The sequence below is a fragment of the Marmota monax genome, unplaced genomic scaffold, assembly GCF_021218885.2.
Source record: "Marmota monax isolate L192 unplaced genomic scaffold, Marmota_monax_Labrador192_F-V1.1 WCK01_AAM20220418_F8-fsc00087, whole genome shotgun sequence".
In the NCBI taxonomy this organism is placed as follows: domain Eukaryota; kingdom Metazoa; phylum Chordata; class Mammalia; order Rodentia; family Sciuridae; genus Marmota; species Marmota monax.
In genome coordinates, this window is record NW_026693476.1 from 4698182 (window position 1) to 4922108 (window position 223927).

Genomic DNA, 223927 nt, shown 5'->3' on the forward strand with positions numbered 1-223927 from the left:
TAGGTGAGAAAAATCTCTAGTATTGAAGAATAGAGACAAAGAAATATGAAGGATTAACGAGGATATAAGGGCAAATAGCATTCTTAATAGCAAACCAAGAAGTAAAAAGCTTGTAGTTGTGCATGCTTTATTTATCCAAACTTAACATTAAGTCAACTGAAGGGCAAAAATAAAACCAAATCAGAATTTTGTATTATTTGGGGTAAATTTCAGTAAGTTGAATTTAGAACCAACTTTTTTTTTTTAAGTTCTTGGGATAATGTCTAGGTTCAAGAGCTCTCAACAGCCAGAAAATGTTATTGCTACATCCAATCCAAGAGATGGGTGCAACTAGAATACAAAAAGACAAAGCACCTAGTGATGACCACTCCTCTGAAGTCATCATTAAAAATCAAGTAATTGCTTATTAAGTATTTCAGTATTTGAACTAAATCATCTGAGAACTTTCTGGCAGATAGAAGAGATAAAAGCAAAGGGGACTGTCAAAACAAAGAAGATACAAAAGTTTAGTAAGTGACAAGGGTTTAATGAAGCCTCAATGGTTTAAAGGAAATTAAATGGAAACTTTTAATCCTAATTGCTTTTCATCTGACATGCTTTAAGGAGTCTTTTTAAACTGATAAGAAACAATGAATAGGGAAAGAAAACCTGCTAAAATCTTTTTAGAATTTACACGATTCTTATTCTACTACAAGAAAGCATTATTTGGTACAAGGTGTATTTGTGGATGTACATGAACAGTATATATATTATCCGGATCATGTTGTGCTATGTACACGTCTTTACAATTCTTCCTGAAGGTTAAAACAGTTCATGAGAATTCAAAATGCGTAATCATCTGTAAGTTGGCACTTGTTAGGCTCTTGTCAGCATTGATAACTGGCATGTTTTATTGCAGCCCAGTTCCAGCCAGTGTTTTGCCAACTTGTTACAACAGAAGTCCAGCAATATAGGTGGGTAGAGTGCAGGAAAAACAGTGCCATGTTTCTCAATTGAAGACCCTGAAATAAGTGAAATTACTAGCTGCTGAATAAATGTCACTCAAAAGCAGTCTCTTGGCTTTTTCTTACACAGCGTGCAACTTTCCTTTTAAATTCTCCGTTTCTGTCTTCCCTCCATTCTTTCGCAGCATCGACATTAGCAGGTGAATCTCCATTAGGGTCTGCCAGCATAGAAATGACACTAATCATGATGGTTTCCACAGTGTGGATAGGAAGCCAGCATTCCTCTGGCTTTTCATAACCATATTTATCCTCCCCAGGCTCATGAAGAATAGAAATGCAAACATCACCATTTTTATCAACATTTGGGTGCCAGATTTCTGTAATGAATTTCATTTTAGGAGGCCAGAGGGGATAATCTTTTGGGAAAGTGAGATGAGCCTTAAAAACACCACCTTCATAAAGTGTGTCTGGAGAACCAATAATAAGGACTTCCCATCGATAGAGACCATTGTCATCTATTAAACCTGCTGAAAAGCCTTCCACTGGATTTTTGTTGAGTTCATGTAACAGGAAAATGTAATAGAGAATCACACCAAGACCGAGATATATCCTGATGAAGTTACTGAACTTCAAGGATAAAGAAAGAATTCTACCAATACCCAGGCAGAAGTAGGTCACCTGCCAGCTGTCTTCGCAGTAGCAGCGCCGACTGCAGCTCCGTCATCCTCCCCGCCAAGGGCCCGGGCTGGCGCCGGGGCTTCCGAAGGGTTAGGGACAGGCTCTGGGGGCGGCTGGAGCTGGATGTGCTGAGGAACACGGGCCCCGCGACCGGATCGCGGAAGCCAAGGGAGGCCGGGCTCGGGCAGCGAGAGCCGCACCTCGCCGGTGCGGTTCCACTCGGTTCGACTCTTCTCACAGCGCCTCCTCCATCCCTTCTAATAACTCATTGCCTGTTACTTTGAGTGACATGTCTGAAATCTTTCTGCTTTGATCCCAAGAATCAGTATTTGATGCGGGAGAGGGTCTTCATGCTACCTCAGTTTCCTGGAAAGCCCCAGCCCTGTAAAAGTAACCCCTCACTGGAATCTCAGAATGAGAATCTAAGTAGTCTCGATGATGGTAAAAACCATCTTTTCATTTTCATTCTCACAGTTTACCTCAACCAATACTAGTTTACTGATGAAGATATGACTTCATATATTGTCAGGGTATGTGATGGTGACTTGCAGAGTAAATCTTTAATATTTCTTCATGGTAAATCCTGAGACTATGAAATTCCAAATTTGACAAAACTACTAGAGCATATAATTTCCCCTACAGGGTGAAAACAAAAATCACACAGGGAACAATAAAATGATGCCCATGCAGATGCTAGGCTGTTGCTTAAGGAAACTCACTAAGCAGAAGTCCTACATGCTAGTAGATGCCTCAGGAAAATTTCAAATTACATACATTAGCCTAATGTGGTGGCACATACCTGTATACCCACCAACTCAAGAGCCTGAAGCATGAAGATTGCAAGCTCAAGGCCAGCCTCAATGTAGTAAGATCCTCAGGAACTTAGTGAGTCAAAATTAAAACAAAAAACACAACGCTGGGTTCAATCCCCAGCAACAAAACAATACAAAAAATTACTACACATCATGAACCCATAATCATAAACATTAAATCTTCAAATTCCAAAAATTTACTATACTGTGGCTTTCCATATAATAGAAGGTTATACCATTATCCCTCATGGGGGATTGGTTCCGGAACCCCCCTGCAGCTACAAAAATCTGTGAGTGCTCAAGTCCCTTTCACAAAATGGCATAGCATTTGCATACAACCTACATACATATTCCCATAGATAAACTTGAATCATCTCCATATTATTTATAATACCTAATGCAATGTAAAAACAACAAGAGTTGTTTTATTGTTTAGAAAATAATAGATGAAACATCTTTGTGTTTTGTACAGACATAATCCTTTTTTTGTTTTTGGAACCAGTGATCAAGCTCAGGGGCACTCTACCATTGAGGCACATCCCCAGCCCTATTTTGAATTTTATTTAGAGACAGGATCTCACTGAGTTGCTTAGCAAGGCTGGCTTTGAACTCCCTAGCCACCTGCCTCAGCCTCCCAAGCTGCTGGATTACAGGCATGTGCCACCACGCCTGGCTAAACATAATTCTTTAATTGATATTTTCTACCTGTGATGATTTGAATCTATAGATGTGGAACCCACGGGTACAGAAAGTTGACTGTATGTTTTCATAATGTGGAATCACTATGATTAGCCAGGATCAGGGTAGAGGTGACAAATTTGGGGGGCATCTTAGAATTCAGTATCCACGGAGACTATCATGCTAGTGAAATAAACCAATCCCCAAAAATCAAAGGCCTAATGTTCTCTCTAATAAACTAACACACAATAAGTGGGTGGGGATGGAAGAATAGAAGTTCACTGGATTAGACAAGAGGGAATGAAGGAAAGTATTGGGGGATGGGAATAGGAAAGACAGTACAATTAATCAGTCATAACTTTCCTATATTCATATATGAATACACGACCAATGTAACTCCACATCATATACAACCACAGAATGGGAAGTTATATTGCATGTATGTATATTAAAATACATTCTACTGTCATGCGTATCTAAAAAAACAAACAAAACATTTTTAAAAATTAGTATCCATTCATTTAAGTGGGTTCTTGTGACAAAATGAACCATTTACATTCACACTTTATTGAATATTAAAAAGACTTTAAGCCAGATGGGATGACCCACACCTGTAATCCCAGCAAATCCAGAGTCTGAGGGAAGAGAATCACAAGTTTGAAGCTGGTCTCAGCAACTTAGTGAGGCCCTAAGCAACTTACCAAGACCTTGTCTCAAAACAAAACAAACAAAGAAGAAGATAACTCTGAAGCCAGTTTGGCATTTCACTTTACTTCCTAAGAATTTCAATTAACTCAAATTTTACTGTGTACATGCAGGGATTCATGTCCTACTTATCTTAATGTATTTGCTGACCACTCCATAATATCATAACAATATCACATTTTAAAAATAATATCACCAGGTGCAGTGGTGCACACCTATAATCCTAGCAATTCAGGAGGCTGAGGAACAAGGATTGCAAGATCAAAGCCAGCCCCAGAAACTTAGTGAGGCACTAAGCAACAGAGTGAAACCCTGTCTCTAAATAAAATGCAAAAAAAGAAAGGACTGGGGATGTGGCTCAGTGGTTAAGCACCCTTGGGTTCATCCCTGGTACCAAAATAATAACAATAATAAAGAAATATTATTTAATATTTATTTATTATAATATAATAATAAATATTTCTAAATTAAAATTAATTTAAAAAAATAAAGATAATGTCTGCTGTACACAGGGATCCTTGCCTGTAATCCAAGCAACTTGGGAGGCTGAGGCAGGAGGATCGCAAGTTCAAGGCCAGTCTCATCAACATAGCAAGGTAACTTAGGGAGACCTGTTTCAAAATAAAAAACAAAAAGGATGAGGCTCAGTGGTAAAGCACCCCTGGTTACATTCCCCAGTGCAAAAAACAAATAACAAAAATTAAAAATTAAAATAAAAGATCTGAGAACTTACCATATGGGGAAAGAAGAAAGAGTAAAATAGGGTACTTACTAAATGCAATATGGGCCAGGTGTGGTGGTGTACACTAATTCCAGTGACCCAGAAGTATCACAAGTTCAAGGTCAGCCTGAGCAATGTAGCAAGATCCTGTCTCAAAATAAGTGAAAAAGGGCTGAAGATGTAGCTCAGGGGTAAAATACCTTTGGATTTTATCCCCAGTAACAGAAAAAAAGAAGAAAAGTCAGGAGAATATGAATATATTCAGCAATTGAAGACCTGGATGAGGTCAAACAGATGGTAGTAGGAGAAAGAGTTACAAGAATGGGACAGATTGAGAGCTGGGGCTGTGGCTCAGTAATAGAGCGCTTGCCTAGCACATGTGAGGCCCTGGGTTTGATCTTTAGCATCACATAAAAATAAATAAATAAAATAAAGGCATGGTGTCCATCTATAACTAAAAAATATTTTTAAAAAAGAATGGGACATTCATAAAACAAAGGCTATAGTCAAAAACATAGGTAATAAAGCTTAAATTCCTAGGGTGGGGGTTTTTGGTATTGAACCCAGGAGCACTTTACCACTGAGCTACATCCCCAGGCCTTTTTTTTTTTTTTTGGTTTTGTTGTTGGACACAATACCTTTCTTTCTTTATTTTTAGGTGGTGCTGAGGAGCAAACCCAGTGGCTCACACATGCCAAGCAAGCACTTTACCACTGAGTGACAACCCCAGCTCCCCCAGTCCTTTTTCTTTGAGACAAGTTCTAAGTTGCTTAGGGCCTCAATAAGTTGCTGAGGCTGGTTTTGAACTTGTGATCCTTCTGCCTTAGCCTCCCAAGTTGCTGGGATTATAGGCATGCATCGCTGTGTATGGCTTAAATTTTTTGATGAGAAATAATGATTGGTGAATGACCCAGGGTACAACCATGGATGTCTCTAGAAATGAGGAGTCAAAGGAAGGCTGACTTTTTTTTTTTCTTTTTTTTTTTTTTTTTTTTTTTGGTACCAGGGATTGAACTCAGGGGCACTCGACCACTTAGTCACATCCCCAGCCCTCTTTTGTATTTTATTTAGATACAGGGTCTCACTGAGTTGCATAGCACCTCGCTTTTTTGCTGAGGTTGGCTCTGAACTTGTGATCCTCTTTCCTCTTGCCTCAGCCTCCTGAGCCGCTGGGATTACAGGCGTGTGCAGCCGTGCACAGCAATGGAAGGCTGACTTTTACTGGGCAGATGAGTATACCAACCTGCTCTTTTCTAAAACAGGAGGAATGGGTTTAGAAGCAAAAACAATGAGATCAGTTTTAGACTGTGTCAAATTTGTGGTTCCTATAGGTTGTCCCTGTGAAAGCATCCTATAAGCAACCAAATATAAATATCCTGTGTTCGTGAAAGAAATTTGGACTACACAGGTGAATTTGAGAGCCATCATCCCTGGATGGAAGTCAAAGTCAAATTAATGAAAGAGATTACCTCTGTAGCATTTTTATCTCTCTCTCTCAAGTACTGGTGATTGAACTCAGGGCCCCCTTCACACATGGCTAGGCAAGCTCTCTGCCACTGAGCTACATCTATAGCACAACTCTGTGCTCTGTATTAGTATTTTTCTGTTGGTTAATGGTTCTGATTTGTTTTTTTTGTTGAACTGTTTCCCATATTCCTCTCGACAAAAAAGTTATTCAAGTGTCTCCACTGTGCCAGCTGCTGGGAAAACAATGGTGAAAAGCCTTCTCTATTGCTTCTGTGACCTCTACTTACTTACCTTCCATTATGTTTTACAGTATAAACTTATTCTCCTGTTTAGAATACAAGCTTCCTGAGAACAGAGACCTGTGTCTTATTCTCTGCTGTATTCACAGGGATTAAACAGTGCATGAAACAAAGAAGAATCTCCAAAAGCATATGTTAATGAATAAAAAAGTCCAAAGTTTGACATACAAGGCTGACTGGTAAATTCTTATAAACCAATATAATAAACAGCACAGAAATCACTACTGTTCTAGTTAGATTTATTTTCAACTTCTTAATGAAACCAAAAAACAAGAAGCAAGCAGAAAATAATGTTGACTCCACCTCACCCCATTTAAGATGACTACTATCAAATGCAAAATAAAAAATAAGAAGTGTTGATGAGGAGAAATCAGAAGACTTGTGCACTGTTGGTGGAAATGTAAAGTAGTACAGTTGCTATGGAAAACAATATCATGGTTCCTCAAAAAAATTTAAATAGAATTACCATATGACCCAGCAATTCCACTTCTACCCATTTTATACCCAAAGAATTGAAAGCAAGGTCTGAAAGAGATACTTGAACACCCATGTTCATAGGCACATTATTTATATTCCACCCAAAAGTGAAATCAACCTGAGTCCACAGAAGAACAACAGGATCAACAAAATGTAAAATATACATACAATATAATATTATTAGCCTTTAGAAAGGAAAGAAATTCTGACACATACTAAAATATGGATGAACCTTGAGAATATTATACTAAGGTAAATGTCAATCCCCAAAACACAAATACTGTATGGTTCTGTTATGGGAAGCTGCTTCAGAAAACACTCTTAAGTCCGAATTCAAATCAATGAGAGCTTTATTTACCTGGCCAGGGACTGTCACCCACCCAAAGAGACTGAAGCTCTGTAGGAGAACAACAGCTTCCTGGTCCATTTTTTGAGAATTTATGGACAAAAACCACAACTCAGTGGCTAATTTTCCAGTTAGCAAGCAAGCAAATACAGAAGCTAGAGAAAAGCAATTAGCTTTGCAATTCCTGGATTCAAGCAGGTGCTAGGCAAGAGTATCCTGAGTTTGAGCAGGGGTTGGCAGGGGCGAGAATCTATTTCAAAGTCATATAGACCCACAAGTGCACTCAAACCCAGGATGTAACTCACCACACCACCGCTGCATCCTGAGTGTGATACAATTTGTTATAAGAAAACAGGTTTCATTTTGGTTTCTCAGAAGCAGATTTGTATAGAAGGCAATAAAATGGAGTCTTAAGCCTGTCTATGACAGTTCTTGCTTTATAATGGTCTTATCTCACTTATCATATCTATAATCTATATTTTTTTACTAATCTATAACCTATAACTTACACTCTTACTGATTTTATTTATTAGTTTACACCACAACAATTCCACTTACCTGAGGTACTTAAGACTAGTCAGATTTACACAAACAGAAAGTAGAATAGTAATTGACAGGAGCTTAGAGAGAAGAAAGAGAATTGCTTAATAGCTATAGAGTTCCAATTTTGCAAGATGGAAGCGTTCAGGAGATGACTGTTGATGATGGTTGCACAATTTAAATACACCTAATTACCGAACTATATGTACACTTAAGAAGGGTTGACTGGCTGGAAGATTTATCGAAGTGGTAGAGCGCTTGCCTAGCATGTATGAGTTAGATTCCCAGCACCTGAAACGCAGAAAAAAAGTTGAGAGAGTAAGTAGGTGCACCACAATATAAAAAACCAAAGCAAAAACAAAACAAAACAACCACCTATGACCGAACAACAAACCACGTCAATCAAAAATAGCAGGGAACGAAGAACCTTAGACCTGTCAGCCCTACCGTATTAACCACCGGGCTGTGGGAACTGGGAACTGAGGGCGGGGCAAGGGCGGAACTCCGGGGCCGGGCGAGGCTACAGGGAAGCCAGCAGGTTAAAGCGGATCACCCCAAGGGCTGGGCTGCCACTGCGCAGGCGCACATAATGCTGCCAGGCGCCTTTGAATCGTGCCCGGAAGTGACGCTTGTAACGCTGAGACAGGTCCGGGGACTACTAGTGTGTATCGCCTAGGTGAGCAGGGCAGGGGCCGGGGTATTCCTACCGCTATGAACTGCACCATCGAGAAGATCCTGACCGACGCCAAGACACTGCTGGAGAGGCTGCGGGAGCACGATGCGGCCGCCGAGTCTCTGGTGGATCAGTCGGCCGCGCTGCACCGACGAGTGGCCGCTATGCGGGAGGCGGGGACAGCGCTTCCGGACCAGGTCAGGCAGAGGGTAGAGGTCCTGGGCCCTCGGGTTCTAGGCACTGGAAGGGAGGAGAGATGTGAAATGGGGTCTCGGCTTGGAGTTTATTCCCGATTCCAGAGGGTTGTGGTGAGAACTGTTGCGGGATCGGGGTCAGGATCCCTGCACTGGAGCCCTGACTACTGCTTTCAGTTGCATCTGCCACTGTACTGTTTATCGTGAGTTTAGTGTGTCTGTTTGTCCAGTATCAAGAAGATGCGTCCGACGTGAAGGACATGTCAAGATACAAGCCTCACATTCTGCTGTCTCAAGAGAACACACAGATTAGAGACTTGCAGCAGGAAAACAGAGGTTAGTAGAGTCTTTTTGTGTATTTAAGATATTTCTCATACCCAGTAAAAGTTAATAAAAGTGATTATCCTATGTTTATTTACAGGTCAGTGCTCTTATTAGGAGGTTTAATTACTAACAATAAAGTTTTCCAGATTACCCTTTTTAAGGTCATCTACTGATTTTTTTTTTCTTTGAATGTGTATTAGCAGCTTATCAAAGAGATGCTTACACAGTTGAATTATTAGACGCCTTTTTTTTTCCTTTAGGGTATACCAAACGGAGACTTGCATTTAAAAAGAGTTTATATTCTCAGAGCCTTAAAATTTAATACTTACGTATTCATTAGAATAAACACTGAAGTTTAAGATTCATAATGCAGTTAAGAAAGAGCTTCAGAGATGTTAAACAATTGGCTTATGAGTACTAAGGAACTAAGTCACAGAAATCAAACCATGTCTTCTGATTACACATCCCGTGTTATTTCTACCATACTATGCTGCCTATGCCTACAAAGTTTTTGTTTTTTGTTTTTAGTTTTTTGCAATTGATTCCAGGGGTACTCTACTACTGAGCCACATCCCCAACCCTTTTTATTTATTTTGAAACAGAGCCTCATTAAGTTGTTCAGGTTGGCTTCAGATTTTTGATTCTCCTTCCTCAGCCTCCCAAGTCACTGAGACTACAGGTGTGGGGCTATACACTCAGCCTAGAAAGTTATTTTTTATGTACACTGTAGCTGTTCAATTTTGTAGACTTAAACACTAAATCCGATCTTACTGTATTATGGTTCACATTGTAGTGCAATTTCTGTGCATAGATTGAATGAGCTTTTGTTTTCCCCATTAACATGTTTTATGTTTTTCAAGATAACTTTTTAAAATGAACTTTTAAAAATCATAATGCATGTGATCATGTTCTTCATATATGTAGGAAACATAATTTTTTCACTTTGAATTAATAATATCTCATGGAGTATGGTAAAATTCTGTTAAGAGTTTAACCTTGGGATCTATCTCTCAGACATCACTACCAAGGTATTTTATTTTTTTGTTAGAACTGTGGGTTTCTTTGGAGGAACATCAGGATGCTTTGGAACTCATCATGAGCAAATACCGGAAACAGATGTTACAGTTAATGGTTGCAAAAAAAGCAGTGGATGCTGAACCAGTTCTGAAAGCTCATCAGTCTCACTCTGCAGTAAGAAATCTGATAAATAAATTATAAATGAACTGAATTGAAATTTTGAGACTGTTTCACTTTGTATACTTGTTTTGGAGAAAAGAAAGTACACATTCATTGTTTATTTTGTTGTGGCTTTGTAAAGATATGGCTAAAAAGAAGGGGAGAAGAGGCTGCTCAAGTCCTTTTGAGTGGGACTATGTTCCCCTCTGCCCTCAGCAAGATCTCTTTTCAAGATGTTAGCTTTTCCATGAACTATAATGCAAGTTGGTGTTGAAGGTGCTCAGTAAACACTTGGTTGCTTGTAATTGGTACATTTGACTGAATTGTAAGCTTCATGGTTTAGGGGAGCATACTTTCGTATTTTTTCCTTAACCTAGTTTCTGGCACATATCAGGCAGTCAGTAAAGCTGTGTTAAACTAATCATACTATGTTACTTGAGAGAAATGTTTTGTTTTGTCTTAAATGACAGTTTTTATACATTAGTCAGTGCCGATTTAATTTGAGAGACCCAGTATTGTGCTTTTTTTTTTTTTTTCTGGTGGTGCTGAGGATTGAACCCAGGGTCTTGTGCATGTAAGGCAGGAACTCTACCAACTGAGCTACTTTCCAGCGCCACCCCCCCCCCCAGTATTATTGTTCTATTTGTACAGTTTTCATAGTTGTCATTGTGCATTCACATGTACTATATCATTTAATCCTGGATTAATAGATTGGAACCTCACTATTTGCTTCAGGGGAAGTGTACTGAAAGATGTTCGTTGAATGCATTTTCAAAGTTTTAGGGAACGGGGATATTTTAGATATTTGAGTACCTTTCATCTGGAAGGAAAAAAAACTATTTTCTGTGGTCCAGAGAAAAGTTTAAAAAGATAAGAATTTAGCTCATATGGAAATACTTTCTAAGAGATATAGCCAAAGATAAAGGAACCTCATACTGTGATAAACTTCCTGCCAATAAAAGTATTCAAACTTGAGTTAAATAGCTACCTAAAGTCCAACTTCCAGTGGGTAGTTAGACTACAACTGATCTGTTGAGTGTGAATACCACAAACTCACTTTATTATGGCTCAGATTATTGGTTAATTCTGGTGCAACTTCTGTGGCATAGATTGAATGAAGGTTTTTGTTTTTCCTATTAACACATTTTTATATTTCAAGGTAACTGGTTTGGTTTTCCTTTTCTTTTTTTTTTTTTTTTTTTTAGTTGTAGATGGACAAAATATTTTTATTTGTTTTTATTTTTATGTGGTGCTAAGGATCGAACCCAGTGCCTCACACATGCTAGGCAAGTGCTCTACTACTGAGCCACAATGCCAGCCCGAACTGTTTTTTTTTTTTTTTTAATTAACTTTTAAAAATCAGTTCATACGATCCTGATCTTCATATGTATAGGAAATATCACTTTTTCACTTTTTCCCTTAATATTTTCACAGGAAATTGAAAGTCAGATTGATAGAATCTGTGAAATGGGAGAAGTGATGAGGAAAGCAGTTCAGGTGGATGATGATCAGTTTTGTAAAATTCAAGAAAAACTAGCACAATTGGAGGTAAGATTGTTGCTTTTTTAGGTTCACAATTTTTCGCAGTTTTTGTAGAGTCTAGACATTAACCTGTCATGGCAATGTATTTATGTTTTCTGTGTGTGCTCACAATTTAAAATTCTTCCTTCATACTCTTTTCAGGAAAGGAAATGTAGTAAACTATAATCAATGAAAATATCAACTATGTATTAACTGGAAGTTGAGATATTATCACATTGGGAGAGTAGAGAGTGGAAGGAACAGGTTACATGAGCTGAAATCCCTCATTTACTATAATAAGTCAAATAATGTCTAAAATTGAGGGAATGGTAGGGCAAGGGATGTAGTTGAGTGGCACGGCACGTGCTAAGCATCCACAAGTCCCTGGGTTTACTTCCCAGAACCATTAATGGGGGGTGGGGGGTGCGGGAGCAGGGGAAGTGGCAGTATACCCATATTATTTAGAATTATGGAAATAAAAATCAAAATAGATAAAAAGAGTTAACGGTGAACAAAGCCAAGAAACTTCTATTTATTTTATAGATTTAACTTTTTAAAGCTATTTCCATGTAATATTTTGATTAAAATAGAAATATATTACAAAAGAAATACCTAGTGTAATAGTGTTCCCAGAAAAACATATTAGTAGATGGTTTGGTGCTTGCTGCAAGGAGTTATCATGGGCCCTTTGAGAAATAGCAGAAAGCCAGGATGCTAAGGCAGAAGGATCTGGAGTTCTAAGCCAGCCTGGGCAACATAGAGAGATCAAGTCTGAAAAAACAAACAAAAAAGAAATACTAGAGAAAAAAGTCCAAAGTCCAATGGAAAGAACAAGACTAGTATTTACATAATATGAAATGTTATTTAAGTGCCAGAAGAAACATACCAAAGTATCTTTATGTGGTCTCAAAGATTTATTGACCATGGGCTCTGACCTCTTTGGCGAACCCGGAAATACTATGGTTTACCAGAATTCCTGCAGAGAAAATAATGATGAAACACCATCTGGAAATCAAAGGGAGTGACAGGTCCCAAGTAGGAATTAGGAGTTAGTTACTAGAGCTAACTTCTTTTTATTATCCCTGATTTGTCTCAGTTAAAGAAATAGCCCTAAGGAAATGTGGGACAAGTTTACTTAATAATTCCAGTGGAAAAAACATGGCCCCAAAAGTACTACATCCAAGTTGTCTGAATGTGGACACGTTTTGGGAGCTTTGTGATCCCCAGTATCTTCATCTTAAATAAAATATGCATGTAGGCAATGATATCTACACTAAAGATTGTTAGGAAATAACATATATAATGCACTGACATGGTACCTAGGTACAGCTCAGTAAGTGGTTTATCGTCTCTCCCTTTGTATCCATTTTCTAAAACTATTGGATATCTAGGAAAGGAAATTAATCAAGAGTGAAGAGATCATTAAGAATTTGAAAAACAGTAGTAAAACTTGTGGGAACCAAGAAGAGTATGACAAACAGTAAATTCCTCAAGTGAAAAGGAACCTTGTGTTGTTCCTTCTATATAGTCCTAACACTTGGTATATAAAAATTACTCCACAAATTTTAAATGAGTAAATAACTAGTATTTAGGAAATTCTTATCTAGTGATTTGTTTCCTTAAAACTAAAATGTTTTCTGTTCCTGGCCCCAAACAATGTGTTCTGACACAGTTTGACAATAAAAATACAGGAAATAAGATAAACCCGCCTTTTTTTTTTTTTTCCCCAGCTTGAAAATAAAGAACTTCGAGAATTATTGTCCATCAGCAGTGAGTCTCTTCAGGTCAGAAAGGAAAATTCAGTGGACACTGCTTCCCAACCCATCAAATAACTGAACTTCCAAGTGATGGCTGAAGATTATCTAGGAAGGAATTTATCTTTCCATCTAAGTATTATCCATCCAGTGTTTTGCCTCAGACTTGATTTAGTGTTGATTATAGATATCAGGCAGCAGTTTAGAATTCCCAGTCAATGTTGGTGTCCACAAAATAGTTTTGGGGTATATTGTGAGAATATACACTGAGTTTCACCATTCCTTCCTCTGTAAGACTACCTTTAATTTTCATTTCTGGGACCTCGATTTATATAAACTGTTTTCTGTTCTTTTGTTTTCATATCTCTGAAACTTTGAGCATTTTATTATAAGCCAGTTCTCTTATTTTATAGAGGATCATAAGATACACTGCTAAAGATTTTTAAGAGATTTAACTTTTTACATCTTTTTGGCATAAACCTGAATTTTTTTTTTTTTTTTTTCCATTTGACAGAAGTAACATGATTTCACAGAACTAGATTGGCAGATTCTCTGATTTGTAATGTCATTCACCTGTGAAGTTTTGATTCTCTCTGGTGCTAGGAGTTGGCACTTTGTGGTTGGGTGTCTTTACTCTTAATTTGAGAGAACTTATTGCTAAATCCCAGGAAATGTACTTGAAACATTTAGCCAACTATTTCCCCCCAGTAGTAGTATAGTCATCATTTCATTCAACGAATGCTGAGGAATCTGTCCTGTGTATGTGTACTCACATGAGTACTTTGTTCAAATGCCAAAAGTAATTTATTTATTTAATTAAGTGTAAGTAGTCAGTTTTCGATTTTGTCCTGCTAGGAAACCTTCAACTTAGGTAGTTTACCTAGGGTAAAGAGCATATCATGTATTTATCCATATCATAGTTCTAGATACTATATTTAATTTATATAACTTTTATTTTATAGTTAAGAACCACCATCTACTGGATGTCATTATTAGCACTGGTATTTGGCTCTTTTGACATATTTTTTTTTACATCAATGCATTTTTATTATTTAAGGAAAGTCATTACATTTATAATGCTATATAGGCAACAACAAAGCGACTTTGAGATTCAAATTCTGGGTAGTCAGCCAGGTTCACTCATTAACTCATTCCCATTTCAGTTCAGTCACATTTCGGATCTCAAAATTACTTTGTTATACTAGCCATTTAAGTTTTTCCAATAATGGTTCAAATAAACCTGTCAATATTATCTAGTATCCTTAGACATCCTAGTACTGCATGGGAGAGACATGATATTAAAGAGTTATTTGCTAGCGCTCTGTGTGATGTAAAGTTTCTTTTGTACTGCTCTGAAGAACTCCAGATAAAACAAACAAAAGCTCCCCAAAATGTCTTAAAGGCATCTGATTCCAGTAATGACAATGTACTGCTTAGATTACTGGGTATTAATGAACAGTTATATGTCATTTTAGAATTTGTCAAATTTCTTTTCACTGTCCTGCAGAGAATTTAAATGGAAAACACTTCTACCCCCCAAGTGTGTGCATTTTTATTTCATTTTCCAAGAGTAAGTAAACTTTTAGTCCAGCTATTTGCCTTGAAGTAAGCCCTAAGTATGTGTCACAAGTCCATTTGGGAAGCAGGTATCCTATACCTTTTGTCAGCTGCCATGCCCAAGTTTTCTTGAAAATGATAAAGTTCTCAAGTAATTCATTAAGATATAATATAGCATTCTTTGCCTTTTGTTCTTTTAGAGCAGTTTATGAAATTCTTTACATCACAGATTTCAGGGTAAATCTATATGTTAACCTTTTCTCCTAGGAAATCAAAATCTTGATGTCCAGTGACTCAGGAGGCTGAGGTGGTAGGATTGCAAGTTTGAGGCCCCAAGTAACTTAGCGAAAACCTGTCTCAAAATAAAAAGGGCTAGGTATGTAGCTCAGTGGTAAGATGCCCCTGGATTTAATCCCTAGCAACCCTCCTGCCCCAACCCCCCCAAAAAAGGAAAAAAGTTTGTTTTATGAGTGAAGAGTTTTCAGTGCCCTACATATAAATTCTGGCTGGTGGTAATGTTATAAAGGTAATGTATAGTTAGAAAATTAAATGGAGAAGGAATGCTCTTCTTCACTTTCAGTGAATATTAATGTCTTGCCGTAGATGGAGGAACTTGACTGGTTTGCAAAATTTCAGTATAAAATTATTATTTCTAGTGAAAACCTATTTGAGAATATTAGCCGGTTTTAATAGTTTCTAATTAGCCAGGAGTGGTGGTGTACTCCTGTAATCTCAGGGACTCAGGAGCCTGAAGCAGGAGGATCACAAGTTTAAGGTCATGCTGGGCAACTTAGTGACACTCTATCTCAAAAAATAAAAAGGGCTTGGGATGTTGCTCAGTGGTAGGGGGCCACTGGGTTCAGTCCCCAGTATTGGGGGGGGGGACCATAAATATCCTATAATTAGCATAATATATTCAACAAGGTAACTCTACAAATAGTATCTTATATTAATAAGATGTTAATTACAGCAGTTCCTTACGCATATTCAAACATTGAAGGTATATTTCAATATTCCTCAACATGTGGTTCACTAACCTGCTAAAATAAAAATTTGAGGATAGGATCCAGGAATTTGTATTTTAATAATCATCCAGAGTAACCTGCAAGGATACAAGTTTAAGAATATGTAGACTGTATGCAAAGCATTAGAAGTTGTGAGTTGAAAAAGACCTTGACATTTTCTGATGAATGGTAAGGGGAAAAAAACAAGGGTCATATAATGCAACATGATAAATCCATATAAATATGTATAGGAAACAGGAAAGACTATTTAAACTTGAGACAACAAATGGCTAGGAGGAGAACCAGAAAACCTTGGTGTCACAGAAGCAAAGTATAGATGGTACTGCCAATAATGATTACCATTTATTGAATGCTTTATTATGTGTCCGGTAGTGATATATAATCTCCACGTAAACTGTACCCCACTTTACAGCTACTCAGGTACAAGGAACTTATTATTTATCTAGACTGGAACCAAGATGCAGCCTAGGCACTTACTCTTAAATACATTTCTTTGTTTTATTCAAATACATTCTTAACCACCAAGTTAAGATGCCTTTAAGTGCCAAATATTGTACAGTCGTGGTTCTCTCTCTCTTTTTTTTTTTTAGTTGTAGATGGATACAATACCTTTATTTTTTATTTGTTTTATTATTGATTGAACCCAGGGCCTCACACATGCTAGGCAAGTGCTCTACCACTGAGCCACATCCCCTGCCCAATTTGTGGTTCTTGATTAGCAAAATCAATTTTTATTAATAGGGCAAAAGAAACTCAACTGCTTATACATTAGAAAATACCATTAATTCAATAAATGGAGTCAACTAAAGAGATACAACTATTATCTGTTTTTCAGAATGGCATAGTTGAGAGTACCTGTGCTTGTAACTGAAAGGATCAATGCTTAATTGGTGGTTCGATTGTAACTGAAAGGATCAATGCTTAATTGGTGGTTCTTACCACATACAGGAAGGGTGCAACTCTGTCTTTCCAATCTGCCTCTCTTTTGTTGCTTTTCATCCTTCGTGCTATTTTCTTGTAGTTGTTAGAAAGTTGCTGCTGTAGCAGATGTCATGCCCATGTTCAAGACAGGAGAAAACTACAGGAAATGGCTGGTATTACCTATGTATACATCCCCTTTTATGAGAAAAACAAAGCTCTTCCAGAAATTCCAAAGGATTTCCCATTGCCATATTTGCCTGGCCTGTTAAGTGGCTATTTCTAACTGCAAAGGAGAATGGGTACGTAGCTGGCCCAAGTAAAATGAGTATTCCAGCAGCGCCAACCTATAATCCCAGTGGTTTGGGAGCCTGAAGTAGGACAATTGTGAGTTCAAAGCCAGCCTCAGCAAAAGCAAGGCACTAAGCAACTCAGTGAGACCCTGTCTCTAAATAAAATACAAATTAGGGATGTGGCTCAGTGGTCAAGAGCTCTTGAATTCAATCTCCAATACCCCCCTCAAAAAAGAGACTATTCCATTAACAGAAATTATATTGAGAAAATAATGCCTTTCACATTGTCAGGTCCTTTCAAGTATTAGTTAAAGGAATGTATTGATGTTAACTATCCAAAAGAATGGGCTGTGGCAAACATCTGTCATTTCCTTCTTGGCTGCCTAATATCCTAACTCATATGTTGAGGGAATCCCTCACCAAATGAGGTAGAGAATTTGAAAGTGTCAGATATATGTTTTCACGGCCTACTTTACAGGTAGGGAATATCTACCTTAAACTTTAAAGTTAGTGGTACAGTGAAATAGGAAATTATGGCAGAAAATGTTGACCAACAACAATGGCTATTACATTAGCTCCACAGAAGAGAAGCAAGATTGGTTTTTCTTCAGGGACAAAAACTCAATATCTAGTGTCAACAGATTGGTACTGTAATCTGCAGTGTCTGCCTACCAGTAGAGACTAGAGTTCACTGAAGCAATTCTCAGATATCACTGGAGACTAGAACTTCCAATTCTGGTTTCCTGATTGGCCTAGAGATCTTCCTCACTTTTTTTCTCTCTCCCAGGGCCGAGGACTGAACTCAGGACCTGGCGCTTGCTAGGCAAGCAAGTGCTCTGCCACTGAGCTAAATCTCTAACCCCAGACTAAAGATCTTAAGAATTACTTTTAATAAAATTATTTTTTTAAATTGACCCAAATTTGCCTATAAATAAGAATACTGACTGATATAAAAAATGAAGAGTTTTAAAAACAACTATGCACATGTGGTTTTGATTGATACTTCATAAATTATTTCACAATATATATATATAGTTGAGGGGGCAAGCACGGGAGATTGAACTCAGGGGCACTCTACCACTAAGTCACATCCCCAGCCCTATTCGATCCTCCTGCCTCAGCCTCCAGAGCTGGTGGGATTATGGGCATGTAACACTACTCCCCACTTGCATTTATATTTTAATGTATTTGACACATTAAAGAGTAAATGTGGGTCTGGGGTTGTGACTCAGAGGCAGAACGCTCCCCTAGCATGTGTGAGACACTGGGTTCAATCCTCAGCACCACCTAAAAATAAAATACAGGTATTGTGTCCATCTACAACTAAAAAATAAATATTAAAAAAAAAAGTAAATGTAAGCCAATTGCAGTGGCATACATATAATCCCAGTGATTCTAGAAGTTTAAAAGAAGGAGGTTTGAAAGTTCAAGGCCAGCCTCATCATTTTGGCAAGGTCCTTAGCAATTTATGGAGATCATGTCTCAAAATTTAGAAAAAGGCTGGGAGTGGTGGCACATACCTGTAATCCCTCAGAGGCTGCGGCAGGAGGATCAAAAGTTCTAGGCCAGCCTCAGCAATTTAATGAGACCCTATTTCAAAATAAAAAGGGCTGGGGATATATAACTCGGGTAAAGTGCCCTTGGGTGCAATCTCAGTACCCCCTCCAATAAAAGGGTAAATTAAGCATGAAAGTAATTTATCAATCATAAGAATTCACTGCCTAAATTAAAAATTAAAACATTACTAATGCTGGGGCTGAGGGCATAGCTAAGTGGTAGAGAGCTTGCCTAATGTGCATGAGGCTGTAGGTTTCATCCCCAGCATCACAAAACAAAATGAAAATAAAACATTACCAGTGCTTTGCATTTATCTGTTTGAGTTCTTCTCTCTCCCCATCCTGTACTCCGTCTCTTTAATAATTTTAATCACAGGTAAAATGTCTTAAATATATGCATCCCTGAAGTGACTTATTAGTTTTCTTCCTTTTTGAACTTTACAGAAATTGTATCATACTATATGTAATCTAAGGATTTTTTTCATTGTTTCTGAGATGCACACATTTTGTTGTATATTGCTATCATTCATTTTCATTGATGTATATTTCATTGTATGATTATACAGTGTATTGTTAAGAAATACATATATATGGGCTGGAGGTACAGCTCAGTGGTAGAGTGCATGCCTAGCATGTACAAGGCGCTGAGTTCAATCCCCAGCACTTAAAAGAAAAAGAATGGGGAAAAAAACAATAATAATAAAATACATTTTTTTTCAAAATCTGTACTAATATCTGGCTAATTTTTAATTCCCCCTCAAACTATCTCATTTATATTGATCTCATTTAATGAGAAGCAGTCATATTTCATATTTTGCAGTTATTTCATTGGTTTGTGTCATGGCAACTTTCAGAATGAATGAAGGAATGTTATCCAGTAATGCGGTGGAAAAAAGACCACTGCTTTTTCTTTTGTCACTCTCCAAGAAGGCTAAACAGATTGGGTCCTATTGGGCACATGCCTGTAATCCCAGCAACTCTGGAGGCTGAGACAGGAGGATCATAAGTTCAGTGCCAGTCTCAGGAATTTAGCTAGACCCTGTTAAAAATAAGGGCTGGGGATGTAAAGCACCCCTGGGTCCTGGGTTCATTCCCCAGTACTGCAAAAAGAATAAAGCAACAGCACAATGTTAAGCACATGAAAGGCACACAGTCTGTATGTTGAATGAAAACGCAAGTGAATCATAGTTATTCCAATGTCATTGTTCCCATAAGCAGTTACAGGTTATAAAACCCAGTTTATATAATGGCAGTTTAGGCTACATTTTGAATAGTGAGATATAACTAAGACTTTTTGGTTGTCAAAGGTTGATACTGTCAATAGAGTGACATTGCCCTTAATAGTCTTCAATATGGAACAAATAGTCCTTACTTATATTAGGTTATTCCACATTACAGGGAAATCCTAAAAATAGGAAAGCCTCAGTTTTGCATTCCCTCATCTTTAGATGACCAAGTGTCATCCTAAACTTGAGCACAGAAGAACATGAATAGTAAGTCATTTGAACTAGTGTCAGGGGAGGCAGTGATTATTTCTAGCAATGGATAAAAGCCATCCTTTGTGTGTGTGTGTGTGTGTATTCTAAAACATGCTCTGAATATCAAAACCTTTTAACCCTGGTTCATAAATTTGTGTTGAATTTTAAAAAAGAAGAGAGAGAATATAATATAAGGCATATACACCAAGCAATGGGAAGCTTGATTACATTTTAGAATAGTGCCTAGTAGTCCAGGCATAGTGGCACATGCTTATAATCACAGGGACTCAGGAAACTGAGGTGGGAGGATCCCACGTTCCAGGGCAGCCCCAGCAACTAAGTGAGACCCTGTCTCAAAAAGTCAAAAAATGCTGGGGCCAAGTCAAAAATGCATGGTAACACACACTTGTAATCCCAGCAACTCAGGAGACTGAGGCAGGAAAATCACAAATTTGAGGCCAGCTTCAGCAATTTGGCAAGACCCTAAGAAATTTTTAGCAAAATCCTCTCTAAAATAAAAAGGGCTGGGGGTATAGCTTAGCTCAGTGGCAAAACTCTCTGGGTTCAATATCCAGTACAAAAAAGAAAGAAAGAAAAATGGCCAGGTGTGATGGCCCACGCCTGAAATCCCAGCAGCTCAGGAAGCTGAGGCTGAAGGATCACAAATTCAAGGCCAGCCCAGGAAACACTGGGAGTGTGGCTCATTGTTAGAGTACCCCTGGGTTTAATGCCTCCCCACCACAAAAATAGTACAAAAACCAGTAACATAATCATATATTATCAACTATGTGCTGTACATAATTGTAATGCTATACTTTTATAGGACTGGTAATAGTGGAGTAGGTTTGTCTACACATCACCATAAACACATGAGTAATGCACTGTACTACAACTTTACTATGGCTACAACATCACTAGATGATAGGAATTTTTCAGGTCTATTATAATACAGGACCACTTTTATCTATGCAGCCAAATACTGACTGAAATATCATTTTGCAGCACATGGTTGTGTAGCATGACCTCAATCTAATCAAGAGAAAACATCAGAAAGACTAAATTGAGGTACATTTATAAAATAATTGACCAACATTGTTCCAAAGTATTAAGCACATGAAAGATAAAGACTGAGGAACTGTCAAAGACTAGAGACTAAGGAGGTATAACAAGTAAACACAGTGTGGTATTCTAGATTTCATCCTTAGAAAGAAAATGGGCTTTGGAAGAAAAGCTGGTGAAATTCAAATTAATTTATAGTTTATGTACAATTGTTATGTCAATTTCCTCATTCTGAAAATGTTCTTTGTTATATAAAGTTAACACAGGTGGGGGACCTGGGGTTGTGGCTCAGCAGTAGAGTGCTCGCATGAAATGTGTGAGGTGCTAGGTTCTATCCTTGGCACCACCTAAAAATAAAAATAAATAAAATAAAGGTATTGTGTCTAATTACGACTAAAATATATATTTTTTTTTTTTAAAAAAGAAGTTAACACAGAGGAAACTGGTTGAAGTGTGGATAAGAAATTTCTGTATATTTTTCTAATGCTTCTGTATGTCTAAAATTTTCTCAAGACAAATATACATTCTCCTGATAAATGAGGCTGAGCATAATCTCAGGTGTTTTATTTGCCTACCTAGTTGTTTGTTTCTTTAATATGAACATTCAAGTCTTTTCTCCATTTTGCTTTTGTTTGGCTTTTTCCTATTAATATAGATTAATTTATTATGTATTCATGATCTAATACAGTTTTATATATTTATTTATATATTTTATATAGTTTTTTTATAGTTTTGTGTAAATACATATTCTAATCTCTTCATTTTTAGAAACTTATGCTGCTTTGGATGGCTGGAATTTAAAACATATGGTCATACATATTCCTAAAATGATTCCATTGGGCATGGTGGCACATGCCTGTAATCCCAATGATTCATGAAGCCGAGGCAAGATGATCACAAGGTTGAAACTAGCCTCAGCAATTTAGCGATGCCCTAAGCAAATTAGTTATACCCTATCTCAAAATTTAAAAGAAAACAGGCTGGGGACATAGTTCAGTGGTAAAGCGTCCCCTGACTTCAATCCCCTGACTCAATAACAAAAAGAAATATTCAGAAGAGTTAGACTTTGCAAGATGTTTTAGGAATATCTTTACCAATTTATTCTGCTTTATGTACATATACGAGTGACACATGACAAAAATCTGTGTCCACATATGTTTAAAAATAGGCATTTTTAATAAATACAAAAATTCTAGACAGGTGAAGTGGCATATGCCTGTAGTCCCATTTATACAAGAGGTTGAGGCAGGAAGATTGCTGGAGGTCAAGAGTTTGAGACCAGCTTAAGCAATATAAGCAAGACACTGTCCCAAAATAAATAAAAATGCAATATATTTTCTTGTTGATAGTCCATAAATAATGATGTATTATATAATCAATGCTACCTTAGATTCTATAAATAAGGTCATTCAATGTATATTTGTTAAGTATCTATTGCATCTGTAATTACCTATCTATGGGGGGGCCTAGCTATGATGAACCAAATAGAAAATCAAGTCTTATAGTTCAGGGAACTGGGAAATAAACAATTTATTCATAATGTGTTAATCTTGAATACCAATATATATAATGAGACAATAAAAAAGATAATATTATGGAAAGTGATAGAGCTAGTAGGTGCTTTTACTTCAGAAAAAGCCTTTATAAGTCAGTGACATTCTAACTGAAACCTGAATGATGAGAAAGTGCTAGTTATGTGGTGATTTCAGGAAGAAGGCATTTCAGGCAGAGGTAACAGTAAATTCAAAGTTTTTTATTTTTATTTATTTTTTGGTACTGGGGAGTGAATCCAGGGGCGCTTAACCACTGAGTCATATCCCCAGCCCTTTTTGAATTTTATTTAGAGGCAGGGTCTCACTGAGTTGCTGAGGATGGCTTTGAACTCAAGATCCTCCTGCCTCAGCCTCCTGAGCCACTGGGATTATAGGCTTGTGCCACCATACCCAGTTTCAAAGGTCTTTTTTTTTTTTTTTTTTTTTCCAATTGGGGGAAAAAAAAAAACACAACTGTGGATGGACACACTACCTTTATTTTATTTATTTATGTAGTGCTAGGGATCGAACCCAGTGCCTCACATGTGCTAGGCAAGTGCTTTACCTCTGAGCCTCAGCCCCAGCCCAAAAGTCTTTTTGTTGTTGTTGTTATTGTTAGTTGAGTTTTTTGTTTTGTTTTTCAATGCTGGGGATGGAACCCAGGGCCTCTGTACATACTATGCACATGCTCTGCCACTGAGCTATACCCCTAGTCCTCAAGGATATCAAAGTAGGAGCAAATTTGCAGTGCTGGAGGAACAAAAATGGTAGTGAAACTGAATTGCAGTGAACCAGGGGCTAGAAAATTAGACGAGGACAAGATCATTTAGGGCCTTATAGACCATAATAAAAGAGTTTGAACTAATACCAAGTACAAATGGTTTTCATCAGGATCTAATTTAAGTTAAATTGAAAATATTCTTGGCTAGGCACAGTGGCCCATGGCTGTAATCTCTGCTACTTAAGAGACTGAGGATTGCAAGTTCAGGACCACCAGCCTGGGCTAGTCTCAAAATGCTTTTTTTTTGTTTGTTTTGGTCATGGGAATTAAACCTGGGGTGCTCTACCATTTAGTTACAGCACCAGTCCTTTTTATCTTTTGAGAGAGGGTGTAAATTGCCTAGGCTGGTCAGGAATTTGCAATCCTTCAGTTTCAACCACCTGAGTCATGGGGATTCTAGGTGTGACACTGCCCAACTGAAAACAAAGTTTCTAAAAAGGGGTTTAGTCGGTTTGTAGCTCAGAGGTAGAGGCAAGGCAGGGCAAATCCTATAGTCCCAATTACTCAGGAGGCTAAAGCAGAAGAATCACTTAAGCCCAAGTGTGGAAGGCCAGCCTTGGCCACATGGCAAGAACCTAACTCAAAAAAAGAAAAAAATTCTTGGGCTATAGGTGTAGCTCACTGGTAGAATGTATGGTTTGGTTAGCATGCACAAGACCCTGGATTCAATCTCCAGCACCAATAAATAAATAAATAAATAAATTGTTTTGCATTACCATTCCAACTGGTTGACAGACTCCCAAAGCTACAATGTTACAGTGATTACTTTAGGTGAAACAGTTTAGCACAGCCATGTCTTCCATGAAGTGCAACATTGATAGTTTAATGGGAAGCATTGTGCAAAGTTTTGACATTTTTTGTTATATAATATTATTTAAATTGTATTAGTGTTTTTCTTTTGTATTTATTAATGCATTGTAACTGTCTCAGGGGCTAATCCAAAAGCTTTGGAATGTAGGGTACTAGCACCAAATATTATTTATACCAACGAATACAAAAATAATTATTTTTTTTAAATATGTAGTTGGACACAATACCTTTATTTTATTTATTTGTTTTTATGTGGTGCTGAGTATCAAACCCAGGGCCTCACATAATGCTAGGTGAGTGCTCTACCACTGAGCCACAACCCCAGCCCCCAGAAATAATTATTTTTAATGAAAGTTTTTGTTCCAGATGTATTTTCCTCTTCTGAAATCTTGCATGTAGACCCCTTTATAATCCCCTATTACATAATTTTATAAAAGAAATCCCCCTTTAAATCTCCTAAGTAGGAAAGGCATAATGTCAAGAACAAAAGCAGTCCTTCAAATCTCGAATAAATTTAGCCCTCTTAAAGCCTCTACATTGACCTAATTTTTCTCATTTACCATTCCTCAAGAAAACCTTATAAACATGTAAGGGATTCTTTTTTTTTTTTTTTTTTTTGTGTGTGTGTGTATGTGTGTGTGTGAATGGCTTCAGATATAATATGCTTATTGATAACTGTAGAAAAAAAAACAAACAGCCATAATCAATTTCATTGTCTCAGTATTTTAGAGTAGAAAAATAAGTCACCAAAAATAAGTATTTAATTTTTTTGATGGTTTCTCCCTAATAAACTAAATATCTCTTCCCAAATCCATGACTGACCTATTGAATAGGAGATGGTTTTCCAAGTACTTTCACAAATTTCAGCTTTAACTATATCTATATATATAACTATAGCTTTAACTATATCTATATATATCGATATATATATATCGATATATATATATCGATATATATAGATATATATTTTTTATTTTAGTTGTAGTTGGACATAATACCTTTATTTTACTTATTCATTTTTATGTGATGCTGAGGCTCAAACCCAGGGCCTCACACGTGCTAGGCGCGGCACATACTCTACTGCTAAGCCACAACCTGAACCTTTTGTTTTGTTTTTAAGAAAAAAATATTAATTAAAAAGATAACTTGGGGCTGGGAATGTGGCTCAAGTGGTAGCGCGCTCACCTGACATGTGTGCGGCCCGGGTTCGATCCTCAGCACCACATACAAACAAAGATGTTGTGTCTGCCGAAAACTTAAAAAAAATAAACATTAAAAATTCTCTCTCAAAAAAAAAAAAAAAAAAAGAGACAGAGAAAGCACCATCACTGTTGTGTTGCTACTTTAAAAAAAAAAAAAAAAGATAACTACAATTTTCAGTTTTTTGACTTGAAAATTCATATAAAAAATCATTACCTGAAAATGTAGTGATCTAAATACAAAATTTGCCTCTATTTATGGGTTATAACTGTAGTAATATTTTTTTTCATTTTATTTTTTAGTTGTAGTTGGACACAATATCTTCATTTTATTTGTTTTATTTTTATGTGGTGCTGAGGATTGAACCCAGGACCTTGCACGCGCTAGGCCTCTACTGCTAAGCCACAACCCCAGCCCTGTAGAAGTAATTTTTTTTTTTTGAGAGAGAGAGTGAGAGAGGGAGAGAGAGAGAGAAATTTTTTTTTTAAATATTTATTTTTTAGTTTCCGGCGGACACAACATCTTTGTTTGTATGTGGTGCTGAGAATCGAACCTGGGCCGCACGCATGCCAGGTGAGCGCGCTACCGCTTGAGCCACATCCCCAGCCCTAGAAGTAATTTTAAGTACTGATTTAAATCAAATTCTCCCACATGTTACCTTCTTTAATGCATTAAAAGCTAAAATTTATATCTCTGGATTTATATGTATTTACATTTTGTATTAAATATGAGTTGATATTAATTTTGGATCAACTCTAAAGACAGTTGGGCCATATTCAGAATGATGATGAAATGGACATACTGTTTAAGGTCTTTATAAAGTTATGTATAATGGGCCAGGTGCAGAGGTACACACCTGTCATCGCAGTGACTAGGGAATCTGAGGTAGGAGAATCCCAAGTTCCAGGCCAGTCTGGGCAACTTAGTGAGACCCTGTCTCAAAAAATAAAAAGGGCTGGGGATATGGCTCCGTGGTTAAGCACTCCTGGGTTTAATCCTCTGCGCCAAAACAAGAAGTTATGTGAAATAGTGGAAATCAAGTCTTTATCCTTTTTTATTAATAGGAATTGTACTAAAAGAATATGGTGAGTTATGTTTTACATTTCCCTTTGCTGTGATATTTGAACATGTGTGTGCCTCCTGGACCTAATTCTATGTTTAGACCAGTTTCACATGACCTTGTATCTAGTACAAGAGCCCAAGGAAATTTTCTGCAACATTAGATTAGAATATTCAGATTCGATCTATTACTAGGAAAGGGAGATCTATATTTATAAAATGAACAAAGGAAACAAAACAACTAATTTGAAATGTTTCTATTTTGTAGTTTCCCAGCAGAACATTCCAGTCCCCCTGCCCTCCAGTACAGGGGATTGAACCCAGGGGTACTCTACCACTGAGCGGCATGCCCAGGCCTTTTTTATTTTTATTTTGCTTTCCATGCTTATTTTTTATTTTCAGACAGGATCTGAGTTGCTGTGGTTGGCCTGGAACTTGAGATCCTCCTGCTTCCTGGTTCACTGGTATTACAGGCATGCATCACCATACCCAAATGAACATTCCAGTATCAACACTTTCTCATGCTATCATCTAGTGCTATCCATTCAAGAAGCTTTTGAGAGTTGGCCAGTCACTATCAGGAACCAGGGATGCAAAAATGAATGTCAGATGCTCTGTCCAAAAGTATCACTATCTAGTACTAATAATAAGTTAAGCTATGACATCATTGAAAGTAAAGCAATATCTGTGCTTAGGAAAGTATGGGAAGAGAGAAGACGCAGAATTGAAATGTTAAACATGGGATTGAATATGGAGAAGAAATCTTTGAATAGAAATAGGATTCTGCCTTTTATAAAATTCAAGATGATTTGCTCAGAACTGGATCTTGTACTCTCTTAATACTATGCATCTTTCCTTTGTTCCACTTATTCCAACATTCATGTTTTAATTCATTTTTGTGATCAGTTAATGAGGCTAGACTAAAAATTCCTTTAGTAAGGACTGATACTGGAAAAAATTCTAAAGAGTTCCTGGAGATGGGGAATGACTCCAGACAGGTGGGGTCCTTGGCATATATTACACATGTCAGAGACACAGAGATTTATTTAAGAAAGCAGATACACAGTAGGGAGGCAGGGGGCAAGTGCTGGGGAATGAAATTGGCCAAATTATATTATATTGTGTGTATGTATGAATATATAAAAATAAATCCCATTATTATGTACAACTATGCACCAAAGGAAAAAAATATGGAAAGAAAAAAAAGAAGAAAGCAGATAGACTTTCAAGGGAGAATGTGGGCTATCTCGAGAGAGACATATGATGGGGTTAAAGCAATGAATACACATTCAAGTGAGAATGCAGGCCATCTTTAGAGTAAAGCATGCTTTGGGGATTCCTGAATCCTCTTCTAAAGGAAACTTGGTGAGAGGTGGGAAAGGGAATGCATGTGAGAATGCCATCAGATTGGTGATCACAAGATAGTTTGTGGTGGTTTGATAATTCTGACGTGGTATTAATTATCTGATCAATCAATAAGTGTGGAAGTTCCCTAAATCATAGGTTTCTTAAAATATTCTTTTTTTTTTTTTTTTTTCTTTGTACCAGGGATTGAGCCCAGGGGCACTTAACCACTGAGCCACACGCCCAGCCTTTTTTTTTTTTTTTTTTTGAGACAGGATCTCACTAGGTTGCTGAGGCTAGCTTTGAACTCATTAGCCTCCTGTCTCAGATTCCCTAATCTATCTATTTACTGATGGGTTAATTATAGTATGAGGTATTTCACAAGCGAGTGAATTTATGGCACCTCTAAAATTTACAGATTTCACAGAAATTTAGAACTAGGTTTGATGGTGCAAAACTGTAATCCCAGTGACTCAGGAGGCTGAGAATCACAAGTTCAAGGAAAGTCCCAGCAATTTATCGAGACCCTATCTCAAAATAAAACATAAGAAAGGGGATAGGTGAGCATGGTGGCTCACACCTGTAATCCCAGAGACTCAGGAGGCTGAGGAAGGAGAATTGCGCATTCAAGACCACCTTCAGCAAAGGCCCTAAAGACTTAGCAAGACTCTGTCTCAAAATAAAAACATTACAAAAAAGGGTTGGGTATGTAGCTCAAAGATTAAGCAACCTGGGGTTCAATCTCCAATACCAAAAAATAAAAGGAGGCTGGAGATGTAACTCAGTGATAGAGTGCCCTGGGTTCAATCTTCCAGACAGAAAAGATTGATTTCACAGAATTTGGTAATAACAAGCCTGGAAGAATAACTGATTTATTTTTTGAGTGACAGTCCTAGAAAAGCATGTGGGTCTTAAAACTTCCTTTAAGTTTCCTTTTACCTATTTTTTATTTTTTCTATCCTATTTCAGGATCATGTTCAGTTTTCTTTACTACTGTATACTTAGCAGTTACACATACCAAATGCTGTATATATGTGATAAAAGTGTAGGGAAGCTGTAAATTTCCTCTTTCCCTCAGAAATTCTGGAAATTTTACTCTATTGACAGATGATTAATAAGATAATAAAAGACACAGTTGTCCATGTTTATATAATATCTTGCAATACACAAAGGAGTAGTAGGCTGGGGCCCACTCGTCCAACCGTCTAGACTTCTTATCTAGAGGGAAGAGGAAGCAACATAAACTATGGGAGAGTCAAGAGAGGACCTTCGTGGCAATCAAAGGCTATCTTATAAGCAGTTTCTCAGGTAGCAGCCCTCAGAAGATCAGTGGTAATCTTTGCCTGGACCAGGTGTCAGATCTCTTATCTCTTCTTCCTCAGAAAAGAGCTTTCCTGATCAGATAAGGAAAGAAAACCTCTGTTTGCATTGGTGGCTTACTCTACAACTTGTAGATTGATGCAATTTTTTCCTCCAGAGATATGCCTGCCTGCAGAAGTCTGAAGTTTCTCCAAATAACAAACTTCAAATATGCCTAGGAAGTTATCTAGCCGCGGGGTATTTTACTCTTTAAACAAAAGCAGTGAGTGGGAAAGTTCTTCAGGGGAGTGACTCTCATTATTTAATACCGCCCAGGCCATCCAGAGAGACAGTGGATCTGTGAAAGCATTCCTCTCATCAGAGAAGGATTTATTGTTTGATAAACCATTGAACTTTTCCGTGACCAGAGTTAACCATCTCCCTTCTCTTTCTCCGGATGAGTAATTCCTTTGCTCTGACTTAAATCTTTCAATTACTTTTTTTTTTTTAAAGAGAGAGAGAGAGAGAGAACTTTTTTTAATATTTATTTTTTTTAGTTTTCGGCGGACACAACATCTTTGTATGTGGTGCTGAGGGTCGAACCGGGGCCGTACGCATGCCAGGCGAGCGCGCTACCGCTTGAGCCACATCCCCAGCCCCTCAATTACTTTTGATTACCTGATATATGAGAAAAACTTGCGGTAGCTAGGAAGGTCAGTTGAAGGAGTTTTGGGTTTCTTTGTTTTGTTTTTAAGTGATTATGCAGCCTTGCTCACTCTGTTGCAAGCCATGTAATCTCTGGAAGACAAAGATCTCAAACTCCCAAATTACTTTACCATAATTCTGACTCTCTACGAAACAAATTCTACTCTAATGTAGAAGACAAGGAATGCTTGCTTCCCCAGTGAGTGAAGACAAACTCGCGTTTGAGGACTTCTGGATTATCGCTGGTTAGAGAAATCCTTTTTTATGACATTCCAGGATATACCCTCAAAAATTGTTCGCCCTTAAGGTATACGCCAGTCTCGCTGCCTAGAACATATTCAGCCTTGCAAAGGCTAGAGACGTCTAAAGTCACCTGCCACCTTACCTCTACCCCTAGCGTCCCAGCGGAGTCAGTAAACACCGAGATTGCTCCCCTCAGTACAAGGAGAGGGGATGTAGGAGAACGTAGCTACCATCTTGGTTGTGGCTAAACTCAGCTCCCTGGTTGGCGTCACTCGGCTCCTGTGCGCAAGCGTACTAGTAGTACGCTCCCCGCCATCACCACCTTCCCGTGCACGCGCTCGGAGCCTGCAACTCTCGCGAGAGAAGCGAGATTTATTCCTACGTACCGGGCCGTGCTGCTTATGGCGGCGCTGGAGAGGGGGCGCTGAGCTGTTGGGGTGAGTACGACCTCAGGGTCTAATTAGGGGTAGCAGGAAGCCAGGTTAAGGGCGGATGAGGAGATGAAGACTAACGGGAGAGACTTCTGAGTCAAGGTGGGCATCTCTAGAGCTCCGAGTAGAGAAGATCTCACCCTGAGTTTCTACCCCAGGCTTTTCAATTGTTCCCTCGTCTAACCGTCTAGACTTCTTGTCAGGCCACAGAGCCGTAGCGAGGAGTTGAGGCCTGAGGGGCGCGCGTGGGGGTAGTGGTGGTGGTGACTAAAGTGGGGGGAGGGAGTGAAAATGGAGGCTCCGACCGCAGCCAAGATGGAGGCAGAGGGTGCGGGGCTCGGGCGCGGAGGCTGTTGGGAGCTGTAGTCGGTCCACTTCCCTCTGCGGCTTGGCCGGGGAAACGGGAACTACAAGTCCCGGCGGGCGGGGCGTGGGGGTGGTGGCGCGGTCCTTTGTGTGAGGGTGTAAGAGCAAAGGCAGTGGAGAGGGGCCTACTCTTGTCTGTGGATTGTGTGGGGTTTTTTTCCCCGTCACCTGTTTGGGGATCTGACTACGAGTACCAGAGCGCAGTGCGGCAGTGGCGCCTTCTTTGTGTGTGTGGACTGAGACCCCACTCTATCTAGGCGAACTGCTTAGGGAAATCTTCCCTCACAGCTGACACTGTAGCGCCTCAGAATTGACATCCCTCCTTCAGTCAACCTAGAGATGGGTCTCAACATCCAGCCCTCCTCTATTCGGCTCCCCTTTGGCTTCTTGAGGAAGAGAACCAGCCCCTACTCTTTTAGGCTCGTGGCTCTCACCCCTCTGTTTGGGGAAACGGCATGGGCCCTAAGTTTGGTGGTGTTTTCACTACCACCTCCTCTGGCTCATATGTTGCAAGCGCTGGCCCACATTGTGCAATGAACCGCTTGGCTTCGTCATTCTATGTAGAGTTGTTTTTTTTTTCACAGCCGCAGTTGGAGACCCATTCGAAGTTTTTGCCATCTGATGTTTTATCAATACGAAATCTTGGTTGGGCGGTTTTTGTTTTGTTTTGCTTTACTTTAAAGATTTTCTTTAGAAACACCCAGATGGCTGCTGTCTTGTTTGACTCACAAGTGAGACAGGTAAAGCTTCCTAAAACAGACTTCTCACTGCAAAAAAAAGAATAAACGTTTTTGGGCGAGTTAATTTCCTTTTTTTGTATCTAAAATGTTTGAAAGAATGTGGTGGTCTTTTAAACAGCTTGGAGAAGGCAGAGAGGGAGGGAGATTGTCCAAAGGTTCTGTGGTTGTTAAATCTATTTCTTTGGAGAAACTAAAATTTTATTAGGCTGATGTGAACTGGCTGTTTGCAGCAGGGCTACCAACCTGCTTTTTTAAAATGTAGGTTCCAAATTATAACCACTAATACAAGCTACTCTGCAAAATGCTGATTTTCATTTTGAATTACAAGAAGGTGCATCCTCAGTACATTGAGTGGTGATTTAATACGCTGGTGTGGATAAGTAGAGGATTTATATACTTGTACACATATACCAGAGTTATAAAATATAGATAACTAATCTTCTTTTAGTTCTAGAACCGAAATGAAAGAGATGGTAGTAGTTTGGTTTTGCAGCTGCTCTGGATGTTTACCGTGGAGATGAGTATTTATAGCAGCTGAGTTGAAAAGTAAAGTATTTGAGACACAGAAGATAGGTTTTCTTCTTTTGTAAATAAGGTCTGACTTACCAAGTGTGACCTTTAAAGAGTGTGGTTGAAAATTCTGGTAATTTCCTGGCGAATGAAAATTGTGTAAAAGCTGATATGTTTTTGTTTTATCCCACCCATTTCCCCTTCCTCCCATCTAATGACACCTCACAGAATTATACCTTTTCTGTTTAATTTGTGGTTAGATATACATTTACTGTTTTCATCACTTTTAAGTGCGCAGTTCAGTGGCATTGAGTATATTCTCATGGCAGTGAAGGCCATGCTTTTTAACAAGGTAGTTGAAACACAGAAATTCCTTTTGGATAGGTTTTTTTGTTTTGTTTTGTTTTTTGGTGCTGAGTATTGAACCAGGGGGAGATTTACCTGAACCACATCCTCTGCACTTTGGGGACCTTTTTTTTTTTTCTTTCCATTTTGAGGCAAGCTCCCTAAATTGCTGAGCTGCATGGCAATTCTACCTCAGCCTCCTGATGATGAATTTTTGAGGAGTTGGAGTTTGGGGACTATATTGACAAATGAAAATTTTTAAAAACCTTGATCTTATTAAATATACAAAGATTTGATGTGCCTTCTTAGCTTTGTCTTCCAAAAACAAGGGGGAGAACCACTTTTGAGATTTTTAACTCAAACTGTCTTAAGGAAAGTTCATAAAAACATTTAGAATGTTATGTTAAAGAATTAACACAGCTGCTAGTGGAGGCTGCCCTCACTAGTAATCCCAGCAGTTCTGGAGGCTGAGGCAGGAGGATCAGGAGTTCAAAGTCAGCCTTAGCACAAGAGAAGGGCTAAGCAACTCAGTGAGACCCTGTCTTTAAAAATAGGGCTGGGCTGGGATGGGATGGGATGGGATTGGATTGGATTGTGGCTCAGCCGTAGAGTGCGCTCTAGCACATGTGAGGCCCTGGGTTCAATCCTCAGCACCACATAAAAATAAATAAAATAAATCATTAAAAAAAAATAGGGCTGGGGATGTGGCTGAGTGGTGAGTGCCCCTGAGTTCAATCCTGGGTAAGCCCCCCCCCAAAAAAAAAAAAAATTTCTACAGCTAGAAAAACTTTCGTAAGATTTCCTAACTAGAATGTTTCAAGTGTGGAATGTGGAAATGAAACTTGTGGAAGTTTTTGTTTTTTCTTGAATCCCATCGTTGATGTTAAATTCCTTTTTGTCCAATCAGGATTTAAGTAATTCCTTTATCTTAATAATTAGAATGTTTTCTCATTGGGGATGGGGTTCCAGGAATTGAAAGTAGGGACACTCAACCTTTTGAGCCCCTGGGATTATAGGCATGCACCAGAATGTTTTCTACTTGCATGTGAATACCTGGTTAAAAATAAAACAATACAAAAAATTAAAAATACGACCTTTATGCTGAGGTAAAATGTTAACGGGAAGTTGAAAATAAATTGATCAGCAGTTTTTCATTTTCACTTTGCACAGATATACTATCCTTTTATTTTCACCTGTAGCCAGTACATAACCAGTTATTTGCATTTCTGCTTCCCCAATTTAGTTAACTACTAGCTCCTGTGACCAATATGTCTCCTTTTACTACAGAAAATCTTTGCCTCATAGCCTTACTTTTGCTAATGCAGCATGCTTTTGTTTTTTTTTAATAATCCTCAGGTTAGCGCATATCAATCACTTAAAATATGATTTGTCAGAATGGAAGTATGCTGTAGTTTAAAATAACAGATTTCAAGGAATGAAAATGTTTCTTAAATTGAGTACACATGGACAGTGATAGCACTTTGGATATAATTGGTTAAAGACATTTAATTATAATTATTTATGATTATTGTTTTGAGAATTGAATCCAGAGGATACATCTGAGCTACATCTCCAGCGGCTCTGCGTCCCCCCACCCCCGCTTTTTATTTATTTTATTTTATTTTTTTTAAGACAGGATCTCCTTAAGTTGCTAAGCTGGCCTCTAACTGTGGTCCTTCTTCCCCAGTCTTACAAGTTGCTGAGATTACAGGTGTACACCACTGCGTCTCACTTAAAATTAATTTCATCTGTTTATTTTGACTTTAATATGGCTACCAGAAAAATTTTAAAAGTTGAGTGTAACTTGCAATAAATTTTTGTTAGACAACACATTGGTTTGTTTGTTTGTTTTTGTTTTTTGTACCTGGATTGAACCCAGGGGTGCTTAACCACTGAGCCACATCCCTAGACCTTTTAAAGACAGGGTCTCCCTAGGGCCTCACTAAGTTGCTGAGGTTGGACTCAAACTTGGAATCCTCCTGCCTCAGCCTTATGAGTTGCTGGGATTACAGACATGCACCACTGTGCTTGGCCAACACATTGTTTTCTAATGTGGAGCATTTCTTAAGCTTCAAGAACACCACTGGCATTTGTCCTCTACTTCAGGCATACTGAATATAACAGTAGTTAAGTGATAGATACATTATTTTAAATCTTAATCTCTCTTCAGGTAATAATTCACTATGGTCGTTACTACTAAATGTATACAAAAGGCTAGCTCTGCATTGATTTGATTCGTATATTTTCACTCAGTGGATGACAACTTAGATTTTTTTATATGTATATTTATTTTGTTGTTGTTGTAGTTGGACACAATACCTTTATTTCACTTATTCATTTTTATGTGATGCTGAGGATCGGACCCAGGGTCTTGAATGTGCAAGGCAAGCACTCTACCGCTGAGCCACAACTCCAGCCCCTAGATTGTTTTAATTGGCTAAACTTTGTATACCTTAGATTCTGAAGTAGAAATGAATTAAAACCTATTAAGTGTTATGCTTGATGTGATGCAGGTTAATGCATCAAGGAATATGAACTATGAAGGCAAGAGTATTAGTTATAACCCCCCCCCCATTAAATTTGTGTGTGTGTGTATTATACACAGGGGCTCCCTACCAATGACCTACATCCCCAGCCCCCCCCCCCCTTTTTTTTTGAGACAGGTTCTCACTAATCTGTTTAGGCTGGCCTTGAACTTTTGATCCTTCTGCCTCAGCCTCCTGAGTTGCTGGGATTAGAGGCATATATCTCTGTGTCCATCTGAAAAATATAAATATGGTGCTCAGTGAAATGCCAGTCAAGGGAGAACTTGACCTACTTGGGCCTTTGCATTTCTACAAAAGAAGAAGATACTCAAATGGGTTAGGTGGGGAGATTTGTAGTCTAGTTCAGCCTTTCATTAACAGTCCCCACAAGTGAGTACTGTCATGTCTTTAGAATAATTTGCTAAAATAATATATGTGATAGTGTAATACTTCCCTCTGACCCCTGGTATTGAGGGTGGAACTCGGGGATTCTTTACCACTGCATCTCCACCGCTTTTTATTATTTTGAGACCAGGTCTCCCTAGGGTGCTGAGGTTGTCCTTGAACTTATGCTTCTGCCTCAGCCTCCAGAGTCAATGGATTACTGGTGTGCATCACCGCACCTGTGTAATATATTTTAGATGGATTTCCTGATCCATGAATATATTCACTCATCATGTATTCGTGCCTGCTATAATCCCTAGTTTCTGCTAGGCCTTTGAAATAAACCAGCTAAGGAAGCTGGTAAATAAAAAAACAGGTGGTGATAATTTTAAGCCAGGTGCCATACAAAATAATCATTTGGATTAAGATTAAGAAATTAGCTTTACCTCCTGAAACAATGTGACATTGATAATAATGTTGCTATTTCCATGTTGAGCAAAGTGAAAAGGAGTTAACTGCTTAGCAATCAGGAAGACTCTTCAGTTGTTCCCTGCTATTTCTGTGTGCTTTCTGGTTTTTGTTTGGTGGTGTTTGTTTTGAGGCAGGGTCTCACTGTTTTTCCCAGGCTGACTTCAAACTTGAAATCTTATGCCTCAGCCTCCCACGTAGCTGGAATTACAGGCTACTTGGCCACTATGTAAGATTATTCCCTACTCTTCACTGTCTAACTTTGGAGGGGATGAAGGGCAATCCATTTATGTTGAGAGTATGAAGGCAAAGGAAGTTGTCAGTATACCGCTGATAGAAGGGTTTTGTTTGTTTGTTTCATATTGGGGATTGAACTCGGGGGCACTTGACCACTGAGCCATATCCCCAGCCCTATTTTGTATTTTATTTAGAGACATGGTCTCACTGAGTTGCTTGGTGCCTTGCCTTTGCTGAGGCTGGCTTTGAACTCACTTCATGAACCTCCTGCTTCAGCCTCCCAGGCCGATGGGATTACAGGTGTCTGCCACCACACCCTGCTAAAAGTTAATAATTTGATATGAGTGGTTACCAATTTTATTTAAAGGCCTTTACCAATACCTTGAAGTTCTTCAATGTTAATTTGATTGAAGAACATTTAGTTAACTATAAAAATCTCATAGCTATTCCCCATGTGATGACACGCGCCTATAATCCCAGCTACTCCAGAGACTAGGATAGGAGGTTGCAAGTTCTCAGCCAACCTAAGCAATTTAGTGAAACCTGTCTCAAAATAAAATGAGCAGGAGCTATAGCTCAGAGATAAACATCACTGGGTTCCATTCCTAATATTGTATCTTCCCCATAAAGAAATCTTATGGCTGTAAAGATATTAATTTAGCACTCAATTATTGGTGATTGGCCCTGCACATTTTAGGCTCAACAAGTTTCTTATTTGTGTTACTAGATGACAAGCTTGGTAGTTTAATATACAACACTCTAGATTGGGTTAATGCAGTTCAAGGGTTTTTTGGGGGGTGGGCGGGTGCTGAAAATTGAACTCAGGACCTTGCTTTCGAGGCAAGCACTCTACCACTGAGCTATATCCCCAACCTCAGTTCAAGTCTTAAATGATCCCCCCCCCCCTTTGTATTAGTTGAATCCAGGGTGCTTTACCACTAACTACACTCCCAGCACTTTTTTTGTTGTTGTTTGTTTTTAATTTTCAGACAGTCTCGATAAGTAGCTGAGGTTCTTGCTAAATTACTGGGGCCAGCCTTGAATTGCCAATCCTCTTGCTGTAGCCTCCTGAGTCACTAGGAATACAAGCATGCACCATGGCGCCCAGCCCTTTTTATTTTATTTTTATTTTTTTATCTGAGAGAGTCTCATTAGGTTACTTAGGGTTTTGCCAAATTACTAGGCTGGCCTCAAATTGTGTTCCTCCTGCAATGGTCTCCTGACTTGCTGGATTTATAGGCTTGTGCTACCATGCCTGACAAATTATTTCTTTTGACATTTTTTTCCTGTAATACACCCAGTCTTGTCTTAAATAGTTCCTTGGAAACTAAGGTATTAAGATAAAATCTCTATATCAGGCCTACATTTTTAAAAGAAGAGATTATTTGTTTTGTTTGGTATTGGGGATTGAATCTAGGGCACTCCATCACTGAGCTATGTCCCCAGCCTTATGGTTTGGTTTGTTTTGTTTCGTTTGTTTTTTAAGAGACAGGTTCTGGTTAAGTTGCTGAGAATTAACCTGAAACTTGCCTTCTTCCTTTCTCAGCCTCCTTAGTTGCTGGAATGTACCACCACATCCGGCTGAGATGCTTTTGCTTTCTTTCTTTCTTTCTTTCTTTTTTTTTTTTTTTTTTTTTTAATAGTTTACTTTTTAACGTGGTGCTGAGGATCCAGCCCAGTGCCTCACACATGGTAGGCAAGTGTTCTACCACTGAGCCGCAACCCCAGCCCTGAGATTATTTCTTGATTGGATAATTAAGACTTCATTTAACACTGATAGAACTATTTACATTAAATTGTGGTGTCCTTTGTCCTATTATGGGTTAATTGCCTTTTTACTTTATTAGTTTCTGTTGTGTAGCAGTGGGTTATACGCTAAAAGAATCAGTGATAGAGAAATAAGCTTTGGTTTGCCTCTCAGAAATTTGAAATATAGGAGTTAGAGATGTTGAGTACTAGAACACATGCCTAGTAAGTTCGAGCCCAGTAATCAGAACAAGGTACATAAACTTGAAATAAAGTGTAGAATGATTTGGTACCAAAAAATTGATGTAGGCACTGCATATTGCTGTCTCTCTTAGTAGGAGTTAAGAAAAAGGTAATGAGTCTGTGCTGGAATGGTCAAGAAAGGTCTTGTCATCTTGAAGATGGCAAAATTATGTTCTTTATGGAAAGATACATTTGAGTAAAGAAAAAGTTCAGGAATATTTCAAGAGTTGTGTTTAAGGATTGGGGGAAAAAGTAAACCTATCTAGGAGAACTGGAAAACAGCAGAAAGTTAAAATGGAAGCTGGTTATTATGGCACATGCCTGTAATCTCCGCAACTCAGGAGGCTAAGGCAAGAAGATCCCAAGTTCCAGGTCAGCCTTAGCTACTCAGGCCCTGTCTCAAAGAAAAAGGGAAAGGTATAAGACACACCTTGGTGTGAACCACCATACCCAGCCTCCTAATAGTCATTCTTATTTCTGGTTTTTAAAACGAATATGATATCCATCTCTCAGCATGTCCACCTTTTTCTTCTTCCTGTGTAAATCAACTTAGTTGCTGGGCTTGGTGGCCCACTCCTGTAATCCCAGCTACTTGGGAGGCTCAAGTGGCTGGAGGATCATTTGAATTTAGGAGTTTTAGTCCAGCCTGGCAACGTTTAAAACAAATTTTTTTCCGAACTCTCTTGGCCCATGCCTGTAATCCCAGCAATTTGAGAAGCTGAGGCAGGAGGATTGCAAGTTCAAGACCAGCCTCAGCAACTTAGCAAGATCCTGTCTCAAAATAAAAAGAGTTGGGGATACGGCTCAGTGGTTAAGTGCCCCTGGGTCTAATCCCCAAACCAAAAAAAAAAAACACTTTTTTTTTTTTTTCCAGTTAACAGAACTGTTAACACTGAGTCGATGCAAAATAATCATAATTTTATAAATATCACAAAGCAGAATTTGGTGATTTTTACTTACAATTATATTTTTTGTGAACATTTCTCATCTACTTACTGCAACAACTTAGATCTGAGATTTGCTTCCTTCAATAAATCATCTGCAGTAGGAGTTCAAGACTTATTACCACTTTTACAAAGAACTAAGGCGGTTTCTTGTTAACATCAAGTTGAAATGTTTTATATTCTGACTTGACTACACCTGTCACACAACATATCTATTTCACTTTGACCCAATCCACTGTTCTAGCCCAGCTAGTCTATTGATTTCCTCTGAAACAAGCCATACTTGTTGCTGTAGTCATTCAAAAGAAAACTTTACTTAGTACCAGTCTTAATAATAATAATAATTATTATTATTATTATTATTATTTAACACATTGCCCCTGCTCTCAAGGAACTTAGAATTTAGTGGCATATTCTGGATTGGCATATGTGGTATTTTGTCCCTAGAATACTCAGCTATTTATTCTCTCCTAGAATTCTGCTTGGTTTTCCAAGTTCAAATTTTATGCCTTCTTTATGCTCACCATGTTGTTTTGATGCTCACACAGTTGTGAACAAACTATTTTTAGTATATGATATGTAGGTACCCAAATATTAGATAAGCAAAATAATTTTGGGTATTTTAATCCTGTATTCTGGCTCTTCTCAGCAAGATTGTAGGCTCTAATGGGAGGAAGTTCTTTTGTATTTTCAGAAAACCTAATACAGTGCTAGTTGCTTATAAAGTGATCTGTATTAAATTAAATATTATGCTATGTAACTTCCAGCTTACATGCAAGTGGGAAGTTAAGGACAGACTGTGGAATAACTTGACATCTTGGGTATGTGATGCCAGAGAAGGAAGTAATCATTATTTGAACAATTCCAAGTTTCCTAAATTATTTGCTTGACCAGTGATTCTATGTTAATGAGGTTTGCCTTGCTTCCTGTTCTGTTACTGATCCTTTTGTGTATATTATACTTAAAGTCTTCATTTTTTTTTGCCTCTAGTATGAAGTGTAACAGAACAGACTTTACCACCTGAAACTGCTGCTTCAAGTTCAGATCAGGCAAGGAACAAACCTCGTAACAACCAACAAGACCAAAGAAGAGTACACTTAAGTTGAAGACACAACACTTGATCTGAAACAAGAAGTTTGTGCCTACTCAACAGCTTTGAAAGAGCACTTCCCAACGCTGCTAGTAGTCTTTGTTTTCTTCAGTGCTGTACTGTGAGATTGCCCGGTGCAGCAGCAGTTGTATTCTTTATTAGCTTGGTAGATCATTTTCTCTCGCTCTTTTTTTTTAATACTAGCAACTTTCATCCTTTGAAACGTGTGCTGAAAAAGAAGAATCAGCAAATACTACTGAAAGTGCAATATTTGATTATCACTGCGAGGTAGGTTTCTGTAATTCTGGATTCTGTAATTATTGTTCAAAACAATACATGTGTCTTTTTATAGTATTGTGGATTGAATCCAGGGACACCCCAGTACTGAGCTATAGCCGCCACCCTTTTTATTTATTATTTTGACACAGGGTCTTGCTCAGTTGCCCAGTTGGACTTGAACTTGAGATCCTCTTGCCTCAGGCTCCCAAATCACTGGGATTATAGGCATGTGCCAATGTGTCCAGCCCAAATATAAAATCTTAATTTTTTTGTAAAACTTATTTTGTGAGTATTTTTAGAATTTAATATTTTCTAAATTATCTAGTATGAAAATAGTAACATTTATTTATGGTCTCTTATTAGGCCAGGACAGTATTTATGACCAAAACTGATTTGGTACAAAAGATTATATTGATACATGCTCAACTCTTGACTTATTGGTCTCATAGAGAAGTTCCACATGTACTACTTTAAAACTTTTCATCAGTCATGGTGGTGCACACCTGTAATCCCAGTGGCTTGGGAGGCTGAGGCAGGAGGCTCACAGGTTCAAAGCCAGCCTCAAAAACTAAGCTAGGCTATAAGCAGCCTAGTGAGACCCTGTCTCCAAAGAAGTGCTGGGGATGTGGTTCAGTGGTTAAGCGCCCTTGGGTTCAATACCTGGTTACCCCTGTTTTCACAATACATTTCTAATTTCAAAAAGGTCCCAACTAAATGTTCCTATTCTTGTGAACAACAAAGATTGGTCAACTGGATAGACTAAGTCCATTATCTAGGCTTATCTTTATGTTTAAATGATACCCAGAAGGCTTCAAGTAGAAATGTCCATTGTATTCTTTATGTAGGGGTCTTTGGAACTTAGGTGATACTTGGTATTAGCATCTCCATTTCCTTCTCCCCATCCTTTAAAATGTTGTTAGCTTCGTGAAGAAGGAAATTTGTTTTGCATCCAATACTTAATGCTGCCATTAGCTACATATTTAGTACATATTTATTAATGAATGATTATCATGCTTACTATATTGTTAGGTATTGCTGATGCTGGAATATGATAATGAATAGAGACTGGGGATGCAACTTAGTGGTAGAGCACTTATCTAGCAGGCATGGAGCTCTAGGTTCAATCCCCAGTACCACCAAAATACAATGAATGAACAAGACAATAATGGACTTATGATTTAGAGCAATTTATTACAAAGTGTCAGTTAATGTAGGCTAAAGAGAAAATGTGAAGAGAATAACTGGAGCAGTTTTCTCAAGAGGGAAAGACATTTGAAGATGAGTAACACTTTATTAATAGGGTGTCTTATAGAGGTAACAAAATTAATAGATTCAGGGAGATCTGAAAGCACATAGTGTATATTGAATAGTCCAGTAATGAACAGAGTAGAAAATGCAGTTTTATGGCATGGAGAGAGTAACTGGAAGAGGAGCCTTCTTGGAGTCAGGTTCTGAAGGGTTCAGGGTATGTGACATTCTTCTGTAGGAGAGGCATCACAAGGGCTTAATGGATTTTGTTTTTCAGAAGTGAGATAGCTTTATTACTTTAGATTTGAAAATAATGTATTCACTTGAGGGATAGGTTAAAGATTGAGAAGACTACAAAAGATAAAAGCTGGTGTATAAATGGAGAAATAAGCATTAGATGTTTTTAATGGTAAAAGTAAACATTTGGTACCATTTAAATGTGAAGATAAGCCTATAGAGAATCCTGTTGGCCACACGTTGTTGTTCATAGGAATAGGAACATTTAGTTGGGACCTTTTTGAAATTAGAAATGGTGGCACATGCCTGTAATCGTAGTGACTTAAGAGGCTGAGGTAGGAGAATGGCAAGTTTGAAGTCAGCCTGAGCAACTTAGCAAGGCCCCATTTAAAAATAAAATGGAATAGGGATGTACTTCAATGATAGAGCACTAGCCTAGCAGGTTCAGTCACAAGTATCAAAAAATAAATAAATATATTGTGAAAATCTATTGTTTTCATTAGATTGTTATCTGAAGTTGAAGAAAATATGTAAGGCCTAAATGTTAAAGAATGACTATCTTTAAAGGGTAGGCTTGTGGAGAGCAATTTTTTTTAAAATCAAGTTTATAGATTTTCTGAAATGGGTAGAAATAAAGGCTTGGAATTCAGAAAGGAGTCATCAGTGGTAAAGGAAGGAGTACCATGAAGAGAACATTAAAAATAGTAGTGAAGAGAGAAACACCAAAGAATATAATTTCAAGGAGAAGTTCTTGATAAAAATGCTGCAGAGGTCAATGAATGAAAACTGTAAAGATTGTTCTCATAAAAGTTAAATTTTCAAGAGGTGCTCAGGCCTTTATGTCTAATTTATGTCCAAAGGTTGTGTGATAGTATTAAAAATCTTATTGTGGACCAGAATTACTCCTTTAACAAACAACTGAAAACAACCAATAGTAGCAATTAATTGAAATTATTTCCATAAATAGACAACGCATTTTGAGAGAATTCTTAATATTATTTAGTTTTTGTTCGTTTCTATCTCATCTGATTTTTAAAAAATAATATTTAAGACATGCTGGGCACAGTGGTGCATGCCTATAGTCCCAATGGCTCAGTAGACTGAGGCAGGAGGATCACATGTTCAAAGCCAGCCTCAACAATTTAACAAGGCCATAGAGCTCAGTGAGACTTTGTCTCTAAATAAAAATTTAAAAGGGGCTGAGGATGTGGCTCAGTGGCTAAGCACCCTGAGTTCAATCCCCAGTACCCCCCCCCCTGAAAAAAGTGATTTCTGTTGAATCTGTTGGGTTAGGTGAGGAAGATAGTGCAAATTGAAACTAGAAACTAAGGCTCCCATAGTTAGAAATGATTTTTGTTTAGCCTAGTCTTTGTATTCTAAATATTAGTTTGGCACATGAACATGTTTAATGTATAAATACACCATATGCACCCATCACTGCAATCAAGGTAGGGGACTGACCCCAAAACATACTCTGTACAGTTGTGAAATATTCCAGTTGAAATGAATGTGGCTGAGGAAACAGATTTGATAATGTAATAGAACCCCAGATTTTTTTTTTTTGAGAGAGAGATTTTTTTTTTAATATTTATTTTTTAGTTATCAGCGGACACAACATCTTTGTTTGTATGTGGTGCTGAGGCTCAAACCTGGGCCGCATGCATGCCAGGCATGTGCGCTACCGCTTGAGCCACATCCCCAGCCCCTAGAACCCCAGATTTTAAAGGGTATTTTTGTAAAATTATTAAAAGTAGTACATAATTAGGAAGGAATGAATATGTGAGTGGAATTAGCCCTAACTGGCAAGAAAGAATAATAGACTTATTGAAGTTTGTTTGGTATATGAATATAGGCATGAATTGGTGAGGGATTTGATCAAAATAGTCTAAAGTTGACCAAAGGAAAGCAAAACGAGGAAATACTGTTATGCTTCTAGCTTTCTTCTGCAGAGAAACTAGTTTCTTCAACACTGAAGCTTCAGATGAATGAGAACAGAGTAATTTTTAGCTAGTTGCTAGGGGTATGATAATAGTTAATAGAGCCCGTGACCAGAAGCTATAAATGTCCTGATTTTTCAGTTAACAGAACTATGGAGCTTGCTATCTATTCCTAGCACAAATCCAGGAGCCACTGAATTAAAAAAAAAGAAGAAAGAGAAAGAAAGAAATACTGGGGATTAAACCCAGTGACACTTTACCACTGAGTTGAATTTCTAGCCCTTTATGTGTGTATGTGTGTATGTTTGGGTACTGGTATGTTTGAACCCAGGGATGCCTTGCCATTGAGTTACATCCCAAACTCTGCCTCTCCCCCTCCTTTTTTGAGACAGGGTCTCATTAAGTTGCATAGGGCCTCAGTAAATTGCTGAGGCTGGCCTCAAACTTAAATCCTCCTGCCTCAGCCTGTTTAGTCACTGAGATTACTGGCATGTGCCACTGCAGATGGTACCAACCCCCTTTTTTGAGTGTCTTTATCATTAATTATTGTACTAGGCATTGAAACCAGGGGCAGTTTCCCACTGAGCCGCATACCCAGCCCTTTTATTTTTATTTATTTATTTTGAGACAGGCTCTTGCTTAGTTGCTGAAGCTGGCCTCATATTTACAGTTCTCCTGCCTCAGCCTACCAAGTTGCTGGGATTATAGGTGTGTACCACCACACCCAGCTGAGTGCCTTTATCTTAATATTTTATAAATAAGGATCTGTTACTAAGCTGTCTACTTTGTCCATTTGCCTTCTACTTTGATGTATATGTTTTTGTAGTAATTTTCATTTTGTGTAATAGTACTTCTTAAAAGGCTTTTGGTGGTGGTCCTGGTGAAGAAATAGTTTATAATGCCATAAAAATATAGTTCAGCCAAATTACTAGGTATTTGAAAAGATGTTGTATCTAAAATTGTTTTGAGTTGTATAGTCTTTCCCTTTGAAAGAAAAATAGAAACCTCCAAATGGACAAAGACTAGGGAAAGACGGTTTGAGTTAACAAAAGACTCTAGGAGAAGGGGGAAATTCTTTTTCAACTGTATTTTGGTACATTGAGGGATAAGATTACATCCTAGATTCTAATGCCTTTTTGGGAAACAAGTCTTTAGAAGGAAATGCTAGCCCTGATCTTTTCTTACTCTAGTTGATTTTTCCCTGTTGAGAAAAACAGGATTACTCTCTCTTACCTATAAGAGGACCTGAGAATGTGTTTTTTGCCAACTTTCTGATTTTGATGTTACAGAGCTTACCAATATTTTCCTATTTGTATAAAAGAACTATAGTTTAAACATGAAAGAAGCACTGTTTGAAAGTCGTGATCTCAATCAGTGATGGAGAAAAATGATTCTTGAATTACTTTTATATTGTTTGTTAAAAACATGTATTGTCTATATTTGTAAGTTGTATAACTATGTTTGTATTGTAAAACATAGTGGTCCAAATAAAGAGCATAAATAAGAAATAAGCAGTATTCTGAAAGTAGTTTGCCTGTTAAGAGTGCAGAAATATTTCATATTCACTAGGTATGCCATGTTCCAGATGCTTAGGTTTTTAAATATTTAGTTTTAAAAGAACTATCCTCTCCTGAATTTATATCTTGGGGGACAATCTACATGTGTTATGTTTTATTACAATTGATGTGTTTAGCATAGTCTTTTTAAAAATATTTATTTTCTTGTAGTTGCACACAATACCTTTATTTTATTTATTTATATGTGGTGCTGAGGATTGAACCCAGGGCCTTGCACGTGCTAGGCGAGCACTCTACTGCTGAGTCACAGCCCCAGCCCATAGCATAATCTTTTTTAGAAAATATTTTTAGTTGTAGATGGACACAACAATACCTTTTTTATTTTTATGTGGTGCTGAGGATTGAACTCAGTGCCTCACATGTGCTAGGCTAGTGCTCTACCACAGAGCTACAACCCCAACTCCATAGCAGTCTTGATTTTAACTTTTTGGCACACTTGTCATATATTATTTAGAAAGTCTTTTTTTTTTTTTCCCCCTATCCTGGCATGGTGATGCATCCTATAATCCTAACTACTCAGACTTAGGCAAGAGGATCACAAGTTCAAGGCCCACATGGGCACCTTCGTAAGACCCTATCTTAAAAGGGATTAGAGATATACCCCAGTGGTGAAGTGCCCTGGTTTTAATCCCCAGTATCATAATAAAGTTATTTCTTCCATCACATGAAGGTTGAATAACTAGTATAAGAAATAGAGCTGTCAACTCCTATGCTCTTTGCCTGTGCTTGCCTTATCTTTTATCTAAGGTTCTTTTGCAGAAATATTTTTCAGCTATTTTTCCATTTGCAAGCTTGGTAACTAAATTTGTATGCTCACTCCTTTTGGCATATTGAAACTGTAATGTGCCAAGAACAAATGAATGAGAACTTCATTGTCAACCTGTTATGGACTCTTCTAAAAGCTTTTTCCTCAGAATAACTAGGGCCAGAGAATGTAGTGCAGTGATAAGAGCACCCCTGGGTTCAATCCCCAGTACTTCAAATTAACAACAACAATAACAAAGTTACTGGATGTTAAATTGGATTGAATAGTCTCCAGCAATCACCAGAAAGTTCTGTTCTGGGTTTTTTTGTTGTTTTCCAGAGACTGAGCTTTAAAGCTCAGTCTGAACTACATCCCCAGTCTTTTTTATCTTTTATTTTGAGACAGGGTCCACTAATTGGTATTGAACTTGAAATCATCCTGTTTCAGTCTCCCTAGTCATAGTGTTTACCAGTGTACGCCTGGTGCCTGGCTAGAAAATGGGTTTGTTTTTGGTTTTGTACTGAGTATTAAACGCAGAGGCACTTAACCACTGAGCCACAGCCCTTTTCATTTTTTGAGACAGGGTCTCATTAAATTGCTGAGGTTGGCCTCAGCCTCCTGCATTGCTGGGATTAGAGGAGAGCCACCATGCCCAGCTACAAAGTTCTTAATGATATTTAAAAATTGTAGATAACATGAGATAGAGATTGTTTTAGGGGCTTTGAAAGTACATTTTAATTTGATCTTTTAATGTTGTTTATTACAATATGAATAAGTATACTATATTTTACTGAGCTAACCCAAGTGTAAAAAAATTGAATGTCAAAATGTATTATTGTTATTAATCATAGTTATAAACATTATCTTATGTCACCACAGCATTTGAGATGGAGAATGTATTTACTATGTCATCAGATCCTCATCCCCCTCCTGCAGCTCCTCCTTTACTTTCTTTACCTTTATCTTCATCTTCTACCTCATCTGGAACTAAAAAACAAAAGAGGACCCCCGTGTATCAGAGATCTGTAAGTCAGGAAAGAAGCAGTTGCAGCTTGTCTGCTTTTTGTTAAGAGCATGACTCAGGTGGGCCACTCAGTATGGTTGTAATGGCCTTAAACTCACTAACTTCCCTAAATATCTTCACCTGGAATCTGGAAAGATAACTGCTGCATGTCCAAGATTCAGAAGCATTGGTATCACCTTGGATTTTGTTAGAAATAGAATACCTCAAATCCCTACTGAATCTACTTTTGTATTTTAACAAGATTGCCAAGCCTTGTTTAGAACCCATGCTGTGAAGGTAGACCTTCTTAGTTTGAAACATTTACCATTTGATTTTGGCAAGTCGTTTAAGTTCTCTGCATCTGTTTCCTCACTGGTAAAGTAGAGATAATATAATATTACTTTCTCATGGACTTTTGTCAAAATCAAGTTAATACATGTCAAACAGAAAAGTGGCTAGCATGGAAGAACTTAACAGCTTACAAGTATGGTGGCTTTGATTTAATTTGACCAACCCACATACTGTTTAATTGCTTTCTAGAATTTTAATCATCCTCTTTTTCCTAGTGAAAGTGTATCCATTTTATTAATGATACCCAACATTTCGCTTAAAGTTCTTATCAAATTTTAATGCAAGGATCTAAAAATAATTAAAGACTTAAAGATGTTGCTGCTATTGTAAATTTTACATTTAGCCTTGTTAAAGAGTTTGCTGTTTTACATCTCATTTAGAAATTTATACAGGTTTACTAAAAGTAAATTAAAATAGCCAATGAAATATACAAAGTGATAGTATTTAATGACCTGAACAGATTCCATTATATTGCATTTAAGTAGCTCCTTTTTCAATAAAGAATATTTTCTTTTTCTTTCTTTAATCATAAAAACAAAAGGCCACTAGAGATTTCATTAGTGTCTAAAGTGAAAGGTTCATGCAGGTGAAAAGATTTCTTTAAATTTACGCAAGAATTGATCGAACAATATTAGAATAAAAGAATTTTTGTCATCTTGTCTTAAGTTTTCTAACTCATTATTTTGGTGTGTTTTTTAAAGGGCCTAAGCATGCATAACTCCAAAATATTCTCTTTTAGATAAAGTATTGCATAGAAAGTTTGTTTTATTGTGTTAATCTCTTTTTTTAATATTTATTTTTTAGTTTTAGGTGGACACAATATCTTTATTTTTCGTTTTTATGTGGTGTTGAGGATCGAACCCAGCACCTCGCGCTTGCCAGGCGAGCGTACTACCGCTTGAGCCATATCCCCAGCCCTATTGTGTTAATCTCTACTAACTTTAAATATGCCTTCAAGATGCATGGCTTATAAAGTTGTACTAAGATGTCTATTTAAGTTTGCAAATGTGTAAACAATCTCTTAAAGTCTTCATAGTTTTGGATCCTTTGTTCTTAAATTGTTATTGTAGTAATTTAATGTAAAGGTAGCTTTTGCTAATGTAGTTGCTTTACTTCAATATCAAATTCCAGAAATTGTATTTTGTATGGTTAGTGAAAATTCACCCATAAATGAGGGTAGTTCCCTTAAATATTTCTTCTGAAATATCTTGTTAGCTAAATTATTTCAGTAATAAAAGTCCATAATCCTCCCTTTATGTTTTTTACCTTTATTTTCTTTGCCTTTTTGTATAGAAAATTTAGTTATTTAGTATGCTATGGAGATTATATACAGATCTGTATGTATTGAGTTCTTTTTCTTTTTCAAAACAGATGAGCTTTGATCCAAACCTTCTCCACAACAATGGACACAATGGGTACCCCAATGGTACTTCAGCAGCACTGCGTGAAACTGGGGTTATTGAAAAACTGTTAACCTCTTATGGATTTATTCAGTGTTCAGAACGTCAAGCTAGACTTTTCTTCCACTGTTCACAATATAATGGCAACCTGCAGGATTTAAAAGTAGGAGGTAATCTGCCAATTTTTACATTTCTCTTGAGTGTCAGCTTATTCATGAGAGTGCTTTTTAAAAATGTTTTAAGTTTAAAACATTTGTTTTAAATGTTTTGACTTTTTTTTGTTGTTTGGTACCAAATTACTGACATATGTAGCAGAATCATAATCTGTTGTAGTTGTGTCTATGAGGGATAAAAGACTAGTTGACTCAGAGATACTTTTGAGTATTTTTATGGTAAATGCTTAGAGGACATAAAGGACTGAAGTTATGAGGTTCTGTGCCTTTGTTCTGAGAAAATCAGAACAATGGGTAACACGAGTATTTGGTATACCAAATGCTGTAGGTACATGCTATTAAGCATTGTTTTGGTTAATCCTCACAATAATCTGATTTTTTAGAAATTATTCTCATTTTGCAATAAGGAATCTGAAGTACAGAGAGGTTAAAAGAAAACCTTGTCAAAGGTGATGATTTGTGTATCGCCTCTTTTGTAATATGTGTAAATGCTGTGAAAACTAAGACTTAGTATGTGGCTTAGTCTAGGGCAGTGGTTCTGAAACATTAGTGTGTATCAGAATTACCTGGAAGGCTTGTTAAAGCAATTGTTGTACTTGATCCCAGAGTTTGTCTTTGCATAGGTCTGGAGTGAGGCCCAAGAATTTGCATTTGTACTGAACTCCCAGGTAATGTTGATGCTGCTGGTCCAGGGACCACACTTTGAGAACCACTGGCTTAAGGTGGCTCAAATGCTACCTTAAGTAGAACTCAGAGGTGAGACACCATTTTGCAAACATTAGTCCAACAAACATAACACATTCTTTATTTTAGATGATGTTGAATTTGAAGTATCATCTGACCGGCGGACTGGGAAACCCATTGCTATTAAATTGGTGAAGATTAAACCAGAAATCCATCCTGAAGAACGAATGAATGGACAAGTTAGTGACTTTGATGCTTTGTATTTTCTTAGGGCCCTGCATTTGCATATCTTTCACATTAGAAAAGGAAGATACTCCCCATCTCCTCAGTTTGCACGAAAGAGAGCTATAGTATATAAAGATTACTATTTTAAAATTATATCAGAAGCACTGGCATATCTTGACCTGACATAAAAACATGGTCAAGACTCAATTTGGGTTTTATATATAACCCTAAGTCTATACTTACAGTCAACTTATATACTGTAAGTTTGAAATTTGGCAGCATGACATCCTCTTGTGGATCATATTAAAATGCATCCTTGTGTATAGTATAGAGGATATTAAAATTCAGTTTATATTGCACAGTGCTGCTCCTGAAATGATTAGCAATGGAAATTTTTTTTTTTTTGACTGGTAGGTTGTGTGCGCTGTTCCTCACAACTTAGAGAGTAAATCTCCAGCTGCCCCGGGTCAGAGTCCAACAGGGAGTGTATGCTACGAACGTAATGGGGTAAACTTGTGTATTTTTCTTAAACCTTTGCCTGATCCACCATGTGATCTATAAGCGTACTTTAAAATTCAAAGTAGAAAACGTAAGCTAGTTGCTAAAATCAGTTTTAAATTTGATTTCTAAGAGGCTTCAAGTGCAGCATAATCAAAAAAATTTAAAAAGAAAAAATCCATAGGACTTCCAAGTGTCTTAGCTTGCCCAAGTATGACCTTAGTTAGAATCTTAAGGTAAAATGCTCCTTTAAGCGCTTTTTTGGGGGGTGGTATGGGGGGGTACTTTTTCTGGTTCCTTTTAAGCACTAACTCCAGCTTTTTTGTTTGGAATGCCTTACATAAAAATTGTCTTTTTGAAATGTAACTAGTCTCTGGGCAAATGCTTCCACGTGTGTAAACTTTTTGAAGTTGGATTGCTGCTCAGCTGTGCACTCGCAGAAGTCATCAGCACCATGGAGGGGGACAATGTGTGTTTATATGAATAAAATAACTTGTCATAAAGCATAATTTTTAAGAAATTTGGCTTGAAAATGCCAGTATAAGAAGTATTTAAGTAAATTATAGTATACAGTGAGTGAATATATGCCCTGCCAAGATAGTAATAATAATTTATCACTTCACAGGAAGTGTTTTATCTGACATACACCCCTGAAGATGTTGAAGGGAATGTTCAGCTGGAAACCGGAGATAAAATAAATTTTGTAATTGATAACAATAAACAGTAAGTTATTTTCAGAATTTCCCCACGTTCATGATTCTTTGTTGGTTTTACATTAAGAAATTTGAAGCAAGTTAAAAACATAACAAATCTAGATAGTTTTGACCTTAATTTTTTTACTTATCAGCTGAATATTCTATGGCAGGCACTATCAAGGTGACAATAGGAAATGCTGAAAACATGGTCAGGTTTTCAAGGAGATGATGGTTTAGATCTTTGGAAGTGGTAGAGATGGTGAACTTTTGGAGACTAGAAATGCTCTAGACTAGAGTTAGCTATGTCAGGAGTTAAAAAGAACTATTGAGGACATAATACAGATAGGCCTGGGATGGTAGAGTTGAAGTAAAATCACATTCAGGAAAAAATTTCACATTGGGAAGATAAAATCAAAATGATGGAAGAAGTATACTTATTTTGGCAGTTAGAATTTAAAATATCTGTGGTATATCTAGGTGGATATCAAATATACAGTTGCATGTATAGCCCTGAGACTTAGAAGCTAGTAATGCGCAGGAAATGTAACTGTAGAGTTCGTTAGGGTGAAAAAAAGACAAGACATGCACGCAGGGAAGGAAGTTAAAAATAAGAAATTGGAAAATACAAGGAATGCACTTTTTAACACCATGTGAAAGGAAAAGTTCAAAAGTGTGCAGAATCATTTGCCTTGAATCCTATCTCTTGCAAACCTGGAAGGAATCAGATTGACTTGTGGGTACAGATATTCTTAGTTCCAATCTGAGGGCCACAGTTTAATCTGAAATAGGAAATCGGGAGAAAGGCTTAAGAAGTTTGAGGAAGGAGACACTGAAGGAGCCAAGCACTTGTACTGTATACTTTATATAATAGTTCTTTTATCCTCACTATAAACTTTTTTTTTTTTAAGAGAGGGAGGGAGAGAATTTTTTAATATTTATTTTTTAGTTTTTGCGGACACAACATCTTTGTTTGTATGTGGAGCTGAGGATAGAACCCGGGCCGCACACATGCCAGGCGAGCGCACTACCACTTGAGCCACATCCCCAGCCCATCACTATAGACTTTTCTGATGAGCTTTTCATCTGTAAAATGAGGGATATATTCTTGCAAAATTAGTAGTCTAAATTCACATCTTTTAAGTAGCAAACATTTAAATCTGCAATAAGTCACAGATTTTTCTGGTGTCTTTGGTCAAATTTCTTTTTTTTTTTTTTATTGGTTGTTCAAAACATTACAAAGCTCTTGACATGTCATATTTCATACATTTGATTCAAGTGGGTTATGAAATTTCTTTAAATTAAAAGGACAGTTGTCCATGAAGAATTAAGGAGAAAATAATTGCTTGGTTTATTGTTCCTCTTTTTTTTTTGTTACAGGGATTGAGCTTAACTACTGAGCCAAACCCCCAATCCTTTTTTGTATTTTATTTGGAGACAGGATCTCACTGAGTTGCTTAGGGCCTCAGCTTTCCGAGCTATTAGGATTACAGGCATGCACAAGTGGTGCACAGCTGTTGTTCCTCTCTTAAAACAGCCATACTAACAATACCACTGTATTTTATGGGCTGCTTTTTTGTTTGTTTTTTACTGGGGATTGAACCCAGGGGCACTGGATCACATCCCCAGCCCAGCCCTTTTTGGTTTTTTATTTTGGGACAGGATCTTATTAAATTGCCAAGTCTGCTATCGAACTTGCAATCCTCCTGCCTCAGCCTCCTGAGATCCTAGGGTTATAGGCATGCACCACCACACCCAGCAGTCTATTATCTTTAAAACAAAATTGAATTTACATTGCTGGTGTTTAAAGGTGGGTGCAGTATGTAGTAACATGGGGTGTCTGTGACTGACTGATTTCAGTTCTCCAATGGGGAGAATGCCAGAATGCCTTCCCCGCCTCCTCTGCCCCCCAGTATTGGCAGTTGTACCCAGGGGTGCTCTACCACTAGTCACATCCCCAACTCCTTTTCTTTTTTTTTTTTTTTTAAGACAGGGTCTCACTAAGTTGCCTAGGCTGGCCTTGAACTTGGAATCTCCTGCCTCAGCTTCCCGAGTCTCTGGGTTTACAGGTATACATGCACCACTATGCCCCGCAAGAATTCCTTCCCCCAACTCCATTACTGGGGTTGGAACCAAGGGCTTTGTGTATATGAGGCTAAGTTCTCCACCACTAGCTACATCTGTAGCCCATTAATGTCACTTTTAAAACCAAGGCAAATTCTCCTAAAATCAGTGCATTTATTCAACTTTCTTTTATGGCTCTGGAGTCAAAAATAATTAATCTGGGCATTGTGGTGTGTGGCTATAATTCCAGCTACTGGGGAAACTGAGGCAGGAGGATCACAAGTTTGAGGTCAGCCTTGGCAACTGACTCTGTCTCAAAATAAAAAGTAAAAAAAGGCTGGGGATGTAACTTTGTAGTAGAGAGTCCTTGGGTTCAAGCCTCAATACAATAATAATAATAATAACAGCAGCAGCCTGGGCAACTTAGCAAGACCGTATCTCAAAATTAAATTTAAAAAAAACAAACAAACTAACTCAGAGCACTCCTGGTTTCAGTCTCCATCCAGAACTGAAAAAAATGAATGAATGGCTATTACATTTACTACTCATTAATCATAAATTGCTCTTATTGATCACCATCAATAGTATCTTAGTTGGCAACACATAATATGTTTAAATATTTGTTCCTAATTTTTAAAATGTTAGTGTTCCCCAACTTTGAAATTCGATTTGTCTTTATTTCAGATCTGTTGTTGGAATAGTAAAGCAGAGTAGAACATTATGCACCCAAGTTAAAGCACAAATCTTTTAGAGAAAAATAATCCACATATATGCCAAATTTAGAAGCATAAGGAGTTTATGCAAAAATCCTGTGCCTTTGAAGCCATATAAAAAGGATCAGATGTCATAACATTTGTTCTTTCTGATAACAGAATTTTTGAAGCCCAGAAAACTAATTTGTTTTTCTAGACTCATCATATCTAACCAAACCAATTCATTTTTAACCCCTCTTTAATTCTTCACTATTCCTTTTTAGTACTGGTGCTGTAAGTGCTCGTAACATTATGCTGTTGAAAAAGAAACAAGCCCGCTGTCAGGGAGTAGTTTGTGCCATGAAGGTAAGTGTGAACAGATTTGAAAAATTTGAATTTTTTCTTCGACTATCATAATTCTCATATTGCAAACCCAACCCCCTCCCCCCAGCTTCTGTTTTAAAGAAAATATCTTAACTGTTAACCTAAAACTAATCTCTTAAAATTCCTTGGTTGCTGATTCAATTATGTCCTTCAAAATGGGTCTTTCATTGCTCATATTAGAGTTTGTATCAATCCATATTGTTTTGACTATAATAATATTGTGAAGAGGCATATTGAGTTCTAAGTCATAATCACACATTTGTAAATGTTCTTGGGTTTTTTTAATTTTTACTTTAGGAGGCGTTTGGCTTTATCGAAAGAGGTGATGTTGTAAAAGAGATATTCTTTCACTATAGTGAATTTAAAGGTGACCTAGAAACCTTACAGCCTGGAGATGATGTGGAATTCACAATCAAGGACAGAAATGTAAGATAGTTGCCTGACTTGATCTTTGATCTTTTAAGATTAGTAGTGGATTACATCTTTAGGAAACACTTAAAATTATATGATTTCCCTTGCTCCTTCCCCAACCCCTTTTGATTTAGGGTAAAGAAGTTGCAACAGATGTCAGACTTTTGCCTCAAGGAACAGTCATTTTTGAAGACATCAGCATTGAACATTTTGAAGGAACTGTAACCAAAGTTATCCCAAAAGTACCCAGTAAAAACCAGGCAAGTTATCTTTTGGGGGAGAGTTCTCTTTTGCCCCATTAATAATTGAATAAATAATAGGGTGTCATATACTGAAATTTTTATTCCATTTGATTAGTGTAATTGTGTTTAGGGTATAATACAAGTATCTTTTCATATATATGTAATTAAACCAAATGAGAAACTTCTGATATGTCTGTGAATATGTATTTTTTTCACTGGTAAGAGGTTAATTGGGAAAAATTCTTACTGGTCTGCAATTTGAATGTGCATTTGTTTCCTGCTCTCCAATCACTCCCTCCCCCCCCCCTTTTTTTTTTTATGGGGAGTGGCAAGGAAATAAATGATGTCATTGTGTAAGAAATGTGAATTATTAAGGACTAAAAATTCTTTTTCTTAAGTAAAATCTCTTGATATCAGAGTACAGAGTCTTAACTACAATGTTGTGATTTATGGTTATGCCATGTGACTGTAGAATATGAAGCTTTCAAATAGGACCTATGTTGTCAACACCTTTTTTCCCCTTTAGGGAACTATATTATAAATAACGTGGGTTTGCTGTGTGTTCTTCTTGTTTGACTTAGAACTAGGAAGGATGAGAAATCTCCAGCTAAAATCGTTTTTCCTTCTCATCAGAATGACCCATTGCCAGGACGAATCAAAGTTGACTTTGTGATTCCTAAAGAACTTCCCTTTGGAGACAAAGATACAAAATCCAAGGTGACCCTATTGGAAGGTGACCATGTTAGGTTTAATATTTCAACAGACCGACGTGACAAATTAGAACGAGCAACTAACATAGAAGTTCTATCAAATACATTTCAGTTCACTAATGAAGCCAGAGAAATGGTAAGTATTGAATATTATTGTATCTGTATCTAACATGGAACGGCCAACATTATCTTAAAGTTTGTACTACTAAATTAAAAGTTCTTGTAAGTTTTTTTTTTACCACACTGGGGAGTTACTTTTTTTAAGGTAATTAACAATCACATACGTTTGAGTTAGTCAAAGTTTATCTCTGCCAGTTACCCTGAAAGTATATGTGAAAAAGTTCTAGAACAGAAATCTGGACAGGATTATTGTATTTTGAGGGCCATTAATTCTTTGACCCTTAAATATGAAGAGCAGAAAGATTCAAGCTTGTAGTTGTAGAGTTGCTTTTTTTCCCAAACTGTCGCCCAAGAAATTTAGTAAGTATTAGATTAAGTAAAGTCAAATAGGTCTTTTTTTCTTTAGTTTTCTTTTCCTTACTTTTTTTTTTTTTTTTTGGCAGAACATTGAGAATTCTTTTAAATGGGTAAATGTCCAGAAGTGGTGTGAACCAGAATTGTTTCCCAAATGTTTTACAAACTTGGTTTTTGTGAGCTTTCTCAGACAGAATTTATATTTGTTAGGATCATTTTATTTATAGTATGTTAGTGTTGTCAGTGAAGTTTTAACTTTCTTGACCCATTTTTAACCTTTGATTTTGGAGAACTGATTTTATATACATTTGGAGAACTGATCTTATATAATATGTACATACATATTATATATGTTATATATTTTTTTTAATTTGGCATTCTGAGCTTGTGATTTATTAATTTTTTTATTTTGGTACTAGTACTGGGGATTGAACCCAGGGGTGCTTTCCCACTGAGTTACATTTGCAGCCCTCAAAAACCCCTCTTTTTATGTACCAGAAATTGAACCCATAGGAGCTTAATGCTGAGCCATATATCTCCAGCCCTTTTTATTTATTTTGAGACAGGGTCTCACCAAGTTGCTGAGGCTGGCTTGGAACTTGGTATCCTGCCTCAGCCTTCCAAGTCCCTGGGATTATGGACATGTACCACCATGCGTGGCCTGAATGTGAGATTTTTAAGAAAAATTTCTCAGGATCTGTTTTGCTTTACAGTATAGAGTGTGTAGCTTAGCAACAATTAAATGCCAGAATATTATGTAGATCATATTTATGTTATAGAATAATTACCTCTGCATTAATAAACATGCAGTATGTAATTCATTGGCAATTTGGTGATAATTCATGTTTTGGTAAACATTTGATTACTACCATGTTTCAAGTTCAAGATACAGTACCCCCAAAAAGCTGATAATTTAGTAAGAAGAAGAAAAAATACGGAAAGGATTTTTTGCATTTTATTTTTCAGACTTAAGCTTAAATTCTTCCTTTGTGTAAACTCACCAAAAAAAAATTTGAGGTAGAGTTTAAAGAATTGCCTTTTTTGTCAACTTTTGAAGTGCCAATTGGTAAAGTTTTGAAATTTTTGGAGGTTATATTGTTATTAGGTTTAGGCTTTTATGAAATGAGTTATGTATGTTTACATTCAAATAGGATATATCACTTTTTCTAGTATTTGCCAAGAAGCTAAGTACAGTGGTTTATGCCTGTAATCCCAGACTTGGAAGCTGAGGCAGGAGGATGGCAAGTTTGAAGCCAGCCTCCACAACTTAGACCCTGTATCAAAATAAAAGGGCTTAGTGGTAAAGCACCCCTGGGTTTAATCCCTGGCAGGTAAATAAATAAATGTTTGCTAAGAAGTCACATTCAGAGATCTCAGAATTGCTGATTTTAAATTACTTGTTTGAAAACAATGAGTTTGCTGGATGCAGTGGTATAACTTTGTAATCCCAGCAACTTGGGATGCTAAGAAGGAGGATCAAAAGTTCACAGTCAGCCTCAGTGACTTGGTGAGACCCTGTCTTAATATGAAAAATAAAAAGAGGTATGAGTTTATATTAAAGAGGAAAAAATGGGGACAACAGTATTCAGGTTATTAATAGTAAATATTCCTAGTGAATTTAACTTGATGATGTTGCAGGCTTGAATGTTACCTTACTTGAAAAGCTTCACAACCAGTGAAACTGTACTTGGGTTTCAGGGTGTGATTGCTGCCATGAGAGATGGTTTTGGTTTCATCAAGTGTGTGGATCGTGATGCTCGTATGTTCTTCCACTTCAGTGAAATTCTGGATGGGAACCAGCTCCATATTGCAGATGAAGTAGAGTTTACTGTGGTTCCTGTGAGTAGTGTTTGAGAAAGGTATGGGCGTGGGGTTTCTAATGCCTCCTTTGTCGGTTTAAAGTTAATTTTGTTTTATCATTTATAGGATATGCTCTCTGCCCAAAGAAATCATGCTATTAGGATTAAAAAACTTCCCAAGGGCACGGTTTCATTCCATTCCCATTCAGATCATCGTTTTCTGGGCACTGTAGAGAAAGAAGCCACTTTTTCCAATCCTAAAACCACTAGCCCAAATAAAGGCAAAGAGAAGGTAAGTTTTACATAATCAGAATGGTTTGTATAGCTCTTTGTTCCTCTTCTGTTACAGGCACATAATAATGGAGTATTATTTCTTTAGATGGGAGATCCCAGGGCCCTGTACCACTGATCTACATCTGTACCTTTTGGGGTACTAGGGATTGAACTCAAGGGCACTTTACCACCGAGTGGCATTCTCGTTCCTTTTTGTTTGTGAGACAGGGTCTAAGATGCTGAGGCTAGCCCTGAATTTGAGATCCTCCTGCTCTCCCAAGTCAACTGGGATTGTAGGCATAACATCACCACGCCTAGCAAGAATTCTGGTGAATATTAATAGTGATATAATCACAGCAAGATTTCTTAGCATCACCATTATTAACATTTTGGGAAGGATAATTGTTGCTGTGGGGAGTACGATCTCTTGTGACAGCAAGAAATTTCACTATAAATTTCCAGACATCCTTTGAGAGGCAGAATCATCCCCAGTTGGGATCCACCTATCAAAAATACTAATACTTGCCTTTTAAGCAGTTTAAAACTCATAGGTAGATTTCTATTCATGCATTTGGACTCAAATTATTGAAAAATCCATTGAGTAGTAAATAAAAAGAAAATGTAAGTTAGCTTCACTCACAACTAAATAACGAATTGAGTGGCGTCAGTCAAAATAAGTAATTCATACAGAATCCAAAATATTACTATTAACATTCCATAAGAGTGTTCTGGCAAAAATGAATTGTAACTGGCAAAATGTGGGGTGGTCACACTAAAGTATTGATATTTAAAGGGTAGAGATAGGAAAGAGAATTTCTCAAAAGAGGTGCAGATAATAAAATTTCAGGGTTTCTTAATCAGTGAGTAAGATGTTTGACAGGAAGATGTGGTTTGTGTTTTGTTTTGGATGAGGGAAGATAGGATAAATAAGGACACAGCTAGATTGGGAGGGTGTTGGTTGCTACTTAAGAATAGCAATGTGCTGCATTTCAAGAAAAATCTTTGTTAGAAAGTAGTATCAGGTGTGTGCTTGGGGCAGATAATGGCATTAGTCAAAGGTGCAGGTGGAGAAAGTCAAAAAAGGAAGAAGATTAGGTACAGGAAATTATAGCTAATATAATTTATTAATATACACAAGAGAAGGTACATGAAAAAGATACTGGATAAAACTTTTCTATGTTCATATATGGATACAACACCAGTGAAACTCCACATCATATACAACCACAGAATGAAATCCTAATTAGAATAAGTGGTTGTTTGTGTGTGTGTGTGTGTGGTTCTGGGGATTGAACCCAGGGCCTTGTGCATGCCAGGTTATATCCCCAGCCCCTAGAATAAGCTTTTTCATATATGTATGTCAAAATACACTCTACTCTCATGTATATAAAAAAAATAACATTTTTCAAAATTGGAAGGAAAAAAGAAAGATATGCCAAGGAATTTAAAAATACCACCAACTAGCCATTGTCCTGGCTTTGTACTTGGTCAAGTTTATTTTCCCAAGACTTTTCCAATTTGCAAAGTGTGGCGAAGAGTTAACTATATGGAGATGGTTTTGTCATAACAAATTTGAAGGTAGAAAATGCCTGGTATGTTATAAATATATGGTAATTTAAAAATTGTCATAAAAATAAGCAGTTATAGGAAAATATAAAAGGTAGAAGGTAGATATTAATTGGTGTTGAATATGTAATAGTTGGTAATGAGGTTATAAAACTTACGAAGGAGAATAGCAAGATTAGTGATGTGAGCTTTATTCCCATAGAAATGATGTTGAAACCATACAATGGTATAATTTATGTAATTGCTGATACAATGTAATTACTTCCTGTGTGATTCTGTATGACATACCTGAAATTTTAAAATTTTTATTGTAGAAATATTGGTATATCATAACTTAATCACCTACTTCATATCAAATGGTGTGAACTGTGCATTATATCAAATTAAATTCTCCTTCATTGATAAATGTACTGATTGACAATGTATCCAAAACACTGTGGTGTACTATTAGATAACAAAGGATACTTGAGCTTCATTAGGAGGTAATAATGATTTCTCTTTATAGGATACTAAAGCTTCTTACTGTTTAGAATTTTCACTTGGTTAGAAATAACATGCCCGGTTTGTTTCCTGGTTGGCTGTGAGTGGTAGAGAATAAAAGCATGTTCAAGATTTTCAAAAATTTTCCCACTTCAACAATACAAATTAGGTTCTTAAGACTGAAACACCCAATGGCAGCAGGTTGGTCCTGTCTTAGATTTCGGCAAGACCACCTTTTTATTCACAGAAGTAATCTGTTACTGTTAGAAAACATTAGAATAAGCCCATTGACTTGGGAGACTGAGGCAGGAGGATCACAAGTTCAAGGCCAGCCTCAGTAACTTAACAAGACTCTGTCTCAAAATTAAAGAGAATGGGGATGTAGCTCAGTGGTAAACCACCCCTGGGTTAAATCCTCAATACCAAAAAAAAAAAAGAAAGAAAGAAAACAGTACAATTACAAGTTTCTATGGCTCTGCCAATTCTTTTAGCTCAAGGATCTCTTAACAACTATAGTTGCTTACATTGGTTGGTTGGTTGGTTGGTTGGTTGGTTGGTTTCCTGGACTGGGGATTAAACCCAGGGACCTTGTACTATGGAGCTATAATGAGAACTCTTTTTATTTTGGGTTAAGGTCTTGCTGAGTTGCTGAGGCTGGCCTTGAACTTGGGATTGGCTTACCTTAGCCTACCAAATAGCTAGGATTAAGGCTACCAAGCAATACCTACTTCGTGTTTTTTATTGTTTTTTTCTTGGGGCTATTTTCATTGTATTCTGACCCTGTTCCTTTTTAGGAGGCTGAGGATGGCATTATTGCTTACGATGATTGTGGGGTGAAACTGACCATTGCTTTTCAAGCCAAGGATGTGGAAGGATCTACTTCTCCTCAAATAGGAGATAAGGCAAGATAATCTTTATTTGAGAGAAGGGTTTAAGGTTGTCATCTTGATCATAGATCCTAAAGGATGGTTTCTTTAAATTTTTTTTCTTTAAAATTTTGCCAAAATATTTTTTGTACTTAAAAAGTTAAATATGTGATTATCTTTTTAAAAATATTTTTTAGTTGTTGATGGACTTTTTTTTTTTTTTTTTAATTTATTTTCAGTGCCTCACACGCAGTGCCTAGGTAGGCACTGTACCACTTGACTGCAACCACTTGAGTTACATATAATTATCTTCATATGTAAAAGCAGCTCATTCAATTAATATACCCAGTCTAGAAAGCTCTTTGTTCAGTCTTTTTGAGAATTCTCTCTTTAAGCATTAGGGAAGGTACACATAAATCCATTTGAAATATTACCAAAATAAAATATCAAATATGTTACAATGTCATTTATCTTTTTCTCATACCTATCTCTGGGTTTTGGATAGCAGTCCCATAGAGAAAATAAGACTAAGAAATACATAACTGAAGATCAGTAAAACTTAATCCTTGGTGAAAAATGATATGAGACATAGAAGTGTTTGTGAAAACTCATTTCATCCAAGTAATTACAAAGAATATCTGGAGTGGGGAGCATGATCTGGAGGATTTTTAGGTCTCATTTTCAGAGTTAAGAAACTTGACATTGAACAGTATTAATGATCATGCTCATTTTTCACAGGTTGAATTTAGTATTAGTGACAAACAGAGGCCTGGACAGCAGATTGCAACTTGTGTGCGACTTTTAGGTCGTAATTCCAACAAGAGGCTCTTGGGTTATGTGGCAACTCTGAAAGATAATTTTGGGTTTATTGAAACAGCCAATCATGATAAGGAAATCTTTTTCCATTACAGGTAAGGAATGTCTTTTAGGAACTTACAGCTTATTTGTTATCTTGCTTTAGCCATAAAACATTAAATATTGACTGCTGTTTTTATTGTTGGTTATATTTCTTGAATCTCAAGATTCCATTTTGGCACAATATTTTTAAGATATATACTAACTTCTACATAGAGAACATATGACCAAAAGATATGGACAAACCTGTGTCTTCTTGAACAGTGGAGAGCCTTTCTACTCCAGTGACAGAATATTTTGTTTTACATATTGGTAGCAGAGAGTTGTACATCTGACATATAGTATAGCATAATGTTTAAGAATGTGGGCTCTTAGAACCAGCACCAGAGAATTCATATATGGATCCAGGCTCTGTCACTTAACCATATATGTAACTTTTATCAAATGAATTAACTTCTTGGTATTTTATTATCTGGAAGGTGGGATTAATGGTACCCACTTCATAGTATTTAAAAGTATTCAACATAAGTAAGTATGTCATGAATGTTTTATAGAAGAAAGTCTACTTGCTACTGTTGATGTTTCTGGTAATGGCTTATTTAAATGTCATTTTCTTTTTCCTTTAGTGAGTTCTCTGGTGATGTCGATAGCCTGGAGCTGGGGGACATGGTCGAATACAGCTTGTCCAAAGGCAAAGGCAACAAAGTCAGTGCTGAAAAAGTAAACAAAACTCACTCAGGTAATGAATTGTGACATATACTGTTTTCAGCATGTGCTTTGGGTGGAAGATAAGGGATAGGGTGGGAAAGGAAGACATGACCCAGTTAGTTGTTCTACCTCTGTCATTCTCACATGTGGTCCCCAGATCAGTAATATAATTTGGCTCCTCATAAGAAATGCAAATTTTCTGACCTCACTTCAGGCCTGCTGTAATTCTGGGGATAGGCAATCTGTTTTTATTAAGTTTTTCAAGTGACTCTGGTATACACCAAAGCTTGAGAAGCAATGTTCTAGATATTTCAGTAATTTGTATTAAATCTCTTTTTAAAAACCCACAAGCCCAGAGAGGTGAACTTTTTAGAAGACTTATTTTTGAAGAAAAAGTCTAAATGTGAAAAATAATGGGAAATTATGAAAAGACCTGCAAACTAAGTTTTGGCTTTCCATCTAAACTCCCCAAAATGATAACTGGGACCATTAATTTCTTTTTTTCTTTTTTTTTTTTTAAAGAGAGAGAGAATTTTTTTTAACATTTATTTTTTAGTTCTCGGCAGACACAACATCTTTGTTTGTATGTGGTGCTGAGGATCGAACCCGGGCCGCACGCATGCCAGGCGAGCGCGCTACCACTTGAGCCACATCCCCAGCCCGAGACCATTAATTTCAATGCCATAAATATGTTAAGTATATAATGTTTTAGACACTGCGGATACTGAAGGGAAAAACCAGACAAATCCCAGCCTTCATTGAGCTTATTTTTTTGTGGAAACCACGGACAGACAAGGAGTTAAATATTTGTATATAATATGTTTAGAAAGATAATAAAACATATTTAAAGATAAATCAGAAAGTATATAAGTAGTATCCCATATTAGAGACCAGGAAAGCCCTCACTAAAAAGGTGATATTAGTCATCTGAAAAGGGGAGCGAGCCAAATTTTAAATGCCATTACTTGTTAATTCCTTAAATTGAGTTTATTTAGCAAAGTCAGATTAGAAATATTGAAGGTCAAGCATCTATTCTAGAAATAGAGCTTGGCTTTTAGGTGTGCCATACCACTTAAAGAATAGCAGGCACATAGTCCACCTGCATTAACATTTAGGTTGGTTTCTGCCTTTTTTTTTTTTGGCCCCACTTTTGAGTGGAATAATTAAAATTGTCAAGTGAAACATGTACATGCATTTGTTTTTATTTTGTAGTGAATGGTATTACTGAAGAAGCTGATCCCACTATCTATTCTGGTAAAGTCATTCGCCCCCTCAGAGGTGTTGATCCAACACAGATTGAGTATCAAGGAATGATTGAGATCGTGGATGAGGGTAAGCACATTGTTATCAGATGGAATGAAATTTTCATACCTTCTGGTGAACACTTATTTTTAAATTTTGGTGTGTGTGTGTGTGTTGGAGATTGAACCTAAGGTGCTCTATCACTGAACTACATCCCCTTTTTATTATTTTTTAATTGTGAGACAGGGTCTTGATAAATTGCACAAGCTGGCCTTGAACCTAGAATTCTCCTACATCAACCTCCTGGGTCCTGGTGGACGTTTTCAGGATTTTAAAATAGATGGGATTTGTTGTAGTTGTTTTTAATTTTCTTAAAATATGAATTCAGGAGAAGGGACTCTTCCTCATTCCCTCACCCCATGCTTGATTTTTATTTTATACTCTTGGAAGTTAGATCATCCTGGATTTAAATTATGAACAAATGATTGCTAAGTTAGCACATGGTCAATTTGTGATTAAATAACTGACTTATTTGAGACTGAGAACAAATTTTCACAGTAAAAAAAAAAAAAGATTATTTAATGTTGAATGGTGATCAAACACTCTAGTTACTTGTTATTCACCTTTTATAAGTATTTTTATATCCTGCAAAAGTTTATCCATCTGTCAAGGCCTTAATAGCTAGAGTTCCATGACAATTCTGCTTTTTATCTCTAGGCCAAGATTCTCACCATTTTCTACCTTTACATTTTTTCTCTCCGTTTTCAAGAACTCCTTGAGTTCTGATAATCGCCTTTTGTCACCAACTGTAAGACCAACTTTGTATGGTCTGCATGCATTAAATAAATGCAATAGAAATAGGAGGAAACTGGATGACTAGGACAGCAGACATACATAGTGGTTAGAGTGGATGAATTGGTTTTGATATTTTAACCAAAAATAAATCCTTTTATCATCTATAAGTCAGAACCAAAGTGGGGAAGAAAAAGTCTTTGGGAGAAAGAAATGACCCCTTGATAACCTGTTACTTTTTATCACATGAAGTCCTGAGGAATTTTTATTTTACATAAAACCCTCTTTCTCTTCCTTCCTCCCCCTCCCCTCATGAACACTCCCCACCCCAAACATGAGTTGACTTTATAGAAAGTCTTTTAAACTAATGCTATGATGACACAATACTCTAAAAAGACCATGGGAGTATGGGCTACTCTCTAATTTTAACTTGGGAAAAATATTGAATTGCCCTTCTCCCCCCTGCCCCTACATAAGAGATGCAAAAGAAATTAAAAGCTGCTTATCTCCCAGTCCATTTATTCTTCATCACTAACTGTTCAAGGATATTATGGGACATCTCTAAGCCTAGAATTTTCTAGGGCTAGACAGATCATATTTTCCCATTTACTTGTAAGGACAGCTCTTTTTTATTCAGGAACACAACTAAAACTCACACAATATAAGACTTTGGAGTTGGGCAACATTGAACACCATGTCCTAGTTTTATAACCTTAAACAAATCACTTAAATCTTCCTTTATTCAGTTTCTTCATCTTTAAAATGAGGATATTCAACTTCAAAATATTTTATAAAGATTAGGTGTGAATCAGTATGAATACTTGTGGGGAGAGGGATGTTACTCAGTGTAGGGTGCTTGCCTAGCATGTTTGAGGCCTTAAGTGTTTGTTTTTGGTTTTGGTTTTGGTTTTGTTTTTTTAATTTTATTTAAAAATGTGGTGCTAAGGATCGAACCTAGTGCTTCACATGTGCAAGGCAAGCGCTTTGCCACTGAGTCTCACAGCCCCAGCCTTTTTTTTTTTTAAATGTATTTTTTTAGTTGTAGGTAGACACAGTACTTTTATTTTATTTTTATGTGCTGAGGATCATACCTCATGCGTGCAGGTGAGCGCGCTCTACCACTGAGCCATAGCCCCAGCCCCATTGAGTTCTTAGGTTTGATCTTCAATACTGCAAAAAAGAAATGAGTGCTTAATAAAATGGTAATTATATCTGTAATCACTGTTATGTATGACTTGATTTGCTAGAATTATCTTCACATTTTGGGTTCCTGCATGTTTTTGGGGTGTTTTTTTGTTTGTTTGTTTAAGATTTCTTTTTTAGTTGTAGATAGACACAATATCTTTATTTTGTGTATTTCTTTATTGGGTGCTCAGGATCCAACCCAGTGCCTCACACATTCTAGGTGAGCGCTCTACCACTGAGCCACAACCCCAGCCCATATTTTTGTTTTTTAAATCTTTACTTCTGTGTGTTAACAGGATGATAAAAACGTTTCCATCCCAGCATCTCAGGAGGCTGAGGCAGGAGGATCTCAAGTTCCAAGCCAGCCTCATCAAAAGTGAGGTGCTAAGCAACTCAGTGAGAACCCTGTCTCTAAGTAAAATATAAAATAGGGCTGCGGATGTAGCTCAGTGGTTGAATGCCACTGAGTTCAGTCCCCAGCAAACACTCCCCCCGCCAAAAAGTGTTTTCAGTTCCAAAGCTTCCATTTCTTGCCTATTTTTCTCTTCTCTTTTATTAGTTCATTGGATTTATCTGGGTGCTAAATTGATATGCACCCAAACTCATTGGTTCATTTATTATCTGTATCCTGCACTAACCTCTAGAAAATTTTTTACTGTTGTAGGGCAGAACTCAAGGAGGGAAAAAAAGATGGCATGTTTTTGTAGTTTTCTTGAAAAAAATAGCATTCATTTGTTTACATATTTTCTTTGATTGCTATATCACTACAGCGGCACTGTTGAGTAGTTGTGATAGACAGGATGTCTTATAAGCTTAGGAGGTGGAATGTCAAAGAAGGGTTTTCTGTTCTGCATTGTTTGCCTGTGTCTAACTGGTTTACTTTCTGATTAGGTATGGGGCAGCAATATTTTGTCTATTTGGTTCATATTGTACACTGGAAGAGAATAATGCTTAAATCCAGCTAATAAGATTTCAAGTTTGTTATATTTTTAAGTTCATGAATGCATTTTAAAAGTGTTTGTTAGCTAGTAAAAGTACTAATTAAGTGACCAAGTTCTCATTTGTTTTCGTTTAGTATTTTACATTTGGAGTTCCTTTTAAGCTTAAAAGTAAACTTTCTCATGACACATTTTCCAGCACCTATATTTAGAATAGATGCAGAGTACTATTGTAAAATATTAGCTTTTAGACTTTGTGCCTGTTTCTCTACAGGGGATATGAAAGGTGAGGTGTATCCATTTGGCATAGTCGGAATGGCCAATAAAGGGGATTGCCTGCAGAAAGGGGAGAGTGTCAAGTTCCAATTGTGTGTCCTGGGCCAAAATGCACAGACTATGGCCTATAACATCACGCCCCTGCGCAGGGCCACAGTAGAGTGTGTGAAAGATCAGGTAAGTACAGCATCTCTGGATATGAATTTGAACCTCTGAACTAAAACCTTGACATTTATTTGATTTGATTTTTATTTTATTTTTACTAATTTGGGGTAGCTTATAAAAATAGGAAGGAAAATCAAAAGAAAGTGACTGTATTAGTAAAGAGAAAATTAGAGTGATTATTCATAACTAATACTGTATATTGCAGAAAGTAAACTTGAAGAGTTCCAGAGTAAAGGAGCTATAAGAGTTTTTGAAATTTATTTCTTCTTAGTATTTTATATATAATAATAGGGTTCAATATCTATATTCATACATGCACATAAAGTTAATCAAGTTCATCCCCCAGAATTATGAGATTTTTGTACACTTAATGCTCTGAGCTTCTTTTGCAGACCACCCAAAGAAATTGTGTTTAGAGTATTTATGAAATAAGCTTAGGGGAGTTGGGTGTGGTGATACACACCTATAATCCTGGCACCTTGTGAAGATGAGGCAGGAGGATCACAAGTTTGAGGCCAGCCTCAATAATTTAGGGCCTTACTAGGCCCTAAGCAACTTAAACCTATCTCAAAAAATTAAAAGGGCTCTGAATGTGGCTCAGCAGTTAAGCACCTGTGGATTCAATCCCCAGTACCAAAAAATAAATAAGCTTAGGAGAAACAAAACTAGTCCTATTACTGATACCTTTGGTTCATCCCTTAGAATTCTTAGAGGAAACATTTTTCAACATCAGTACAGTGAATATAACAGTTTTCATGGCTAATATCCATAAACCTAACTGATTAAATCTAGAAGGGATCAAAATGAGTTATAGGTTTAAGTAAGGGGCTCCCTAGTGATTACTAATTCAGAAAATTAGTTGATAATAATATATGAAGAAACAAGGCGATCTTTGTTTCAGACAAAGATTTATTTCAGAATGGCAGTGATTGTTTTTTTTCCCTTCCCATCCCCCTCCCCCACCCCTCCTCCCCAGTTTGGCTTCATTAACTACGAAGTAGGAGATAGCAAGAAGCTCTTTTTCCATGTGAAAGAAGTTCAAGATGGCATTGAGCTACAGGCAGGAGATGAAGTGGAGTTCTCAGTGATTCTTAATCAGCGTACTGGCAAGTGCAGTGCCTGTAATGTTTGGCGAGTCTGGTGAGTTTTTTTGATTGTAGTTGGATTAGTAATCACCTAGGGTTCTCATAATTTCTGTTGTCTATCCTTTTATCACTTTTTTTTTTTTTAACTTTGCCATTCTGGTTTTATTCCCTGCCCTTTTGCCATTTTTGGTTATGTATTGATGCTTTTTACCTGTAGTATTATCTTCTTTTCCTCTAGTTTTTATTGCCTGGACTTAACATTCATAAACCTGGGCCAGTTGAAACACTTATATATGCTATGCTAGCATTATATATGGTAGATGTTAAATATAAAAAGTTTATGTAGTCCTTGTTCTTAAAGAATTCTGCTTATTTGCTTATTTCTTCCATCAGGACATTTCCAGGATATATGGTGCTTGAAATTCTAATTTTCAAATCTTTCTCATCCTGATTCTCTTTTTTTTTTTCTTTTCTTTTAAATCTCAATGTTTTCACCATTGTAGGAACTGGGATTCTCTAAAACTCTTTGTTCATATCTCACTTTTCTAAGGTTTTCTACATCAACTAGTTTGTTTTATGCATCTATGGAACTAACAAGTGTAGGATTGACCGTCACTGAAATGATTCTTCCAGATCATACATAGTTGGAACTACTTGAATGGGGGGGGGGGGTGCACACACACAAACTGGTCTGTCTTGTATTGCCAGCATTCTAGATGAGGCAACAGTCCCCATTAAATGTGAGTCATTTAAGCAATTAAGTAGGAAACACACTCCTCTCCAAATACTTTCTTCCTACCAAGTGTTGATTGTTCTCACCTTACAGTGAGGGCCCCAAGGCCGTTGCAGCTCCTCGACCTGATCGGTTGGTCAATCGCTTGAAGAACATCACCCTGGATGATGCTAGTGCTCCTCGCCTAATGGTTCTTCGTCAGCCAAGGGGACCAGATAACTCAATGGTATGGTTCCACAAAAGGGAGGACAACTGACAGACCAACATACTATTTGAAGTCTTATTTCAACATAGATTAGAGAACTTAATGAAGCAAGAAGCTTCAGTATTGCTTATAACTAGTTTGGATTCTCTACATGTTGGTTTAGCCCCTAATCAAGAAGCACAGTTCTTGCTTTTCTTAATACTTTCTACATAGCTTGGATAATGGTCAAGAGCACTTAAAAATGGATTTTCCTCCTCTAATAAAGAATTGGTAATGGTTAAAGTGATTAAAAATAATACTTAAGTAGCGCGAGTTGTGAATGTACTTATTTTGGTGCACCAAAGTTATTAATGGCAATTTTTATTTTTTCACAGGGATTTGGTGCAGAAAGAAAGATTCGTCAAGCTGGTGTCATTGACTAACCACATCCATAAAGCACATCATTAACCCACTATGATCAAGTTGGGGGGATTCTGGTGAAGGGTTCTGAATATCTCCCTCTTCATCCCTCCCAAAATCTGGAATACTTATTCTATTGAGCTATTACACCAGTTTTAACACCTTCCTCGTGTTATGTTTAAAAAAATAAATAAATTTAAGAAACCATTTTAAAATTATGCACAGTTGCAGCCTGGAAAACTTAAGGTGGCGCCTTATAGTATCAATTTTAGGAGCTTTATTTGGTGCATTTAACGCAACTGGTAATTGCAAAATCCACTTCGCCTGTGTAAGTGAAAAATACAGACTGTTATCTTGTTGGCCCTATGAAATTCTGCACTTGATATTTAGTATATACTCTACCTTCATTACTTCTGGCAAGATGTTCTGCCTTAGCACTCAGTTGCATTCTTTTCCTTTTCTTTCCTGTTCATTATGCTTTAATTCTGAGGACCATATGAGGGTAGGATATATTACCTTTTAAAAATTACAAAAATTTGTATAGGCAAGCCATTTTCTTAAGTTGATGGCCAAATGTTAAAATGTTATTTTTCATATCATTTATAATCTTGTCACAATCCACTTAACAAAATTTGGTTAGATTTCAGTGAAAATTATCTTCCAGAGTAGTTTTTTTTCCTGGGATGGGGTCAAATAACTTTACTACAATTAGTATATATGGTGCAGAATTTCGTGCAAATGAAGTGTGCCAGCAGTGTGATAATTTGAACATATTTAAACAAACAAAAAAGGACGAATGCACAAACTTGCTGCTGCTTAGATCACTGCAGCTTCTAGGACCCAGTTTCTTTTACTGATTTAAAAACAAAACGAGAAAAAAAAATAAAAAAGTTGTGCCTGAAATGAATCTTGTTTTTTTTATAAGTAGCCGCCTGGTTCCTGTGTCCTGTAGTATACAGGCACTTGACCCTTGGTGTAGCTTCTGTTTAACTTTATATCACGGGAATGGATTGGTCTGATTTCTTGGCCCTCATCTTAAATTGGCCATATTCAGGGTCCCTGGCCAGTGGACTGAAGGCTTTGTCTAAGATGACAAGGGTCAGCTCAGGGGATGTGGGGGAGGGCGCTTTTATCTTCCCCGTTGTCGTTTGAGGTTTTGATCTCTGGGTAAAGAGGCCATTTATCTTTGTAAACACGAAACATTTTGCTTTCTCCAGTTTTCTGTTAATGGCGAAAGAATGGAAGCGAATAAAGTTTTACTGATTTTTGAGACACTAGCACCTAGCGCTTTCATTATTGAAACGTCCTGCGTGGGAGGGGCGGGTCTGGGTGCGGCCTGCCGCGTGACTCCTGGGTCGCATGCCCACGTGGCTGGGGCGGGGCTTGGGCGCCCGAGGCGCAAACTGATTGCGTAGCGGGCGGGGCCGGAAGTGCCGCTCCCTGGTGGGGGCTGTTCATGGCGGTTCCGGGGTCTCTAGCATTTTTCCCGGTGGACGTCCTAAATCCGTCTGAAGCGGGGGCAGCGGAGCTTGAGGTAGGCCTCTGACGTTCAGGGCGTTGGGCTTTGGAGCATACAGGCTTCCCGTTCATGCCCGGTATGGAGCGGAATCAAGGAACCGGAGACAAAGGCCTTGGGCGGGGGTTCCTCCTTTGGGGCCTTACGTGGGGCGTTCTGTGGAAACGATGGGAAGGGGTCGCGGCCGGTGACCGCCCCAGGGCTGAGAAGAAGTACACAAGCAGTAGAAAGGGGGGGGGGGGTTTCCTTTACCTTAAGCTAAGGGCGGAACCCAAGCACAGTGGAAAACTAGACTCGGGTGGGAGTAGCAAGAAGCCAGAAATCCGAAGCCCGCACTAATCTGCCAGTATTTTTGTGTCCCTGAATCACTTTGTGAAGTTAAGTGGAAGGGAACATGTATGGAACTAATACACTTCAAACTCTTGTTTTAGTTACTGTTGATTTTGGAATCTTTGAAGTACTGTAGATTTGGCTTGCCACTTAATCTCAGTTGCCGGTTTTCCCACAGGTTCTTGCTGGTGTGAAATGACCGAGTACAAACTGGTGGTGGTTGGAGCAGGTGGTGTTGGGAAAAGCGCACTGACAATTCAGCTAATCCAGAACCATTTTGTGGATGAATATGATCCCACCATAGAGGTGAGGCCCAGTGGTAGTCTACCAAGTGACCCTAGCTCTCATAATCAGTTTTCCCCTTACCCATTTCCTTTATCCTTTGTAAGTAAATCAGAACAAAAAGTAATTTTAGATACTGCATTCAGTGATGCAATAAAGTAAAACTTTGTTGAGTTTATTAGCTGCTGAAGGTTTTCTTTAAAAATTTAGTTTACATCAGTTCTCAGTGTTGAATTTATTCAGTTTCTTTGTATATGGAAGCTCTGTTAAATAGAAACGCATGGAGCCAGGCATGATAGCCCGCCCCAGCCACTTGGGAGGCTGAGACAGGAGTATCACAGGCTCTCAGCCAGTGCGGGCTACATAGCAAGACCTTGTCTCACAGTGTGTGTGATAGGGGTGAGGGGTCCCGGGGATTAAATAGAAATGCTTACCACAGGTAAATAGATTGATTTAGTAGAAGAAAGAGGATGGAGATAAAGAATTCACAGATCTGGATATTTTTCAATTCTCATTTCTTTGCTAGGAGAGGCTCCTGAAAGTCAGATTTGAATTGGAGTAGAAACAACTTGAGATTTTGAGTCACTGTGCCTAGGATTGCAGTCCCCGTTTAAAGGTTATTTAGTTTTGTGATATTGAGGAAATCTCTTAACCTAATTTTCTGCATGTATTAAAGTGCCATGAACTTTGTCCTGCCTACCACACAGGAATATTGTGAAAAATCAAATAAATGTTTAAATTATTTGTGAATGGTAAAGCATCGCTTATTAGTATGTACTTCAGGATTCTTTTGTTATCTTGGGAGTTCATGTTACAGATTGGCTTCAATAAGTGACATTTAAGACTCTTTAAATGAAAGATTTTGTAGTTGTGCAACTTAGAAATGTCTAAATGATCCTGCCGTGGCCCCACCTGCCAGCTGGCTACTGAATGTTTAATGCAAACTAATTCTGATATATTCACTATTAAAAATTGGTTGAAATGTTTTCCAGAGTTTTATTTATTGAGGGGTAATTTACTTAAATAAAATACATAAATCTCATGTGTGTGCAGCTCAGGTTATATTTGTATACACCCATGTAACCTCCACTCAAATAACAATATAGAATGTTCCCAGTACCATAGAATAGTTCTTCCAAGTGTGACTATTGAAGCACAAAATATTGCCATAAAGCCAAATTGGAAGTTTTTCACATTTTGCTTTTTCAGTAATGGGGACTGAACCCAGAGCCTGGTGCATGCTAGGCAAGTGCTCTACCACGGAGCTATACTCCAGCCCTTCATTTTGAGACAGGCTCTCACTAAGTTGCTGAGGCTGACCTTAAATTTGCAGTCCTCCTGTCTCAACCTCCCTAGTAGCTGGGATCACAGGTGTGCACTACCACACCCCACTAGAAGTATTTTTTTATATATTTTTTTATCATTTGTTATGATGAGAAAAACATTTGTGGTATTGTAATCTCCCTGCAACAAAAGGTATTTGTATATTTAGTCATAACACAAATGATTCATTATCCAGGGCTAGGTTAGTTATGTTTAGAATCTTAAAAGCAAAATAAACAGCTCAAGTAAAACCATCTAGTTCATAGTTTAGTAAAATACAGTATGAATGAACTTAATCTCTGTAGTTTTCCTAATTGCAATAGAGCTGTCATTTGAACTTATTTATATATTGTATCTATGTACATATACTTATATATTACATCTGTGTACATATATAGATGTATTATATATTTCATCATATATATAGATGTAATATAAGTAAATATATGTAATAAATTATAAACTATATATGTACATATATACATACACACAGATTTTATATATATATACATATATATATATACACACACACACACACTTTCTTCTCTATCTTTTCTAGAAATAGACTGGCCTCGTTTTCTGTTTAAGATTTGGAGCTTTTTCCTAAGGTGACATTAATACATTTGTGATTATATATTAACAGTTTGAGGGACAATTCAGATAAACAGAAATGGTTTTGAATAGTTGGCTTATTTATCCTTGACAGTAACATTGCATGCCCTGTGGTTTTTAATAAAAATTGAATTTCCCTCTCTCCCTGCCCCCCAACCCTCCATACTCCCAGGATTCTTACCGAAAACAGGTGGTAATAGATGGTGAAACCTGTCTATTGGACATACTGGATACAGCTGGACAAGAGGAGTACAGTGCCATGAGAGACCAATACATGAGGACAGGCGAAGGCTTCCTCTGTGTATTTGCCATCAATAATAGCAAATCATTTGCAGATATTAACCTCTACAGGTACTAGGAACATTATTTTTTCTGAAAGGATGATCTTAAGTGTGTTCTTCTGAAGTTTTGTGGGAGAATGAGGATACCTTACTTAGGGAAGATACAGCTTTTTAATTATGGGAAGAGTTGGTTTTAGGTCGTTTGACATTAAGATTCTGGGGTTTTTACTGAAATACTGGAATTCTGTATAGTATACTGTTACTGTAGTGTTTGGTAATACATAAATGAGACTTGCTACTGTTTGACAATACATAAATGAGACAGTTCAACCAGAGATCATAAAGGAATTTCAGAGAAGTGTCTTTTTGGAAGAAATAGACAAAATGATAGGAAGAAACAAATAGGGTATAGATCAAAAATGGAAGAAAGGCAAAGGAGCATAAAGATGGACTTTCTCCTAGAACCATAAAATTTCAAAGCTAAATTGGATTATAAAAATTTCTAGTGCAACATTCTTATTTTATAAAATTAAAGAATTCAGAAAGTGGTTTATTGGGTTTTTGGAGTTGCACTGTTAGTAGACCCAGGCCCAAAAATCCAGGGCTCCTTTTTGTTAGCTCAGTATTTAGGCAGAAAATATAGTGGTTAAGAATATGGACTCCGAATAGGTTGAAATCGAGCTTCATCATTTATTAAGTATGTGACTTTGGGGCATACTACTGAATCTGTGTGTCCTGTTTTCTTAACTATAATGAGATAATGGTATCTACCTGTTAAAGTTGTGAAGATTAAACAAATTAAAAAGTATGTAAATCACTGGGCACCGTGGTGTATGCCTGTAATCCAAGCGGCTTGGGAGGCTGAGGTAGGGGATTGCAAGTTCAAAGCCAGTCTCAGCAAAAGCAAGGTGCTAAGTGACTCAGTGAGACCCTGTCTCTAAATAAAATACAAAATAGGGCTGGGGATGTGGCTCAGTGGTAAAGTGCCCCTGAGTTCAATCCCCAGTACCCACCACCCCCCACAAAAAAAGTATGTAAATCACTCAGAAGAGTACTTGGCCCATAGTAAATACTTTGTAAGTGGTCTGCCTTGAGTCCTGGCTTTTTTCCCCCAATTTGTGAAGATATTTGCTCTCAGAAGGAAACTGATCCACAACTGAATTCAATGTTTTGTTTTGTTGTTTCCTAGACCTTCTTTACTTCCCGATTTCCTTTTCTCTGGAAGTACTCTTAGTATCCTCAGCTCTCTGTATCTGAATGTTCCACATCCTCAGATTCAACCAACCTTGAAAAAAATAGCTTCTGTACAGAACATCTATAGACTTGTTTTCATATTATCATTCCTAAACAATATAAACAAATATTTTAAATAGCATTTATATTGTATTTTTATCAGTAGTTTAGAGATGACTTAAGTATAGATGAAAGATGTACATAGATTGTATGCAAATACTATACCATTTTATATAAGAGATGAGCATCATGAGATTTTGGTATAAATTGTGGGTGTATCCTGGAACTAGTTTCCCATGAATATCAAGGGATGACTGCACTTAAAAAGTGCCCAACTTTTGGCAAGCATCTAATAAATATTCATTGAATTTCTAGAAGTCATTTTCTTTTTCCTTAGAATTTTCTTCTACCTTACATTTTTCTATCTGTGCCCTGCCCTAGACAAAAGAGTATTTAAAGCATCTTGTAAAAATGCCTGTATAGCAAGATAAACTAATGAAACGGGCTTAAGTGAGGCAAAGAGAAAATAAAGAGGAGTTAGGGATGAGCTTATTTTGGAACTGTATTTGAAGTGACCTTGAAGAGTTAGACTACAAATTTGACAGCTGTTGTGAAAAGAGAAGCTAAAAGATGCAGGATCTGCTGAAAACAAATCAGTTGCTCAGAAGAAGCAAAATTATACTGACACCAGAAAAAGAAATTGCTCTGATCTTCAAAGAGTGTGGTTTAATGTAAAGAAAGAGTAGTAACCTGACACAGTGACATGTTCCAGGTACTTTAGGTTGTCCTGTGATATCTCTTAACATAAGCTACTACCATCACACCTATAAATAGTTCTCCAGACAGCCAGGGGAATGCAGTTTAGGTACAAAATTTTGTAATCCAAGCTAGAGTTTAGAGCAGTGGTGCAGTATGGTAGCCACAGCAAAATGTGGCAGTTTATATTCAAATTAAAATGAAGTAAAATTTGAAAATTAGCTGCTTGGTTGCATTAGAAAATGAAATAAAGTGCTCAATAGCTACATATGACTGGTGACTACCATGTTTAACAGTATAAATAGACCATTTCCAACAGCGCAAAAAAGTTTTATTAGGCAGTGTTGGTGGAGAGAATCTGGAGCAACAACTTCCAAACTGCTGTGGTAGGTCTTAGCATTGTCATTGAAGAGAGTGCTTGCTATCTTTGGGAGTTCCAGATTTCTTCAGTCCCCCAATCCCTTTATTAGGATCAGTCTGGTGTTTTCTCTTTCATATCTTAGATTTGAAACTACAAATTTGTTTGAGAAAATGATTTGGTTGCCTCCTGTCTTGAAAGTGGATTATCTATTCGTTAAATCTTGTTATTCCCCAGGGAATGTCAAAAAATTTAGTGGCTTTATTTTTTTATACTTCAAACCTTAATCTAGAGTATGATTTCTAGTGACAATTAATCCAGTCAGTGTCTTTGGAGAATCCATGAGCCGAACTAGATGTACATCAGGATACACATAGAATAGCCATCCATTTCTATTAGAATATGAACTAGATTTACAACTTCCCTATGGCTACCGCACCAAGTCTAAACCAATCTCCTTGATATACAAGGTCTTGTATAAGTGGTCAAAAAAATGTGAAATTCAATACTAGAAGCTAATAGGGCCATATAGAACTTGCCAATTTCTCTTTTGCCTTACCATTCTATTCCTTCTTGAAAGTTTGTTTTTCTTACGTTGTTATGACATATTCCCTGTTTTAGGGAGCAGATTAAGCGCGTAAAAGACTCAGACGATGTACCTATGGTGCTGGTAGGAAACAAGTGTGATTTGCCAACAAGAACAGTTGACACAAAACAAGCCCATGAATTGGCCAAGAGTTATGGAATTCCGTTCATTGAAACCTCAGCCAAGACCAGACAGGTATGGTAGGGCTTTGAACATCTTTGCAAGAATTTGTTAAGATGAGATTCACATTCCTTGTTTTAAGTTCTAATTATATCCTTTTGTTGTTGTTAATTTTCAGTTTAAACCCAAAATGAATTTACCTAATGTTCTAGTATGGCATTTTTATTCCTGCATTAACAAGCACACATATTTCTAGTGAAGACCCTTGATTTAAAATATTTATGAACATTAGCCCTTTTCCCATCAGCTCCAATCACTGTTAGGGCTTAAGCCCTCCTGAATGGAATCATTAGATCTGGTAGTTTTTTGTGTGTCTCAATGTTATCCTTTTTCCTTTGCTGGAATCTGTTTTTACAAAATATGCTATTTGTATATCAGCCTGTGAATGTACTAAACTTGGTGTCCTCTAAATCACCCTATTTTATCACCTGTGAATTGGTAATTGGAATTTGTTAAAATGTTTTTTAGTTGTAGTTGGACACAATATATTTTATTTATCTATTTTTATGTGGTGCTGAGGATCGAACCCAGCATCTCGCATGTGCTAGGCGAGTGCTATACTGCTGAGTCACAACCTCAGCCCAGTAATTGGAATTTACATCCCTCTTAAAGAAGTATAAATGAGAAAACTTATAACTTGCATTGTGTTAGTTGAGCTGTCCTTAGATTTTCTTTCTTCTTTCTTTCCATAGGGTGTTGAAGATGCTTTTTACACACTGGTAAGAGAAATACGCCAGTACCGAATGAAAAAACTCAACAGCAGTGATGATGGAACTCAAGGTTGTATGGGGTTGCCATGTGTGGTGATGTAACAAGGTGAGTGTGTGATCTGATTTGACATATAACTTTGACATAATTGTAAATGTTATTTTTTAGCATTAGGCAGTTTGGAGGAGTGTTAGTGTTACTGATTCTATTATTTGGTATTCTTTTGTTTTTGTTACTAAGAATTTAACCCAGTGGTGCTTTTACCATGAGCTACATCCCCAGCCCTTTATTTTATTTTATTTTTTTATCTTGTGACAGCATCTCGCTAAGTTGTTTAGGGCCTCACTCACTAAGTTGCTGAGGCTGGCTTTGAACTTACAGTCCTCCTGCCTCAGCGTCCCAAGTCACTGGATTTACAGGCATGCACCACAGTGCCTGGCTGACTCTGTTGTTATTTAACTGAGAATTTCTGTGTAATTATAACTATCAAATATTTTCCTGATGGTACCCCTTCTGAGAGGACTGAAGTTTAACCTGCTTTTAAAACATGTAATTATCATACAGATAGCTTTCTATTTTTGATAATATTAGAAATTAGAAGAAACATATACCATGTTCTTAAGCCAGGAGTTTGAAGAATCACTGTATAGAAACTCAGTGATAATGACATGGTGTGTGTTCTTTTTTTTAATAGTTATTTACAAAGTTCTGTCATCAAAAAAAGAGCCACTTTCAAGGTAGGACAAGTTTGGAAATGTATTTTCATTCATATTGAGTTCCTAAACTTGTTTTTCTCGTACTGTGTGTGCCACTTACCCCCATTCCATTTTTATTTCAGCTGCACTGATACCCTGGTCCTGACTTCCCTGGAGGAGAAGTATCCCTGTTGCTCTCTTCATCTCAGAGAAGCTCCTGCTACTTCCCCAACTCTCAGTAGATGAACACAACAGTCTCTGCTTGAGAATTTCTCAGAATAACTACCTCCTCACTTGGTTGTCTGACCAGAGAAATGCATCTCTCTTTATTCCCTAATAGTTTTCCACCCTGGGTTCTCCCCTATAGAAACAAACACACCTCCACCACCCATGTTTTTCATCGAAAGCCAATTCATGCTCTGAAACAGAGAACCAAACTAGACATGAAATTCTGTTGAAAACAGTTCCTTGAGCGCTAAAGTAGCAACTGCTGGTGATTTTTTTTTTTTTTTCTTATTTCTTTTTACTGTTGAACTTGGACGTATTTTAGCTTTTGGAGAAATGTCATGAATTAATGTTTTACCAAGAATATAATTAATGTTGCAGATTGGTTTATTTGTAACGTTATCAACTGTAGTCTATAAACTGGCATCTGCACTGTATTCATAAATACAAAAGTGAATGCTAACTTTTGAGTCGATCCTAGTCTTCTCAACTTTCATGAAATTAAATCCACTTTTCACAACAAAGTGCCTTTTTCCTAGAAGTGATTTGTAGACTTTCTTTATAATACTTCACTGGAATAGATGTGTCAAAAACCATTATACCTGAAAATGAATATCTATGACCCATCTACCTTTAAGGAAAAGATATACAATAGCAGATGCCATTGTTTATGTATGTGAAGATGGTTTTCCAGAAGCCTATTTTGGAGCTTTCCCTGGGGAAAAATGAAACTGGAAGCAATTATGGATAATTTCACTTAATTTTTATCTTGTCTCCACTTTTTTGGTAGGTTACTACCTATAAATGTATGTAATTTGTTTCTTTTAGCTTAGTGATAATATCATGTTCAATGAACTTCCATTTATATTCATATTTGGGTCATACCAGAAAGTTCTACATTTGCAGTTTTTCAAATATTATAACAATTTGGTGTGATGTTTTTTTATAGCTGTAATCAGTGATTTTCAAACCTCAAATATAGTATGTTAACAGATTACATTTTCACTGCATATCATAGTCTCTTAGTGATGTATGTAACTGCCCTCAATCCCCTTCTCACTCTACTCTCTGCCCCTCACCCCACAGCAATAGGGGCTTGATTAATTATTTCAGTTGAGTAAAGCATGGTGCTAATGGACCGGGGTCACAGTTTCAAAACTTGAACAAGCCAGGTAGCATCACGCAGAGAAAAATTCCACATTTGCTCCCTGCACCAGTAACTCCAGCCAGTAGTTCTGTTGGATGCCTGCTGTTAACCCTGTAAGGAAAGAAGAGGTTAATAAGCATGAATCCTCTACCATGACTAGAAAAGTTTGGTATTCTAAGGAGAATTCAGCTTAGAAGTTTTTATATTTCAACCTCCCCCTCTTTCTTTAACAACTTGGAAACTAAGCCAATATTTTTTTCTCATTTTTTGAAAATGAGGGTGCCTCAAAAAATTGTTTTTAATTTATAATATTCTCTGAGGGGTTTTAAATAGATGATGATATATTAGTCTGCATAGTAGACAAAAAAAAAAAAGCTGATGAATTTGTTCAAAACATAAAATAGCCTTTGGGTTGAGATTGCTGAGGAAAGAACAGAAATGTAATTAATTATTAGGAGTATGCAGAGGAATGATATTTCCATTTATAGGTAATGCCTTGGGTAATTTTCCTTTCTTTTTTGGTGACATGGGGATCAAACCCAGGGCCTTACATGTGCTAACCATGAGCTACATAGCCAGCCCCAGGAATTCTAATGAAAAGTAGATTTGGATAACTTTTGATAAAGGCCTAATTCCAGAATGAACACTTACTGTTCTAATGTCTGAACATTTACTGAGGTTTTTGTTTTCTAATATGAATTTTCATTTATTAAGCAAACTCCACATTATCCGGAAATGAGTTCAAGAACAGTAGAAGAAACATATACTATGCCCAGATTATAATAAATTCAAGAGTTGTGCTCCTTAGTGCTAATGCTGGGAGCATTCACAGCAGGGTTGTCACCTACAAATGAAACTGTGCTGCTTTGTGTCTGCCCCTTTTGCTCTGTCATTTTCCTGAGGCTAGATTGAGACTTACCACCTCACTTGAACTCTTATGTGTATGTGTATGTGATAGCAATGTGAATCTAAAGAGTTTTTTAAATTTAATGTCAAATTAGGGAGAAAAATAGTTACTCCTTTTGGGCTGTAGTGGCCTTAGCCCTTGTATGTATGTATCTATAGTTTTCTTAGATATGTTGTAAGCACAGAAGTACAGAAATGGGGCCAAAATTCAGACTTGAAAATGTTCTTTAATAGCTTCTTAAGAAGTTGCACTTCAGTGTGAATTTTGGCGCGACAGAATGACATGCTTAAGAGTTAAAAGCTGAAAAGTTCAGTTAGTGTAGTATAAAACAGTTTTTAGAATATGTAATTGTTGAAAATAATTGTTTTACCTCAAATTCTCAAGGTCACTTTCCCCAATTTAAGTGCCTGGCCAGCTGTCATAAATTACATATTCCATTATGGTTTTGTTTTGTTTTTAAAGATTGCACATTGGAGAGTGTGAAAATAAGATGTTCTGCCTAAAGCTACCATACCTAATCTGTAAATGAATCTGTTAAATGCTGTATCTGCTCCAGGAGCTTACTATAGAATGTTAACTTGGTAATACAGTACACTTAGTTATTCTTTAGGAATGTAATAGATAAAATTAATCTCTCTCTTTTTTTTTTTTTTTTTTTTTTTGGTGGGCCCCCTGTTTAGTCTTTCATCATCCTTTAAACTGCTGTGAATTTTTTCATGACTTGAAAGCAAGGATAAAGGAAAACTTTAAGAGATTTTGAGTTTTTCCCAATCTAGAATTCGTGATCATAATCATATTTTGCTTTATATTCACAGTCATGCACTCTTAAGCTGGCAGCTACAACCAAGAACCCCAAACTGGTGCATTCTACTTCTTATAATTCATCTCTGCTAGTAAATTATAAGAAGCAAGGATAACTAATTAGGGAAAATATTTTTATTTGGATAGTTTCTGTAAAAAAGGGACTAAAATTTCTTGTATTTTTTTTTTCATCTTTGCTGTTTCTTTAAGCAGTCTAATGTGCCATGAAATTATTTTAAGGTTCTTTTTTCTATAAGAATTATTTTTAAAGTGTTCTCATCAGATTAGTTGTAGATATATGTCAAAATATTACTGATTTTTAAGTCTGAGTATTGACCTGACAAGCAAGTATTTGAACTCCACTCTGGAGTGTAGGGTGGGTACCAATGAAATTTGTGTGACTTTTTATTTCTGTGCCATCAAATATAGGTAACAATATCAGTTGTGCAATTCTGCTGTTTAAATGGGAACTATTGGCCTCTTTGGCCCTAAATAAAAGGGCTACTTTAAGTTGATTATTTTATTGTAAATTAATCCATCCTAATTTTTTTAAATTTGGTTGAATATTTTTCTTGTTAAATAATGTTTAAAAAATAAAAACTGGAAGTTCTTTGCTTTGTCATTATTTCTTTTTTCCTACTGAAGTGTCTTTATAGAAAGCTAATATTAATTTTAGACTTTTGGATGTGACATTTGGACAGTATTAGAAGAGTTGAATTCCTCATTTTATTTCACTTTCTGTGGTTTTAGTTACTCCAGAGTCCTAAAATATCAAATGGAAAATTCCAGAAACAATTCCTAAGTTTTAAATGACACCCTCTTCTGAGTACACAGTGAAATATCACACTACCCAATCCATCCCAACCAGGATGTGAATCATTCCTTTGTCCAGTGTTTCCACACTCTATATACTACCTGCTCTATAGTCAATTATTATCTGTCTCTGTTATCAGATCATCTATAAAGATATCACAGTAGTTAATTCAAGTAACCCTTTATCTGCTATTGGTCCCAAAGTACAAGAGTAGTGATGCTTATGTATTGTTAGTGATTATTCATTTAAATCTCTTACTGTGCCTAATTAATAAATTACCACAGATGTGTATGTATAGGAAAATATACATAAGGTAGAAATATAGTGCTTGTATAGTACTATCTGCAGTTTTTAGGCATCCACTGGGGACCTGAGAATGTATCCCACAAGGGGACTATATAAAATATGTCAAGGCTTGTTTTAAACTATTACCTTGGGGATGATTCATAGCTGTTTGTCAGATTCTCAGAGAAACATAAAGCACTTTAAAACTATCATTGAAATATTTAATGTATCTTTGCATTACTGCTTCATCTAGCAGTCTTGGCATAGTTGGAAAAGCTTTGGTCTAGGAACTACAGAACCTGGGTTCCAACTATAATTTTACTACTACAACTCATACTTTCTTCATTTACAAAGTTGGGAGGGGTCAGTTAGGATATCTCAGATTTTCCAGTCCTAAGAAGATATAAAAGAATGATTTCAAACCTAACCTTCCATTAGCATAAATTCTGGAATGTGGTGATTATGGAAATTTGGTTTCTTCTACCAAGGACATAATTCTCTTTCCTTAAAGTAGATATGGAGAGGGGTTATTAAATATTTGAATTCAGCTTGAGAAAAGTAAATTTAAGTGGCAAAATATTGTTTTCTAGATAGTAGAAAACACTGAAAAATACCTGAAGAAGCTTATTTGGACCCTGAGGGGACCTCCTATGCATCATTGCTATTTAGCTTTCATTTCTCCTAACAAGCAATATTCAAGGTCATTAAAAGGCCAACATAGTTGCATAAGTTATTTGATATCCATAAATACATGAAAAGGGGGCCAAGAGGCTTTGCTAGTGATCATTTTGCAAACTGAGAATATTTTGCAATGCTTTAAAATAACTGGGCGATGAAATGTGGTAGTTTGTTTTTTTGTTATTGTTTTGTTTTGGTTTTGGTGGTGAGGTTTTGTTTGTTAGTTTGTTTGTAGTACTATTGAACTTGCTCATTGCTAGGCGGGTGCTCCACCACTGAGCTACATCTCCAGCACTTTTTGAATTTTTTGTTTTGAGATAGGGTCTAAGTTGTCCAGGCTGGCCTTTAACTTGTCATCTTCCTGCCTCCACTTCACAAGTCACAGATTATAGTTATGCCTTACCATATCCCCCTGAATGTGAGTTTTTTTCCTTAATAAAATAAAACTGGAATTATAGGGACACACAAAATAGAAATAACAAATGCTCTTTCTAGTGCTGATAGGAGCTTAAAATGGTTCAGATTCAGAAACTAGTGAATTGATCATTCTTCTTTGGAGACTATATCCTACACATGATTTACTTCACATTTGCACCAAAATCATTTATTAACTACTGGTGTGTGGTGAGGGAGAAGGGGTTATTTTCCAGCCTAAGAGAATAAACTCAGTCTCTTAATTAGCATGAATTCTGATTGTCATCAATTTATAGGAATCATATAAAGTAAAAATGGGTAGCACCTGCAATGTTGGAAGTTAAAGTGCTATTAAATGTTTCTAAAGATAGAAGCTGCCACATGTCTGATGAGGAAGGACAAGGTTGGAAACTTGCAGTTGCCTACCAGAGCTTTTAAATGCAGGAGCCTGAAATATTATCCAGGTTAGGAAAAGCAATCTTCTAGAATGGCTGCTGTGGAAGTGATAAAATTGGTTCTATTGATATTGTAGGAGCTTGAGATGCATGAATTATGTATACTATTTAAGTCTGAAAGAAACCTTACACATAATTTTAAATATCTTTGTATAAATCAGTTCTCCATGTTTACATCTATGGCCAAACATGCCTGATACGAATGTTTCATTAAACCACTAGTATGTAGTTTAAGAAAGACATTTTGAAAATTAAATCAAGAGATCTTATACATTGATGCTTGTTTTGCCTGTAAAATTTGAAGTGTTTGACATTTAATATTAAAGCCCCAAATGCAATTCTAGCATGTTTGATATCCCCTGGTTGTAGCCACAAGCCCTATCAAAATGTTTTTGTTGCATTGTTTTTTTTTCTTTTTACTTATTTATTCTAATTTGTTATACATGACAGCAGAATGCATTTCAATTCATAGTACACATATAGAGCACAACATTTCATGTCTCTGGTTGCACACAAAGTAGAGCACACCATTCGTGTCTTCATACATGTACTTGGGGTAATGAAGTCCATCTCCTTCCATCATCTGTTCCCTCCCTCTCCTTTCCCCTATCTAAAGTTCCTCCATTCCTCCCATCCCCACCCCCCACCCCCCAGCAGCATATTATGAATCAGCATTCTTAAACCAGAGAACTCATTTAGCGTTTGGTTTTGGAGGACTGGCTAATTTCACTTAGCATTATATTCTCCAGCTCCATCCATTTACCTGCAAATGCCATGATTCATGATTTTTATTCTCTTTTAATGCTGAATAATATTGTTTATTATTAATTATTAATATTCCATTGTGTATAAATATCACATTTTCCTTGTCCGTTCATCTACTGAAGGGCATCTAGGTTGGTTCCACAGTTTAGCTATTGTGAATTGTACTGCTATAAACATTGATGTGGCTGGATCCCTGTATGTTCTGTTTTTAAGTCCTTTGGGGATAGACTGAGGAGTAGGATAGCTGAGGCAAATGGTGGTTCCATTCCAAGTTTTCCAAAGAATCTCCAGATTTCTTTCCATATTGGTTGCACCAATCTGCAGTCCCACCAGCAGTGTATGAGTGTATCTTTTTAATAGCTGCCATTCTGACTGGAGTGAGATGAAGTCTTAGAATAGTTTTGATTTGCATTTCTCTAATTGCAAGAGAAGTTGAACATTTTTTCATATATTTGATCGAATGTATATCTTCTGAGAAGAGTCTATTCAGCTTCTTAGACCATTTATTGATTGGGTTGTTTGTTTTTTGGTATTAAGTTTTTTAGTTCTTTATATATCCTAGAGTTTAGTGCTGTACCTGATGTGCATGTGATAAAAACTTGCTCCCATTCTGTAGGCTGTCTATTCACCTCACTGATTGTTTCTTTTGCTGAGAAGAAGCTTTTTAGTTTGAATCTATCCCATTATTGATTCTTGATTTTATTTCTTAAGCTATAGGAGTCTTATTAAGGAAGTCAGGGCCTAACCTGGCATGATCATTTTCTTTTCTTTTCCTTTTCCTTTCTTTCTTCCTCCCTTTATTTATTTATTTAGGTTCTGGGGATTGAACCAAGAGTTTTACTACTGAGCTACATTCCCACACAGCCCTTCTAATTTTTATTTTTTTAACTTTGAGACAGGGTCTCACTAAGTTGCTGAGGATAGTCCTGAATTTCTTTTTTCTTTTTCTTTTTTCTTTTTTTTTTTTTTTTTTGGTATTGGGGATTGAACTCTCAGGGGCACTCTACCACTGAGCCACATTCTCAGCCCTATTTTGTATTTTATTTAGAGACAGGGCCTCAATGAGTTGCTTAGAGCCTTGCTTTTGCTGAGGCTGGCTTTGAACTCACAATCCTCCTGCCTCAGTCTCCCAAACTGCTGGGATTACAGGTATGCATCTACCATGCCTGGCTGTACATTTTCTTTACAACTTTCATTTAGTAGGTTTTTATTGATCACCTATTATATGCCTGGGCCTATGCTGCTCTGGGTATATATTGGCTCCTTGTTAATACTTTACTGGGAATAAATCTCTAAAGCAAAATTTCTTGATTGCAAATTGGTTATTGTTTCAAAGGCAAAGGACACAAATTACCTAGCCACCATGCTTTGGATACTGCCCCCCCCCCCCCCGCAGCCCTCTCCTCCCTTCCCTGATTTTCCTGAGAACATTTAAGACTATTCAAGATGCACCAAATATTGACTTATAACTCATTACCACTTTTCAAATCCAGGCTCTATAGGAAGAGAGACTTCTGTTTATCTATGGCTTCAAAATCTCAAGTGCTCTTGCATCCTTCATCTCCTCTGATCATCCACAACCACGTAAAACAGGAATGATCTCCATTTTACTGATAAGGAATCCCGAAACCCTAAAAATGGATGTATTTTTTTCCTAAAAGTTAACCTAGGTATCTCTCCTCATTCTAGAATCTGCTTTATTTGTTTATTTATTTATTTACTAGTCGTTTTCAAACCATGCTGTTCAGCTGGGCACAGTGGCACATACCTGTAATGCCAGTGACTTAGGAGGCTGAGGCAGTAGGACCACAACTCAGAGGCCAGCCTCAGCGACTTAGCAAAACTCAGTTTCAAAGTAAAAAACGGGGACGGGGGTAAGGGGGAGACTGGGGACATGGCTTTGTGGTAAAGCATCCCAGAACCAAAAAACAAAAACAAAAACAAAACAGCACACCTGTAATCCCAGCAGCTCAGGAGGCTGAGGCTGGAGGATGGCGAGTTCAAAGCCAGCCTCAGCAACAGCGAGGTGCTGGGCAACTCAGTGAGACCCTGTTTATAAGTAAAATATTAAAAAGGGCTGGGGATGTTGCTCAGTGATCGAGTGCCCCTGAATTCAACCCCTGGTGCCCCCCCCCCCCCAAAAAAAATATGCTGCTCAAAGCTCTTGGACCATCATGAGGGAGACTTCAGAGAGACTGGCTGGGTGAGGCCTTGTTCTTCCCTTATCACCTCACCTCAAAAGGAGCAGTTCTACTTTCATCTATCTTTTGTTTTAGGCTTCCATTCAAGATTTAATTTGAAGATTTCACAAGTAAAATCATAAAGCCATTTGATTTCACAAATCAACTCCTACCAACATTTATCTGGGAATATAGTAGATCACATCCTTATGTCTAGCCCAGGACCTAGTATTCTCTAGATCTGTCATGCTTATTGCACAACCAAGCAATAGTGAGACCAAATACAACACAATTTTGAAGAATATCCACTTGAGACAGAATAATGGCTTAAATCCCAACGTCACCTCCTATGAGCTGTGTGACCTTGGGCAAGTCAACCTCTCTGTACCTGAATTTCAACTGAAAATGAAGGTAAAGTAGTTCCTCGAAAGATTATTTTGAAAATTAAATGAGTTATTATGTATAAAACAAAACAATTCTAACAGGGCCTCCCATTGGTACTATCACATGGACCCCCTAGCCTGCCTCCTTGGTCCTTTATGTTGAAGTTCAGATTATTTTGTTAAAAGCAAGTTGCTGAATTTCAGTTCCATTCAAGAGACAGGAAATAAAGTCAGTTTGTTTCTGGAAAAAAGATGAGTCTTATAAATTTGATTTCTTTATTTTTAGACATGTATGGGAATTATTACTGACAGGAAAATGAGACTAAATGTAGTAAAATACCATAAAATACCTCACTGTCACACAGGTTTGATTGGGTTGTTTGGTTTTTGATGATAAGTTTTTTTAGTTCTTTATATACCCTAGAGATAGTGCTGTACCTGATGTGCATGTGGTAGAAATTTGCTCCCATTCTGTAGGCTCTCTATTCACCTCACTGATTGTTTCTTTTGCTGAGAAGAAGCTCTGTAGTAGAATGCTTACCTAGGTTGGTTTGTTGTGCTCCAAACCAACACACATTCCTTAGGAATAATGTCATTGTCTTTACCTTTAACAGAGTGACAAAGAAGGTTCATGGTTTCTGATGGCAGAAGGGGTAACGAACTCAGAACTGTTCCCGCTAAAGCAATGTAACGAAGGGTTAAACTGGTCTGGAAACTTAACTGAAGGTAACTGCCTTAGTCTGTTTTCTGTTGCTGCAACAAAATATCTCTTACTGGGTAATTTATAAAGAAGTTTCTTTCGACTCATAGTTTTGGAGTCTGAAAACTCCAAAATCAAGCATTTTGGTGAGGGCCTTATGTATCTAAACATGGAGGTTGGCATCACATGGCAGAAGAGGCCAAAGATGTGAGGTGAACTCTCATTATAACAACCCACTCTTTAAAAAAACAACAACAACAAAAAAAAACACCTTTATTTTATTTATTTTTATGTGGTTCTGAGTATGGAACCCAGTGTCTGACACGTGCTAGGCAAGCACTTTAATACTGAGCCCCAACCCCAGCCCCAACAACCCACTCTATTATTATTATTATTATTATTATTATTATTATTATTATTATTATTATTATTTTGTAGTTGTAGATGGGTAGGATGCCTTTATTTTTTGTTTGTTTGTTTTTATGTGGTGCTAAGGATCCAACCCAGTGCCTTACACATGCAAGGCAAGTGCTCTGTCACTGAGCTATAGCCCCAGACCCAAACAACCCACTCCTGAAGTAACTAATCCACTCCCTTGAGAACTAACCAGCTCACTCAAGATGGGCATTAAGCCCTACGGGATGGTATCCCCATGACCTACATATCTCCCATTAGGCCTTACCTCTCAAGGGTTCCACTATCTCTCAATATCACTATATTGGGGGCCAAGCTTGCAGCACATAAACTTTTGGGGTATAAATCATAGAAGTAAGACTGAGCCCCAAAGTGCCCTTTGGTGTGTTACTGTCTGAACCATGAATCACTGTGGGAATCAAGGCAGGTAGGAAAGATGAAGGAACCCCACTAACTTCCACAGCGGGAGGAAGACCTACTGCAGCAGACTAGACAGAAGGACTTTCTGAACAGAAAAGAGGTAGTAGTAACCTGTGCACAGTCTGTACCTGTAATGTGTCATCTACTTCACCTGGAGCCTCAGGTTACATACAGTCATCTCTAACTTAATGAATACACAAGGAATCTATTTAGAAAAGATGTTCATGAATTTATTATTTGGATCTCAGAATCTGTTTTCCACTGGAATAATGTTGTAAATGATGGTTAGGTTCCCAAATTAGCTCAGCCAATGTAGTTTAGTTAGTCCATAATGTAGCTGAAATATTGCACACCAGCAAGTTTTTAAAGACATAGAAAATAAGTCCCCTGTACTGAACCAAAAATAAGTAGGATCATGTCTAGGCTCCACCTGAGACCAATTAAATGGGAATAAGAGAGAGAGGGGTGAGTTTGGGGGTTTTTTGTTCTTGTTTTGTGGTGCTGGGGATTGAACCCAGGGCCTTGTACATGCGAGGCAAGCACTGTACCTACTGAGCTATATCCCCAGTCCAGGGGTGAGATATTACTGGGATTAAAATTATTTGCAGAGTCCCAGAAACACAATTTTCTTTAATTAATCCTTTCTTGGGAAGTCTAGTAGAGTAGAGGAAGAAGAATGGGAGAGATGAGGGAGGTTGGGAGGGAAAAAGGGGGGATCGTGAACTGAAATTAATTTCCATGCATGTTATTATGAGTTTGTCAGGATGAACCCAGCTACTATGTACAATGATAAAGCTTTAATTATTAAAAAAAGAAGAAGAAGAAGAATTATTCCTTTCTTTTGTGGGCTTCTTTATATATACCACCTTTCCTGCCTGAGTATGAATTAAAGCATGTGTATGTTCAGATCCTAAAAAGAATTTCTCCCCAGTACTGGGGATTGAATCCAGGGGTGCTCTACCACTGAGCTGTACCCCCAGCCCTTTTTATTTATTTTTTTTATTTGAGGCAGGATCTCCTTAAGTTGCCCAGGCTGCTGTCAAACCAAACTTGAAATCTTCCTACCTCAGCCTCCCAGGTCACTGGAACTATAGGTGTGTGCCACCATGCCCAGCCTGGAAAGCATTTAATCCAGAGAAGGATTTAGGGATGGCTGGGGTGTAGCTTAGCGGGAGAGCATGTACTCAGCATGCGCTAGGCCCTGGGTTCAGTCCCCAGCACCTAAAAGAAGAATTGGGAGAAGGAAAATGATCCATTATAATGGGTAATATAAATACCTGAGTAGATTAAATTCATTATTTGGTGATTATTAATTTCAGTTTGATTATTAATTTCAGTATGAACTTGGAAATAATTTTTTCTCTGATTTATATATTAGACTGACATAATGAGAAATGAATTTGAAAGACTGGCTGCCCGACAACCAATTGAATTGCTCAGTATGAAACGGTAAGAATGTTAAAATGGAAATTTAGAAGTTATTTGTAGTAACTCATTAATAATGAGTTGAAATTTATGAAGAGTGTATTTGCTGGCTGTATTGACAGTGTAGAGATACTGAGAACAGAGTAGGCTCTAAAGGCAAACAAGTATTATGTTCCTTACCAATTTTTTTCTCTAGAACAGATATCATTTACAAAAACTGGTAGCAAAATTTTTTGGAGCCTAGGTTTTTCTTTTATATATTAAGATTTTTTCAGAAACATTTTTCTTTTTAAAGATGATAAGGCATGGGGAGGTAGCTCAGTTGGTACAGTGCTTGCCTTGCATGCACAAGGCCCTGGGTTCAATCCCCAGCACCACAAAATTTAAAAAGAAAAGGTGATAATGATAAGGCAGAAGCTAGGTATGGTGGCTCATGCTTGTAATCCCAGCAGCTCAGGAGGCTGAGGCAGAAGGATCACAAGTTCAAAGCCAGCCTCAGTAACAGCTAGGCACTAAGCAACTCAATGAGACCCTATCTAAATAAATAAAATGCAAAATAGGGCTGGGTATGTGCCTCAGTGGTCCAGTGCCCCTGAGCTACTACTGCACAGGGTCTTGCAAGTATGAAGAGAGATTGGACTGAACTTCCATTTAATAGCTAATATGGTAGTTCTTTATGTGAATATGATATAGTTTACTTAACTGATTTACATTGATGTAAACTTTTTTTGTTTGTTTGTTACTCTATACAATGGTGCTAAATCTCATTTGTAGGAGCTGAGATTGTGGCTCAGTGGTAGAGCACTCACCTGGCATGTGCGAGGCCCTGGGTTCGATCCTCAGCATCACATAAAATATATATTCTTTAAATAAATCTCATTTGTAAATTGATTGTGTCTTAAGATTAATAGGTTTCTTTTTTTGTAAGGTCTGCATCTTCAGTCTTCTGTAGTTTTATATAGTGTGCATAAATGCATGGGGCATTTTATTGGGAAGAAGCATAAAAACTTGGCAGTATATGTGGGTTTATTTTATTTTGTTGTTTAATTTCAGATATGAACTTCCAGCCCCTTCCTCTGGTCAGAAAAATGACATTACCGCATGGCAAGAATGTGTAAACAATTCTATGGCCCAGTTAGAGCATCAGGCAGTTCGAATTGAGAATCTGGAACTAATGTCTCAGCATGGATGTAATGCCTGGAAAGTATATAATGAGTAAGCTGCTTTTCACCCATCCTACCCAAAGCTTTAATATTTTTTAAAAGTATGGGAGACTGGGTAACAGACAAGGGATAAAAAATAATAAAGCTAGATTTGACTTGGGATCGTGTCCTAGATCTAACCCCTATGAAAAGCCAGTACTTTGAGACCCATCTCAAAATTTAAGAGTGCTAATGAGGCCTGACTTTAAACTACCACATTTACTGTAGAATGATGTAAGCAAATGGGTTGTGAGGGCCAGTATACAAATCACCTGATAGACTGTAATCCTTAATGTTAGGGATTCTCATTAGTTGATTCTCATTAGTCCCAGTAAACACTGAATTAAATACCATACCATATCTCTAGAAGTATGTATATGTATACACACATACATCTCACATAAGTTATTTTAGAAACAACTAATTCTAATAGATTTTTTTAATAAAAAACTAATTAACTAATTAATAAATTGTAACTAATTAAAACAAATTAAAAAAAAGAAAAAGAGAAAACAAACTGGGCACAGTGGTGCACACCTAGCAGGTGTATCATGAGTTCAAAGCCAACCTCAGCAATGGTGAGGCACTTAGCAACTCAGGCCCTATCTCTAAATAAAATACAAAAATTGGGCTGGGGATGTGGTTCAGTGGTTGAGGCCCCTGAGTTTATTCCCCAGTATCCAAAAAAAAGGAGAGAAAATGAACTTAAGAAGTATAAAGTATCACACTTAAGACACATTGCTAATAGATGCCAAACTTGAAACTTAAACTCTGTCCTCTGGGCTTCTCTTTATGAGAGCAAAAATAAAAAGTCAGAGCGTCTCCTTGCTTAGGAACTGGGAATGTGCATACCTAGGATCTCAAGAGTTTTCACTGGTGTACAGATATTCATGAATGACTACAAAACATTGCAAATAGTAATTTGGGGGATATAAATAAAGTAGGTACACAGACTCTCAAAATATGGAGTTTGTGAATAATGACAATCAAACTATAAATAGAGAACTAATATCAGAAAGGATTTTGCTGGCAAAACAACCCATTAAGCTCTCATTTCTGTTCCAAGTAATGAGCTTTAGCTTTAGTATTTATTCTCTAGTAGTTAGATTATCTCTGTGAGGGGTGGGGATATAACTCAGCTGGTAGAGTGCTTGCCTCGTAAGCATACGGTCCTAGGTTTGATCCCCAATACTACAAGAAAAAAAAAATTATCTCTGTGGTTCCTTTGAGCCTCATGAGTATATGTAAAACTCTGTTAGACTGTTTCCTTAAACAATTGTATAAAATAAAACCACAATAGATAGCTTTTGTATGATCTTCAGAATTATAAGTTTCTATTGCCAAATCGTGATCCAACGGACAAAACCCAGAATTTGGGAAACTACAAGACAAACATTTCAGCTTCTTTTATGAATATACAAAAGAAAGGAAGGGTCAAAAGAAAGAATAGGATCTGGATGATGAAGAAATTTAAGAGAGAGATCAGTTAAGAAAACTTGTTTCACGGGGAGGGGGGAGGGTGGAGGATGGGAAAGGCAGCGGAGCACAACAGACACTTGTATGGCAATATGTAAATCAATGGATGTGTGACTGATGTGATTCTGCAATCTGTGTATGGGGTGAAGGTGGGAGTTCATAACCCACTTGAATCAAAGTGTGGAATATGATATGTCAAGAAATTTGTAATGTTTTGAACAACCAACAATAAAAAATTAAAATAAATAAATAAATAAATAAATGCATATTTAACTTAAAATAAAAAAAAAAGAAAACTTGTTTCACAAGGAGAACAGCATGATTCCTATCCTCAAGAAGCTCTATATATTGGGCTGGGGATGTGGCTCAAGAGGTAGCACGCTGGCCTGGCATGCATGCGGCCGGGGTTCAATCCTCAGCACCACATACGAACAAAGCTGTTGTGTCTGCCGAGAACTAAAAAAGAAATAAATATTAAAAAAATTCTCTCTCTCTCTCTCTCTCTCTCTCTCTCTCTCTCTCTCTTTAAAAAATAAAAATAAAAACACTAAGAGAGCAGATCATAGTGTCACATGCCTATAATCTCAGGCTGAGACAGGAGGATCATAATGAGTTCAAGACCAGCCTCAGCAAATTTGCAAGATTCTCAACAACTTAGCAAGATCCTGTCTTTTTTTTTTATTTTATTATTTTAGTTGTAGATGGACACAATACCTTTATTTTATCTATTTATCTTTACGCGGTTCTGAGGATCAAATCCATGCTAAGCAAGTGCTCTGCCACGGAGCCACAACCCCAGCCCAAGATCCTGTCTTGAAATAAAAAAAACAAAAAGGACCAAGGATAGAGAGCAATAGTAAAGCACCCCTGGATTCAATCCCCAGTACCCAAAACAAAAAGAATTAAAAAAAAAAACAGGTATTGGAATATATAAAGTTTTAGCAACTTTTTGTACTATGATCACTTTTTTTCAACCTGCCTCAGGTAGAATTCACAAAAAGAGACGGTCAGTCTCTTGAGATCTTCTCATTCTTAATTTGATAGTAAGGACTATCTTTGTTGTGTACTTTCCCTTGTTGTTTAAAACTATCAACTTTTTTTTTCTGGGTATCTCTGCATGCTAACAACTTTATATTCATTAATATATTTAATCAATGAATCCAAAATTTTAAAAAATGATACAGGGTTTGAACACCCCCAGTTTACTACCCCCACGTTCCCAGGTGCTTCTGCATCCTTCTCCCCTCCTCCACTCCAGACTCAGAGGGAAGAGGCCTCCCCTCTCTTCACCTGGGTCTTGCTCCTCCTCCTCCTCCTCCTCCTGTATCCTCTAGGACTGGAAACGTGTTCTCTCCACTAGTTTCTACACTCTTTATGCGTCTATGTCCCCTATCTACTTATCTCTGCCCCCCAAATCCTATAAATATGCTCCCTCGATCTTACTTCTCTATCACTCTCTTTTTCTCCTTCCATTTTCTGACAACATCATTATCAAAGAAGAGTTTGCACTTCCCCATTCTCTTTCCACTCTTTAGCTAACCACCACCAAACCTCCACTCACATAAGATCTCCAGAATTTCTTCAATGGCGGTAGCCACAAAGGTGGGAGAAGATGCCCTTAGATTGTTTTGAGGAGCGTAGCTGGCTGACAGCTTCCAGTTGCCTCACCTTTCTTTTGATCTGTTGATTTTTTTTTTTTTTTTTTGGCAGGGGTCAGGTGGTAGTGGTGTACTGGGGATTGAACTCAGGGGCACTTGACCACTGAGCCACATTCCCAACCCTATTTTGTATTTTATTTAGAGACAGGGTCTCACTGAGTTGCTTAGTGCCTCACTATTGCTGAGGCTGGCTTTGAACTCATGATCCTCCTGCCTCATTCTCCCCAGCCACTGGGATTACAGGCAAGCGCCATCACGCCAGGCTTCATCTGTGATCTTGAACCCATGCACAGTCCTGGCCCTCCCCACCCCACAGCAAACGATGAACATGGAGAGACGTTAGAGTCGGACCAAGTCTGCTCTATGCAGGACTTCTTTCATGGGCAATCTTTGCTGGAGAATTCCTCATTGGCCTCGCTGGGAACCTCAGACTACAGTCTGAGGCACTTTTTTTTTTTTTTAATTGTGGATGGAGCTTCATTTTATTTCTATGTGGTGCTGAGAATTGAACCCAGTGCCTCACACATGCAAGCACTCCACCACTGAGCTACAACCCCAGCCCCTGGGCTCTTTTTACTTAGCCTTCTTTCCTTCCTTCTCTCCTCTCACAAGTGTCAGGCCTGAATCGCAGCCTATCTGAAGGTCCTCTCTGCCTACTCTTGCTCTCTTCCCTTTTATCCTTCACAAGCAATAAATCTCTTACATGTCTTGTGTGGGCATCTTCTTGGAGGATCTGAACTGAGCCCACAATGATCACCAACCTTTCTATTGTCAAAGCTTAGACATTGTTTTCTGTCATCTCATGAAGCTTTGTGACATTTAAACCATCTGTTTCAGACTTTTTCCCACGATAGTCTCCATGATCCAATATTTCCCAGTTCGTCTCCCTCCTCCCTCCCTCTTCATTTTATCTTTTTTTTTTCCCTTTAAATGGGTTTTTCCTTCTATAACCAACACTTAGATATTGGTTATCTTTTAGAATCTACCTGTGGCTCTTTATTCTTTTCTCTCTATTCATTCTCTCAAAGGGATGTAACTGATGATCAGTGTTTTAACCAGCGTCATTGCTGATGACTCTCAAATCTATCTCCAGCTCAGGATTCATCCTAGAGCTTCAGAGCAGTATAGTTGCCTGCTGAAAATTTCCACTTTGATGAATTAGAGCCAAATGCATTGGTTTTTGCCTTAGTCTTATAAAGTTCCTCTGTCTTAAGTGACTGGCACCACTCTCCTATAGACCACCCACAAGGAAATTTGGGACTTCACCTCAAAACTCCTTTTCCATTACATGCCTTATCTCATTTTTCATTTGTGATCCTGTCTTCAAAATATATAGCTTCTGGCACTGGGGCCGTAGCTCAGAGGTAGAGCACTTGCCTTGAACGCGTGAGGCACTGGGTTCGTTCGATCCTCAGTACCCCGTAAAAATAAATTAATAAACAAAGATATTTAAAAATATATGGCATCTATCACTTCCACTCCAAATCTATAAGCAATAGCCTCAGTTTAAGCCTTCATCATCTTTCATAAGGTCAAAATAAGCTGGGTGTAATGGCACACACCTGTAATCCCAGTGATTTGGGAGTCTGAGGCAGGAGAATCCAAAGTTTATTTTATTTTATTTATATGTGGTGCTGAGAATTGAACCCAGTGCCTCAAACATGCTAGGCAAGCACTCCACCAGCAATTGGGTGAGCACTCAGCAATTTAGTGAGACGCTGTTTCAAAATAAGAAAAATAAGATGTAGCTTATGGTAAAGTGCCCCTGGGTTTAATTCCCCATTAAAAAAAAAAAAAAAGCTTTTAAAAATAATCTCCTAAGTGGTCTGCCTTCCTCTAGCCTTCCTCCCTTCCTAACTTATTATGACCAAAGGGGTCTTCCTAAGATGCAAATGAAGCACGTTACAGGCAGTGTCATGCAGAAGTAAAGAACACAGGCTTTAGCTTAAAATGAATTTAGGTTCAAATCCTGACTGTTGCATGAGTGTGGCCAGTCACTTAATATTTTTGAGCCTCAGATACCTCATTTGAGAAAATGAATATAAATAGGGGCTGGGATGTAGCTCAGTGGTAGAGACCATGCACTTAGGGTTCAATCCCCTAGGTTCAATCCCCAGCCCTGCAAAAAATAAAAGGAAGATAGTATCTGCCAATATGGAATTGTTGTGAGACTAAGTAATAAATGAAGCTGGTGCACACCTGTAATCCCAGCAGCTTGGGAGGCTGAGACAGGAGTATTTCAAGTTCAAAGCCAGCCTCAGCAAAAGTGAGGCGCTAAGCAACTTGGTGAGACCCTGTCTCTAAATAAAATACAAAATAGGACTGAGGATATGGCTCAGTGGTCAAGTGCCCCTGAGTTCAATCCCCAGTACCTAATAATGATAATAATAAATGAAAGGTGCTTGGTACAAATTGTATAGATAAAATGTGGGGTTTTTTTTATTATTAATACAACTGTCCTTTGATATCTGCAGGGGGTTGGTTCCGGGTACCTTTGCAGATTCCAAAACAGAAGATGCATAAGTCTCTTATATAACCTTGGTATGTCTTCCCGTACTTGAATTTCTAGATTACTTATATGATGTAAATGCTATTCAAATAGTTGTTATTCTATATTGTTTAGGAAACAATGGCAAGAAAGTCTGTACATGTTCAGTATGTTCACTTTTTTTTTTTTTTTGGTACTGGGGATTGAACCCAGGAATGCTTAACTACTGTGCTACATCCCAGACTTTGATTAACTTTTATTTTGAGACGAGGTCTTGCTAAGTGGCTGAGGGCCTCGCTAAATTATTGAGGTTGGCCCCAAATATGCAATCCTCCTATTTCAGCCTTCTAATCACTGGGATTACAGGGATGAGCATGATGCCTGGCCAGAGACAATTTTTAAAAAATATTTTCCATCGTGGTTTGTCGAGCTATGGGGGCAGAACTCATGGATATGGAGAGCCAACTGTATTATTATTGTTATTCCATTTTTTAAAAAAATCAGTGGGGCAGCTAGGGATGTAACACAGGGGTAGAGCACTTGTCTAGCATGCATGAGGCCCTTGGTTTGGATCCTCAGCACTGGGCGAAGAAAAACAAAGAAACAAAAAACTAAAGCACTTCAGTAGGTCCCTGATGATAATTATAATGCTATAATGATTAAATTCAAAAATCCTTTGCATGGTCTGATTTCTGCCTTTCTTCCCTGTGTCTTGGCATGCACCTTCTCAAACTCTGTCCTTCAGCACAACAACCTGAGCTAATCTCATTAAGAGGTTAGGTTTGAGAGGGTCTGGGAATATAGGTCAGTTGGTAGAGTCCCTGCCTACCCTTCACAGAGTCCTGGGTTCAATCCCTAGCACCACCAAAAAAAAGGTAAGGTTTAGAACCTGAAATGGATGGGTTTGTGTGTTTTGGAGGATTAAAAACATGGAGTAGTTAGGTTCACTCCAGAACTGTTTTCTTCACTCTGAAATCTATACTCCTAAAACAGTTCTGTTTTGTTTGGTACCAGGATAAATTGCTGAGGATGCTTCTCAGCAGTGGGATTACAGGCATGCGCCACCACACCCAGCTGCTGCTAAACAGTTCTTAGAGCCACTCCTGTGCTCAGTTACCGAAAGCTGAACATCCTCTTCGATCACTAGAAATCACCTTGTTTTGTATTCTTTACAATACTTAATATGATGTAAATGCTATTCAAATAGTCCCTATTCTATATTGTTTAGGAAATAATGACACAAGAAAGTCTGTACATCCTCACTTGAAATTATCCTAGGTTAGGTTTTCAAAAGTTGTGTGAACATGCTTGTGTGTGTTAGTTCCAAGGACTTGATGAACATTGTGGCATATTCACCAACCACAGAAAACTGTCCTCTTTATGGGAAATCCTGGGGATCTTGACTTTTCGGAAACCTGGAAGACTTCATTGTGTTTCAATAGAAAATAACCATCCATGGTCACATCATCTAAGAAAACTACACTCCAAAAAATAAAAGAATGAGCTTCGGGAGGGGAGGGGAATACACTTGATGAAAATCCAATCTGCAGGAAGATGCGGAAGTGAATTCCAAAGCAATCCCCCTGCAGATATCTTTTCTAAAATCCCCACATAAAGACTGAAGGCTTCACCTGTTTTTCACTGTCAATTGCCTAAAGTTATAAATAGGTCTGAAGCTCATCTCTCTCCTTTTAGCAGAGAAGGTCAGGTTACAGGGGGTAAAAGCAAAATAATAAAGTGTGTGTCAGGGTGTTTTAAAGTGTCAGCCAGCCATCCCCACATCTCTTCCTTTCTACTGTGCTATCCTAGAATCGAGGATTCCAGCAACAATGCCTCTGTTCAAACTTCCAGGTAGGTGTACAAAAGTGTTTGGATAACTCATTTTTTTTTAATTCATTTGCAACCCTTCCTTTAACTGTTACATCAGCTTTGATGATCCTTTATTTAAGATTCCCAATAGCTTTAACAATACATGTTAGAAAGAGGCAAGACATTTTCAAGCTTTGTTTGTTTTTAGTTTGGGGAGGAGGGTAATTTTCTAAAATGGCATCTTTGATGATCCCTTAGAAAACTGTGAGATAGTTGATATCTACTCTGCTAGTCTAAACAAAATCTGTACAGTCCAGTTCTGAGAAGGGTCCTACACAATATTTCTAGCTAAAAATCATGAGCACAATGTGAATTTTAACCCAATCTGGGTATTCTGATGGTTCACATTCCGGGTTTGTACACAGAGTAATTTAAAAACTAATAATGTTATAAGTATTTCATTATAAAAGCAATGCATGTTTCATAGGAAATAAAGATAAAATTATATGGATAAATGAAAGTCATAAACACTCATTTACAAAAATTAGAAAGTAGTAACAAGAAAAATATCACCACAGTCCCATTACCCCCAAAATATGCTCTTAACATTTTAGTGTTTTTCTTTTCAATCTATTTCCCATGCAAAATTAAAGAACCTTTTTAAAAACACAGTGATCTTTATATTATGTATGTAATTTTTTTAGTCCTTTGTTTGGCAGGATAATGCTTTGGCGTACTGTTATAACTTAACCACTTTTATTATGGTGTTTCAAACTCTTCCTTAACACCATTTTACATGGCTGTATAATATTCTAATTTTCTTAGCTAATCTCTTAGATTCTTTATAGTTTTGGGTAAGTATAAATGTGCTCTGACAATAATTATACCTAAAGTTTTTCCTGTGTTAAATGAGAATTTTCACTGGATTGCTTCTCAGAAATGACTATTTGGTAGGTGTTACTAAATTGTTTCCCAAAAGAACTGTTTTAGTTTACCTTCTACCAGCATCATATGAGAATATTTTTTAATTCACATTTTACAAGAAGTACTTTTTTGGGCTGGAGATGTGACTCATTGGTGGAGCATTAAATGCATGAGACCCTGGATTCAATCCACATCACCACCAAACAAACAAACAAAAAGCCTTTTTAAGATTATACACAAGTATTTAAAGACATATTAGAAGCCAGGCGTGGTGGTGCACACCTGTAATCCCAGCAATTCAGGAGGCTGAGGCAGGAGGATCACAAGTTCCAGGTGACTTGCCTAGTATGTGCAAGTCCCTTGGTTCTATCCCCAGTACCACAAAAGAGAGAGAGAGAGAGAGAGAGAGAGAGAGAGAGAGAGAGAGAGAGAAGAAAAGGAAATGAAGAGCTATATGATAACCATCTTCCCAGCATTTCCTAAGACAGCAAACTTCAAGTAGGCTAAAAGACTGAGCTGGCATAACTCCTACCACCTTGTTCCTGTGCCAACCAGTGTTTTCCAAAGTACTGGTTAATAGCTACTATGATTTCTGTCAGTTGTTCATATAATGAATCTTGTTTTATTTTATTTCATACAGCGGAAGGAAAACGTGAGTATCTTGGACGGTTTCTCCTGCTATTTTGCCAGAGTATCAATTTAAAAATGTGATACTATTTCTTAATTCATAAACATGGTTATTTTTCAGCAGTGTTTATTAAATGATTCCCTCGAAAGTCAATAAAGATAAATAATGACCACAGATATCCCCAAAAAGTAGCAAATGAACTCTTGGATTTTCTGGATTCCAAAAACAAAACAAAAACTCTGATATTTTTCAAAGAAAACTTCACTGGGCACTTATTTGATATTTTAAAATAAAAGACACAACCAATTTAAAAAATTTAAAATAAATAAGTAAATAAAAGACATAGATTAGCCAAAGGGACCTATTGAGTCAACCCCAATGCAGAAAAAAATTTTTGTGAATTTTTGTGATTAATTAAAATACAAACTTATTTTAGATAAAATCATAACCTCATTGGATGTTGCCCTCCATCTCCTATCTTGTCCTTTTGCTGACTGGATAGTAGGTCTGCCTCTGGGTTCCTCTGTGAGATAACATGTGGCAGATGAAAGATCTACTACCTCATCTCCCACACGTGAATAAGGCACTGCTGAGAAATATACATGTTTTTCTGAACCTGGTGGGTGGAGAGCAAGCATGACATTCCTTTTCTCAAGAGTCTTGCACTCCCTGTGTTAATAATAATGATCTCCAATTTCTGGATGGTACTGTGTAGCTTTTAAAGTATTTCTTGTTTAATCTTGACAACAACTCTCTGAAGTGGATATTATTGTTATTAACATTCTCCTTTTATGATGATGAACACTGAGGCTCCCAGTGATCTTTTGGTTTGCCCAAGGCCACCCAGCTGTCACAGTCAATTTTTCTTATTCCTAATCCAGTATTCTTTCTGCTTCACCATTGTACTATTTTTTTTTTTCCTATTCTCTTGTCTGTTCTCAATCCAGATGTATCTGTCAAGACATTGTCACTCGGTCTGGGTGTGGTGATGCAAGCCTGAAATCCCAAAGACTAGGGAGGCTGGGGCAGGAGGATTGCAAAGTCAAGGCCAGACTCAGCAACTTAGTGAAGGCCTAAGTAACTTAATGAGATTCTGTAGCAAAATCAAAAATCAAAAGGGCTCAGGGTGTGATTCAGTGGTTAAGCACCAGTACCAAAAAAAAAAAAAAAAAAAGACATTGCTACTTGGATGTTCTATTATCTCTAACAACTTGCTCAAAAAGAAGTCAGTAATTATCCATACAAACCTGAGGGGATTATTTCTCCTTTACTTCCTGAATTCAAGTTGTCATTAAATCTTATCTGCTTATCTTTTGAAATACCAGTTTCACTCTTTCCTTCCCACAACTGCCACTACTCCCAGAAGTATTTTTGATGGGAGAGCTCTTGAGTTAGGGATTAAATTTCAGCTGTGGTTGTGTGAAGTCATCAAAACAACTAGTTGATTCAGTGGAAGGAAATAGCGACCATATAATTTTGGGTCATCATATAAACTACTCGAGAATAGAATTTCTACTTTTCAACTGCTTGTAGTGGTTTAGGGAGCCATAATCTTAGTAAAAACAATAATATTTAAAGATCTGAAACTGTCGGGTATGTGGTGCACACCTATAATCGCAATGACTTGGGAGGCTGAGGCAGGAGGATTGTGGGTTCAAGGCCAGCCTCAGCAATTTAGTGAGGGCCTAAACAACTTAATGATATTCTGTCTCAAAATAAAAAAATAAGAAGGGCTAGAAATGTAGTTCAGTGGTGAAGTGCCCCTGGGTTCAATCCCTGCTATAAAAAAGATATGTATGTGCCGTCTCAGATAATGAATACTTGTTCTGGAAGAGCCAGACATCAGCAAATTGGATCTGGTCTCCGGGCATTGGTTCCATACCGTCCTTCCATAGGTTGTTAGCAGCATCCCCACAGACCCTGCATGACAAGCTGTTTGCATCATCATCCTCATCCTCATCATCATAACTGACTGGTCTGTTTCCATTTGCCCTTCATGGTGCATGAAGCCTCTTCTAACTCCTGCTTGCCACTCATCTGTGAGGTGCACATGCCTACTTGTGATGCTTAGGAAAGAATGATGCTATTTCTGGGGATCAACTGGCAGTGAGGCATTCTTAGCCATCAGATATACTTTCTTAGGGCACCATTTGTTTCTTCGTGGATCATGATGCTTGCCAAAGAACTAACAGCTTCCAAAGATGCTTTTCAGTTTCAGGAAGTGTTTGAGTTTAGTGAGGCAGAGAGATGCATGAAGTTCAGCCAACAGAGTGAGCTTCTCTGTTAACTCTGCTGTGACAAATCAGGATTTTAAAACTCGCTAACCTGACAGTGGTGCTGAAGTTATGAGTGAGTTACCATCGTTTCTAAAGAAGGCTTCATTCTAAACAAAGTCATATCATTTGCCATTTCCTTAATAGCCCAAAGCTAACCCTAAATACTGAATGTGTGTTTGACCAATGTCACCAAATTACATCATTCAATTTAATCAGGTGCTTTATTTTCCTTAAAGTATTTCCACATTCATTAACTTACTTGGTGTCACAACAGCTGTGCAAGGGAGGTTCAGTAGGTATTAGTGTCCTCACTTGACAGATAAGAAAACTGAAACAGAGGAAGAAGGAGGAGCTGGTAAGTGCAGAGCAGAGCCTTGAATTGATTACATTTACTTAAGTCAGAATTGGAAATGTTGCCTTTTGGAGGCCTGCGTAGACATTGGTGGCCTGGAGAGATCTTTCTCTTGCCATCGGATGAGTAATGTTTCTGTCTTCTACTATTGCCTCAAATAGTTAATGGTTTACCATTCTCATGACTCCTTACCAGCTCTTTTTGGAAATACCAAGAGGCTTTTACAAGCATTACAAGTGATGACAAGTCAAATGTAAACAACTGGGTATCTGGAGAGAATTTAACAGTGGAATTTAACAGTGAAGCAGATACTTGATGATCCTCACTACTCTGAATGACGAAGCTGGTTCTCTTATATTCTAAAGGTTTTAGAGTCATCCAGTGCCAGGCTGAGAGCCACCCTCTCCCCTGATTTTAAGAAAGGGAAAAGTAAGGCATGTAAAAGCAAATTGGTTTTCCAAAGGTCATTCATTATGGAAGGCCATGGCCACAAGGAAGGGAAGTCCGAACATATGGTAATAAATTTTGGTGGCTCCCCTCTCCCACATAGCAGCATGTCACCAAATTGTTAGGATTTGGGGGACAAAAACGAGATTTGGTGTGTGAGAGAAACACAATCTCTGTCTTAAGAAGATGAAAATTCTGCTGGGAATGTAGCTCACCGATAGAGCACTTGCCTAGCACGAGTGAGGTCCTGAATTTAATGCCCAGCACCAAAACGAAGAAGATGACATTTATTTCTTAGGACTAACAGATTTCCCAGTGATTGCTGGGGTCATTGATTCTTCTTAGGAAAATCCCTAAAGGACCAACAACCATATCCACATCTTCAAAACCATCTGTAAGACCACTAGCCTCATGGGAACAACTGCCACTTGGTCACTATGAAATCCAATTTAGCCCTGACAGCAACAGGCAATTTTCCATTAAGTGTTGGAGCTACGAGAGCACAGTCCCATCTTTAGGACCCTCCAGAAATGTGCTGTGAGAATCTGACCCATGTATCTGAAAGCAGATTTCTAAGCTGCACGCCCAGAGAGATGCACTAATGGAGAGTAAGGCCCAAACTCTGCTGTGTTTCAGCAACCCAGGTTGGAGAGCAGGGAAGCCATGCACTCAGTACAGTCTTGTGCCTCGCACCTAGCAGAAACTCTCAGATTTTTTTGAGAAAAGAGACTTGAACCCTCATATATAAAAAAACCTCTTTTAGAAATCGATGACGCGATGCGTAGTTTTGCTGAAAAAGTGTTTGCCTCTGAAGTCAAAGATGAGGGAGGCCGTCATGAGATCTCTCCCTTTGACGTGGATGAGATTTGTCCAATTTCTTTTCACGAGATGCAAGCACACATATTCCACATGGAGACTCTGGCCACCTCTACAGAGGGCAGGAGGTAAGTGGCGTGGGGGGACTGCTTAGTACCTGAGCACAAGGAATTGTTCAGATATAGTTCAGTCTGAACAATGGTTCAACTCAGAGAAAGAACTCTGCCAGAATTAGAAACTCTCTCCCGACCCCATTCACTGTATTTTAGGGTGAGAACCAATGACAGAGAAAGAAGAAAGCAGTGAGCCCCAGACCCTCACCCACATCTCCCTGAGTCGAAGCCTCAAGCTACCTATGCAGTTGTTCCAAACCAAAGTGGGCCAACAGCTGTCCTGAATTTACTTGGCCTATATGCAACTGTCACATAAATTGGAACTCACGAGGCTACATCTTCTCCCTAGCCAACCTAAGTGTTATGTTTCCTGACCTGAGTCTTGCTTCCAGCCAGTCTGACAGCTTCTTGGCCTTAGGGATGCCGCTCTCCATTCCTGCCCTCTGCCCTGCCCATTCTGTGTTCAAATGCATATTTATTGCCTCTCCCGAGTAGTCTTCAGAGATCCCTCTTGACAAAGTCTTATTTTCTTTTACTTGAACTACCCTGGGATTCACTGTGACGACCTGCCACACTTTAGTCCTCAAACCTACACTGACCACTTAGCTGGAATTCCCACTGTTCAGCCCTTCCCTCATCCCACAGCCCTATCCTGTGGTCTTATGTCTCTTAGGAAAAAAAAACAACAAACCACCTCCTCTGGCATCACCCAAAGAACCTCACACAAGGCTTGTGTTAAATTAGAAACTCAATAAGTATTTGTTGATTTGAGGAAATAATATCAATCCAGGTACTGTGCTAGGGATTTTATATACATACATGTCACAGGGGGGCTGGGGCTGTAGCTCAGTGACAGAGCATTTGCCTACCATGTGTGAGGCACTGGGTTCAATCCTTAGCACCACATACAAATAAAACAAAGGCATTTTGTCCATATACAACTACGAAAAAAAATTTTTAAATAGGAAATCAATCTCACAGAAATTCTCTAAGGTAGCTATTACTGCACCACTTCCCCCCCCCCCCCCCGGAGATGGAAGCTTGAAGAATTTAAGAAACATGAGCAAAGTGACACAATTCGTAACTGTTAGCCTGTGCTCATCGGAGCACTTAGACTCCCTCTTCTGCTGGGAGTGGACTACCTGGGAGGAATGGTGTCATGTTCCCTAAGGGCCACTGTTCTGAGAAACACCAAAAGGAGCCCTTGTCAGGTGTCTTCAGTGACATCTTCTCCCTCTATACTTGTATTCTATTTCTGACACCTAATCCAATTTCTAATTTTCATTTTTTGTCCTCAAAATGAAATAGCATAATGAAACATTCATCTATTACAATGAAAAATCCTGATGAAGACTTCACTTTAAGTCCTCTTATTTTTAAATTTTTGAACCCAGGAAAAAACGTTTCCAAGGACGGAAGACCGTTAATTTGTCAATTCCAATAAGTGAGACATCTTCCACCAAACTGTCCCACATTGACGAATGCATTTCTTCATCTCCAACCTACGAGAACGTGCCCGATTTTCAGAGAGTGCAAATCACGGGTGACTATGCCTCTGGGGTGAGTTGTCCTTGCCACTCAGACAAAGCTACTGGGAAGCCTCTCCGCTGGGCTCTTAGTTTCTCACCTTCTCCCACTTCCTGTTAAAGAAGGTGTCCTCTCATCTGTCTTTTGTTCTACTTCGGGGTAGCACTTCCGTACTAATGTGATATGTTTTCTATTCCTGTAATACTTTTATCATCCCACATGGTTTTTCTCCTCTGTGTCCTTTGCTTGTGTGGAGAACATGGGCAGTGCATGTGCCCCAGAATACACTGGACAGATTTTGACAGCAGGACCAAAAAGCAGCAAGGAGAGATGGTCAAGTCTCGCTGATGACTCCCTAAAACAGGAAAGGGAACCTCAGGGAGGCACAGGGAGCTCTAGGGGAAAGACGGACCCAAGGGAAACCCAGAATGGAGCAGGCAGCATAAGCATAAACCAACAAAGGAAAAAGATCAGGAGAAAGGGACAAATGAAGGAGAGGTCAGAAAAAAAAAAAGAAAGAAAGATGAGAAAGAAATTAGAACATTCTAAGGGACTGGTTTTTTTTCTTTTTTTGGACCAACTAAATTCTCCAGTTTCATGGTAAATGCTTACGCAGTAGATTACGCTTGAAACAGGAATAGTAAGTGCATGTTAATAACAACTTGACCTGTTTGTCCTATCCAGAACAGTTGGTCAATTAATAAATCTCTGCTGCACAGACTTGCAGTATAAGTGTCATATTGGCAAAACTGTTATTTAGCCATGGGTCTGTGCTCCAAATATAGCTTTAATGACCAGTCCTGAGCCCCCTTCTCATGTAACTGACCCAGACAGGCTAAGTCCTAAGATACTAAGAAGTGACGCAGCAATGAAATGCAAACCGTTCTTGTTTATTTTTATTTATTTATTTATTTATTGTATAACATAAGATGATCTGCAAATGGCAGGGTTTGGGACACTAAAGAACTTAAATGAAACATTTAATAGTGGTAAGTACATGTGAAACACAGTTTGAGAACTCCAGAGTTCTCAAATTACAAGACAAACTTGATACCCATGAGTTTAGCAGAAATGTAAGCAGAAATAAAAAGAAAGATGGGAAGATTAAAAGAAAGATGGAAGGAAGGACAAGGCACACAGATATCAGGGAGTAACTGCTCCTCCTTTGAAAGCTAGAGGGCACCTGAAACTTGGCTTGCAGTCTGTAGGACACGTTCTACTTGGTGGCTGAATATAGCTAAGCCACTGAACAACTCCCCCTGGCTGTGGGCTGTACCCACACCAGTCTTCATCCTTGGAATGCAGAGAGGTAAAGGGGGAATCAGGGTTAAAGACCTAAGGCCTTAATCCCTGATAAACAATTGATTCAATTTATTTATTTATCCATTTATTTTGATTGATTCAATTTAATTTGTCCTCATTCAGCAGCCTCTCAGTGCTGGGCATTGTATGATAAGTGAGGACAGAAAGGTGAATAAGAACCAGCTCTGTCCCCGAGGACCTGACAGTCTGGTGGGCTCTTTGGTGGCAATGGAACAAGTATACCATTGGGAGCAGACCCCCAGACCTAGCAACTGGGCCAGATTCTTCAGCACATCTTTAAAAATACTTGAACTGATTCCTATATCTCAAACCATAGGGAACAAGCTTTTGTTTGTCCCAGGAGAAAAAGTCTTTGGACTCCAATTATGATCATTCAATGATTTCCAATTATACTGCCTGCGCAGGGCTGGCCCAGCCATGGGTTAGGGGTGGGGAAGGAAAATGGACCAGGTTAGGAAATTTCCAGTGGCTCTAACAAAGCTTTACTTTGGAAGTTGTCTAGTTTCAGCCAGAGGTAAGGTTCTCTTTCAAATTATCCACAGGAATAACTTGTTACAGGATGATGTTCTGATCCATCAGTCGTTGCAGAAGGCAGTACTTGAGTGATAGGGTCTGAGGGATTTAAGACACTGTATTTATCCCAAAATATTTCCCTGACTGAACAAGTGGTTCAAATTCTCACGATTAGAATTGCATTGTCTTTCAATTGAGAGATTGTCTTCAGAAGTCAATCTGAAGGAAAAAGTATATACCATGGAAGGAAATAAATATATACCATGTTAGAATGAGTTCTTTTAATCATATTTGTAGGATAAGCATTGTGATGTAGCAAAAGTCAAAAACCAAAACAGGGGATCTGGGGTTGAGAAAGAAATTAGAACATTCTCATGGTAGAGCATTTGCCTAGCATGGCAAGGCCCTGGATTTGATTCCTATCATGCCCCCCCCCCAAAAAAAAAAAAACAAAAAACAAATATAAGACTATAAGGGAAAGACTCACAGGACTGGTATGTTTTGGTGGAGACAAGTTAGAAAAACTCCCAGACCTGCTCCTGGAGTGGACCCAGAATCCAAATCTATTCAAAAACAGGGGGAAGGAAGGTGAGGCTCATCATGGCCTCCAATACATAGGTGAGCTGGGAGGTGCCAGAGATAAGCTCCACCCACCATTTAGATTTTTACAGGACTCTGATGCTCTGACATTTTCTTGGCAGGTAACAGTTGAAGATTTTGAAGTGGTTTGTAAGGGTCTGTATCGGGCATTGTGTATACGGGAGAAATACATGCAGAAGTCATTTCAGCGGTTCCCGAAAACCCCTTCCAAGTACTTGAGGAACATTGATGGTGAAGCTTGGGTAGCCAATGAAAGCTTCTATCCAGGTAACTTATTTTCTTATAAAATGAAAAGGAAGCCGGGCACAGTGGTGCATGCCTGTAATCTCAGTGGCTTGGGAGGCTGAGACAGGAGCAATCTTAGCAACTTAGAGAGGCCCTAAGCAACTCAGCAAGACTCTAAATAAAATATAAAAGAGGGCTGGGGATGTGGCTCAGTGGTTAAGCACCCCTGAGTTCAGTCCTCTGGACCAAAAATAAATAAATAAATAAAATGAATAAGGATATATTCTTTGATTTAACTACTAAATAGTAGTACATTTAAACTATGCCCCTAGATTGCAAGTAATCCAGTCTAAAAATATCATAGTCCTCTCTGGCTCCATTCTGCCTGCTCCCCACATGTCCAAAATCACTGGATTCAGTTTGTACAGCATCTCTTTAAACCTGTTCTTTCTTACCTAATTTAGGTCTATATTTCTCCTTGTTTATTGTGGTACCTTCCAAATTACTCCGATACATTTTAATCTCACATTCTTTCAGTTCATCCTCACTTTTGAAACTCTGTCTCAAAATAAAAAACAAAACGGGCTGGGGGTGATGCTTAGTGGTAGAGCATCCCTGGGTCCAATCCCATTACTGCTGGTGGGGGGAACCATACACAGATGTGAGCACTTCCTCTTCCTGCCGGAAACCTTCAGCTGCTCTTGTTAACTTCAAAGTAAGTCCAGTCTTGAGCCTGGCACTCCAGGCCTGTGGCCATCTGGCCTCCAACTGCATTTTATTTGTTTCTTTTTGGACTTGCCTGCTCAACCTATCTCTAAACTTCTTGTCCTACTCTACCCTATGCACTCTTCGTTATAGTTGGAAGTATTGCCTGATCTTCGTGTAGCTCAAGACTTTCTTGCTCCTGGACAGCTGGGCTGTTCCCTGTCTCCAGATGGCCCTTCCCCTTGCTAACTGACCCTGTGTCCCAGTGTGTAGCTCCAACCTCATCTTTCAAGACACAGCCCAAATACTTCATTTCTTACCTGTCTCTGACCTTTGGATAGAAGTGAACTCTGTGTTCTGAATTTCTATAGCATTTTATTTGCGTATCTCAGTTTTAACTTCCTACCTTTTATGTAAGTTAAATGCAGATTTTTTTTAATAGCCAGCCTTTGATAATTTTAGATTTCTATTGTGTTACTACCTGTACCATACTGGATTTAACCAATTTCTACTTTCAGGCATTTGTATTTCTGATTTTTAAAAACTTATTTCCAACAAGGCTACAATGAATATCTTTGAGAAACTGTCTTTAGGATTATACTCTAGAAATGAAATTTCTAGAGAGGCAAGTATGTTGGATTTTTTTGACCTTTCAAATCGTCATATTATCAAAGATCTCAAGTTCTATGAGCTCATCTCTGTAATCGTGTTAAACATTTGTCCACTTTGGTGACTCATAATATTGGTTTGCCCATCCTCTACAATATTGACCTTTAGAATGGTTATCTTGCCTGTGTAATTTCTCTAATATACTTAAATATAAAAACTATAAAATTGTTATTTAATATGGCCACATATTGTTTCCCTTCTTTGGTGTTTCTTATATCCCAGTTTTTTTTTCTTTTTTTAAACATTTTTTTATACCTTTAGTAATTTATTTATTTCTACGTGGTGCTGAGGATCAAACCCAGGCCCCGCCCGTGCTAGGGGAGCATTTGCTGAGCCACAATCCCAGTCCTATCTCCCAGTTTTGAATAGGAAATATTCAAACTTCTTCCTCCTCCACCCGCCCCTAGCTCCCTTCTCCCCCCCTCCCCACCTCCCCTCCCCTCCCCTCCCCTCCCTCTCCCCCTCTCCTCCCCTCCCCCTCCTCCCATTGAACTTGGTACTTTACCACTGAGCTGTATCCCCAGCCTTTTTTATTTTTTATTTTGAGACCGGGTCCTGCTAAGTCACCAGGGTCTTGCTAAATTGCTGAAGCTGACCTCAAATTTGCCTCAACCTCCTCAATCAGTGGGATTACAGGCAAGTGCTACCATGCCTGGCTAATCATGATAGGCTTTATTATTTTTGTCACTCCGACTACTTTAGGCATCATTTGCAAAGAGGAGATTTTGTGATGCCTTCCTTGGGCACAGCATTACACAAGCATGAATGACCATATTGTTGAAAATAAAGGAGTGAGTGCTTAAAAATTGTGCCAGTGTGGAATGTATCCCGGGCCTTCTTAGGCTGAAATTGTCAGCAGTGGAAAGAAGGCAACATTTACCCACTTCCTCTTTTTTTTTTTTTTTTAAAGGGAGAGAGAGAGAGAGAGAGAATTTTAATTTTTTTTTTTTTTTTTAGGCAGACACAACATCTTTGTTTGTATGTGGTGCTGAGGATCGAACCTGGGTCCCACACATGCCAGGCGAGCGCACTACCGCTTGAGCCACATCCCCAGCCCCTACCCATTTCCTCTTTTCTAAGTTCCTTTAGCAGAAATTATATGTGCTTTAAAAGGTGGTAAACATAATTAAAATTATAATTCCTATAATAAAAATTGATTTTATTTCTCCCTTTATATTAAAACCACTTTAGAAAACTATTCTGTATGATACTATAAAGATTGATACATATCATTGTACATTTGTCAAAATTCATGGGGTGTACCAAACCAAGAATAAATCCTAATGAAAACTGTGGACTTTCAGTCATAATGACAAGTCAATGTAGGCCTGTCAATTATAACACTTGTTACATAATCTCTACTGCAGGATGCCAATAGTGGAGGAGGCTGGCCATGTGGGATGAGGGTTGGGGATATATGAAAACTGTACTTTCCATTTAATTTTTCTGCTTACCTAAATCTGCTTCTAAAAAAATTATTAAATAAAAAATACAATCTAAGTCAGACATGGTAGCACATGCCTGGAATCCCAGGAACTCAGGAGGCTGAAATAGGAGGATCACAAGTTAAAGGCCAGCTTCAGCAATTTAGCAAGACCCTGTCTCAAAATAAAAATTCCAAAGGGCTAGGAATGCCGGGCGTGGTGGGGCATGCCTGTAATCCCAGTGGCTTGGGAGGCTGAGGCAGGAGGTTTACAATTTCAAAGCCAGCCTCAGCAACTTAGTGAGGCGCTAGACAACTCAGTAAGACCCTGTCTCTAAATAAAAAATACAAAATAGGATTGGGGATGTGGTTCAGTGGTCCAGTGCCCCTGAGTTCAATCACCAGTACCAAACAAACAAACAAAAAAGGGCTTGGTTGTAGCTCAGTGGTAGAGTACCCCTGGGTTCAAGGGTAACCATCCAAACTCTTTCTTAACTGTGGTTTTACCTTTGCTTTTATGCAATTCTTTTATTTTATCATTTATTTATTTATTTGAGATGGAGTCTCACTCATTGTATTGCCCAGACTGGTCTTGAACTCCTGGGCTCAAGCAATCCTCCTGCTTCAGCCTCCTAAGCAGTTGGGACTACAGGCATATATCACCGTGTCCAGCTCTTTGCAATTATTTAACAGGATAATAAAATGCTCTAAACAGGCCAGGTGCGGTGGCACATGCCTGTAATCCCAGCAGCTCGGGAGGCTGAAGCAGGAGGATCACAAGTCCAAAGCCAGCCTCAGCAAAAGCAAAGCAATAAGCAACTCAGTGAGACCCTGTCTCTAAATAAAATACAAAATAGTCCTGGGGATGTGGCTCAGTGGTCAAGTGCCCCTGAGTTCAATCCCTGGTACCTCCCCGCCAACAAAATGCTCTAAACAGGAAGCCTATAATGACCAACTTCAGTAAAAAATTAAAATTATTTAAGTTGTATATCAGTTACTTTATGTGAACTTCTAAATAATTCAAAAATTATTCTTATACTAGATGAAACATTATTATTATAGTCATTTTATACTATGAACTTAATCATCTTTGAACACATAATGTGAAAAAAAATTATTTACTGGATAAATTAAATACAGTTGGATAATTATAACTTATGAAGTATGGGATGCCAAACTAATGATATATTGTAGTTTTTCATATTTTGGTTACTTTTACATGGTCATTCATCCTATGTGCTGATATATTACTCTGTTTTATTGAAAAAGTCTTTACCCCTCCTCCGAAGAAGGGAGAAGACCCCTTCCGAGCAGATGACCTTCCAGCAAACCTGGGCTACCACCTCAAAATGAAAGACGGTGTGGTTTACATCTATCCTAACGAGGCAGCAGCCAGCAAGGATGAACCCAAGCCATATCCTTACCCAAATCTGACCGACTTCTTAGATGATATGAACTTTCTGCTTGCTTTAATTGCCCAAGGACCTGTGTAAGTTTTTTAGTGAGACCTAACAACCAGTGCTACTATTATTAACAATAAGAATACATTTTTATCAAATGCTCACTCTGTTCAAATACTATATTAAACTTTTGGTTACCTTATTTCTTTGATTTTTCACAAATGCTCTATGAAGCATTTTTATAGTTTTATATGCTGAAACTTTGTAGAGTTAAGTAACTTATCTAAAGTCAGGCAGATGGCTGAAAAGGGATCTGAGCCCAAATCTGCTGACTGCAAAGCCAGGGCTCTCAACTTTTTTTTTTTTTTCATGATACTGGGGATCAAACCCAGGGTTTACATTCCCTGAGTTTATCCCTGAACAACATCCCCAGACCTTTTTACTTTGAGACAGAGTCTCACTTAATTGCTGAGGCTGGTATTACAAGTGTCTGCCCTATGCTCAGCTGGGACCATTAACTTTGGACAACACTGTCACCACTGATATTAAAATGCCTTCCCAAGTCCTCCCTTGTGATTATGTCCAACTTTGATGAAAAACTGGAGCTCAATGCTTTTTTTTTTTTTTTTCTTGGTAGTACTGGGAATTGAACCCAGGGTCTTACACAAGCTTGGCAAATACTCTGCCACTGAGCTACATCCCCAGCCCTTTTTAAAACTTCATTTTGAGTCAGGGTCTGCTGAAGTTCTCCAGGATGGCCTTGAACTTGTGATCCTCCTGCCTCAGCCTCCCAAGTAGCTGGGATTACAGGCATGTGCCAAACGCCCCACATGGAACTCAGTACTTTTCAGTGAGATTAACTGTACAGAAGCCTGAAACATTTGTTCTAATATTTGTTTCCTTTGGTTGATAAGGGTTCTGATGATTTTGAAATTGTGATTGTTTTCTTTTCCTTTAATATTCGGACTGTTTTAGAATTACGTGATCTTTATTTTTCACAGTAAGACCTATACCCACCGTCGCCTGAAGTTCCTCTCTTCCAAGTTCCAAGTCCATCAGATGCTCAATGAGATGGATGAGCTTAAGGAGTTGAAAAACAACCCCCACCGAGATTTTTATAACTGCAGGAAGGTAAAAAGTTTAGATACTCAGAGATAATTCCTGGCAAAAACATTAATCCAATGATTTGTTGAAAAGGGCAAGAAGAACACTATTTTCTAATTAATCAAAATTTTCTCAGGTTTTGTGGATTTTTAGTGAAAGCAGAGAGACTATGTCTAAATTACTATTTGTTCCAGAGAAAGATATACCAAACTCTTAGCATAAAAAATTATAAGTGTGTGTGTGTGTGTATGTGTGTGTGTGTAGTGCTGGGAGTCAAACTCAGGGCTTCACACACTTGAGGGAAGCATTCTACTTAACATGGGCAGGACCCTGGGTTTGATCCTTAGCACCGCACTTATCATCAAAAACAAAAATAAGAAAAACAAAAAAAACTTCACGAGTTAAAATTCTAGGATTTACAAGATCTTCCTTCTAGTTATTTTTCTTCTGCTTCCTGAGTTTAAACTTTGGGGGAAGTAACTAAATAATAGTTTTTGAGTTCCAGTGTCCTCATTTGTAAAATTGGGAAATATATCTGCTCAAAACAGCTTCTGTGAAATTGTGAATACCCAATGAGCTAATGACTGTGAAAATCAATCAATTAGAAACACTTCCAGTATGTGTTCTGGCAAGTTAAATGATTGGCAGAAAGTAGGAATAGGAAACATCTGAACAAAAATTTAGGCCCAAATCTTCAGCTTTATGTCTAATTTTGGACAAATAAATAATCTGTCAAAACATCATTTTATAAACTGGGTACAGTGGCCTAGTTTATAATTCTGTAATCCCAGTGACTTGGGAAACTGAGGCAGGAGGATTGCCAAGTTCTAAATCAGCCTCAGCAACTAGCAAGACCCTCAGTAACTGAGACCCTGTCTCAAAACAGAAAAAAATAAAAGAGTTGGGGATGTATCTCAGTGTTAAATCACCTCTGGATTCAATTCCCAATACCAACAAAATAAAACAAACCCCAAACATTTCATCTTATAAAATCGTACTTATAAAAATATCTGTCTCATAAACATCATCACTGTGCCATAGCCTCATCATTTCAACCCTATCGTCTTTGGAGAGGAAAGCTATGATAGCTACATTACTTCTAACTGTATTTCTGGGGTGGAGAATGGTCCCCAAGAACTCTGTGTGGGTCAAATGTGGAAGTATATTGGATGTAGGCATGCACAGGAGAAGCAAGCACTATGACTGCATCTAGTCAAATCTTATACATCCTTGCACAGGCACAGAAAGGGTGAAAACGGGTTCTTTATTGCTGGGTCACCTCCACCAGCTGTCAGCTCCTACCACCAATATTTATTCCATTCTTCTGCCACAGTGGGATTTGCAGGCACCATAGCCTCTAACAGAGTAGTAGTATAACTAAAGCTGATTGCTGGTTTTTCTTTCTCTGAATACGCACACAGGTGGACACCCACATCCATGCAGCTGCCTGCATGAACCAGAAACATCTGCTGCGTTTTATTAAGAAATCTTACCACATTGATGCTGACAGAGTGGTCTACAGCACCCAAGAGAAGACTCTGACACTGAAGGAACTCTTTACTAAATTAAAAATGCACCCATACGACCTGACTGTTGATTCTCTGGATGTTCACGCTGTAGGTGAACATATCTCAAAACCCCACATATCTTTCTCCTATGACTCTGCTTCTCACTGTCCTCTCAATTATGTTGATTTACCACCCTTACAGAAAGCCACTTTTGAAGTTCACTCACTGTCTGTCATTTGTCTCAGATTTCATTCTCAGAGCCCAACCCCTTCCCCTTTTATCAGCTCCCTGTTCCTCTTGGCCATTCCCTAGCACTCTGTGTCCAGACAGCTGATAATCTTACGGTTCTACTCCTGTCTCTTGATCCAGGGGCGCCAGACATTCCAGCGTTTTGATAAATTCAATGACAAATACAATCCTGTGGGAGCCAGCGAGCTAAGGGACCTCTACCTGAAGACAGATAACTACATTAACGGAGAATATTTTGCCACTATCATCAAGGTGAGGAAGAACCAACTGGATCTTTTGGGGGGAAGGAAGGGGTGTAGGGGATGAACCAACTGGATCTTTGGGGGACAATGGGGGGTAGGGGATGAACCAACTGGATCTATGGAAACTGGCATGGCTCTTGAGGAAGGAGGGAAGGGAAGATGTGGTTCCTTATCTCTGGAGTCGAGTCCTACCCAAATGAATGCAAGTATTTCTTCTGAAGCAGCCACTCTAATAATTTTAATAGACCTCTATTAAAGTTAAGGGTGTGGCTTGGGGATTAAGGACCTGGCCTTTCCAGGCTTTGGGTGCAAATTTAGGAAGAGCTGGGTGCTGGGGTGCAAATTCAGGAAGAGCTGGGTGGGAATCCACACTCATCCTCACGATGCCTGTGTCTTAGGGATCACGTGGAGTTGGGAGCAGTGTGTTTTGCGGGGAGAGGAAATATGAAGAGCTGCATTTCTTTTGCGGGCACCTCAGATACCTCATCACCTTCAGTCTGACTTTTTTCTCTCAGGTCTCTGTCAGGTTCTACGAGTCTTTTATCCTCACTGAATTCTCCTCCTGAATTCTGAGAGCCATTAGATCTTCACTGAGAAATATTTTCCAAAATATTTTTTCCTTTTATGTTTGTTTATTTGTTTTTAACATTCCCTCCATTCTTCTTAGTAACCATCTCCTCTCCCTAGATCCCATGGGCTTAGACCCCTGAGGGGCTGGTGGGAATCTCTGGCTTTGGATTCCTGTTTTGGCTTTGCAGGAGGTAGGTGCAGACCTGGTGGAGGCCAAGTACCAGCATGCAGAGCCCCGCCTGTCCATCTATGGCCGCAGCCCTGAAGAGTGGAACAAACTCTCCTCCTGGTTTGTCAGCAACCGCATCTACTGCCCCAACATGACATGGATGATCCAGGTCCCTAGGATCTAGTATGTACCTGCCCATGGGAAGCCTATAGCCTGTTCCCATGACCTGCCTCAGCGGCCCTGCTTGAACAAGCAACATGCAGACCATGTAGACAGAAATCAGCTTTGTTGAAGTAGCACCTCAGTACAGGGCCCTGGATGCTTGGTTCTGTCCACTCTGGGTACAGCACTGTTGACCACATACAGGAATTAGAAAGAGCATTTCAAGTTCAATATTGGAACCAGAATCTAAATAAGCACCAAGCCAAAAGAAGAACTGTGTACATTTCAGTGGATACTTTCTTTCTCCTGGTCTCCTCTGTGTCCAGTTCATTCTTTCCAACATTCATCTGTACTGGGATGTAGCTGTCTTGTATCAGTATTGTGACCACGGTCTGCTGATTGTCCCACCCACATGTGAACGTGCTCAAGTTCTCCATGATCACATGTTTTCCTTCAAGAGTCCCAAACTGGTATTGCGGAGGAAGTGAGGAAGTAGGCTCCCTTTCAGGCCACACATCATCACTCACTGCCTTCAGGGATAGTTTCTCTTTCAATAGGTTCAGTATCATTGATGTTTTATCTAACTTACTTGTTTATGTGTTCTCTGGCAACCTCCCAGGTGTTCTGTGTGCCCTGTGGCACTGCAAGAGTTTTATCCTGTCTCTTAGGCCAAAAAAAGTAGATTTTTGACAGGGGTAGCACTTTCCATCTAATACCATTAAGGTAGCAAGGCAGTAGAGTATGGTGATGAGGAGTACGCACTCTGGCTCCAGACTGGCTGTGCTTGAATGCTGGTTCTACCACTTACTAGCTGTGTTACTTAGGCAAGTTACATGACTTCTCTGTGCCTTTGTTTCATTATCTCTCAAAAGGAGTAAAAATAGCACCTATCATTTTTATGAAGATTGAATTAACTGATATTTCTGGCCACTTCTTAGAACAGCGGCTGGCATATATAATTGTCTGTTGTTACCATGGATCAGAGAGATTCTTTTTTAATTTTTTTTTTAATTTGTTCTTTTTAGTTATATATGACAGTAGAATGTCATACATACACGGAGTATAACTTCCCATTCTTGTGGTTGCACGTAATGTGGAGTTACACTGGTTGTGTATTCATACATGAATGAAGGAAATTTATGTCCAATTCATTCTACTATCTTTCCCATTCCCATCTCTCCTCCCTTCCCCCTATTTCCTCTTGTTCTATCCAGGGAAACTCCATTACCCCCCATTGTGAGTCAGCATCAGCATATCAAAGAAAACATTTGGCCTTTGGTTTTGGGGGGATTGGCTTATTTCACTTAGCATACTAGTGTCCACTTCCAAATGCCATAATTTTATTCTTCTTTGTGGCTGAGTAATATTACATTGTGTAGTACCACAGATCAGAGATATTCTTTTTTAAAAATTTATTTTGTAGTTGTTGATGGACCTTTATTTTATTCATTTATTTATATGTGGTGCTGAGGATCGAACCCAGTGCCTCACACATGATAGGCAAATGCTCTACCACTGAGTCACAACCCCAGCCCAGATCAGAGATATTCTTGATCACTGTTTCATGCTCACCAACTTGTATACCTTGTACTTGTATAAATAACTGAAACTTTGCTCATTCTCTATCTGGATGTAACTGTGAAGGCTTAGTTTTCTTACCATAGAGGGTTTGTAGAAGAGAAGGTCTAGAAGAGATGGCACATAGTCTAGAAATACTTCCTCTGCCTATCCCAAACTGAACCCCTCTTTATGGATAAGCAAGAAAAATATATGGGAGTGGATGTGGGGTGAACATTCCAGTTCTTTTTTTCTGTACATGGCATTTGATCCTCTGGTTCTCTCATATGGGGGCCATCAATTCTAAAAAAAAAACCTTCTCCTTTCCTTCTAATTTCTCTTTATTCTTGCCTCCAGTGATGTGTTCCGATCTAAGAATTTCCTCCCACACTTTGGAAAGATGCTGGAGAATATTTTCCTGCCGGTGTTTGAGGCCACCATCAACCCCCAGGCTCACCCAGACCTCAGTGTCTTCCTCAAGCACGTAAGCATGACCTTTCAGGCCTTCATACTGCTGTTCATAAACCAGTCCCCGGCCTGGCCAAGAATAATTCTTGGTGCTTATCTCTTTACGTTTGGTCCTTGTCTTTGGAACTGAAAGTTTATCTGAACACAGGGACTCTGCAGTTGGACTGAACCCACTGCATGGCTCACTTTTCCTGACAGATTACTGGCTTCGACAGTGTGGATGATGAGTCCAAACACAGTGGTCACATGTTTTCCTTCAAGAGTCCCAAACCTCAGGAGTGGACGATGGAAAAGAATCCATCTTACACTTATTATTCTTATTACATGTATGCAAACATCATGGTGCTCAACAGCCTGAGAAAGTAAGTACCAGAGAGCCAGGACTGGGGCTGGGGGTGTGGTTCAGTGGCAGAGGGCCTGCCCTGCATGCAGTGAAGCCCTGGGTTTGATCCCCAGCACCCCAAAAGAAAGAAAGAGAGAGCAAGGGGTAGGGGAGGAGGGAGGGAAATAAAACTGCTGAAGAAAGGGCCTGTCTGTCACAGCTCTGTCCTCATGCATCAGCCCTCCAAGGTCCTCCACAGATTCCAACTCCAGTGTGTCCCATTGACCCAAATCAGAGTTTCTTTTCTTTAACTGGTTCTTCCATTTCTTTATTTATTTAGGGACAAAATTAGACATTTTTGGTGACTTCAGTTAACTTTCACAGTTCCTTTTCATTAGAAGTTTAGGAATTTATGTTTATCATTGTGCAACTTATTATAAAACTCCTTATTTTTACCTTTCCTGTTGTCTCTGGATAAGGAGTAGAGGAGGACTATAATGGATTGTGTATGGTGCTGGGGATTGAACCCAGGACCTTACACATGCTAAGCATGTATGTGCTCTACCACTGAGTTATAGTCCCAGTCCCTAATGGAGTTCTTTGGAACCATTTCCCCTAAAGTGTAAGCACAGAAATGCTGAGATGGTGGTGCTGGTACATCTCCTGTTGAGACTGAAGATGTTTCAGTTCAACTATTAGTTACCTCCTGACTTCCATATCCTTTGCTACCTCTTTTTTAAAAAGTTTGTATTTAGGAAGAATTAAGAAGTTGAATTGGGATTGCCAGTTTTGCTGAATCCTTTGGATGGCTGCTCTCTTCCAGAGCATTTCTACTGAATTTTCTTGTAAACCAGTCTGCCTGGAACCTACAACTCCTTTGGCAATTTTATTTCTATAGGGAACGAGGCATGAATACATTTCTGTTCCGTCCCCACTGTGGGGAAGCTGGAGCTATCACCCACCTCATGACAGCATTCATGATAGCAGACAATATCTCTCATGGCCTGAATTTAAAAAAGGTAAGTTGGAGACTGTTCTTAATATTAATTTTTATCATGGATACAGAGGTGTCTTTTTTTCTCCCTACCGTATTTGATTCCAGCACTGGAATCAAATTCAAGAGAGCATAAAAGATTTTTGAGATTATTGAGTGTGATTTATTCTATAGAGAGAAGCAAAGGCACTCACATGATTACCTACCTAGTTGCCATCAGAGATGAGTTAATGCAGATCTCCTGACTTCTGGTTTACAACACTGAAAAGGGATAATTCAGGGGTGGTTTGGCTTACCTTGAGTTACTTTTTGCCAGATTTCTTGTTGTAGCATGCTTTAAAATGTCTCTTGTGAGAGTCAGAACTTCCGTGTGGCTGGGGAAAAGTAGGTTTCAGGGCGAAGTCTTTTGAGCTTTAATTGCCTAAGACCATCTTACTTAAGCAATTAAAGTTCAAATAAACAACTTGGTTTGACTCAATGCTTCTGAAAATGTACAATCCAAAATATATTTATGTTGGATAGTACTTACATTGAAACACTAGAATCCTTCTTTTACTAAGAGTTTAAAGAGCAGGTGATAATTCTGTTGGAAGCTGAAGTTCCACATAGAACAAGAGATTTTAAAGTTTCTAGTTTCTATTCCTCTTTCACTCTCCTTAAACTTGTTTTTTATCTTTTTTTTTTCAGAGTCCTGTGTTACAGTACTTGTTTTTCTTAGCCCAGATTCCCATTGCTATGTCACCACTAAGTAACAACAGCCTATTTCTCGAGTATGCAAAAAATCCTTTTTTAGATTTCCTCCAGAAAGGGCTAATGATCTCACTATCTACGGATGACCCGATGCAATTCCACTTCACCAAGGTACACAAGTGGAATGTTGAGCAATACAAGAACATTTTCCTCAATGGTTATTTCCCACCCAAAACTTGAAAGTCAATCAAGGTGCCTTGTTATTCTCTTCGTGCAAGATGCATATTATTTCTTTTATTAATGTATTCTTCTCTCTCTCTCTCATTTTCTTTTACTTCATGTAAATAAACTGCAGGAGCCCCTGATGGAAGAATATGCCATTGCTGCACAAGTCTTCAAGCTGAGTACTTGTGATATGTGTGAAGTAGCAAGAAACAGTGTTCTGCAGTGTGGAATTTCTCATGAGGTAGAACTGTCTTTGATTGGCTACCCTTCTGAGTAAAGGGTCTGGTAACTTGAATGTTGAAATATTAGAGAAACACATGTAGAAAAAATTTTCCAAGCCAGAAGTAGTGATGTGGTGACTTGGGAGGCTATGGTAGGAGGCCAGCCTCAGTAACTTAGCAAGACACTGTCTCAAAAATAAATAAATAAATAAATAAATAAATAAAAATAAAAAGGGCTGAGAATGTGGCTCAGTAGTAAAGCAACCCTGGGTTAAATCCCTTGCATCCCCCACCCCCCAAATTTTTTCCCTCTACAAACCATATGCATTTGCTGTGGATAGAAACAGGGACTAGAAAAGATTATTCTATCTCTTTGGCCATACCTTGGGTAAGGGAAACAAAATTGCTCACCATTTCTTAATAGATTATGCACATTGAAGCACTAGTGAGTGCTTGTAATGGTTTACTTTTTTTTTTTCTTTTGCCTGTGGCCAACATAAAGGAATAAATTTTTGTGGGAGATTCTGTTATTGTTTATAACAGAGGTGGTGGCGAGGGGAAGAGACAACATTCTGCTTCCTTTTCTTTTATAGGAGAAAGCAAAGTTTCTGGGCAACAATTACCTTGAGGAAGGCCCTAGTGGAAATGATATCCGGAAGACAAATGTAGCCCAAATCCGCATGGCCTATCGTTATGAAACCTGGTGTTATGAGCTCAATTTAATTGCTGAGGGTCTTAAATCAACAGAATAAAATAAATAAACCAATACTAATATGAGTGAGATTTTTGTTGTAGAGTTTAAATAATAATAGTACCAGTTATTGAGTTCCTACTATATGAAAGACTGTATCAGATGTTCCACTGGTTTTATTTCATTTAATCTTTTTCACAACTTGAAAAGGCAGATATTATCTACATTTTGGGAATGTTAATAAAATTAATAACCGACATGGGGGTAGGAAAGATGGCGGAATGAGCCGAACATTATTACCCTAGGTACATGTATGACTGTACATATGGTGCAACTCTACATCGTATACTACGAGAGAGAGAGATAAAAAGCTGTGCTCTGTCTGTGTACAATGAACTGAAATGCATTCTGTTGTTATGTATAACTAATTAGAACAACAGCAACTAAAAAGATTAATAATCTGCCAAGGATACACCTAGTGAGGTATAGCAGTGGGGACCTAGATTTGTCTTACTCCAGAGTTTTCATGAGTTTCAGGCAAAACAGTTACTAAAGCTACACAATAAAACAAAACAAAAAAACAAGCAAATGACTTGATATTGGGAGAATATAGACTTTTGCTTTTATAGAATTAAGCCTGATTAAGGCTTTTAGAACCCTTAAAAAGTCCTTTGAAATGACACAGACATTACTACCCTGTGTACATGTACACTACCCCTGTGACTTTGTACCATGTACAGCCAGAAAAATGAAGAGTTGTGCTCCATTTGTGTACAATGTGTCAAAATGAATTCTTCTGTCATGTATAACTAATTAGAACAATTTTTTTTTAAAAGTCCTTTGAGGGGCTGGGATTGTGGCTCAGCGGTAGAGCGCTTGCCTAGCACCACCTGGTGGGGTCCGGGTTTGATCCTCAGCACCACATAAAAATAAAGGTATTGTGTTGTGTCCATCTCTACCCCAAAAATAAATATTAAAAAAAGTCCTTTGATAGCATTCAAGTAAACAGTGGCTTTCTTAGACAAAACCAGAGCAGATATGCTCTAATATAAAAAATTAGTACTTATATAAGTTATTATACTCTGGGATAATTTATCTTACAAGAGGATTCTTAGCTTACCAAGGTAAGATATACATTTAACGTTTCAGAAACATGCATGTTACTCAAGGTCAGGTAGAATTTCGGTTAGCCAGATGAATACCACATGTTTTCTATACACACAACCTTGTTGCCATCTGGTGGCTGGGCTGATATTTCATTCAGCTTATTCAATAAGCAATTATTGGTCCAACATCTAAAGTATCAGATACTATTTTAGACACTAATGTTATAAATAATAAGATTTCATTTCTATCCTCAAATGGTTCACAGCACTGAACTATGGAGTGTAGGACTACAAATGTGATAGAGTTGTGTGAAACATTTCAGAAAACAATGATGTTTCAAGTGCAAAAAAAATGAAAGCAAATTCCTGCATTATTTCCACATTCTGTACAGGTAGCCAAAAGCATAGGTGTGACCCTGACGGCATGTTTGTACTAGCTCTGGTTTAAAAAGACTCTTCTTCCTGGTTTCTGAAGTTGAAGGTCTGTACTGAGTATTTGTAAGTCCCTTCAAGAACCTGGTTTTATTTTAATTGGCCTCCTACTCATCAAAATAATACAAACTGCTAAATTAAACACTCAATTCTCAGACTTACAGGGTTACCTTCTTCTTATCCTTAAGAGGGCAGTAGAATACATGCATGTGAATTAATTTATTACATCCACACAACCCGCATTTGGTTTCATATCTGGTACTTGGAATTCAATCTGCCTCATTTTGCCCAGTTATCTTCCTAAGTGCAAAGTTCAAAAAATAAATTTCAAAACCATACTATTTTAAGTTCAAAATCTCATCTTGGACGACTACTTTGGGTGCTTTCTAATTATATTAGATAAGGGATGAGCAATTCATAAAGATCAGTGTTCAAAATTTATTACAAACAACATTCACATTTCTTTCCTCACTGGGACATGACTTTTAAAAAAATGTTGTCACTCCCTTCCTCCATTATAAAATGTTATTCCATGTAGTAGTTGTATCTCTTGGTCTTTCATTGGATTTTTGTGTATGTGTGTGTGTGTGTATTATTGTCCACAGCTCATAGCTTCACAACAGCTTGGGATCTGCTGCCTTTATTGCTTTGCTAAGTTGGCTTGGTCTTTCATTGGATTTGTGTGTGTGTGTGTGTGTGTGTATTATTGTTCACAGCTCATAGCTTCACAACAGCTTGGGATCTGCTGCCTTTATTGCTTTGCTAAGTTGGCTTGTGACAGTCATCTGTGAAGTGTAACCAAACACCTCTCTTTCTGGCAATCTTCTATTTTGGTACCTCTATGTGAACAAATGTGGGAAGAGTTTGGTCTCTAGACTCAAGAAGGTCTGGTTGGGTGGGGCGGGGTGGGTGGAATGGGGCGGGGCGAGGTGGGGCTGGGCGTTGAGCGAGGGCCTGGGAAACAGCTACACTCATCCAAGTCTAGCAGCCTAAGTGAAACTGGGCTACGCTTGCAGCAGGCACAGTGCCATGCACATACCTGAACAACAGAGTGTTGCAGGCGAGGCTTCTGCATGTGTGTCTCAACAGGGCGTGGCGGCTGCTCTCTGGGAGTGAATACCAAAAGCAGCCCTGACCTGGACTTTAAGTCTCAGGTGCTCGGAGCGCCATTTGCATCTCCCTACGTTTCAAGTCGGCGCTGTCTTGCAATTGCCTGAGAAATATTTGCTCTTTGAGTTCGGCCAGAAACAAACAACAACCATAAAAAGCAAAAAACAAATAAACAAAAAAAACGGTGCTATAGTTTTCCTAGAGACTTGCAAGCCTCCTGAGCACTGGGCAGGCGACAATTTCTATAGTTTCCTTGAGTGAGATGATGCCGCTCTTAAACCGGGCTTAATCTCGCTGGTAGTTGACTCAAGCGTCACGTAGAGTTCAGGTCCGTCGCGTGGGGCCTGTCTGACCGCAGGCCCGGCGTGGGCGAGGGAGCTTTGGCTGGAGGCCTCCGCCGGACGCGGGTGGCGCCGATTGCCTGCCTATTGGGGCCCTAGCGTCGCGGCGATCGAGGCGCTGGGCAAGGTTTTGGCTGGTGCGCGGACTCAAGGCGAGAGAGTCCCCACAGGGGGTGCGGGGCGGGGCCGCGGGCGGGCCGCGCACGAGGGTGGGAACGGGACCCAATAGGAAACGGGCTTTGGTGGGAGGGGCGGGGCTCTCGGTCTAGCTGAGCCCGGGCGATCCTGCTGGGGGCCGGGCGGAGTAGACCCGAGTGGCACTCGGAGACTCGCGCCTCGCGGAAGGTCCGGAACGTCGCAGGCCGGCCAAGGAGGCAGTTTCGAGGCCCAAGCAGGTAAGCGCGTCTTGATCCGGGGTGGAGTCTGAGGCCGCCGGGGCTTCGACCACTCCCGGCTGTCCCGCACGGGCTGCGGTCGGTCGGGAGCCTGTCTGGCAGAGTCCGCCAGAGGGAGGTCGGGCGGACGCCGGGCGCCGAGGGCTGTGGCGGCGGAGCGGGGCTTGGGGATTCCTCGCTTCTCGGTCCTCTCGGTCGCTCGGGACCCCACTGCTGAGTGGCGCTAGGCCGTCCCGAGGGGACCGGGAGCGCCCTGAAGCCGGGAGGAAACGCCGGTTTTCTTCAGGCTTAGCCAGCGAGCTTGAACTTCGACGCGCAAAGACGACGGACTTTACATTTTTAAAAATGTTTTGGTTCTTAATAGAATCTGACAAGCACAATAGTGAAAGCCGTCAAGTAGGATTTTAATTTCAAAATCTCTCATTGGAACGCTCAAGAGCATTTGAGTAACTTCACATAGCAGATGATTAGATTATGAGTCAAAAGACTTGAGTCTGAGCCCGATTTGCAAACCAGATGTCACGCCTCCGCCAGATTAACTTTTCTGGGCCTCCGTTTCCCTAACTGTAAAACACGACTGTGGGTATTCTCAGGGTCACATGAGATGAGTGAGAGTATTCCACAAATGTCAGGTATTATTGTTTGACCACGCACCTGGAGCATGCATAGTTCATAAAGCAACTAAGTTCCTGGCATACAGCAGGCACTATGTAAACCTTTACCCTAAAGCTAATGATTCACCTACAGTGCTTTAGATAAAATGCTAAATGTGTTTACAGGGTAAATAAGTTGTTCAAGCTGTTGTTCCTCAAAATTGTTATTGTTGGAATTGTGGTCTATTTTTAATTGATTCTCCTGAAGTTTTCAAGAATTGCACGTTTCTACTGTGGCTGATTCACCATGAAGTTCGGTAGCAATCAAATAATTTACTTCTTTGCCTTAAAGGGTAAATAGTTGTAGTTTGATATCTGATAAAGTGAAATGGGAGAATTGTTTCAGACTAAGACTTTCATTTGTTTTTGTAAATGATGGGCTGCTTTTGGGAAGATTTATGTTATCTAAAGTCAAATTAATAGTTAATATATAGTTGTATTTTTTGTGCAGCCTTTTTTTTTTTTTTTTTTGGTACTGGGGATTGAACTCAGGAGCGCTGGACCACATGAGCCACATCCCCAGCCCCCAGCCCTTTTTTTTGTATTTTATTTAGAGACAGGGTCTCACTGAGTTGCTTGTGCTGAGGCTAGCTTTGAACTCCCCATCTTCCTGCCGCAGCCTCCTGCCTCAGCCTCCCTAGCTGCTGGGATTACAGGTGTGTGCCACTGTGCCTGGCTTGTGCAGCCTTTATTACAGACATTTGTGTTCTTTACTATGGTTCTATGTGTCCAGAATTTTAGGGGTGAGATGGGAAATACGAAAGGGAATAGTAGTTATTAACCTGCAGTCTTCTTCTGGGAATACTTACAGGAGTGTTTGTGAGTAGTTTCCCAGGCAGAAACCAGGAAATGTAGTAGTTGTATCTCTTGGTCTTTCATTGGATTTGTGTGTGTGTGTGTGTGTATTTTGAATGTGGCAATAGATTTTTATTTATTTATTTTTGCACCACACTGGGGATTGAACTCCAGCCCTTGCAGATGCTAGGCAAATGCTCTGCTACTGAACTATACACTCTTCTAAAGTAGCTGGGATTACAGATGTGGGCCACCGTGAGCTGAAGGCAATAAATTTTTTAAATGCAGAAATATTAAAGGAATATCAATGTTTTTCTGGTTAATAATAGGCAGTTTTAAAAAAATAGACAGTTTTCTAAAACTGCAAGTTATATTACCTTTAAATGATCTATAGTGAGTCTTATAAAAAGAATTTTAGACCACTGTCTAAAATTAAATGGAGTAGAGGTTTTATTGAACATATTTCAAAAATTCAGCGGATCTTTTTTTTTTTATACTGGGGATTGAACCCAGGGGCGCTTAATCAGTGAGTCACATCCCTAGCCCTTTTTATTTTTAATTTTGAAAAACTGAATCTTACTAAGTTGCTTAGGCCCTCGCTGAGTTGCTGAGGCTGGCTTTCACCTTGGGATCCTCTTGCCTCAGCCTTCCCAGCCACTAGTATAACAAGCATGCACTAATGTGCTGGCTGGGTGTTTTGAAACTACTTTAATACACCAATTTTAACCGTGCCCTCTATAATAAGTTTTGCTGTGAATTTATAATTTGTTGATATTACAGATCTGAAGCCTTATATTTACATTCATTATTGAGCACTTATCCCAAGGTGCAGTTTTAGCACTTAATGTTGTATTCACATATGATATAATTCTTTCCATCTAGGAGATTACACTCTGCCATATAGGCTAAAATAAGTACTGAAAAGGCTGATTGTAAGAACATCAACTCACAGTTATTGGGACCTACACTGTGCCAGGCAGTGTTTTATATGCTTTGCATGTATTAGCTTATTTATATGTATTAGAGCACCATGAGGGGTGCCATTATTATGATCTCCTCCTTGGGAGTCATATAGAGGAGGTTGAGTAACTTGCCTGGGATCAGATAGCCTAAGTAGCAGAGCTGGGATCACATCAGACAGGCAGGCTCCAAACACCCTGATTTTAAACTTCTGCACTATTCTGAGTTTCAAATCTGTGAATGAGATCAAATGAAATCCAATGGGTAGTTAAAAGAGAGTTCTATGAGGAACTTCTTCAAAAGGGAGGAGGGGGCTGGAGAGGTAGCTCCCAGTGGTGGAGTGCTTGCTTAGCATGAATTGAGGCCTGAGTTCAATCCCCAGCAATAAACACACACACACACACACACTTAAAAAAAGGAGAGAGAGAGAAGGGAACAAACTGGTATTGCAAGATATAGATAAAGGCAGGTCCAAGCTACAATATAATTATACTTTGTATGTAAAAACTTTTTTGGGGGAGGGGGCTAGTGAGTGATATTGGATCCTTACTTTTTTTCTAAATTTTCACTCAGTAGCTACAATTATGGCATTATTTTAGCAATATAAGCAAGTGTTTATTTTTTAGTAAGAAGTTTAATATATATGTTCTCAAACCCATGTGTTAAATGTTAGATTCAAGAAAGGAAAATGCTTCCCTGTCTGATAGAAGCTTATAACCAGATGTGCACAAGTCCAGTTTATTACAATTTCTGTGTGATACCGGAGGTACAGATGGAGTTTAATTGGAAACACTGATGAGGGAAAATTATTCTACCTGTGGTAGGGAGGAAGATTCTAGAAGAGATTCTGTGTTTGAATTTGGCTTTGAAGGATGAATAGGAGTGTGCTGAGTTGGGGAAAGAAACAGAAGATATGAATGAAAACCAGGGATAAATGTGAAAGTACATGGTGTGTTTGAGGAAAGTGTTGTGGTTTGTTATCACTAAAGGTCAGAGTGTATAGAGTCATATGGTTTTCTATAAAGTCAGGTGCTTGGACTAAAGGGGACAATGCTTGGAAATAAGCAGGAAAGAGAAAATTGCTGAGCTTGGTTGCTGATCACTTTAGGATCACTGCAATTGATAGTTAAGGTGTGGAGTTCAGTTCCCCTCATTTGGAATAATGAAGTGAGTGATTAGTCCAGGTGGGCAAAATCTTTTATTATAGAATATAGGGTTATTGGCACTTTTAATACTTTTTTTGGGGGGGAGGGTACCAGGGATTGAATTTAGAGGCACTTGACAACTGAGCCACATCTCCAGCCCTATTTTGTAGTTTATTTAGAGACAGGGTCTCATTGAGTTGCTTAGCACCTCGCTTTTGCTAAGGCTGGCTTTGAATTCATGATCCTCCTGCCTCAGCCTCCAGAACCACTGGGATTACAGGCCTGAGACACTGCACCTGGCACTTTTAATACTTTTAAATAAGGAATATATTATGAAATAATGTCTGTGAGGTAAATAAAACATTATGACTTCAAAAGAAGGGGGTACCAGGTATTGAAAAGCCTATGCATCATGCTAAGGACTTTGGACTTGATTCTAAAGACAATGGTGAGCCAGAGAAGAATATATTAAGTGATTAGAAAAGATAACATGGTGATGATATAGTGTGGATGCTGGGATGGAAAAAAAGAGACAAAAGGTAGGGAGATAAGACTATTGCCAATGAAATAGTTCAGATAAGAACAGATAAGGGACTGGAGTAGGAAACTAGTAATGGTAGAGAGAATAGGGGAGATGAAGATGTGGAATTGGCAGGGCTTAAAAATCAATTGGCTCTGAAGAAACAGAAAAGTGACTGTTTCTTAGCTTAGAAAATACATGGATAGAGAAAGGGGGGAGAAAATATATGGTTAAAAGGTCTTGTTTTATTTTAATGTGAGGAAAGATATTTTTTTCAGTTTTGAACATGTTGGGTTTGAAATGTCTGTGGAATATTCAGGTAGAGATGTGAAGGAAGTATTTAGGTCTAGAAGCAAGGCTGAGAGTGGTGATTCAGATTTCACAGTTATTTTCACAAGTGTGATTGAAGCAGGAACAGCAGACTAAGTTACTCAGGAAGAAAACATAAAGAATTAGAAGAGAAGAGTACCAAGGATCAGTGATTTGCTTTATGTAAATGGAATTAATTGATTATTTGTTTATGCTAATTTTGTCTTAAAACTTGTTATAAAGCAATGAAATGAGTTTTCATTGAAAGTTAAACAACTTTTGCACCCATGTGGTTCCTGTTCTTTTAAAATTTAATTAGGGATACATTCATTTATTCCAGAAGTGTATTATATGAAGTGTTTTTGGAGTCCTGCTTTGGAAAAAAAAATTTTTAGCAAATTCACAGTCCCATGGGAAAGTAGATCTTCTAGTTTATTACAAAAATATTTGTCCTTGTCTGTACTTTCAATTCTCTATCTGATCACTTGATTATTAGCCCTTAAAAGTCAGAAAGACAGCTTTAAAAAACCTTCTTCTCCTGTAAATTTAGATTGTCAATGAATGTTTGCTGTTGATCCATCTTGATAACCAGATTTACTGAGTCTTGGCTCCAAATGGCTTAGCCATTTCTAGAAGTCCTATACATCTTCAATGAATGAAGGTTTGCTACCACTGAGGTGACCAAAAGAATATTACTATTTTGAAGGCATTTTCAGAAGCAGTGTTTCAGAATATTTTTCTCAATTGTAGTATCATTAGAATAAGCATGTAGTCTTCAAGGCAGAGGAAGCAAACTTTTTCTACAAAGGACTAGATAGTAAACATTTTAGCCTCTTTCACAACTACCAAAACCAAACTAATATAAAACAAAACAAAAATAAATAAAAACAAACAGCTGAAAAGACAACACTTAAATAAATAAGCATGGTCTGCATTTTTATAAAACTTTGCGGACACTAAAACCTCAATTTTATATAGTATTCATATCACAAATGTTATACTTTTACTTTTTTTCCTCCAGCCTTTTAAAAACATAAAAACCACTTTTAACTCAGAGGCCTTACAAAGGTAGCCAGAGTTAATCCACAGGCAGGCCATACTGACCCTGTCTTAAGGAATGTTCTTCAAAATATTTGGATTTTTAAATTCACTTAAAAAAATCATGATTCTTCAAAAATTTAAAGGACCTATTATTTATTTATTTATTTATTTTTACATCTAGCTATCCTAGTTGTTTCAAGGTTTTCAAGGAAGAAATTCAAGATTTTTTTTTTTTCTTATGTATATCTTAGACTCCTGGTTAGCAGCTTGAAAAAAAAATTTAACATCCAGTTCAGACCTTATTAATCCATTTATATTAAAGATTATTATTTGTGCTCCGTTTTTTTAAAGTTAAATTTTCTGACTTTTCATAATTTTCAAAGCAGAAATAAATGTTTACATCAGGTGACATGGAGGGAATTTATTAATTTCCTCTGAAGTTTGAATTCCTAGAAATGATATATTTATGAATTTTTCCTGTATGAAAGTTAAAATTTTGGGCAGTTTGGTGAATATATGTGTGTGCATTATTTTTTGCTGCATCTTAAAAGCTATTCTCTTTCTCTTCCTTTCTTTTCTTTTTTCTCCATTAGAATAAAAAAACAAAACCCCCAAGCTGTGTGGGATATGTTTGAATTGGTTACTTAGCAATCTGAGGCTTAATTTTGTTATTTAAATATTTATCTGTACTTTTTGATGTTCTTATTAAATAAGGGTCTGTTTAGACTGTAATTATGGGGCCTGCTGGGAGGAAATGACACAGCCTGTTCCACAACAGTATTTACTGAAAATCACCTTTTCTCTGGTTCCTATTTAAACTATAAAGATAATATGGAACAAAATAATTATGAGTATTAGAGTAATGGTTAACTTGATCACCACTGTAATTCCATGGTTATCATTACAAATTTAATTTATATTAACATAGTTCAAGGTCAAGCAGAATGTGGGAGAATTTTATCTACTGTTAGTAAAAATGGTGATGTGTTCAAACAAGTTTTATTTTTGAACTTTAATGACATTTTTCTATTTTTAATGCATTTTTCAAGAGTTTGACACTAACTGTAATTTTAAAAGCAAATTTGATCAATTTGCCTTTAAAATGTATTATTTTATTATTAGAAGAAAAAGGGCATGAGTTAAAAAATACAGAGGCGAACCATGTTCAGTAGCTGGATTTTGGAAGTAAAAAAAATGTTGAGGAAATAGATGACTTGAGAAACAAGTGTAAGACTTTTAGTGAAGATTATTTAAAATCCAGTTTTATCAAATGGCAAAACTTGAGTAAAATGACAGCCTCCCTGAATTTGTAATAATGTTGCAAACAAAACTAAAAATCTTTAAAATGATAAGGATTATTGGAAATACAGCATACTGGACTCTTTCCTTCCTTCTTTTTTCTTTTCTGTTTTTTGGGAGGGGGCTGTCAGTACATTGGAGATCAAATCCAGGACTTCATGCACTCTACACTGAGCGACACACCAAACCCTTAAACTTTTTAAATAAGACTTTTTAGATACTTTCAAAGAAAAACAAAAAATAAGTTTACCACAATTTCCTATTTATTCAAACACCATTCTTGAGAAAGATTCTGTGTGTCCTATTTAGTTGCATATCACTGGCAGAAAAGAAAATGGCAATGTATCTTTTTTGTACAGAGAAGTGTTCATTTAGAATGCATGAATTTTGTTTTTATGATTTTTGATGATAAATCAGGCGAAAATTAAAAATTGGCCTTCTGGACTTAGGGTATAGCTCAGTGGTAGACCACTTGGCTATTATGTGTGAGGCCCTGGGTTTGATCCCCAGCTCTGCAAAAAGAAAAGAAAGCAAAACAAAAAATCCTTCTTAATGATGGCATACCTTTATTCTGTGCCATTATGGAACATTTCAGCATTGCTTGTGGGGCAGCTACAGTCTGGGCAGATTTTACAGTCTACATTGATGGGATCACTGAAATCAGAAACTGCATTATGATTTTAGTTGGTGAAGATAATTAATAAGGAGGATTTTCTTGTGTTGTTGACTACATCTTGGTAACTACATGTTTAACTTCGTGTATGGGGATATTTACAGAATCTTAAAAGTGAGTTGTTGATCTTCATAAATTAACCAGGGTGCGGGAAGTTGTTTTGTTTTTCATTGCTGGGGATGGAACTGGCCTTGCACATGCTTGGCAAGTGCTACATCCCAGGGAGCTACATCCCCAGCCCCTGCAGAAAAAGTTTTTAAATAAGCATAGTTAATAGAATAGCAAATATGATCAGAAAATTAAGGCAGATATTTTAAGCATTGTTTGAAGCTGCTGATAACAGATTTGGTTTTTTTCCCCAAGGCTCGTGCTTACATTTTAATGACTATCTCCTCAAAGCACCTACCAGTGCCTAGGGAGAGGCAAGGAGTTACAGTGAGGGGAACAGAGGTACAGTGGATGGTTAAAGCAATACAGCTGACAGTATAGACATCTTCTTGCTCTCTGCTGAATGTCTAGGACAGCAGGACCACTGGACTATTTGGAGCTTTCTCCAGCAAAAACTATAGTCTGGACATAGGTCAATGCACTACCCAGCAAGTCATTGCTGGGTTCTTTCCATCCCATTTGTTTTAAGGGCTTAGAGTGCTGTTTGAAATTGTTGTTTTATATATTGCAAAGCTTTAGTACACACAGAAAACCTCTGAATTTCATGGACATTTTGAATATTTTATTCAGAGCTAATCATACCTATTTACCATCTTGGATCAAAGTTTAATAGCTGTTGAGAGAGGGAGCTAAGTAGGTAGTTAGAATCCAGAATTTTTCTAGTTGAAAGGTTCATTTGGCAATCGTTTTCTTTTTTTTTTTTTTTTATACCAGGGATTGAACTCAGGGGCACTAGACCACTGAGTCACATCCCCAACCCTATTTTATTTTGAGACAGGGTCTTACTGAATTGCTTGGTGCCTCGCTTTTTTGCTGAGGCTGGCTTTGAACGGATAGTCCTCTTGCCTCAGCCTCCCAAGCTGCTGGGATTACAGGTGTGCGCCACCACACCTGGCTCTAATGTTTTTGACTAACAAAATTTCCACATTTAAGTAATATTTTTGACAATCTGGTTAACTAACTTTGAAGCTATATTGTTGAAGCCTACTGTTTGGACATGACAGACTTGCCACTATGTCAATAGATCTAGCCATTATAACTTTCAAAATTATTTCTACATCTCCAAGACAGCATTTTTATTAAAGAAATTTTGAAAAAAAATAAAATGTGTAGATATCATTATATCTCATTTCTGTGTCTTTTCATTTTATTTTCCTGAAAAGAAACTGAAATTTTCAAGAAGATTTGGCTAAAAGATCCACTAGTCTTGCCTCTCTCATCACATCAGTAATTGAAATAATGTATATTCTAAAAGGAAAATTAATCTTGCAGCTTTTCTTCATTTATTCTCAAGAATGATTATGTGACATTGCCAATTATCATTTTTGTTTTAAGGCTGAAGAATTTCCATTGCTAAGTAGAGTGCACTGTTATTTTTACCATCCACAACAGCTTATTGTTCCATTTAGGATTTTCAACCCTGACCTAATTAAAAGGAAAAGAATAAAACAGACTCCTAAGTGAAGCTGATAAGCATATGGCATTGTCCTGTGTGTTCCAGACTGCGATTTAATTTATGAACAGGAAAGACTATTTAATGAAGTTGAATCTTTTATTTTATTTTAATATTATTTATCTTAGAATTTGAAATTTATTTAAATAATGATAAAATAATATTTGATCTTAACTTTATGTTGTACATTGTCATGTGATGAGGGTAATTTTTTTTTTTTATGAAACTTCTGTTTCAGTTTTGTGTTTGTGTGTTCTGATACCAAATGTATTTCTTCCCCCCACATTTTTTATTGGTCTATTGTAGTTGTACATAATGATGGGATTTGTTATTACATATTTGCATATGCACATAATATAACAATATAATTTGGCCAGTATTACTGCTCAGCATCTCTCCCTCCCTCCCAGCCTTCTACTCCCTGGTTCCTTCCTCTACCTATCTCCCTTTGATTTTTATGAGATCCACCCCCACCTTTCTTTTCCTTTTTAGCTCACTCACTTCCACATAGGAAAGAAGATATACAACCTTTCTGAGTTTGACAACATAATGATCTCTAGTTCCATCTATTTTCCTGCAAATAACATAATTTCATTTTTCTTTATGGTTGAATAAAACTCCATTGTGTATATATACCACATTTTCTTTATTCATTCATCCATTGATGGACTCCTAGGCTGGTTCCATAGTTTGGCTATTGTGACTTGTGCTGCTGTTAACATAGATATGCATGTATCACTGTAGTAAAAGGACTTTAATTCTTCCGAATAAATGCGAAGCGGTGGCACGGCTGGGTCATATCATGGTTCCATGCCACCATGGACACAACATCTTTGTTTGTATGTGGTGCTGAGGATCGAACCCAGGCCGCACGCATGCCAGGCGAGCACGCTATCGCTTGAGCCACATCCCCAGTCCGAATTTATAATTATTTGTATCTTTGTAACTGCCATTCTTCTGACTGGTGTAAGATGAAATTTCAGTGTAGGATTTGCATTTCCCTAATTACTAATGATATTGAACATTTTTTTATATATTTGTTGACCATTTGTATTTCTTCTTTTGAGAAATGGCTGTTTTGCCTATTTATTAATTGGGTTATTTTAGTGTAAAGTTTTTTGAGTTCTTTATATATTCTAGATATTAATCCTCTGTCAGAAAAGTAGCTAGCAAAGATTTTCTCCCATTCTGTAGGTTCCAAATGTATTTCTTACCATGAATTTTGATCAAAAAGGTTCATGAAACACTGATCTGTAGTTCAAGAGAAGGAGGATTTTATTCAATAGGTGACCCAGATCCTTAGAATTTTTTTTTTGTGTGTGTATGTGTGCATGCGCGCGCACTGTATAAAACCATACTAATGTATTCTGCTATTACTGTCCTTAGAAAAATTTTTATTTTTCATCCCACCTCCTCAAAAATTGTGACTGCTCACTCTGTCTCTTGCCCTTTTAATATTATGTGTTCCTCCTTCCTTATTGCTTCCCTCAAATTGAGTTTCTCCCCACTAACACCCCCTTCTATCCCCAATGCCCCAAACTTCAGTTTTGTCCTGATATCACTGGGTTACTTGGCTCTGTTAACCTTCTGTATGCACATTGAGAATCAAGGCATTTCCCCAGTGAGGATAATCACTAATTTTACTATCTTTGGCCCAAGAATCTCATAGGCAAGGCCAGGTGTGGTAGCATATGCCTGTAATTCCAGGTACTTGGGAGACTGAGGAGGGAGGATCACAAGTTCAATGTGAACCTGGGCAATTAAGCAAGACCCTATCTCAAATTAAAAGATAAAAAATGCCGGGGATGTAGCTCAGTGGTAGAGTGCCTTTGAGCTCAATCTCCAGAAATAGAGAAAAAGGGAAGGAGAGAGAGAGAAAGAAAGAAAGACAACAGGGACACCAGACTCTATGAATCATGCTATTCACCTTCAATTGAATATTCTTCTCTTGTTTCCTATTAACTCCAGCTTTTTGTTGAGCAGATCTTAAAGATTATATCCTCAAGTTGCCAAACTTTTTCTCTAATTCATGGTTATTTTTATTTTAATAGATTAAGGTCCCAAGGTATGAGCAAGTTCACTTGACTTGATCTTGGTCCTCATTATGCACATATCTTCTCACCTTTCTTCTATTTCTACAAGAACTGCTATCCTTCTCAGATCCCCATGGAATCCTAGCATCTCTTTCGTACTTGAGACAACTTTCTTCTCCTTTTTGTCTGCATTTATTGTATACTTCATTATATTTGTAATATATATATATATATATATATATATATATATATATATATAATTTTTTCTCTTTTTTGTTGTTATTGTTCTGGGGATTGAACCCTCTCATGGTAGGCAAGTACTTTACCACTGAGCTAAACCCCCAACCCCTCCCCCTCACTCTTTTCTTCTTAAAAGACCTTCTTGCTTTGGCTTCCATTGTTCTACACATTTTTGGCATTTTTCCCATCTTTTGTCTACCTTTATGACTTAAATTATCATTTGATCTAGAATGCCTGAGAACTGACCAGTTCTAGATGAGCAGTAATTTCATCAGAGCATGCTGATGTATAAGTTAATTTCATCAGAACATGCTGATGTATAAACGTCATTTTTAAAGCTGGGCATGGTGTCACACTCCTATAATCCCAGATACATGGGAGGCTGAGGCTGGAGTATTACGAGTTCAAGGCCAGCTTGGGCAGTTTAGTGATACCCTATCTCAGAATAAGAAAAAGGGCTGGGCACATAGCTCAGTGGTAGAGTGTCTCTGGATTTAGTCCCCAATACTGGGGGGGAAAGTAATTTAAAGAAATAAATTATGATTATTTAATAATAAAGCAGATATGGTATTATGGTATGAAATAAATGAATTTGAAAAGTTTACATGGAAACAGCAATGAGATTTCACTACATACCAGAATGGCTAATATTAAAAAGACTAACAATTCCAAGTGGTAGCAAGACTGAGGAGTAACTAGAATTGATATATTGCTGGTGAGAGTGTAAATTACTACAAGTGTTCTGGAAAACCTCTTTGACAATGTCCACTAAAGTTAAAAATATACCTAGTCTGTACTCCAGCAGTTCTATTCCTAGGTAATACCCAACCTAAATGTTTATAACAGCTTTATTCACAATAGCCAAAATGTTGAAACAATCAACAAATATATCAATGGAAGAATGGGATAAATATTGTCTTTTCTTTCTTTTTTTTTGGTACTGGGGATTGAACCAGGGGTGTTTAACCACTGAGCCACATCCCCAGTCCTTTTATATATTTTATTTAGAAACAGTGTCTCGCTGAGTTACTTAGGGCCCCAAGTTGCTGAGGCTGGCTTTGAACTGAAAAATCCTCCAAGCTGGTAGGATGACAGGCGTGTGCCACCATGCCAGGCTAAATATTAGTATTTTCATTAAATGGAATACTATAGAGCAATAAAAAGTAAAGTTGTTATTACATAGTAAAATGAATCAATCATAAAGATTTTATACAAAATGAGCTGTACACATACATATATACTATATTATTTTTGTTTAAGTAAAATTCAAGAACAGGAAAAAATAATTCTTGGATAGAAGATAGAATGGTGATTTCCTCCAGGGCTGTGTTTATTTTTATTTATTTATTTATTTTTAATTTTTTTAGTTGTAGATGGGCACAGTACCTTTATTTTATGTATTTATTTTTATGTGGTGCCGAGCATTAAACCCAGTGCCTCACACGTGCTAGGCAAACATTTTACCACTGAGCTACAACCCCAGCCCCTGGAGGTGTGTTTATTGATTGGGAAGGAGATGAAAGAACCTTTTGGGGTGCTATGTGATGGTTAAACAAGATTTTATATATACACTTAGTCTCTGAATTATACGTATTAGTGGACTTTATATGCTTTATTAAGTTACATTAAAAATTTTACAGGCTTTAGGTTATCTTTGGTACATCTTAGATGTTTCTTAAATACTTATTACTAGTGTTCAATTTGCCAGGAATGCCTCTTCAGTAGGTGCCTTCTCATCTATCAATAGTCTCATTTAATAATAAACTACCTTGTAAACATATATGTGAATACGCTGTGAGTGGGCTTGTATTTTATTTTTGTGCAAATGTTTTTCTAATGGGACACAGAATATATAGTGAAAAGTACATAGACTGCTTTAAAATTCAACCATTTGAGTCTGCACCTCTGTTTCTAGTGTGCAAATGATGATGATCATACCTATTTGTGGCAGAGACTTTCTTTGTGAGGAGGGCTACTCTGATATCCATTCTTCTAAGTAACAGAGCCCAGGTTTTTTTTAGCTGAGCATATTACAGGATAAAAGATTATACTTCCTGGCCTTGCTTCCATTTAGTCTATATGACTAAGCTCTGGTCAGTTAGCCATAAACACAGTGTTATAGGGGACTTCCAGGAAGGCTGAATAAATATAGCTGTCTTTTTTTCCTTTCTGCTTCCAGGAATGTGGGTATAATAACTGATGTTCTGTAGCTAGTGTGGACAATGAAGAGTCTTGAATATAGAAGTCATGTGTTGAGGATAACATAACAGAAATATAGGAACCTGTATTGGTTAATCCACCTGCTATTTTCACTTTCAATTACATGTACCCAAACCTAATCCTAAATGGTATACTACTCCAAAGAGTGCTATGAATATTCATTGAGATACTATGATTGAAATGACCGGCACATAGTATTTAATAAAGCTTAACTGCTGTTATTTCTGTTTTTATTCTCAGTGTGCTATGGATGAAGTGGGTATTGAGAATGTATTTGATAAATCTTTTAAAAAGTAATCTTTTTTTGAAGCAAGCATGATGCAAACAATCTGAGTTTGTTTTTTAAAATTAAAAAATATAGATAAACTAAAAGAAAACTCCACTACACTTCTATCATCTGGAGATCAGATAGCATTATAATAGCATTTTGGTATATGTCTATATTAACTACAGATTTTATGCATTTATGTATACAGATGTAAGAAGTCAAACAAACTCTGGCAAGCTTTATTAAAGAAAAGATTCACATGGTTTACTTTTCACCTGTCTGTTCTGACATGCTTATAATGATATTAGAATCGCTTGGTTCAATGATGCCAGTGTGTACACTCTAGTACTTTTTGCACAGTGAGCTCAATTCAATATTATTGTCACTGCAGTGATGGCTGGACATCTGTTTTGGCCATCATGGCACAGTACTCTGTTTCAGATTTGCTCAAAGCTGGGCAGTTGTTGGTGAAGATGACCAGTTTCACTTTGCCTTGTCTGATCATCTGCAGAGTCCCCATGTACTACCCCAGCAGGAGCCTAGAGTTAATCAAATCCAGTGACTTTTTCATTATCTTTGCCGCCACCGTCTTTCTGCCTTGTGTAAGGGACAGCCCTCAATCTAGAACATACAGAGGAAGTTTAGGATCCAGATTTTCAAATGGCAACCTGCAGGACTTACCTGGTTGCCTAAACTTCGGCCTGGTGGAGCCCACTCAACAAAGAGCCCATATAGATTTTTAAATCACCTTATACTACTCAGTCTTTGTAACGTTCTTCTTTTACTTAAGAGAACTTGAGCATGTTATAACTTTCTAATATTTCAGTGTATGGATTTACAATGGTATATTTAAATTCCTGTTTAGAAGTTTATTTTCAATTTTATAATATTCTGAATCTATTCTTGTACATACATCTTTGTGAATTTGATTATTTCCTTAGAATAAGTTATTAGAAGTGGTATTTCTGCATTATTATATATTAATATAAAAATAATTTATTAGGGTTTATTTACTATAGAAAAACAAATACAGTTTTTAAAGTCTTATTATTTCTCCATCCAGCTAGATCATTTTATAACACTGAAAAACAAGAAAAAATATATAACCTTGGTAAAAAATTTCAACCATTATAAAAAGTCATAAAATGGGAGATAGAAAACTTAGTCCCCTAACAATAGATCCTTTTCACTGGTACCATATTGTTGACAATTTCTTTTGTAGCCACTCACCATAAATCAGTAAGTGGGCCTCTAAAATTCAATCTTATAAAAACATTGAGTCATATTGTTACAAGGATAATGAAAAATGGTATTTTAAAAATATGGTGTAAAAATAAGATATAAAAGATAAAAATATAACCCTAATTCCATTACCACCTACATTTGAAAAAAAAATTTAATAAAAATAAGATAAAAAATACCAATGTGAAGATAATAAAACAGCATAACTGACCATAGCATAACTGAGAAGGTCCAGATGATCACAAGATGACCATTTCCTATGTATTCCTTTCCTCTGCTTTGAGGAAAATGAGAACTAGCCCACACCAACTTCTTTGAGAAGAGGGACTGGAGAGAGGATAGGAGTCAGTGTGTAAAGTCCAAGATCATGTTATGGCAATGAGTGTGTGTGCATGGGGGAGGGGGTAAGAATATAGATGCATGTATATGCTTTTTTAAAAGTCTATAGAAAAGGGAATCATATTAAAGAAAAAGTTTTCCCTCCTTTTCTTTTTTTTTAATTGATTCTGGGATTGAACCCAAGTGTGCCTTACCCCTGAGCTATACCCCCAGCTCTTTTTAGTTTTTCTTTTGAGACAGGGTCTCATTAAGTTATCCAGGATGGCCTCAAATTTGGTATCCTTCTGCCTTCGCCTCCTAGATGCTGGAATTACGGGCATGCACCACTATGCCTGGCTTTCCCCCCACTTCTGTTTTACACACCTTTGCGTATCTGCACACAGATCTCAACCTTATCTTTTTTAATAATCATAGACTGGTACAGAGTATTGTCAGTACTCTGTGTTAGGGTACGCCTCCTAGAAGGAAGCTATTCTTACCCTGCTCTGCCTCTGATAACCTATACTGTGGCATCTAATGAGATTTTCCTCCCTGCTCACACTCCAACACCCTACTCTGGGCAGCTCCTGTGGGAGGGGGGGACCTCATCTCCTCTCTCTGGGCCTTGACAGCTCATAAGGGAAACCCTCCTCCACACAGGCTCTCCCTACCTTCTTCCTTAGCATCAGGCATGGTTTAGAAAGAGGAAGAGTTGTTTTTCATTTTTTATTTTATTTTGGTGGGGGGTACCAGGGATTGAACTCAGGGGCACTCAACCAGCCACACCAACCTGTTGAGAGCCACAGTTTAGTCGGAATGATGCCTGGCATTTTGCTAGAGGGAATGGTTGAAAGGTGACCCTGCTCTGGGAATAGGGCGGCTCCTGCTGCCTCGGGCACCCGCTACTTTGGAATTCCCTTGGCTTGCGCAGCCCGGTGGAGGGAGTGTATTCCCGGGAAGTGTGTGTGTAGATTGCCAGGGAGAGTTCAGGAATAAAGAGTTGCTGTTTGAACCTACAAGACTTTGTGGCGGCTCGGTTATTTTGTGCCCAGACAGGGGAACCAACCCATTTTTGTATTTTATTTAGAGACAGGGTCTCACTGAATCACTAATTGCTGAGGCTGGCTTTGAACTGGAGATCCTCCTGCCTCAGCCTCCTGAGCAGCTGAGAATACAAAAGTCTCCCTGTATTTTAAATGGTACTTTGTGGACTGAAACATGTGTTTAATAACCATATGAATGCAGTTTTAGTAGTGTTCTTTTTATATTGTCAAGTGAAATGAAATACACAAAGAATGTATATTTGGGAATGTGATTTGAAAATTTGAAAATTTCATCTTCTAGATTTTTTAGTTGTAGAATGAGAAAGTTACATTTTACACTCAATATGAACTTATGTTTTTATGAGAGCTGTTGTGCCCATAGTTTCAGCTCCTTGAAAATTGTATATACCTATAAATGAAAAAAGTAGGCTATAATTATAAATATACTATAATTGTGATGATATAAAAATATGCTCATGAAAACGACATGGAGGAAATATACCAAAGTATACCAGTGATTATGCTAGAGGTGGTAGACAGGCATTTTTTCCTATTTTCTCTATTTCAAAATTTCTAAAAATAAAAGTAGTATGACTTTTGGAAGTTTTTAAAAGAGTAAAGCTTTTTTCTAGTGTCTGAGAAGACTTTCCCAACCTTGAACACTTTTTAGGAATTAAGGATTTTTCTGCCTTTTATTTTCCAGTGGCTTTCTTAGAAAAACCTAGTTGAATATGAATTTGTGATTTAGAAACTAGATTAGGTGAAAATTGAAATAATTTGTATAAGTGAAAAGTTTTAGTTTGGGACAATTATTACTTACCTTAGAGGAAGTTTTTTAAAAATAATAATTAGATCAATTTTTTTTCCTATCATTGAATTAATATAATGAAATTTTAAGCTTGTTTTATTCATGTTAGTTTTATATGTAATATTCCATATTGTGACAGTTTGAAAAACTTCCCCTTCTATTCAGAATTTTCATTTGACTGTTTCACCTAAGTTATTTTTAAGACCTAGCTATGAGCTAATTGAGTTGAGCGTGTGATACCAGTCCCTGTGTCCCTCAAACTCCCATACGTCTGGGGATCCCCACTAAACACTCTGGTTGGTTTCCTTGAAGTAGTCCCTTGGCTTCAGGTGGGCAGGACCTATCTTGCCTTTTCCCCTTAGGAGGCAAGAAAACACCTCCCCCATCCCCACCTAGTTTCTTTAAATAAGTCCTCTCTATTGTCCCTTATAATCCTCACAATTAACTAATACCAATTCTTGTCTTTATAGCCTTGAGAAGGGTAATGAACTGATGTCAGCAAAGCCGGTTTTTGGCCACCCCACTTTGAACACTTGCACAGCTCTTAGATGTGGAGTATTTGATGCCTGTTGTTTTGATTTTTGGCCTTTGAGGACCCTACCAAAACTCAAGAGAAGACAGGAAAAGTTGCATTTGACATCCTGTTATATTGGCTGATATTATTGTTATGTCTACCCATGAACAAGTAATACATACTGGTTAAGTAAACAGCCTTGGAGTAAAGCTGTTTCTTACCCAGTTCAGCCTCAGCTTCCTTGTTCACAGTATAATAAAATTATCTACTATTTAAGGTCATAATAACTACCTGTCAAGGTTGTCAAGAGAATTACATGCAGTAATGAAAGTAGGTGCTTAGCATAATGCCTGGCACATTTAAGATGAAACAAATAATAATTATTATCATTTAATATCATTAATATACAAACATCTCTTCTGTTCCTCCTGGTTTTTTGTACAAGGGATTGAACCCAGGGGTGCTTAACCACCGAACCATGTACCCAGTCCTTGTTTTTTTTTTTTTTGAGACAAGTTCTCACTAAGTTGCTTAGGGCCTTGCTAAATTGCTGAGACTGGCCTTGAATTTGCAATGTTTCCTCAGCCTTCTGAGCTGCTGAAATTGCAGGTGTGTGTCACTGTGCCTGGCTAATCCATCTGGTATTGGAATATCTTATGCTGTACCTGTGATCTCCCAAGGGTGCACAGGATGGTACATTAGGGTGTGAAAAAAAGAATTGCTGTTTAAATTAATTTGCATCTGAAAATGAATTAAGCATTACTGAATTTTTAATATTCAGATTTACCTTGGTGCTTTCACCCTGAGTCATACTCATAAGAAGTAAATCTCAAGGGAAGAGCGGGCATTTCCCAGTAAAAAGGAGTTGACAGTGATATCATCCTCACCTGTTTATTCACTTTTAGCTTATTGCAACATAGAGCCATCTGTATGTGTCCAGTTGGGTAGGGGGATTCATACCTACTGACACTGACCCCCACCCCTTGCCAATTCTGGGTACTGGGTATTTAACCCAGCAATGCTTTAACATTGAACTACATTCCCAGCCCTTTTTATTTAATTTTGAGATAGGTTTTCAAAAAACCGGTAAAATAACCAGGTACCCAATTATAGTTGATAAACATTACAGAAGATATAATTTACTAGTCAAATGTAGCAACTTACTTAACTTAAGGTGAATAGAATTGACAAATGAGTATTTTGATTCAGTCGGTGAAGTTCTTTTATTTTCTTTTGGTGCCAGAGACTGAACCCAGGGCCTTGTGCGTGCCCGGCAAGTGCTCTACCACTGAGCTGCACCCGGCCCCTCAGTGAAGTTCTTTCACTGGCTCTATGTATTCTGGTTCTATGTAGTTTACTTACTGTGGTTTCTTGTGTTAGTTTTTAGGGATGCCATAAACAAAGTGCCATAGGCTGGGTGGCTTCAACAATAGAAATTGATATTCTGACAACAAGTCCAAGTTTAAGGTGTTGGTGGGGAATTCTTTGTATACTTGAGGCCTGGGTTCAATCCCCAGCACTAGGGGGGCGGGAAATCTTTGACTTTCCTGATTGTATGTGTATATGACCTTTGAGAGTCATCTAATCTTGTTTAGCCTCAGTTCCTCTTCTAGAAAATGGAGATGCCTTCTGTAAGTATTGTTGGGAGGCTCAAATGAGGTCATGCATATAATGCCTGGCAAATAGTAAATATACAAAAACATTTTTATTATTGTGATGCTAAATATTTAAATAAGTATGTTAGCATTATTAATTTTATACCTAAAATATTTCAGATGTTTTTCAATTCTATAAATGAGGCAACTTTAGAGATACTTAAAGTAATAGATATCACAGAATTTTCATGAAACTCTTTTTAAATATTCCTGTAATTCAGGATGTTGTTAATTTGATCAACAAGTATTTACTGAGGGATTGCTATACTGTTCATACTCTTCTGGGTGCTGGGAATATAATAGGTAAAATAGACATGGAGAGGGGGCAAAAAAGTAAACAAATATAGTCATAGAATTTCAGATAATAAAAAGTCTTGTGGAGGGCTGGGGTTGTGGCTCAGTGGTAGAGTGTTTGCCTCACATGCATGAGGCCCTGAGTTCGATTCCCCGCACCACACACAAAAAAATAGACAATAAAAATAAATATTGTGTCCATCTACAACTTAAAAACATAAAAGACTCTTATGGAGACAGACTTTAAAAATCATGTTGGGAAAGGATTCTTTGTTTATTTGTTTGTTTATATTTTTGGTACCCGGGATTGAACTCAGGGGCACTCGACCACTGAGCCTCATCCCCAGCCCTATTTTATATTTTATTTAGAGACAGGGCCTCACCGAGGTGCTTAGCACCTCTCCTATGCTGAAGCTGGCTTTGAATTCGCCATTCTCCTGTTTTAGCCTCCGAGCTGCTGGGATTACAGGCGTGAGCCACCGAGCCCGCTTTATTTATTTTTGATCCTGGGGATTGAACCCAATGGTGCTTTACCATTGAGCTAAGTCCTCAGCCCTTTTTATTTTTTATTTTGAGATAGGGTCTAAGTTGCTTAGGACCTCCCTAAATTCCTGAGGCTGGTATATGAACTCACAATTCTTCTGCCTCAGCCTTCCAAGCCACTGGGATTACAGGCATGCGCCACCACGGCTGGCAAGGAGATTTAGGTTAGACAGGATAGATAGGAAAGGTGAAAATTGAGTAAAATTGAAGTCAGAAAAGGAGACATGATGGTAGCTTAGATTAGTATGTTACCAGTGAAGATAAAAAAATATTCAGCTTGAGAGTTTTATTTGTTTTGGAACTGGGAATGGAATACAGGGTGACTAAACCACTGAGCCACATCCCCAGCCCTTTTTAAAAATTTTTATGTTAAGATACTGTCTCACTGTTGCTTAAAGCCTCGCTAAATTGCTGAGGGTGGCTTTGAACTCACTATAGTCCTGCCTCAGCTCCCCGAGCCGCAGGGATTACAGGCATGCTCCATGCCCAGCCAAGAGTTATATTTTAAAGGTAGAGCCCCCAGGTATTAATTACCATTGGTTAGTTTTGGGGATAAGTCCTGGGGGGGTCACATGGCTGTGGCTGTAAAACCTCCAGTAGTACTTGTTAAAGTAAGTGCGCAGCAAAGGAGGAGGATTGTGGTCACTTGGAAAGTTTTGTGAGTAATGTGGACAGCCAACTATGTAACATAGTAACAAAGTTAGCATTATTATAAGTCCTTGGCATGTGCCTCCAACTTCTAAATATAATTTGCATGATATCAACTATCATTTTTTATTCTTTCTTTTAAAAAATTCAAAAAAATCCCATGACATGTCACAACAGGATTGATAGATCTGTGAAAGATTTATTTTTGAAGAATTTTTCATGTTTCTTGCTTTGCAATTAGGCACAATAACTGCTGGAGAAATTTATATTGTATATTATGAGTATTAGGATTTTTAAATTTTTCTTTGCTATTTTGGGAACCATTTTTACTTACTTAATAAGGCTGTTTCCTCTGATAGTAGTGAGATAAAAGGCTGATATCCTGTATGTGCTTGCTTTGAAGATTTGTTATTCAAGGAACAGTCAACAAGATGATTAAGGTCGAAAAGTAGAAACCAGTTTGACACTTGTTTTTTTTCTCCATTGGTTTGGTCCTTTCTCATTTGCCTTAAAATATTTTTAGTTAAAGTCAGTTAAGTATTTCCTGGAAAAATTTTTCCTATAGCTTTTATTAAAAATTTTGCCCATAGGCTTTACAACTTAAATAATATATTAATATTTTAATATAAATATACTTAATAGAAAATTCAGAGAAGCAAACAATTGAAATTCCCACATTCTTTTTTTTTTTTTTTTTTTTGTATTGGAGGTTGAACCCAGGGATGCCACTGAGCCACATCCCCAGTCTTTTTTATATTTTTTGATTTAGAGACAGGGTCTCGTTAAGTTGCTTAGGGCTTTGCTGAGTTGATGAGGCTGGCCACAAACTTGTGATCCTCCTGCCTCAGCCTCTGAACCACTGGGATTACAGATATGTGCCACCACATCCGGCTTCACACCCATACTTGAGCAGATTTTATTATGTTTACTTTTTCTCTGAGACATAACTTACTTCTGCTATAACTAGTACAGGAGTGACATTCTGAGGTTTAGGTTTACTTCAGTCTTCTCAGATAGCATTGAAGAGTTTACTCAATTCTGACAAATTATCCTAACCCCCTTTCAGTCTCATCCTTGAAGTTTTCTCTTTTTCTAAGTATCCCCAGTAAGAATGACTCCAGAATCATTAAGATTCTTTTATTTCTCTTTCCACTTTTTTTTTTTTTTTTTTGTAGCGGGAATTGAACCCAGGGGCACTTAACCACTGAGCCACATCACTAGCCCTGTGGGTGTGTGTGTGTGTGTGTATGTGTGTGTGTGTGTGTAATTTTATTTAGAGACAGGATCTCACTAAGTTACTTAGGGCCTCGCTAAGTTGCAGTGGCTGGCTTTGAACTCATGATCTTCCTGCTTAGCCTCCTGAGTTTCTGGCTTCTTTCCTCATTTTTTATTGGTGCATTATAGTTGTACATAATGAGAGATTTGCTGTCACATATTTGTACATGCACACAATATAACGATATAATTTGGCCAGTATTACTCCCAGCACTTCCCCTCTCCCTTCACTCCTTCTATACCCCAGGTTCTTTCCTCTACTGATCTCCCTTTGATTTTCATGGTACACACACACACACACACACACACACACACCTTTCTTTTCAGAGTCTTAAGGCTTGAGGTCATGGCAAAGGTGTACAGAAGTATTTGTTTTAAGGGTATTTGAAAGGTATTGCAATATACTAACAGATATAATAGGATTATGCAGATTCAAGGGAAACGGCTAAGGATGGTTTCACAGAAACACTTTCGACTGGTCTTATGGTACATTCAGAGAGAAATTAATAGTTGCTTGTCATTTATTCAGTAGTTTTTATATTCTAGAAACTACCTTAAATACTGTATTTATATCTCATATTTAAATCTGAAAACCACCTTTTAAAATAAATATCTGTGTCTGATATGACAGATATTGGGATGCTAAGACTTAATCTCTTTATATCTCATTTCCTCAACTGTTTTTAGTAGAATCTAGCTCATGGAACTGTTATAAGAATAAGATGAGTTAATATTGATAAAGTGGGAATTATGTCTGCCTAATAGTAAGTGCTGCATAGTATTATCTATAGTATAATCATTATTATTATTCTACAGATAAGGAATCAGGCTTAGAATAATTAAGTAATTTGACTAAGTTTCATATCCAAGCATCAAATTTGCTGGTATTTGAATTCTGTGTGATTCCAGTGTTCTATCTCTGGACTGCTAGAAATTGCAAATTATTTGGTAATATTGAAATATATGTAGAAGGTCAGCAAGGCAAATGGCAGGAGTCAAAGCTGGAATCAGAAGATGAAAGACTTTAAAAATATATATTTTTTAGTTGTAAATGGACACAATACTTTTATTTTATTTATTCTTACGTGGTGCTGAGGATTGAACCCAGTACCTCACATGTACAAGGCAAGTGCTTCACCACTGAGCTCCAGCCCCAGCCCTGACTTTTTTTTTAATTGTAGATGAACACAATACCTTTATTTTATTGATTTTTTTTTATGTGGTGATGAAGATTGAACCCAGTGCCTCACACATGCTAGGCAAGCACTCTACCACTGAGCTACAATCCCAGCCCCAGAAGATGAAAGACTCTTATGTCATCTTAAGGAATTTGGACTTTATCTTATCTCTTGTATACCATGCAATATTTGCATATTTGATTTTATCTTTTAAACCAGAAACCATTTAAAAAAGTAGTAAAACTCTGATCATATTTTGTGTATGCACTATAAAAATACAGGTGAATTTTGTTGTTGTTGTTGTTGTTTTTATTTTTTGTGATGTTAGAGGTCAAACCCAGGATCTTACACCTGCTAGTCAAGTGCTACACTGCTGAGCTATACCTTCCTGCCCCCATGACATTTTTAAAAGATTTAAAAGTCTGTGTGGTTTTTCTTTTCTCAGTTTTTTTTCATTAATATTTGTACATTTGCTTGTTTTACCAGTATGTTAATATTGATTTGCATCCTAAATAGTAGTGTCAAATGATTAAGATAAATTTGTTTAGAAAAAACTTAATACATTCATCTCTTCATGTCCATGGGATTTGTTCCACGGCCCCTTGTGGATACCAAAATATGTAGATGCTCAGCTCCCTTATATGAAATAGTATCATATTTGCATATAACCTATAGACATCCTTGTATATGCTTTAAATCATCTGTAGATTACTTATAGTTTCTAATACAGTGTAACTGCTGTGCACATAGTTGTCATATTTTGTTGTTTAGGAAATGATGACAAGAAAACAGTCCATGTTCAGGACAGATGATTTTCAATCTTCATTTAGTTAAATCCACAAATGCAAAACTTCCAGATGCAGAGAACTAACTATATTGAGGAAATTATGTCCATTGGATTGATTTTTTTCTGCAAACTAGTAATAGTATAATGTTTTGACAGCAAAAACTTGGTCAAGTTCTTGAAAGTCTGCGGTCCCTTGGCAGTATATTTTGTTAACCACCTCTGCAGATTATGCAGCACTAACATCATCGTAATGGGGATAGAAGTGAAAAGACATCCAGGAAGTTAAATTGATCAGAATATGTACTGATATCCATATATGGGTAATATTTAAATAAACTTGATAATAATGTCATAACCATTAATAACCACTTACTTTGTACAAAACACTTTACATATTGTTTCATTTATCCTAATATTTCCACTGGTGAGTCATATTACATTATTATAAATGAGGATTTTAAGGCTTTGGAGAGGTTGAGTACGAAGCCATATGGCTAAGTGAGATCCAGAAGATTTAAATTCAGGTGTCTAGCTCCAAAGCCTGTACTATATATCATGATACCTCCCTTATAAACTCAATACCATTGTCTCTGCCTAAGTTTTATAGTGTACCTGTTTCTGTGGTTGGTCTCACTAACTGCTGAGTTGAGTGATTCTGTTCCTCTAGGAACAGATTTCTTACATTCAGAGAATCTTCTTGTCTCTTTCCCACTCTCTTAAAAAAAAAAACAAACTTAAAAAAGATTTTTAGTAAGGAGTCCAAACATAAAAGGAGCATATTTTCTCCTCAGAATCTTTGTATTGTCAACCTAATAATAGCAATTAGTAAGTAACGAATTGAATTATAGTAATAAACACCAAAACTTTAATAAAAACCCAAAGGCTATTTGTCATTACAATATCTGGATGCATTATACTCTTCTCTTAACAGCATTGCTTATTGTGATAATTTATGGGGTTTTTGTTTGTTTTTAGTTTTTGTAGTGCTGCAGACTGAATCCAGGGCCTCGTGGGCTCTGGGTAAGCACTGTCCTATTGAGCTACATCCCCAAACCCAATTTATGTTTTTGTATACTTTCCAAGAACTTATTTTGTTCTATGTTGATATGTAAAATTTACCTTTAGGTTTCCAAACAACTTGAGTACAGGTGTTGGATCTAGCAACAGACTATTATTTTCTTTAAGGATTGGTGTCCTACTATCTATTCTCTAACCTTCTTGCTTAGCACTGAAGTGAACTTTAATGTTTCTAGAACAGAGACTTCCCAGATTTTTTTGAACACACCTCAAAATAAACACATTTTCAATGGAATGGATGCACACACACCTGAAACCAATATTCCTGGGCTTATACTTATTACTCTTACTCACATGCAGCATACTCCACTTTTTTTGTTCTACACTATTTCATTTCATTGAAAACATTTTAAAAACTTTCAGTTAGAATATAGAAAGATTTGAAAGACTTTTGCTCCCATAGTAACAAAAACATAGACAAAATGAAAATAATATATTTCTCTGGAGCCAGTGAATAGCAGTGGACACAATTCCAAAGTAAAATGAGCCCCTCAAAAGCGGGCAGAGAGCCACAAAAACTCTTATACCTGGAGACTTATACATGGTCTGGATACAAATAGCCCTGACATATTCGGGAAGTTCAGTAAAGCCTTAATTAACAGTGTCAACTGTGGGAATCGGAATGTGGATTGAAATCTGGAAAAATTCCAAGTATAAAACCAACTGGCCCAAGAATTATCTTCTGAGTCACCCTTCTCTCAGTTTTTGCTAAGAAAGCAGCATTGCAGGAGGACATGAAGAGATTCCATAGACCCATGTGTTTGTGCAGTGGTGCCTCGTCAGAGTTGAATAGGGTCAATCATAAATATTTGAAACTGTAGCTGAGCTCTTTCCTGCACAAACACTGACAAGATTTAAAAGCAGCCACTCAAGAGGTTAGAGATTTGACTAATTCCAGGAAAATTCCTTGTAATAAGTCCTGTCACCCAAACTTAGCTCCACTTGACTAAGGAGAAAGCTGAATGATCAGCCCTTCAATCTAATTGCCAGAGGAAAGGCTTGAAGTCTTAGGAATAAGTAAAACAAACAAACAAATGAAAAGTGCACCTTGTACTCTATTGGTCTTTTTTGGACAGTGTTAAGAATATAGTTTAAAATTACAAGACATTAGGGCTAGTAGTGTAGCTCTGTGGTAGAATGTGTGCCAAGCCTTGGATTCAATCCCTATCACCAAATAAAATAAAATCACAAGACAAAAGAAGAAACTGAAAAATGTGAACCATAAAAAAAGAGGAATTGGAGTCATTATAAGGAAACATGAAGTTAAACAACTAGGACTTTAAGATGATTATAAATATGTTAAATATCATCATTAATAAGTGAATAATCAAGATTTACAGACAAGAAAACTGAAATCCAGAAAGAAGAGGTGACTTTCTTAGGTCACACAGCTAATGAGTTGCAAGATTATGACTAAACTCTTGTTCCTCTGATTTTTAGGCCACTACTCTTTGGGGAACCGTGTAGCATATTGAGTGGAAAAAGCAAATGGAGTAGTCATATTCAGATCTGAATCCCAGCTCCACTAGCTATTGGGACCTTGAACTATTTGGGAAAGTCATTTATCTCCATCTTTCAGATGAAAAATATGTCAAAAAGAGATTATTACCTACTTTATGTGGTTGAGGGAGGATTGTACTTTTTGTTAAAGTACCTTGCGTATTATAGAGAAGTTCTCTTCTCCTATGTCTACTGTATTATGCTGCCCTCCTCTTTTTTAATCAGTGGAGAATTTTTTGGAAGGGTCATTTTTCCCAGAGAAGGGTATCTCATCTCTTTCCTGAAATCAGTCATCCTTATGACACCAAGAATAATTCTGTTTCCATTGGACTATGTTCCTTCTAGTAACTAAGTAGATTGGAATCCTTTTGGCAACTATTATTTGTTTCTCAAATGAACAATCATTTAGGCACTAAACATGAAACTGGTATTGTAGAAATAGGGATTTACACCTAATTTCCCTCTTTCCCAGGACAAAAAGAGCTGAAATCTCAGGGTAAAACTGCAATGAATAGCATACATAAGATTCCTTCGGGGCTGAATGTATTACTAAGAAAGAAATTTTTGATTATTCAGATGTTTAAGAATATAGTTTTGGTAGGATATAGCTCAGCGGTAGAGTTTGGGCTTAGCATGTGAGAAGCCCTAGGTTTAACCCCCAGCACCAAAAAAGAAAAGAAAAGAAAATGAAATAATATGGTTGTGTGACAATTTATTTTAGAAGTATTTTGGATTTCTTCATCAAAATCTGTTCAGAGGAAGCTAATACTGGTTCTATAGAATCTTTGCTTGAATATAGTGATTTTTGTTTAGAGTAATTAGCAAACTTTATTCAGCATACATTCACTTCTTTTTATGAAAGTCAAATTCTCTCCAAAGTGAAATTCACCATATTTGGATTTTGCTTATTGCAGTAATGCATTTATTAATACTGTTCAATTCAGTGATTCCCATTTTATTATTAAGGATACAGAAGACCAGTACTGATTACTTTGAGGTACAGTAACTTCAACAAAAGTGGCCATTTGATTGGGCTGGGGATATAGTTCAGTTGGTAGAGTGCTTGCCTCGCATGCACAAGGCCACGGGCACCACCAAAAATAAACAAGAAAAAGAAAACTGGGCCATTTGTTTTTAAATTTGATACTGGCAATGTTTTCCCTTAGTTCTTCATATTCAAGAAATTAAATCCTATTGCTGTTTTTTTTTTTTGCCTAGGAAACAATCAGAGAACTCAATGGCTCTGACTCTGGCAGAGGAAGAACAAACCATAGTTACTGTCATTTTTAATACCAGCTTTGAAGTAAAAGAAAAACCTTGGGATTTTTAACCTGGGTAATAACATTTATCTTTGAGCTTAAGTATGTTCACCTATAAATATGTGCATAAAAATATATATTGAAGTTGTTATGAAGAGGAAAAGAGGCATATTAACTGAAACTGCTTTATAACTGACAATACTGTGCAAATTAAGCATGAAGTAAATAACATATTTTAAATATTTTTAAAAGTCAGAATGAAAGCCTCAGGCTTGTTGATGCCCGATAGTAACCCCAGTGGCTCGGGAAGCAGAGGCAGAAAGATTCCAAGTTCCAGAACAGCCCAGGAAATTTAGTGAGACTCTGTCTCAAAATAAAAATTTAAAAAAGGGGTAGGGATAGAGCTCAGTGGTAGAGCATCCCTGGGTTCAACCCCCAGTATTGGGGGGGGGGGGAATCAGGATGATTTTTCTCATTCATATTAAAAGTAAAAATTTCAAGACAATACTTATTTTATCCTTCATCATTTTTTTTCACTTTTGAAATTAGCACTTTTGTGATATAATTTCATACAATGAAGTGCATCCATTTGAAGAGTATTGTCAATGAATTTTGGCAATTGTGTTTACTTACATAACTACCACTTCTACAGCTTATATTTCATCACCTTAGAAAGTTTCCTCATACTCTTTTGTAGTTAATTCTCACCTGCTGGCCCTGTGCAACTGGTCAAACTTTCTTTCATTAAATATGATTTAATGTCATCTAGAGTTTCATATAAGCTGGATCATGAAATATGCACTCTTTTGTTTCTCCATGTTTTTAAAACATATCCATGTTATCATGCATATATCATTAATTTATTCCTTTTTATTGCTGAGTAATATTCCATTGTATAAATATATCATGGTTTGTTTATGCATACATCTGTTGATGACCTTTGGGTTATTTCTAGTTTACAAATATGAATAAAGCTATGAATATTCATGTAAAGGTATTTATAAGAACATGTTTTCCTTTCATATATAATATTAATGAAATTGCTGTGTTATATGGCAGTCATGTTTACTTTTAAAAGAAACTACTGGGAGGATGTGGCATTGCAAGTCTGTAATCCCAGCTACTTGGGAGGCTGAGGCAGGAGGATCACAAGTTCAGGTCTACCTGGACAACTTAGTGAAACCCTGTATCAAAGAAAAAAATAATAAAAGGTCAGGAAAAGTAGCTTAATGGGAGAAGCACTTGTCTACCATGTGTGAGGACCTGGGTTTCATCCCTAGTCCTACAAAACAAAAAAAAACAAAACCAAAAACACCCTGACAAACTATTTTCTAAAGTAGTTGGGCTATGATTTGAGACAGCCGATTCATAATGGGAAGGGGAGCTTGGGAGGATTAGATGAACTCTAGATCAGGCAAAGGGGGAAAGGGGAGGGCGGGAGGGGAAGGGAGAGAGCACAGTGGTAGGAAAGATGGTGGAATGAGATGGACATCATTACCTTAGTACATGTATGAAGACATGAATGGTGTGACTCTACTTTGTGTACAACCAGAGACATGAAAAATTGTGCTCTTGATGAGTATTATGAATTATAATGCATTCTGCTGCATATATAACAAATTAAAATTAAAAAATGAAAAAAAAATAAAGTAGTTGGGTACCATATTGCATCCAGTGATGTTTGAATTCCAGGTGCTTCAGTACTTTGTATTACCATTCTTTTAAGTTTTAGCCATTCTAGTGGGTATGTAGTGATATCTCATGTTTTAATGTTAATTTATTTGGTGACTAATAATGGTGTGCATGTTTTTTTAAAAAAGATGATTTTTTAATGATGTAGAAGTTGTCATGGAATTCTATATCAAAGTGGACTTTGAAGATATTTACATTTTATCCTGATGTCAAATCACTTTGTGCTACACAAAGAAATGTTAATGGGATATGTAAAACTAGTCTTCTCTGCATTCTTTTTCTTATTGATAAAGTTTTAAAGTAGCATACAACAGACTAACAAGTGTCTTTTGGACTTTGGTAGGAACAGGTTTTAATTTGACAATTTGCTTTGTTTTATAACTTCTCATATTTTGGCAAACTAGGCTTTGACTGTAGGTGTAGTGTATTCAGAGAGCTCTCTAACCACCACTACCATGTACTTTTAAATAATTTCTTTCTTTCTTTCTGCCTTTTTTTTTTTTTTTTTTTTTGGTGGTGCTGGAGATTGAACCCAGGGCCTTATGCATGGGAGGTAAGCATTCATTCTACCAAATGAGCTGTATCCCCAGCCCTTAAAATAGTTTTATTATCCCCAAAAGAAATTTGAAAGCCTGGGCCCCATGGTAGTGACTGTCCAATTTGACATTCCTGTCAGCAGTGAATCATGGTTCTCATTTCTCCACCTGCTCATTAACACTTATCATTATCTTTCTGTCTTAGCCATCCTGGTAGGTATGGTGTTCATCTTTTCATGTGTTTTATCATGCTTATTGGCTACTCATAATTCTTTTGTAAAGTATCACACTCACACCTTACTCATATTTTAATTGTGGTGTTTGACTTATGCAGTCATAATAATTAATACAATCTGGATTTAATATTAATATATCTGGATATATTAATATATTTCTAGATAAGTCATTGTCAAATATATGTCTACATATATATAGCTATATAGTAGCTATATATATATGTATACATTATATATATATATATATATATATATATATATATATATATATATATATATATATACAAAATATTTTCTCCCAGTCTTTGACTTTCCATTTCATTTTTAAACCAACATCTTTAGATGCAAAATGGGTTTTAATTTTGATGAAGTACAGTTTATCAATTATTTTTTCTTTATGATCAGACATGTTTTATTTTATAGCTGGGTGTGGTGGCACAGTGTTGCAGGAGGCTGAGGTAGGAGGATTGCAAGTTCAAGGCCAGCCTCATCAAATTAGCAAGGCCCTAAGCAACTTAGTGAGACACTGTCTCAAAATAAAATATAAAAAGGGCTGGGGGTGTGGCTCCCTGGTTAAGTGCCCCTGGATTCAATCCCTGGTACCAGTTTGTGTGTGTGTGTCCCCAATACCAGAAGTCTTTTTCTTCCTCAAAGTAATAAAGATTCTTTTTCCTATTTTTTCTCCCAGAAAATCTGTAGTTTTAGTTCTTAATATTTAGGATTATGATCTACATTAAGTTAATTTTTGTAAATGGTGTGGGTAATGGTGGACTTCATTTTTTTCATATGGATATCCATTTGTTCCAGTGCCATATTGAAAAGATTATTCTTTTCCCAGCTTTGTGGGAATCAGTTGACTGTATAACTGTGGGTCTGTTTCTGAACTCAGTGCTCTTCTACTGATCCATTTGTCTATTCTATCACAAAAATATGTTGTGATTACTGTAGCTTTATGTGTTGTAGTCAGGTAGTATATGCCCTCTAACTTTATTCTTTTTGAAGAATCCTTTATATTTTCATTTAAATTTTAAAATCAACTTATTAATTTCTACAGTAAAGCCTGCTGTGATTTTCATTGGGATTATGTTGCATCTATAGATCAATTTTGAGAGAATTTGATATCTTTTTTTTTTTTTAGTATTTATTTTTCAGTTTTCGGTGGACACAACATCTTTACTTTTATTTTTATGTGGTGCTGAGGATCGAACCCAGTGCCCCACGCATGCCAGGCGAGCAAGTTTCCGCTTGAGCCACATTCCCATCCCAGAATTTGATATCTTAACAGAATGAAATCTTCTAGTTCATTTATGTACAATATCTCTCTGTTTAGTTATTCTTTGATTTTTTTTTCTCAGCATTCATTGTACAGATCTTTACTCCTAAATATTTCATGGTTTTTATGCTACATGTTATTTCAGATTTTGTATTCTAATTATTCTTAGTGTGTAGAAGTACATTTAAATCTTGTATGTTAACTATGTAACCTGAGAACTTGCTAAATTCTCTTATGGAGTCTGGTAGTTTGTAATTGCTGGTATTTCTACATGTCCAATCATTGTTTGCAAAAAAGGAAAGTTTTACTTCTTTTCTGATCCTTAATTTCCCTTGCCATATTGCATTGCATTGTCTTATATAATGTTAAAAAAATAGTGAGGCTGAGGATGTAACTCAGTGGTAAAGTGCTTGCCTCGTATGTGTGAGGCACTGGGTTCAGTCCTCAACACCACATAAAAATAAATAAAGATACCATGTATTCATCTACAATGAAATAAATATTTAAAAATAAATATTTAAAAAAAATAGTGAGAGAAGATGTCCTTGTCTTCTTTCCCGTTTTTAAATGAAATCACGTAATATATTAGCAGTGGTTTCTTAAACATCCTTTGTCAGACAGTGGAAATTCTCTTCTATTTCTAATTTGCTCTAGAGGTTTTTCTATCCTCCCCGCCCATCACAAATGAGTATGATTTTTTCAAATCCTTTTTCTGCATCCGCTAAGATAATCATGTAGGGTTTGTTTGGTTTTGGCACTGGGGATTTAACCCAGGGATGCTTTACCACTGAGCCACATCCCTAGCCCTTTTAACTTTTTATTTTTTATTTTTATTTTTTTTGTAGTTGACATAGTGCCTTTTTTTTTTTTAAAGAGAAGAGGTGAGAGAGAGAGATAGGGAGAGAGAGAGAATTTTTGATATTTATTTTTTAGCTTTTGGCAGACACAACATCTTTGTTTGTATGTGGTGCTGAGGCTCGAACCCGGGCCGCACGCATGCCAGGCGAGCGCGCTACCGCTTGAGCCACATCCCCAGCCCTAACTTTTTATTTTTAAGACAGGGTCTCACTAAATTTCTTAGGGCCTCACTAAATTGCTGAGGCTGGTCTCAAACTTACAATATTTCTCCTCAACCTCCCAAGTCACTGGGATTACAGGCAGGCAGGTACCACCACTCCCAGTTTAAAAGAGAATTAAACCATTGACTTTTTTTTTTTTAATTCAGTTATTTTTAGATGGAATGATGGCACTCAAATTTCCTTGTAGGCTATATATAGAAGAATATAATATTGAAAACAATAGTAGATTTTATGCAGGATTGGCACTGGGAATTTCTGTTTACAGTGAAATTTGTTGAGGCAATAGAGCATGCACCAGGGCCATGGAGCCTCAATTCATGCATGGTTCTACCTCCTGTCACTTCCTCTTTGTGGGTTATCCACTACCTTCTCCAGCCTCCTGGCAAACCTGTACTTACCTGATTTCGCCTTCTCTGTCTCCAACCTGCAGTCACTGTACCATGCAGCCTGGGGTAGGAGGGTTGAAGTTGGTCACACATGCCCCTTAATGTCTCAGGTAGGGCATAACAGTGTCTGTCTGGCCCCATGATGGCAGCACCAAGGTGTATCCTGGGGTCAACCAGGTGGGGACTTTGGCTTTACAGAGGCAAACCTCTCATCCATCCCTTTTCTAGACATCCAGACACTGAGCGTCACTTGGGCAGAGGTTCACAGATCTTGGAGGGCTTTTGTTCATCATAGGTTGGAGCAGCAGGTCCATGGGATAGGGAGACAGACACCTGATTGAACTTCCTTGGACTCTGCCCCAGCCAGCACAATGGCATATTGATTTGGCAGCTGGCAGAAGGGGGACTTCAGTAGCCATTAGACCCAGCATAGGGCTGGGCTCCCATGTTCATATAAAGAATTGCTCTCACCCCATAATTATCCTGAGGCCTGGGAACCTTCTCTTGGTTGGCTCCATGCCTGGGGATACTTTGTCTCTCTGTGAATATGGCTTTTGTTTGTTTCATCTGGCAACTGGAGGCAACCATCAGGACAAGCCAAATATTAATTACTTACTTTCACTGATTCTTCATACAAGTTAAATGCACTGATAGTTGCATTTAAAATGGGCATTGTGATATATATACATATATATATAAAAATTGTAAAGTTCAGGCTAATAATATTTTTTTACAACATTAAATATCAAATAAAATATACACAATAAGTTGAAAGAGAGGTTGCAGAAGGAGAAAAAAAAAAGAAAGAAAAAATAGAGACACTTTCCCTGCCTTTTCAAAAGAAGCCTCACACTAGTAATTTGCACTTGGACCTGTGAATTGTCACTGTCCTAAGTGCAGGTCTGCTGTTGACAGTTTCTCACAACTTTTGTTTGACTTAAAAAACTGATGAAAATTTATAAAAAGTGTGTTTATTTTACCTTCATTTTGAAGAATATGTTTAGAATTCTAGATTCAATGGTTTTCCATCAGCACCTTAAAATGTTTACTTAGTTATCTGGCTTACTTTGTTTTCCTTATGGGAAATTATGTGAGTGTGTATATGTATATTTTGTGTGTGTGGGTGTGTATGTGTGTGTGTGGTGCTGGCGATTGAACCCAGGGCCTTGTGCATGTGATGCAGGCACTCTACCAACTGAGCTATATCCCAGCCCTGAAATTATGCATATTTTACACTGGTTACTGTTTATTTAATTGTGTGTGTGTGTGCGCGCTAGGAAATGAACTCAGGGTCTTGTACATGTTAGACAAGCACTAAGCTATATCCCCAGATCCTTTTTTTTTTTTTTTTTTGTAAAGAGAGACAGAGAGAAGAGAATTTTTTTTTTTAATATTTATTTTTTAGTTTTCGGCGGACACAACATCTTTGTTCGTATGTGGTGCTGAGGATCGAACCCGGGCCGCACGCATGCCATGTGAGTGCGCTACCACTTGAGCCACATCCCCAGCCCCCTTCTTCAGACTTCTGAGTATCCTCTGGCCACTTCTAAAAATATTTCTTTCTATCACTGTTTTTTAGCACTTTGTTTATGATTTGCCTTGTGGCTCTCTTTGTGGTTATCTCATTTGGGGTTTGTTGAGTCTCTTGAATCTCAAGAGTTTAGAGTTTTCATCAAATTAGAACAATTTCATGCATTATTACTTGAAATATTTAGGTTTTTAATTAACATTTATTTTTCAGTTGTAGGTGGACACAATACCTTTATTTTTTAAAATTTATTTTTATGTGGTGTTGAGGATTGAACCCAGTGCTCTCACACATGCTAGGCAAGCACTCTACCTCTGAACCACAACCCCAGCCCCAAAATATTTAGTTTTTATTCCCTCCTCTTCATTTCTGGGACTCCAGTTATATGTAAGGTAAATCACTGGATATTGTTTCAATGAGGTTTGGGTTTTTTTTGTTGTTGTTTGTTTGTTTTTGTTTTGTTTAGCCTTTCTGTGTTTCAGAAGGTTTTTTTTTTTTTTTTTTAATAGTTGCTGTTGTTACTTGTTCAACTTCACTGGTCATTTCTTCTGAAATATCTAAAAAATTGATCATTCAACCCATGTAATGAATTTTTCATTTATTGTCTTTTAAAAATGACTTCCATGGGCTGGGGATGTGGCTCAAGCGGTAGCTTGCTCGCCTGGCATGCGTGCGGCACGGGTTCGATCCTCAGCACCACATACAAACAAAGATGTTGTATCCGCCGAAAACTAAAAAATAAATATTAAAATTCTCTCTCTCTAAAAAAAAGAGAGGGCTGAACTCACCCTTAAAAAAAAAGACTTCCATTTTTCTCTTCACTATGCCATGCTTTCTTTTTAAATTTACGAATATATTTATAACAGCCAACTTGAAGTTTTTTTCTGCTGAGTCCCTCTTGTCTTTCATTTTTTATTGTATTTCTGTTGACTGATTTTTCTGCTGGTTTGGGTCTCATTTTCTTAGCATGTTTAGTAATTTTGATTGAATGCTGGTTTTATAAATGTTACTTTGCTGCATGTCTGAATGTTGCTCTCTTCATATAAAAATTATTGAGTTTGGATTTTGTGAGAACTTACTTATGAGTCAGCTTAATTCTTGTTAGGGTGGCTCTGAATTAGGCTTTTTCTGGTTTAGTCCTACTTGTAAGTCATAACTTCCTGGCATCTCTACTGAGTTATCTGTATGTTTGAGGTCATTGCTCTGCTGTTGAAATTTGAATATTTCCCACAACTGTGGGAACTCTGGGTATTGGTTCCCACGTAATTCTTTTCCCATCTGTTGTTTATTGTCTGGTCTTAAGTAGTAGTACCCTATGCATAGCACCTTAGTGTTTGGCCCCAGGTTTCAGGGGATCCTGTGTAAATTTCTGGAACTTTTTCTCTGTGCTAATCCTTCCTTTCTGATACTCTGCCTCGAAAATGAAAATTCTATCTCTTTCAGTCTCTCCAAACTCAAATCTCTTCATCCTCAATTCAGCAAGGTTGCTGTGTACTGTTTGGGTTCCCCTCTCAATCCTGCTTTGTGGATTTTCCAAGGAGAAAGCTAGGGTCTGTCTCATTTGTCTCCCTTCTTTCAGGGACTACAGCTCTGTGATGTTGGTTATGTAGGATAGGAAAACATTTGTTATATATATTTGTCCAGTTTTGTAGTTATTTATGTGGGGAAGTCTAGTCTAGTTTCTAGTTCAGTTATTCAGTTTTGGCCAGAAATGAGTGTCTTTCTGGTCCCTTTCATTAGTTTTCTTTTACTTGAGGTTAAAATTTACATACTGTGAAATTAACCATTTTGCTCCTTCATTTTGTAAATCAGCTTTGAGAATGTTCCAAATTCTTCTCAATTCTTATATCAGGTACTTATGTCTAATCAAATAAAGGATTTTGAAAGGTTTGGAGAATCTTGACTTGAGTCAGTGAAATGTTCTCCAAGAGAACTTCATTTATGTGAATGGATTTAGATTGGTTACTTTTACTATACTAAAAACAGAATCCTAAATGTGATGGGTTGTTATAGATTATATTTTAAACTGGCAAACACTTGATGTATTTCTTAGTAAATACCCAGAAGAGCAATAGAAAATAAAAACAAAGGAACATGATTTAGAATCACCACCTGGGCGTGGTGGTGTACACCTATAATCCCAGCTACTTGGGAGGCTAGGCGGGAGGATCACAAATTCAAGACCTGCTGGGCAACTTAGTGAGACCCTGTCTCAAAATAAAAAATATAAAGGTCTGGGGATGTCGCTCAGTGGTAGAGTACCCCTGGGTTCAATCCCTAGGACTGTGGGGGATCACCTTCAAGCATTTTGTTTTATTATACTTTTAAAAAGCGTGCTTGGGTTGGGGATGTAGCTCAGCTTTAGAGTGCTTGCCTATCATGCAAACAAACAAGAAACTTGTTGCACTTGATTTTTCTTATTTATACTTCTTCTGTTCTCTTGAGGAACTGAATGACTTCTACCTGCTCTTCTGTGGAGATTATCCATTGTAGTTAACTGTGCTCTTTTTTGTGTCCTGCTTGATTTAGTAGTCTGGAGAAGTCTTTGACTCATTTTGTGCTATTAAGAAAATAAACAAAACGTTTCTTAAAAGTGTTGATTTTTGCAACCTCTGTTTCAGTTAGCACTATTGAAGCAAGGTTGAAAAAGCAATCTGCAGGGACACATGTGCATATGAATAAGTTAGCTAAATTTAGGAAGTTTTCAAATGATGAAGCTTGGGAGAGAGGTAGCACTTGAAAATTAGGCCAACACTTAGGGGTAGAAAGTCTATCAATAGTGGCTGTCAAGACAAAAAACTGGCAGGGCCCGGGGAAGAGGTGCTAGGAAGCAAGGTGGCTCAGAACATGAGAGGTCTGAAGCAACTTTTATTTAACAAGTGGTTTTTATTTTTTTTATTTTTTTTTGGTGGGACCATATCACAACTTGTGTGTGAGGACTTGTGTGTTGTATTATAAAGGGAATAAATTTAATTTGGCAAAAATTAGAACTATAAAATCAGTTATAAAGACAGATTTTCCATGTTTAAATACAGTCATAGATGTAGTTAATATGCATTAACACTTTTTTATATTTGAAATAGTTTATTCATTTTTTGAAGGTTGCAAGGCGTTAGTACATACATTAAGTGTAAGTAGGCCTTCTCTGTAATACCTACAGATGAAAGGAGTGGCTTATGCTGCTGTGCTACTCTGTTGCCACTAAAACATTATCAGTCCATACACAGCATTTATACTTGTGTTTGAATTCCATAGATTTAGCCATTTGTTACCATCAATTTTCAAGTTAAAAAAAAAAATGTTGTATAGCCCTGACAATTTTCATGGTTCCCCACCCCCCTCAGTTTGACCTATTGACACTTACAGCATGTTGACCATGGAAAAATAAAGAAAAGGTTAACAAGGATAGGAACCTCAAGGCTTACAGGAGCCAGAGATAACAACTCCTGTCTTGTCAATAGTGAAGAAAACATGAGTCTTAAAGATACCTTGAAATCCTTAGGAATCCCCTATAAGCATTAGAAACAAGAAAAGGATTTTGGGAGTTTTAATAGATAGGATTTTCACATTCTATGCATTACTTTTATTAGGAGTTCTGTGGGGTTTCATATTGTTTGTTATGGTTTTCCTTGTCTGCATGAGTTTAAGGGTTTTTAAAAAAAATATTTTAGTTGTTAATAGACCTTAATTTTATTTATTTATTGATGTGTGGTGCTGAGAATCGAACGCAGTGCCTCACACATGCTAGGCAAGCGCTCTGCCGCTGAGCCACAGCCCAGTAACTAATTTAAGGTTTTTGAGAATTATTTTCTTTGTATAGGTCATCCCCAAAGTTTATTTGCTGGCAAGGCTGGTTTTCCTACCAACTGTGGGAATGGTTTAAGTGAAAGTTGATTGAGGTCCTGAAGAGCAGCTGTTGTGCCAAGAATAAAATTGTGTGTGTGTGTGTGTGTGTGTGTTGTGTTTGTATCAGTTTTGGTCAGCTGGACCGACAGAGCTGGGGGAAGATATTTTCCTGCCTGTTAATCAAGGCCACACAGACAGAGCTCAAGGAAGGATGACTCCTACCTCAGGAAGTTTTGAGTTAATTGCTATATATAACTAGCATACAGTAGAATTTGAGAGCAGGTCTTTGTGCAGTTGGTAGGAAAAGTTTTCTGCCAAGTTTTACATTTGAGGAAACAGTTTATGGGCCTGACTGAGTGAAACCTCTTTACAGAAGGAAGGAACATGACAGTGACTGTAAGTATTTTTGCTGATTTCATTCAAGGGTGTGGTGGCAGAGGTGGGAAGTTCAGTCAGTGACAAAATAGGTTATTATATTTTAAAACAATGATATTTCGTGGCACCTTGGATTCTCTTTCGCATTGTCTGTATGGAATCCTGTGCTGCTAATAGTAAAGTTGAAATAAGCATATATGATTGACTGATATTATCTATCAACGTAAGGAAGTAAGAATAAATTAATTATTTGGTGTGTTTATAAACTAATTGGCTCTTGCTTTGGATGTATACATAAACTTTTTTGTTCCTTGATGTATCTTTGTGTATGTGTCCTTTTTATAATAGTCCAGTTGTCCTTGTTTCATTAAGAGAGGGTTCATAATGAATTGACTTATTGTAAAATAATATTGTATACCTCTGTGTAACCTCTTTTTTTTATATCTTCATTTATTTTTATGAGGATCGAACCCAGTGCCTCACACATGCGAGGCAAGCGCTCTACCACTGAGCTACAACCCCAACCCTGTGTGTGTGTGTGTGTGTGTGTGTAATCTCTTATAAAACCTCATCTTGTTTAATTTCAGGAAATTAAATATGCCTGATTATAAAAACTGACAACTTGAGAAATACCACAAGTAATGCTTTCTCAGTATTAGGTCACCATATCTGGAATACCTTTATGAAGTTGAATTATAAGCACATTTTACATTTGTTATGTAAATGAATTATTTAGTGATAAGGTGGGCAATGTTTTAGTGGGATTTAAATCAGGAAATTATAAAACTGTGTTAACATATTCTTGTCTCATTTTAATAGGAATATTCAAGATAGAATTGTAGCCATTTTCAATGAAGATCAGTGATCAAAATTGTTCTTTTTAAAGAGACGTTTTCAAGTGCAACATGAAAGAAAAACATTGGAATCACTTTGACTTTGACAGTATAAGGAATATAGTATTTCATGGTTATTTGTAATGGAAGCTTTGTAAGATTCGTCACTTGTCATGCACCCAACTGGGAACATGGATGTTGGTTTTTCTCGTTCCGCTGTTCAGACACTGTCAAGAAGCCACTGCAAAAACATAAAACAAAAAATTTCTCAGTGGGAAGGAAGGACTAATGGTATATCTAATCCAGCCAAGTGGCGTCCTAAAGACTTTGGAGTGAGATATAATAATTGTCACCAACAGATTCTTCCTAAGAAAAATTGTGTTCCTGAAGGTCAAAGCAAAAAGTTGGGTCTAGCCAACTTTCAAAATGTAGGTTTAGATATGAATGAAAATGCCAAAAGCCACCATCAAAATGAGGATGAAAGTGAGAATCAGGAATATGATGACACACGCTGCTTTAAAAATGAATCGGAATCCAACTGGGTATGTTCTAGGGTCAAACAGATTGAAAACTGGAAAGAACTTGTTTTGGATCCAGAGACTTCATTACCTCCAGGAAATTTCTATACCTCACAGATATTGTGGAAAAAAATAGAAGCAATTCCCCCAGATAAAGTCTTAAATTTGACTTTAGAACATTGTGACTCTTCAGAAAAAGAATTGAATTTCAGAGTTCTGGATAGTTCATATGGAATAACCAAGAGCTTAGAAAATATTTACTCTGAACCTGAGGGGCAAGAATGTGGACCTTCTATAAATCCTTTGCCAAAACCTCGTAGGACATTCAGATATTTATCTGAATCTGGTGTTATGCCATGTAAAGAAAGAAACTGTGACAAAAAATACTGTGAAAATAATTCTTGCGCAGAATCTTCTTTGGCTTCTTCTCAGGAACCTGAACCAAAGAAATATGGTGGAAAAATCAGAGGTAGATCTAAAAGGTATGTATTTAGCCTATAGATAATGATTTGTAAATATTTTCCTTACAGAATTATTGAGCTTTTTCCCCATTTTAAACCAATTTCCATTTTCCAGCTTAGGTTATGTCACTGATTTCAGTGTACCAATATTGATTAACATGAAAGGAAAATAAGAAGGCAAAGTAGAAGGATAGGTAATATCTAAGACAATCTGCTGACATAAGAGCATCAGAAAACCTTCCAATTTGTATCTTTAAGAATTTGTAGGGTGGCATATGCCTGTAATCCCAGCTACTCAGGAGGCTGAGACAGGAGGATCACATAGTTAGAAGCCAGCCTGGACAATTTAGCAAGACCCTATCCCACAATAAAATTAAAAAGCACCAAGGGTGTAGCTCAGTTGTAGAGCATTTGTCTAGCATGTGTGAGGCCCTGTAGTGGGATAGTAGGTAGAACTCAGTGGTAGAGTGCTTGATTTAATTCCTAGTACACCAAAAAGAAAAAAAAGGAAAGCAAAAGAATTGTAGGAAAGCAAGTATGTTTTTGTACTTCATTTAGGGCATGCTGGCCTTAGCCCCACTTTTAATTAGGGAGTGAACTTAATAAGAGAACCTAAAAGAGAACATGAATATGATTGGTTAAATCCTCCAATTTTCTCATGTGCAGAGGGCACCAGGCTAGTTTATTATTCTTAGATCTCTGATAAAAACACCTTTGTAATTTTGCACACAAGTCCTTTACTTACCAATTTCTGTCTACCCATACCAATTTAAAGAAGATAAGAGTTTTGAAAGATATGACTTTAAATAAAATGTATCTCCTTCCTTAAGGAAATCCTTTGAATTTGAGGATATTCAGCACTTTCGAAATCGGAACTCACAGAAGATCCATGAAGAACTTGGAAGAAATTCTGGTTCAGCACTTTATTACACGCAGTCTGAGGATAATATCTATGAGGATATCTTATGTAGGTGTCCACAGCTTTGCAATTAAATTTATTTTTTTTAATTTTTATTGTTGGTTGTTCAAAACATTACATAGTTCTTGACATATCATATTTCACACTTTGATTCCAGTGGGTTATGAACTCCCATTTTTACCCCGTATACAGATTGCAGAATCACATCGGTTACACATCCACTGATTTACATATTGCCATACTAGTGTCTGTTGTATTCTGCTGCCTTTCCTATCCTCTACTATCCCCCTTCCCTCCTCTCCCCTCCCCTCTTCTCTCTCTACCCCATCTACTGTAATTCATTTCTCCCCCTTGTTTTTTTTTTTCCCTTTCCCCTCACTTCCTCTTTTATGTAATTTTGTATAACCCTGAGGGTCTCCTTCCATTTCCATGCAATTTCCCTTCTCTCTCCCTTTCCCTCCCACCTCTCATCCCTGTTTAATGTTAATCTTCTTCTCATGCTCTTCGTCCCTACTCTGTTCTTAGTTACACTCCTTATAACAAAGAAGACATTTGGCATTTGTTTTTTAGGGATTGGCTAGCTTCACTTAGCATAATCTGCTCTAATGCCATCCATTTCCCTGCAAATTCTATGATTTTGTCATTTTTTAATGCAGAGTAATACTCCATTGTGCATAAGTGCCACATTTTTTTTATCCATTCGTCTATTGCAATTAAATTTAATAAGCATGTATTTGGTGATGTCCTTAACTGTAGGATGGTATTTTCTTTTATAATCAAACATATCTCCTTCTAGGTTTGTCTTTGTAATATGGAGCCTTTAGTGTATAAATTGTTTTATTCTTGAATGATTTTTATATCTAGTGTAAAATAGACTGCTCAGTTCAGAAGTAATCTTTACAGTATAATATTTTGAGAAGTTGTTTAGATTGGTTGAACACCCAAGGGGTTTATAAACTAAAGGGCCATTGATCTTGAGACTGTATCCCTTTTATTTTTATTTCTTTTGCTAGCTGCAGTCCCTTTGTTTCCACTTAATTATGTTCCTCTAAGCAATTTTTTTCATTATTTTTCAAGATCCCACCAAAGAAAACCCATATGAAGATATACCAGTGCAGCCTTTACCCATGTGGAGATCGCCTTCAGCATGGAAGCTACCACCCCCTAAAAGTGCTTTCAGAGCACCCAAGGTACAACCAGAGAATCACAGAAAACATTAGACTCTCACTTAGAATTTCTACAGAAAAGTTAAAATGGTTTATTTGAGGTCAAAACTAAGAGACACTGACAGGTTTTGTTGGTGATGGTGGTATTTTTTTTTTTTTTTTGAAGTATACAGATTTATTTTTTTTCCTTTGCCTTCTTGGTTTGGTTGTTATTATGTTAGCACTTCTAAAAAAAAAATGAATATGCCATTATGGTGTTGCATACCTGTATTCCCAGCTACTCAGGAGGCTGAGGCAGGAGGATTCCAAGTTTTAGGCCAGCCTCAGCAATTTAGCGAGACCCTGTCTCAAAATAAAAAATTAACAACAACTAGGGATATAGCTCAGGAGTTGAACACCTCTGGGTTCAATCCCTAGTATTAAAGGAAAAAACAAACAAACAACAACAACAACAAAAACCCAAAAAGCAAAACCCAACAAGAATATGAGTGCCTTTAGATGGGCCACAAACTTTTCAGCTCACTATTGTTCCTACAGCTCCCTATTAGTCTCACATCGGCCTGTGTCGTAAATTAACTGTGTGATGCCTGAAAGCATTTGAGACCCATGACTTGAGTTAGTGAAAACTAAGAGCTTTGTTCTCTGGGTTTTTGATTACAATGGAATAGGAGAAATGTCCGATTAGAAACCCCAGGAGCCATTTTGCCGTAATGCAGAAGAAATTATGTTGTCCTCATTTTAAAGGAAAGATAAATATGTTTTTGGGATAGCTTTGCCTTTGCATGAAAAACACAGGCATTACCTAGATGATCTTTATCTTTATCTTTACCAGTACATCTTCTCCTTTTTTAGCTTCCTCCCAAACCACAGTTCCTTCGGAAGACTATGGAACTGAAAACCTCCCAAGCTTATTTACGATCAAAGCTCACAAAGGATACCACTTTGCCTGTCACTTTAACTGAATGGAAACTTTTCCGAGCTGGAGAAGTTGCTAACAGGAAAAGGAGAAATCTTCCAAGGGTGAGCACTCCAGTATTTCCATTCTTCATATCTCACTTTGACATTTCCATAAATGAAAATAAACAAGTTATAAACTTTCTTGCTCATGCAAGAAAAGTACGTGAGTGGCTTTTACCAGGGTTTCCCTATGGATTTGGAAAACCCAAATTACATGGAGCGCTTTCTTCAGTTGCTTTAGCTCTAGTTAAAGCTGCCTGTTTCAGGAAAGCACCAGACTCTCATACAAAAGGACATTCTATCAAGCTGGTTTCAGTGTTGTTCTCACTCATATGCAAAGTAAGTTCAGTTTTGTGCCTGAATTTACAAATTTTTGAGTAATGATGAAGATATGCCTTTCATTTGGGACAAAAATTTCCATTCATAGGAGAAAAAAAATGAATGGTTACCTGGGACTGAAAAGTATCAGCAGCCATACTGACTGAAACGACTTACTTCTTTAAAGGAGAAAAGGCAAATGAAATTGAGGTTACTTGTAGACATATTTTCTTTTAGGAGAGACACATAAGAGATTACAGGAATATATTTTTAAATTCTCTGTGTTACTTCATTCATTCATTCAAGGTGTTTTCAAGATTGACAAAATTCTATGCAGAAAATATTCAGTAATGAAGAATCAGATCTTTTAAATATTATTCCTTTCCTTAATCCAGTCTGAATTAGCTGCGTGTATTCATTTAGCACACAATTTTTGTACCTGATTTTAAACAAAAGTCACAGCTGTTTTTTGGCTTAGTGACTCAGATTGGTTCCTTGGGAAATATTCTGTTCCACAATTACTTTAATTCTTCTGATCTGTTTCCTGCCTTTCCTCTTTAAAAATCAGAAGTTTAAAGAACTGCCAGAAGTCCTGCAGTAGCTCTCTCCCCTGGTAGATCATGCTGGAACAACAAAGCAGCCTCCCGCATGGCCCAGAAACAACAGATCATGGTTCATAAGGGGAAATATACAAACACCTAAGGGACTGTAGTTACGATTCCTAAATCTTGGTAGTAATTGTGTAGTATAGAGTTAAATGACACCACAGGAGATTTTACATTGTTTTCAATTTCATTCCTCAGCTTTTTGTGTACTATTAATCTCAAATACTCAAAGCCTATTCTCTGTCTGATGATGGGTGATAGGATCCAGCTCTTCCTTCACTAGAATTTCCTGAGGTTTTTGGGAAATAAGAAGAGAGAAAATGTTGATGAATTCTTGACTATCATGCCAAAACAGACTATTTGTATTCTACCTGTGGCCTGCCTTGGATTAAATCCTTTCAGGATGTCACACAGGCAGTTTGTTTGGGGAATATCTTCAGGAACAACATTCCATAAGAAAAGCAGTTTTCATTTATTTCCCCTCTGATGACTCCCGCTGTCCCTGGAAAGGAAACTGCTTTTACAGTTTGAAAATCACTGATCTAGTCCATATGCCTTTTCCCCACCCTTCCTTTCTTTCCCTGCTATGGGAGTCTTTGTGGGACTGTTTGTTAGATATTGTTTGTATTAAGTGTGTATAGATTCTGTCATTTCTTAGAATATTCTTCAGTATTTCCTCCAACCAGAAAGTAAATATAGGTGCCTGTCCCTATCTCATAACCAAAATTTAATTTTTGTTACTTTACCTCATATTTCTAGACACTAGCTTCCTTTCCTTTGTAATATTTGAGTATACTTTAGATTACACTTTTCACATGCACACTAATAATTATGTAATTTTTGGTTTCTATGTCCCCAAAATATGTTTACTCCCATATATCTTTACTGAAGCCTGTAATGATATCTTTTTATTTTGGCTTCTCTTATTTTTTTATAATGGTATTATTTAAAAACAGGCAATTTTTTACTTGAATGGCAACAATAAAAATCTTAAGAGAAGCAACTCACCCAGAAATGTGGGAATAATCTGCACATTGGAAGCATATGTTTCTCATATGTTTTTTTCTTGCACTGGTCTGATTCATTGCTTTTTAATTGCCAGAACTGCTGGAAAAACAAAGACAAAAGAGAAAATAGAGCATTTTTCTCCAGCAACTTTGTGACTATTATATAATGTCCTTAACAATTATAATTCTGGGCATTAAATATGTTCAATCAGGATTAATATTTAGACATTTAGAATCTAACCAGTTTGGAAACTAATCAGTTCCTCAGTTTAAGTGTCTGTTGATCATCTTTTATTCTTTTTTTTTTTTTTAATCCAAATCTCTCTACCTCTCCCTCTCTCTTACACACACACACACACACACACACGCACACGCACACTCTCACACCCTTTTCCAGCAGCAAAGGAGTTATTATTAGACTGGTGATGTAGCTTAGTGATAGACCACATACCTAGCTTGCACAGGCCCTTGGTTCAATCTCTAGTGCCACACACACACACACACACACACAAAAAAAAGAATTCTTGGGGTCTGGGGTTGTGGCTCAGTGGTAGAGCACTTGCCTAGCATGTGTGAGGCACTGGGTTCGATTCTCAGCACCACATATAAACAAACAAATAAATAAAGGTCCATCAAAAACTAATAAAAGTATTTAAAAAAAAAGAATTCTTCGGCTGGGGCTGCAGCTCAGTGGCAGAACACTGGCCTAACACATGTGAGGCACTCAGTTAGCACCACATAAAAAAATAGATAAAATAATGGCAACTATCAAGAATACAAACAACAATAGGTGTTGGCAAGAATGTGGGGGGAAAGGCACATTCATACATTGCTAGTGGGACTGCAAATTGGTGCAACCAATCTGGAAAGCAGTATGGAGATTCCTTAGAAAACTTGGAATGGAACCATCATTTGACCCAGGTATCCCACTCCTCAGTCTATACCCAAAGGACTTAAATCAACATACTACAGTGACGTAGCCACATCAATGTTTATAGCAGCTCAATTCACAATAACTAAACTGTGGAAGCAACCTCTATGCCCTTCAATAAATGAGTAGATAAAGAAATTGTGGTATATATACACAATGGAATATTACTCAGCATTAAAAGAAAATAAAATTATGGCATTTGCAGATAAATGGATGGAGTTGGAGAATATCATGCTAAGCAAAGTAAGCCAATCCCAAAAAACCAGAAGGCGAATGTTCTCTCTGAAAAGTAGATGCTGATCCATAAAGTGGGGAGGGGGCATGGTAAAAATGGAGGAACTTTGACTGGGCAAAGGGGAAGGAGGAGAGTGGAGGGTGCATGGGGCAGGAAAGATGTTGGAATGAGATGGACATCATTACCCTAGGTACATGTATGACTGCACATACTGTGTGACACTATATAGTATACAACCAGAGAAATGAAAAGTTGTACTGCACTTGTGTACAATGAATCAAAGTGCATTCTGCTGTCATATATACCTAATTGAAGTAAATAAATTAATATAAATAAATAAATAAAGGCATGCTGTCCATCTACAACTTTTAAAAAGCTTACTAATGCATATGAAATAGTTATATAACAGTTTAAAAACATGTGAATTGGACTTGCTTGAGATGTATATTAATGAATGATGGGGGGAAGTTTTTATTCGAACACATATTTGAGAGTCTCCCGATTTTTATGACACAATTCCAAAATAAATTGTGATGTTAGTACTCCCAGTAGCAAAGAGTACCTTTGACAGAAGCTCTCTAGGTTTGATTTCAAGTAATATTCCTTAAGAGGACTGAGCTGGGCTCATCTGGAAAGGAGATAACCTTTCCCTTACTTTGATATATGGACTTGGTATTAGAACAGTGTATCATCTAATTGAAGATCATTTTTTAGATTCAAAATTGGAAAATATGAAGAGGGTTTTTATTTATAAAATGGATCTTTCTCTAAATGAGAATCACTAATTATTAATATGTATACCTCACAAGTGTTAGGTTTTTTTAATACTTTTTAGTTATAGATGAACCCAATACCTTTATTGATTGATTGATTGATTGATTTTATTTGGTGCTGAGGATTGAACCCAGTGCCTCTCACAAACCAGACAAGCGCTCTACCACTGAGCCTTAACCCCCCAAGATGTTAGTTTTAACTTGTGTTTTTCTAATCTTTTTTTTTTCCTTAGCTTGTATTGAAAATAGAAGACATTTTTGAATCTAAGAGAGGGAAGAAGAAGGTAAAGTTACATCCTTACAATGCAAAGGATGTACCTCCCTCAAAAGGTAAGAATTATTTATATTTGTTTCAGCTGTCCATAGCTGTCAATGTAAGAAGGAAGAATCATTGTATGACTTAATATTTGATGTGTATCATGATTTTTGATTTACTTTCCTTTATATACAATTTAATTATAAACTTCTTTAGAATAAGGATTTTTTTAAAAAATCCCTTTTATTTAATTCTGCACCAAGTAATAAGTATTGGGTGAATAAGTAAATGAAAAAAATCATAAAACAATGTGATTAACTTTCATAGGCAATTTGAAATAATTATTTTGTAGACCTTTGATTTATAGTTATTTATCAATATAGAACAAGTAGAGAAATGAAAACATTATGTACATATAGATTGAAGGTATGTGGTACTCAATTTGTAGTCTTTGCATAAATTCAGTAGTTTTTTCCAACAGAAGCCTAAGTAACACTTATATTGCTTTCATTAAAAAACTTTGAACATCTATGATGAGTTATTAGAATTTTCATAAAAACTCATATGAGGGCTAAGTAGTGGTAGAGCACTTGCCTAGCATGTACAGGTCTTGGGTTTTATCCCTAGCACCACAATAAAGAAAAATTCATGTGAGTTTCTTAACTTGGTTGCCTGGCAAGAAATATGTAGAATTTAGTAATTTTGTTTATAATATTCATAAGTGAGAAATAGCAGCCAAATAGCAGCCAAGTCACACCAGAGGAGAATGTTGATTATTTTTGTAGGCATTTAAAAATAGAAATTTAAAAATTGTTCTTAAAAAACTATTCTACATTCCAACAACTAATTCTCTGGAGATAAAATCCTCTGTGTTACAACTGAAGACTCTATTCTTACTCTGTAATGATTAGGTTCAATCCCAGCACATTAAGAAAAAATATCCCAGCACATAAAACAACAGCAACAACAACAAAATCAGCTGGTTACCGTTTTTAGTGTGAGTTTTCATATTTTCAGCAGCATTTATTAAAACATTTTTGAGTCCTCTTTGGAGAAGAAATACTTTTGGTTGCTTTTTAGTAATAGTTACCATTTATGGGATGAGGTAATGGTTTATTTACAGACTTTACCCTCTTTTGTAACATTAGGACTAGGAGTTGGGGATGATCCATCCAAATGTACAGAGAAGCAGAGCCAGAAGAGGAAGCATAGATTTAAGTCAAGAACTATGGCTCTACAAACTCTGATCCTCTTTTCTTACCAAACTTAGTTACTCTCAATTTTTGTTATAAACCTTGATTTTTAGCAGTTCAATAACTACCTCTTCTCCATGTATTTCATTATGCTCAATAAGAATATTATCAACAGTTTTTTATTTAATTCAGAACTAGATACACAAAATGGAAACTCTTGCCAGATATTATTTTGAATCCCTTCCCATGTGTTATTAGTTTTCTGACCCTGTGTCATACATATTTTTGTTTAATGGATAAAGAAAGAAATTATAAATTATAAATTATGCAAAATATCAAGATCCTAGGGGCCAACCCAAGTGTTTGTAAAACATTATCATTTTCCTTTATTTTATATGTGTGTTTTATCCCTTGTGGATGAGAAGTTTAGTAAATTTACTCTAAGACAAGTTTTGTTTTGAGATCTGGATCTTGTTTTGTTGCCCAGGTTGACCTCAAACTTCTGGGCTCAAGCCATCTTCCTATCTCAGCCTCCCAAGTAACTGGGACTACAAATGTGTGCCACCACACCTAGCTTAAGAAAAATTTGAAGAGTCAAATCCTTAAAAAAACAAAAACAAAAAAAAACCCAAAAACTATTTCATTGTTGAAAAGAAGAAAAAATTATTCAACCGCCTGAATTTCCAAATTCTAGCACCAAAAAATAAAAAGGAGCAGTCCCTACATTATAATTCTTCCCTAAAAGGTTGTTTTGCCTTTGTGCAGCTCAACAAAAAAGGGAATCTGTGACTAACTCCAGTTTCTTCAGGGGATTGGAGGAGTTTTTCTCATGCCTGAGGATCTCCTGGCTCCAAGGTCACAGTTCTCAAATTTTCATTTTCCTCCTTAATCTTTTGTCTGCATATGAACAATGTCTATAGAACTGGCTAATTATATATGCCAACTCTGTCAGTACAAGCTATGGTTTACTCAATACATTCCAACCTAAACATTTTTTAACATTCAATTTTCTAGTGTTACAAAATGACTTATTGTCCTTCTTCAATTCTGTCATTGTAATTTTGTTTGTTGAAGTCACAGATAAAAAGTGACAATCTGGTACTTTTTGATCCCTATAAATTTCCCTTTCAGTTCATAATCCCCTTAACCTTCACTCACTGTTTTGAAATGATGTCAGCAAAGCCCATAGACATCAGTATATTAGACCCACTTAAATGATCTTTTGTAAGATCTTTTTCCAGCTATGTTGCCTTTTCTTCCTTTCCTCTTTTTTTTCTTTTGAGAAGCTTTATAAGTTCCTAAGAGGTACCTGGTGCTAAGGATACAAATGTCTTTTCTACACAAATAGTCTTATAGTGTTCTGACTTTATATGCCTTTCTTAAAAAAAAAAAAAAAAAAATTAGTATATTCCAGAGATCTTTCAGCATCTACACAGAGATCATCATAGTTGTACTGTATTTTCCTATATAGGTATAAAATAATTTTATTGGGGCTGGGGATATAACTCAGTGAGACCCTCAGTTTGATATCCAGTACCATGAAAACAAGAAAAAATATTTATTTAACCCGTATATATTTTGGTTGTTCCTAACATTTTAATTAATATAAATACTTAATATGAGTGTGTTTTCAAACACTATTTGCAACATGCATCCTTTTGCTTATATTTTTGTGTATTTGTAAGAATATATCTTAAAATAAGTTCCTGGACTAGGAATGTGTAGCAGTGGTTAAGTGCCCCTGGTTCAATCCCTGGTAAGTAGTGGACTTACTTGTTCAAAGAAAATATGGATCTAAAATTTCTATAGCTGCTGCCATATTGTCACACAAACAGATTGTAACAGCTTCTATTTTTGTGAATAGCATTTGAATATGCCTCTTTTCCCATAATCTTCACCAATACTGATTAAGTTGTTTAAGATTTCATTTTTTTTGTTGTTGTTAATAAGATGTTTGAAGTTTTGTGTTTTATTTATCATTTTAATTTACTTTCTTCATTTCAAATTTGGGCAGTTTTCTTGTTTCTCAATTGTTTATAAATCTTCTACAAATTATCCATTCTTATCCTGTATTTTTCTTCTCAATTTGTAACAACTTGGCTTTATATCTGCAATGTTGATAAATATTTTTCCAGTTTATTATTCTTTTTTTAGTATACTAATGGGTTTTTGATTAGATAGAAATGTTACAATTGTATATACTCAAACTTGCATATATTTTCATCTTTGATTCCTAAGCATTGTTTTTCCTGATACATTTAAAGGTTTTCCTTTTCTTTGCATTTTTCTTATTTTGCTTTAGCTTTTTACACCTAATCTAGAATTTTGTTTATTCCCCCTGCCCCACCTCTTTGCAAGTTTTGGGATCAAACCCAGGACCTCACATACACTAAGCAAGTGCTTTATCACTGAGCTACATGCCCATCCCTTTTAAACTTTTTTTCCCTCCTCCCTTTGATAAATTGTCTGTGTGCCCTGAATTATGGTACAAAACACTGCCTTGTTGGCTGAGGATGTAGCTCAGTGGTAGAACACGTGCTTAGCATGTGTGAAGTCTTGCATTCAATCTCAGCACCAAGAGAGGAAAAAAAAATAACAGAAAACAAAAAACAAAAGCTGGGCTCAGTGGCCTACACCTATAATCCCAGTGTCTCAGGAACCTGAGGCAGGAGGATCTCAAATTCCAAGCCAGCCTCAGCAATTTAACAAGGCCCTAAGCAACTTAGGGAGACCCTGTCTCAAAAATGAACAAAAAACAAAACAAACAAACAAAAAAACCCCAACCAACACTTCTTGTGAAAGCAACATAGCTCCTTATCCTCAAGATACATAAAATATGATTGGGAAAAATAAGAACAGTTCAAAGCAGCTCGAGGACCATAAGAATTCAGAGAAGGGAAAATCTGTATGGGCTAGAGGTTGTTGAGGCTTCATAAAAGAGGTAGACTGTTACTTCTTAAACTTGGTAATCTCTCTCTCAAAACTCTCCCACGTTTTTTGTTATTCTAAATTCATAATTGATTAGTATTGAGATTTTTGTTTAGACAGCTCAGTATTGTTCTCCCTTTGATACTTTATTTGGAATATACAAATAAAGAGTTGAATGTAAAATTAGAATCCACTCTGAACTAAACTTATTAAAACTAGTCAGAAAGGCCAGGTGAGGTAACAAAAACCTGTAATCCCAGCAACTCAGGAGGCTGAGGCAGGAGGATCACACGTTTGAGGCCAGCCCCAGCAACTTAGCAAGGCCCTAAACAACTTAGTGAAACCCTGTCTCAAAATAAAAAATAAAAGATCGGAGGATGGATCTCAGTGATAAAGCACATCTAGGTTTAATCCCTACCACCAAAAAAGTACCGCAACAAAACGAATTGGAAAGGTGGTCAATGCCCAGAATTAGAGATAGGAGGGGAACAGAGGAGTGAAACAAAGGGAAGATGTAATACAGTAGTTTCTTCTCTGAGCCTTTTAAGATATCCCCTTCATAGGGCTGGGGATGTAGCTCAGTTGGTAGAGTGCTTGCCTTGCATGCACAAGGCCCTGGGTTCAAACCCCAGCACCACCAAAAAAACAAAAAAGATATTCCCTTCACTTAACCACTGACCAACTGAGGTTGGAAAATATTAAGTGGAAAATTCTAGGAAAAAAAAAAAATTCACAAGTTTTAAACTGAGCACCATTCCAAGCAGGTAGTGAAATCTCAAGCTGTCCCTCTCCTTCCTGCCCACAAGGTGAATCATCTGTTTGTCCAGCCCTCTCCTCTGGGTACACTACCCATCTGTTAGTCAATCAGTAGCCTCTGGGTTATGAGATCAACTGTCCTTGGATCACAGTGCTTATGTTAAGTCATCCTTACGTAGTAGCCTAATGATACATCACAGCGCCTACCTCATTCTCCTCACTTCATCTCATCACATAGACATTGTGTCATCTTACATCTTACAATGTATTATAATATATTGCTATTATAGTATATTCACATTTTTATTATAGTATATTGTTAATTTCTTACTATGCCTAATTTATAGATTAAGTTTTCTCTTAGGATGTATGAACAGGAAAAAATACATATATATAGGATTCAGTACTGTCCACAATTTCAGACATCCACTGGGGTGTCTTGGAACATATCCCCTGCAAATAAAGGGGAGCCACTATATTCTCCACTGCATATTCTCTCTCTCTCTCTCTCTTTTGATACTGAGATTTGAACCCAGACACTTTGCCACAGAGGTACATCCCCAGTCCTTTGTTAAATTTTTAATTTTGAGACAGGGTCTCTAAGTTGCCGAGGCTGGCCTCAAACTTGTGATCCTCCCACCTCAGCCTTCCCAGTGACTGAGATAATAGGCAGGCACCACTAAACCCAGCTTTACTGTTTCTCTTTTGACAACTGTCCTAACGTGACATAACTAAGTGGTTTAAAGAAAGGCTTAGCATCTTATTCCTAAAATTCAAGTCTCCAGGTTTCTGGAGGTTTTATATTGTTCTCATTCTCATGTACTTCCTACTATTGTACAATACAAATGGAATCGCTTCCTCTCTTTTCAGGTGAAACCAATGGGAACGAAAGTGATGCTGAATATCTGCCAAAGAGTGAGTGAGTCAATGGGGTGCTCCCTTTCTTGTGATGATTCTGGTTGTGGGTGGAGTGGCACCACCTGCCTTTGTAATTAAGCATGATTTTCCCCACATGAAGTTTTATTTTGTAGGTGATTTCTTCATTTTTAGAACCTGTTGCAATTTGGAGAACTGAACAGCACACCATCAGTCATTTACAGCGTTAGAAATCTCCCATAGTGGAGTGAAGTAGACCAACATGGCTCTTAGGATGGAATATTCTTAGGGGAGCAGCAGAGAGCTGCATGTCTAGACATATCTACAGTAGTTTCGTGGCAGCCAAAACAGAGTATGTGAGTCACCTGCTGAGACAAATACCTAGTGTCAAATATCTGCTTTTTTTCATAGTAACTCAAGTATACTTATTAAGTGACTCTAATACCTCTGACATTGAGAAAGGACACATTTATCTATTTTCATAGGCACTTATATTCCAAATTATTATGCTGTTTACTTTATGTTAGAGTACAGAATGCACGATGCATTTCTGGCACTGTTTGTCCAAGCACTTCATGGTACTCTGTGTCTTCATTTAATGCACTGTCAAAGCAAGCTCTTTACTTCCTGTTTAACTGCCTGAAACTTGGGCTTAGAAGAATAAGAGATGTAAATTATTAAAGCTGAGTACAGGGTAGTTCCAAGTCTGATACTCTAATCTTATGATTAATAGTCTTATGTTCCTTCTACTATCCTGAATTGCTTCAGGTATTTCATTCTGAAGCCTGACTGAAGATGAAACTTAAAGCATCATCAGATTCAACCTTGATGTGTAAGAATGACTAATTTAGTGCTATTGCTAATGAGAAACAGGACCTAAAATTGGCCTTAACTTGAACTCAAACCTTTGGGGTACATAAAGCTTTGCCTAGAACACTAAATGTATTGGATAATTAGTTCTAAGGAGCCATTTTTAGTGGTACTTTTTAAATGTCTTTAGTATTTTAATCTACAGTGTAACTTCTTTTTTATCTTTTTTAAATTTATTTTTATTTTGTTCTTTTTAGATGTACATGACAATAGAGTATTTTTTGACACATTATATATACATGGAGTATAACTTCCCATTCTTGTAGTTGTTCATGATATGGAGTTACACTGGTCATGTATTCATATGTGAACATAGAAAAGTTACTTTCTTTCCTGTTCCCATCCACCACCACCCTTCATTCCTCTTTGTCTAATCCAATGAACTTCTGTTCTTCCCTCTGCCCCCATTGTGTTAGCATCTCTATATCAGGGAGAACATTGGGCCTTTGGTTTTTTGTGATTGTACAGTGTAACTTCTTTTAGGGAAGAATGCATCATATCTCAAAAATACAAGTTAGAGGCTAAGTCCTTTGGTCAGTCGCTCAGAATGACACAGAAACAAATTTCTGGAGTGTACAGATTCTTTGTCCTGCAAACGCACCACCCAAATTATTAAAAATTCAGAGATAAATGAGAATAGAAAATAGATTCTATCCAGTTGGGGTGGTATATACTATTTATTTGCCATGTACTATTTAAATAGTCTGCCTCCAAAATTTCATTCTTTTGAGGAATAGCTTTTTAATATGGATGTCTTCTTCCACTTCATTATTTTCCTCTTGAATTTAACACCATTTATTGATATAAAAATATATCCATTATTAGTAACATGTACCAAGCAAAGAAGGGAAAAGGACATTTCTTCAATGTGAAAAATAACTTGTTTCAATTTTATCAAACTAATCCCTCGTACTTGTGCTCTGTAAGATTTGGTTCTTTCATCAGGTATTCCCCTCCCCCTTGATTTCCGGGCATTCCCAGCAGTGGCGTCTATTGTTTTCCATGTATTCTGGTGTGCTGCCGTACGATAGCATAGTGTGTGTTGGACATACATAGCATATCAGTTGGGATATGCAGTGTCATTCTCTCTGCTGGCAGGAAGTGGAGTGGGGTCCCTAGGCACTTGTAAGGGTCTGCACTTTTTCCCTGAGTGTGTCAATCCTAATAGGTGTAGGTGTGTATGTGTTTGTGTGTGGCACATATTGTTTAGTCAGTGTGCATTCAGCAGTGAACCTGTGAAGATTGGTCCTGTGTGGGTCATGACCTTGGGACTAGAGGGTCTCAGGGGAAAACCCTTGCTCTGTGATTTTATTACAGATCGCCACAAACGCTTAGCACAATTGCAGCAGTCTTCCAAGAGGAATCCTCACTACCAGACCTTGGAGCGGGATCTTATTGAATTGCAGGAACAGCAGCTGTTTGAACTGTTTGTAGTGGTGTCTCTACAGAAGAAGGCATCAGGAATAAGCTACCTTCCCCAAGTCATACAGCAGTTCCCTAGCAAGGTAGGTACAAGGAGGCCAAGAAGCATTCAGGAAGGTTCCTGCGTGCCATGTATATTTATTTCCTTTCTTTTTGTTTATTGTTATCTCGACCAGCTTTTATCATACTTATAGGATCTGGTAAGCGACTTTGATGACATCTTTCACCAGGCATAAACTATAAGCAAATGGAAATTGGGGGAGAATTAGTTAGATTTTTTATTTTTAGCTTCACCATTTAGTAATCTTTAGCAGGTTACAAAGCTTCAATTTTCTGATCCCTAATAAGAGGCAGAATAGTGTGTTGCTTGATAGCTTGGACTCTGAGCCAACACTGTATTTGCCATCTATTAGCACAGTGCCTTTCAGCAGTTTCTTAACCTTTCCATGCCTTGGTTTCTTCATTTGTAAAGTAGGCATAATCATAATGGTATTTACCCCTTTGAGATATAGTAAGTTTAAATGAGCTGATTTATATAAGGCACTTAGAACAGTGTCTGACATGCAGGGAACTCTATATAATGTTACCCATTATTAGTAAGAATTTAATGAGATAATATAAGTAAAGTGCTTAGTGCAGTTCCTGACACAAAGAATGTACTTAATAGATGATAGCTGTTATTAAAACTATTATTTGGTTCACTCTACTTTAAAAAAAAAAATTCATTCATTTAATTAAATATTGTGCCTGCTGTTTGCCAGGATTAGATGATGGGAGTGCAACTGAAAAAGGTTTTCTTAGTCTGTGCTCTCAGAGAGCCTTTTGAGCCTGTGAGAAAATTAACCCAAGCACATGTGTTTCCTTCCTTCATTTTTTTTTCTTTCTGGTTCTTTTAGTATTTTTATAAAAATAATATCAATAACTTTTGTGGCTGAGCACAGTGGTGCATGCTTGTAATCCCAGTGACTTCAGAGGCTGAGGCGGGAGATCACAAGTTCAAAGCCAGCCTCAACAACTTAGCAAGGCCCTAAGCAACTTAGTGAGACCCTGTCTCAAAATAGAAAGGGCTGGGGTTGTAGCTCAGTGGTAAAGCACCCCTGGATTTGATCCCCAATAACAACAAAGAAAAACCAAACAACTTTTGTTGCAGGTGTTTAAAAATATTCCAGTTGGATGCAGTGGCCCAGCCACTCAGGAGGCTGAGGTAGGAGGATGGCAAGTTTGAGGCCATCTTGGAAACTTAGTAAGAAACTGCCTCAAAATAAAATAAAAAGGACTGGGGGCAGGCTGGGGATGTGGCTTAAGTGGTAGTGCGCTCACCTAGCATGTGTGAGGCACTGGGTTCGATTCTCAGCGCCACATAAAAATAAAATAAAGACATTTGTGTCCACCTAAAACTAAAAATTAAATATTTTAAAAAGTTTTTTTAAAAAAAGGACTGGGGGCATAGCTCAGTGGTAGAGCACTTGCCTAGCATGTGAGAGACCCTGGGTTTAATCTCTAGTAGCTCAAAAAAAAAAAAAAAATCAAATTTCAGGGGCTAGAGATGTACCTCAGCCTCTACCCAAATCAAATTTCACATACAAATCTGTATTTCTGCCTTGTCATGTAAACTGGAAAAAGTAGCAACACTAAGCCTGCATTCCAAAGTGGCAGGAATTGACTGAAACCGAGTAAAGAGCAAGACTTCATGGGCCAGTGTAGTCTATAAGGCCCCTCACTCAGGAGGGCCCTCTGAGGGGGATTTAGTGCTCTGTAGTCACCATCTTGAATTGCTTAATAATTTTATCTTTGAATTTGTGTTTATTATTAATTGAAGTCCGATAGGACAGTTGGACTTGTGCCAAGGACATTTTGTTTTGTTTTTTTTTTTGTTGTTGTTGTTGTTGTTTTGAGGTACTGGGGATTGAACCCAAGGCCCCTTTACCACTGAGTTACATCTTCAGCTCTTTACATATATATTTATTTATTTATTTTTTGAGATAGTTTTTTACTAAGAATCCCAGGCTGGCCTCAAACTTGTGATCCGCTTACCTCAGCCTCCTGAGTAGCCTCAATTACTGGTGTGTGCCACTGTTCCCAGCTTGTACCAGGGTCTTAAAGCTTCAGTTCTTTGGTCTCACCTCCTGTTGCCCTCCTGGGGTGAGTTTACTGATTGTCCTGGTTTACTGGATCCTGTCTGACTTCCTTTACATCCCAGTAGAGTGGCTGCTGCCCTCTTCTGTCCCTGGCAGGGACTTGAGCATAGGCATGGGGGAGGGTGGGCTCAGGCAAGCATTCCTCTGCAGCATCTCTATGCAAAGCATGGGGGCAGTTTTTCCTGCCTTGCCGTGGGCTGGTAGCGCCACATATCTTCAGTGGAAGCAAGCCTTTTCCAAGTGTGGAAAGTACCAAGTATCCAAGTACCAAGCACATCCCAGTATGGAGACTGTAACCCCTGGGGGTTGCCCAACTGCTTTTGGTTAAAATGGTGGCCCCATGGTCTGCTGCTGGCGAAGGAGGAAACCCAGCAGAGGGTCTCAAAATAAAAAGTAGGAAAGGGTTGGGGATGTGGCTCAGTGGTTAAGCAACCGTGGGTTAAATTCCCAGTACCAAAAAAAAAAGAATAAGTTATCCTTTTAAAAAGGACATTTACTGACTTTCTAGCTTATTACTTGCACCACTTCTCATTTATCTGCTGATCCTCTTTGAGACTTTGGATTTATAACCCTGAGTTACGTGTTTCACTAAAAAAATTAGTGAAACACAACTATACTGGAATCTAAGAACTATTTTTCTGCATGGATTCTTATTTTTTAAATGCCTCAACAATATCCCTACAGTGAATAAATCCATAATTTCTCATAAGTTTAATTTCTCATAAAATTCCTTCACTTAGCCTGAAAGCACAAAGTCATAGCATTGTTTAGTAAAATGCACTATAATACATAGGCTAAAATAAGGTTATCTAGATAGCTTGATATCAAGTTTGCCACTAAGAGGAGCTTAATTATTTTTCCTGGTTTTAGTTAGTCTTACAATTGGAAAGGGAAAGCTAAGTCTGAATTAAGAGACTCAACCAGATAAGGACACAGTTAATTCTGGCAGTGATTCAGGAACATCTCTAAGTAAGTCACTTACCATCTTTGTGCTGTAGGCATTCCCAGTTATAAGACCTGATCCTTTTGGATTTTGTTGTGGAAACCTTGGATGATAATGACTGTGGAAGGTATTTTTATATTTTAACAATGTAAAAATTAAAGGTTATGATACAACTATATTTTTATTAGTTCCTTCTTTCCTTCCTTTCTTTTTGTGGTGCTGGGAATAGAACTCAGGGTCTTGAACAAACTGGGCAAGTGCTGTCTCACTGAACTCCATCCCCAGCCCTGATGTTTTTCTTTTTTTAAGAGCTTGATGGGGCTGGGGATGTGGCTCAAGCGGTAGCACGCTCGCCTGGCATGCGTGCGGCCCGGGTTCGATCCTCAGCACCACATACAAACAAAGGTGTTGTGTCCGCCGAAAACTAAAAAATAAATATTAAAAAATAAATATTAAAAATTAAAAAAGAGCTTGATATTAATAATCTAAAAGTAATGTGATAATTGGACTTAATGTGCTTATTTTTATAGAGGACAGGTAGTAGTAGTTTCTAAATGTCTTTTGGTTTAACTAAATTTAGACTGTCTTTTAAAATGCAATGCCACTTTTACACAAGATTCTTCCTTGGTAAAATTTTACAGGAAGTTGCAAACCAGTAATTAGGTAACAAAGATTATATGCTAAGAGAAATGATTATATATGGGATGAATTCTAAAAATAGCATTTTTCTAAATAACATTCATCTGCCTTCTCAAAGCACCCTTGATGATTGATTAGAGGCTGTCTTGAGATGACTAGGTTTTTGCTATTAGTAATATTATAGAATGAGTCTCTGACTCATAAAAATACTGGGTTTCTACTAGTGTGTGAATCCTGAATTAAGAGTCTGCCTCTAGATAAGAAACTATTTGTAACTACCTTTTTTACACTAGATTATAGGATCTCCACAAGCACCATTTCTGTGTAAAAATAGGATTCTTTATTCTTAGTAACTGTTCTCAGTGCATCTTCCGTGATTCTCGGTCTTGGCCTTCCTGTTTTGTTAAGCACAAAACCACACTGAGACATTTGCTCAGGCTTATCAGACATCTCTTTTCCTGAGACCAGGCTGAGTTTTTATTTATAGTCTCTACTTTCATAGAATAATGTCACCTATGTTGTTATCTTTTTCAGGGTGATCATGGCTTTAAGCAATCCAAAGACACTGAAGAGAGGCTCAAAGTTATCCCAAAATTTTGTTTTCCTGATTCGAAGGACTGGGCACCAACCTCAGAACTAAAGAGGTGAATGGGCTACTTTATCTGATTTCTATTTGTTGGGACTGCCAAAACAGAACCAGAGTATTTGAGAAATGGGTAGAACTAGGGATAAAGCTTTGTGAACATTGTGGCAGACCAAGGATACAGTGGGAGGAAAGGAAGAAACAGAATCAGAACATTTCCTATATGGGACTTGAAAAGGAAAAAAAAGGAGCTGGGTGTGTAGCCCAGTGGTAGATTGCTTGCCCAGCACATGTGAGGCACTGGGTTTGATCCTCTGCAGTACATCAAAATAAATAAATAAAATAAAGGTATTGTGTTCTTATACAACTGAAAATATTTTTTAAAAAGAAGTTTAAAAAAAAAAAAGACAGTAATTTCAGGGTCAAAGAGAAAACAAGTTTGAAGGTCTCTTTGGTTTGTTGGTTTTGATGAAGAAAATAGTTCTACCTTACATACAATAAGGAATGGCCCAGAGAGCACAGGAAATGAAAAAAGACTTGGTCTTTGGGACTCTAGTCCTAGAAACAAAAATAAAAAAGAACAATGTTCTCATCTTGTTTCTTTTTCAAGTGGATAAAAAAGCCACAGCCTAGATTATACCATTCCCCCTGTGGAACTTGTATTGAGGGAGGCTACAGTTTGTGAGGTGTGGGTGTATTTGAGAAGGGAAGAATTAAAGAGGAAATTGCATGTTTTTGTTGGTTTGTTTGGTGGTACTGGGGTTGAACTCAGGTGTGCTGTTATCACTGAGCTACATCCCAATTAGTATTATTATTATTATTATTATTTGAGATAGGGTCTCACTAGACAGCCAAGACTGGCCTTGAACTTCCTATTCTCCTGCCTCAGCCTCCTGCATCATCACTAGGATTGGCATGTGCACTGTGCCTGGTAGAAATTATCATTTTTAATTAATAAACCATTATCATTTCTGAATTCTGCTTATAAATAGATATAACTGCCTTATTCAGAATTTTAATTATTAAGCCAGGTGGAACTGCAACTATAGTCCCAGATACTTGGGAGGCTGAGGCAGAATTGCTTGAACCCTGGATTTTGAGACTGGCCTGGGCAATGTAGTGAGACCTCATATCAAAAAAACCCAAAACACACAAAAGAACCCTGTAACTATTAACAGTGCTTTTTAGGTTGAAAATACTTAAGTGAGCCATGTCACATGCCAGTGGCCTTCTATATGATAGTCTCAGCTGTTACCTAAGTGGCCCTGCCCTGCCTCCAGACTTGGCAGGGCTGTCATAGCCAGTTTAGCCTGATTATGCTCTCTATCTCAGCCATAAGCTGCGGTACTCTAGTGCTGTCCGTGGCAGCACTAGCCACACAGCAGCTTCTTTCAGATTGGTCTGGCTTTTCCCCCTAGGTTAAGATGTTTATTCCAGAATGTTTGGAAAATATGGAAGAGTAAATAAAAAGAAGAAATTAGAAATCACTGTCAATCTGGTTACTGAGAAATAATCACTATAATACTTTGGCATATTCTTTTCTAATCTTTATGTTTGGCCATATGTAAATCTATATTCATTATTTAAATGTGGACCTCTTTATTATTACTGAGTTTCTTTCTTAGGCATCTTTGGGTCCTTTTTTTTTGTAAATTATCTATGTATGTCTTTTGCCCATGTTTCCAATGAGGAATTGATATTTTTCCTATTAATTTTTTAATAATTATTTTATTTATGTGTTTTTTTATTTTTATGTGGTGTTAAGGATCAAACCCAGTGCCTCACATATGCTAGGCAAGCTCTCTGCCACTGAGCTATAGCCCCAGACTCTCCTATTAATTTGTATGGATTAAGGATTTTTTTCTTCTATTACTGTTCCATGTAGCCTCTCACAGCTAAATAGAAGAATTTGCAAGAGAGAAATGGCATATTGAAATCCTTTATCACTTACCTGTATATTTGACTAAATTGGACATTTAATAAAATAAAAATGGATTGATTCATAGCTAGATTGCATAAATAAAAAATTAGAAGGGACAACAGCACCAATAGCATATCCTACACCTGTTTGCTTACTCCAGTACAAGGCAAGATATTCTCAAGGCCTGGACATTCCTCAGGAGGAGTGTGACTTGAAATAAATGTAATATTAATGCTTCCTTTAATATCACAAATGACTGCTGTTGAACCCTAATTTTCAATTGTTTGTTCCATGAGGAATGTCATAAGCAGTTGTTTTTATCTCAGAATAACTATTGGCTATTTTTTCAGTGAAACATTTTCCTTTGTCTTGACTGGTGAAGATGGAAGTCGGTGGTTTGGTTACTGTAAGAAGCTGTTGGTAAGTACCAGATTTGTGTTAGTGAGTTGGTCAAGGAATCATAGATAGACTTCAGAAACACTATCTCTAGATGCGTCTGAGGACTACTCAGTGATCTGTATTTAAAAGAAATTATATTAAGTTTACATAACAACAGCAAGATGGAGATTAGCCATGAATAAAATTTATGTGTTTAGTTAGTTCTAGAATAGAAAGAACAGAATAGAAAGGGTATGGATTTTTTTAAAAATTTATTTGTTGGGCTGGGGTTGTAGCTCAGTGGTAGAGTGCTTGCCTTGCACACATGAGGCCCTGGGTTCGATCCTCAGCATAAAATAAATAAATAGAAATAAAGATATTAAAAAAATTGATTTGTTTATAATAAAGTAACTTCTAACATAGTGGCTGAATATCAGTGTGGATATATTTGAGGAATGGAGTACAAGGAGCCAATCAATGGAGCTTTGAGTTACTCACCAGCCATTTGAGGGCTTTCTTCTTGTAAGTGCTTACACTTAGAGTAAATTATGCTGTCATTTTTAGAATACATCAAGCTATCATTTTTGGCATTTTTCCTATCTTTCAGTGTTCACTAAAGATAAGACCCTTAGATCCTTCTCTGTATGAACTTATGTTAAAAGAAGCTGGACACAGTGGTGCATGCCTGTAGGCTAGCTGCTTGAGAGGCCGAGGCAGGAGCATGCTTGAGCCTAGAAGTTTGAGGCCAGCCTAGGTGACATAGTAAGACTCATGTCACAAAAAGAATATTAAAAGAATATTAATAGTCAGAATTAGTAAAGACTTGTGCTGCTTGATTTTTGTTGTCTTTATTGCTTTTTCTTTTAGCCAGAAGGCAAAGGAAAGCGACTCCCGGAGGTCTACTGCATGGTTAGTCGCCTAGGCTGCTTCAATCTTTTTTCAAAGGTGAGTGAAGAATGGACTCTCTGAAAATTGATATCCTTTCTTCTCTCCAAGAAAGTTTTGTTGCTGATGACTTCATTGAGAAACACTAAGACTTTGACAAATTATTTTAGAAAGGTTCCCCACAGGGGCTGTGGGTGTAGCTGTATTATTCTCATTTTGGTTTGCTAAAACTCAATTTTTAAAGACTGTGGCCTGAAGCATCTCCTTTCTTCTCTCATGTTTTTCCTAGACCCCAAATTGCAGGATATCATTTTCAGTGTTACCTTCTTTGCCCTTTCCTTAGTGAAATGAAAAGGGACTCATCTTCTAAAAATAATCTGATTTGTTAGTAACTTTTCTTAGGATTGTAAAGAAACCCTCAACAGATATGATGCTATAATGAAATTTTATTGCTTTCAGAAGCTTATCTATCGTAAATTCAGATATATACACCAAGTTTGACAGTTCCGACAATAGGAAGGATTCTTTTATCTTTGAACTGAGCTCAAAATAAAATAACATACATTGCGTGTGTAGATTCTGGATGAAGTAGAGAAGAGAAGAGAAATGTCTCCTGCCCTTGTTTATCCATTCATGCGAAGTGTCATGGAAGCTCCTTTCCCAGCTCCTGGACGTACCATCACAGTTAAGAGCTACCTCCCTGGGGCTGGAGATGGGGTAAGTTAGCTCATTTTGAAAAGATTTCATAGCTACCAGAGAGCAGGCCTTGTACTATAGGGAGAATTTCCGGGAACTTAAAGAAATAGTTTCCCCTTTTCATAAACTGTAAATGATATTTTTATTCCCATAAAGCACTGGAAAATATCCATTGTTCTGAAATAGTTGAACCTCAACCCAAGACCCAAAGTAATCCTAGATTAGATTAGATCCCTCTGTAGTGACAATTTCAGTGCGATAATGATGATTATCCATGTTATTTTCAGATGGAATAAAGTTTTGACCAGAAATTTATAGCAAAAAAAAAAAAAAAGCAATAGGATCTTAGGATTAGTGTAGACAATTTCACAAACACTTTGTAGCAGACCCTCTTTCTGGAACTTAACTTGTAAAAGAATGAGAGTATCTATTAGTGTTGCCATTATGGGTGTTTTCCAACATCAGCTTTCCTGATTCAAATTCTTGCATTTCAGTCAATTGAACTCTGCCGACCACTAGATTCAAGATTGGAACATGTGGACTTTGAATGCCTTTTTAAGTGCCTGAGCGTGTGTCATCTCATCCGGGTCTGTGCTTCTCTCCTCTTAGAGCGGAGGGTAATATTTGTCGCTAACAGCCTAAGGTAAGAAATAAATGAAAAATGTTAGTTTACCTTGGTGCTTGTTCTTTTGTTTTTTACATTTCTTCATTTTTTGCTGTTGTTGTTCTTTCTATTTTAAAACTTGGGCATATTTAAAAAAAAAATCTAAAATAAGCCTCTCAGTTACCTAATGCTGTAGAGACATGAATAATTCCAAATGCTAACTAGATAGCCATTTACATTAGTCTATAACAATGATATTTTGGGGTTAATAGATTTCATTTCAAAATGAATTTTTGCTTAAACTGTCGTTAAAGATTTGTATTACTAGTCTGGTTCTTGCCTGTGGTTATCTATTTGAGAAAGTAAGGCAGGAGGATCACTTGAGCCCAGGACTTCAAGGCCAGCCTTGACAACAACATAGCAAGACTCAACTCTCAAACACCAACTACAAAAATTTTAAAAAATTAGTATTGCTTTTCTATTTGCACACTAATTTTTAGCTTGATAATTTGGGGGGAACATTTATATAATAAAATATCAATATATATATAATATCAACATAATAGGTTGATATTAAATATTTTCAGTAAATTAAAATTTTGAATAGAATGGCAAAAATTAATGAGTATTCACCAAGTTGTAACCAGCCTCTGTTTGTAATTCTTGAACATAATGTCTGGAACACTTTCCCTGGGTTGCTCTGAGTGTAACAGCATTTGCTTTCTCCTCTGTCTAGCACCCTGTCGAAATGTGGCCATGCTGTGGTTGCTACACTGTATCCATTCACCTGGCAGCACACCTACATCCCGGTCCTGCCAGCATCTATGATTGACATTGTGTGCTCGCCCACTCCATTCCTCATTGGAATCTTGTCTTGCTCCTTACCACAGCTCCAGGATCTACCCATTGAAGAGGTAAGATGGAATAAGTGGCACCTGTGAAAAATCTGAGAGCACTGACAAATGAAACTAAGTGCTCTTGAAGAATGGTAGAATTATTAATATATTACACTGTCATATTTAAGTCAAATTCAAAAACTACCCTTGGTTAACTTTAAAAATTGTTTCAAATATAATAAGATTGATTATATATGTATCTATAAGTGCCCTAAACAAAATACACAGCACAGTGAATTGTCACAGAGTGAATGAACACTTCCATAACATGGCATTGGAATGGAATGTCACATTATAGTAATGGAGTTAGTGTCAGCACCCTAGAAGTCTCCAGCATGCCTTCTTCTAATCTCTGATCCCTTCCCCATTCCACACAAAAGGTCACCACGATCTTGACTTTTATAGTATTCATTTACTTGGGTTTTTTCATAGGCATGCATCCTTAAACAGTATAATACAGCTTTGCTTATTTTTAATCTTGATATAAATGGATTCATATAGTATAGTTTTTTTGTCTGGCTTCTTTTGCTCAATATTTTATGTATCACATTCATTCATATTAATGAGTTTAACATTAGTTGGGTCATTCAGATTGTGTATAGTATTCTATTGTGTGAATTGACCACAATTTTCTTATCCATTCTATAGTTGATGAACATTTGAATTGTTTTCAGCTTGACATTATTATGAATAATCCTACTATAGACATTTTTACACATGACCCTTGGCACACACATGCATTCAGTCATATGGGTATATGCTTGTAAATTCAATTACTTGGAAATTGAAGATATGGTAAGCATATCTTCAGCTTCAATAAATAAAGTAAAACTGTTTACCAAAATAGATGTGCCAATTTAAACTCCCTCCAATAGTGTATGAGAGTTCCTATTGCTCCATGTCCTTGTCAACACTATCATCAGTTTGTGTAATTTAATGTTATCTGGTAGGTGGGTAATATTCTTCTCATTTTAGTTCAATTTACATTCCTTGATTATTGTCGGGATATGTTTACTGGCTATCTGAATATCAACTTTTATAAAACGTATTGTCTGTCTTTCCACTGGATTACTTATCTTCTTACTGCTTTGTAAGGTGTCTGTATGTGTGGTGCTGGGGATGGAACCCAGGGCCACACACACACTAAGTGGCACTCCACCAGTGAGCTACACCCCCAGCCTTGATGCGTTTTTATATTCTTTTTTGTTTTGTTTTTATCCCTCGCCCCTGTTCCCATACTGGGGATTGAACCCAGGAATGCTTTACCACTGAGCTACATCCCCAGCCCTTTTTAGTTTTCATTTTGAGACAGGGTCTTGCTAATTTGCTTAGGGTCCTGCTAAATTGCTGAGGTTGGCCTCAAACTTGGTGATCCTCCTACCTTGGCCTCTGAGTTGCTGGGATTACAGGTGTGTGCCACTGTGCCCATCTAATCCACCGGGTATTTTTACTTTTTTGTATACAATGTAAGGTAGGGTCATTTCATTTTTCCCCCTCTTGGTATGGATAACCACCAGTGCCAGTACCACTTATTGAAAAGACTATTCTTACCCTACTAATCTGTTGCCTTAACCCTTTTTAAGTCTCTTTTAGTCTATAAATATGCATGCCATTATTATTAGTAGTTTTGCAATCTGTTGTTTTGATGGATTAATTTAAATGGGCTACAACTTCAAGACAATTCTGTTTGAAATTGTTCTCACCCCTCCTGATCTAGCAGTGCCTAATGTATTTGCCTGTGAATGTGTCTCTGGTTAAACTTGCCTGACTCCTTTATTCCATAGGTGCTGATAGTTGATCTCTGTGCAGACAAGTTCTTACAGGAGGTGAGTGACAAGGAGGTGATTACATGTTTGGGATATAGAATTCTCTGTAGATAATTAGACAGAAAATATGTGAAAGTACTTAGAGATCATGACTCAGCCAAAAGTTTTAGTTCCTACCCACACTTGAATTGACATTGTGGCCACTCAGACAAGATTGACCTGAAAATTTTTGGCGTAGGTTTATAGCTATCTATCCCAAAGAAGGAAGGAGGAAACAGAATAAATAATAAATGCCATTCTCAAAAGAAGTAATCATCCTTCAACTCCAGATGAGTTGACAAAAAGCTCTAATTTAATTAAATTTAAAAAGCACCTTTTAGGCTGGGAATGTAGTTTGGCATTAGAGTGCTTGACTAATATTCATGAGGCCTGGGTTCAACAGCACCACAAAAAATGAAAGAGAGAGAGAGAGAGAGAGCCTTTGTTAAGCACTGATTATTTCTAGATACTCTGTTAAGCAGTTTGAATATAAAGATATCTAAGACAAGTTTGAGTCCTCAGGTCTTATAGACTAAGCGGGGATACATATATGTAAAGTTTTAGAAATGTAAATAAAAATTCCAGCTGGGTGTAGTGGCACACACCAATAACCCCGATTGTTTGGGAGGCTGAGGCAGGAGGATCACAAGTTCAAGACCAGCCTGGGCAACATAGTTAGATCCTGTGTTAAAATAAAAAATAGAAAGGGTTTGGGATGTAGCTCAATGGTAGCGTGCCCCTGGGTTCAATCCCTAGTAACTGCCCCCCCCCCCCGCCAAAAAAAAATTAGCTCATCACATTTGAAACATCATTTATCTGAGAATTATTTTAAATCTTTTTGGTTTTTTGTTGTTGTTGTTGCTCTTGTTTGAGACAAGATCTCATTAAGTTGTTGAGGCTGACCTCAAACTTGTGATTGATGTCTCAATCTCCCAAATCACTGGGATTACAGGCATGCACTACTACACTCAACTGGGGACAGTCTTAGAGATATAGGATAAGACTAGTATGTGAACGATATTTGATGGAAACATGCCAGAAAAATTTATAAGATTTATTTGCTTTTTAAAAATAAAATTTAAATATATATACCGTGAACATCATGGATTCTACACCATAGAAGGAAGGAAACTTCAGGCTGATTCTTCAGCTAAGATTATACAAAATCACTTGTGGAATTTTGGGGACTTAACTAGTGCTTGTTTGAGACCTCCCTTAAAGCTCATACGAAATTCCATTTTTTTCCCCTCAGGTATCTGATGAGGACGAAATTCTACCATCTAAACTTCAAGCTGCCTTGATGCAGATTTTGGAAGATCGAAATGAAATCTTGGCTCAGGAGAAGAATTTTTCACAAGGTAGGAGATATATGGGCCAAAGTCTTAAAAGTTAAGGCAGTAAATACTAAAGTTCAACACTCTTATTAAAGGTTGTACAAAAGTTCTATTAGATTCCCTGAACCTTGAAAGCCTTCTTATCAGTTTCCTTGCTAATTCTGTGTATGCCAGGCCTCCTTCTACTGCAGGGCCTTTGCACTTGCTCCATTATATTTATAGAATGCTATTCCCCCAGATGTCAACCTGACCCCTACCGTTTCTTCTTGTAGGTCCATGCTCATGTCATTATCTCTCTGAGTTCTTCCTGAACATCCTGCTTAAAATTCTCACCCACTTTCCTAGAGCTCGTTAGCCTTTTCCTTGCCTCTTTTTTCCCCCCATTGGTTCTTTTCACCATCTAATAAGTACTTGTTGAATAAATGGGCAAATAGTATTTACTGGGTGCTTACTCTGTACCAGGCATTATACTAAGCATTTAGCATATATTTTATTTCATTTTTTTAATACACTTAGGAAGCAAGTATCATCATGTAATCCCTATTTCACAGATGAGAAAGCTAAGGCTATTTACTGATGGAGAACACTAAGGAAAAAACAGATTTAGAGGAGTAAAAAATCTAGGTTTTTTTTTTTAAGTTTTAGGTATTAATTTGGACATCTAATACCTTGCAGATATCCAACTAGAGATATTACATAGGCATTTATATATGTTAGGTAGGCATTTATATATATATGCACATATATGTGAATTTGGGATTCAGAGGAAAAAAATTTGGGCTAGAGACATGCATTAAGAAATTGCTATTTTATGGGGCTTGGGCTGTAGCTCAGCATCAGAGCACTTGCCTCGAAAGTATGAGGAACTGGGTTCAAGCCTCAGCACCACATATAAATAGATAGATAGATAGATAGATAAAAGGTATTGTGTCATCTACAATTAAAAAAGGAAAAAAAATGCTATTTTAGCCTGGGGCAGTGGTGCACACCTGTAATCCCAGCAGCTCAGGAGGCTGAGGCAGGAGGATCTCAAATTCAAAGCCAGCCTCAGCAGCAGCAAGGTGCTAAGCAACTCAGTGAGACCCTGTCTCTAAGTAAAATACAAAATAGGGCCGGGGATGTGACTCAGTGGTTGAGTGCCCCTGAGTTTAATCCCTGGTACCAAAAAAAGAAAGAAAGAAAGAAATTGCTATTTTAGGGGTTGGGGTTGTGACTCAGTGGTAGAGTGCTTGACTAGCATATGTGAGGCCCTGGGTTCATTTCTCAGCACCACATATAAATAAATAAAAGAAAGGTCCATTGATAACTATAAATATATATTTTTTAAAAAATAAATTGTTATTTTAAAGCTATGGCACCAGATGAGGTTTAAGATTTGAGCCCTGGGTTGATGGACAATAATTTTAGAGTTCTGATATTTGGAGGTTGGAAAGAAGAGGAAGATCCAGCAAAGGAAACTTAGAGGAGCAACTATAGAAAAACTAGGAGCATATACGTGTAAAAAACCACGTGTAGGGAAAAGACATTTTTTTAAATTTATTTTTATTTGTTCTTTTTAGATATATATGACAGAGTGTATTCTAACATGTTATACATATATGAAGTATATGTAAATTTAAAATGAAGGGCTGAGGCTATAGCTCAGTTGGTAGAGTGCTTGCCCTGGGTTCAATCTCCAGCTCCACAAAAAAAAAAAAAAATGTAAAATGAAAGTACAATCATTCTTAAGCCAGAAATAGTTAAGACACTCTTGAAAAAGATCATAATTGAAGGGTTTGTACTAATAGGCATCAGAATCTATTATAAAGTTATAGAAATTCAGATGGTTTGGTTTTGGCGCAGAAATAACATCAAGGGACACCATGAAAAAGAAATTTAAAAAAAAAAGCTGAAGACATTTTCAACAAGTTTAACAAAAGAATTGTGTGTCTAGAATTTATTTTTAAAAAAAACTCCCATAAGTCCGCAAGAAAAGGATAAACAGGGCTGGGGATGTGGCTCAAGCGGTAACGCGCTCGCCTGGCATGCACGCGGAACTGGGTTTGATCCTCAGCACCACATAAAAATAAAATAAAGATGTTGTGTCCACCGAAAACTAAAAAATAAATATTAAAAAAAAGGATAAACAATCCTATGTTAAAATGGGGGAAATGTACCAACTAACATTTGTAGAAGAGGAAACATGGGCTAGGGATGTGGCTCAGTGGAAGAGCACATGCTTAGCATATGTGAAATCCTGAGTTCAATCCCCAGCACCAAAAAAAAAAAAGAGAGAGAGAGAAGAAAAGAAGGAAATATGAAAGGTCCAAAAACATGTGGAAAGGTGTGCAGCTTCATCAAGATCAGGAAAATATAAATTAAAACCACAGTGCACCCAGGCATGGTGGCACTTGATTGCCATTCCAGCAACTTGCCTGTAATCCCAGCAATTTGGGAGGCAGGAATATCTCAAGTTCAAGGGCAGCCTTCGAAATTTAGTGAGCCCCTGTCTCAAAGTAAAAAATAAAATGGCTGAGCATATAGCTCAGTGGTAGAGTGTTCCTGAGTTCAATCCTCAGTACCAAAAAATAAAACAAATGCAATGCAATACCATATTTATACTCACTACAGTGGCAAAAATGTTAAAGTCTAACAATCTCAAGTATTGGTGAGATTGTGTAAACTAGTTCAATCACTTTGGAAAAACAAATTGGCCTAACTTAATACAGTTAAAAGTAAAATTAAAGGTATACATATTCCACAAGCTAACAAATTAGTTTTTAGATACATACCCTAGAGAACCTATTACATGTGATCTCTAGGAAACAAATACAATAATTTTTTATAGTGAAACTGTATGTGATAGTAAAAACTAAAAACAATCTAAATGCACATTGACAGGAAAATATAATATTAAAAATGAATGTTTAAAACACACATTGAATAAAACAGTAAGTTGAAGAGGAACATAGTCTTATATAGTGTTCAAAGACGTTAAAAAAAACCTAACAGCATGTTGTTGAAGTGTATACATGTGGAATGAAACTCTCATGTTAAGCAAGAGAATAACAAATACAAAATTACAAATGATGGTCATCCTCTATTAGAGTAGGGGAGTCACCCTGGGAGCTTTGGAGACATGTTATGTCTTTTTTTCTAAGCTTTGTAGTAAGTTCTTGAGTGTTCATTCCACTGTTGATCTTATGAAATATTCATACATGCAAAAAATGTATAAAGTAGATACCTTAAAATATAAACAAAGTACTGTGGACTAAATTGGAACAAATTATGGTTTATGCTTATATAATTATGTAAAAATCAACCTTAATATTAAATCTAACTATAATACACTAATAGATTTTTTTAAAGAGTAGAAGGGAATGGAATAAAAGTTATAGAAAGAACAACATAAGATTTTAAAAAAGGAATTAGATATAAGAAGGCAGAAGCAACATGTACAGACAACTCTTCTAAGAAACATTGTTGTGAAGTGGAAGAGAAATGGGGCAGTCACTGGAAGGAATGGGAAAGTGGGGCAAAACGTTTGACAATAAATGCAATAATGGCCCGTGGATTCTCAACCACAGAAGAAGAGATATAAGAAGAAAGTCTGGGGCTGGGATGTGGCTCAAGCGGTAGCGCGCTCGCCTGGCATGCGTGCGGCCCGGGTTCGATCCTCAGCACCACATACAAACAAAGATGTTGTGTCCGCCAAATACTAAAAAAAATAAATATTAAAAAATTCTCAAAAAAAAAAAAAAAAAAAAAGAAAGTCTGTTGGACAAAATAAAAACCTAGATTAGAATCAAACTGTGTAATGCAGAAAGAGACATTAGAAATCACCTAGCCAGGCATGGTGGCACATGCCTGTAATCCAAGCAACTCAGTATGCTAAGGGAGGAGGATAGCAAGGTTGTGGCCAGCCTTGGCAACTTAGGGAGTCCTGTCTCAAAATAAAATAAAAGGGGCTGGAGATGCAGCTCACTGGTGGTGCACTTGCCTAGTGTGATTGAGGCCTTCGGTTCATTTCCTAGCACTGCCCCTCAAAAATCAATTAATTAATGTAATTTAAAGGACTGGGGTATATCTCAGTGATAGAGCACTTGCCTAGAATGCATGAGACCCTGGGTTCAAATTCCAGTATTGCAAAAAAGAAAGGAAGGAAAAAAGAACAAATGAAGTCACCTAATTAGCACCCTGTCACTATACAGGTAGGGGCAGGCCATGAGAGATAAAGTGAGGGTACCCACTATTTTACAGCTGTGATATGATAGAACTGACTATACATAGGTTCCTGATTCCCAGTCCAGGGTGAAACCCAGATAAAGGAGACATTATGAAGGTGCGGGTGGGAGGACTATTCAGATGGAAGAAAAGTGAGGAGTCTAAGATGAATATGGAATCTCAGCCTGGGATCTGGAGGCAGAGTATACTACAGATTGCAACTGTATATTATAGTAAAGAATCAGGGGCTGGGGTTGTGGCTCAGTGGTAGAGCGTTTGCCTTGCATGTGTGAGGCACTGGGTCCGATCCTCAGCACCACATTAAAAAAAATAAATAAGCAAAATAAGGGTATTGTGTCCATCTACAACTAAAAAAAATTAAAAGAATCGCCTGATTTGGCCAGGCACAGTGACGCATACCTGTAATCCTAGCTACTCAGGAGGTTGAGGCAGGAGGATCACAAGTTCAAGGCCAGCCTCAGCAACTGAGACCCTGTCTCAAAATAAAAAGGGCTGGGGTGTGGCTCAGTGCAGGTAGAGTACCCTAGGTTTAATCTTCAATACAAAAAAAAAAAAAAAATCATGGTACTTGAGAGTCCAGCATCTTTGCTTACCTGGATAGCATGACCCTGAAGAATTCCTTTGACCATTGGAGCTTTATTTTCCTCAACTATGAAAGATATATAGTAATACCTACCTCATTATTGTGTTTGTTAAAAGCATTTAATATAATGCCTGGTGTTTCTTAAGCTCTTAACAAATTATTTTTTTTACTTTTTTGTTTGCTCATTTTAGATATACTGGACAGTAGAGTGTATTTTGACATATTATGCATACATGGAGTATAACTTATTCTAATTAGGATCTCATTCTTGCAGTTATACATGATGTGGAGTTTCACTGGTGGTGTATTCATAAATAAACACAGGAAAGTTATGTCCAATTCATCCTACTGTCTTTCCTATTCCTATTCACCCTCCCTTCCCTTCATTGTTCTTTGTCTAATGCAATAAACTTCTAGTTTTCCCTCAGCCCTGCCCTTTATTGTGTGTTAGCATCAGTAAATTATTTTTATGGAATAATCATGGTGAAATATGAGGTGAAAAGTTGAAAGGGAAACATTTGGTGGGAAATATAGTAAATTTGGCTTTAGATGTGTTTTATTTGTTTAAATGTGTTTTATTTAATTGATTCATAATCTGCCAGTTTCCAAAAGGAACCTGATATGGTGATTTTTAAATAAATGGAATTTATGTGCTAATGGGACATCCAAACAATGATCACCCATAGATAGCCAGAAAATGCACAGGTTGAAAACCAGGCTGGAAGGTACCATCTCACTCCAGTAAGATTGGCAGCCATTATGAAGTCAAACAACAATAAGTGTTGGCGAGGATGTGGGGAAAAGGGTACACTTGTACACTACTGGTGGGCCTGCAAATTGGTGAGGCCAATTTGGAAAGCAGTATGGAGATTCCTGGGAAAGCTGGGAATGGATCCACCATTTGACCCAGCTACCGCCCTTCTCTGACTATTCCCTGAGGATCTTAAAAGAGCTCACTATAGGGATACTGCCACATCAATGATCATAGTGGCACAATTCACAATAGCTAGACTGTGGAACCAACCTAGATGCCCTTCAATAGATGAATGGATAAAAAAAATGTGGCATCTATACACAATGGAGTATTACGCAGCACTAAAAAATGACAAAATCATAGAATTTGCAGGGAAATGGATGGCATTAGAGCAGATTATGCTAAGCGAAGCTAGCCAATCCTTAAAAAACAAATGCCAAATGTCTTCTTTGATATAAAGAGAGCAACTAAGAACAGAACAGGGAGGAAGAGCATGAGGAAAAGATTAACATTAAACAAAGACGAGTGGGGGGAGAGAAAGGGAGAGAGAAGGGAAAGCATATGGAAATGGTAGGAGACCCTCAATGTTACACAAAATTACGTATAAGAGGTTGTGAGGGGAAAGGGGGGGGAACAAGGGAGAGAACTGAACAACAGCAGATGAGGTAGAGAGCGAAGATGGGAGGGGAGGGGAGGGGGGATAGTAGGGGATAGGAAAGGTAGCAGAATACAACAGTCACTAATATGCCATTATGTAAAAATGTGAGTGTGTAACCGATGTGATTCTGCAATTTGTATTTGGGGTAAAAATGGGAGTTCATAACCCAATTGAGTCAAATGTATGAAAGATGATATATAATGAGCTTTGTAATGTTTTGAACAACCAATAAAAAAAATAATAATAAAAATCAAAAAATAAAAACATTTAAAAAAAAAACAGGCTGGAGATTTAAGACTGAGTATCACCAAAATAACCAGTTCTTTCTGTGTGCCAATTTGCTTTTTAAGAAAGGGAATGTTGAAGAGAAGTGTTCTGAGGATCATACTTAGAAGATGAAGAGGTAAAGAAAAATAAATGTTTGGTCTTAAAGGCAAGACAAGAATCAGGGAATCAGAAGAGTATAAAGTTGAGAGAAGAGAAACATGGTGCTGGGCAGGAATGAAGCACAGAGTTTAAAGAAGGGTAAAAATAGAAAAGTCGATTAGATTTGGTTGGTTCTCGCTGGTAATCTTTGAAAGAGCAGTTACCCATGAAACCATAGATGTCCAAAGCAAGATGTAATAAGAGCTGGGCATGGTGGCACATGCCTGTAATCCCAGCAGCTCAGGAGGCTGAGACAGGAGGATCATGAGTTCAAAGCCAGCCTCAGCAATGGCAAGGTGCTAAGCAACTCATCGAGACCAAGACTCTGTCTCAAAATAATACAAATAGGGCTGGGGATGTGGCCGAGTACCCCTGGGTTCAATCCCCAGTTATCCCCTACCCCCCCCACCCCGCGGGAAAAAAAAGATGTAATAAGAGTATGTGTGGGAGGAAAATGAAGTCAGAATATGAGCTATTTGCTTTTTGCTGGTCATGGACCACAAAAGAAAGCTAAGAATGAGCATTCCTCAATTTATTCTCCATCTCTTAATGTATGACTTCCATCCCGAGAGCCCGTGTTCCCAGATACTCAACATTTAGGAGATTTTTCTCTTTTCTTTTTTTCTTTCATTTTGCAGCAGATGTGACACTCAATTCTCTGGTGTCTGAAGCATTTGTCAGGTTTTTTGTGGAGTTGGTTGGACATTATTCTTTGAACATGACTGTCACTGAGCGTGGGGAGCGAGTATTCCAAAGGGAACCATTCCGTAAATCTCACACATCCCGAAGTGTACGCCACTTTCTTGATCTTTTCATGGAGACTCAGATGTTTGCAGGATTCATCCAGGACCGAGAGCTTCGGAAAAGTGGAGTTAAAGGTCAGTTTTAATCCTAGAGTTCTCTTTATTTAGTGATGGCTTAAATAGCATGAATATAATAATTTAATCCAAAAACAATGTAAAGCTATAAGGGCTCAAACTTGGAATTGTTCAGTTTGAGAATTATTTATTTTGTAATATTGAAATAATATACTGGTAATAAGAATAAATTTTTATTTAACTAATTTCCAGAGCATTGAACAGGTTTACCAACATGAGTTTTCTTTATAGGTTTGTTTGAGGTCCGGGCGCTCCAGTACTTGGAAACAATTCCTGAGTCTGAGCCCAGTGGGGTGAATAGAATTTTGCGGAGTCTTGGTGAGTTGCCGTGATTTACTATAAGAGAAATGTTGCTGAAGGGGGGAAAAATGCTCTCCAGTAAGCAAAGCTCATCCCAAAGGCTTTATAATCAGATTAGTGTATCCTCAAGTAGACTTGAGCAAAAAGCATGACCCTAGTTCCAAAGTGTTTGGGAGAAAAACTCTCAGAGGTTGGAACCCCCATCAGAGTAGCCTGTTCTGATGAAGCTCCCTGAACTGTCCCTTTATGATATAAGTTTCCATACCATGATTATTAATTATTTTTAGGCTGTGTCTCTTGGATAATCTTATAAAAACTGTGGCCCCTTTTCCCGTGCAAATAAATTGTGCATATAATTTTAGGGTGTTTGTGGACCCCCCCCCCCAAGCCTATCCATAGACTTCAGATTAAAAACACCTGATTTAGAGGAACTCTGAGGCAAAAGATTATGCACTTCATAAAGAAACATTTATGATTTTTCAAATAGTTATCCAGTATGGTATAAGAACATTGGTGGGCTACCCTAAAACAGTGAAGAACCTGTATTGCATAATATTTATACTGGTCTTTAAAATGTATGTCCCTCATTTAATCTTGTACCTAACTAGCTGAGAGACCATAGACAAATAATGCCTTGGGCTGTTGTTTCATCTTTATACCATGGGATTAGATTAGATCAGTGGTTCTCAGATGCACTAAAGACTAATCTCCAGAGAGCCTAAGAAATTTCCTCAGGGTCTATGAAATCCCTGGGGAGTATGCTAGGTGATTTTAAATCTAAATCACTGAATTGGATTATGTCTGAGTTTTTTTCTATCTCTGCAATTAGAAACAGGGATGTTCTGATGGTTAAACACATCAGCTGATATCTTGGTGTGTCAGCTTTTCATTATCATAACAAAATACCTAAAAAAATCAACTTTAAAAAAGGAAAGGTTGGGCTGGGGATGTGGCTCAAGTGGTAGTGCACTCGCCTGTCATGCGCGAGGTGCTGGGTTCGATCCTCAGCACCACATAAAAATAAAATAAAGATGTTGTGTCCACCGAAAACTAAAAAATAAATTAAAAAAAAAAGGAAAGGTTAATTTTGACTCATAGATTTAGAGGTTGGCTCCAATCCATGGTCAGTTGGCTCCACTCCTTTGGGGCCTGGGGCATGGTGGGAATGCAGGGCAGAGGAAGCCGCTTACTTCATGGAAGAAGCAAAGAGACAGAAAGGGGCCAGGGTCCTAATATCCCCTCAAGGACATGCCCCCCCATGACTGGCTTTCTTCTTAAAAGTTCTGCCACTTCCCAATAGTGCCACAAGCTGGGGAACAAACCTTTACTACTTCAGCCTTGGGGTACGCTTATTCAAACCATAGGACTTGAGATGAAAGCTCAATTTTTGGGATGTTTTGAATAGTTGAATTATTAATCCCGTGCCTCAAATAATTTACTTTAAGTGAAAATAAATTGAGAGTTCACTTTTTTTTTTTTTTTTTTGCCTTTTAGGAAGCAAAATGAAATTTCTACAGAAGAAATGAAATCTTTACTTGAATGTCTCCATCCTAAATAGAACAGAAAGTGCCAAAAAAATATTTTTTCTAAGGGCAGGATGCATTGAAATATTCTACGAAATCCTTGAAATTTTAAAAGGTTAAGGAGCAAGTCAGGCTCTGAAGAAGACTCTCCTGTTGCTGCTGAGTAATTACTGGAGAACTGTTGGGAGTGATCTGGAACTGATGCTCGTTACTCTGCCTCCAGCTTTTCTATTGTGGCCTTTTATGGGCTCATTCTCTGTGTTTTGTGCTTAGTCTGTGAAGGCAAGGGAAAGGCTTGTTGGTATTGCATTTATCCAATAGCTCAAAGATGAGTGTAATGAGAGAAAGGGTGAGTTTTAAGTACTAGAGAGGCCTGATTGAAATGGAAAACATTAGCCTTATACATGTAATTCTCATCTCTGAAACATCATGGCAGCTTGAAACCCATGGGATGTTGGAGCTTACAAACTGGAATATACTCATCATTTGTCTCCAGGCTTTTTTGTTTAATGCCTTCCAAGGGTAACCTCACTTTATGTGGAAACCCTACTTTTTCAGTACTGTTAATTGAGTTCTTTATAAAAGTAAATATTTTGCAGCTTCTCCTCCACAATGTGTGGCACTTGAATAACTTATCCCTCACGTGTCAGCATTAAATTTTGAGGAATTATAGCTAATATGGAAATGTCCTTGCAAGGACATATTTGTGTGTTCCCCATTTGCCATGCATTGTAGTATATGTATGTATGTCATCTTATGCAAGTCTTAAATTTTTGATTTTGTGTCTCCATTTTGCTAATGAAGAAACTGGAATTAAAAGAGGCATAATAATTTGGCCAAAGTTATGCAATTCAGAGCTGATGCTAGAACTTTTATTTTATGAACACAGAGAAATTTGTTAGTCCTGCAGATGGAAATTTGAACTCTCTAGGATTATAGCTATTTAAACAGTTTTCCATTAAACATACTAGAGTGAACTTTCAGCTCTGAGGATAAGGGATTTTAAATTACATGGGCCAAGAGAGGGTTTGTTTTTGTGGTGCTGGGGATAGAACTCAGGGCCCCTCACAGCGGCTCTACCATTGGGCTACACCCCCACCATAAGACTCTTCTTTGATTCTCTTAACATCATTGGGCTTTTAACTCTAATTAAATTTGACTCTGAATATGAACATTTCCTGAGCATAACCACTTAGTCACCTAGATCTTTAATATCAAAAGTAGAAGTGATTGGAAAGAGGAATTTGTCAGTGATGGTGTAATTTTCATTGATAATATTATAGAAAATATCAGGTTTTTTTTTTTTTTAACTTTTGCTCATGGTTTTAACTGCCATAGAAAATATTTATTCATACTTTTAAAATCCTTGTACAGTATTGTCATTATAACCCATTCAGGTGTGCTTGAATGAATCTGGAGTAGATGCCATTTAAGGCTGGTGCTGTGTATAGTTCCTACAGATGTGGGTCCAGGAATAGAACTTAGCCTGTGTCTTCTAAAATCTTGATTAAGCAGCTTTCACTTACCATACTCCTCCCCATTTAATCTCTTCTTATACTCTTAAGCCTGAGGGAACAATTAGTCATTGAGTGTTTATGCCATGGGGGTAGAAAGGTTTACTGTGGTGGATCCTGGTTATCCCTCTGCAGGGAGACTTTGCTTCAGGGATGAGAGTCTTACTCTCCTTCAGGGATGAGTCTTATGTTATCCTTGCAATCTGAAAGTCACTTCCTTTCCTTGGTCTGTTGTATTTTGTTTTCGTAATGTATTGTGAATTCTGGATACCTTTGTAAAAGAATTGCTCAAGATTTGTATAAAATGTTCTTTTAATGAATAAAAACATTTAAAAAACGCACAAATCTCTCGAAGAATTTTAAACAAAATTGTTTTAAGATGTAAAGATGTTTTTACTTCACTTAAATCTACAGGTAGCACATTTACTTAATGGTAAATTAGAAAAATAATCCGAATCCACCATAGACTAACCAGGCTTAAATACCGTGGCCAACATTTACAAAGGTCTTCGCAAACAAGACTGGGTCGATTACACAATGGACAGGGTATGTAGTCGAAGAATCTTCGTTGGCCTTTACCTGCTTAGTTAAAGGGAGGCAGCTTAGTCTGGGGGGCCAGTAGCAAAGAATATGGCTTTGGCAGCAGCTTGAATGGTTAGGAGGCAATGAGTGCTTTTCTATTACCCTAGGTCTTCCTTCCCAGTTGGTATTGGGGATTGAACCCAGGGAGCCCTTTACCACAGAGCTACATCCTCAGCTTTTTTTACTTTTTGAGACAGGTCTAGCTAATTTGTTGAGGCTGGCCTGGAAATTGTGATCCTTCTGCCTCAGCCTCCCTCCTGAGTCACTGGAATTACAGGGATGCTGCACTGCGCCCAGTCTTAAAGGCAAAATGACTGGGTTTTTTGTGTGCTCTAAAGGCAAAATAGCAGGGCTTTTAAAAGTGGGCAACAAAGTGCACGAAAATCCCAGCACACGAGTGAAAAGCTTGGGAGAAGGTGGAGGTTAGAGTAAATCGAGCTGAGCTGGGAAACCACTTTCTCATTTCCTGCCAAATCCTGCAACCAGTTCCTCCAGAAATCTGAAGGGGCTCTCCTGCCAGGAATCGACCTCCTGGAGGTAACAAAAGTCCCAACTCCACTAGACTGCTGCCATTCACACACAAAAAAACGCAGCAAACCGAAGACTGAAAATTGAGTCCTTCCGCGGAGACGACGGCGCGTGACGTCACTTCCGACCCAAACGTCAGAGCCCTGCGATTTCTAGCAGCAGAGCTGGCTTGCCTTCAGATTTAGCAATTGGGCATGCGCTAAAAGTCGTTGCGCGGGCGACGTGGATTACATCAGCGCAGGGCGCAGGCGTAATCAAACGGGACTGAGCCTGCGCAGACTCAGAAAACACCGGAGAACCTGAAGTCTCTGGAATGGCGGGCACGGGGCTAGTGGCCGGCGAGGTTGTGGTGGACGCGCTTCCGTATTTTGATCAAGGTTATGAAGCGCCTGGCGTGCGAGAAGCGGTGAGTGCGGGCTGCCAGAGTGGCTGACAGCGCTCACTGGCCGGTGGCGGAGGAGGCGCGTTATAATTTGTCGCTTGTAACCTGGCCCCTGCTTTTTTTAGGCTGCAGCGTTGGTGGAGGAGGAAACTCGCAGATACCGACCTACCAAGAACTACTTGAGCTACCTCACAGCCCCGGATTATTCTGCATTTGAAGTAAGTGTGAGGCTTCAGCCCTGCGTACGAACGAGGATTCCCGTGGATCTTTATTTTGGATTGAGAGTTTTAGCTACGTAAATGTGAATTTTAAATTCCAGCTTAATTGTTGTTTTCTTAGCTGCTACTTACATGTCGTTGTGTTTATCTGAAAACAGCAGATAGCTAATCCTTGTCCGAGATTCTTACTCTGAGAACCGGAGAAGGAACTCTCCTAATGCAGAAACTCTCCTCGAACGCTCCTATTGCAAAAGTCTGTGTGGATAAATTCTCAAAGGGATCCTCTACCCTCCAGATCCACTGTGCAGCAAGTAATCTAGGGTTTTTAATATATGTAGGCTTAATTACCAATGCTCTTTAGAACCACTGGAGGGCGACATTTTTATCAAAGCCTAGATATTTACCAAATGTGTGTGAATGAGTGGACAAACCACGTCTAAGTATATACCATTTTAAATGTTTAACCTAGAAGTGCACCCAAGATACTAGTTAGGATCTAATCAGCTAGCCAAAATGTAAAATGTCATTTCTGGACTATTGGATAACATTTCAACATATTTAGAGGTTTTATTTTCCCCAAATATGTGACCATGTATTTATGAAAGGATTGTGTTATTAAAAGGTAGTACAGAGCTAGGGCTGTAGCTTAATAATAGAGCACTTGTGGAACACGGCAAAGCTGGGGGGTCCAGTGGACATCACCACACACAAGCACACAAACACCCAAGGTACCAGTTATTTGCTGGTCTGTTTCGTGTTGCACCAAGTATCCTATCCTAGATACCATACAGGTCAGTCACTTCAGATGACCTGGTGATGCAGTCAGTAGAGAAGGAAACATATATATGAGGGTGCTGCTGGCATAAGGGGGTATAAAGTCTTTAGTAAATAGGAGTACACACAATAGCATAGTATACCTGGGCATGGTGGCACATGCCTGTAGTCCTAGCTATTCCAGAGGCTAAGAATAACAAGTTTAAGGCCAGCCTGGGCAATAAATGAGCAAGACTCTGTCTTAAAATAAAAAGTTAAAGAAGTTAGGGGTGCAGCTCAGTAGTAGAATGCTTACCTAGCATGTGGGAGGCCCTGGGTTAAATCCCCAGTACCATTTAAAAAAAAAAGCATAGTAAATACATTCAACTAGTAACATAGTTGTATACTGTCATTCTTAAATAATGACTGACAGTGTCATAGGTTTGCACAGCATCTCCACAAACACATGTATTGCACTATGACATTAATATGACACTAGACATAGATATTTTTCAGCTCCATTGTAATCGTTTGGTGTCACCTTCAAATATGTGGCCCATCATTGCTATTTTCCCATGCTTTCTTTAAGTTGTCTATTATTATTATTACTTGTTGTTGTTTGTTTTGGTGGTACCAAGGATCAAACCCAAGTCCTCATGCATGGTAGTGAAGTGCTCTACCCCTGGGCAACTTCCAAGGCTGGCCAGCCTTCCTTCCTTCCTTCCTTCCTTCCTTCCTTCCTTCCTTCCTTCCTTCCTTTTCTCCCAGGGCTATTTAACCACTGAGCCACATCCCTAGCCCTTTTCTGATATTTTATTTAGAAACAGCATCTCTCTTGAGTTGCTTAGTTCCTCACGAACCTGCTGAGGCTGGCTTTGAATTTCAATCCTCCTGCCTGAGCCTCCTTAGCTGCTGGGATTACAGACATGCACCACTGCACCTGTCTAGACTTGAACTTTTGATCCTCCTGCCTCATTCTGTGTAGCTGTGATTGTAGCCATGTACAATCATGCCCCATCATACCACCATTGCTTCCTTATTGTTCTGATTTCTGGAGGTTTCAGATAATAACATTCAATCACAATCTTTTTTTTTTTTTTTAATTTTAATATTTATTTATTTTTTTTTAGTTTTCGGCAGACACAACATCTTTGTTTGTATGTGGTGCTGAGGATCGAACCCGGGCCGCACACATGTCAGGCGAGCGCGCTACCGCTTGAGCCACCTCCCCAGCCCTCACAATCTTTTTTTAATATTTATTTTTTAGTTGTAGTTGGACACAATACCTTTGTCTGTTTATTTTTTATGTGATGCTGAGGATCAAACCCAGGGCCTCACACATGCTAGGCAAGCGGTCTGCCACTGAGCCACAACCCCAGCCCTCAATCACAAACTTTTTAATACTTTAATTTGTTTAATCATTTTCTCTCCCTCTCTTAAATATAACATACTTCCTGCGTTTGTAACTAGCATAATGATTATTTAACCCTTTCTCAATTATACTTGGTAATAGTATACTGGACTCACTATCTCACTTAGTCTACAGAATGGCCCTGTGAACTATATAACTCCTTATTTACCATTTTCAGTGAAACAAGGTCTTGCTCTGTTGCCCAGGTTGGCTGCAAACCCCTAGGCTCAGATTCCTCCTGATTCATCCTCTCACATAGCTAGACTAGAGGCACAAACTACTCTTCCAGGCTGATAGCTATTTATATCCCATTTTTTAGATAGTAAAACTGAAGTTTAGAAAAACTAACTTAATTCACCAAGACATTGATTGCTTTTCAAACTGCCTTTGAAAACTACTCTCCCTTTAATTAATTTCACAATTATTTTTTAATATCTGTGCTGAGTATTAGGGAACAGAATAGGCAAGGCCCATACCCTCACAGAGCTTGTATTCTAGAGTATTGAGACAGACAAATCAGAAAATACCAGATTCTTGATAAATGCTATACAGAAAATTAAAATAGTAATGTGATAGTGACTGATTGACTACTCTAGATTGGGTGGTTGAGGGAGGCCTTAATTTTAAGCTGCAATGTGACAACTCCCTGAACAAGAACCTTTTTGTCATCTTCATTGCCTGGCACACAGTAGGTCCAGATGATGATCAATGGATGTGTAAACAGCTTCCAAGGCAGTTTTATATCATGAATGCTTACCATGTGTTCAACATGCCTAGAGTTTTCTGCTTCGTTTTGTTCTGTGTTTTGATAACTTAGCTTCATGAACCTGGCTCAGTCTTTGGAGCATTGAGCTAAATTTCTAAATCTTTTGCTTACTGGCCATGTAAGTTAGAAAAGGGCTCCTTTGTAACTTGCCTGCATTTTTGTAGGTTCTCTCTTAGCTAATTGTTAGTTGTTATTCTTTGTCGTTGTGTATAATCTTGTAGCTAAAAAGCTCTAGTTTTGTGCAAAAAACAAGATAACCGTGTGTTTTTTTCTTAAGAATTGTGTATAGTTCAGCAAACCCAAAAACAGCTTTCTCCAACAAGAAATGCTTAATGTAAAACTTGTCAAAAGAAATGTGGGTTTCTGGAAGGCCTTCTTTAACTTGTTCTACTGAGATTGTTGGGATAGTTGAAGCCCTCAGACAACTGAAATTGTGTGAAGTGACCTAAGTATTACTATAAATAAGTATTTTATTTAAGCAGTTCTTTACACTCAGGGTAGAAAATATGCAGAATAGAAATGGGATTAGGATATTGAGCAGAACGTTGGACTTAAAAGAGGCATAGCCATAGCACATCTTTACCATAGTGAAATTGCTAAAGCAGATTGCAGAATAAATTACATTTTCTCCTTCCTCCTTTTTCTTCCATTCTTTGCAAAGAATTAGGTGTGAAAATAGCAACCAGGACAAAATAGAAAGTATAGAGTTGGGGGCTGGGGTTGTGGTTCAGTAGTAGAGCGCTCACCTAGTAGGTATGAGGTACTGGGTTTGATCTTTAGCACCACATTAAACAAATAAAGGTATTGTGTCCACCTACAACTAAAAAATATATTTCTTTAAAAAAAGGAAGAAAGTATAGAGTTGGGCTCATAATCTTAAAGCAAAGTATTTTATGCCTGAAGTCCTCTCCCTTCTTCGTCCACTGTCAAAAAGTGCTCAGGTTGATAGTTCTTAACCCAGCTTCACTTGACAATCAACTAATGTTAAAAACAAAAATAAGACCAGGCCTGGTGGCACACACCTGTCATCCCAGTGGCTCAGAAGGCTGAGGCAGGGGGATTGTGAGTTCAAAACCAGTTTCAGCAAACATGAAGCACAAAGCAACTCAGAGAGACCCAGTCTCTAAATAAAATACAAAATAGAGCTGGGGATGTGGCTCAGTGGTCAAGCGTGCCTGAATTTAATCCCCAGTACCCCCAAAAATTAATACAACTGAGCTCAGTGGTGCACGCCTTTAATCCCAGCTACTTGGGATGCTGAGGCAGGAGATTCCAAGTTTGAGGCCAGCCTCAGCAATTTAGCAAGACCCTCTCTCAAAACTTAAGATCTGGGATGTAGCTCAGTAGTAGAGCATTTGCCTAGCATGCACAAGGCCCTGGGTTCAGTCCCCTGTACTGAACCAAAAATAAGTAGGATCATGTCTAGGCTCCACCTGAGACCAATTAAATGGGAATAAGAGAGAGAGGGGTGAGTTTGGGGGTTTTTTGTTTTTGTTTTGTGGTGCTGGGGATTGAACCCAGGGCCTTGTACATGCGAGGCAAGCACTGCACCTACTGAGCTATATCCCCAGTCCAGGGGTGAGATATTACTGGGATTAAAATTATTTGCAGAGTCCCAGAAACACTATTTTTTTTTTTAAATTAATCCTTTCTTGGGAAGTCTAGTAGAGTAGAGGAAGAAGAATGGGAGAGATGAGGGAGGTTGGGAGGGAAAAAGGGGGGATCGTGAACTGAAATTAATTTCCATGCATGTTATTATGAGTTTGTCAGGATGAACCCAGCTACTATGTACAATGATAAAGCTTTAATTATTAAAAAAAGAAGAAGAAGAAGAATTATTCCTTTCTTTTGTGCGCTTCTTTATATATACCACCTTTCCTGCCTGAGTATGAATTAAAGCATGTGTATGTTCAGATCCTAAAAAGAATTTCTCCCCAGTACTGGGGATTGAATCCAGGGGTGCTCTACCACTGAGCTGTACCCCCAGCCCTTTTTATTTATTTTTTTTATTTGAGGCAGGATCTCCTTAAGTTGCCCAGGCTGTTGTCAAACCAAACTTGAAATCTTCCTACCTCAGCCTCCCAGGTCACTGGAACTATAGGTGTGTGCCACCATGCCCAGCCTGGAAAGCATTTAATCCAGAGAAGGATTTAGGGATGGCTGGGGTGTAGCTTAGCGGGAGAGCATGTACTCAGCATGCGCTAGGCCCTGGGTTCAGTCCCCAGCACCTAAAAGAAGAATTGGGAGAAGGAAAATGATCCATTATAATGGGTAATATAAATACCTGAGTAGATTAAATTCATTATTTGGTGATTATTAATTTCAGTTTGATTATTAATTTCAGTATGAACTTGGAAATAATTTTTTCTCTGATTTATATATTAGACTGACATAATGAGAAATGAATTTGAAAGACTGGCTGCCCGACAACCAATTGAATTGCTCAGTATGAAACGGTAAGAATGTTAAAATGGAAATTTAGAAGTTATTTGTAGTAACTCATTAATAATGAGTTGAAATTTATGAAGAGTGTATTTGCTGGCTGTATTGACAGTGTAGAGATACTGAGAACAGAGTAGGCTCTAAAGGCAAACAAGTATTATGTTCCTTACCAATTTTTTTCTCTAGAACAGATATCATTTACAAAAACTGGTAGCAAAATTTTTTGGAGCCTAGGTTTTTCTTTTATATATTAAGATTTTTTCAGAAACATTTTTCTTTTTAAAGATGATAAGGCATGGGGAGGTAGCTCAGTTGGTACAGTGCTTGCCTTGCATGCACAAGGCCCTGGGTTCAATCCCCAGCACCACAAAATTTAAAAAGAAAAGGTGATAATGATAAGGCAGAAGCTAGGTATGGTGGCTCATGCTTGTAATCCCAGCAGCTCAGGAGGCTGAGGCAGAAGGATCACAAGTTCAAAGCCAGCCTCAGTAACAGCTAGGCACTAAGCAACTCAATGAGACCCTATCTAAATAAATAAAATGCAAAATAGGGCTGGGTATGTGCCTCAGTGGTCCAGTGCCCCTGAGCTACTACTGCACAGGGTCTTGCAAGTATGAAGAGAGATTGGACTGAACTTCCATTTAATAGCTAATATGGTAGTTCTTTATGTGAATATGATATAGTTTACTTAACTGATTTACATTGATGTAAACTTTTTTTGTTTGTTTGTTACTATATACAATGGTGCCAAATCTCATTTGTAGGAGCTGAGATTGTGGCTCAGTGGTAGAGCACTCACCTGGCATGTGCGAGGCCCTGGGTTCGATCCTCAGCATCACATAAAATATATATTTTTTAAATAAATCTCATTTGTAAATTGATTGTGTCTTAAGATTAATAGGTTTCTTTTTTTGTAAGGTCTGCATCTTCAGTCTTCTGTAGTTTTATATAGTGTGCATAAATGCATGGGGCATTTTATTGGGAAGAAGCATAAAAACTTGGCAGTATATGTGGGTTTATTTTATTTTGTTGTTTAATTTCAGATATGAACTTCCAGCCCCTTCCTCTGGTCAGAAAAATGACATTACCGCATGGCAAGAATGTGTAAACAATTCTATGGCCCAGTTAGAGCATCAGGCAGTTCGAATTGAGAATCTGGAACTAATGTCTCAGCATGGATGTAATGCCTGGAAAGTATATAATGAGTAAGCTGCTTTTCACCCATCCTACCCAAAGCTTTAATATTTTTTAAAAGTATGGGAGACTGGGTAACAGACAAGGGATAAAAAATAATAAAGCTAGATTTGACTTGGGATCGTGTCCTAGATCTAACCCCTATGAAAAGCCAGTACTTTGAGACCCATCTCAAAATTTAAGAGTGCTAATGAGGCCTGACTTTAAACTACCACATTTACTGTAGAATGATGTAAGAAAATGGGTTGTGAGGGCCAGTATACAAATCACCTGATAGACTGTAATCCTTAATGTTAGGGATTCTCATTAGTTGATTCTCATTAGTCCCAGTAAACACTGAATTAAATACCATACCATATCTCTAGAAGTATGTATATGTATACACACATACATCTCACATAAGTTATTTTAGAAACAACTAATTCTAATAGATTTTTTTAATAAAAAACTAATTAACTAATTAATAAATTGTAACTAATTAAAACAAATTAAAAAAAAGAAAAAGAGAAAACAAACTGGGCACAGTGGTGCACACCTAGCAGGTGTATCATGAGTTCAAAGCCAACCTCAGCAATGGTGAGGCACTTAGCAACTCAGGCCCTATCTCTAAATAAAATACAAAAATTGGGCTGGGGATGTGGTTCAGTGGTTGAGGCCCCTGAGTTTATTCCCCAGTATCCAAAAAAAAAGAGAGAAAATGAACTTAAGAAGTATAAAGTATCACACTTAAGACACATTGCTAATAGATGCCAAACTTGAAACTTAAACTCTGTCCTCTGGGCTTCTCTTTATGAGAGCAAAAATAAAAAGTCAGAGCGTCTCCTTGCTTAGGAACTGGGAATGTGCATACCTAGGATCTCAAGAGTTTTCACTGGTGTACAGATATTCATGAATGACTACAAAACATTGCAAATAGTAATTTGGGGGATATAAATAAAGTAGGTACACAGACTCTCAAAATATGGAGTTTGTGAATAATGACAATCAAACTATAAATAGAGAACTAATATCAGAAAGGATTTTGCTGGCAAAACAACCCATTAAGCTCTCATTTCTGTTCCAAGTAATGAGCTTTAGCTTTAGTATTTATTCTCTATCTAGACTTCAGTTTTCTTGTCTGTAAAATTCAGTAGTTAGATTATCTCTGTGAGGGGCTGGGGATATAACTCAGCTGGTAGAGTGCTTGCCTCATAAGCATACGGTCCTAGGTTTGATCCCCAATACTACAAGAAAAAAAAAATTATCTCTGTGGTTCCTTTGAGCCTCATGAGTATATGTAAAACTCTGTTAGACTGTTTCCTTAAACAATTGTATAAAATAAAACCACAATAGATAGCTTTTGTATGATCTTCAGAATTATAAGTTTCTATTGCCAAATCGTGATCCAACGGACAAAACCCAGAATTTGGGAAACTACAAGACAAACATTTCAGCTTCTTTTATGAATATACAAAAGAAAGGAAGGGTCAAAAGAAAGAATAGGATCTGGATGATGAAGAAATTTAAGAGAGAGATCAGTTAAGAAAACTTGTTTCACAAGGAGAACAGCATGATTCCTATCCTCAAGAAGCTCTATATATTGTTAAGAAAACAAATTCTAGGCCAAGGAACCAGTAATCGGCGATTTGGGTGTCCAAAAATGAAGAACATAGGTACGGGGAGGAACCATAAAATTCAAGAGAACATTGATTCCGGTCTGCCTGTCTTCCCTGATTGAAATTCTGCCTATCGTACTCTGTGCCTCTTCTTGGTGACTATGGTGGACGTTACTTGTTTTTCCTTTAATCACATAGTATTCTTCACTGTTGAACATTGTCCTAAGCTTTTTTTTGTCTCCTCCAAACTCAATAGAAGCTTTTCCAGAGGAAGAATACTATGCAAAAATAGTATATTTTGTCAAAATAAATTTAAGAAGGAGGATGGAACAGGAAGAAGACAACAAATAACCTTTCAGGGAGAGGATGTTTGAAGACCAAATCATTAGAGAATTGCATTTAGTGCAAGAAAACCAGTCGGTAGAGGTAGGAAGTTGACTCAGGGCAACAGCAGAAAATTTGAATTAGAAAATCAGGAAACACATGTGAGAAGCCCAGCCCTGCAGCACAACTAGGAAACAGTATTAGTCTGGAACAACAGTACCGTCAGGCCAGAGGTGTTCAAGTGGCTTGTGAATAATGTCTCAGTAAAGCTGTTGTTTAAGTTTATTGAAGTCTACCATCAAATCACTTCCAGTGATAATGATCACATGGTGCTCTATTGAACTTTTCCCCTATGTTAGTTAGAAGTGACTTGGACTGATACCTGAATCTTTAGCCTCCTACTACAGCTTCTTTTTCAGTTTTTAGTAAAAACCAGAGTTGAATAAGACAAGATTAATGTAGATATGAAAATCGAGATATAAAAGAATATTGAGAATGAGATCTGGATGATGAAGAAATTTAAGAGACAGGTCAGTTAAGAAAACTTGTTTCACAAGGAGAACAACATGATTCCCATCCTCAAGAAGCTCCATATTAAAAAATAGGTATATCAGATATTTTTCATCTTCTTGATTGTTGAAAAGAAGTTATGATAAGCCAGGAGTGTTAAGTGCCTGTAGTCCAAGGAGGCTGAAGACACAAGGATTATTTGAGCCCTGGAGTTCAAGGCCAGCCTGGAAAGCATAGTCGACCTATCTCCAAGAAAAAAAGTGATATAACAGTTTAAGAAATGACATAAGTACTCAAAATGAAAGTATCTGTAAGCTGCTTAGCTCTAGAATGTAAAAGACCTGAAATCCAACCAGGCACGGTAGTGCATGCCTATAATCCCAGCAACTTGGAAGGCTGAGACAGGAGGATCACAAGTTCAAGGCTAGCCTCTGCAACTTAATGAGACCCTGTCTCAACATAAAACAGAAAAGGCTGGCTGGGATTTAATTCAGTGAAATGCCCCTAGGCTCAGTCCCTATTATGAAAAAAATAAAATAACCAACCTGAAATGTCTAACACCTGTATTATCTTGATCAAGTTACTTGATCCTTGTAAGCCTCGTTTTATTCACATGTGTAACTGGAATAATAAATCATACCCTATCTCAATTCCTGTGAGAATAAAAATAGCTAATGTTAATGGAGTATCTAATGTATTGGGCACAGAGATCTCATTGTTTATTTTTTTAGTAGGAAAATGTAACTTTGTGTGAACCTAGGTAGTTTAGCTGGTACCATGAGGTCTTAATGTTCCTTAATCTGATTTTCCTTTTCTCCTTCTTTAGAAATCTAGTCCATATGATTGAACACGCACAGAAAGAGCTTCAGAAGTTAAGGTAAATTGTTCTTCCTGTTGTTTTAGAATACAGTTTAAGCAAACCCTTAATAGATAGTGGAAGAAAAAAGAAAGCAATAAGACTATAGCCATATGACAGTAAACACTGGACAGTCTGTCCAGCATCTAGCACTGGATTTGTCCTTCCTGAGAGGAAGGGAAATAGGCTTAAAATCTGAAAACATTTCTACCAGGTCATACAACTTGCAAGTCTGCAGGCATAGAAAAGGGACTTTAAAAGAGGGGGAACATTGTAGAATAACATGTGTAACCTGATTTATATAAAAACCGGTCTTTGCATATGTGTGCACAGAGGAAAGAATCTAGGACACCCACTGTCTTTTTGTTTCCTGTTGCAAACAGCATAATACCTCACACTGGGTAAGTTTTAAAGAAAAGAGGTTTATTTTGGCTTACAGTTCTGGAAATCCAAGGTCAAGGGGTACATCTGGTTATAACCTTGCTGGCAGAGTCCCAGCGTGGTGCAGGACATCACATGGCAAGAGACGGGGAAGTGGCACAGGTGTGTGTTCAGGTCCCTTTCTCACTGTTAAAAAACCTGGTGTATTCAGTATTTGGGGCTCCACACTGTTACTGTCTAATCCTAATCATCTCTCACATTGCAAAGGCCCACCCCAACCACCATAGTTCAATTAACTTTTGACTGTTGATAATGCACAGTGGAGGTTAAACTTCAACATGAATTTTGGAGGGGACAGTCCATATTTAAACTATTGCCCCCACCAAAAACTCAACAGCATTCACTAGGAAGTGGGAGAAATGCAGGGGAGGAGGGACTTCTGATTTGTAATTTATGTGTACATGTTTGGGTGTACTTTTTATTTTAACTAGAAGAAAGCTCACTCCTAAAACTAGTCCATGATTGTGTCTGTATCTGTTCTAAGGACATTAAAGGTATTCTCATGTTGACTATTTGTGTATGTGTCTATTTTAAAGAGATTAAAGACATTTTCACATTGACTGTTACTTTTTCTGTTTATTTTACTCTTAACGTTAAAATGTAGTTGGGTTGTGTAAATAACTTTTTGCAGGAAGCATATTCAGGACTTAAACTGGCAGCGAAAGAACATGCAACTTACAGCTGGATCTAAATTAAGAGAAATGGAGTCAAAGTGAGTGTCAATAATTCCATCATGTTTCAAACTGCTTATCCCTTTCTGTGATCAGGATTCAGTAAGATTGAAACAGTATTCACGTGGAATTCCACGGGTGTCAGATGCTGTTTTCTAAATCTGCCCTTCACTATTTCAAAATCTGCACCTTTCTCAGTGTAGAAAGCAAAAAAGAGTTACAAACAAGAATTGGACCACATGGGGCTGGGGATGTGGTTCAAATGGTAGCGCACTCGCCTAGCATGCATGAAGCACTGGGTTGGATTCTCAGTATCACATAAAAACAAAATAAAGATATTGTGTCCACCTAAAAATAATTAATAAATAAATAGATAAGAATTGGACCACAGCTAATGATCTGGTCTTAGAGTACCTGTCATGTTTTTAGTCCAGTATTTCTGGCTCTTTATAAGACCTACTCGTATTCTAATTGTTTTATTGTTTACTTTTTGTCAGCATTGAGAATTAAACCCTAGGCCTCCCACATGCTAATCTGGCACTCTGTACCATGACTAGCCCCACCCCACCCCCTGTGTGTGTGTGTGTGTGTGTGTGTGGTACTGGGGGTTAAATCCAGGCCCTTGCACATTCTAGACAAGTGCTACACTCCCAGACCTTATATTTTATTTTGAGACAAGGTCTTGCTGAGTTGCACACACTCGCCTCAAACTTGTGATCCTCCTGCCTCAGCTTCCCAAGTAGCTGAGATTATAGCCTCCTTGAGATTGTTTTAGGGGAAAGGGAGCCTTCCTTAAATCTGCAGTTTATTTTTTATCAGTTCTAGAATTGTTTCCACCATTTTTCTATAATTGTTGCTTCTGCCCTATTTTCTCTTCTACTAACCCAATACTGTCTTTCAATACTCTTTCTTGTCTTTTCTGTCTTATTGATTTGCTATTTGTTTCTACTTACTTTTTTATTAATTATACTTCTTAATTTGAAATAATTGTAGATTCACTTGAAATTGTAAGTAATAATAAATGAGGAATGAAATCAACCAAATATGTTATGTCCATGTATGAATATACCACAGTGAATCCCACTTACAAATATAACATGCTAATTAAAACAATAGTAGTAGTAGTAATAGAAGGGAGATCAGTAGAGTATAGCAAGCAGGATGGGGAAATGAGATTGATCAAATTATGTGCATATACAAATACGGCATAATGAATTTCACTATTATAAAGTGCCAATTTAAAAAAATAATACAGAGGTACTCAGGAGGTTGAAGCAGGAGGATTGGAAGTTCAAAGGCAGCCTGGATGAGGTAAGACGCTGTCTCAAAATAAAAAGGCCTAAGGATCTGGCCAGTGGTGGAGTGCTTGGCTGGCATATGCAGAACTCTGGGTTTGGCCCCAGTACTGCAAAAAAATAAATAATACAGAGAAAGTCTCTGTACCTTTCACCTATTTTTTTTACAATTGTGTCTCCGTTTTTTTAAATGAAAAGTTAAGTGTTACAACCCTCAATGAAATTGTACATACATTTAAAATTAAATCGTCTAAGAGAAATCTTATATTGAGTAATATTTTCATTTTCTTTTCTTTCATTTTTTAGTTGGGTATCCCTGGTCAGTAAGAATTATGAAATTGAACGGACTATTGTGCAACTAGAAAATGAAATCTTTCAAATTAAGCAGCAAAATGGAGAGGCAAACAAAGAAAACATCCGGCAAGATTTCTGAAAAGACTAATTTGATGGGTAGAAAGGAAGAAAAGTTGGGCTTTCACAGAATGTCAGACATCTGAACTTTCTCTGAAATATGAAGAACAGCCTCTCGTGGAAACCATTGATGGTCAAATGTTTAGAAACCACAAAAGATGTGGACTTTTGTATTAACTCTATTTGTATATCTTAATGAAATAAAGATTTTCAACTTGGTAGTACTTTTATAGTTGTGGGAAAAAACTTCAGGCTTTCAAAATAAGTATGGCCTTAGAATAGTATTGTTTCATAGAACTAATTTTGAGCTACTTGGACCATGTTTGTAACCAAGGCTTTCAACTGGTACAAGAAGCTGGGAGCTTTTGGGGGGTATGATTTTGTCAATAAAGAAGTAGTTATACAAGAGGCCAAGGTAGGAGGATTGCAAATTGAAGGCTAACCTGGATAACTTAGACCCTGTCTCAAAATAAAAAAGGCTGGGATGTAGCACAGTGATAGAGTTCCTCTGGGGTCTGATCCCCAGTACGGGGTGGGGGTGGGGGGTAGTACTAAACTCAATTTTTACTACAAAGTGTGGTTAATCTTGGTTGTCAGCTTGATTACATTGAGAAATTCCTAGAAAATTGGTGCCAAGAAGTGAGGTCATTGCTGTGACTGTACTAATGATATAGTTCAGAAGCTTTCAAAATTGGTTTGCAGTCGGAATTTGGAAAAGTTTGTAGAAGCAGACTACCTAAAGCTTAGAATGTTGTAAGCAGATCTTAATGGGTGATTCTGGTGAGGGCTTAGAAGATCAGAATGCTGATAGATAGAAATGTGAATACTAAAGGTTAAGCTCAGGTTTTAGATGGAAATAAGCAATATTGGGACTAAAGGCCACCCACTCACTTTACACTGTGGCAAGGGATTTGAATGCATTTTGTCCATGCCTGAGGCTTTGTGAAAGGCTAAGTTTAAAGGTAACCAACTGACTAACATGACAGTAAATTTTAAGGCAGCAGAACATTCAGGATATTTCTGGCAGCTTTTAGCCAGAGTTACAGTTAGAATCAGTAGCATAAAACAATAGTGGAATTTTTTTTTAAAAAAAAACTTGTGATTCACCAGGCATGGTGGCACATGCCTAAAATCCAAGTGACTCAGGAGGCTGAGACAGAAGGATTGCAAGTTCAAAGCCAGCTTCAGCAAAAGTGAGGTGCTAAGCAACTCAGGGAGACACTGTCTCTAAATAAAATAGGGCTGGGGAGGTAGCTCAGTGGTCAAGTGCTCCTGAGTTCAATCCCTGGTACACACCCACTCCCAAAAAAATTGTGATTCCCCTTAGAAAAGGAACATGTTTAAAGGTGTTGCCAGGTAGGGCTGTTTTTTTTAAAAAGCAGATTCTTTGCACCAGAACAATAAAAAAGATGCCTTGAGAGCATCTCAGAATCTTCCAAGACTCCACCTATCACAGGCTTTTCAAAAGTTACAGAGTATAATCTTATGTTCTTTTGAGGAGAGCCCAGGGTGCACAGAACAATTTAGGGAATGGTTTCCCTGGGATTTGCCTGTGTTGAACCCTCAAGGCCCTGCAGCCTGGTTGAAGTGGGCCCTGGTGTAGCTCATGCTGGAAGCAGGCCTTGACATAATCCACAGGATGCTGGTTTTACAGGCATCTAGAATGCAAGACTCATGGGGTCTTGGAAGCTTCCACTGAGATTTCAAAGGAGAGCATGGGAGGCTAGGCAGTGTGTGGCAGGGTCAGTTTCTGCAAGCAGCCCCTACTGCAGAACACAGAGTGAAGCCGAAGCTACAGTGGATACCCCAGGAAGCCGAAGATGCCAGAATGAGGAATGCCTGCTGAGGAAATCCAGAAGCAGCAAGCAGAACTAACTGAAGAGAGTGGCCGTGGTGGCTGCAGCCAGCAAGTTGTAGGGGTGGTACTCTCCAAGCCCTTCGGTAGTCACATCACCACCATGTGCCCTGGATGCTGGGCACGAAGCTATAGCACTTAATGTTTGCTCTGCTAAGTTTCAGTCTTGGTCTGATGCTGTCCATGCCCTTACTCCTTCTCTTGGGAATGGGAATGTTTACTCTATGTCATTGTATCTTGGGAGTATGTAACTTGTTTTTAGGATTTTTTTTTTTTTTTAAGAGCTGGGGTTGTGCTTAGTGGCAGAGCACTTACCTAGCACATGTGTTCAATCCCCAGCACCACATAAAAATAAATAAAGGTCTTGTGTTTCTCTATGACTAAAAAAAAAAAAAAAAATTAAAGCAAAGGATTTTTGTTTTAAAGGTTCAAAGCTAAGAGTTTGCTTTGAGTCTCAGAGGAGACTTTGGATTATTGAGCAAGGTTGGAATAATTAAGACTTTGGAGACTTTTTTTGCATTGTGAAATTGACCTGAACTTTTGGGGGCCAGGTACAGAACTCTATAATATGGACCTTCAATACCCTCCCTCAAAGGCCCACATATTGACAAATTGGTCCCCAACCTGTGATGCTGTTGAGAGGTAACAGAATCTTGAGGAGGTGGAGCCTACTGTAAGAAAGTGAGGTCACTGGAGGTACGCCCTTAAAGGAGATCCTGGCACCTCAGCTGACCCCTCTCTCTTGCTTCCTGGGCACCATGATGTGGGTAGCCTCTTCCATCACACACTCCCACTGTCATGATGAAGTGTCTCACCACAGGCCCAAAGATAACCGGGCCAGCCATGTACTGAAGCCTTGGAAACTGTGAGCCAAAATAAGCCTTTCTCTTCTTGTTGATAGGTAGTTTACCTCGTATTTGCCACAGCAACAGAAAGCTGACTAACACCAAAAGCTGACTATGACCAGAAATAAGTGAATGCATATATGATATTGTCATTAAAGGTAACAGTTACATCAGGCTTCATATGTGCTGAACATTGTTCTGAACTTGTTAGGGAGATGAGCTGGATTGAAGGCTGAGACAGGAGAATTGCGAGTTCAAAGCCAGCCTCAGCATAAGTGAGGCACTAAGCGACTCAGATTCTGTCTCTAAATAAAATATAAAAGGGGCTGGAGATGTGACTCAGTGGTTGAGGGCCCCTGGGTTCAATCCCCATTACCTACCCCAAATAATAATACAGCGTGCTGAGGTTGTGACTCAGCAATAGAGTGCTTGCCTAGCATGTGCGGGGCCTTGGGTTTGATCCTCAGCACCACCTAAAAATAAAGTTATTTGTCCATCTACAACTAAAACAAACCTGAGTGCAGTGGCACGTGTCCATAATCCCAGCAGCTCAGGAGACTGAGGCAGGAGGATGAGTTCAAAGCCAGCCCCGGCAATTTAGCAAGGTGCTAAGCTATTCAGTGAGACCCTGTCTCTAAATAAATACAAAAAAGGGCTGGGGATGTGGCTCAATGATCAAGTGCCCCTGAGTTCAATCCCTGGTACCAAAAAAAAAAAAAAAATTATTTGAGCTGGGCATTGTGACATGTGCCTATGGTCCCAGTGCTTGGGAGGCTGAGGCAGGAGGACAGGATAAATTCACTCAGCCTGGGCAGCATAACAAGACCCATCTCAAAAAAAAGAAAAAAGAAAGAAAATCATTTGATCCTCATAAAAACCTCAAGAGGTTGGTATTGTTGTTCCCATATACAGATGTTTAATAGACACCAGTTAAGTAATTTCCCTCAATAATTTTATGACTAGAAAGTATCAGGGGGCTGGGGCTGGGGATTTAGCTCTCAACCTATCACACACAAGACCCTGGGTTCAATCCCCAGCACTTCAAAAGAAAAGAAAAACATGTCAGCCATGTTTTTTTATCCAGTAGTGCATCTCCAAAATTGATTGGTGTTTTTACTTCTTTTTATCCAATACAGAAAAAATATTTGCAGCATAGCAAAGACCTAGGTGTGTGTGTGTGTGTGTGTGTGTGTGTGTGTGTGTGTGTGTGTTTTAACCAGGGCTTTATGCATGCTAGGCAAGCACTCTACCACCAAACTATATCCTCAGCCCTATTTTGTATTTTTCTTTGGAGACAGGGTCTCACTGAGTTGCTTAGCACCTCTCTAAATTGCTGAGGCTGGCTTTGAACTCACTATCCTCCTATCTCAGCCTCCCAAACCGCTAGGATTACAGGCATGTGCCACCACGCCCAGCCTTAAATTTTATTTTGAGACAGGGTCTTGCTAATGTACCCTGGTGGAGCTTGAACTTGTCATCC

General features: G+C 37.7%; 6 protein-coding genes, 1 long non-coding RNA gene and 1 other non-coding gene across 14 annotated transcripts; 7 read left to right on the top strand and 1 right to left on the bottom strand.

Moving 5' to 3' along the window:
- Positions 1–203: 203 nt before the first annotated feature.
- On the bottom strand, positions 204–30485 carry LOC124101940 (uncharacterized). The gene is made up of 2 exons (XR_006854749.2): positions 30311–30485; positions 204–8580 (listed from the first exon to the last, which is right to left on the bottom strand). It is a non-coding gene; the product is annotated as an uncharacterized LOC124101940 (long non-coding RNA).
- Sike1 (suppressor of IKBKE 1) lies at positions 8379–14627 on the top strand. Its single transcript, XM_046458163.2, has 5 exons — positions 8379–8537; positions 8765–8870; positions 9907–10049; positions 11469–11582; positions 13286–14627. The coding sequence occupies exons 1-5, from the start codon at positions 8379–8381 to the stop codon at positions 13385–13387; spliced, it is 624 nt and encodes a 207-aa protein (XP_046314119.1). The 3' UTR covers positions 13388–14627.
- On the top strand, positions 30474–71067 carry Csde1 (cold shock domain containing E1). Of its 3 annotated transcripts, XM_046458159.2 has the most exons (21): positions 30474–30605; positions 40098–40485; positions 47100–47245; positions 48946–49144; positions 49961–50070; positions 50471–50563; positions 51180–51277; positions 54287–54368; positions 54684–54812; positions 54932–55057; positions 55673–55885; positions 57922–58062; positions 58150–58314; positions 61136–61243; positions 61946–62118; positions 62689–62801; positions 63983–64102; positions 67202–67380; positions 68345–68508; positions 69280–69412; positions 69766–71067. In XM_046458159.2, exons 3-21 carry the CDS (start codon positions 47108–47110, stop codon positions 69811–69813), a joined length of 2532 nt encoding a protein of 843 aa, XP_046314115.1. In that variant the 5' UTR covers positions 30474–30605; positions 40098–40485; positions 47100–47107; the 3' UTR covers positions 69814–71067. The 3 variants fall into 3 exon arrangements, with proteins under 3 accessions (XP_046314115.1, XP_046314116.1, XP_046314117.1); XM_046458160.2 differs by lacking the exon at positions 50471–50563; XM_046458161.2 differs by lacking the exon at positions 47100–47245.
- A 108-nt stretch (positions 71068–71175) lies between these two features.
- Positions 71176–82340, top strand: Nras (NRAS proto-oncogene, GTPase). Of its 2 annotated transcripts, XM_046458293.2 has the most exons (7): positions 71176–71324; positions 71815–71942; positions 74026–74204; positions 77103–77262; positions 77940–78063; positions 78650–78692; positions 78794–82340. In XM_046458293.2, the coding sequence occupies exons 2-5, from the start codon at positions 71832–71834 to the stop codon at positions 78057–78059; spliced, it is 570 nt and encodes a 189-aa protein (XP_046314249.1). In that variant the 5' UTR covers positions 71176–71324; positions 71815–71831; the 3' UTR covers positions 78060–78063; positions 78650–78692; positions 78794–82340. The 2 variants fall into 2 exon arrangements, with proteins under 2 accessions (XP_046314249.1, XP_058439580.1); XM_058583597.1 differs by lacking the exon at positions 78650–78692.
- A 16961-nt stretch (positions 82341–99301) lies between these two features.
- On the top strand, positions 99302–122470 carry Ampd1 (adenosine monophosphate deaminase 1). 2 transcript variants are annotated; one of them, XM_046458284.1, is made up of 16 exons: positions 99302–99338; positions 100861–100872; positions 104687–104867; positions 106247–106412; positions 108917–109082; positions 113107–113326; positions 114239–114368; positions 115763–115957; positions 116219–116350; positions 117099–117262; positions 119156–119282; positions 119465–119628; positions 120487–120607; positions 121270–121443; positions 121628–121738; positions 122312–122470. In XM_046458284.1, the coding sequence occupies exons 1-16, from the start codon at positions 99317–99319 to the stop codon at positions 122468–122470; spliced, it is 2244 nt and encodes a 747-aa protein (XP_046314240.1). In that variant the 5' UTR covers positions 99302–99316. The 2 variants fall into 2 exon arrangements, with proteins under 2 accessions (XP_046314240.1, XP_046314239.1); XM_046458283.1 differs by lacking the exon at positions 100861–100872 and having other exon boundaries at positions 99317–99338.
- A 3189-nt stretch (positions 122471–125659) lies between these two features.
- Positions 125660–205731, top strand: Dennd2c (DENN domain containing 2C). 3 transcript variants are annotated; one of them, XM_046458302.2, is made up of 20 exons: positions 125660–125793; positions 153671–153787; positions 165482–166495; positions 167305–167441; positions 168471–168583; positions 169412–169579; positions 173619–173715; positions 179389–179433; positions 181582–181769; positions 185941–186050; positions 188261–188330; positions 189156–189233; positions 189750–189890; positions 190364–190512; positions 191210–191387; positions 193154–193195; positions 194427–194532; positions 201792–202031; positions 202263–202349; positions 203826–205731. In XM_046458302.2, the coding sequence occupies exons 3-20, from the start codon at positions 165669–165671 to the stop codon at positions 203855–203857; spliced, it is 2808 nt and encodes a 935-aa protein (XP_046314258.1). In that variant the 5' UTR covers positions 125660–125793; positions 153671–153787; positions 165482–165668; the 3' UTR covers positions 203858–205731. The 3 variants fall into 3 exon arrangements, with proteins under 3 accessions (XP_046314258.1, XP_058439581.1, XP_046314257.1); XM_058583598.1 differs by having other exon boundaries at positions 201795–202031; XM_046458301.2 differs by lacking the exon at positions 153671–153787 and having other exon boundaries at positions 125674–125793.
- On the top strand, positions 178330–178402 carry Trnaa-ugc (transfer RNA alanine (anticodon UGC)). Its single transcript has one exon. It is a non-coding gene; the product is annotated as a tRNA-Ala (tRNA).
- A 994-nt stretch (positions 205732–206725) lies between the features above and the next one.
- Positions 206726–219971, top strand: Bcas2 (BCAS2 pre-mRNA processing factor). The gene is made up of 7 exons (XM_046458292.2): positions 206726–206884; positions 206986–207078; positions 212394–212464; positions 213494–213655; positions 216900–216950; positions 218002–218082; positions 219643–219971. The coding sequence occupies exons 1-7, from the start codon at positions 206792–206794 to the stop codon at positions 219767–219769; spliced, it is 678 nt and encodes a 225-aa protein (XP_046314248.1). The 5' UTR covers positions 206726–206791; the 3' UTR covers positions 219770–219971.
- The last annotated feature ends 3956 nt before the right edge of the window (positions 219972–223927 follow it).

Excerpts from the sequence above, each read along its gene's own strand:
- Csde1 (XM_046458159.2), top strand. The coding sequence starts at position 47,108 with ATGGAGAATGTATTTACTATGTCATCAGATCCTCATCCCCCTCCTGCA. Across the intron at positions 61,244-61,945 it reads CTCCTCAAATAGGAGATAAG|GTTGAATTTAGTATTAGTGA; the intron begins GCAAGATAATCT and ends CATTTTTCACAG. Across the intron at positions 67,381-68,344 it reads TAGAGTGTGTGAAAGATCAG|TTTGGCTTCATTAACTACGA; the intron begins GTAAGTACAGCA and ends CCTCCTCCCCAG.
- Sike1 (XM_046458163.2), top strand. The coding sequence starts at position 8,379 with ATGAACTGCACCATCGAGAAGATCCTGACCGACGCCAAGACACTGCTG. Across the intron at positions 8,871-9,906 it reads CTTGCAGCAGGAAAACAGAG|AACTGTGGGTTTCTTTGGAG; the intron begins GTTAGTAGAGTC and ends TTTTTTTGTTAG. Across the intron at positions 11,583-13,285 it reads AAAAACTAGCACAATTGGAG|CTTGAAAATAAAGAACTTCG; the intron begins GTAAGATTGTTG and ends TTTTTTCCCCAG.
- Nras (XM_046458293.2), top strand. The coding sequence starts at position 71,832 with ATGACCGAGTACAAACTGGTGGTGGTTGGAGCAGGTGGTGTTGGGAAA. Across the intron at positions 71,943-74,025 it reads AATATGATCCCACCATAGAG|GATTCTTACCGAAAACAGGT; the intron begins GTGAGGCCCAGT and ends CCATACTCCCAG. Across the intron at positions 74,205-77,102 it reads GCAGATATTAACCTCTACAG|GGAGCAGATTAAGCGCGTAA; the intron begins GTACTAGGAACA and ends TCCCTGTTTTAG.
- Ampd1 (XM_046458284.1), top strand. The coding sequence starts at position 99,317 with ATGCCTCTGTTCAAACTTCCAG. Across the intron at positions 116,351-117,098 it reads ATTTTGCCACTATCATCAAG|GAGGTAGGTGCAGACCTGGT; the intron begins GTGAGGAAGAAC and ends TTGGCTTTGCAG. Across the intron at positions 121,444-121,627 it reads TGCAATTCCACTTCACCAAG|GAGCCCCTGATGGAAGAATA; the intron begins GTACACAAGTGG and ends AATAAACTGCAG.
- Bcas2 (XM_046458292.2), top strand. The coding sequence starts at position 206,792 with ATGGCGGGCACGGGGCTAGTGGCCGGCGAGGTTGTGGTGGACGCGCTT. Across the intron at positions 213,656-216,899 it reads GCCTGGAAAGTATATAATGA|AAATCTAGTCCATATGATTG; the intron begins GTAAGCTGCTTT and ends CTCCTTCTTTAG. Across the intron at positions 218,083-219,642 it reads TTAAGAGAAATGGAGTCAAA|TTGGGTATCCCTGGTCAGTA; the intron begins GTGAGTGTCAAT and ends TTCATTTTTTAG.
- Dennd2c (XM_046458302.2), top strand. The coding sequence starts at position 165,669 with ATGCACCCAACTGGGAACATGGATGTTGGTTTTTCTCGTTCCGCTGTT. Across the intron at positions 173,716-179,388 it reads GGATGTACCTCCCTCAAAAG|GTGAAACCAATGGGAACGAA; the intron begins GTAAGAATTATT and ends CTCTCTTTTCAG. Across the intron at positions 188,331-189,155 it reads GTTACTGTAAGAAGCTGTTG|CCAGAAGGCAAAGGAAAGCG; the intron begins GTAAGTACCAGA and ends TTTTTCTTTTAG.